We start from the raw sequence: 259,128 nt of genomic DNA on the forward strand, positions 1-259,128 counted from the left end.
TTAATGTAAATGCGGACGTTCGAACGGTGGCCTAGCATTAGTGAGTTAGGATTTTTCAGCGGTATTAGAACCCCGAGGTGGATGCTGTGTCATCTTGTATGCAGTTCGGTCTCGCTGGGCGCAGGGCGGAGGGGGCTGGTGGTGCCTGTCATGGCCGCCTCTGAGCCCGCGCTCGGTAGTAACCGCTCAGGTGAGTGAGTGTAGCACCGGGGGTCAGTGCAGAGCTCACTCTCTCCAACCCATGCGGAGAAGTAATTAACCGTGAACTCATTCACCAACCAGGAGGCTCCTCCCAGCAGCCAATCAGAGTGCGTCTAACAACAAGGAGGCTGCAGCTGGGAGCTCACCCTTAACCCCTTCCCTGCCGGGCACTTTTGGGCTTTGGGGCATTTTTCGGCTTTGGGGCGGTGTTGCCAGATTGGGTTATTTCCCGCCCATAGAATGTGGTGGCACCGTCAATCATTAATAGCGGAAAAGCGCTACCTAACAACCCAGGCCCATGCTGCTGGCCCGCCCCCAGAGTGTCTGACTTTGGACCAATGTGATCACGAGGGACAGCAGCTGTTATTATTTTTGCTATGATTGGCCCAGCTGTGGTTTGGGGCGGGCCGCAACGCCCGCTCACCCACACCCGAGAGGAAGGAGGAGCGGATTGCGGCTGCCTGGAGTGCTCAGGTCAGGCGATGCCGCCGGCATGGAGTGTGCGGCATGGAGGCCGCTGCTGGCAGTGCTCGATGTGGGCGGGTTCCCAGAGATCAGTTATGGTGAGTGTACAATGATCCAGACCTCCATGGGAAATATGATGTTCATTTACATATTGTAAGGAAATGCCTCCTTGGCATGCTCACCCCCTGACGTTTTGCCTTTGCTGATGCGAAGTTGTGATTTGAAAATGTGCTGAGGCCTCCTAACCAGGCCCCAGCACCAGTGTTCTTTCCCTAAACTGTACCTTTGTCTCCACAATTGGCACAACCGTGGCACCCATGTAAGTCCCTTGTAACAGGTACCCCTGGCACCAAGGGCCCTGATGCCAGGGAAGGTCAATAAAGGCTGCAGCATGTCTTATGCCACCCTGGGGACACCTCACTCAGCACAGGCACACTGCCTCTCAGCTTGTGTCTGCTGGTGGGGAGAAAATGACTAAGTCAACATGGCACTCCTTCAGGGTGCCATGCCAACCTCACACTGCCTGTGGCATAGGTAAGTCACCCCTCTAGCAGGCCTTACAGCCCTAAGGCAGGGTACACTATACCACAGGTGAGGCCATATGTGCATGAGCACTATGCCCCTACAGTGTCTAAGCAAAACCTTAGACATTGTAAGTGCAGGGTAGCCATAAGAGTATATGGTCTGGGAGTCTGTCAAACACGAACTCCACAGCACCATAATGGCTACACTGAAAACTGGGAAGTTTGGTATCAAACTTCTCAGCACAATAAATGCACACTGATGCCAGTGTGCACTTTATTGTAAAATACACCCAGAGGGTATCTTAGAGATGCCCCCTGAAAACATACCTGACTTCCAGTGTGGGCTGACTAGTTTTTGCCAGCCTGCCACACACCAGACATGTTGCTGGCCACATGGGGAGAGTGCCTTTGTCACTCTGTGACCAGGAACAAAGCCTATACTTGGTGGAGGTGCTTCTCACCTCCCCCTGCAGGAACTGTAACACCTGGCGGTGAGCCTCAAAGGCTCACAACCTTTGTTATAACTCTACAGGGCATCCCAGCTAGTGGAGATGCCCGCCCCTCCGGCCACTGCCCCCACTTTTGGCGGGAAGGCTGGAGGAGATAATGAGAAAAACAAGGAGTCACCCCCCAGTCAGGACAGCCCCTAAGGTGTCCTGAGCTGAGGTGACTCTTACTTTTAGAAATCATCCATCTTGTCGAAGGAGGATTCCCCCAATAGGATTAGGGATGTGCCCCCCTCCCCACAGGGAGGAGGCACAAAGAGGGTGTAACCACCCTCAAGGACAGTAGCCATTGGCTACTGCCTTCCCAGACCTAAACACACCCCTAAATTGAGTATTTAGGGGCTCCCAGAACCGAGGAAGATAGATTCCTCCAACCTAAAGAAGAAGAAGGACTGCTGACCTGAAGCCCTGCAGTGAAGACGGAGACGACAACTGATTTGGTCCCAGCCCCACCAGCCTGTCTCCCCACTTCAAAGAAAACTGCAACAGCGACGCATCCAACAGGGTCCAGCAACCTCTGAAGCCTCAGAGGACTACCTTGCATCTAAAGGACCAAGAAGCTCCCGAGAACAGCGGCCCTGTTCAAGAAACTGCAACTTTTGAAACAAAGAAGCAACTTTTAAAGACCACACGTTTCCCGCCGGAAGCGTGAGACTTTCCACTCTGCACCCGATGCCCCCGGCTCGACCTGCAGAAAACTAACTCTACAGGGAGGACTCCCCGGCGACTGCGAGCCCGTGAGTAGCCAGAGTTGACCCCCCCTGAGCCTCCACAGCGACGCCTGCAGAGGAAATCCAGAGGCTCCCCCTGACCGCGACTGCCTGCTTCAAGGAACCCGACGCCTGGAAACCACACTGCACCCACAGCCCCCAGGACCTGAAGGAACTGAACTCCAGTGCAGGAGCGACCCCCAGGCGACCCTCTGCCCAGCCCAGGTGGTTATTACCCCAGGGAGCCCCCCCTGTGCCTGCCTGCATCGTTGAAGAGACCCCCGGGTCTCCCCATTGATTCCTATTGGAAACCTGACGCCTGTTTGCACTCTGCACCCGGCCGCCCCTGTGCCGCTGAGGGTGTACTTTCTGTGCCTGCTTGTGTCCCCCCCCCCCCCCCAGTGCCCTACAAAACCCCACTGGTCTGCCCTCCGAAGACACAGGTACTTACCTTCTGGCAGACTGGAACCGGGGCACCCCTATTTCCTTTGAAGCCTATGTGTTTTGGGCACCACTTTGACGTCTGCACCTGACCGGCCCTGAGCTGCTGGTGTGGTAACTTTGGGGTTGCCTTGAACCCCCAACGGTGGGCTACCTTGGACCCAACTTTGAACCTTGTAAGTGTTTTACTTACCTGTGAACTTAACATTTACTTACCTCCCCCAGAAACTGTGGATTTTTGCACTGTGTCCACTTTTAAAATAGCTTATTGCCATTTTTGTCAAAACTGTACATGCTATTGTGATTATTCAAAGTTCCTAGAATACCTGAGTGAAATACCTTTCATTTAAAGTATTGTTTGTAAATCTTGAACCTGTGGTTCTTAAAATAAACTAAGAAAATATATTTTTCTATATAAAAACCTATTGGCCTGGAGTAAGTCTTTGAGTGTGTGTTCCTCATTTATTGCCTGTGTGTGTACAACAAATGCTTAACACTACCCTCTGATAAGCCTACTGCTCGACCACACTACCACAAAATAGAGCATTAGAATGATCTCTTTTTACCACTATCTTACCTCTAAGGGGAACCCTTGGACTCTGTGCATGCTATTTCTTACTTTGAAATAGTATATACAGAGCCAAATTCCTACACATATATTTAAACTTTGGTGTGTGTTTGGAAAAATATGGCATTTTGCAGCATTTGCTTACCCACCCATTGTATGAAGTAAGATTATTGCAGAGTTCACCTAAGAACATTCTCTAACTTTTCAGTGTGAGAAAAAAAAATAAACACAAAACTGTCTTGTAAGAAAATAAGCAGCGGTTTGTCATAAGCGATAGCCTTACATGTGACCTATGTCTTTGAACAAGCAGCAAATGTGACAGGATATAAACAAAATTTAAAGGCATCTTTATTCTACTACACCTTATGATCTCCAGTATGATTATTTTGGAGGTGCCAGGGCCTATGCTGTAATTACAAATGCAGATATACACATAGATGTACTTGCAACCAATCCTCTAGGAACAAACATATCCAAAGTGGGGAAAATGCTGCAGATGCCTCAGGCCTCGCAGTGCATCACTGTGCAACCGCTGTGCTAAATCACTGCAATCATCATGCCGTTGCTGGGGTCGTGCTGGGCGGCAGCCTCTCTCACCTCACGCCAGGGGCTTCTGTTCTTTAAGTAAGTTCTGTCCAACCCGACAGAGGAGTCCTCTGACAGAGGTGTGTCACAAAACAGGATGGAAGGAACTACAGGCCTTGTGACAGTGGTACTGCCCCTGAGGCAGCCGTGGCAAGGTCTCAGCTGTTTTCAGTACAGTCAGCAGAGCCCAGTCCAGTGTAGCATGCACCCAAGGTGCATATATTGGCTACCAGTTACAGATTATATGTGGCTCCTATACCTCCTATACCTCCTACCCCTCATTGCCTTACATAAAAAAACATTCATTGATTTACACACTTGTATGATTCATTGTCTCTGTAGAGTAAGTTTATGTAATATAAAGTGCCTTGAAACCCTATAGTAGGAAAAACAGACCTATAAAAGGAATTCAATTAAAAAAGTAAATTAGTAAGTGGTATTTACATCATTAGTGTAATTACTCATACAGGCATACAACCCTCCTCACCCTGGACAGATTGCTGCTGTGAAAGTAAAGCAGACAAATTACTCAGGGACAAATTCAACATGTTGCACTAATGCTGGCCCTGATCCAGCTCAATAATAGCTGCCTGATCCTCACATTTCCTACACAGATTAAAGGAAATATGTGCAGAAGAAGAGAGTGGAAACAATGTGTGCTAGCTGCAGTAGGGTGATCTGTTGGTTACCCTGATAACCCCTACACTACTCCTGTATTATGGGGTCAGTGCTAAGAGTACAAAACATAGGAGTGTCTCTTATATCTAACATTACTCCAGAAGCTCCTGTGTCAAATAATCGCACCGTCCATGTAAGTAATATTTCCCCAGATCTCTGCTTGAATCTGTCTATAATATCAATAACTTCCTGCTGGGTGTACTCTTCAAGGGGGTACATCTCAATCCCTCCCGGGGTTTGTGGAGTGCCCTGTATTTTCCGTCTAAATATTGGCTGTGCATGAACCACTTTCTGTTCCTCTGGCTTAAGCTCCTCCCCACCTTTTTTAACTGACTCATTACTGGAATCTGAAAAATCAGTTGAATCCCAGATATTTGTGTCCCGTATTTCTGGATCCCAATTTAACACTACTTTAGCAATAGCTAAATGAACATTCTTTTGATTGACTCTACCCCTCTGTTTCCGATAGCTGTTTTGGGCAACTTGAGAAGCTGCCATCTCAACTACAGATTAATAAGTATCCGCTTTATCTTGCAATAACCTAACAAGACATCATGGTTACATTATTTTTAGCCTCAACTAGCTGCCTCTCTAATTGCTGTTTTCTTTGTTCCAGCTGCGTATTGTGTTTCTATACGCAGACCTGTCAGCCTAAAATAGATAAATCACATCCCTGTTACAGAGGTACTTTCTGTAAACAGAGTAAAACTGTTTTTGGCTCAGCATCTCTAAGACGTCCATCCCAGCTCTCACATAAACCTGCTCCACAAGACCATTCATTCACAAGAACATTATAGGGTGTTTTTCCCCACCCTGGTATGTCATTTGGAACCTGGGAAACTGCCTTTGACTTTTTGCCAAACATTTTTCACTTTTAAATCTTTCACTTCATATCCTGCAAACAACTACACCAAATTGTTCTGCTTTGCTTCAAACTAAGGCCTATATTTATACTTTTTTAGCGCCGCATTTGCGCTGCTTTTTAACGCAAAAGTGGCGCAAACTTACAAAATCCAATTGTATTTTGTAAGTTTGTGTCGCTTTTGCGTTAAAAAGCGGCGCAAATGCAGCACTAAAAAAGTATAAATATGGGCCTAAGAGGGAACGAGGCTAAAGAAGGCAGCACTCTTAGTCCGAGTAATGAATTTATTAAGGCACTTCCCAGGGTTCAAACACAAGTATACAAAAATATTAACTTGTGCATTTAATTTGAAGGCAGCAAAACACGTGTAGCTACTAAAATATTAACCACAGTTGAATAATAATCCGAGAAAATGCGATATATCAACTATGAATATGTATGCAAGGAAAAAAAAAATATATATATATATATATATATATGTGTGTGTGTGTGTGTATATATATATATGAGTGTGTGTGTATATATATATATATATATATATATATGGAAAATGTCACTTACCCAGTGTACATCTGTTCGTGGCATGTTGCGCTGCAGATTCACATGCTGTGCACTGTTCCTGCCATCTAGTGTTGGGCTCGGAGTGTTACAAGTTGTTTTTCTTCAAATAAGTCTTTTCGAGTCACAGGACTAAGTGCCTTCTCCCTTTCGGCTCCATTGCGCATGGGCGTCGACTCCATCTTAGATTGTTTTCCCCGCAAAGGTTGAGGTATGAGTTGGTAAAGTAAGTGTAGGAGGCTGGCCTGGCTTGTAGTGGGTACCAAGGAGTACTTACACTCTGTACCAGGTCCAGTTATCCCTTATTAGTGTAGAAGAAGTGTTTCTAGCAGCTTAGGCTGATAGAAGGTAGCTAAAGCAGAGCAGCTTAGGCTGAACTAGGAGACATGCAAAGCTCCTACTATACCACTGGTGTCATATGCACAATATCATAAGAAAACACAATACACAGATATACTAAAAATAAAGGTACTTTATTTTTATGACAATATGCCAAAAGTATCTCAGTCAGTACCCTCAGTATGAGGATGCCAAATATACACAAGATATATGTACACAATACCAAAAATATGCAGTAATAGCAAAAGGAAGTAATGCAAGCAGTGTAAAGTTACAATAGATTGCAATAGGAGCACATAGGTATAGGGGCAACACAAACCATATACTCCAAAAATGGAATGCAAACCACGAATGGACCCCAAACCTATGTGAGCTTGTAGAGGGTCGCTGGGACTGTAAGAAAACAGTGAGGGTTAGAAAAATAGCCCACCCCAAGACCCTGTAAGGTAGGTGTAAAGTGCACCTACAACCCCCAGTGAGCACAGAAGTCGTGATAGGGGGATTCTGCAAAGAAAACCAACACCAGAAAAGCAACAACAGTGGATTTCCGGACCTGGGTACGTGTAAGAGAAGGGGACCAAGTCCAAGAGTCGCGACAGTGTCGAGAGTGGGCAGATGCCCAGGAAATGCCAGCTGAGGGTGCAAGGAAGCTGCCACCTGATGGGAGAAGCTTGGAGTTTTGCAAGAACGAAGAGGACTAGGAACTTCCCCTTTGGAGGATGGATGTCCCACGTCGTGAAGAAGCTTGCAGAGGTGTTCCCACGCAGAAAGACCGCAAACAAGCCTTGCTAGCTGCAAGGGTCACGGTTAGGGTTTTTGGATGCTGCTGTGGCCCAGGAGGGACCAGGATGTCGCCACTTGGATGAGGAGACAGAGGGGGTGCCCAGCAAGTCAGGGAGCCCTCACAGAAGCAGGCAGCACCCGCAGAAGTACTGGATCAGGCACTTAGAAGAGGAGTGAACCGGAGTCCACCCGAAGTCAGAAAAGGGAGTCCCACGACGCCGGAGGGCAACTCAGAAGGTTGTGCACTGCAGATTAGAGTGTCGGGGACCCAGGCTTGGCTGTGCACGAAGGAAATCCTGGAAGAGTGCACAGGAGCTGGAGCATCTGCAAATCACGCGGTACTCAGCAATGCAGTCTAGTGTGGGGAGACAAGGACTTACCTCCACCAAACTTGGACTGAAGAGTCACTGGACTGTGGGAGTCACTTGGACAGAGTTGCTGAGTTCCAGGGACCATGCTCGTCGTGCTGAGAGGGGACCCAGAGGACCGGTGATGCAGTCTTTTGTTGCCTGCGGTTGCAGGGGGAAGATTCCGTCAACCCACAGGAGATTTCTTCAGAGCTCTTGGTGAAAGAAGGAGGCAGGCTACCCCCAGAGCATGCACCACCAGGAAACAGGCGAGAAGGCCAGCAGGATGAAGCGATACAAGGTTCCAATAGTCGTCTTTGCTACTTTGTTGCGGTTTTGCAGGTGTCCTGAGCAGTCAGCGGTCGATCCTTTGGCAGAAGGTGAAGAGGGAGATGCCGAGGAACTCTGGTGAGCTCTTGCATTCGGTATCTGAAGAATTCCCCAAAGCAGAGACCCTAAATAGCCAGAAAAGGAGGTTTCGCTACCTAGGAAGGAGGATAGGCTAGTAAGAAAGGTAAGAGCCTATCAGAAGGAGTCTCTGACGTCACCTGCTGGCCCTGGCCACTCAGACCAGTCCAGTGTGCAAGCACACCTCTGAATCCAAGATGGCAGAGGTCTGGGGCACGCTGGAGGAGCTCTAGGCACCTCCCCTGGGAGGTGCAGGTCAGGGGAGTGGTCACTCCCCTTTCCTTTGTCCAGTTCCGCGCCAGAGCAGAGCTGGGGGATCCCTGAACCGGTGTAGACTGGCTTATGCAGAGATGGGCACCATCTGTGCCCATCAAAGCATTTCCAGAGGCTGGGGGAGGCTACTCCTCCCCAGCCCTGACACCTTTTTCCAAAGGGAGAGGGTGTAACACCCTCTCTCTGAGGAAGTCCTTTGTTCTGCCTTCCTGGGCCAGTCCTGGCTGGACCCCAGGAGGGCAGAAACCTGTCTGATGGGTTGGCAGTAGCAGCAGCTGCAGTGAAACCCTGGGAAAGGCAGTTTGGCAGTACCCAGGTTCTATGCTAGAGACCCGGGGGATCATGGCATTGGGTGACAATTCCATGATCTTAGACATGTTACATGGCCATGTTCGGAGTTACCATTGTGACGCTATACATAGGTAGTGACCTATGTATAGTGCACTCGTGTAATGGTGTCCTCGCACTCACAAAGTCTGGGGAATTTGCCCTGAACAATGTGGGGGCACCTTGGCTAGTGCCAGGGTGCCCACACACTAAGTAACTTTGCACCCAACCTTCACCAGGTGAAGGTTAGACATATAGGTGACTTATAAGTTACTTATGTGCAGTGTAAAATGGCTGAGAAATAATGTGGGCATTATTTCACTCAGGCTGCACTGGCAGGCCTGTGTAGGAATTGTCAGATCTCCCTATGGGTGGCAAAAGAAATGCTGCAGCCTATAGGGATCTCCTGGAACCCCAATACCCTGGGTACCTCAGTACCATATACTAGGGGATTATAAGGGTGTTCCAGTATGCCAATCTGAATTGGTGAAATTGGTCACTAGCCTGTTAGTGACAATTTGGAAAGCAGAGAGAGCATAACCACTGAGGTTCTGGTTAGCAGAGCCTCAGTGAGACAGTTAGGCATCACACAGGGAACACATACATATAGGCCACAAACTTATGAGCACTGGGGTCCTGGCTAGCAGGATCCCAGTGACACATAACAACCACACTTACAACATAGGGTTTTCACTATGAGCACTGGGCCCTGGCTAGCAGGATCCCAGTGAGACAGTGAAAACACCCTGACATATACTCACAAACAGGCAAAAAGTGGGGGTAACAAGGCTAGAAAGAGGCTACTTTCTCACACAACCCCCCTCCCCCAAACGAAGGACAATAAGGCTAACCTTGGCCAGTTGAGAATTTATTGTCTAAGTGGTGATAAGTGGAGAGTAGCTCTGCAATAGACTGGTTACTCCCTTTATCATCCACTATATGGTTACTTCCCTGTGGGGATGTAAACCACCCTGTTTGAAGTTTTCTAGCTAACCAACAATGTGAAGATATATTTTCAGAGTTTCTATCAGTAAGTTTTAGTTTAGAGCAGTGGGAATTGTCCACTGGACCTATTTCGAGTGATGAGAATGCCCGACAGGGATGCTGTCTCAGTAAAGCCATAGCTGGGCAAAAACGTTGTCCATATGGCTGTAAGAGAGAACAGGGATGCTGTTTCTCTTGAGTTGGAGCAGGGCAGGGATGCTGTCCTATGAGCTCCACACTAGGGCAGGGCTGCTGTCCTAAGTGTTGTGAGGTAGTGCAGGGTTTCTGCACTAAAGTGTCTCTGGGAGGGTTGGAGGGATGTTCCATGTTAACTAAAATGGTGCTCTTTTTCTCACCAATGTTAGTTATCCCACAGAGAGGTACTTCCACCTCAGGGAGTACAGCTATGCCAACTGATGATTCCCTTTGTGCAGGTGCCACCCCAGGAGAGGTTTCTCCCACCACAGGAATGGTATCCTGAATGGCAGGGTGGTTAGGGGATACTGTGATACCCTTTTTACCTGTTGTTGGAGAGGGATCCTGAGTTTTCAGGCCTTTTTCTCTCCTTTGCTTTTTCATTTCAGTAGAAATGAGAGGGAACTATTCCTCAGGGAAACCCAGCATGGCAGCATGGGTATAAAACTCTACCTCAGCCCAACCTGAGGTCTCTAGGTCATTACCTAAGAGACAGTCTACAGGTAAGCTAGGTAACACTACCACCTGGTTAAGGCCAGTAACTCCACCCCAACTAAGCTGAACTATAGCTAAGGAAAACACACTTAGTGGAGTTATGGACATCAATAATCTTGTACTGTTGTCCAATGATGTGTTGTTCAGGAGGCACTAGGTTTTCAGTCACCAAAGTGATACTGACGCCTGTGTCCCTGTAGGCCTGGGCCTCAACACCATTTATTGAAACTGTCTGCCTGTACTTATCCATTGTAAGGGGACGACAAGCAGCCAGTGTGGCAAGGCCAATGCCACTAGGTGTGACAGAAACTGTCTTGGGACTGACTACCCCAGTTTCTATGATGGACCCATAAGTGAACCCAACTACACCCTTAGTTTGACTGTTGCCAGCAGTCCCACCACTATTACCACTACTGCTAGGGGCACTAGAGTTTGATGTATTAGTGGTGGTAGGCTCAGGGGGTTTACCTGGACAGGACTTATCCCCTGGCCTATGGCCTTTATTTTTACACACAAAGCACCAAGGCTTTTTAATGTGTGTATGTTGTGAAGAAGAGGAAGAATTTGATTTATCCCCACCCCCTGAAGAGTGTTTAGGATTTGAAGAAGGATCTTTGGTTTTACCCTTATCCCCATGCTTAACCTGAGATTTCTCACCATCTTTCTACTTGCCATCCTTGTCACGCCCTGTATGAACTTTTCTGTTTACTCTTGTTCTGACCCATTTGTCTGCCTTCTTTCCCAATTCTTGGGGAGAGGGCAGATCTGAGTCCACTAGATATTGATGTAACAAGTCAGACACACAGTTATTCAGAATATGCCCTCTCAGGAGTAGATTGTACAGGCTTTCATAGTCAGAAACTTAACTGACATGTAACCACCCCTCCAAGGCCTTCACTGAATAGTCAACAAAGTCTACCCAGTCTTGTGAGGACTCTTTTCTGGTTTCTCTGAACTTAATCCTGTATTGTTCAGTGGTTAAGCCAAATCAATCCATGAGTGCATCCTTCAAAACTGCAAAATTATTGGCATCACTTTCTCTCACAGTAAGCAGCCTATCCCTACCCTTTCCATTGAAAGATAGGCATAGAATAGCAGCCCACTGCCTTTGAGGGACCCCCTGTACCATACAGGCCCTCTCAAGTGCAGCAAACCACTTGTTAATGTCATCCCCCTCCTTGTAAGGGGGAACTATCTTGTGCAGATTCCTGGCATCATGCTCTCTCACAGGATTGCTATCAGGAATACTGCTGCTGCCACCATGGTTCCCAAACCCCAACCTCTGTCTCTCCTTCTCCAGATCTAGGGATTCCCTGTCTAGAGCCAGCTGTTGCTGTTTAAGCTTCAGTCTGGTCTCTTCCACTCTCAACTTGTTGAGTTCCCTTTCTAACATTCTGTCATCAGGGTGGGTGGGTTGGGAATGCTTGGACACAGAAGGTATATTGGATTCAACAGAGGGAGACCTGCCCCTAACAGCTGGCACTCTAACAATCTGGCCTTCAGGAACAAAAACATCCCTACTATGATGGGAGCTTCTATTACTACCAGCAGTGCTATGTGGTCTGCTAAGGGGCAGAATAGGAAGAGAACCCTGTACACCTCCCTCAAGGGGCTCCCCTGAGTCAGAGTGTGAGCTGTCTTCTAACTTTTCAGATGAAGTGCCACCCTGGGCCTTATCATTCTCAATGAGCATGTTAGACAGAAATTCTCTAGAAGGGTTCTTTCCTACCACTAAACCTCTATCAATGCAGAGACTCCTTAGGCTCTTAAAGTTAAGATTGTCATATGTTGTATTGACCATTTTAAGAGAAGTTCCTACATCAGACATGACAGAAGAAGGTTTAGGGACAGTGAGAAGAGAGAAAAAGTTTCAGGACTTTTTAAGAACAGGAAAAAAACCTTTTTCAACTTTTTGAAACTTTTAGAAAGTTTAGGAGTACTTTTCAGCACTTAGCAGATAGTGTAAGAGGAGAAAAGAAAAATTGTTTGGGTAGGTGTACATACACTGAACTTGTTTTGTATATTATTCTCTTATGAAAAGTACAAAATGACAAAGTGGTAAGTGTAGGAGGCTGGACTGGCTTGTAGTGAGTACCTAGGGGTACTTGCACCTTGCACCAGGCCCAGTTATCCCTTATTAGTGTATAGGGTGTCTAGCAGCTTAGGCTGATAGATAATGGTAGCTTAGCAGAGCAGCTTAGGCTGAACTAGGAGACGTGTGAAGCTACTACAGTACCACCTAGTGTCATATGCACAATATCATAAGAAAACACAATACACAGTTATACTAAAAATAAAGGTACTTTATTTTTATGACAATATGCCAAAGTATCTCAGAGTGTACCCTCAGTGAGAGGATAGGAAATATACACAAGATATATATACACAATACCAGAAATATGCAGTATAGTCTTAGAAAACAGTGCATATAATGTATAGTTACAATAGGATGCAATGGGGACACATAGGGATAGGGGCAACACAAACCATATACTCCAAAAGTGGAATGCGAACCACGAATGGACCCCAAACCTATGTGACCTTGTAGAGGGTCGCTGGGACTATTAGAAAATAGTGAGGGTTAGAAAAATAGCCCACCCCAAGACCCTGAAAAGTGAGTGCAAAGTGCACTAAAGTTCCCCAAAAGACAAAGAAGTCGTGATAGGGGAATAAGGCAGGAAAGACACAAACCAACAATGCAACAACGCTGGATTTCCAATCTGGGGTACCTGTGGAACAAGGGGACCAAGTCCAAAAGTCACAAGCAAGTCGGAGATGGGCAGATGCCCAGGAAATGCCAGCTGCGGGTGCAAAGAAGCTTCGACTGGACTGAAGAAGCTGCGGTTTCTGCAGGAACGCAAAGGGCTAGAGACTTCCCCTTTGGAGGACGGATCCCTCTCGCCTTGTAGAGTCGTGCAGAAGTGTTTTCCCGCCAAAAGAACGCCAACAAGCCTTGCTAGCTGCAAATCGTGCGGTAAGCGGTTTTGGATGCTGCTGTGGCCCAGGAGGGACCAGGAGGTCGCAAATTGGACCAGGAGGTAGAGGGGACGTCGAGCAAGACAAGGAGCCCTCTTAGCAGCAGGTAGCACCCGGAGAAGTGCCAGAAACAGGCACTACGAGGATGCGTGAAACGGTGCTCACCCGAAGTTACACAAAGGAGTCCCACGTCGCCGGAGACCAACTTAGAAAGTCGTGTAATGCAGGTTAGAGTGCCGTGGACCCAGGCTTGGCTGTGCACGAAGGATTTCCGCCGGAAGTGCACAGGGGCCGGAGTAGCTGCAAAAGTCGCGGTTCCCAGCAATGCAGTCTAGCGAGGTGAGGCAAGGACTTACCTCCACCAAACTTGGACTGAAGAGTCACTGGACTGTGGGAGTCACTTGGACAGAGTTGCTGGATTCGAGGGACCTCGCTCGTCGTGCTGAGAGGAGACCCAAGGGACCGGTAATGCAGCTTTTTGGTGCCTGCGGTTGCAGGGGGACGATTCCGTCGACCCACGGGAGATTTCTTCGGAGCTTCTAGTGCAGAGAGGAGGCAGACTACCCCCACAGCATGCACCACCAGGAAAACAGTCGAGAAGGCGGCAGGATCAGCGTTACAGAGCTGCAGTAGTCGTCTTTGCTACTATGTTGCAGGTTTGCAGGCTTCCAGCGAGGTCAGTAGTCGATTCCTTGGCAGAAGGTGAAGAGAGAGATGCAGAGGAATTCGGATGAGCTCTTGCATTCGTTATCTAAGGAATCCCAAGAGACAGAGACCCTAAATAGCCAGAAAAGAGGGTTTGGCTACCTAGGAGAGAGGATAGGCTAGCAACACCTGAAGGAGCCTATCACAAGGAGTCTCTGACGTCACCTGGTGACACTGGCCACTCAGAGCAGTCCAGTGTGCCAGCAGCACCTCTGTTTCCAAGATGGCAGAGGTCTGGAGCACACTGGAGGAGCTCTGGGCACCTCCCAGGGGAGGTACAGGTCAGGGGAGTGGTCACTCCCCTTTCCTTTGTCCAGTTTCGCGCCAGAGCAGGGCTAAGGGGTCCCTGAACCGGTGTAGACTGGCTTATGCAGAAATGGGCACCAAATTTGCCCATGAAAGCATTTCCAGAGGCTGGGGGAGGCTACTCCTCCCCTGCCTTCACACCATTTTCCAAAGGGAGAGGGTGTAACACCCTCTCTCAGAGGAAGTCCTTTGTTCTGCCATCCTGGGCCAGGCCTGGCTGGACCCCAGGAGGGCAGATGCCTGTCTGAGGGGTTGGCAGCAGCAGCAGCTGCAGTGAAACCCCGGGAAAGGCAGTTTGGCAGTACCAGGGTCTGTGCTACAGACCACTGGGATCATGGGATTGTGCCAACTATGCCAGGATGGTATAGAGGGGGCAATTCCATGATCATAGACATATTACATGGCCATATTCGGAGTTACCATTGTGAAGCTACATATAGGTAGTGACCTATATGTAGTGCACGCGTGTAATGGTGTCCCCGCACTCACAAAGTCCGGGGAATTGGCCCTGAACAATGTGGGGGCACCTTGGCTAGTGCCAGGGTGCCCTCACACTAAGTAACTTTGCACCTAACCTTTACCAGGTAAAGGTTAGACATATAGGTGACTTATAAGTTACTTAAGTGCAGTGAAAAATGGCTGTGAAATACCGTGGACGTTATTTCACTCAGGCTGCAGTGGCAGGCCTGTGTAAGAATTGTCCGAGCTCCCTATGGGTGGCAAAAGAAATGCTGCAGCCCATAGGGATCTCCTGGAACCCCAATACCCTGGGTACCTCAGTACCATATACTAGGGAATTATAAGGGTGTTCCAGTAAGCCAATGTAAATTGGTAAAATTGGTCACTAGCCTGTTAGTGACAATTTGTACAGAGAGAGCATAACCACTGAGGTTCTGGTTAGCAGAGCCTCAGTGAGACAGTTAGGCACCACACAGGGAACACATACCTATAGGCCACAAACTTATGAGCACTGGTGTCCTGACTAGCAGGGTCCCAGTGACACATAACAAACATACTGAAAACATAGGGTTTTCACTATGAGCACTGGGCCCTGGGTAGCAGGATACCAGTGAGACAGTGAAAACACCCTGACATACACTCACAAACAGGCCAAAAGTGGGGGTAACAAGGCTAGAAAGAGGCTACTTTCTCACAGTAAGTAGTTACAAGTACTTATCCCACCGCTGCACAACCAATGTAGGAGGCTGGCCTGGCTTGTAGTGGGTACCAAGGGGTACTTACACTCTGTACCAGGTCCAGTTATCCCTTATTAGTGTAGAAGAGGTGTTTCTAGCAGCTTAGGCTGATAGAAGGTAGCTATAGCAGAGCAGCTTAGGCTGAACTAGGAGACATGCAAAGCTCCTACTATACCACTGGTGTCATATGCACAATGTCATAAGAAAACACAATACACAGATATACTAAAAATAAAGGTACTTTATTTTTATGACAATATGCCAAAAGTATCTCAGTGAGTACCCTCAGTATGAGGATGCCAAATATACACAAGAAATATGTACACAATTCCAAAAATATGCAGCAATAGCAAAAGGAAGTAATGCAAGCAATGTAAAGTTACAGTAGATTGCAATAGGAGCACATAGGTATAGGAGCAACACAAACCATATACTCAAAAAGTGGAATGCGAACCACGAATGGACCCCAAACCTATGTGAGCTTGTAGAGGGTCGCTGGGACTGTAAGAAAACAGTGAGGGTTAGAAAAATAGCCCACCCCAAGACCCTGTAAGGTAGGTGTAAAGTGCACCTACAACCCCCAGTGAGCACAGAAGACGTGATAGGGGGATTCTGCAAGGAAAACCAACACCAGCAAAGCAACAACAGTGGATTTCCGGACCTGAGTACCTGTAAGAGAAGGGGACCAAGTCCAAGAGTCGCAACAGTGTCGAGAGTGGGCAGATTCCCAGGAAATGCCAGCTGAGGGTGTAAGGAAGCTGCCACCGGATGGGAGAAGCTTGGTGTTTTGCAAGAACGAAGAGGACTAGGAACTTCCCCTTTGGAGGATGGATGTCCCACATCGTGAAGAAGCTTGCAGAGGTGTTACCATGCAGAAAGACCGCAAACAAGCCTTGCTAGCTGCAAGGGTCGCAGTTAGGGTTTTTGGATGGTGCTGTGGCCAAGAAGGGAGAAGGATGTCGCCACTTGGATGAGGAGACAGAGGGGGCACCCAGCAAGTCAGGGAGCCCTCACAGAAGCAGGCAGCACCCGCAGAAGTACCGGATCAGGCACTTAGAAGAGGAGTGAACCGGAGTCCACCCGAAGTCAGAAAAGGGAGTCCCACGACGCCGGAGGACAACTCAGAAAGTTGTGCACTGCAGGTTAGAGTGTCGGGGACCCAGGCTTGGCTGTGCACAAAGGAAATCCTGGAAGAGTGCACAGGAGCCGGAGCAGCTGCAAATCACGCCGAACTCAGCAATGCAGTCTAGCGTGGGGAGGCAAGGACTTACCTCCACCAAACATGGACTGTAGAGTCCCTGGACTGTGGGAGTCACTTGGACAGAGTTGCTGAGTTCCAGGGACCATGCTTGACATACTGAGAGGGGACCCAGAGGACTGGTGATGCAGTCTTTTGTTGCCTGCGGTTGCAGGGGGAAGATTCCGTCGACCCACAGGAGATTTCTTCAGAGCTCCTGGTGCAAGAAGGAGGCAGGCTACCCCCAGAGCATGCACCACCAGGAAACAGGCGAGAAAGCCGGCAGGATGAAGCGATACAAGGTTGCAGTAGTCGTCTTTGCTACTTTGTTGCGGTTTTGCAGGCGTCCTGAGCAGTCAGCGGTCGATCCTTTGGCAGAAGGTGAAGAGGGAGATGCAGAGGAACTCTGGTGAGCTCTTGCATTCGGTATCTGAAGAATTCCCCAAAGCAGAGACCCTAAATAGCCAGAAAAGGAAGTTTGGCTACCAAGGAAGGAGGATAGGCTAGTAAGAAAGGTAAGAGCCTATCAGAGGGAGTCTCTGACATCACCGGTTGGCCCTGGCCACTCAGAGCAGTCCAGTGTGCCAGCACACCTCTGAATCCAAGATGGCAGAGGTCTGGGGCACGCTGGAGGAGCTCTGGGCACCTCCCCTGGGAGGTGCAGGTTAGGGGAGTGGTCACTCCCCTTTCCTTTGTACAGTTTCGCGCCAGAGCAGGGCTGGGGGATCCCTGAACCGGTGTAGACTGGCTTATGCAGAGATGGGCACCATCTGTGCCCATCAAAGCATTTCCAGAGGCTGGGGGAGGCTACTCCTCCCCAGCCCTGACACCTTTTTCCAAAGGGAGAGGGTGTAACACCCTATCTCTGAGGAAGTCCTTTGTTCTGCCTTCCTGGGCCAGTCCTGGCTGGACCCCAGGAGGGCAGAAACCTGTCTGAGGGGTTGGCAGCAGCAGCAGCTGCAGTGAAACCCTGGGAAAGGCAGTTTGGCAGTACCCGGGTTCTGTGCTAGAGACCCAGGGGATCATGGAATTGTCTCCCCAATGCCAGAATGGCATTGGGGTGACAATTCCATGAGCTTAGACATGTTACATGGCCATGTTCGGAGTTACCATTGTGACGCTATACATAGGTAGTGACCTATGTATAGTGCACGCGTGTAATGGTGTCCCCGCACTCACAAAGTCCGGGGAATTTGCCCTGAACAATGTGGGGGCACCTTGGCTAGTGCCAGGGTGCCCACACACTAAGTAACTTTGCACCCAACCTTCATCAGGTGAAGGTTAGACATATAGGTGACTTATAAGTTACTTATGTGCAGTGTAACATGGCTGTGAAATAATGTGGGCATTATTTCACTCAGGCTGCACTGGCAGGCCTGTGTAAGAATTGTCAGATCTCCCTATGGGTGGCAAAAGAAATGCTGCAGCCCATAGGGATCTCCTGGAACCCCAATACCCTGGGTACCTCAGTACCATATACTAGGGGATTATAAGGGTGTTCCAGTATGCCAATGTGAATTGGTGAAATTGGTCACTAGCCTGTTAGTAACAATTTGGAAAGCAGAGAGAGCATAGCCACTGAGGTTCTGGTTTAGCAGAGCCTCAGTGAGACAGTTAGGCATCACACAGGGAACACATACATATAGGCCACAAACTTATGAGCACTGGGGTCCTGGCTAGCAGGATCCCAGTGACACATAACAACCACACTTACAACATAGGGTTTTCACTATGAGCACTGGGCCCTGGCTAGCAGGATCCCAGTGAGACAGTGAAAACACCCTGACATATACTCACAAACAGGCCAAAGGTGGGGGTAACAAGGCTAGAAAGAGGCTACTTTCTCACAGTAAGGATACTAGAGGTGCCCATGCAATGGAGTAGATATGTATGTACATAGTGTGTAGTAAAGGAATATTTATTTACATATTTACAATTTACATGCAGCTAAAACGACTACAGGCTCCTGGGGAGGTGGGAGGGCGCATGAGAATCTGCAGCGTAACATGCCACGAACAGATGTACACTGGGTAAGTGACATTTTCCGTTCGATGGCATGTGTAGCTGCAGATACACATGCTGTGCATAGACTACAAAGCAGTAATCCTCCTAAAAGCGGTGGTCAGCCTGTAGGAGTTGAAATTGTTTGAAATAATGTTCTTAATACAGCCTGTCCTACTGTGGCTTGTTGTGTTGCTAACACATCTACACAGTAATGCTTAGTAAATGTATGGGGCGTAGACCAGGTGGCTGCTTTACAAATCTCTGTCATTGGTATATTACCAAGAAAAGCCATTGTGACGCCTTTCTTTCTAGTGGAGTATGCCCTTGGTGTAATGGGTAATTCTCTTTTAGCTTTAAGGTAACAGGTCTAAATGTATTTGACTATCCATCTGGCCATGCCCTCTTTGGATACAGGGTTACCTGAATAAGGTTTTTGGAAAGCTACGAACAATTGTTTTGTTTTACGAAATTGTTTTGTTCTGTCAAGGTAATACATTAGCGCTCTTTTTATGTCTAATGTATGCAGTGCCCTTTCTGCTACTCAGTCTGGTTGTGGAAAGAAGACTGGGAGTTCAACAGTTTGGTTTAGATGAAACAGTGATATGACTTTTGGTAAAAATTGTGGATTTGTACGGAGAACCATTTTATGTTTATGTATTTGTATAAAGGGTTCTTGAATAGTAAACGCCTGTATTTCGCTAACTCTTCGAAGTGAAGTGATGGCTATTAGAAAGGCTACTTTCCAAGTCAAAAATTGGATTTGACAAGAATGCATGGGTTCAAATGGTGGACCCATGAGTCGTGTTAGTACAATATTAAGATTCCACGAAGGTACTGGTGGTGTCCTTGGGGGTATGATTTTTTTTAGTACTTCCATGAAGGCTTTAATAACTGGGATTCTAGAAAGCGATTTAGTATGTTTAATCTGCAGATAAGCAGATATTGCAGTGAGATGGATTTTAATGGAAGAAAAAGCTAGATTTTATTTTTGTAAGTGTAGTAAATAACTTACAATGTTTTGTGTGGAGGCGTCTAACGGCATGATTTGATTAGCCTGGCAGTAGCAAACAAACCTTTTCCATTTATTAGCATAACAATGTCTTGTTGTGGGTTTTCTTGCTTGTTAAATTACCTCCATACACTCTTTTGAAAGGTTTAGATAACCGAATTCTAATACTTCAGGAGCCAGATTGCTAGGTTGAGCGATGCTGGATTCGGGTGCCTGATCTGTTGATTGTGTTGTGTTAACAGATCTGGTCTGTTTGGTAGTTTGATGTGGGGTACTACCGATAAGTCCAACAGTGTGGTGTACCACGGTTGGCGAGCCCACATTGGTGCTATGAGTATTAGTTTGAGTTTGTTTTGACTCAGTTTGTTGACCAGAAAAGGAAGGAACGGGAGAGGGGGAAAAGCGTAAGCAAATATCCCTGACCAGCTGATCCATAGAGCATTGCCCTTGGACTGAGGGTGTGGGTATCTGGACGCGAAGTTTTGGCATTTTGCGTTTTCTTTTGTTGCAAACAGATCTATGTTTGGTGTCCCCCAGCGGTAGAAGTGATCTTGTAGAATCTGGGGATGTATTTCCCACTCGTGAGTTTGCTGGTGATCTCGACTGAGATTGTCGGCTAACTGATTGTGAATGCCTGGTATATATTGTGCTATCAGGTGAATGTTGTTGTGAATTGCCCAATGCCAATTTTTTTGTGCTAAGAGGCACAGCTGTGACGAGTGTGTACCCCCCTGTTTGTTTAGGTAATACATTGTTGTCATATTGTCTGTTTTGACAAGAATGTGTTTGTGGGCAAGAAGGGGTTGAAAGGCTTTTAGTGCTAGAAAGACTGCTAGCAGTTCTAAGTGATTTATGTGAAGTTGTTTTTGTTGACTGTCCCATTGACCTTGTATGCTGTGATTGTTGAGGTGTGCTCCCCACCCAATCATGGAGGCGTCTGTTGTGATAATGACGTGAGGCACTGGGTCTTGAAAAGGCCGCCCTTTGTTTAAATTTACAGGGTTCCACCATTGAAGCGAATAGTGTGTTTGGCGGTCTATCAACACTAGGGGGGTCATTCCTACATTGGCAGGCGGCGGTCGCCGCCCGCCAAGCGGGAACCGCCACTTGGCCGCTCTGCGGTCAGAAGACCGCGGAGGCCATTCTGGCTTTCCCGCTGGGCCGGCAGGCGCCCGTCAAGGGAGCGCCCGCCGGCCCAGCGGGAAAGGCCCTGCAACCCAGAAGCCGGCTCCGAATGGAGCCGGCGGTGTTGCAGGGGTGCGACAGGTGCAGTTGCACCCGTCGCAATTTTCACTGTCTGCTGAGCAGACAGTGAAAATCATGCTGGGGCCCTGTTAGGGGGCCCCTGCACTGCCCATGCCAGTGGCATGGGCAGTGCAGGGGCCCCAGGGGCCCCACAACACCCGTTCCCGCCATCCTGTTCCTGGCGGTAAAAACCGCCAGAAACAGGGTGGCGGGAATGGGGTCGGAATCTCCATGGCCGCGCTGCTTGCAGCGCCGCCATGGAGATTCAGCCCAGACAGGGGAAATCCGGCGGGAAACCGCCGGATCCCCTTTTCTGACCGCGGCGGTCAGAATGGGCAGGGAAGCACCGCCAGCCTGTTGGCGGTGCTTCTGTCATTTTAGCCCTGGCGGTCGTGGACCGCCAGGGTTAGAATGACCCCCTAGATCTTGTAGTTGACCCTGTGCCTGCGTCCATTGTCTTGCTAGGCACTGTTGTAAGGGCCGCATGTTTAACCTTGCGTTTGGGACAATAGCTATGCATGAGGACATCATGCCTAGTAGTTTCATCACAAACCTGACCGTGTATTGTTGGTTTGGCTGCATGGTTGATCTTATATTTTGAAATGATAGAACTCTTTGTGGACTTGGAGCGGCAATTGCTCTTTGTGTGTTGAGTGTCGCTCCCAAGTATTGTTGTATTTGGGATGGTTGCAAATGTGATTTTTGGTAATTTATAGAAAACCCTAGTTTGTGTAGAGTATCTATTACATATTGCGTGTGAACGTGACATTGTCATTGAGTGTTGGCTTTTATTAGCCAATTGTCTAGATACGGGAATACGTGCATGTGATGTCTCCTTATATGAGCTGCTACTACAGCTAGGCATTTTGTAAATACCCTGGGGACCGTTGTTATTCCGAATGGCAACACTTTGAATTGGTAATGTTTGCCTTGTATTACAAACCTGTGGTATTTCCTGTGAGATGGATGGATGGGTATGTGAAAATACGCATCTTTCAGATCCAGTGTTGTCATGTATTCCCCTTGTTTCATTGAGGGGACTACGTCCTGTAGTGTTACCATGTGGAAATTTTCTGATTTGATGAAGAGATTTAGGGCCTGATTACAACTTTAATATATAATGGACTCGTAATACGGCTGGTGGTATATCCGTCACTTTACCGTCACTTTTGGGACGGATTAACACCTCCTCCAAAGTTGTAATCAGGCCCTTAGTGTTCTGAGATCTAAAATAGGCCTTAACGTTTTGTCTTTCCTTGGGATGAGGAAATACAGGGAGTAAACCCCTATTCCTCTCTGGTGAGAAGGTACTAGTTCTATGGCTTCTTTTGCTAGTTGTGCTTGGACCTCTATTTGTATTAGGTCTAAGTGTTGTATGGACATTTTGTGCGTTCTGGAGGGAATCTTGTGAACTCTATGCAGTAACCATGTTGGATAATTGATAGAACCCACGTGTCCATGGTAATGTGTGCCCAATTGTGGTAGTATTTTGTTAATCCCTCCCCCCCACCGGTGATATGTGTTGGGGAAGTGTGACATTGAAGTCACTGCTTGCTACTAGGGGTTTGCTTGGCAGGCTGGAATTTCCCTCTTCCTCTTGGGAACTGTCCTCTGTAGGAACCACGAAACTCCCCTCTCTGGTACTGAGGCTGGTAGGTGGGTTTTGTCTGGAAGGTGGATGGGTCTGAGGGTTGCTGTCTAAACCTTCCCCTAAACTGTGGTTTCCTAAATGTTCCCCTGTATTGAGAGGAGTAGAGCATGCCCATGGCTTTGGCCGTGTCCATGTCCTTTTTAATTTTTTCTATTGCGGTATCCACTTCCGGCCCGAATAGCTGATGTTGATTAAACGGCATATTCAATACCGCTTGCTGTATCTCTGGTTTAAACCCAGACCTTCGCAGCCATGCATGCCTTCTAATTGTTACTGCTGTATTCACAGTCCGCGCCGCTGTATCAGCAGAGTCTAGTGCAGAGCGGATCTGGTTGTTTGATATGGCCTGTCCTTCTTCAACCACTTGTTGGGCACGTTTTTGATGCTCTTTGGGTAGGTGCTGGATGATGTCTTGCATCTCATCCCAATGTGCTCTGTCATAGCGGGCAAGTAGGGCTTGTGAGTTGGCAATTCGCCACTGATTGGCTGCTTGCGATGCCACTCTTTTCCTGCATGGATCCTGTATCATGGGTGGTTCCGACGGCCCTCTCTTCCAACTATCCAAAATTGGTCGAGATAAGACCTTGCATCCCCACGCAAGACAGTACCCCTGTGCACTGCGTCCTTTGAAGCTTCCGACTGCCAAGGGTTATTGGCATCCTTCCTCTAAGATCTTTGTGCATCTTGAAGGTCCAGGCCCCAGCACTCTATCCTGCGATGCACAGCTCTCTGAGTGGTTCTTAACTGTTTAATTGAGGCAACTTTATAATAATCTGTCCTCTTGCTTATATGACTTTGAATGATTTGAGCTTCAATCCACTAATTCATGCCTGTATTGTTTATTGATTTGACACTAAATTGCTGATTTTGAGTCAGTAAACAGTTTTAACCTTCAATAAACAGCTATGGTTTGAAAACTTAACCTTTCTCTGTCTTCTTTGCAGATGTAATTCATGGTTTTAAATAAATTGACTGCATGGCTAACCTCAGTTGTGAACTTCGATTAATCAGATGGTGCTTTATGGCCCCAAATCTGCATGAAGATAACAAAATTGGTATCAGATGATGGTTCACACTGAGGCTAAGAGAACTTAAAATTTGCCCCCAAAAGTCAAAGTTTGCCCGACTCAATCTGCTTTTCCAATTTTCCATTGACCCATTCAGATTATTTACGGCGAAGTTTGGGAGTATAAATAGGTTTATGCAATTTCAGTTGAGCGTTGTTAAGAGTTGCAGTGTATGAGGGTTTTGATGTTTTTTCATGTTTTTAGTTGTGTTATCACATATGGGTCCACGAGGACTCTGTGTTGAAGTGTGTTTTGCTTATATTGCTTGTGTTTTTGGAGAATATTATGCTTATTGCTAAGAGCTGAAGTCTGGCCATCAGATTCATTGTAATCCAAGATCCCAAGATAGATGCAGAGATCTGTTGAGTGGTCTTTGACTCGTCTGTTAACGTTGAAGTGTTGGACCATTAGGTGCCATCGGCTACACCAAGATAGGCACTTAATAACCTTCTGTTGTGAGATTGTACTAAAAGAGATTGGTGTCATGTTGATCCTTCACACACAGGTGTAGACCTCACTAGCCTGAGTAAGTTCCCGCTGATTCAGGTCTCACGTTGTATGTTTGCAAGTACTATGAAGGTACTAACCCCTAATCCCTCACAGTGATTGTCGCTTCTATATTTCTTTAGACAAAAACTCAAGAGTTGTTTTATTTTTCATTTTTGATTATGCAAAGCTGATTAGAGCAAAGAGAGAGTCCCTGTGTGGTGCTGTGGGTACTTCATTTTGGGCCAGATGTAGGTAGATTCTGAATTGCGACCCGCAAATTGCGAGTCGCAATTCAGAATGTAGGATGGTGTCCCTGACACTATCTGCGACTCGCAAGGGGGTCGCAAAGGCCCACCTCATTAATATTAATGAGGTGGGTCGCAATTTGCGGCCCCCTTGCGAGTGGCGGCATTCACAGGGATGGTGGCCTGCTGCGGACAGCAGACCACCATGTCTGTGTCTGCTTTTTTAATAATGTGTAAAGGACGATGAGGCAAATACCCTCTAACCCTTATGACCAGGGTAGTAAATGTGGATAGGTTAATGGTCAATGCAAGGGGGAAGTAACTTAGACTTCCACGGTAATCAAATGGCTAAAGTAATTCTATGCGTACAACCAATGTAACATCAATAGACATTTATTGCATTATATATTTCTTGGAGCTTTTTAAATTTTTTAATGAAGCAGTTTTTTTCTGTAATGCAGCCTGTTTTCCTTAAAGGAAAATAAGATGCATTACAAAAACGAAAAATGAAACGCCCATAGGAAAAAATCTGCGAGGCATCTGACTCTTCTCACTGCCTCTACTTGGACGGTGTTACCTGTCTCCTTAGTGACTGTTCTGTATCCGATCAGTGAGGGTGCAGTCTGTATGTATGTGGAAGTTACGCCTCTGCCTACGATACTTTAGCTGCAATAGACTGTTCCCTGAAAACCTTCTATCATACTCGTATCTATGTCGCTCCCCCCATACATATCCTGGCACTAATGCTCTTGTGAGAAAAGATATGTACATTGAATTCAGTGTAGCTTGTTGAAAACTGCATTGCTGCAGGTAAAGTGTGAGGCTGGTGGTCACAAGAGTTTTGCAGACACTCACAAGACCTCACCATGCTCTAGCTGTGATTTAATTGCAATAGTTCTGGCTGTTAAGAATCCCTCCCGAAAAGCCTAAGCTGTAGAAGACACACCAAAGGTCAATGTTGTATCTAAACATACCCAAGGGAGATGCCTCAGACCGAGACAATGACATCCCTTGTTAAAGCACAACTTAGAGATCTGTGCACATTTCAGCAGGTGAATCATGCAATGGATGTTGAAAACCAAAGATCGCTGCCTCTGAATTGTGTTGTTTCACTAAAGCAGATCCACACAAATGCTCGTCACTCTCCAGACTGTTTTTGTGGGAACCAGGACATTAGAGGGCACCTATGGGGCTAGTCCTGAAACAGGTTCAATGAGGTATTGTTGAAGAAAGCTGTTGATTTAAGATTCAACTTATTTCTGGATGATAAAATGTATTTCCATGAAAAGGTGAGCTAATTGCTTGATAGCCCCTCTTTTCTGATTCTAAACAAGTAACAACAACAATCGGTGAAGGCTCCAAACATTTTTACAGAACACTATAAAAATTGTATAAAGAATAACAGACTTGTCATCACAAATAACGTTTGAGGTACGCGAGGGAGAGATCATCTAGAATTGCATATATTCCCACCAGGCGTTCTGTATTTTTTAATGTTTTTTTCTCAGTACCACGGGCCTTGTACACTAGCTCCTCCACCCTTGCAATAAAGTCCCTCCTGCTGGTCAGCTCACGTAAATACCATTGTAAGAACCCTTGGAGTTGTGCCACATGAGTAGTCAAGTATTTTGTCTCAGTGGAGCAGCTACTGTGGGAACCCCATGACATTCAATGGATTTCAGTGCCTCATCCCAACACAAAAAAGGCACGCTGGAAACTGGGACAAGTCAGTGCGGAACCGATCTACTATCAAATATAAATTACCCATATTTCTAAATACCCACCAGCTCCCCTTTGTTTAAAGGGTCATTCCTGTGTCCAAACAGCCAGTCACTGATGGGAATTGTGATGAAAGTGGTTTATTATATGGTGTGGTTGTGCAACCTCACTGTATAATAAAGGCATAGCTCCATATTGGGTCCAGACAGGCTCGTTTATGAAACCTTAGCTCAAGCAGCCAGGCTTTATCAAAGGAACAAGTGTAAAGTATTAAGAAGTGCCATCACAGTTAAAATAGGAAGAAACCACAAATCTTTAATTAGACACCTTAAAATCCACTGGAGAGTTCTGTAGATACCATAAATAACTGCATTTCACTCAAACGCAATAAATCATTGTAATCTATCAGTTTTGCTGTTTTGGTTTAGCCACAACAAAAATGAAACCAGCTATCTAGGTACTCTTGCACATGCTAGGCCACAGAAACCCCCAAGCTCCAATTCAGCAATTACCTCACTGTTGAAGCCGTCTCTAGTCCAGTTCCAGGGACTCTGGCCGTACAGACATAAGAACCAATAGAGTGGTACTGATGTAAGGGATGAAGGATGCTGAATATGCTGAAGAATGCACAGGAACCAATAGAGTGGTACTGATGCAAGGGATGAAGGATGCTGAATGATGCATAGGAATCAATAGAGTGGTACTGATGCAAGGGATGCAGGATGCTGATGGATGCATAGGAATCTGAGCCAGTGAGTGGGGTGTTTTTGTGGCCACCCTTAGGTCCATCGGCTGTGGGCGCGACTTTGACCTCAGGAGGTCGATGTCCCATGAAGTCAGTGTGAAGTCCTGCACAAGACCAGTTGCCACTGTCTCCAGTTAAGGCAAAACCAAAGGTTCCCTCTAACACGGAGTAACTTCCATGCTAGGCTACCAAACTGCAATCTGATGACTCTCTTGGATCCAGCAGACTCAGGTGCAACTTTTGAGTTTTGGGCCTCGGTCTCCAAGGCTGCACCTCAGCATCTACAGCAGGCAGGCCTCCTGGATACTAAACTCTCCAAAGGCAGACTTCTCATCTTTTGTGGCCCTGTGCGTGTAACAGGGAGTGAGCCAACTGACTCTTACAGTCACTCCTTCTGTCTGGTGCTCGAGGGCAACTTTTCTCTCTTTGCTAGCGCAAGGTGCAGTAAGTGCAGTCCAGTCTTTGGCGCAGCCTTTCTTTGCTGGGCTCCAGGAGCAGTAGGGCAGTTCTTCTTCAGTCTGTCTTCAATGACAGGGGTGATCTGAGGTCTGGTGCCAGGGGTGCCACTTTTATGTTCTGTTTGAGCCCTGGGTAGATGTGGTGATTACTAGTCAAAGGGCTACCATGTCTGCTCCCATCTGGTGACAACTTCCTGTGGAGTGTGACATCAATCTAGCTAGTCCAGAATGCACTATTCTGCCCACTACCAACACGGCGAAACTCTTCTCTTGGTATTTGGAGCTCTCTAGCTCAAGCCAGAGGTGTGGCTACATCAGGCTACATTCCCCTAGAAAAGCCTGTTTGGCAACAGCTTGAAATGCCAGCCTGTCTGCCAAAACAAAAGAGCAGCCCCTCCTCAGTGTGACTACTATTTGCTCTTTAAACTGAGCTTCTCGTTTGAAGCTCGCCTTTTGGGCTAACACCCTCTCTGGCCATTCTGTTAGGAAGACATAACACTTCTATCCTCTGAGGCTCTTTGTATTCCTTCCTGGGACTCATTCAAAGGAGAGCAGCAGACTGTCTCGAGAACACCTTCTTTGTGCAACTGTAAATGGTCACTGGAAACTTTGGACAGCAAACGGCAACTTTTTAAAGTTGCTATTTATAAACTAATGGCATTAAATTTGACTTGAATAACAAGTCAAGTTTCATGCACTGATTGTTTTGATACCTTGAAGTATCAACTTTAGTTGTCCTATTTATGAACTAGCACTGCTTTGTCAGCGTGTAACTCTATACTTGTCAATGGAGGCTATAGCCTTACTACAGTACAAACCACAATGTGGGGTTCTTACTGTCAGGACGTGCCGGAAACATGTCCCCTACTTTTTAATATACAGCACCCAGACATGGGACTCTTAGGCCTGCCTTTGAGATGACTTTCATATATTAAAATGGGTGGTCTGGGATTTGCCATCAGTCTAAATGGCAAAGTCGGTTCTGCAGCTTAAAAACTGCTCTACCAGCCTGCAGTGACGCTCTGAGAGTCAAACTTTTCTTTGTTACACTCGAAATGGCACAATCAGTGCTGCAGTCCACAAGGGACACTTAACTTACAGGCCCTGGGTACACCTGGTACCATATACTAGAAACGTATGAGCAAATGAATCTGTGGTAATTTGGGATAAACCAATTAAAGATATAATTTCAAGGATTATAGAACATGCGCCAAGGCCTAGTCAGCAAGGCCCAGTGCACTACAGAGTCATTGCACCAGTACCTAGTAGTCAAAAAGCGGTGGCAGAAAGTGGCGATGAACCTGCAAAAAGCCATTTTCTAATAGGAATTGTCTGCACCATCCAGGAGTAACGTTTAACATCTCCTAAGCCAGTTTTGAAGAGCATACAGAAAATAGGGGAGCGCTATCATTTTAAACGGTCCACGTCCCATTAATGTGAGAGGCAAAGAGGGCCAGGCCTGAAAATCCTGCTTCAGCGATGAGTGGGGCAATATATTCAGCTCCCAACTTCCGCTCCGTGACCCAGAAGTATTTCCATAAAGACGAAGGATTCATCGAGACATAGTAGTGTCAGGGTCCTGAATATATAGGAGTGAGTCATCCGTGTAAAGCGTCATCAGCGCAAAGCATCATTCTACCCCATGATCCTCTCCCCAGTCCGGATCCCTGACCTGTGCGTCTAACCTGATCCACTCCGCAGAGGCTCAAGAACAAGGGAGAGCAACAGAGGCCTGACAGGGCAATCTTGTCGGGTGTCTCATGATCCTCTCCCCAGTCCGGATCCCTGACTCGTGCGTCTAACCTGATCCACTCCGCAGAGGCTCAAGAACAAGGGAGAGCAACAGGGGTCTGAGAGGGCAACCTTGTCGGGTGTCTCATGATCCTCTCCCCAGTGCGGATCCCTGACCTGTTCGTCTCCCCTGATCCACTCCGCAGAGGCTCAAGAACAAGGGAGAGCAACAGGGGTCTGAGAGGGCAACCTTGTCGGGTGTCTCATGATACTCTCCCCAGTGCGGATCCCTGACCTGTTCATCTCCCCTGATCCACTCCGCAGAGGCTCAAGAACAAGGGAGAGCAACAGGGGCCGAGAGGGCAACCTTGTCGGGTGTCTCATGATCCTCTCCCCAGTCCGGATCCCTGACCTGTGCGTTTAACCTGATACACTCCGCCAGAGGCTCAAGAACAAGGGAGAGCAACAGGGGTCTTAGAGGGCAACCTTGTCGGGAGTCTCATGATCCTCTCCCCAGTCCGGATCCCTGACTTGTGCGTCTAACCTGATCCCCTCCGCAGAGGCTCAAGAACAAGGGAGAGCAACAGGGGCCGAGAGGGCAACCTTGTCGGGTGTCTCATGATCCTGTCTCCAGTCCGGATCCCTGCCATGTGCATCTAACCTGATCCACTCCGCAGAGGCTCAAGAACAAGGGAGAGCAACAGGGGCCGAGAGGGCAACCTTGTCGGAAGTCTCATGATCCTGTCTCCAGTCCGGATCCCTGCCATGTGCGTCTAACCTGATCCACTCCGCAGAGGCTCAAGAACAAGGGAGAGCAACAGGGGCCTGAGAGGGCAACCTTGTCGGGTGTCTCATGATCCTCTCCCCAGTCTGGATCCCTGACCTGTTCATCTCCCCTGATCCACTCCGCAGAGGCTCAAGAACAAGGGAGAGCAACAGGGGCCTGAGAGGGCAACCTTGTCGGGTGTCTCATGATCCTGTCTCCAGTCCGGATCCCTGACCTGTTCATCTCACCTGATCCACTCCGCAGAGGCTCAAGAACAAGGGAGAGCAACAGGGGTCTGAGAGGGCAACCTTGTCGGGTGTCTCGTTATCCTCTCCCCAGTCCGGATCCCTGACCTGTTCATCTCACCTGATCCACTCCGCAGAGACTCAAGAACAAGGGAGAGCAACAGGGGCTGAGAGGGCAACCTTGTCGGGAGTCTCATGATCCTCTCCCCAGTCCGGATCCCTGACCTGTGCGTCTAACCTGATCCACTCCGCCAGAGGCTCAAGAACAAGGGAGAGCAACAGGTGTCTAAGAGGGCAACCTTGTCGGGTGTCTCATGATCCTCTCCCCAGTGCGGATCCCTGACCTGTTCGTCTCCCCTGATCCACTCCGCAGAGGCTCAAGAACAAGGGAGAGCAACAGGGTCCGAGAGGGCAACCTTGTCGGGTGTCTCATGATACTCTCCCCAGTCCGGATCCCTGACCTGTGCGTCTAACCTGATCCACTCCGCCAGAGGCTCAAGAACAAGGGAGAGCAACAGGGGTCTTAGAGGGCAACCTTGTCGGGTGTCTCATGATCCTCTCCCCAGTGTGGATCCCTGACCTGTGCGTCTAACCTGATCCACTCTGCGAGAGGCTCAAGAACAAGGAGAGCAACAGGGGCCGAGAGGGCAACCTTGTCGGGAGTCTCATGATCCTCTCCCCAGTCCGGATCCCTGACTTGTGCGTCTAACCTGATCCACTCCGCAGAGGCTCAAGAACAAGGGAGAGCAACAGGGGCCGAGAGGGCAACCTTGTCGCGTGTCTCATGATCCTGTCTCCAGTCCGGATCCCTGCCATGTGCGTCTAACCTGATCCACTCCGCAGAGGCTCAAGAACAAGGGAGAGCAACAGGCGCCGAGAGGGCAACCTTGTCGGAAGTCTCATGATCCTGTCTCCAGTCCGGATCCCTGCCATGTGCGTCTAACCTGATCCACTCCACAGAGCCTCAAGAACAAGGGAGAGCAACAGGGGCCTGAGAGGGCAACCTTGTCGGGTGTCTCATGATCCTCTCCCCAGTCCGGATCCCTGACCTGTTCGTCTCCCATGATCCTCTCCGCAGAGGCTCAAGAACAAGGAAGAGCAACAGAGGCCTGAGAGGGCAACCTTGTCGGGTGTCTCATGATCCTGTCTCCAGTCCGGATCCCTGACCTGTTCGTCTCACCTGATCCACTCCGCAGAGGCTCAAGAACAAGGGAGAGCAACAGGGGTCTGAGAGGGCAACCTTGTCGGGTGTCTCATGATCCTCTCCCCAGTCCGGATCCCTGACCTGTTCGTCTCACCTGATCCACTCCGCAGAGGCCCAAGAACAAGGGAGAGCAACAGGGGCTGAGAGGGAAACCTTGTCGGGAGTCTCATGATCCTCTCCCTAGTCCGGATCCCTGACCTGTGCGTCTAACCTGATCCACTCCGCCAGAGGCTCAAGAACAAGGGAGAGCAACAGGGGTCTGAGAGGGCAAACTTGTCGGGTGTCTCATGATCCTCTCCCCAGTGCGGATCCCTGACCTGTTCATCTCTCCTGATCCACTCCGCAGAGGCTCAAGAACAAGGGAGAGCCACAGGGGCCGAGAGGGCAACCTTGTCGGGTGTCTCATGATCCTCTCCCCAGTGCGGATCCCTGACCTGTTCGTCTCCCCTGATCCACTCCAGGCTCAAGAACAAGGGAGAGCAACAGGGGCCGAGAGGGCAACCTTGTCGGGTGTCTCATGATACTCTCCCCAGTCCAGATCCCTGACCTGTGCGTCTAACCTGATCCACTCCGCCAGAGGCTCAAGAACAAGGGAGAGCTACAGGGGTCTTAGAGGGCAATCTTGTCGGGTGTCTCATGATCCTCTCACCAGTCTGGATCCCTGCCATGTGTGTCTAACCTGATCCACTCCACAGAGGCTCAAGAACAAGGGAGAGCAACAGGGGCCGAGAGGGCAACCTTGTCGGGTGTCTCATGATCCTCTCCCCAGTGCGGATCCCTGACCTGTTCGTCTCCCCTGATCCACTCCGCAGAGGCTCAAGAACAAGGGAGAGCAACAGGGGTCTGAGAGGGTAACCTTGTCGGGTGTCTCATGATCCTCTCCCCAGTGCGAATCCCTGACCTGTTCGTCTCCCCTGATCCACTCCGCAGAGGCTCAAGAACAAGGGAGAGCAACAGGGGTCTGAGAGGGCAACCTTGTCGGGTGTCTCATGATACTCTCCCCAGTGCGGATCCCTGACCTGTTCGTCTCCCCTGATCCACTCCGCAGAGGCTCAAGAACAAGGGAGAGCAACAGGGGCCGAGAGGGCAACCTTGTCGGGTGTCTCATGATCCTCTCCCCAGTCCGGATCCCTGACCTGTGCGTCTAACCTGATCCACTCCGCCAGAGGCTCAAGAACAAGGGAGAGCAACAGGGGCCTGAGAGGGCAACCTTGTCGGAAGTCTCATGATCCTGTCTCCAGTCCGGATCCCTGCCATGTGCGTCTAACCTGATCCACTCCGCAGAGGCTCAAGAACAAGGGAGAGCAACAGGGGCCTGAGAGGGCAACCTTGTCGGGTGTCTCATGATCCTCTCCCCAGTCTGGATCCCTGACCTGTTCGTCTCCCCTGATCCACTCCGCAGAGGCTCAAGAACAAGGGAGAGCAACAGGGGCCTGAGAGGGCAACCTTGTCGGGTGTCTCATGATCCTGTCTCCAGTCCGGATCCCTGACCTGTTCGTCTCTCCTGATCCACTCCGCAGAGGCTCAAGAACAAGGGAGAGCAACAGGGGTCTGAGAGGGCAACCTTGTCGGGTGTCTCATTATCCTCTCCCCAGTTCGGATCCCTGACCTGTTCGTCTCACCTGATCCACTCCGCAGAGACTCAAGAACAAGGGAGAGCAACAGGGGCTGAGAGGGCAACCTTGTCGGGTGTCTCATGATCCTGTCTCCAGTCCGGATCCCTGACCTGTTCATCTCACCTGATCCACTCCGCAGAGGCTCAAGAACAAGGGAGAGCAACAGGGGTCTGAGAGGGCAACCTTGTCGGGTGTCTCGTTATCCTCTCCCCAGTCCGGATCCCTGACCTGTTCATCTCACCTGATCCACTCCGCAGAGACTCAAGAACAAGGGAGAGCAACAGGGGCTGAGAGGGCAACCTTGTCGGGAGTCTCATGATCCTCTCCCCAGTCCGGATCCCTGACCTGTGCGTCTAACCTGATCCACTCCGCCAGAGGCTCAAGAACAAGGGAGAGCAACAGGTGTCTAAGAGGGCAACCTTGTCGGGTGTCTCATGATCCTCTCCCCAGTGCGGATCCCTGACCTGTTCGTCTCCCCTGATCCACTCCGCAGAGGCTCAAGAACAAGGGAGAGCAACAGGGTCCGAGAGGGCAACCTTGTCGGGTGTCTCATGATACTCTCCCCAGTCCGGATCCCTGACCTGTGCGTCTAACCTGATCCACTCCGCCAGAGGCTCAAGAACAAGGGAGAGCAACAGGGGTCTTAGAGGGCAACCTTGTCGGGTGTCTCATGATCCTCTCCCCAGTGTGGATCCCTGACCTGTGCGTCTAACCTGATCCACTCTGCGAGAGGCTCAAGAACAAGGAGAGCAACAGGGGCCGAGAGGGCAACCTTGTCGGGAGTCTCATGATCCTCTCCCCAGTCCGGATCCCTGACTTGTGCGTCTAACCTGATCCACTCCGCAGAGGCTCAAGAACAAGGGAGAGCAACAGGGGCCGAGAGGGCAACCTTGTCGCGTGTCTCATGATCCTGTCTCCAGTCCGGATCCCTGCCATGTGCGTCTAACCTGATCCACTCCGCAGAGGCTCAAGAACAAGGGAGAGCAACAGGCGCCGAGAGGGCAACCTTGTCGGAAGTCTCATGATCCTGTCTCCAGTCCGGATCCCTGCCATGTGCGTCTAACCTGATCCACTCCACAGAGCCTCAAGAACAAGGGAGAGCAACAGGGGCCTGAGAGGGCAACCTTGTCGGGTGTCTCATGATCCTCTCCCCAGTCCGGATCCCTGACCTGTTCGTCTCCCATGATCCTCTCCGCAGAGGCTCAAGAACAAGGAAGAGCAACAGAGGCCTGAGAGGGCAACCTTGTCGGGTGTCTCATGATCCTGTCTCCAGTCCGGATCCCTGACCTGTTCGTCTCACCTGATCCACTCCGCAGAGGCTCAAGAACAAGGGAGAGCAACAGGGGTCTGAGAGGGCAACCTTGTCGGGTGTCTCATGATCCTCTCCCCAGTCCGGATCCCTGACCTGTTCGTCTCACCTGATCCACTCCGCAGAGGCCCAAGAACAAGGGAGAGCAACAGGGGCTGAGAGGGAAACCTTGTCGGGAGTCTCATGATCCTCTCCCTAGTCCGGATCCCTGACCTGTGCGTCTAACCTGATCCACTCCGCCAGAGGCTCAAGAACAAGGGAGAGCAACAGGGGTCTGAGAGGGCAACCTTGTCGGGTGTCTCATGATCCTCTCCCCAGTGCGGATCCCTGACCTGTTCATCTCTCCTGATCCACTCCGCAGAGGCTCAAGAACAAGGGAGAGCCACAGGGGCCGAGAGGGCAACCTTGTCGGGTGTCTCATGATCCTCTCCCCAGTGCGGATCCCTGACCTGTTCGTCTCCCCTGATCCACTCCAGGCTCAAGAACAAGGGAGAGCAACAGGGGCCGAGAGGGCAACCTTGTCGGGTGTCTCATGATACTCTCCCCAGTCCAGATCCCTGACCTGTGCGTCTAACCTGATCCACTCCGCCAGAGGCTCAAGAACAAGGGAGAGCTACAGGGGTCTTAGAGGGCAATCTTGTCGGGTGTCTCATGATCCTCTCACCAGTCTGGATCCCTGCCATGTGTGTCTAACCTGATCCACTCCACAGAGGCTCAAGAACAAGGGAGAGCAACAGGGGCCGAGAGGGCAACCTTGTCGGGTGTCTCATGATCCTCTCCCCAGTGCGGATCCCTGACCTGTTCGTCTCCCCTGATCCACTCCGCAGAGGCTCAAGAACAAGGGAGAGCAACAGGGGTCTGAGAGGGTAACCTTGTCGGGTGTCTCATGATCCTCTCCCCAGTGCGGATCCCTGACCTGTTCGTCTCCCCTGATCCACTCCGCAGAGGCTCAAGAACAAGGGAGAGCAACAGGGGTCTGAGAGGGCAACCTTGTCGGGTGTCTCATGATACTCTCCCCAGTGCGGATCCCTGACCTGTTCGTCTCCCCTGATCCACTCCGCAGAGGCTCAAGAACAAGGGAGAGCAACAGGGGCCGAGAGGGCAACCTTGTCGGGTGTCTCATGATCCTCTCCCCAGTCCGGATCCCTGACCTGTGCGTCTAACCTGATCCACTCCGCCAGAGGCTCAAGAACAAGGGAGAGCAACAGGGGCCTGAGAGGGCAACCTTGTCGGAAGTCTCATGATCCTGTCTCCAGTCCGGATCCCTGCCATGTGCGTCTAACCTGATCCACTCCGCAGAGGCTCAAGAACAAGGGAGAGCAACAGGGGCCTGAGAGGGCAACCTTGTCGGGTGTCTCATGATCCTCTCCCCAGTCTGGATCCCTGACCTGTTCGTCTCCCCTGATCCACTCCGCAGAGGCTCAAGAACAAGGGAGAGCAACAGGGGCCTGAGAGGGCAACCTTGTCGGGTGTCTCATGATCCTGTCTCCAGTCCGGATCCCTGACCTGTTCGTCTCTCCTGATCCACTCCGCAGAGGCTCAAGAACAAGGGAGAGCAACAGGGGTCTGAGAGGGCAACCTTGTCGGGTGTCTCATTATCCTCTCCCCAGTTCGGATCCCTGACCTGTTCGTCTCACCTGATCCACTCCGCAGAGACTCAAGAACAAGGGAGAGCAACAGGGGCTGAGAGGGCAACCTTGTCGGGAGTCTCATGATCCTCTCCCCAGTCCGGATCCCTGACCTGTGCGTCTAACCTGATCCACTCCGCCAGAGGCTCAAGAACAAGGGAGAGCAACAGGTGTCTAAGAGGGCAACCTTGTCGGGTGTCTCATGATCCTCTCCCCAGTGCGGATCCCTGACCTGTTCATCTCCCCTGATCCACTCCGCAGAGGCTCAAGAACAAGGGAGAGCAACAGGGGCCGAGAGGGCAACCTTGTTGGGTGTCTCATGATCCTCTCCCCAGTCCGGATCCCTGACCTGTGCGCCTAACCTGATCCACTCCGCCAGAGGCTCAAGAACCAGGGAGAGCAACAGGGGTCTTAGAGGGCAACCTTGTCGGGTGTCTCATGATCCTCTCCCCAGTGCAGATCCCTGACCTGTGCGTCTAACCTGATCCACTCTGCGAGAGGCTCAAGAACAAGGAGAGCAACAGGGGCCGAGAGGGCAACCTTGTCGGGAGTCTCATGATCCTCTCCCCAGTCCGGATCCCTGACTTGTGCGTCTAACCTGATCCACTCCGCAGAGGCTCAAGAACAAGGGAGAGCAACAGGGGCCGAGAGGGCAACCTTGTCGGGTGTCTCATGATCCTGTCTCCAGTCCGGATCCCTGCCATGTGTGTCTAACCTGATCCACTCCGCAGAGGCTCAAGAACAAGGGAGAGCAACAGGCGCCGAGAGGGCAACCTTGTCGGAAGTCTCATGATCCTGTCTCCAGTGCGGATCCCTGACCTGTTCGTCTCCCCTGATCCACTCCGCAGAGGCTCAAGAACAAGGGAGAGCAACAGGGGTCTGAGAGGGTAACCTTGTCGGGTGTCTCATGATCCTCTCCCCAGTGCGGATCCCTGACCTGTTCGTCTCCCCTGATCCACTCCGCAGAGGCTCAAGAACAAGGGAGAGAAACAGGGGTCTGAGAGGGCAACCTTGTCGGGTGTCTCATGATACTCTCCCCAGTGCGGATCCCTGACCTGTTCGTCTCCCCTGATCCACTCCGCAGAGGCTCAAGAACAAGGGAGAGCAACAGGGGCCGAGAGGGCAACCTTGTCGGGTGTCTCATGATCCTCTCCCCAGTCCGGATCCCTGACCTGTGCGTCTAACCTGATCCACTCCGCCAGAGGCTCAAGAACAAGGGAGAGCAACAGGGACCTGAGAGGGCAACCTTGTCGGAAGTCTCATGATCCTGTCTCCAGTCCGGATCCCTGCCATGTGCGTCTAACCTGATCCACTCCGCAGAGGCTCAAGAACAAGGGAGAGCAACAGGGGCCTGAGAGGGCAACCTTGTCGGGTGTCTCATGATCCTCTCCCCAGTCTGGATCCCTGACCTGTTCGTCTCCCCTGATCCACTCCGCAGAGGCTCAAGAACAAGGGAGAGCAACAGGGGCCTGAGAGGGCAACCTTGTCGGGTGTCTCATGATCCTGTCTCCAGTCCGGATCCCTGACCTGTTCGTCTCTCCTGATCCACTCCGCAGAGGCTCAAGAACAAGGGAGAGCAAGAGGGGTCTGAGAGGGCAACCTTGTCGGGTGTCTCATTATCCTCTCCCCAGTTCGGATCCCTGACCTGTTCGTCTCACCTGATCCACTCCGCAGAGACTCAAGAACAAGGGAGAGCAACAGGGGCTGAGAGGGCAACCTTGTCGGGAGTCTCATGATCCTCTCCCCAGTCCGGATCCCTGACCTGTGCGTCTAACCTGATCCACTCCGCCAGAGGCTCAAGAACAAGGGAGAGCAACAGGTGTCTAAGAGGGCAACCTTGTCGGGTGTCTCATGATCCTCTCCCCAGTGCGGATCCCTGACCTGTTCATCTCCCCTGATCCACTCCGCAGAGGCTCAAGAACAAGGGAGAGCAACAGGGGCCGAGAGGGCAACCTTGTTGGGTGTCTCATGATCCTCTCCCCAGTCCGGATCCCTGACCTGTGCGTCTAACCTGATCCACTCCGCCAGAGGCTCAAGAACCAGGGAGAGCAACAGGGTTCTTAGAGGGCAACCTTGTCGGGTGTCTCATGATCCTCTCCCCAGTGCAGATCCCTGACCTGTGCGTCTAACCTGATCCACTCTGCGAGAGGCTCAAGAACAAGGAGAGCAACAGGGGCCGAGAGGGCAACCTTGTCGGGAGTCTCATGATCCTCTCCCCAGTCCGGATCCCTGACTTGTGCGTCTAACCTGATCCACTCCGCAGAGGCTCAAGAACAAGGGAGAGCAACAGGGGCCGAGAGGGCAACCTTGTCGGGTGTCTCATGATCCTGTCTCCAGTCCGGATCCCTGCCATGTGTGTCTAACCTGATCCACTCCGCAGAGGCTCAAGAACAAGGTAGAGCAACAGGCGCCGAGAGGGCAACCTTGTCGGAAGTCTCATGATCCTGTCTCCAGTGCGGATCCCTGACCTGTTCGTCTCCCCTGATCCACTCCGCAGAGGCTCAAGAACAAGGGAGAGCAACAGGGGTCTGAGAGGGTAACCTTGTCGGGTGTCTCATGATCCTCTCCCCAGTGCGGATCCCTGACCTGTTCGTCTCCCCTGATCCACTCAGCAGAGGCTCAAGAACAAGGGAGAGAAACAGGGGTCTGAGAGGGCAACCTTGTCGGGTGTCTCATGATACTCTCCCCAGTGCAGATCCCTGACCTGTTCGTCTCCCCTGATCCACTCCGCAGAGGCTCAAGAACAAGGGAGAGCAACAGGGGCCGAGAGGGCAACCTTGTCGGGTGTCTCATGATCCTCTCCCCAGTCCGGATCCCTGACCTGTGCGTCTAACCTGATCCACTCCGCCAGGGGCTCAAGAACAAGGGAGAGCAACAGGGGCCTGAGAGGGCAACCTTGTCGGAAGTCTCATGATCCTGTCTCCAGTCCGGATCCCTGCCATGTGCGTCTAACCTGATCCACTCCGCAGAGGCTCAAGAACAAGGGAGAGCAACAGGGGCCTGAGAGGGCAACCTTGTCGGGTGTCTCATGATCCTCTCCCCAGTCTGGATCCCTGACCTGTTCGTCTCCCCTGATCCACTCCGCAGAGGCTCAAGAACAAGGGAGAGCAACAGGGGCCTGAGAGGGCAACCTTGTCGGGTGTCTCATGATCCTGTCTCCAGTCCGGATCCCTGACCTGTTCGTCTCTCCTGATCCACTCCGCAGAGGCTCAAGAACAAGGGAGAGCAACAGGGGTCTGAGAGGGCAACCTTGTCGGGTGTCTCATTATCCTCTCCCCAGTTCGGATCCCTGACCTGTTCGTCTCACCTGATCCACTCCGCAGAGACTGAAGAACAAGGGAGAGCAACAGGGGCTGAGAGGGCAACCTTGTCGGGAGTCTCATGATCCTCTCCCCAGTCCGGATCCCTGACCTGTGCGTCTAACCTGATCCACTCCGCCAGAGGCTCAAGAACAAGGGAGAGCAACAGGTGTCTAAGAGGGCAACCTTGTCGGGTGTCTCATGATCCTCTCCCCAGTGCGGATCCCTGACCTGTTCGTCTCCCCTGATCCACTCCGCAGAGGCTCAAGAACAAGGGAGAGCAACAGGGGCCGAGAGGGCAACCTTGTTGGGTGTCTCATGATCCTCTCCCCAGTCCGGATCCCTGACCTGTGCGTCTAACCTGATCCACTCCGCCAGAGGCTCAAGAACCAGGGAGAGCAACAGGGGTCTTAGAGGGCAACCTTGTCGGATGTCTCATGATCCTCTCCCCAGTGCAGATCCCTGACCTGTGCGTCTAACCTGATCCACTCTGCGAGAGGCTCAAGAACAAGGAGAGCAACAGGGGCCGAGAGGGCAACCTTGTCGGGAGTCTCATGATCCTCTCCCCAGTCCGGATCCCTGACTTGTGCGTCTAACCTGATCCACTCCGCAGAGGCTCAAGAACAAGGGAGAGCAACAGGGGCCGAGAGGGCAACCTTGTCGGGTGTCTCATGATCCTGTCTCCAGTCCGGATCCCTGCCATGTGTGTCTAACCTGATCCACTCCGCAGAGGCTCAAGAACAAGGGAGAGCAACAGGCGCCGAGATGGCAACCTTGTCGGAAGTCTCATGATCCTGTCTCCAGTCCGGATCCCTGCCATGTGCGTCTAACCTGATCCACTCCGCAGAGGCTCAAGAACAAGGGAGAGCAACAGGGGCCTGAGAGGGCAACCTTGTCAGGTGTCTCACGATCCTCTCCCCAGTCCGGATCCCTGACCTGTTCGTCTCCCATGATCCACTCCGTAGAGGCTCAAGAACAAGGGAGAGCAACAGAGGCCTGAGAGGGCAACCTTGTCGGGTGTCTCATGATCCTGTCTCCAGTCTGGATCCCTGACCGGTTCATCTCACCTGATCCACTCCGCAGAGGCTCAAGAACAAGGGAGAGCAACAGGGGTCTGAGAGGGCAACCTTGTCGGGTGTCTCATGATCCTCTCCCCAGTCCGGATCCCTGACCTGTTCGTCTCACCTGATCCACTCCGCAGAGGCCCAAGAACAAGGGAGAGCAACAGGGGTTGAGAGGGCAACCTTGTCGGGAGTCTCATGATCCTCTCCCCAGTCCGGATCCCTGACCTGTGCGTCTAACCTGATCCACTCCGCCAGAGGCTCAAGAACAAGGGAGAGCAACAGGGGTCTGAGAGGGCAACCTTGTCGGGTGTCTCATGATCCTCTCCCCAGTGCGGATCCCTGACCTGTTCGTCTCCCCTGATCCACTCCGCAGAGGCTCAAGAACAAGGGAGAGCCACAGGGGCCGAGAGGGCAACCTTGTCGGGTGTCTCATGATCCTCTCCCCAGTGCGGATCCCTGACCTGTTCGTCTCCCCTGATCCACTCCAGGCTCAAGAACAAGGGAGAGCAACAGGGGCCGAGAGGGCAACCTTGTCGGGTGTCTCATGATACTCTCCCCAGTCCGGATCCCTGACCTGTGCGTCTAACCTGATCCACTCCGCCAGAGGCTCAAGAACAAGGGAGAGCTACAGGGGTCTTAGAGGGCAACCTTGTCGGGTGTCTCATGATCCTCTCACCAGTCTGGATCCCTGCCATGTGCGTCTAACCTGATCCACTCCACAGAGGCTCAAGAACAAGGGAGAGCAACAGGGGCCGAGAGGGCAACCTTGTCGGGTGTCTCCTGATTCTCTCCCCAGTCTGGATCCCTGCCATGTGCGTCTAACCTGATCCACTCCGCAGAGGCTCAAGAACAAGGGAGAGCAACAGGGGCCTGAGAGGGCAACCTTGTCGGGTGTCTCATGATCCTCTCACCAGTCCGGATCCCTGACCTGTTCGTCTCACCTGATCCACTCTGCAGAGGCTCAAGAACAAGGGGAGAGCAACAGGGGCCTGAGAGGGCAACCTTGTCGGGTGTGTTGGAGCGTGAATTTATTAAAGTTTCAAGAGGCCCAGATGCCAGCTAAGCAGACATTCATTGTTGACAAGTTAATGCTGAACTGCTGCCTGAAACGAGTAAAGATGTGCACATGGAAAATGAATTTTCATGTAATCGGTCACAATGTGGCGCTCGTATTGATTAACTTATTAGCACAATAGAAGTAGGAATGAAAATGAATGTAGATCTAGAGAAAACAAAGAACTCATATGACATTTGATTTAATGTTTAGCACATGATTAGGTAACTGAAAGGATGGTGCAGGAAAACAATGGCACCTGTGCTATAATTACAATTACAAATTAACAAGTTGAATGTGTTTTTGAAATGCATTGAATATATTGTATTAATGAAATCAAAAGTAGACAAGTAGTTTGTAGAAAATTCCAAGTCAAGTTAACAAAGTGCTGAACTGAATATGACGTCAGGTGAAAATTTTGATGTATCTTTTAACGTGACATTTTTTACAGGACTCATTCCCATGAGAAAAAAGTTTAATAGAATTGTTCATTGTGTAAGAGAAGAACATTTGTATTCAAAATTATATTATCTGACACATTTAGTCCTGATATAAGAAGTGCCTAGCGCCAACTATCGCCACATCACCATCATTCTTTTATGCTAATGTGCGGATAGTGTGGCAAAAACACGGAGCCATATTTACAAAGTGGCGCAATGCATGCATTGCGCCACCTTGTAATCCCTTGCGCCACATTATCCCTGCGCCAGGCATAATGTATGCAAGGGTGGCGTTTCCCTGCTGGAGGCCTGCAAAAGCGGCGTAGTGGAATGTATGAGATTCCACTCCACCATTTTTAGCAGCTTTTGCAACGCCTGCACTGAGCAGGCGTTAAAAGGAGGCGCACCATTATATATAATGGGCCTCCATGTACTTTGCAGGATTAGTGCCAGCATTTTTGGTGCTAATCATGAAAAGTACAATAGGATAAAAAATGATGACGCTATTGTCCCTAACCTGCGCTATGGTGTGCTGTATGTTAAATACGGCACATACATGGTGGAGTTGGGAGAGGGCACAGTGGGCCGCAAGAAAAGTGAAGCTTCATGACATGAAGAGACACTTTCCTTAAATCAGAGCCCTGGTGTTTTAAGTAACTACCCGTACATAATTCTCATGAGACTAAGGGGGTTATTACAGCTTTGGAGGAGGTGTTAATCTGTCCCAAAAGTGATGGTAAAGTGACAGATATACCACCAGCCGTATTACGAGTTCCATAGGATATAATGGACTTGTAATACGGCTGGTGGTATATCCGTCACTTTACCGTCACTTTTGTGACGGATTAAAACCTCCTCCAAAGTTGTAATAACCCCCTAAGTTTGGATGAAGCAAGTGTGAGAAAGCCCTGACGGAGAACAAATATGGCTTCCAATGTATCCAGATGACCTGTTCCCCACCGGAACGGAGAAGAGGAAATGCAGACCGCCGTCGGAAAACTGACCGTTGTTGCAAGTTCTACACTTTATTGGTTCCTGATTGGCTGAAGAATCAACTACATGCTGTGGTATCAGTGGATCGACCAATTAGAGTTATTTGTGTATTTTATATTATCAGTTATGAGTAAAAAGGACCAGTTCCAGAGAGCTGTGCGGGTTTGCAGATGCTGAAGCTTGGAGAGGTATATTCCTCTCAACCACCTCATTCCTAATGCCCTATTCTGGTCCTTTATTTTTCTAGCTAAGTATGAATTGCTGACACTTCTTTTTAGAGTTATATTTTTCCAAATTATTTTTGTCTTTAATTTATCTTTTGCCCGCATGTGTTAGCCCATCCCCACACATGTATCTCAAAATCAGGTTAGTTCTAGTGATGATGCCTTGCCATTCTACATTGAGTATTCGGAAAATTGAATTCTGATCAATTACATGAATTCAGACTTGAGGAATGTTTCTATTTATCAGATTCTAACTCCATTGCTATGCATGATTATTTTGGAGTGTGTTAGAAATGGGCTCTTTGGTTGGCAGTCAGGTTACCCCCTGTCCAAGCAAGGACCCTCACTCTAGTCAGGGTAAAGGAGAATCACCCTCAGCTAACCCCCGCTCACCCCCTTGGTAGCTTGGCACGAGCAGGAAGGCTTAACTCCAGACTGCTAGGAGTAAAGTATTCATACCAACACACACAGTAACTCAGTAAAAAAACTACAAAATAGCACAACATAGGTTTAGAAAAATAGAGAATATTTATCTAAATAAAACAAGACCAAAACGACAAAAATCCACCATACACCAGTCAAATTATCAATTAAAATGTGTTTCATGTACTTTTAAATACAATGCTAGCGCTGCTAGCGTGAAAATGTACCTGGGGCACGTCAAAAATAACCCTGCACGGGCAAGTGTGCATAAAAGAAGCTTGCAATGCGCCGATATCACTCACGAGCGAGACCGTGCGTCGTTTCTCCTTCGGTCGGGTCGGCGTGTGTCATTTCTTCTCTCTGCAGGAGAGCGATGCGTCGATCCGAACAGCACTCTCGGGTCCGGGTAGGCCTTGCGTCGTTTTTACACCCCCAGCGATGTTTATGTCAGAAATCCTGCTGCACGATGATCCGAAAACCACGCAGCGCGGGTTTGGCGATCTCACCAGCCTCCGTCAGCGATGCTGCACATCGTTTCTCCAACCGGGTGCGTCGATCTCCCAGCCGCACTGCAGGTGAGTGTCGATTTTCGGCCACAAAGCCGGCGGCGCATCGATTTTTCAGCCGCTTCTCGGAGTTACGTTGATTGTTTCCCCGCATGGCGGTCTGTACGTGGATTTCTTACTCTTGTTCTGACAGCTTCTCCTTTTAAGGCCCCCAAGAACTGGATGGGCACCACTTGGCAGGGCAAGAGTCTCAGCAGAGGCTCAAGGTGCTGGCAGAGAGAAGTCTTTGCTGTCCCTGAGACTTCAACAACAGGAAGCAAGCTCTAATTCAAGCCCTTGGAGATTTCTTCCCAAGCAGGAATATACCACAAAGTCCAGTCTTTGTCCCCTAGCACAGGCAGAAGCAGCAACTGCAGGATAGCTCCTCAAAGCACAGTCACAGGCAGGGCAGCACTTCTCTTCAGCTCTTCTCCAGGCAGAGGTTCCTCTTGATTTCCAGAAGTGTTCTAAAGTCTGTGGTTTTGGGTGCTCTTCTTATACCCATTTTGCCCTTTGAAGTAGGCTTACTTGAAAGGAGATTCTCACTTGCTTGTGAAATCCTTCCTTGCCCAGGCAAGGCCTCAGACACACACCAGAGGGTTGGAGTCTGCATTGTGTGAGGGCAGGCACAGTCCTTTCAGGTGAGAGTGACCACGCCTCCCCTCCCTCCTAGCAGAGATGGCTCATCAGGAAATGCAGGCTACACCCCAGCTCCCTTTGTGTCACTGTCTAGAGAGAGGTGCCAACAGCTCAACTGTCAAACTAACCCAGACAGGGAATCCACAAACAGGACAGGGTCACAGAATGGTTTAAGCAAGAAAATACTTACTTTCTAGAAGTGGCATTTTCAAACACACAGTCTTAAAACCAACTTTACTAAAAGATGTATTTTTAAATTGTGAGTTCAGAGACCCCAAACTCCACATGTCCATCTGCTCCTAAAGGGAATCTACACTTTAATCATACTTAAAGGTAGCCTCCATGTTAACCTATGAGAGAGACAGGCCTTGCAACAGTAAAAAACGACAATTGGCAGTATTTCACTGTTAGGACATATAAAACACATTACTATATGTCCTACCTTATCCATGCACTGCACCCTGCCCTTGGGGTTACCTGGGGCCTACCTTAGGGGTGTCTTACCTGTAAGAAAAGGGAAGGTTTAGGCCTGGCAAGTGGGAACACTTGCCAAGTCGAATTTACAGTTTAAAACTGCACACACAGACACTGCAGTGGCAGATCTGAGACAGGGCTACTCATGTGGGTAGCACAACCAGTGCTGCAGGCCCACTAGTAGCCTTTGATTTACAGGCCCTGGGCACCTCTAGTGCACTTTACTAGGGACTTACCAGTAAATCAAATATGCCAATCATGGAAAACCAATTACATACACATTTTAAACAGCAGCACTTGCACTTTAGCACTGGATAGCAGTGGTAAAGGGCCCGGAGTAACAAAAACAGTGTCCAGCACACATCAACCACCTGGGAAACAGAGGCAAAAAGTTAGGGGAGACCACACCAAGGATACCAAGTCTAACAGAGTGCATATTCGTATTGATGTTAATTAGATTAAGTGTGTTCAGACGTCTCAGTAAATTGCTAATAATATTTTATTTGTACAACCTAATTTTGAGAGTTGTCTTCATGACTATGGGGCTCATTTGGAGTTTGCGAACGGGTTTTCCCATCCGCCAAACTACTGACAGGGTGAAACCGCTGGCGTTGAATAGGGTCGTAATCCCCAGGGCAGCGCTGCATGCAGCCCTGCCCTGGCAGATTGCGTCCACCGCCAGGCCGTCGGGATCAGTGATCCCGGCGGTGCTGGCAGTCCCCTGACGGTCTGAGCACCCCATTGCTCCTGTCCTGGGTTTTTGTTTAACAGCAAATCTACTGTACTCGTAGCCTTGCAGTCCTGGCTCGCTTTATTTGAACTAACCAAAAATCCCAGGACCAGAGCATTGCATCCCTACTTACATGGAGTCATCTGATAATCTTAGGCATCAGAAATAAAAGGAAAGCTCTTACCCGCTAGAGACCTAAAGGCATACCAAGACCCACTCGAGGCAGCAGGCCTGGTGTGTGGCACAGTGGATGGCAGTGATAAATCAGACAGTGTTCTTTTAGGGAGAAAAGCAGCTGTCAGGACCCTAGCCAAAGAGTGTTGAGTGCATTAAAATCCTCTCTCACACAAACATATAACTGCCGTGGTACTAGTATTGCATGTCTCTTATTATGGGCAGTTTTAATTGATTCTCTTGGCGCTGTTTATCTATGCAGTATTTACATGTGGGTGAAGGATCACTGAAAGCAGTGTTAGTGTGAGCGGACTACAAAGACTGATGCAGCTGACGTAGCCCACGATATGCTTATAATATTTGTATGCGTATCGCAGCTGAAGTCTGCTGTGCACATTACAGATATAAGAGCATTTGTGCACATATCTCTGGGACTTGTAGAATTGAAGCGAATTAATCAAACTGTGTATATATCACAGCAATGTTGGATACCTCTGCGGGGTGCTTGTGATATGCAAAGAAGGCTGTGTGCATATCACAGAAACAGAGAATAAATATAACCGTCTTTCATTAAAAAAACATACCAGGACAGTCATTTTGGTTACTTGCAACATGGCGATGTTATTCCTATCACTAGGCAGAGTCTGGGGTAAGGGACACCTCTTGATAAGAATTAGCAGTCTAGTCAAGCAGAGCAAAGGCTTAGTGGCAGACCCTCCTCTCAGTGGTCAGTAGAATAAGTGACAGTCTGCACAGACCTTGCCAGTTGGGATACAAGTAACTGGCGGACTACGCAAGCTCTGTCACATGTGGTCTGCACAGACTGCAAGGCTTTGGTGCTTAGGAGATCTGCTGGTGAAATGTATAAGCAGAAACAATGGTGCGTCAGACTGACGCCCCTCTGGTAGTGCGTCATGACAATCATCTTGATTTCCAAAGAAGCAGAAAGGAGGTGTTAACGCGTCCCTTTATGATATTTTATTACACATCAGGACTCGTTTTAGGCCAATGAATCTTTTGACCCAGTTGAGAGACACCGTAGGACGAGATAGCTAATCAATATATCAATCAATACATCAATAATGTCATCAATATTTATTACCCAATGCATTTCACTTTAGTCAGTCATTAATCAGTTCAAATGACGCTACCATGACCTTGCAGCCATGAATAACCACACCAGTTTAATAGAATTTTATGATTTTTATTCCCTATTAGTTACAATCTACGAGCAAATGAGTTAATCTCAATACCAAGAAACATAATAGCATAGTCACGATATGACAACTGTGATAAGATTTCATTAACGCGAGAATCACAAACATGAGTACATAACACGGCGTGAACATAGATCAAGTTTAGCAGAGTGTCAATATTGCGTCAGTTCAACAAAGCATAGTCTCGGTCGTTTGTCTATTTGCGTCAGTTTGGTGATCACCTGTCCTACCCATTGATTAGCATTGGAATGTTGGACTTCATGCAAAACAATTTAGAGCACTCATTTGGAAAACATCTAGTTAAGGTCTCTGTCAAAAGGAAGCAGTTAGTACCTAGAAAGGAAAAGCAAACAGACAAATTACAAATGCATTGTCATAATTAACCTCCAAAGATTAGGTCACCGCACAGGTTCAGTCTTCGCCTTCAAGACATCAGTCAAATCGCCATCAGTCAGAACTCAGCTCTGGGGCAAAAGGGCACTTCCCTCATAAGGAGGAAAAGTGTAAATGGGCAGACTAAGGGCAAGGATGTCTGCATTGTGTGAGGGCAGGCACAGTCCTTTCAGGTGAGAGTGACCACGCCTCGCCTCCCTCCTAGCAGAGATGGCTCATCAGGAAATGCAGGCTACACCCCAGCTCCCTTTGTGTCACTGTCTAGAGAGAGGTGCCAACAGCTCAACTGTCAAACTAACCCAGACAGGGAATCCACAAACAGGGCAGGGTCACAGAATGGTTTAAGCAAGAAAATACTTACTTTCTAGAAACAAACAGAGTGACAGAGTTTCTGGATAAAATCAATAGCATTCCCTAACTCTCCTAAATGACCTTTCTGTGACATGGGTTTTTATCCCTTTTTCGTAGTACATTCCCCCAAAATTCTATTGGACATTTGCTATACCACACTATCTTTAGCCTATCAAATTAAACATTAGGTAATCCTAATCTTCACCCCATATTGGTTTACAAGTCTTTGATTGGTCTTCGTAATTGACGTCTTCAGAGGTGGCACATCCGGTGTTACTTCATCTCTTGGCAATTCTTTGTACATCTTTTGGTCAGCAGTTCCATTGTCTTCCCCGGTTTGAATGACCTTGTACATTACATTAATCTACACTGTTTCAATATATTATAACATTTATTCCATGGGCATAGAAAATGCGCCTGAGAATGGATTTAACATGGTTACATTTGTCTACGAAGTCGAAGAAAAAGAACACGCACAGGGTCATGGCCCCTTGTGAGTCAGCACACTGAAAAATAGAAAAATGCATTTAATATGAGAGCCGAGCAGCTAAGCTGCAGCTCATGCTAACTTAAGGCCTATGAGGTTTTCAATACAGATTCAATAACACAAATGTTAATATAAACTCAATTGCACGTGACATAAACATTTTAATCATTCTTATTAGTTTGCGTATACATTGGTGGCCACTCTTCGTGGTCACAATTCAAGTGCACGTTTAAGCAAAATTACTATGACTATAGTTTCTATGCGGCAGCGTCACACATTAATTCATACACATTTCATGCTAATATAGGTTATATAAGCTACGCTCTCTCAGTCCCTCCTCTAATGACGTTCGTCATCACACAAACCTTTCCCTTTGACCTTTCACTTTAATTTTTCACCTTACGCATACTGCGCATTTCAACATCTTGTCCCTTGTGTGAACTTTCCCAAATTTCGTTGAACATTTTCTCCCTTTCACTTTCTTCATTCTTCCTGGTTCTCTTTGTCCAATTTCTTTTAATTTTATCATTAATGTTGCATGCTCCCCATAATCCTAATAGACAGGCCAGAACAATTAATAGACCCCCTAATATTTTTGCAAGTACCCCATTCCAAAAATTGCTAAACCAGCTCCCTACTCTGGCAATTCCCTTTCCAAATTTCTCCCACACTCCAGGTTCCTTCAAATCTGCACTATCTCTAGTCAGGTTAGTAAGCATACCTCTAATCTTTTTACTATTGTCCGGTATAAATGAGCAACAATGATGCTCGTTGAGCATCTTGCAGACTCTGCCACTCTTTGCTAAAAGAATGTCTAAAGCAAGCCGATTTTGAAGAGTCATAGCTCTTTCTGCAGCAAGTTCAGTATCCATCAGGAGTATAGCCCCTGTAAAATTTGTCAGCATGTTATCCACAATAGTAGACAACCGTTGAATCTTTATGGAGTTCAAGATAACCCCTACTGAAGGGATTATGGCTCCAAATATGTCACCAATGACAGCAGCCACTGACTCTCATTTTTGTCTAGCATGTTGTAATTCAGACGTTTTAGGTATTTGCTTCAAGTCATCAATCTGGCAAATCTTTGGGAAAACTATTCCCAAATAACATGTCCCATACCATCCCTTCGGAAGACTGTAATAAGCATTAAGTCCACAGATGTAATAGATCCCAGGGATCGCTGGATCCTGTCCATTTAGCATAAATGTCCATTTACTCTGAAACAAAAACACATGCCTGCATTCACTCGTTCCCACAAATAAATTGTCCCGCTCAGATTTTGGCCTATATATACAAAGCCTCCCTACGTGTAATGCATCTATAGCTAATTTGCCTTGCGTTTTGATTGCAGTGTAAGCATAATCATTTGCATATGTGCGTTTCTCTAACCCCTTTTCTAAACTTTCCTTTAATGCTTTGCGTCTATCATCAGTATGATCTAAGAAGCTTTTCTCTACAGGTGTCAATAAACAGGTCAGATTGTTGCGGTGTGGATAAGCTGTCCCAAATGTAAGCGTCGGTTCGAAGAAGCCTCTAACTATTTTTATACTATGCTCCTTAGCTAACTTATTCAGAAACTCGATCACAGGCACAAAAGAAAACACAACATCCAGATTTGAATAAAAGTATTGCACATGCTCTTGATTATAGAATCTTGTTAATAGCAAGCTACAGCTTATCCAGTAGGTTAGCGGAAGGCTTTGATAGGTGACCCCTTCTTGCACTGACGAAGGAATCTTTGTACACATATAAGTTTTTCGCATCCATGGTCTCAACATACTCATTCAGCAAGTGATAGAAGACATTAGTACAAAGTTCCCCCTTTGAATTAGTTCCCTCATGCAAGTGTCTTGCATCCTGCTCAAACGTTTCCCACGGTGTTAATGTTGTAGTCTCAGGTTTTGAAGCAGTGTTAGTTGCTTTCTTATCCAACCACGGCATTCCCACAATCACTCCCACAATTATTATCGCACACACAATACCTATTATAAGACTCAACCAGCCACACACCTTACCCTTCTTGTTACTACCTCTATTATAAGCCATGCCTGTAAAGAATCAGATAGCAGAATAACAAACAACTTGAGGACGATATATACTCTCTCTTTTTTTTTCTTTCTTCGATGCAAAAAGTATCTTTTTCTCCAGATATATTTACAGCGTTTCACTCATTCCAGGACCCCTTTGTCATATCAGGTTAGCAGCTTGTCATAATCATGTTCTCAAAGTCAAATCAGGTTATCAGTGTCGCATACGGTAGTTTTATAAGCCTCTTTTCTTTAGTTTTTTTTTTTTCAGTTTTCAATTTTAACAAAGTCTTTCTCTTTGAATCACTTCAGGTACCGTAGTTCTCGATCAAAACAGAACGCTAAGAATTCTTGTTGCCATTCTGATGTTGTTGCATATGCCCATTCAGGACCTGTATACCTTCTATTTGCGGTTCTCTTTCCTTTAAGTCTGCGTTCACCTTGTAATTCTCCTTTACTGAGATCTTCTACTCAGAATGTATCAGCCTCTTCTGTTATTGTTTCACCTGGTACGCTACTTGCTTTTGCAGCCTGTTTCTCTGGCCAGTTATCTCCCTTATGTGTCTTCTTCTGATTTGCCTTTTCAGGACGCTGAACAGCACCCTCCTCTTGTAATATGGTGTTTTCTCTTGATGGACCTGCAACTGGCTCAGGGGATGCCGGAGTACTTTGGTCTCTTTCTATTATTTCCCCTTCTTCTTCTTCTTCTGGATCTGTAACGGGCTCAAGTTCTAACCCGTATCTGTCTATTTCTGGGAGAACCTCTCCTTGATTTAGTTCTCCTGCTGCCTCTACTGAGATAGGCGCACTGTCACCTCTCTCAAAATCGTTTACTGTTTGAGGGACAAGGCTGTTCTCAGTGGGTTCTCCTGCAGTCTCAGTTCCCTCTTGGCTGTTTTCTGGCCCTGAGACTTCCCTCTCTGGAACTGTTGTTCCGGAAACTTCAAGTTCCTAGTCAGTTGGACACGTTGCCTTCTTTGTGTGACTGCCATGTATCCAATTTGGAACGCCTGCACATTTCACAGCAGTGGTTGTTGTCAAGATTACTTGATATGGCCCCTTCCAGCTTGGCTCCAAACACGACTTTCTCATGTGCTTCTTGACAACCACCCAGTCCCCGGCTTGTAGGGTGTGACCTGGATCACCGATCGGTGGCAATGTGTTAGCTTCTACCTGGTGAGAGAAAGAGCGAATCACATCAGCCAAGCCTTTGCAGTAGTCCAACACCATATCATCCGTGATATTCACTAGAGCATTTGCAGGTACTGCGGGTAACCTCATAGCTCTACCCATTAGGATTTCGTGTGGTGATAGTCCTGTCTTCTTATCAGGGGTGTTCTTCATTGACATCAGCACTAAGGGTAATGCATCTGGCCATTTCATATTGGTAGCTGCGCACATCTTTGCCATTCTTGATTTCAAGGTACCATTCATTTGCTCTACTAATCCTGATGCTTCAGGGCGGTAGCTACAGTGCAACTTCTGTTCAATGTCTAATGCGGCACACAAGAGCTTAATCACCTCATTGTCGAAGTGTCTGCCCCTATCTGATTCTATAGAGACCGGAAACCTGAACCTGGGTATTAGTTCTCTAAGCAGTAGCTTCGCAGCTGTGAGACTGTCATTTCTATGTGTGGGGTAAGCTTCAATCCAGTGACTGAAAACACACACAATCACCAACACGTACTTCAATCCTCCGCAAACAGGCATTTCAATGAAATCCGTTTGCATCTTGCTAAATGGACCACCAGCTCTCCCAATGTGGCTCAAAGTTACCACAGTCCCTTTTCCGGCATTCATCTGTTGACAGATGATGCACCTGTGACAGGTAACCTCTGCAGCATGTCTGAACTTTGGGTTAAACCAATCGATTTTGAATGACCTGATCATTGCATCTCTCCCGAGGTGAGCCTGTCCATGGTAGAGCCTAGCGAATTGTGACAGAAGACTGTTTGGCAAAACTAATTTCCCCTACTCTGAGACCCACAAGTCGTCAGCCCTCTGTACACATTGCATTCTTTGCCAGGAGCGTTTTTCCTCTTTGCTAGCACAACCCTGTAGTGTCTTTAGCTCATCTAGGGTATCAACCACCCTTAATGCAAGGTTTAAGCATGTGTCATTTTCAGTTTACGGCATCAATTCCCACTGATCCTTGAACGATATACAGTTCAATGCGCAAAACTTTGCGACTTGATCTGCATAGCTGTTTTCCATGGACACAAAGGGGGTCATTACGACCTTAACCGTCGTGCGGCCGCCAATGCGGCCGCACTCAGGCGGCCCCCATTATGACATTCCCGCTGGGCCGGCGGGCGCAAACCAAGTTACCCCTGTTAGGGGGCCCCTGCACTGCCCATGCCAGTGGCATGGGAAGTGCAGGGGCCCCCAGGGGCCCCAGGACACCCCTTACCGCCAGCCTATTCCTGGCGGTGCAAACCGCCAGAAACAGGCTGGCGGTAGGGGGGTCGTTATCCCCAAGGCCATTGTGGCGGTAAACCGCCGGCCCCGACGGTGCGTAGCACCACGGTCGAAATACGCCGGGAGGCACCGCCAGCCTGTTGGCGGTGCTCCCGTTGTTTTGGCCCTGCGGTTATAATACCGCCAGGGTCATAATGACCACCAAAGTCTTGTGACTTAACGTGAGCATTGCATTTCACCACGGCAATTTCAAGAGGTAACTGAATCGCATGTAACAAATCCTTAATTTGTTCACCATTTTTCACAGGAGGACCAGAAGAGGTCATGAAACCTCTCTGTGACCACAATTGGCCAAAATCATGTACAATTTCAAATCCGTATCTGCTGTCAGTATAGATAGTGACTCAGATTTTCAGCTGCGTGGCATGCCTTAGTAAGGGCAATTAACTCTGCCACTTGTGCAGAATACACTCTCTCGAGCCAAGAAGCTTCGATAATACCAGCTATGGTACATACAGCGTAACCGGCTATCAGCATTCCGACTGAGTCTCTCAAACAGGGTCCATCAACAAACATAATACAGTCATTTTCTTTTAACTGTGTATCATGAATATCAATCAGGTCGTGGCTTGGTACATAGTTCTGTTACCTCAAGACAATCGTGCTCGACTTCCTCTTCGTTATTAACCTCAGTATTTTCAGCAGGAAGTAGAGTTGCTGGGTTCAACACAGTACATCGTTTCAGTGAAACATTAGGTGACCCCAGTATAATTGTCTCATATTTGGTAAGACGAGCATTTGTCATGTGCTGAGTTTTGGTTCGAGTCAACAAAATTTAAACTGAATGTGGAACCATTACTGTTAGGGGATTATCCCATTACTATGCCTTCACACTGCGTGAGGCTCTGACCAACTGCTGCAACTGCGCGCAAACAACCCGGTAAGGCTGCTGCGACGGGGTCCAAAGTAGAAAAAAGAAAAATATGCTACAGGGTGATTTGCACCTCCATGGACCTGTGTCAAGACAGACAAAGAACAAGCATCACGTTCATGACAAAACAGTAGAAAAGGCTTTGTGTAATCAGGCATACCCAAAGCTGGTGCCCTGCACATGCACTCTCTCAATTCCATGAATGACTCAAGCTCTTCCTTGGACAAAGCTATGGTATATGGCTCATCCTTGATCTCTTTACCTGTCAGCCTTATCAATGGTTTTGAGATAATCGAGAAGTTGGGTATCCACTGGCGACAGTAGCCCACCATCCCCAAAAACATCCTGACATCTCTCTTTGTTGTTGGGGGGTTCATTTGCAAAATGGCTGTTATTCTTTCTTTCGATATTCTCCTGGACCCTCTTTCAATTAAAAGACGTAGCCATTGTGCGGTGGTGAGTGGCGCGATGGAGGGGGATGTGTTCTGCGCCCGACATACTTATACTAAAACCTTGGAAGATTGTACAGCACAGCTGGCTGAGCTTAAAGCTCTATTGTTAGCGTTGGAGCATGCAGAACCGGCTATGTTGACCTTGTTGGTCTGTGACTCCTACTATTGTGTGCAGTCTTTCAATGAATATCTACACTATTGGAAAATGAATGGGTTTAGAGATTCTAAACGCAACACCATTAAACATAAATTGTTATGGGGTAAGGTTGCAGATCTGAAAGAGACGCTTCCTAATGTCCATGTTGTACATACACTTGGACACCAGCGCGTTGGAATACACGTTGCTGGGAATACCATGGCTGATGAGGCCGCGAAATCGGCGGTGGCTGTAGCCACTGTAGCCGCAGTAACTCGTTCGAGTTCCAAACCAGACACAGAGATTTCGGCTGCCATAAAGGCTTCTGCTGATGGTACGCCCTTTCCTAAAGGATTTCCTTCCAAATATAGTTACTGCTTGAATAGTGCACTGAACGCTGTTGTTAATATTCCAGGCATTGGTGTACGTGAAATACCAAATAAGATTGAGAGATCTCGATTAATTTCTGCAGCACATGAGGGGGCGGCATCTGCACATGCTGGTGTGGCAGCCACGATTTCACTTTTACAGGCTCGTTACTGGTGGCCTGGTCTCTATAAAGAGACAAAGCATATGTCCTTTGTTGTGACGTTTGTCAACAAATTAAAGCTTCGTCGGCTAAACGCCCGCAGCAGACGCCCCTTCTGATTTCAAATAAACCTTTACAGTGTGTGTACTTGGATCATTGTGGTCCACTGGCACCAGATAGTGCATACAAATATATTTTGGTTGCTGTAGATTCGTGCTCCAGATTTGTGTGGGTCTGGCCACAGCGCTCGGCTGACGCTCGAACTGTTATTAAAGATTTGCGCATCTTTGTCGATACATTTGCAGTTGCGGCTTTTCATTTGGACCAGGGCCCTGCTTTTGCCTCTAAGGCATTCAGGGACACCATGGCTTCGTTGGGGGTCCAGCTCCAATTCTCGTCTCCATTTCATCCTGCGGGAAATTCTGTTGTGGAGCGATTAAATCGTGATTTAAAGCAATCCTTAACGGCCAGAGTTATAGGTACGGGTCGTAGTTGGCTAGTCCACCTTTATGGAGTACAAAGAGCACTTAATAACTTGCCTAGACGGTCACTGGGGGGTCGTACTTCAGATGAGTGCCTGTTTGGAACACGAATGTATGTTCCTGATCTAGATGGTCCTGGTGTGGAGGCGGCAGATACGCCCTTTGACATAAATGATCGTGTCACTGTTTTGCAGGATTTGCAACAATTCCGTGAAGATAACTCTTCTGCGAGTGCTGCCTCCTCAGGAATTAAGGACGAGCCGGTAACACCTACTGGTTGGATACCCAGGATTGGGGATCTAGTGTGTGAAAAGGTCGCAGTAAAGAAAGAATTTGGTCCTTCTTATCGAGCACCAGTCCCTGTATTAGGGGTGAGCGGCACAAGAACTGTGATTTTACCACCGCTGCGAGGGGCCAAAGGAAATCGCTTTGTTTCTATTGATAATGTCACGTTACAACATGTGGCCGATTCTGCACAGCAGACCAAAAGGGACACCCAGTAGTTCCGGAATCCCTCTCACTACTGGAGAAGAAGTCCCACTGCAGGTGATTTACACCGACACTGTTACCTCTCCGTGCTTGGGGAGGGTGGAAGATGATCTTGCGATTGTTCCACAGACAACGATTAATTTGGAATCTTGCGATCAGGTTGCTGTTCGGTCAACTGATGTTTCTGAACATGTGGTTTATAGCGTGCCTCGGCGAGAGCCTCCATCTGCTTCTATGTTCACAGTTGCACCTTTTGCAAGAACTGCCGCTGGCTGCTTTAACGACACTGATGATGTAGTGTCCGACTCCTCGTCCTCTGTGTCTTCGGTCCGAGGTCCACGTAAGCTGCTGTGTTGGCTTAAATACACATATTTTGTTTTTCCTTGGAACTATTTGTGGCTTTTTATGGCTGTCATGACTATTTTTTTATGGTTGGGGTTTGTGGTTACTTTTTTCCTAGTGATACATGGTCATTTTCTTCCTGATCGATCTGACATTGAACATGTCAAGACTGTGTTGAAACCACATTTTTCGTCTCACATGGTTCGAAGAGACTTCTCCAATGTAAACATTTCTGCGATACCGATTCCGGATGGGATTGTGTGGGATAAAGTAATGTTTGACATATATGGTCCCACTGAATTGATTCAAATACCGTATGTCCTCAAATTATCAATGAATGATATTGTTATACCAGGCATTGTCTCTGATGATTGGGATGTGAAGACTGTAGATTCTATGCTATCGGACTTGCAATATTATACTGTTTATGATGATGAAGATGCTTACCAGTTTAGAGATAATCATGGTGACATGTTTTGCTACAACTATTATGGACACCATTTTATTCACAAAGCTAGTAGCCCTAAGTCCATTTTTAATTATGTACAATGGGAACATTGTTCAACTCCTCCACAAGGAAGTTCGAAAACTTATTATGATAAATTTGCATATTTTTCTGGGCAACTAAATGCTAAGTCTTACTATTTCAAGGTTACTCCGTATTCTAATAAGCAAATGTTGTTGACCGATACTAAATTGTTATATTCCAGTATGTTTGTTTCTAAACTTTCGGTCGAAGGATATGAATATTGGTTTAAGACTATTGATCTAAAAAGTGTTTGGGGAACGAAAAATTGGCAGATGCAAGGCAGGGACACATTATTTAGGGCATGTATTATCCCTGTGCAAATGATTTTCCTCAATGACACAGTACAACAGACTAGTTGTCTAGGCTTGGCAACAATTAGAGAATTGAATTTGCCTGGAATACCTGTCCCTTCCAAATTAAAGAATTGGCAGCACTATGTGAACGCTACTTTTGGTGAATTTACACATTGGGTCCAGAATGGTACGCTTAACACTTCATTGTTACATCCCAGCGGATGGTTATTATGGCCTGTAGACACTAATGTGTGTCATCAACGTTTTGTCACCTCTTCAGGGGGGTTCAGGACTAGTAGGGCAGACCCTCGTTATGTTTCACCAGAGCATGCTGATATTATAACTACATACAGCGTGGGGAAGCTTTGTCAGCAATGGTTGAAGACATCCACGCTGGATGCAGTTAAGTTACACCTCACGTTACTGTCTAATGATACTGATTTACAAGATTTCTTGTCAAGACCCAGGGTACCACGAAAGAAGAGGTTCATATATGAGGTTTATAATGAGATTTGGAAGCTTTCACAACAGGAGGCTGCAGCCCGATTGCGGCAGATTGATCAGGAAAATCTGATGCGAGCTTTGTCTGTTGTTGATAATGGCATGCTTACACTTTCTGACCGTGTTTACACGATTGACAACATTGTTTCCTCTGCTATCGACATTATTAAATCGGATATGTCTTCTTTATATCATGGGCAGAGTCAGACACGGTCCATCATGCATCTGGGTTGGACTCTTCAGACCCTGAAGGCAGGTCGTGTTCCATGGCAGCATATTCGCGCCAAAGAGATCTTTGTCTCGTTTAATTTGACTCGTCAGCAACAGCTAATGGCTAAAAAGGAAGCGACATATGTTATGTTAAATATTGAAAAATTGGAGAAACTGCCTTTCACGGTTGCTGAGATTCCGTCAGCGGAATGGTTGATTCATGGAGTTATCAATATGCCTATTTCCACTCTACAATTTACTTTTTGTCTGAAACATATTCCGGTGGGTAGATATGAACTCTTGGGAGACAGTTGTATACATGAGGTGTGGGACCTTCCCTTTCAGTACAGATGTGTTAATGGTTTGAGGGAGGTTTTTCTTAGCGGTAGCGAATGCGAAGCTTCTGTCAGCCATTCCATGGTTTTTAAACAGCTGTCCTTGCACGGAGCTTGTAATGCTTTGATTGCTAACTTAGCTTGTTATCTGAAGGGAGTTCCAGTCCCGGTTATTAAAAACACTTTCCAGGTGCTTTCTAACGGCAGTTACATTGTTCTCAACAGCGAGCGCTGCTGTGGCATGCGTGCCGGAATAGTTTACGTTGTCGTTGTCAGCAAGGCCGTTACGTGCTGCGGGAATGTGTTGTATTCCCCCACTCAAATTAGGGAGGTAGCGGACATCTGGCCTCATATTGCTACTTCCAAGATTAATTTCGACAAGTTGAGTCGACTGAAAGCTTTATTGTTTCAAAAGCATGTGGCCCTTACATCTGCTAGCGAGACCTACGCACTTCAAGTGGCAAGGTCATCGGCGGAAATACAGTCCCTTTTAAATACTAACTTTCCGAGTCACTTCGGTGAACTTGTGGGACGTATATTTAATGCATCCAGAACTACTGGTATTGCACATTTTTTCCAAGCTGTTGGTGTTGGTTTTGCTCACACCTTCTCTTCTATATTCGGTTTGATACCTTTGGCTATACATTCGATTTTCGGAAGCGTTTTTGGGGGTTTCCCAATTACTTTGGCTTTATTGGCTGGAGTTTTGCTGCTGTTGCTCTTCTTTCGCAATGGCTGTCCCGCCGCAACGAGATCCACTATTGCTGCTCCCATCAGCACAGCTGTGTCGTGAACGCATGATGCAGCATTTTGGAGCAACACTCCTAGGCTACTTGGAGTGTGACTGGTCTCTGTCATTCAGACCGGTCTTGGACTGTGTGCAACCCGTGTTTCGGTGCCTTTGGTGCTCGTTTGAACATGCACTGGCTCTCTGTCTCTCACTGCAGCGCCCTCCAGTGGTCGATCTTGATCTGTTGATGTTCCCGATTAGGGCTCATTCCCAGACGTGTGCACTTCGGTTGCGTTTGCTTCGTGAGGCAGTTTATGAGATTCCCTTCCTGGAGGAAGATGGGTTTGTCTCGTTCATTGGCCCTGCACGGGGTGCCGCCCTGAATGGTTTTGGGGCTTTGGAACACACCTGCTCCATGGTACTTTGTGGCGTAGATCTTCCGATATTGACATACATCGAAGTAGAGGAATTCCTTCTTTCTATTGCTTCCAGTTGAACAATTGGATTTTTTCATCTCTTACTAAATTTACATTATATTAGATTTGGCTTATTGTCACATGTTAATCAATTTTATGACTTTGCTGTCTTCTGAACTTGTCGAAATGGATCTATAATTTTAATTTTTGCTTATATTCAGGGCATATTATTGTATTTTTAGAACCACTTGCTACCGACAAGGGGAGGGTGTAGTGTGGTTGGTTTTATATATCCTTTGTGCGTTAGCTTTGGGCACTAGGCCTTTGTGCACTTTGCCCTGGATGTATTTTATTCGTTTGCTAGTAACTTAGAGCCTTTGTGCATTTTGCTTTACATGCTTTTTATTTGACTTTGTACTGTTATTTTCAGATAGCCAGTTCTACGGTGTTGTTTTTTATTCATATCACACTGTTTTGCATACTTCAGCACTGATGTTCTCCATAACATATTCACTCTGTGCTTCAGTCAAGGATACAGTGTGGTACATTGCCGATAGACGTGGTTGGAGTTTAGACTTGGCATTTCTGCGAAGGGACATTTTTATGATCACGCTGACATATAGGTTATAAAATAACTTCCTTGTCCCAATACAAGCAGAGAGAGATTCCGACCAGGGAACCACAACTAGATGCTGACTGCCTTGTTGCAGATGCTGAACCAAGATCACAGGCCTTTGCTCAGGTATGAAGGCTGATGTCTCCGCAGTGATACAAATAGGCAAGCTAGGCGTTTAACATGCTGTGCTCTAAATAGAACAAGCAGAGGGAGAGTAGAAACTATAATATACAATGATTGCTTTATTCTTATGTTTTACTCTCCTGGTAACTATTTCAATCCTACTGTGTTGTATGGTTCTGGTTATCGCGGCTCATGCCTTATTCTCTAAAATACAGTCGTTTTATTAAAGCATTATATAAAACTTATACTGTCTTTGTCATTTGTATATGAGATCATATTGTAAATGAGAGAGTTGGTTCGGATCTGAGTGACCACGACTTCCCTGAGAAGTTCTAAAGATGTCATGCGCTCGGCTGCCCAATCATCTCTTCCCCGTGGGAGGAATGAGGCACTGCTAGTTAGCCGGAGCAAGACCAGATTTAGGGTGACAGAGTTCTTTACACGTGGGTCAGACTCAGTCTCCCACACCGTTATAGATCCTGCCGCCTAGAAATCCAGTAGTCTCATTTAGGATAATGAGAGCCCACGCGACAAGCTCAATCTCATCACTACAATATTTCGCATACTGCAACACCTCATCAATCGGCTTCGCTTGCTAACAAATCAAATGATTCTTAATCATCTGACTAACCTCCGGTCTCAGCCCTTCAACAAATCTGAACACGAGATGGTTCATGTCTTTCGGCACAATGGTCTCAGTACTACTGTAATGTTTGAATGCCTTCAACAATCTCTCATAGTAAGCATGTATTGATTCTTTAACCTCCTGTGAGATCCGGTCAATTTTCTGCCAGTCGGTCACTTTCGGCGACACTTTCTGCTTAAAAAATTCAATCACTTTATGAGAGTACTTCATCACCTCCTCAGAGGGAGCTCTGGTCACCTTATCCCTTGCTGGCTCCTTCGTCAGCCAATCTACCCCTCTCTCACACTCGAGCCACAAATCAGGCGGAACAATGATCTCAAACAGGGTATTCAAGTCTTCCCAGAGACACTTTGCAAGTTTCACAAACCTATCTGTTTGTTGATACCACTCGATCGGTATCTCCCTCAACCTGGGATAATCATTTGTAAAAGATAGGATGTCCCCTCTGGACCACGGCATATGGATTAAAACTCCACCAGCTGTTTCTCTCATGGGTAATATTTTTACCAATTCCGTATCGGGTGAAGCTTTAGCCTGACTCGACCCTGGACTGTCACCTTTCTCCTTATCTCTTTTCTTTGCCCATCTGCCTTCCCACTTTTTTAATGCTCCCCAGATTTGCGCACTTTGCAGTATTTCTTTTAAATGTGCTTTCATTCCGGCAGACCTCATATGCTCAAAGTCTTTTGAATCAAAATCTAACCTGTAACTTCTTTTCAAATGTTTAGTGTTTTCAATATCAATGTTGTACTTGCTTGCCAGGTTTGCTAATCTCTGATGTACCTTGTCTACCTCTTTAGTAATCTTAGGGCACAGATATCTCAGTTCTGCTTCTGTGTGTGACTCTAATCTGTTTACTCCCATTGTTCCGTCCACTAGTTCAGCAGCTTCCACCCCCAGTCTCACAAAGTTCAGGTACTCGTCTTTCCCTATCCTTTCCGGTTCTACTGTAGTCACTGTAGTCTTCTGTAAAGCATAGGTTTTCTCTAACCACTCATTCAACTGTTGTACTGTAAAGCCTTGCAGTGAAATGTTCCCTGCTTGCATCATTGGCGATTGTGAAGCCTTCGTACTTATTGTCTGTGGGGTTAACACCCCTAGCCCTGCCTGTCTCATTGCATCGAATGACGTTTCAACTGGGCTAAGGTCTATTAAAGACCTTGGTTTTTCAACCGCTTGTTCTCCTGGAGCTATTAACTGAGGAGTTCCTAAGGACCCTCCTCTTATCGCATCTTGGGACATTACTCCCTGATCACATACACCAGGCTTACCTTGTGCATATAATGGCACTGGTAGACCAACAGTAATTGGTAACGATATTGCGGCAGGTGTCTGACCCGGTCCCAAACTTTGTGGAGCAGCGACTCCAAAGTTCTGATCCTCTGCGGCAGGGGCAGGTATTAATGGAGGACCTGCTACTGGATTATACCCCAGTATCAGTTTTGGCTGCAGCTGGGGCAGCAATTGCGGAGTTGACTCAATCTGTACTAACCTCGATTTTGTATATATCGGGTCTGGCGGCACTATCAGATTTGTAGTAGTTTCTAGTACCGGGACATCTGGATAGATTCTCTGTATCTGCGGTGGAGGTTGCAACTGTATCTGCATGTCTGGCAGGGTGGGTACGCTGACACCATTCTGTATCAAAGCCGTATCACTAGTCCGTACCGTATCAGTAACTCCCTTCCCTGCGTCTGGTTCCCAGGACATGTACTAGTGCTCGGGATATTATTGCTTACCGCATAAGGTGGCAGGCGATCATGTAATATTCGATCCATAAATTCTTCATCGTCTGAATCGTCTTCCTCTTCCCACGGTCTATTAGTCTCTTTAGGCTTACTAGAGTTTTTATCTGTCTTACAGGTGGCTTTCTTTCCCTGCGTCTCTTCTCCCTGTGTAATTGCTGGGAACAATTTCAATCCGTCAACTATTCCCCGTCTCCACATTTTGTTCTCATTATCCCACCTAGCTTCTGCATAACACTTGTATGCCCTTTTTAATCTTTGGAATTTTTCTTGTCTATGTTTAATAGCCATTAGATCCCAAATCGCTAAAGCCTCCTACTGAGCTGGCCTCGGAGGTGGTTTCTGCGTACTTAACATCCATCTTAAATTCTCTAGCACCTTCGTATTGAACGTCCCATGTCCTGGAAACGCTAAACTTCCCTCTTTCTCTGTTAATTTGCGCCACTGTTTCATCCATAAACAAGGCGCAACACCTTTTTCCTCCATAACTATGTAAGCTGGAGTACCTCCAGGCGGTGTAGTTCCCCTTCAGTCGCCATAATGTATACATCTCCTTTCAGAACACTCTTAAAAGCCTTGACAAAATTCATTTTGCGTTTTTCTCTTATTTGTATTTAATCAGAAAGTGACTTTAATTCCCAGGACACTCTTCACCCACCTTTCTCAACCTATTGCCCCTCACGGACGGCAGCCAATCCTTGCGCGACCCCTCTCGACAGCTGACCTATCCCAGCGCAGCACCACTGAGGTTACACTCACACACTGCAGCTGACAAAGTCTTGCGGCTCGTCCGCCCCTCACTGGATTCACACAAAATGAATGCAAAATTACTGCGAGCACCTTTAACAACAACACAAATCTGCCGGTTTACTTACAGGAAGGGTAACACATTCGCTTCAGAATTTTACAGAGATTTCACTTGAAGCCTCGGCCGCTACTCTCTCCTTCTCAATTCCCGCATACGCAAGCAGAATTCGACCCACAAATCCTACTCTCGACTTGTCAATGGTTCGTCCTAGTGCACTTTAGAACTTGCCAAATCTCCATTGAAGGTTTCACACATACAATTTGACTCAAACCCGACTTGTCAACCACACCCGATTGACATATTAAACCGCACAGATTACAACATAAACCCAAGTGTCTCCTACACTTGTCAATATACTCCGGAGTCTTAGACCACGACGGGTCCGTACATAAACAACCAACCACGCGGATAATTTTGAGCACAAGCGCCACACTCATATGAAGTACGCCAATTTCCCTACTCTCATACTGCGGAGTACGCCCACTCCTACTAAAACAACATTTACCTGACCTTAATACACAGATTTCACAATCACCTGCAAAAAGGCATAAGCTGAGCAAGCGCAAAACCCTATACCACACATGCTATGACGCCGAGAACATTCCCAACTCACTTAGGCAGGCTTCGAGATCCCGGGAAAGTCAATGGTGAATTTAGAAACACATCATACCTCCAATTTGCATTGTCTCAGAAAAACAATTAAAACAATGATTCTCCGTCCGTCCTCTGCTACCAGAACTGTTAACGCGTCCCTTTATGATATTTTATTACACATCAGGACTCGTTTTAGGCCAATTAATCTTTTGACCCAGTTGAGAGACACCATAGGACGAGATAGCTAATCAATATATCAATCAATACATCAATAATGTCATCAATATTTATTACCACAATGCATTTCACTTTAGTCAGTCATTAATCAGTTCAAATGATGCGACCATGACCTTGCAGCCATGAATAACCACACCAGTTTAATAGATTTTTATGATTTTTATTCCCTATTAGTTACAATCTACGAGCAAATGAGTTAATCTCAATACCAAGAAACATAATAGCATAGTCACAATATGACAACTGTGATAAGATTTCATTAACGCGAGAATCACAAACATCAGTACATAACACGGCGTGAATATAGATCAAGTTTAGCAGAGTGTCAATATCGCGTCAGTTCAACAAAGCATAGTCTTGGTCGTTTGTCTATTTGCGTCAGTTTGGTGATCACCTGTCCTACCCATTGATTAGCATTGGAATGTTGGACTTCATGCAAAACAATTTAGAGCACTCATTTGGAAAACAACTAGTTAAGGTCTCTGACAAAAGCAAGCAGTTAGTACCTAGAAAGGAGTAAAAAAAAAGAGAACACGCACAGGGTCATGGCCCCTTGTGAGTCAGCACACTGAAAAATAGAAAAATGCATTTAATATGAGAGCCGAGCAGCTAAGCTGCAGCTCATGCTAACTTAAGGCCTATGAGGTTTTCAATACAGATTCAATAACGCAAATGTTAATATAAGCTCAATTGCACGTAACATAAACATTTTAATAATCCTTATTAGTTTGCGTATACATTGGTGGCCACTCTTCATGGTCACAATTCAAGTGCACGTTTAAGCAAAATTACTATTACTATAGTTTCTATGCGGCAGTGTCACACATTAATTCATAAACATTTAGGCCCGTATTTATACTCCGTTTGCGCCGAATTAGCGTCGTTTTTTTCGACGCAAATTCGGCGCAAAACTAACGCCATATTTATACTTTGGCGTTAGACTCGTCTAGCGCCAAAGTATGGGCAAATAGCGTCATTTTTTTGCGTGAACGCCTTCCTTGCGTTAATGAGATGCAAGGAAGGCGTTCCCGTCTAAAAAAATGACGGCGACGCAAATGCGTCGTATTTATACTCCCGGGCAAAAATCTCGCCCGGGAGTTGGCGGGTCAAAAAACCCCGCATTTGCGCCACTATTTAACGCCTGGGTCAGGGTAGGTGTTAAGGGGCCTGTGGGCTCAAAATGAGCCCACAGGTGCCCTCCCCTGCCCCCAGGGACCCCCCCTGCCACCCCTGCCCACCCCAGGAGGACACCCAAGGATGGAAGGACCCACCCCAGGGACATTCAGGTAAGTTCAGGTAAGTATAATTTTCTATATTTTTTAATTTTTTTTGGTGGCATAGGGGGGCCTTATTTGTGCCCCCCTACATGCCACTATGCCCAATGGCCATGCCCAGGGGACATAAGTCCCCTGGGCATGGCCATTGGGCAAGGGGGCATGACTCCTGTCTTTACTAAGACAGGAGTCATTTAAATGGCGTCTGGGCGTCTAAAAAAATGGCGCAAATCGGGTTGAGGCGATTTTTTTGCCTCAACCTGACTTGCCCCATTTTAAGACGCCCGAACGCCATTTTCCCCCTACGCCGGCGCTGCCTGGTCTACGTGTTTTTTTTCCACGCACACCAGGCAGCGCCGGTCTGCTAGCGCCGGCTAACGCCATTCCATAAATACGGCGCCCGCATGGCGCTTCATAATGGCGTTAGACGGTGCCAAATTTTTGGACGCTAAACTGCGTTAGCGCAATTTAGCGTCAAAAAGTATAAATATGGGCCTTAATGCTAATATAGGTTATATAAGCTACGCTCTCTCAGAGGCGAGAACTACATCCACTGCATTACCTGACAAACAGGTGACCTCTTCAACCCCGGGTATGATAGACGGTATCGTCAGTTAAGTACAGTATTGTCACTGTCATCGCTCACCAACAGTTTTTAAAGATGCAGTATACACGACGCCAGAGGTCATCTGGAAAAGATCTGAATTATGTGACAAATTAGTTCAGTGTTGTAATGCGGGAATGGTAATGTGTTTACGTTAGTCTGACCCCTAATGAGTGACACTTGGTAAAGGCTGTATGGAAGTCAGGGGACTGAAGGTACTCACAGGGACACCTATGAGTAACCACTTCATGACCATTGTAAAGTTTAACAACACTGACATAAAGTGTAGTTAAACCGAAAACAAACATTTTTATATCTTTTTGCAGAGATCAGCACTCTTCTGGTCTGATTGCTTATAGCATGGGTTGGCAGGAACGTGTCACAGCAGCATCTGCTCTGCTCCAGCGCCTACCCTGCTCTAGCATCTGCCCTGCTCCAGCGTCTGCCCTGCTCCAGCGTCTGCCCTGCTCCAGCGTCTACCCTGCTCCAGCGTCTGCTCTGCTCCAACGTCTGCTCTGCTCCAGCATCTGCTCTGCTCCACCGTCTGCCCTGCTCCAGCGTCTGCCCTGCTCCAGCGTCTGCCCTGCTCCAGCGTCTGCCCTGCTCCAGTGTCTGCTCTGCTCCAGCGTCCGCTCTGCTCCAGCGTCTGCCCTGCTCCAGCGTCTGCTCTGCTCCAGCGTCTGCCCTGCTCCAGCGTCTGCCCTGCTCCAGCGTCTGCCCTGCTCCAGCGTCTGCTCTGCTCCAGCGTCTGCCCTGCTCCAGCGTCTGCCCTGCTCCAGCGTCTGCTCTGCTCCAGCGTCTGCTCTGCTCCAGTGTCTGCCCTGCTCCAGCGTCTGCCCTGCTCCAGCGTCTGCCCTGCTCCAGTGTCTGCTCTGCTCCAGTGTCTGCTCTGCTCCAGCATCTGCTCTGCTCCAGCATCTGCCCTGCTCCAGCGTCTGCCCTGCTCCAGAGTTTGCCCTGCTCCGGCGTCTCCGCTGCTCCAGCGTCTGCTCTGCTCCAGCGTCTGCCCTGCTTCAGCGTCTGCCCTGCTCCAGCATCTGCCCTGCTCCAGCGTCTGCTCTGCTCCAGCGTCTGCCCTGCTCCAGTGTCTGCTCTGCTCCAGCATCTGCCCTGCTCCAGCATCTGCTCTGCTCCAGCGTCTGCCCTGCTCCAGCGTCTGCTCTGCTCCAGCGTCTGCTCTGCTCCAGCGTCTGCTCTGCTCCAGCATCTGCTCTGCTCCAGCGTCTGCCCTGCTCCAGCGTCTGCTCTGCTCCAGCGTCTGCCCTGCTCCAGCGTCTGCCCTGCTCCAGTGTCTGCTCTGCTCCAGCGTGTGTTCTGATCCAGCATCTGCTCTGCTCCAGCGTCTGCCCTGCTCCAGCGTCTGCCCTGCTCCAGTGTCTGCTCTGCTCCAGCGTGTGTTCTGATCCAGTGTCTGCTCTGCTCCAGCATCTGCTCTGTTCCAGCGTCTGCTCTGCTCCAGCGTCTGCTCTGCTCCAGCGTCTGCTCTGCTCCAGCGTCTGCCCTGCTCCAGCGTCTGCTCTGCTCCAGCGTCTGCTCTGCTCCAGTGTCTGCTCTGCTCCAGTGTCTGCCCTGCTCCAGCATCTGCTCTGCTCCAGCATCTGCCCTGCTCCAGCATCCGCCCTGCTCCAGCATCCGCCCTGCTCCAGCGTCTGCTCTGCTCCAGCGTCTGCACTGCTCCAGCATCTGCCCTGCTCCAGCATCTGCCCTGCTCCAGCATCCGCCCTGCTCCAGCGTCTGCTCTGCTCCAGCGTCTGCTCTGCTCCAGCGTCTGCTCTGCTCCAGCATCTGCCCTGCTCCAGCATCTGCCCTGCTCCAGCATCCGCCCTGCTCCAGCGTCTGCTCTGCTCCAGCGTCTGCTCTGCTCCAGCATCCGCCCTGCTCCAGCATCCGCCCTGCTCCAGCGTCTGCTCTGCTCCAGCATCTGCCCTGCTCCAGCATCCGCCCTGCTCCAGCATCCGCCCTGCTCCAGCGTCTGCTCTGCTCCAGCGTCTGCTCTGCTCCAGCATCTGCCCTGCTCCAGCATCCGCCCTGCTCCAGCGTCTGCTCTGCTCCAGCGTCTGCCCTGCTCCAGCGTCTGCTCTGCTCCAGCGTCTGCCCTGCTCCAGCGTCTGCTCTGCTCCAGCATCCGCCCTGCTCCAGCATCCGCCCTGCTCCAGCATCCGCCCTGATCCAGCGTCTGCCCTGCTCCAGCATCTGCTCTGCTCCCTGACATTTTCATCTCTGAGCGAAGGCCATGCAACTACAGATGTGAGCTCAGTTAAGTGCTCCAGAGAGCTAAAGTTTCGATACTCTCAGAAGCCAAAACTAATTAGCCTATTGATGACCTTACAGGAAGTGATGTCACATAGCAGTTGACTTTGATAATGTCAGAGGAAGAGACATTAGTGAAATTATAAAAATGATGAGCGCACACAGTAACATTCAAATCACTAATACAGACACCTACATTACATTAAACTGAATGTGTAATCTGTGCAGAATTCAAGTTGAAATATTAAATAGATGGTGCTATTTAAATGTAGGAAAGTGGATTTTTATGAAAAGTATTGTACTCTATGAAATCAATAGTGTCTCCCACTTTAGGTGTTTAGGGGCTACTCTGCACACAGTAGAAGTCAGGCAAAGTCGTACGTGGAATTCTAGTTCTTTCCCCCCCATCTCCCAGTTATAAGATTCAGTCAGGTGTGAATGAGACTTCAGCACAACCTTTAAATGTGTGAGTGTCACTCACGATGAGGGAGACTTGAAGGCTCTGGTGTGCACATTGGATCTGATGTCACTGCCAGGCATAAAATGCAGCTTGCATGACAATGCTATGAAGCCCCGCTGCACTCGCTCATTGATGGTGTGTGGACGAGGAGTGTATTTTGGAAAGTGTTCTAGACACAAGTTAGTGCTGCTTGGGTGCAACTTGTTTTATTTGAGTTTTAGAACTAACGTTCCTAAGGATACAGGTTTGTATTATGTTCTTTCCTTGTTTTCAGATCTAACTGGTGGTAAGTGCCCGCTGAAGTTCGCACTAGGCATAGCGATAGATAATTTGGTTGTTTAGCCAGTGGCTGTGGAATTCATTAACTTTCTTTGCTATTTGCATAGCTGTCGGCCAAATAGTAAATATTAATTTGTCAACGCAACAAATGCAACTTGCATGACAATGCTACGAAGCCCTGCTGCCCTTGACATCATTGGTTAGTGGACGAGGAGCGTCTGATGATATAGAGGATACAGTTACCACCCGGGCAATTGCCAGCATGACCAGTATTTTAATGTCCCAACCAGTATTAAAAATAGGAAGCTCGCATAAAACTGGTATTTTATTTCCCCTAAGAAGTGCACACTTAAAATACCAAATAACAGCAAAAGGCACTTTAAGATGTGTTATACAGCTGCCTTAATGATCCATGACTGATAGTTAAACAGAGAAAAGTCCTGTTAAAAAACAATGTTATACAAAGTATTAGTTAGGACTTGTAAGGAAATGGCTCCCTGTTGCAGTTACTCCCCACTTTTTGCCTGATACTGATGCTGACTTGGACTGAGAAGTGTGCTGGGACCCTGCTTACCAGGCCCCAGCACCAGTGTTCTTTCACCTAAAATGTACCATTGTTTCCACAATTGGCACACCCCTGGCACACAGATAAGTCCCTTGTAAAAGGTACCAGTGGAACAAAGGGCCCTGTGACCAGGGAAGGTCCCTGAGGGCTGCAGCATATGTTGTGCCACCCTAAGGGACCCCTCACCTAACACATGCACACTTCCATTGCAGATTGGGTGTGTTGGTGGGGAGAAAAAGGCAAAGTCGACATGGCATCCCCCTCAGGATGCCATGCACACAAAATACTGCCTATGGCATAAGTAAGTCACCCCTCTAGCAGGCCTTACATCCCTAAGGCAGGGTGCACTATACCACAGGTGAGGGCATAGCTGCATGAGCAATATGCCCCTACAGTGTCTAAGTCTATTCTTAGACAATGTAAGTGCAGTGTGGCCATATTAAGTATATGGTCTGGGAGTTTGTCAAAAATGAACTTCATAGCTCCATAATGGCTACACTGAATACTGGGAAGTGTGGTATCAAACTTCTCAGAATAATAAACACACACTGATGCCAGTGTTGGATTTATAAAAAAATGCACACAGAGATGCCCCCTGTATTTTATCCAGTTGTTCAGTGCAGGACTGACTGGTCTGTGCCAGCCTGCTGCAGAGAGATGAGTTTCTGACCCCATGTGGTGAGGGCCTTTGTGCTTTCTGAGGACAGAAACAAAAGCCTGCTCTGGGTGGAGGTGCTTAAAGGCTCAGGCTTCGTGTTACAATGCCCCAGGGCACTTCAGCTAGTGGAGATGCCTGCCCCCTGGACACAGCCCCCACTTTTGGCAGCAAGTCCAGGGGAGATAATGAGAAAAACAAGGAGGAGTTACCCACCAGTCAGGACAGCCCCTAAGGTGTCCTGAGCTGAGGTGACCCCTGCCTTTAGAAATCCTCCATCTTGATTTTGGAGGATTCCCCCAATAGGATTAGGGATGTGCCCCCTCCCCTCAGGGAGGAGGCACAAGGAGGGTGTAGCTACCCTCAAGGACAGTAGCCATTGGCTACTGCCCTCCCAGGCCTAAACACCCCCCCTAAATTCAGTATTTAGGGGCACCCCAGAACCTAGGAAACTAGATTCCTGCAACCTGAAGATGAAGAAGGACTGCTGACCTGAAGCCCTGCAGAGAAGTCGGAGACACCAACTGCTTTGGCCCCAGCCCTACCGGCCTGTCTCCCCACTTCGAGAAAAACTGCAACAGTGACGCGTCCCCCAGGGTCCAGCAACCTCTGAAGCCTCAGAGGACTACCCTGCATCTAAAAGGACCAAGAACTCCCGAGGACAGCGGCCCTGTTCCAAAGAAACTGCAACTTTGCAACAAAGAAGCAACTTTTAAAGACCACACGTTTGCTGCCGGAAGCGTGAGACTTTCCACTCTGCACCCGACGCTCCCGGCTTGACCTGCTAAAAACTAACTCTACAGGGAGGACTCCACGGCGACTGCGAGCCCGTGAGTAGCCAGAGTTGACCCCCTCTGAGCCCCCACAGCGACGCCTGCAGAGGGAATCCAGAGGCACCCCCTGACCGCGACTGCCTGTTTCAAAGAACCCAACTCCTGGTAAAGACACTGCACCCGCAGCCCCCAGGACCTGAAGGATCCGACCTCCAGTGCAGAAGCGACCCCCAGGTGTAGGAAAGTACCATCTTGCCTGGCATGTTACCCCCATTTTTCACTGTATATATGTTGTTTTAGTTGTATGTGTCACTGGGACCCTGGTAACCCAGGGCCCCAGTGCTCATAAGTGTGCCTGAATGTGTTACCTGTGTAGTGACTAACTGTCTCACTGAGGCTCTGCTAATCAGAACCTCAGTGGTTATGCTCTCTCATTTCTTTCCAAATTGTCACTGACAGGCTAGTGACCATTTTTACCAATTTACATTGGCTTACTGGAACACCCTTATAATTCCCTAGTATATGGTACTGAGGTACCCAGGGTATTGGGGTTCCAGGAGATCCCTATGGGCTGCAGCATTTCTTTTGCCACCCATAGGGAGCTCTGACAATTCTTACACAGGCCTGCCACTGCAGCCTGAGTGAAATAACGTCCACGTTATTTCACAGCCATTTTACACTGCACTTAAGTAACTTATAAGTCACCTATATGTCTAACCTTTACCTGGTAAAGGTTAGGTGCAAAGTTACTTAGTGTGAGGGCACCCTGGCACTAGCCAAGGTGCCCCCACATTGTTCAGAGCCAATTCACTGAACTTTGTGAGTGCGGGGACACCATTACACGCGTGCACTACATATAGGTCACTACCTATATGTAGCTTCACCATGGTAACTCCGAATATGGCCATGTAACATGTCTATGATCATGGAATTGCCCCCTCTATGCCATCCTGGCATTGTTGGTACAATTCCATGATCCCAGTGGTCTGTAGCACAGACCCTGGTACTGCCAGACTGCCCTTCCTGGGGTTTCTCTGCAGCTGCTGCTGCTGCCAACCCCTCAGACAGGCAGCTGCCCTCCTGGGGTCCAGCCAGGCCTGGCCCAGGATGGCAGAACAAAGAACTTCCTCTGAGAGAGGGTGTGACACCCTCTCCCTTTGGAAAATGGTGTGAAGGCAGGGGAGGAGTAGCCTCCCCCAGCCTCTGGAAATGCTTTGTTGGGCACAGATGTGCCCAATTCTGCATAAGCCAGTCTACACCGGTTCAGGGACCCCTTAGCCCCTGCTCTGGCGCGAAACTGGACAAAGGAAAGGGGAGTGACCACTCCCCTGACCTGCACCTCCCCTGGGAGGTGTCCAGAGCTCCTCCAGTGTGCTCCAGACCTCTGCCATCTTGGAAACAGAGGTGCTGCTGGCACACTGGACTGCTCTGAGTGGCCAGTGCCACCAGGTGACGTCAGAGACTCCTTGTGATAGGCTCCTTCAGGTGTTAGTAGCCTTTCCTCTCTCCTAGGTAGCCAAACCCTCTTTTCTGGCTATTTAGGGTCTCTGTCTCTGGGGAAACTTTAGATAACGAATGCATGAGCTCAGCCGAGTTCCTCTGCATCTCCCTCTTCACCTTCTGATAAGGAATCGACCGCTGACCGCGCTGGAAGCCTGCAAACCTGCAACATAGTAGCAAAGACGACTACTGCAACTCTGTAACGCTGATCCTGCCGCCTTCTCGACTGTTTTCCTGCTTGTGCATGCTGTGGGGGTAGTCTGCCTCCTCTCTGCACCAGAAGCTCCGAAGAAATCTCCCGTGGGTCGACGGAATCTTCCCCCTGCAACCGCAGGCACCAAAAAGCTGCATTACCGGTCCCTTGGGTCTCCTCTCAGCACGACGAGCGAGGTCCCTCGAATCCAGCGACACCGTCCAAGTGACCCCCACAGTCCAGTGACTCTTCAGCCCAAGTTTGGTGGAGGTAAGTCCTTGCCTCACCTCGCTGGGCTGCATTGCTGGGAACCGCGACTTTGCAAGCTACTCCGGCCCCTGTGCACTTCCGGCGGAAATCCTTCGTGCACAGCCAAGCCTGGGTCCACGGCACTCTAACCTGCATTGCACGACTTTCTAAGTTGGTCTCCGGCGACGTGGGACTCCTTTGTGCAACTTCGGCGAGCACCGTTTCACGCATCCTCGTAGTGCCTGTTTCTGGCACTTCTCCAGGTGCTACCTGCTTCAGTGAGGGCTCTTTGTCTTGCTCGACGTCCCCTCTCTCTGCAGGTCCAATTTGCGACCTCCTGGTCCCTCCTGGGCCCCAGCAGCGTCCAAAAACGCCAAACGCACGATTTGCGTGTAGCAAGGCTTGTTGGCGTCCATCCGGCGGGAAAACACTTCTGCACAACTCTCCAAGGCGTGGGGGATCCATCCTCCAAAGGGGAAGTCTCTAGCCCTTGTCGTTCCTGCAGTATTCACAGTTCTTCAGCCTAGTAAGAGCTTCTTTGCACCAACCGCTGGCATTTCTTGGGCATCTGCCCACCTCCGAGCTGCTTGTGACTTTTGGACTTGGTCCCCTTGTTCCACAGGTACCCTCAGTCAGGAATCCATCGTTGTTGCATTGCTGATTTGTGTTTTCCTTGCATTTTCCCTCTAACACGACTATTTTTTCCTTAGGGGAACTTTGGTGCACTTTGCACTCACTTTTCAGGGTCTTGGGGAGGGTTATTTTGCTAACTTTCACAATTTTCTAATAGTCCCAGCGACCCTCTACAAGGTCACATAGGTTTGGGGTCCATTCGTGGTTCGCATTCCACTTTTGGAGTATATGGTTTGTGTTGCCCCTATCCCTATGTTTCCCCATTGCATCCTATTGTAACTATACATTGTTTGCACTGTTTTCTAAGACTATACTGCATATTTTTGCTATTGTGTATATATATCTTGTGTATATTTCCTATCCTCTCACTGAGGGTACACTCTAAGATACTTTGGCATATTGTCATAAAAATAAAGTACCTTTATTTTTAGTATAACTGTGTATTGTGTTTTCTTATGATATTGTGCATATGACACTAAGTGGTACTGTAGTAGCTTCACACGTCTCCTAGTTCAGCCTAAGCTGCTCTGCTAAGCTACCATTATCTATCAGCCTAAGCTGCTAGACACCATATACACTAATAAGGGATAACTGGGCCTGGTGCAAGGTGCAAGTACCCCTTGGTACTCACTACAAGCCAGTCCAGCCTCCTACATTGGTTGTGCAGCGGTGGGATAAGTGCTTTGAGACTACTTACCACTCTTGTCATTGTACTTTTCATAAGAGAAAAATATACAAAACAAGGTCAGTGTATATACACATAGCCAAAAAGTTTTGCATTTCCTCTTTTCACTCTTTTATAAGTGCTGAAAAGTACTTCTAAACTTTCAAAAAGTTCTTAAAAGTTTAAAAAGTTTTTTCTGTCTTTCCAAAAAGTTCTGAAAACTTTTTTCTCTTTGTCTATCACTTTAACTCTCTCTAAAAATGTCTGGCACAGGCCAAAAAGTTGAACTGTCCAAACTTGCATATGATCACCTTAGCTGGAAAGGAGCAAGGAGTCTCTGCATAGAGAGAGGTTTGAGTGTAGGGAAGAATCCTTCCTTAGAACTGTTAATTAATATGCTTAGAGTACAGGATAAGGCCATAAGTGCCCAATCTGTAGAAAAAGTAGCTAATGGTTCTCAATCTGATCCAGGGACTCCCCCAGGAAAAGGTTCAGGAAAGAAACTTCTCAGCCTGCCCATTACTAGACAGTCTAGCATAGTTGGTACAGAGGTTGAATCACATCATACTGATGATGTGCTCTCACATTATGCTGGTAGCCAAGCTGTTAGGGTGCCCCTTGTAAGGGACAGGTCTCCTTCTGTTCATTCCCATCATACCTCTGTATCTAGAAATGTCCCTCCCACCCACCCTGATGACAGATTGTTAGAAAGGGAGCTCAATAGATTGAGAGTGGAGCAAACCAGACTGAAGCTCAAGAAGCAACAGCTGGATTTGGATAGACAGTCTTTAGAAATAGAGAGGGAAAGACAGAAGATGGGTTTAGATACCCATGGTGGCAGCAGCAGTATTCCCCATAGTCATCCTGCAAAAGAGCATGATTCCAGGAATCTGCACAAGATAGTTCCCCCTTACAAGGAGGGGGATGACATTAAGAAGTGGTTTGCTGCACTTGAGAGGGCCTGTGCTGTACAGGATGTCCCTCAAAAGCAGTGGGCTGCTATCCTATGGCTATCATTTACTGGAAAAGGTAGGGATAGGCTCCTTACTGTAAAAGAAAATGATGCTAACAATTTCCAAGTTCTTAAGAATGCACTCCTGGATGGTTATGGCTTAACCACTGAACAGTACAGGATAAAGTTCAGAGATACCAAAAAGGAGTCTTCACAAGACTGGGTTGATTTCATTGACCAGGCAGTGAAGGCCTTGGAGGGGTGGTTACATGGCAGTAAAGTTACTGATTATGACAGCCTGTATAACTTGATCCTGAGAGAGCATATTCTTAATAATTGTGTGTCTGATTTGTTGCACCAGTACTTGGTGGACTCTGATCTGACCTCTCCCCAAGAATTGGGAAAGAAGGCAGACAAATGGGTCAGAACAAGAGTGAACAGAAAAGTTCATACAGGGGGTGACAAAGATGGCAACAAAAAGAAGGATGGTAAGTCTTCTGACAAGGGTGGGGACAAATCTAAAAATTAGTCTTCATCGGGCCCACAAAAACACTCTGGTGGGGGTGGTGGGCCCAAATCCTCCTTTAATCAGAACAAGGAAAAGAAACCATGGTGCTATTTATGTAAAATAAAAGGCCATTGGACAACAGATCCCAGTTGTCCAAAGAAAGGCACCACAGCTCCTACCACTACAACCCCTACTGCTACACCTAGTGTCCCTACTAATAGCAGTGGTGGTGGGAGCAAACCTACTAATAGCCAATCCAAGGGAGTAGCTGGGCTCACTTTTGGTAATTTAGTTGGGGTTGGTCTGATTAGGGAGACCACAGAGGCTACTTTAATCTCTGAAGGGGCTATTGACTTAGCCACTTTGGTTGCTTGCCCCCATAACTTGGAGAAGTACAAGCAACTAACCCTAATAAATGGTGTTGAGGTCCAGGCCTACAGGGACACAGGTGCCAGTGTCACAATGGTGATTGAGAAACTGGTGCACCCTGAACAACACATACTTGGACACCAGTACCAAGTAACCGATGCTCACAACATAACACAAAGCCACCCCATGGCTGTTGTAAATCTCAACTGGGGGGGGGTATCTGGTCCAAAGAAAGTTGTGGTAGCTTCAGATTTACCTGTAGACTGTCTATTAGGGAACGATTTGGAGACATCAGCTTGGTCAGATGTGGAGTTGGAGGCCCATGCAGCAAAGCTGGGCATCCCAGGGCATATTTTTGCTTTGACAAGGGCTCAGGCCAAAAAGCAAAAAGGACAGGGAAGCTTGGATCCTGGAACAATGGACCAAGTGCTCCCTAAAGCTAGGGCTAGTAGAAGCAAACCACTTCCTACTATCCCTCCCTCTACAGTGGATTCTACTTCTGAGGAAGAAGAATTCCCTCCCTGTGCAGAACCTACACCAGAGGAGCTGGAAGCAGACACTGCTGAGCTTTTGGGTGAAGGGGGGCCTGCCAGAGAGGAGCTGAGTGTGGCACAGCAAACCTGTCCCACATTAGAGGGTCTCAAACAGCAAGCTGTCAAACAGGCTAATGGGGATGTCAGTGACTCACACAGAGTTTACTGGGAGGACAACCTCTTGTACACTGAGCATAGGGATCCTAAACCTGGAGCTGCCAGGAGATTAGTGATTCCTCAGGAGTACAGAAAGTTCCTCCTAACACTGGCACATGACATTCCCTTAGCTGGGCACCTGGGTCAAATGAAAACTTGGGACAGATTGGTACCATTGTTTCATTGGCCTAGGATGTCTGAGGACACAAAATAATTTTGTAAGTCCTGTGAAACCTGTCAAGCCAGTGGCAAGACAGGTGGCACTCCAAAGGCACCCCTTATCCCACTGCCTGTGGTTGGGGTTCCCTTTGAAAGGGTAGGGGTTGACATAGTTGGCCCCCTTGACCCTCCTACTGCTTCAGGCAATAGGTTTATCTTGGTGGTAGTGGACCATGCCACAAGATATCCTGAAGCTATTCCTTTAAGGACCACTACAGCTCCTGCAGTGGCAAAGGCCCTCCTGGGAATATTTTCCAGGGTGGGCTTCCCAAAGGAAGTAGTATCAGACAGAGGAAGCAATTTCATGTCTGCATACTTAAAGGCCATGTGGAAGGAGTGTGGTGTAACTTACAAGTTCACAACACCCTATCATCCACAAACAAATGGACTGGTCGAGAGATTTAATAAAACTCTCAAAGGCATGATTATGGGACTCCCTGAAAAACTCCGCAGGAGATGGGATATCCTTCTACCATGCCTCCTTTTTGCCTACAGGGAGGTACCCCAGAAAGGAGTGGGCTTCAGCCCCTTTGAACTTCTTTTTGGACACCCTGTTAGGGGTCCACTCACACTTGTAAAGGAGGGTTGGGAACAACCTTTAAAAGCTCCTAAGCAGGATATTGTGGATTATGTACTTGGCCTCAGATCAAGGATGGCTGAGTACATGTAAAAGGCCATTAAAAACCTTCAGGCCAGCCAAGAGCTCCAGAAGCAATGGCATGATCAGAAGGCTGTTTTGGTTCAGTACCAACCAGGGCAGAAAGTGTGGGTCTTGGAGCCTGTGGCCCCAAGAGCACTCCAAGATAAATGGAGTGGACCCCACACAATTGTTGAAAAGAAGGGTGAAGTCACCTACTTGGTTGACTTAGGCACTGCCAGGAGTCCCCTTAGGGTGCTCCATGTCAACCGCCTGAAACCCTACTATGACAGGGCTGATCTCACCCTGCTCATGGCAACAGATGAGGGACAGGAAGAAGACAGTGATCCTCTACCTGATCTCTTCTCTTCCACAGAACAAGATGCTCTTGTGGAAGGTGTAGTTTTGGCTGATTGTCTTACTGCTGAGCAGAAAGATAATTGCATAAATCTCCTAGGACAATTTTCAGAACTCTTCTCCATTGTGCCAGGCACCACTTCTTGGTGTGAGCACACTATAGATACTGGAGACAGTTTACCTGTCAAAAGTAAGATCTATAGGCAGCCTGACCATGTCAGGGACTGCATAAAGCTAGAAGTTCAGAAAATGTTGGAACTAGGAGTGGTTGAGCACTCTGACAGTCCATGGGCTTCTCCTGTGGTACTGGTACCAAAACCCAATTCTAAAGATGGAAAGAAAGAAATGCGGTTTTGTGTAGACTATAGAGGTCTCAACTTGGTAACCAAAACTGATGCTCACCCTATACCCAGGGCAGATGAGCTCATAGATACACTGGCATCTGCCAAGTATCTAAGCACTTTTGATTTGACTGCAGGGTATTGGCAGATCAAATTGTCAGAAGATGCTAAACCTAAGACTGCATTTTCTACCATTGGAGGACATTACCAGTTTACTGTAATGCCTTTTGGTTTGAAAAATGCACCTGCCACTTTTCAGAGGTTGGTGAACACAGTCCTGCAAGGGCTGGAAGCTTTCAGTGCAGCATATTTGGATGATATAGCTGTCTTTAGCTCCAGCTGGGATGATCACCTGGTCCACCTTTGGAAAGTTTTGGAGGCCCTGCAAAAGGCAGGCCTCACTATCAAGGCTTCAAAGTGCCAGATAGGGCAGGGTAAGGTGGTTTATCTGGGACACCTTGTTGGTGGGGAACAGATTGCACCACTTCAGGGGAAAATCCAAACTATTATTGATTGGGTTCCCCCTACCACTCAGACTCAGGTGAGAGCCTTCCTAGGCCTCACTGGGTATTACAGGAGGTTCATTAAGAACTATGGCTCCATTGCAGCCCCTCTTAATGACCTCACATCCAAAAAAATGCCTAAAAAGGTATTATGGACAGCAAACTGTCAGAAAGCTTTTGAGGAGCTGAAGCAGGCCATGTGCTCTGCACCTGTCCTGAAAAGCCCTTGTTACTCTAAAAAATTATATGTCCAAACTGATGCATCTGAATTAGGAGTAGGGGCAGTCCTATCACAACTTAATTCTGAGGGCCAGGATCAACCTGTTGCTTTTATCAGTAGAAGGTTGACCCCTAGAGAAAAGCGTTGGTCTGCCATTGAGAGGGAGGTCTTTGCTGTGGTCTGGGCTCTGAAGAAGTTGAGGCCATACCTGTTTGGCACTCACTTCATTGTTCAGACAGACCACAAACCTCTACTTTGGCTAAAACAAATGAAAGGTGAAAATCCTAAATTGTTGAGGTGGTCCATATCCCTACAGGGAATGAACTATACAGTGGAACATAGACCTGGGAGTAGCCACTCCAATGCAGATGGACTCTCCAGATATTTCCACTTAGACAATGAAGACTCATCAGGTAATGGCTAGTCTTATTGTCCTTCGTTTGGGGGGGGGTTGTGTAGGAAAGTACCATCTTGCCTGGCATGTTACCCCCATTTTTCACTGTATATATGTTGTTTTAGTTGTATGTGTCACTGGGACCCTGGTAACCCAGGGCCCCAGTGCTCATAAGTGTGCCTGAATGTGTTACCTGTGTAGTGACTAACTGTCTCACTGAGGCTCTGCTAATCAGAACCTCAGTGGTTATGCTCTCTCATTTCTTTCCAAATTGTCACTGACAGGCTAGTGACCATTTTTACCAATTTACATTGGCTTACTGGAACACCCTTATAATTCCCTAGTATATGGTACTGAGGTACCCAGGGTATTGGGGTTCCAGGAGATCCCTATGGGCTGCAGCATTTCTTTTGCCACCCATAGGGAGCTCTGACAATTCTTACACAGGCCTGCCACTGCAGCCTGAGTGAAATAACGTCCACGTTATTTCACAGCCATTTTACACTGCACTTAAGTAACTTATAAGTCACCTATATGTCTAACCTTTACCTGGTAAAGATTAGGTGCAAAGTTACTTAGTGTGAGGGCACCCTGCACTAGCCAAGGTGCCCCCACATTGTTCAGAGCCAATTCACTGAACTTTGTGAGTGCGGGGACACCATTACACGCGTGCACTACATATAGGTCACTACCTATATGTAGCTTCACCATGGTAACTCCGAATATGGCCATGTAACATGTCTATGATCATGGAATTGCCCCCTCTATGCCATCCTGGCATTGTTGGTACAATTCCATGATCCCAGTGGTCTGTAGCACAGACCCTGGTACTGCCAGACTGCCCTTCCTGGGGTTTCTCTGCAGCTGCTGCTGCTGCCAACCCCTCAGACAGGCAGCTGCCCTCCTGGGGTCCAGCCAGGCCTGGCCCAGGATGGCAGAACAAAGAACTTCCTCTGAGAGAGGGTGTGACACCCTCTCCCTTTGGAAAATGGTGTGAAGGCAGGGGAGGAGTAGCCTCCCCCAGCCTCTGGAAATGCTTTGTTGGGCACAGATGTGCCCAATTCTGCATAAGCCAGTCTACACCGGTTCAGGGACCCCTTAGCCCCTGCTCTGGCGCGAAACTGGACAAAGGAAAGGGGAGTGACCACTCCCCTGACCTGCACCTCCCCTGGGAGGTGTCCAGAGCTCCTCCAGTGTGCTCCAGACCTCTGCCATCTTGGAAACAGAGGTGCTGCTGGCACACTGGACTGCTCTGAGTGGCCAGTGCCACCAGGTGACGTCAGAGACTCCTTGTGATAGGCTCCTTCAGGTGTTAGTAGCCTTTCCTCTCTCCTAGGTAGCCAAACCCTCTTTTCTGGCTATTTAGGGTCTCTGTCTCTGGGGAAACTTTAGATAACGAATGCATGAGCTCAGCCGAGTTCCTCTGCATCTCCCTCTTCACCTTCTGATAAGGAATCGACCGCTGACCGCGCTGGAAGCCTGCAAACCTGCAACATAGTAGCAAAGACGACTACTGCAACTCTGTAACGCTGATCCTGCCGCCTTCTCGACTGTTTTCCTGCTTGTGCATGCTGTGGGGGTAGTCTGCCTCCTCTCTGCACCAGAAGCTCCGAAGAAATCTCCCGTGGGTCGACGGAATCTTCCCCCTGCAACCGCAGGCACCAAAAAGCTGCATTACCGGTCCCTTGGGTCTCCTCTCAGCACGACGAGCGAGGTCCCTCGAATCCAGCGACACCGTCCAAGTGACCCCCACAGTCCAGTGACTCTTCAGCCCAAGTTTGGTGGAGGTAAGTCCTTGCCTCACCTCGCTGGGCTGCATTGCTGGGAACCGCGACTTTGCAAGCTACTCCGGCCCCTGTGCACTTCCGGCGGAAATCCTTCGTGCACAGCCAAGCCTGGGTCCACGGCACTCTAACCTGCATTGCACGACTTTCTAAGTTGGTCTCCGGCGACGTGGGACTCCTTTGTGCAACTTCGGCGAGCACCGTTTCACGCATCCTCGTAGTGCCTGTTTCTGGCACTTCTCCAGGTGCTACCTGCTTCAGTGAGGGCTCTTTGTCTTGCTCGACGTCCCCTCTCTCTGCAGGTCCAATTTGCGACCTCCTGGTCCCTCCTGGGCCCCAGCAGCGTCCAAAAACACCAAACGCACGATTTGCGTGTAGCAAGGCTTGTTGGCGTCCATCCGGCGGGAAAACACTTCTGCACAACTCTCCAAGGCGTGGGGGATCCATCCTCCAAAGGGGAAGTCTCTAGCCCTTGTCGTTCCTGCAGTATTCACAGTTCTTCAGCCTAGTAAGAGCTTCTTTGCACCAACCGCTGGCATTTCTTGGGCATCTGCCCACCTCCGAGCTGCTTGTGACTTTTGGACTTGGTCCCCTTGTTCCACAGGTACCCTCAGTCAGGAATCCATCGTTGTTGCATTGCTGATTTGTGTTTTCCTTGCATTTTCCCTCTAACACGACTATTTTTTCCTTAGGGGAACTTTGGTGCACTTTGCACTCACTTTTCAGGGTCTTGGGGAGGGTTATTTTGCTAACTTTCACTATTTTCTAATAGTCCCAGCGACCCTCTACAAGGTCACATAGGTTTGGGGTCCATTCGTGGTTCGCATTCCACTTTTGGAGTATATGGTTTGTGTTGCCCCTATCCCTATGTTTCCCCATTGCATCCTATTGTAACTATACATTGTTTGCACTGTTTTCTAAGACTATACTGCATATTTTTGCTATTGTGTATATATATCTTGTGTATATTTCCTATCCTCTCACTGAGGGTACACTCTAAGATACTTTGGCATATTGTCATAAAAATAAAGTACCTTTATTTTTAGTATAACTGTGTATTGTGTTTTCTTATGATATTGTGCATATGACACTAAGTGGTACTGTAGTAGCTTCACACGTCTCCTAGTTCAGCCTAAGCTGCTCTGCTAAGCTACCATTATCTATCAGCCTAAGCTGCTAGACACCCTATACACTAATAAGGGATAACTGGGCCTGGTGCAAGGTGTAAGTACCCCTTGGTACTCACTACAAGCCAGTCCAGCCTCCTACACCAGGTGACCCTCTCCCTTGCCCAGGTGGTGGCTACCCCGAGGAGCCTCCCCTTGCCTGCCTGCTTCGCTGAAGAGACCCCTGGGTCTCCCATTGAAACCAATTGCAAACCCGAGGCATGTTTGCACTCTGCACCCGGCCGCCCCCTGCCGCTGAGGGTGTACTTTTTGTGCTGACATGTGTCCCCCCCAGTGCCCTACAAAACCCCCCTGGTCTGCCCTCCGAAGTCGCGGGTACCTACCTGCTGGCAGACTGGAAACGGGCACCCCCTTCTCCATTGAAGCCTTTGCGTTTTGGGCACCACTTTGACCTCTGCACCTGACCGGCCCTGAGCTGCTGGTGTGGTAACTTTGGGGTTGCCCTGAACCCCCAACGGTGGGCTACCTTGGCCCTAACTTTGAACCCTGTAAGTGCTTTACTTACCTGAACAACTAACAAATACTTACCTCCCCCAGGAACTGTTGAATTTTGCACTGTCTAGTTTTAAAATAGCAGTTTTTGCCAAAACTGTACATGCTATTTTGTTGATTCAAAGTTCCTAAGATACCTGAGTGAAATACCTTTCAGTTAAAGTATTGTGTGTAAATCTTGAACCTGTGTTTCTTAAAATAAACTAACAAAATATATTTTTCTATACAAACACCCATTGGCCTGGAATTGTCTTTGAGTGTGTGTTCCTCATTTATTGCCTGTGTGTGTACAACAAATGCTTAACACTACCCTCTGATAAGCTTACTGCTCGACCACACTACCACAAAATAGAGCATTAGAATTATCTCTTTTTGCCACTATCTTACCTCCAAGAGGAACCCTTTGACTCTGTGCATGTTATTTCTTACTTTGAAATAGTACATACAGAGCCAACTTCCTACAGGACTCACGCCCATATCTTGGCAAAACCATTAAACATGACCAAATGGCTGCACTTTTCTCTGGATCGGTGGTGATGCTAATAAGAGCCTGTACGAAAGAGTCCAACATGTTCTAGTGGTGAAACACCCCCTCCTTCAGGCTCAGCACCACTCACTCATTGTCATGACCTCATCCACTGAGTGAGACACCACTGAGGGGGTCAAACCTGATTGTTTTGTCCCATTAATTTATTTTGACTACAATATCTTTCCTTGTTTCATAAGTGAACCTTTGAAGGGAGGGAGGTGGAAACAAAGCAGCAGACAAATGCCAAACGTTGGTGAGGATATACAGCAGTCACAAATATAAAGAATAGGAAAATTAGAAAAAAAAGCTCTCCAGTTTAATTGCAGCAGCTGCCTCAGTTTTCATATTTTAATAATAAAATACAAGGTGTCATTTGAATTCTATTTCATGACCGGAGGCTCAGATTGTGCTTCTCTTTCTTTACTACTCATAAAACAGCAGCCAATCACAAACCAGAAAAATATGAACTACATTTCCCATATTGCACATCGTAATATGTCCACCAGTCATATATCTCCTGGCCCTACTAGAGACCCAAACACCATCTTGAACTCCTCTTTCTTTTCTGCTCCAGCATAAGATAAGTGCCTCTCACTTTTTGTCATATGTATGCATTTCCAGAGTGTTTACCTTAGTGCGTTCTGACTTGCGCCGCGCTCAGGATCCCTCCTGTCAGCGCGGCGCTCAAACTGTGTTTTTGGCTTAGTTACGGCAAGTGGCATTCCTTGGTATTTCATGTCTCTGTTCGGTGGCCGCTCGTGACGAGTTGAGGTAGCAGTCGGCCTTCCAGGTCGTCGTGACAGGTCGGTAATTCTCAGCGCCCGGCGCGCTGGGAGTTTATTTCTGTACAGTTGCTTTTTTCCCCTCAGGGCAGCGAGTCTGCTGCGGCCCGGAGCCCTTCCCTTGTCAGGCCCGGGCAGAGAGCCTATCGCGAGCGCGTATTTTTGGTAGGATTGGGCTGCGCGCTGTCCTACCTTCATTTCTCCTCCTCTGACAGGAGGCTGGGAATTGCACACATTTTTCGCATTCCTAGCTTCCTGTCAGTGCTCTAGACGCCATTCTCAGGCTGTAATAGCCGAGTTGGCCCTGAAACGGAGCGGAGTGCACGCTCGGATATATATTGACTTTTCTTCAACACTTGTGGCTCTCAGAACGTCCTCCTTCTTTTGGGGGCTGTAATAATTAGTGGACAGCTTTACGATTTACTTGCTCTTTGCACTAGGGGTGACTCCCCCCTTGAAATCTGAGTGACTACTGCCTTTTGTCAATTTGTGAAAATGACCGATTGGGTGTCCTTCGAGGAGGAGGAGTATGGGCATTATGACGAAGACGGTTAGTTTCTGGGCGACCGTATGTCCGAGGCAATCATTGTTTCGGTTAAGCAGTCGGTCAGCAGGGCCTTAGAAGTTTCTGTCCCCCGGCAGATCAGTCAAGCATTGGTGGTGGCTCTAAAGCCTTTCACACAGCAATTGGAGACCTTCGCTAGAAATCAAAGTCTTATTCCTTTACCAGGGGGTAATTCTCCGGAACGGAGCTCTTCCCTTCCTAGTACGTCAAAAGACGCTCCTTCCTCTTGGCTTCATGATGGAGTCATGGCCGCACTGCACCAGCCCTCGGCTAGTGATCATCAGTACTGTTCTGCCCCGTCCACTTCCGGTGTTTTCCCTAGAGGGGTTCAGGTTTCTTCAGCCTCTGACCGCCAGTGATTTGGAATCATCTCATTCTAGCAGTCCCTTACGCAAGCACAAAAAATCAAAGAAATCACTTTCCTCTAAGACGCAGGTGAACCCCGTCCCTCCTTCCAACCCCTTTCAGTTCAATCCAGAAGACATAGTGCATCCCTGTTCTGCGGATTGGGCGCCTGCGCAGGTGGTAGTGGAACATTTGCATGGTAAGCTGCGCAGAGGTCCACAATAGGTTGCGTGCCGAATGTCCTAGGCCCGAGCTCCTGGATAAGGATTGCGGAGACGCCTGAGATCGATGCCCGCATGCTGACGTTTTTGAAAAATTTGCAAAAGACCCAAAGAAAGGAATTGACCAGGCCTGGCGCTCTTGCCAGGATAAACTTCTTGACCTGACAGGTCCCCTGGCAAAAATACTTGAGATGGTGTTGAGAGCCAAAGAAACTGGTGTTTCTTTTGATCCCACATCCTGGCCGAGTGGACTCAGAGGGTGATATGTCTGTTGGGTAATGCCAACTGCGCCATTTCGACTGAGATGCACAAGTCCCTCCTCATGAGGATCGATTCCAATTTGACAGAGCTGGCCTCTGCAGATGCGGGTCCCCTGGCGGAGGGTCACCTTTTCGGTGACAAGTTCGTAAAGACATTGTCAAATATGTAATGACATTTACAACCTTGGACAAGGCGCAAGCTAGCTTAAAGAAAGTGTTTCATACAGGCCTTTTTGGTCGGGCCGGAAGAGGCAGGGTCGCTCGTCAGGCCGCGGATACTACCAAGGCCCCCAGAGAGGAACCTCTACGCGAGGCCAGGATTACACCCGAGGTGGTACCTTCCTCCCCTCCCGTTCCCGTTTCCAACACCACAGAGGACAGCGGGGAGGTTCACGGGCTACCGCCCCTCCCAGTTACTCAGCAGGTAAGACTTTTGGATTCTTCATTAATTCAGTTGGGGGGTCGAGTGCAATTCTACCTTCACAATTGGCTCCAAGGAAACTCAAGATGCGTGGGTGTTGCAGACGGTGCAAGGCTTTCGTCTAGAGTTTTATCAAACTCCATGTCAAATGTCTTTGCCTCCTCCTCTCTGTTTTTCCCTACCAGAGACCAACTTTATAGATCTAGAGATAGAGACTTTGGTAAGGAAATGAGCAGTGGCTTTTTGCCATCCCCACCTGGCTGGTTTCTGCAGCAATGCTTTTCTTGTGCAAAAGCGGGGAGGAGGGCACCGGTTGGTGCTAAACCTCAAGGAATTAAATTCTTTCATTGTTTATCGGCACTTCAAGATGGAAGGCCTTCATCTTCTTCCCGACATACTCCAAACGGAAGACTGGATGATGTGTCTGGACCTGAAGGGCGTGTATCTGACGATTCCCATTTGGCATCGTCACTGACGGTTCCTCCAATTCAGATGGAAGGACAAATGACTAGAATATTTGGTCCTGCCTTTCTGGCTTTCCTCAGCACCCTGGTGCTTCACCAAACTGCTCAGGTGGTAGCTCACTTGCGGGAGAAAGGGATTCGGCTGATAATATACCTAGACGACATATTGATCATGGCTCAATCCCTAGAGTTGGTGAAGCAACATGGTTTCATGACAATTTCTCTTTTACAAGAGCTTGGGTTCCTTATAAACAAAGCCAAGTCGATTTTGGTGCCCACCACATCAGTGGAGTTCCTGGGTTTTGTGATCAACTCAGAGACTTCTCAATTGATCATTCCCCAGGCCAAACTTAGGGACATCAAGAAGAAATTGAGGGTGGCCCTGACGCAAGCGTCTCTGTCCTTCAGAAAGATAGCTCGTCTGGTGGGCCTTTTGGCCTCCCCGATTCAGGCGATATTCCCGGGACACTTACACTATCGAGCCTTACAGAGGCTTAAGATTCAACACTTGCAAAGAGGTTTGGCATATTCGGAACAAGTTCCCCTGACAGAGGAGGTCAAGATAGAACTCAGGTGGTGGTTGACGCAAGTGGACGCTTGGAATGGCAGAACCATTTTCAGTTCCCGACTGGAGGCGATCATAGAATCAGATGCCAGTCAGTTGGGCTGGGGAGCCCGAAGCGGGGATATCACCACGGGAGGCCGTTGGTCCAACAGGAGCTCCAGCTGCATATCAATTTTCTGGAGCTACTAGCAGGATCTTTTGCGATCAAATTCTCATGCACCATCCTCTTGCGGATGGACATCATCTCAGCAGTCTGTTATATCAACAATTTGGGGGGTACAAGATCCCCTCAGCTAGCGGAGATAGCCAAAGATTTCTGGCATTATTGCCTGTCTCACAGACTGATTGTGGTGGCGGAGTATATCTCGGGACAATCCAATGTGATTGCCGATTGGAACTCCAGGTACCACAAAGATCACAGCGACTGGAAGCTGCTTCCCCAACTATTCCGCCTGACTCAGGACATATGGGTTCCCTGCAAGATAGATCTTTTTTCCTCTCGTCTAAATCGGCAACTGGAGGATTTCTTCAGTTGGAGGCCGGACCCTCTCGCGAGGGCCACGGACGCTTTCTCCCAGGACTGGTTGGAGGGCCTCAATTATGCTTTTCCTCCCTTTGCGATGATTCCTAGGGTGGCAACTCACATCAAGAAGCAGGCGGCGGAGGTGATTCTGATCACTCTGGTCTGGAAGGCGCAACTATGGTTTCCACTTCTGCTAGAGTTAGCCTGTGACTCTCCCCTACGCCTTCCCTGGTCTCAGGACATGCTGCTGGGTCCCCACGGGGAGTTGCATCGCCATGTGATGGAGAGACAATTGCGTCTCATGGCATGGAGGCTTTCAGGCACAGCTACAGGTTTTATCAGTAGAGCGTGGGCACCATCTACCAGGAAGCGGGAATAGTGGAAATAGTAAATTTCTTGTCGCAGAAAGCGGCAGAAGGCATGTCTTATAGAACAATCAACAATTTCCGTTCCGCCATTTCAGCGGGTCATGTCAAGGTCGAAAATAATGCCGGTAAGTATGCATCCAATTATTTCTAAGCTTCTTAAAGGCATTAGAGTTTCTAATCCTCCAAAGACTAAATATACTTTCTGTGGGACGTTAGCCTCGTTCTTAGGTTGTTTGACAGATTTATATCTAGAAAACAATTATCGGTGAAACTGCCCATGTTGCTGTGCCTTGCGGCATGTCGTCGATCGGCGGATGTGAAAGCTCTGGACCTTGCAGGTAGAGTGTTCACACCGGAAGGTGTTTCTTTCTCTATCACTAGAATGACATAAACGATGTCGGCAAGTATTGAGTACGTTGTATTTCCTTTCAATTCAAAACTGTGCTTAGTGATTCGTTTGAAACAGTATGAAGAATGTACGAGAGCTTTCAGGTCAGATGGGGAGGGTCAATTACTGATTTCATTGAAAAAACCTTTCAAACCGCTTTCTGCTGCGACCAATGCCAGATGGTTAAGAGAAGTGATGGTCAAGGTAGGGATTGACGTTACTTAATTTGGTGCTCATTCAGTTAGAGGAGCCATGGCCTCCAGATCTCACAAATTGGGAGTGACTATTCAGGATATTATGAAATCAGCTGATTGGTCCTCCGATTCTACTTTCAAGCAGTTTTATTATAAACCAGTGGGTGATATTGGGACAAAAGTTTTTCTATCAGCTTTGAACTAGCATAATCTGAGCCTCCGGTCCTGGAATAGAATAAAATATTTGCTAGCATTTGCGCCAAGAATTTTCAATTCAATTAAGGACACGGAGGCGAGGATTATCCCACCCGGTTTATGATCTGGTAATGTATGGTTATCATGTATGATTACGTCAGCATTTAGCGATCTATGTATATATAATGTCTGTATATTTTCCCTCCCTGATATTGTCAAGGTGAGATTGTAAGTTTCTCTAATGTTCTGTCTGATTATCTTAGGAGCAGAGCAGAAAGCGGAATGAAGAACGCTTTTGCCTATCAAGAGGTTGAGGTTCCCAAGTTCGTTGTCGGAATGGTTCGAGGTGGTCAAGGACATTCGTCATGTTGAAATCACACAGCACTTACACACATTAAAGAAAACACTCAGCTGTACAAAAATAAAGATACTTTATTATTTAAACAAATCACCACAAAATACTAGAAGGGCAGCCCACCAATAGGAGGTAAGTAATACACTAGCAATTAGAAATAGGCATAGAAAATGTTAGAAAACAGTGCAAATAGCAATAACCAATAATGAGCCTGGGGGAGCACAAACCATATACTGAAAAAATGGAATGCAAATAACATACCCCCACCTAGGTAAGTAAAATATATAGAGGGGAGGTGAGAATTCTATAAAACCACAGAGGTAAGTGTAGGAAAGTACCATCTTGCCTGGCCTGTTACCCCCATTTTTCACTGTATATATGTTGTTTTAGTTGTATGTGTCACTGGGACCCTGCCAGCCAGGGCCCCAGTGCTCATAAGTGTGCCTGACTGTGTTACCTGTGTTATGACTAACTGTCTCACTGAGGCTCTGCTATCCAGAACCTCAGTGGTTATGCTCTCTCATTTCTTTCAAATTGTCACTAACAGGCTAGTGACCAATTTTACCAATTTACATTGGCATACTGGAACACCTTTATAATTCCCTAGTATATGGTACTGAAGTACCCAGGGTATTGGGGTCCCAGGAGATCCCTATGGGCTGCAGCATTTCTTTTGCCACCCATAGGGAGCTCTGACAATTCTTACACAGGCCTGCCACTGCAGCCTGAGTGAAATAACGTCCACGTTATTTCACAGCCATTACCACTGCACTTAAGTAACTTATAAGTCACCTATATGTCTAACCTTTACCTGGTAAAGGTTGGGTGCTAAGTTACTTAGTGTGTGGGCACCCTGGCACTAGCCAAGGTGCTCCCACATCGTTCAGGGCAAATTCCCCGGACTTTGTGAGTGCGGGGACACCATTACACGCGTGCACTATACATAGGTCCCTACCTATGTATAGCGTCACAATGGTAACTCCGAACATGGCCACGTAACATGTCTGAGATCATGGAATTGTCACCCCAATGCCATTCTGGCATTGGGGAGACAATTCCATGATCCCCCGAGTCTCTAGCATAGACCCAGGTACTGCCAAACTACCTTTCCCGGGGTTTCACTGCAGCTGCTGCCAACCCCTCAGACAGGTTTCTGCCCTCCTGGGGTCCAAGCAGCCCTGGCCCAGGAAGGCAGAACAAAGGACTTCCTCAGAGAGAGGGTGTTACACCCTCTCCCTTTGGAAAAAGGTGTCAGGGCTGGGGAGGAGTAGCCTCCCCCAGCCTCTGGAAATGCTTTGATGGGCACAGATGGTGCCCATCTCTGCATAAGCCAGTCTACACCGGTTCAGGGATCCCCCAGCCCTGCTCTGGCGCGAAACTGGACAAAGGAAATGGGAGGTGCCCAGAGCTCCTCCAGTGTGCTCCAGACGTCTGCCATCTTGGAAACAGAGGTGCTGCTGGCACACTGGACTGCTCTGAGTGGCCAGTGCCAGCAGGTGACGTCAGAGACTCCTTCTGATAGGCTCTTACCTGTGTTGCTAGCCTATCCTCCTTCCTAGGTAGCCAAACCTCCTTTTCTGGCTATTTAGGATCTATGCTTTGGGGAATTCTTTAGATAACGAATGCAAGAGCTCATCAGAGTTCCTCTGCATCTCTCTCTTCACCTTCTGCCACGGAATCGACCGCTGACTGCTCAGGAAGCCTGCAAAAACCGCAACAAAGTAGCAAAGACGACTACTGCAACCTTGTATCGCTGATCCTGCTGCCTTCTCAACTGTTTTCCTGGTGGTGCATGCTGTGGGGGTAGTCTGCCTCCTCTCTGCACTAGAAGCTCCGAAGAAATCTCCCGTGGGACGACGGAATCCTCCCCCTGCAACCGCAGGCACCAAAAGAACTGCATCACCGGTCCTCTGGGTCCCCTCTCAGCACGACGAGCGTGGTCCCTGGAACTCAGAAACCCTGTCCAAGTGACTCCCACAGTCCAGTGACTCTTCAGTCCAAGTTTGGTGGAGGTAAGTCCTTGCCTCCCCACGCTAGACTGCATTGCTGGGTACCGCATGATTTTCAGCTGCTCCGGCTCCTGTGCACTCTTCCAGGATTTCCTTTGTGCACAGCCAAGCCTGGGTCCCCGACACTCTAACCTGCAGTGCACAACCTCCTGAGTTGTCCTCCGGCGTCGTGGGATCTCCTTTTGTGACTTCGAGTGAGCTCCGGTTCACTCTTCTTCATAGTGCCTGTTCCGGCACTTCTGCTGCCTGCTTCTGTGAGGGCTCCTTATCTTGCAGGGCGCCCCCTCTGTCTCCTCACGCAATTGGCGACATCCTGGTCCCTCCTGGGCCACAGCAGCATCCAAAAACCCTAACCGCGTCCCTTGCAGCTAGCAAGGCTTGTTTGTGGTCTTTCTGCATGGGAACACCTCTGCAAGCTTCTTCACGACGTGGGACATCGATCCTCCAAAGGGGAAGTTCCTAGTCCTCTTCGTTCTTGCAGAATCCACAGCTTCTACCATCCGGTGGCAGATTTTTTGCACCCTCAGTTGGCATTTCCTGGGCATCTGCCCAAACACGACTTTGTCGCGACTCTTAGACTTGGTCCCCTTGTTCCACAGGTACTCTCGTCCAGAAATCCATTGTTGTTGCATTGCTGGTGTTGGTCTTCCTTGCAGAATTCCCCTATCATGACTTCTGTGCTCTCTGGGGAACTTAGGTGCACTTTAAACCTACTCTTCAGGGTCTTGGGGTGGGCTATTTTTCTAACCCTCACTGTTTTCTTACAGTCCCAGCGACTCTCTACAAGCTCACATAGGTTTGGGGTCCATTCGTGGTTCGCATTCCACTTTTGGAGTATATGGTTTGTGTTGCCCTTATACCTATGTGCTCTCATTGCAATCTATTGTGACTGTACATTGCTTGCATTGCTTTCTATTGCTATTACTGCATAATTTTGGTATTGTGTACATATATCTTGTGTATATTTGCTATCCTCATACTGCGGGTACTCACTGAGATACTTTTGGCATATTGTCATAAAAATAAAGTACCTTTATTTTTAGTATATCTGTGTATGGTGTTTTCTTATGATATTGTGCATATGACACCAGTGGTACAGTGGGAGCTTTGCATGTCTCCTAGTTCAGCCTAAGCTGCTCTGCTAAGCTACCCTTTTCTATCAGCCTAAGCTGCTAGACACCTCTTCTACACTAATAAGGGATAACTGGACCTGGTGCAGAGTGTAAGTACCCCTTGGTACTCACTACAAACCAGGCCAGCCTCCTACAAGGCCCCAATAAGAAACCTTTACTCGAGGACTGGCTATTTCATACAGTCCTTGGTGTTAAACGCACCATATCTTCTCACTGGAACAAGTCCACAGGGTCTTGTTACACCCCAGGGAGGTCCTCCCCAGCGAGGGGTGACGTGTCTCTTTAACTACTGGGACCACAGCCACATAATGCAAGTTGTTGGGTCCAAGGATCCCTGACGAATCTTCAAAGCCTCAATTAACCTGTATCCAGACTACAATACTCATTCTTGCTGGTCAAACAGAAGCCCAAGCAACTCGGCCAAATATTCTCTTATGTACACAGCCAAATTGCGTTGGTGGACTCTCAAGTCACACTATTTTTCACAACATTGACAGGTGCCTGAGGCGGGCTGGAGACAAAGGGGGTGTTGCCATTGCCCCACGATGTTCAATGGAATACAGACTAGTAACCTTCCAAATCACAACAGCACATGAAAAGGTTACCCAGGAGCAAGCCCTCCAGCAAGCAGGTGGAGCAAGAAAGTGTCATGGTTGTAGCAGAGGTTGAATAGTGCCACAGTCAAACAATGGCCTTCCGTAGGTCCCCTTCACCCAACCCGACCCAGAGATGATCTATAATTTGGACCTAATTTCAGCTGAATTGCATACAGGGCTGGTAATTAATACCAATTATGTCTGATTACATGACACCACAAACTGTGTCCTGTTTTGGAGTGGCGGGGCCTCAAGAGTGCATTTTGAGAAGGCCATATTCCTCCTGGTCTCGGCTGGGGCGTAGGGAGATGAAGAATGGGCACCACCATTAAATTACGGATTGTGCATCTCTTCCTTTGACAACCCAAAAGACTGTAATCCCCTGGATCCAGATGGAACATATTCCTCTTGTCTGATTTCCTTTTTTCGTTTTCCTTTGGCCACGTTTGAGACACAACCAGAGACTGGGAGTAAGGATAATTGTTTTATGTTTTTGTTTGTGGACATGTTCCATTACTCTGCTGTACATGCAGGCCAAATGGAGTTCACAGCCTGTAGAATTATGAGCCTAGAGGAAGACAGAAGATCAACCTGAGCACTGACATGCTGATGCATCACACTACATTTATGCCCACATAATATATAGTGACTTGGAATATCTGGGCAATGGCCAAGCACGGATGCAGTTACTTAATTTATTTGTACTTTTGAAGCAGGAAACAAATCTGACTGATATGGAACTCCTTAAACTGCAAAGACAGTGAGGAGCCAACTAGTGGCAAACTCATATTTGGCTTATCAATCAATCAGTCAATTCAGATTTGCAGGGGTATCCAGGCACTAGGTTCTTGCTGGGATCAGCCAAAGAGCCAGGTCTTGAGTCCTTTTCTGAATTCAGGGAGAGAGAATGATGTTCGGAGGTGTGGGGGGAGGTTGTTCTAGGACCTGGCAACAAGGTAGTAGGAGCATCCTCTACTGTTGCTTCGTAGGATGCGGGGAACGTAGCAAGGGAGGCGGAGTGCAGGTGTCTAGAGGGTTGCTCGAAGTTCAGGCGGTGGTTGATACATGCTGGTCCTTGATCACGGAGGGCATTGTAGGCATGTGTCAACATCTTGAATTGGCATCATTTCTGGATGTGGAGCCACTGAAGGTTCCTGAAGAGGGGGGTGAATTGGGTCTGTTTGGGTAGGTTGAGAGCGAGTCTGGGGGCTGAGTTCAGAATCATCTGGAGTCTCTTCAGGAGTTGGGAGGTGAGTTCTGCATAGAGGGCACTGCTGTAGGCCATTCGGCTGGTGACTACGGCTTGAGTGACAGCTTTCCTGGTGTTGACAGCAACATTCTGAAGATCTTTCAGGGCATTTGAAGGGTGTGGAAGCAGGCCAAACAGACTGCGTTGATCTGCCATTTTATTGGGAGTTTGCTGTCCAGGATGATGCCGAGGTTGTGGGTGTCATCTGTCTGTGCGGGTCACAGTTCTGAGGGCTACCAGGTGTCATTCCACGGTGAGGTGTTGTTCCCAAAAATAAACACTTCCATCTTGTCCGTGTTGAGCTTCAGGTAGTTTGTCTTCATCCAGTCAGTGATGTTGGCCCTGCAGCTGTGGAAGCTGGTCCTAGTGGTAGAGGGGACTTCTGAGAATGAGAGGATGCACTTCGTGCTGTCTACAGAGGATATGATGTTAAGGCCGTGGGTTTTAATGATGTCATCTGGGGGTGTCATGTACATGTTGAACAGGGTGGGGCTGAGGGATGAGTCTTGAGGGATGCCGTAAATTATGGCCTTAGGCTCCGAAGTGAAGGGTGGCAGGCAGATCTTTTGGGCTCATCCTGTGAGGAAGAATGCAATCCATTTAAGGGCGTCTCCCTGTATAACAATGTGGCAAAAAAGTTTGATGAGGGTCGGGTGTGATACAGTGCTAAACACTGTGAGAGGTCAAGGTCGATCAGGTTTGTGGTTAAGGAAGGACCTGATGTCATCAGTGGCAGTGATCAGGGCAGTCTCGGTGCTGTGGTTGGGACAAGAGGCCTTTTACTGTCACCTTCACTGGTGGGTGTAACACAGGGATGAGAGGCCTTTTATTGTCACCTTCACCGGCGGGTGTAACACAGAGACAAGATGCCTTTTATTGTCACCTTCACTGGTGAGTGTAACAAAGGGACGAGAGGCCTTTTATTGTCCCCTTCACCAGTGGATGTAACACAGGGACAAGAGGCCTTTTATTGTCACCTCCACTGGTGGGTGTACCACAGCGATGAGAGTCCTTTTATTGTCCCCTTCACTGGTGAGTGTAACAAAGGGATGAGAGGTCTTTTATTGTCCCTTTCACCGGTGGATGTAACACAGGGACGAGAGGCTTTTTATTGTTATCTTCACCGGTGGGTGTAACACAGGGACGAGAGGCCTTTTATTGTCATCTTCACCAGTGGGTGTAAGAAAGGGACGAGAGGCCTTTTATTGTCCCCTTCACCGGTGGGTGTAACACAGGGACGAGAGGCCTTTTATTGTCCCCTTCACCGGTGGATGTAACACAGGGACGAGAGGCCTTTTATTGTCCCCTTCACCGGTGGGTGTGACGCAGGGAGAAGAGGCCTTTTATTGTCCCCGTCACCGGTGGATGTAACACAGGGACGAGAGGCCTTTTATTGTCACCTTCACCGGTGGGTGTGACGCAGGGAGAAGAGGCCTTCTATTTTGTCATCTTCACCGGTGGGTGTAACGTAGCAACGAGAAGCCTTTTATTGTCCCCTTCACTGGTGAGTGTAACAAAGGGATGAGAGGCCTTTTATTGTCCCCGTCACCGGTGGATGTAACACAGGGACGAGAGGCTTTTTATTGTTATCTTCACCGGTGGGTGTAACACAGGGACAAGAGGCCTTTTATTGTCATCTTCACCGGTGGATGTAACACAGGGACGAGAGGCCTTTTATTGTCACCTTCACCGGTGGGTGTAACACAGGGACAAGAGGCCTTTTATTGTCATCTTCACCGGTGGATGTAACACAGGGACGAGAGGCCTTTTATTGTCCCCTTCACCGATGGATGTAACACTGGGACCACAGCCACATAATGCAAGTTGTTGGGTCCAAGGATCCCTGACGAATCTTCAAAGCCTCAATTAACCTGTATCCAGACTACAATACTCATTCTTGCTGGTCAAACAGAAGCCCAAGCAACTCGGCCAAATATTCTCTTATGTACACAGCCAAATTGCGTTGGTGGACTCTCAAGTCACACTATTTTTCACAACATTGACAGGTGCCTGAGGCGGGCTGGAGACAAAGGGGGTGTTGCCATTGCCCCACGATGTTCAATGGAATACAGACTAGTAACCTTCCAAATCACAACGGCACATGAAAAGGTTACCCAGGAGCAAGCCCTCCAGCAAGCAGGTGGAGCAAGAAAGTGTCATGGTTGTAGCAGAGGTTGAATAGTGCCACAGTCAAACAATGGCCTTCCGTAGGTCCCCTTCACCCAACCCGACCCAGAGATGATCTATAATTTGGACCTAATTGCAGCTGAATTGCATACAGGGCTGGTAATTAATACCAATTATGTCTGATTACATGACACCACAAACTGTGTCCTGTTTTGGAGTGGCGGGGCCTCAAGAGTGCATTTTGAGAAGGCCATATTCCTCCTGGTCTCGGCTGGGGCGTAGGGAGATGAAGAATGGGCACCACCATTAAATTACGGATTGTGCATCTCTTCCTTTGACAACCCAAAAGACTGTAATCCCCTGGATCCAGATGGAACATATTCCTCTTGTCTGATTTCCTTTTTTCGTTTTCCTTTGGCCACGTTTGAGGCACAACCAGAGACTGGGAGTAAGGATAATTGTTTTATGTTTTTGTTTGTGGACATGTTCCATTACTCTGCTGTACATGCAGGCCAAATGGAGTTCACAGCCTGTAGAATTATGAGCCTAGAGGAAGACAGAAGATCAACCTGAGCACTGATATGCTGATGCATCACACTACATTTATGCCCACATAATATATAGTGACTTGGAATATCTGGGCAATGGCCAAGCACGGATGCAGTTACTTAATTTATTTGTACTTTTGAAGCAGGAAACAAATCTGACTGATATGGAACTCCTTAAACTGCAAAGACAGTGTTGAGCCAACTAGTGGCAAACTCATATTTGGCTTATCAATCAATCAGTCAATTCAGATTTGCAGGAGTATCCAGGCACTAGGTTCTTGCTGGGATCAGCCAAAGAGCCAGGTCTTGAGTCCTTTTCTGAATTCAGGGAGAGAGAATGATGTTCGGAGGTGTGGGGGGAGGTTGTTCCAGGACCTGGCAACAAGGTAGTAGGAGCATCCTCTACTGTTGCTTCGTAGGATGCGGGGAACGTAGCAAGGGAGGCAGAGTGCAGGTGTCTAGAGGGTTGCTCGAAGTTCAGGCGGTGGTTGATACATGCTGGTCCTTGATCACGGAGGGCATTGTAGGCATGTGTCAACATCTTGAATTGGCATCATTTCTGGATGTGGAGCCACTGAAGGTTCCTGAAGAGGGGGGTGAATTGGGTCTGTTTGGGTAGGTTGAGAGCGAGTCTGGGGGCTGAGTTCAGAATCATCTGGAGTCTCTTCAGGAGTTGGGAGGTGAGTTCTGCATAGAGGGCACTGCTGTAGGCCATTCGGCTGGTGACTACGGCTTGAGTGACAGCTTTCCTTGTGTTGACAGCAACATTCTGAAGATCTTTCAGGGCATTTGAAGGGTGTGGAAGCAGGCCAAAGAGACTGCGTTGATCTGCCATTTTATTGGGAGTTTGCTGTCCAGGATGATGCCGAGGTTGTGGGTGTCATCTGTCTGTGCGGGTCACAGTTCTGAGGGCTACCAGGTGTCATTCCACGGTGAGGTGTTGTTCCCAAAAATAAACACTTCCATCTTGTCCGTGTTGAGCTTCAGGTAGTTTGTCTTCATCCAGTCAGTGATTTTGGCCCTGCAGCTGTGGAAGCTGGTCCTAGTGGTAGAGGGGACTTCTGAGAATGAGAGGATGCACTTCGTGCTGTCTACAGAGGATATGATGTTAAGGCCGTGGGTTTTAATGATGTCATCTGGGGGTGTCATGTACATGTTGAACAGGGTGGGGCTGAGGGATGAGTCTTGAGGGATGCCGTAAATTATGGCCTTAGGCTCCGAAGTGAAGTCTGGCAGGCAGATCTTTTGGGCTCATCCTGTGAGGAAGAATGCAATCCATTTAAGGGCGTCTCCCTGTATAACAATGTGGCAAAAAAGTTTGATGAGGGTCGGGTGTGATACAGTGCTAAACACTGTGAGAGGTCAAGGTCGATCAGGTTTGTGGTTAAGGAAGGACCTGATGTCATCAGTGGCAGTGATCAGGTGTCCCCTTCACCGATGGATGTAACACAGGGACGAGAGGCCTTTTATTGTCACCTTCACCGGTGGGTGTAACAAAGGGACGAGAGGCCTTTTATTGTCCCCTTCACCGATGGATGTAACACAGGGACAAGAGGCCTTTTATTGTCACCTTCACCGGTGGGTGTAACGCAGGGACAAGAGGCCTTTTATTGTCCCCTTCACCGGTGGGTGTAACACAGGGACGAGAGGCCTTTTATTGTCCCCTTCGCCTGTGGGTGTAAAACTGAACCACAGCTGAGTTACAAGAGGACTGAAGGCTCATATTCAGGGAATCATTCTTCTGCCTTAGAAGCTCCTCCATCACTGAGAGAACTACCATGAGGCCAAACAAGCGTTAGAGATTTCACAACAAGAATACTTGGATATTATATTTAAATATATATAAAAGGGAAACTCTCTACTCTTTGACTTGACTGTCCCCTTAAAGCCCACCGGCCGCTCTCCCCGCCCCGGCCCCCCAGGCCTCACCTCCTGTGTCACCTCGAAGCTCCCACTGCGTCCTCTGTGAGGAAGTGCTGAAGAGTTTTACTTCCGGGTGACCGGAGGCAGCGACAGCACCAGCAGCTGGTGGGGAGGTCTGATGAGCCGCTCTCAGCAGAGGCAGAAAAGCATCAGAACCCGGTGAGGGTGTTCTATCTTTAGCCGCTCCCCGTCCGAATCGGGTCGGCTCTACTATGTGCGCATGCGCAGAACTGTGCGCATGCGCACAGGCGATTTCGTCAATTTCGCCGTCTTAAACTGCTCCCCTCAACGGGCACTTCGGAAGCGCATGCGCGCTTTTAATTTTTATCGCGGATGACACGCATGTGCATGCGCGTTTTTCATTTTAACGGTCGCATTGCCAGGGGCACAACGGATTGCGGTCGGAGCAGCCGCGTTACAGACTTGTCGGAGCGGCGCTACCCCTTCTTTAAGGTCAGTACTCGTGCCGATTATATATTCTATATATATAATCTCGGCTTTCCTCTTTCACTAACTTTCTTTTGTGTCACTGCCCTTCTAGTTACCTGTTCCCGAGCTGCGTCACGGTACCTCATTGGGCCGTTAGAAGCAGCTCGGGACGCCGCACGCATTTCAAACGTGGGCAACTGGTAAATCTGCAAACATAAAGGGGATTGAAAACCTGCATTGACTTTAACCAAAGGAGTCACTTGAAGTTTTTTAATAGCAAAGATATTTTCTTTCAGAGAGATACTGTAATGGTGTTCCAAGGTGAGCTGTGGAGTGTGTGGTTTTATTAGACTGTTATAAATAATGTTGGTAATAGGTATAAACTATATATTAATCAAATCTGTATTTGAAAAACACTTTTTTTAAAAATTTAACTGGAATGTATTTGCACTTTTTGTAGCAGCCTATAATATGATGTAATTGTATTTATATAACGTTTACTACCCCCGACGAGGCATCATTTGCATGTTTAAAACAAGGACTTACACATTTACAGTTCTTTCAGGGACATCCTACCTCATAGTACTAACAGGCATTGGCAAAGCCAATAGGTCTTGTCTACGCAAGAGTTATTGGCTTTGCCAATGTGTTTTGACCAGAGTGGCTGCTGTTTAGCATGGCTATAAGTTAGTGGTATAGTGGCGTGAAGTTCATTTAGAGTACAGTGCAGTGGGGTACTGTGCAGTTGTTTAGAGTGCATTTGCGTAGAGTGCAGTGGCATGGGACAAAGTAGAGTAGAGTAGAGTGGCATACAATAGAGTGGCAGAGTGCAGTAGTGTAGAGTGGTGCATTGGCATAGAGTGCAGAGTAGACTTGTTTGGCAGAGAGTGCAGTGGCGTAGTGTTGAGTGGTGCAGTGCAGAGTTGATTATAGTGCTGTACAGTGCAGTTGCGTAGAGTGGATTGATGTAGAGTGGCATAGAGTGCAGTAGCGTAGAATGCAGTAGTACAGAGTAAATTGCTGTACAGTGGCGGAGAGTGCAGTGTTGCAGAGTAGAAGGTAGTGGTGTACAGTGTAGTTTAGAGTGCAGTGGCATGTGGTAGAGTAGCATAGAGTGGCATACAATAGAGTGGCAGAGAGTGCAGTAATGCAGAGTGGTGCAGTGTCATAGAGTGCAGAGTAGACTCAGTGCAGAGTGCAGTGGCGTAGAGTGGTGCAGTGCAGAGTATAGTGTCTAGAGTGCAGTGGCATAGGGTGCAGTGATGCAGTGTAGTGGCATAGAGTGCAGTAGTAAAGAATAGTGTGGTGTAGACCTCTGACCTGTTTAGGTCTAGAGCTCGCCCCCCACGTCAGCAGCACCACCCTGCTGTCTCGTGCCCCTGACCCCCGTCCACGCTGCTGCTAGCGTGTTCGAGGCCCTCCTCCACCCGCAGGCATCCTCCTGCGCCTCATCCCTGGTGTCTAGTGGGCTCTGTTTAAGCTTCACTTGACCCGTGTGACGCTTTTCGCCGTCCTGTAAGTGTTTTTTCCTTTTGTTTCAGCGCCTTGCCTCCTTGAGCTTCTGCCCCCGATGTGCCCATTCTGATTGCTGTACCCTGATTGTAATTTGTGCCAGAATTGTATTTTGTGACTGTTTTTGAACTTTTCCTTACTGTTTGTGCCTTGCTTTTTTCCCTGTTTTTTTTGCCCCTTGCCGATCTACCCTTGCCGCTGCCTCCCTGCAGCCCCGCCCCCCTTGCGCCCCCATTCGCCGCTCCCTCCCGCCCCCCCAGCTGCTCCTCCCTTCTTAATGGCTGGTGCTGCGCGTCGCGAGTGAGCGACCTCTGACCTGCTTTAGGTCTAGAGCTCGCCCCCCACGTCCGCAGCACCACCCTGCTGTCTTGTGCCCCTGACCCTCGCCCACGCTGCTGCTAGCGTGTTCGAGGCCCTCCTCCACCCGCAGGCATCCTCCTGCGCCTCATCCCTGGTGTCTAGTGGGCTCTGTTTAAGCTTCACTTGACCCGTGTGCCGCTTTTCGCCGTCCTGTAAGTGTTTGTTTTTTCCTTTTTTTCAGCGCCTTGCCTCCTTGCGCTTCTGCCCCCGTTGCGCCCCTTCTGATTGCTGTACCCCGATTGTAATTTGTGCCAGAATTGTTTTTTGTGACTGTGTTTGAACTTTTCCTTACTGTTTGTGCCTTGCTTTTTTCCCTGGTTTTTTCGCCCCTTGGGCGCTCCCCCTTGCCGATCTACCCTTGCCACTGCCTCCCTGCGGCCCGCCCCCATTCGCCGCTCCCTCCCACCTCCCAGCTGCTCCTCCCTCCCCCCTCCCTTCTTAATGGCTGGCGCTGCGCGTCGCGAGTGAGCGACCTCTGACCTGCTTTAGGTCTAGAGCTCGCCCCCCACGTCGGCAGCACCACCCTGCTGTCTCGTGCCCCTGACCCCCGCCCACGCTGCTGCTAGTGTGTTCGAGGCCCTCCTCTACCCGCAGGCATCCTCCTGCGTCTCATCCCTGGTGTCTAGTGGGCTCTGTTTAAGCTTCACTTGACCCGTGGGACGCTTTTTGCCGTCCTGTAAGTGTTTTTTTCTTTTTTCAGCGCCTTGCCTCCTTGCGCTTCTGCCCCCGTTGTGCCCCTTCTGATTGCTGTACCCCGATTGTAATTTGTGCCAGAATTGTTTTTTGTGACTGTGTTTGAACTTTTCCTTACTGTTTGTGCCTTGCTTTTTTCCCTGTTTTTTTCTCCCCTTGGGCGCTCCCCCTTGCCGATCTACCCTTGCCGCTGCCTCCCTGCGGCCCGCCCCCATTCGCCGCTCCCTCCCGCCTCCCAGCTGCTCCTCCCCCCCCTCCCTTCTTAATGGCTGGCGCTGCGCGTCGCGAGTGAGCGACCTCTGACCTGCTTTAGGTCTAGAGCTCGCCCCCCACGTCCGCAGCACCACCCTGCTGTCTTGTGCCCCTGACCCTCGCCCACGCTGCTGCTAGCGTGTTCGAGGCCCTCCTCCACCCGCAGGCATCCTCCTGCGCCTCATCCCTGGTGTCTAGTGGGCTCTGTTTAAGCTTCACTTGACCCGTGTGCCGCTTTTCGCCGTCCTGTAAGTGTTTGTTTTTTCCTTTTTTTCAGCGCCTTGCCTCCTTGCGCTTCTGCCCCCGTTGTGCCACTTCTGATTGCTGTACCCCGATTGTAATTTGTGCCAGAATTGTTTTTTGTGACTGTGTTTGAACTTTTCCTTACTGTTTGTGCCTTGTTTTTCCCCTGGTTTTTTCGCCCCTTGGGCGCTCCCCCTTGCCGATCTACCCTTGCCGCTGCCTCCCTGCAGCCCCGCCCCCATTCGCCATTTCCTCCTGCCCCCCAGCTGCTCCTCCCTCCCTCCCCCCTCCCTTCTTAATGGCTGGCGCTGCGCGTCCGCGCCTGGATTGCGCCCAGCGCCACCCCCATCCCCCCCCACCCCCCCGGTCCTCACGCCCCCGCATCCCCAGCCTTCGCTACTCCGCCAGCGAACTCCTCGCCCTCAACCCTGGCCCATCCACAGCCTGCTTCCAGGCCACCCCGAAGCACACCAAAGGACCCTTCTCCTGCCGCACCTGCAAGTTCACCTGCAACAGAACAACGAAGCCTACAACAACCAACACCAACCACCTGAACTGCATCCTCCTCAACACACGCTCCGCACGAAAGCACGGCATCCAGCTCTGGGACCTGCTCGACACCACCGCCCCAGACGTAGCCTTCCTAACCGAAACCTGGTGGAACGACTCCTCGGCCCCAGACATCGCCATCCCTGACGGTTACAAGAGCACCAGAAGAGACCGCACCAACGGAATCGGTAGAGGGATAGCCATCGCCCACAAATCCACCCTCAAGATCCACACCCACACGGAAGACACCCTCAATACAGCCAAACACCTTCATTTCCAGATCCACACGGACCCCAACACTACCCTCAGAGGAACCCTCATATACCATCCTCCAGGACCAAGAGCCCCCTTCAGCGACACCATCTCCGACCTCGCAAGCACCCACGCTCTCGCCTCAACAGACTACATCCTCCTGGGAGACCTCAATTTCCACCTGGAGAACAACAATGACGCCAACACCGCATCTCTGACCACCAACCTCTCCAACCTCGGACTCAGACAACTGGTCAACACACCCACCCACATCGCCGGTCACACCCTTGACCCACTCTTCTCTGCAAGCAACCACATCTCTTTCAGCCACACCTCCGAACTCCACTGGACAGACCACCACTGCGTCCATTTCACCTTCAAGAAAAACACCGAACACCACCGCACCCCACTACTGCCTCACCGCGCTGGGGAAAAGTCACCATAGAAGAACAACTAACCAGCACCCTCGCCAAAAACCCACCACCCGACCCGGACTCCGCCGCCATCAACCTCCAACAATGGATCCTCAACTGCGCCAACATCCTAGCACCACTCAAGAGACCCACCGTCAACCAAGAAAAGAAAAAACCAGCCTGGTTCACAGACGAACTGATCACCTCCAAACGCAACTGCCAGAAACTCAAGAAAAAATGGATCCTCGAGCACACACCCGACAGCCTTGCAGCCCTCAAGGAAGCCAACCGCGAACACCACCAACTGATCCGACTCGTCAAACGCTCCCACTTCACAGAACACCTTAACAACAACGCACACGACTGCAAGGAACTTTTCTGCATCGTGAAGGAGCTCTCCAACCCCAACGTCAACGACGTCCCACCATCCCAGAAACTCTGCGACGATCTCTCCACCTTCTTCTACCAGAAAATCGCAGCCATCCACAACAGCTTCAACACCTCACCTCCCCCTGACCCCCACCCCCAACAACTCCTCCCACGCCGACCGCCTCACCACCTGGACCCACGTAGACGTCGCCAAAACCCTAAAGACCATGAACTCCATCCGCTCAGGATCTCCCTCTGACCCCTGCCCACATCACGTCTTCAACAAAGCCGAGGTCACCATCGCCCCCCAACTCCGCAAGATCATCAACCTTTCCTTCAACACCGCTACCTTCCCGGACAGCTGGAAGCACGCAGAAATCCAACCCCTCCTCAAGAAACCTAAGGCTGACCTCAACGATCTCAAAAACTTCCGCCGATCTCCCTCCTCCCCTTCCCAGCGAAGGTCATCGAGAAGATCGTCAACGCCCAGCTCACCCACTACCTCGAAGACAACTCCATCCTAGACCCCTCCCAATCCGGCTTTAGACGCAACCACAGCACAGAGACTGCACTCCTCGCCGCCACAGATGACATCAGACAACAAATGGACAACGGCGAAACTTCAGCCCTCATCCCCCTAGACCTCTCCTCTGCCTTCGACACGGTATGCCACCGCACCCTACTAAATCGCCTCCACGAAGCCGGTATCCAAGACAAAGCCCTCAACTGGATCTCCTCGTTTCTCTCCGGCAGAACACAGAGAGTCCGACTCTCACCCTTCCGCTCCGAAGCCACCAACCTCATCTGGGGCGTCCCCCAAGGCTCCTCGCTAAGCCCAACGCTGTTCAATGTCTACATGGCCCCCCTCGCACAACTGGCCTGTCAGCACAACCTCAGCATCCTCTCCTACGCCGACGACACCTAGCTCGTCCTCTCCCTGACCAAAGATCCTCACATCGCCAAAGCCAACCTCCATGAGGGACTGAAATCCATCGCCGAGTGGATGAGCAACAGCCGTCTGAAACTAAACTCCGACAAGACGGAAGTCCTCATCCTCTGTCGCTCTCCCTCGGCCTGTAACGACTCTTGGTGGCCCACCGCCCTGGGCCCCCCACCCACCCCAGCCAGCCTCGACTCCTCTCTCACCATGTCCAAACAGGTCAACGCAGTCTCCTCCTCCTGTTTCAACACCCTCCGCATGCTCCGCATAATCTTCAAGTGGATTCCAACAGAAACAAGAAAGAGAGTGACCCAAGCCCTCGTCAGTAGCACACTCGACTACGGCAACGCACCCTACACAGGCATCCCAACTAAAGACATCCAACGACTCCAACGCATCCAGAACGCATTTGCCTGCCTGATCCTCGACATACCCCGCCGATGTCACATCTCCCACCACCTGAAGGACCTCCACTGGCTCCCTGTGGACAAGAGGATCACCTTTAAACTCCTCACCCACGCACACTAAGGCACTACACGACACTGGACCCACCTACCTGAACACCAGACTCAACGTCTGTTCCCTCACGCCAACTCCGCTCTGCCAATCTTGCCCTCGCCATCGTCCCCCGAATCCAGCGCAAGACCTCTGGCGGCAGATCCTTCTCCTACCTCGCCGCCAAGACCTGGAACTCACTCCCGACCTCACTACGCCAGACCCAGGACCTCCTCACCTTCAGGAGACTCCTCAAGACATGGCTCTTCGACAATAGCAGCTGCCCCCCCCCGCGCCTCGAAACCCTAACGGGTACATAGCGCACTTTATAAATCTAATGATTGATTGATTGATAGAGTGCAGTTTTGTAGTGTCAGTGGAGTGGCACAGAGAACAGTGGTGCAGAGTAAAGGGCAGCGGCATACAGTGCAGTTGTTTAGAGTGCACTGGCGTAGAGTACAGTGGCATCGGACAGAGCAGTGTCATAGAATACAGTGGAATAGAGTGTATTGGTGCAGAATGTATTAGTACAGAGTATAGTGGTGTAGAGTATGGTGGCGACCAGTGCAGTGTTTCTCAAAGATTCCAAAATTAAATGGCCATTTTTCAGAGGATCTATACAATCTTGTATTGTCTGACATCTGCCCCATTACTGTTTCTTTCATGGAAAGAAGAGTGACCTTCATTTGTATTACGGACATTTGAGATAAGTAGGTGAGGTACTGGTTAGTTGAGGTACATCATCATACTTAGTATAACTCACATATAGTATAGCTCCCCTGTTAATATAGTTGATTTACAGTTAGCAGCTGAACTTAATTGTGTATGGGCAGTCAATTTCTTCTTTCAGTTAATTGGTTAGTCCAGTCTACTGGTATTTTGTACGAGCATCTATCCTATCTGCTCAGTTTATATTTTTTTCTGCAGGACATATTGTTACAGTGGTTCAAAAATGAGAATCAAATACAATATCTGTATGTATTTTGCGTTTTGCTTATTGTCAAATGTCCTTCTCTTAAGGTTCACCCCCAAATGTTGGTCTTCCTACTCTTTCTCAGACTTTTTCTTGTTGTTGGGCCTCTGAGCACTTTACCACTACTAACCAGTGCTGAAGTGCATGCGCTCTTGCCTTAAAATATGGTGATGTATGCTTAACACAGTTGGCATATTAGATTTACTTATGAGTCCCTAATAAATTGTACTTACCTATGCCCTGGATTTGTAAATTAAAGGCTACTAGTGCGCCCACAGTAATGATTGCGCATCCCAAGTAGTAGGTCAACATAACTTGCTTGTCATTCCAGAGTCTGCGTGTGCAGTTCTAAACTTCCATTTTGATCTGTCAAGTTAAATCTTTCCAGGTTCAAACCTTTTATTTTTAAAACATATGTAACCCCTTTAGTGGGCCTGGGACAGATTAAAGGGCAGGGGCAAGTTGGACGTGTATTTTTAATTTTAACCTGTTGTGGTAATACAAAAACGATTACACTTGTCTTTCACCACCGCAAGGCCTAACTTTCACTTAAGCTAACATCAGGGTTACCTTGAAGCAGCCTGTCTAATTTCGAATTAAAAAAACCAAAATTTGGACTTTGGTGTCTATGGACTCGCAATTCAAAATCACAACTTATGGTCAAGTCTAACATTAATTTGTGTGGCTGAAAATGTCACATTAATAAATTTGCCGTTTTATTTTCTTAAATATTTACTGCCTACTGGCATGTCTACATGTTTGGGTGGGTGACGCATCATCTCTTGTGCATTCCCTCCAGACAGGCACACGCCAAGGGAGCTCAGGTGTGACTGGATCATAAATATCCTGATGGCCCACCCTGGGCAGGATGAAATGGTGCAGCTGGCACATCTAAATGGGCTGGCTATTCTTCCCACACATGGATGCATAATCCCCCTTAGCGAGTCTGCAACTAGTCACTGCACTTCCTGTCCTATTTGCACTTTCTTCAAAGGCCTCTTTTTTAAGTCTCCCCCATTTCAGAGGCACCACTGGGCATAATAACTGGACCATTTTTTTCCCTTTCACTTGCTGCTTTTCTGTCCTTTTCTCGTTTTTTCCCTCTTGTGTTTACCCCGCAATGCTGGTGTCCCAGCATCCCCACCCACCCCATGCAAAGCGCTTCTCCCACCTCCTTATCGCTGGACCACCGCCTCCATACCTCTCTTCCTTAACGACGGCCGCCACGCTAGTGCGCCACAGGGAAGCCCGTTTGTGCATGGACGCCTCCCAGCACCAGGGACCCTGGTTCTCACCCCTTCTGCTGGTTTAACGCAAGCACTCTACGTGCCCTCAACCCCATAAGATCATCAGCATGCCACCAAGCTGACCACATGTACAAACATGGATCATTTTCTTGCTGCGCCTGCTCCAGCATACTCCCAAGTACCACCTCATGATTCCTCACTGCTTCTTAACACATGCTCCCTCGTCAAGCATACACTACAAGTCTGAGACCTCGACTCAACAGCTCTGGACGTCACCATCTCGCTATGAGTTGGATCACCCCTGCAGCTACCACGGACATTGCCACGGCCATTACGCACAACTACAAAATCATACACAAGGACAGAGCCAACCTTCCTGGAGGTGTCATTGCCATAATCTACTAGAACAACCTCCGCCTTTCATCATCTAGTCACATTCTGTCAACGCATGAGCATCTACATTTCCACATCCTGACCAACCGAAACACCTTCCTACGTGGCACCCTCATCTACAGGCCACCTGCACCTCAACCCCAGTCTTTACAAGACATTGTCAACCTCATTGCCTCTCCAAGCACTCACTTCCTCCTGTTACATCCCACTCTGTGATCTCGATTTACAGCTTGATACCCTCAATGACCCCCAATACATCAAACATCCTGTACGACCCCACAATTCTCGGCGTCAAACAGCTAGTCATCGTCCCTACCCACAAACCCCTTCACATCCTCTACGCCATTCTCTCAGCAGGGGACAACCTCACCTTCATCCACACCTCCAAACACTGTTGGCTTGACCAAGTGCATCTACTTAACCTACTCAAACACTGCACGCCACCACATTCCCTAACCCCCTGGCAAACATTGGGGTATAGTCACGGAAGCACAGATCACCAAATGCTGTCAACCACTCCAATGAATCCGCAGGCAAACTAAAGCGCTGACTCTGAATGTGCAGCCAATGTAGCCCCCCTAAGGAAATTGGCATGGAATCTACATAGCAAAACTCCCAAGTGGTTTACGCAAGACCTACATCAATCCAAGCGCGCCTCAGACGATTGTAATGCAAATGGAGCCTCCGCAAATCCACCAAACCGCACCGCCTGCAAAAATACAACGTACCACCATAACATACGAGCCACCCAAAAAGCTGCATTTCAAGCATGCCTTAACACCAGCACTCGCAATATCAAAGAGCTCTTCATCCTTGTCAAAGAGTTCACGAACTACAGGGCAGAAACCTCATCCATCCCTCCCTCCCAAGACCTCCGCAACGATCTTCCCCACCTTCTTTCACTGTAAGATCTGGGACATCTACAAAGGCTTCAGCATACAGAGCCCGCCTTCACCGCTCAGCACCATGGACCTTGCTCCCCCACCAGATACGAACTGCTGAACCACCATTACTGTAGAGGACACCCAAAGAATAATGAACTCCATCCACTTGGGAGCACCCTCAGATCCATGCCCTCATCACATCCTCAAGCTTGTCATTCCCATCATTTCACCAGAGCTTTGCTGAACCATCAACCTATCGTTTAAGACTGCCACATTCCCCTCAGACTGTAAACACGCAGAAATCCGCCCGCTACTCAAGAAACCCAAAGCCGACCCTAGGGAGCTGAAGAATTACTGACCCATGTCTCTGCTCACTTTCCCAGCCAAGGTAACGGAAAAAGCCATCAACTAGGAACTCGTAGAGTTCCTCGAGAGACACCGTATCCTAGAACTTTCCCATTTCCGATCTGGAAGCAATCACAGCACCGAAACTGTACTTTTGGCCACCACCAACAACATACGCATCATACTGCACAGCGTAGGCACTGCCGCACTCAACCTTCTAGACCTCTTTACTGCATTCTAGACAGTCTCCCACTTCAGCCTCTGTGACAGGCTGCTCGACGCTGGCATCTGAGACAAAGCCCTGAGCTGGATCTGGTCCTTCCTCACCAGAAGAACACAGAGGGTCAGACTACCACCATTCACATCAGAACTTAGACACTTGCTGCAGAGTAGCCCAAGGATCCACACACTGCCAGAAGCTTTTTAACCTCTTCATGGCTCGCTCGCTAAGATCATCAAACACGAGGTAAAGATAGTCTCCTACGACAATGACACCCAACTGATCCTCTCCATGTCGGACGACTCTGCTCAAGCCAAGATGCATTTTCCCAATGGGAGGAGAGCAGTCTGCCCTTGGATGGACGTCAGCTGCCTCAAGCTGAACTCAGACAAGAAATGCTTGTGATTGCCTACACCCCATTCTGCCTGGAATGACTCCTGGTGGCCCCCCGCACTCAGTTTAATGCCCCCACCCACATTAACCAATTGCGTAACCTGGCGTTTATCCTTGGCTTCTCTATCAATAACACAACAAATTAACGCTGTCTCCTCAACAAGCTTACACACCCTCTGTAGGAAAATGCCTCCTTTTTGCAGTCCACAACCCCCACCTACCCCAAACACTTTTTTCCTGCTATTGAGGCTGACTCTACTGAGTACTGAAGTGTGTTGAGATCCTGCTAACCAGGCCCCACCACCAGTGTTCTTTCAGTTAAAATGTACCATTATTTCCCCAAATTGGGACACCCCTCGCACACAGATAAGTCCCTGGTACCGACCTCCAGGACCAAGAGCCCCCTTCTGTGACACCATTAACGACCTCGCAAGCACCTACGCCCTCGCCTCAACGGACTACATCCTCCTGGGAGATCTCAGCTTCCACCTGGAGAACAACAACGACGCCAACACCGCATCACTGACCACCAACCTCTCCAACCTCGGACTAAGACAACTGGTCAACATACCCACCCACATTGCCGGTCACACCCTAGACCCACTCTTCACTGCAAGCAACCACATCTCATTCAGCCACACCTCCGAACTCCACTGGACCGACCACCACTGCGTCCACTTCACATTCAAGAAAAACACCGAACACCACCGCACGCCCACTACCGGCACACCGCCGCTGGTGAAAAGTCACCGAAGACCAACTAACCAGCACCCTCGCCAAGAACCCACCGTCCGACCCCACCGACCCGGACTCCGCCGCCATCAACCTCCAACAGTGGATCCTCAACTGCGACAACACCCTCGCACCACTCGAGGCCCACCGTCAACCAAGAAAAGAAAAAAGCAGCCTGGTTCACAGACGAACTGATCATCTCCAAACGCACCTGCCAGAAACTCAAGAAAAAATGGCTTCTCGGGCGCACACCCGACAGCCTCGCAACCCACAAGGAAGCCACCCGCAAGCACCACCAACTTATCCGACTCGCCAAACGCTCCCACTTCACAGAACGCCGGAACAACAACACACACAACAGCAAGGAACTCTTCTGCATCGTGAAGGAGCTCTCCAAACCCAACGCCAACGACGTCCCACCATCCCAGAAACTCTGCGACGCACTCTCCACCTTTTTCTACCAGAAAATCGCCGCCATCCACGACAGCCTCAACACCACACCTCCACCAGACCCCACCCCCAACAACTACTCCCACGCCGACCGCCTCACCACCTGGACCCACGTAGATGACGCCGAAACCCGAAAGACAATGAACTCCATCCACTCAGGATCCCCCTCAGACCCCTGCCCACACCACGTCTACAACAAAGCCGACTCCACCATCGCCCCCCAACTTCGTAAGATCATCAACCTATCCTTCGACACCGCAACCTTTCCGGACAGCTGGAAGCACGCCGATATCCAAGCCCTCCTCAAGAAACCTAAGGCCGACCTCAAAAACTTCCGTCCGATCTCTCTTCTCCCCTTCCCAGCGAAGGTCATCGAGAAGATCGTCAACGCACAGCTCACCCACTACCTCGAAGACAACTCCACCCTAGACCCCTCTAAATCCGGATTCAGACGCAATCACAGCATTGAGACTGCACTCCTTGCCGCCACAGACGACATCAGACAGCAAACGGACAACGGCGAAACTTCAGCCCTCATCCTCCTAGACCTATCCTCCACCTTCGATACGGTCTGCCACCGCACCCTACTAACTCGTCTCCACGAAGCCGGAATTCAAGACAAAGCCCTCAACTGGATCTCATCTTTTCTCTCCGGCAGAACCCAGAGAGTCCGACTCTCACCCTTCCGCTCCGAAGCCACCAACCTCATCTGCGGCGTCCCCCAAGGCTCCTCGCTAAGCCCAACGCTGTTCAACGTATACATGGCACCCCTCGCACAGCTGGCCCGTCAGCATAACCTCAGCATCCTCTCCTATGCCGACAACACCCAGCTCATCCTTTCCCTTACTAAAGATCCACACACCGCCAAAGCCAACCTCCACGAGGGACTGAAATCCATTGCCGAATGGATGAGAAAGAGCCGCCTGAAATTAAACTCCAATAAGACGGAAGTCCTCATCCTCAGACGCTCCCCCTCGGCCTGGGACGACTCCTGGTGGCCCACCGTACTGGGTCCCCCACCTACTCCTACCAACCACGCACGCAACCTCGGCTTCATCCTCTACTTCGCTCTCACCATGTCCAAACAGGTCAACGCAGTCTCCTCCTCCTGCTTCAACACCCTCTGCATGCTCTGCAGAATCTACAAGTGGATCCCGACGGAAACCAGAAAAACGGTGACTCAGGCCCTTGTCAGTAGCAGACTTGACTACGGCAACACACTCTACACAGGCATCCCGGCAAAAGACATCAAACGACTCCAACGCATCCAGAACGCATCCAACCGGTTGATCCTCGACATACCCCGCCGATGCCACATCTCCCACCACCTGAAGGACCTCCACTGGCTCCCCGTGGACAAGAGGCTCACCTTTAAACTCCTCACCCACGCGCACAAAGCACTACACGACGCCGGACCCGCCTACCTGAACAACAGACTCAACTTCTACGTCCCCTCCCGCCAACTCCGCTCTGCCAACCTCTCCCTCGCCATCGCTCCCCGAATTCAACGCAAGACCTCCGGCGGCAGATCCTTTTCCTACCTCGCCGCCAAGACCTGGAACTCACTGCCGACCTCCCTGCGCCAGACCCAGGACCTCCTCACCTTCAGGAAACTCCTCAAGACATGGCTCTTCAACCGATAGCAGCTGGCCGCCCCCCCCCCCCCCCCCCTCAGCGCCTTGAAACCCTAACGGGTACATAGCGCGCTTTATAAATTTACTGATTGATTGATTGGCAAAAGGTACCAGTGGTACCAAGGGCCCTGTGACCAGGGAAGGTCCCTAAGGGCTGCAACATGTGTTGTGCCAACCTAAGGGATCCCTCAGTTAACACAGGCACACTGCCATTGCAGTTGGTGTGTGTTGGTGGGGATAAAAAGGCAAAGTCGACATGGCATCCCCTTCAGGATGGCATGCACACCAAATACTGCCTTGGCATACGTAAGTCACCCCTCTAGCAGGCCTTAATGCACCCTGCCTTACGGCTTTATTCCACAGGTGAGGGCATAGCTGCATGAGCAATATGCCCCTACAGTGTCAAAGTCCATTCTTAGACATTGTAAATATAGTGTGTCCATATTAAGAGCATGGTCTGTGGGTTTGTCAAAACGAACTCCACAGCTCCATAATAGCTACACTGAGCACTGTGAAGTTTGATATCAAACTTCTCCAAATAAGAAACCCACACTGATGCCAGTGCTGGATTTATTACAAAATGCACTCAGGGCATCTTAGAAATGCCCCCTGTATTTTACCCAATCCTTCAATGCAAGACTGACTGGTTTGTGCCAGCCTGCCACAGAGGGACTAGTTTCTGACCTCCTGGCGTGAGAGCCTTTGTGCTCTCTGAGGCCAGAAACCAAGCCTGCACTGGGTGGAGGTGCTTCACACCTCCCCCTGCAGGAACAGTAACACCTAGCAGTGAGCCACAAAGGCTCAGGCTTCCTGTTACACTGCCACAGGGCACTCTGGCTAGTGGAGATGCCCGCCCCCTGGACACAGCCCCAACTTTGGACGGAAAGTCCGGCGGAGATAATGAGAAAAACAAGGATGTGTCACCCCCTCAGCCAGTTCCACCCCCTAAGTTGACCAGAGCTGTAGTGACCCCCTCCCTGGAAAATCCTCCATCTTGTTTTAGAGGATTTTCCCAATAAGGATAGGGATGTGCCCCCCTCCCCAAAGAGAGGCACAAGGAGGGTGTAGCCATCCTCAAGGTCAGTAGCCATTGGCTACTGCCCTCCAGCCCTAACACCCTCCTACACTCAGTATTTATGGGCGACCTTAAACCCAGGATTTCAGATTTCCTGACCTCAAAACACCCGTGGAGAAGATGGAGACAACAACTGACGGCCCCAGCCCTACCTGCCTGTCTCCAGACTCAAAGAACCTGCAACAGCGACGCATCCTGCGGGACCAGCGACCTCTGCCGACTCGGGGTACTGCCCTTCAACCCAAAGGACCAAAAAATTCTAGTGGATATGGGCTCTGTCAAACAACAAGGAAGAAACCATCTTTAAAGTGACACCCACCTCACTCCTGAAGCGTGAGTCCCCGCCACTCTGCACCAACGCCCCCAGCTTGTGTCCAGAGAAACCAACACTGCAGCGTGGACCCCCAGGTGACTCCAACGACGTGGCCACCCTGAGACAATCTCCCTGCATCCCCACGGTGAAGCCTGCAGAGAGAATCCAGAGGCTCCCCCTCACCGCAACTTCCTGGTAACAGAGATCCCAACGCCTGGAAGAAGCACTGCCCCTGCAGCCCCCAAGAGGAACCAACTACCGGTCCAGAAGTGACCAGCAGGCATCCCTCATCCTAGCCCAGTCGGTGGCTGGCCCAAGAAGAACCCCATGCCCTGCCTGCATCACCAGAGTGACCCCTGGGTCCCTCCATTGATTTCTATTCAAAACCTGACACCTACTTTGCACACTGCACCTGGCTGGCCCTGTGCGCCTGTTTGGGACACCCCCCAACCTAGTGCTATACAAAACTCCCCGGGTCTGCTCCCAGAGGACGCAGGTAGTTACCTGCTAGTAGAGTGGAACCGGAGCACCCCTTTTCTCCATAAGCGCCTATGCTACTTTGACCTCTGCACTTGGCCGCCCCTGTGTTGCTGGTGCTGGGTGTTTGTGGTTGACTTGAACCCCCAACAGTCGGCTGTCTATGCCCTGGAGACTGAACTTGTAAGTGCTTTACTTACCTGCTAAATTAACTTCTACTTACCTCCTACAGGAACTGTTGAATTTTGCAGTGTCCTCTTTTAAAATAGGTTATTTGCATATTTGCCAGAACTGTGTAACTTACTGTTTTCATTCCAAGTTCTATATTTACTTATGCCAAGTACCTTACAATTTATGTACTTACTTGAATTCAGAATCTTGTGGTTCTAAAGTAAATTAAGAGAAGAATATTTTTCTATATAAAAAACCTATTGGTCTGGGGCTAAGTCATTGAGTGTGTGTTCATATTTACTGCCCGTGTGTGTACAACAAATGTTCCATTTAATACTTGTCTTTTAATTAAACATCACACGCAAGATAGAACATAGTGTGGCAAAATAATAGTCTTTCTTAGAACTGTAGTCTACAACTGTTTGTGTGGGCTCTTTGTCTCTTACCCACTATTATTCCTCAGTCTAGTGTGGTGACATACAGCCTGCTTGTCAATATGAGTCTTTAAAGTCACAACATAATCTGGCTGAGGTCTATGCGTTTTTGTGCCCTCTGTTATAAAGTTTCAGTTTTAGACACCCACAGGCTCTGCACCAGAAAGTTCAAGCTTGTACACACCATGGAAGATCCACAGGCAGCTATCAAAATGTTCTGCGCTTGTGTGACTAACGCCGCAACATTTGGTGCTGGCAAGGAAGAGCAGGCTATGTGGGATCAGCTCTGGATGTGGATCTTCGCAGACTTGACGGTAAAGTGCCTTTGGCTTGGTATTTTTTATTTTTTCAGTGCCAAGGTTTGTGCTGACTAACAGAAATGGGAGGGAGTCATTGGGAGGAATGGAGATGGCAAAAGCAACAGCAGTGGTCATCTACGTTTAGAAACCTGCGAAGCTCATGACCTGTTGCTATGTTCATTCAGTGTCTGATGGAGAGCTAATCTTCCTTTCTCCGCGGTGTTTCCATCTCTCTTCTGCACAAGCGCAGAGTAGGTTGTCCTACCTCCAGAGATAGGTTGTGGTTCTTTTTCTTTTTCATTTCTTTGTGCACAAAAAAAACTAAAAGGTCCTTTTTTTTTTTTTTTTTTTTTTTTGGTGGTCAGTCAACAGCTACCTCCACAAAGACAATTTCTAAATGCACACCCTGGCTGAGGTGTTGTCAGTGCTCAAACAGGATACTTTATAGTAGTGCTGGACCTTCACAATGCTTATTCACACACCCGCATCCTGAATTTTTCACACATGTTAACTGTGTTTCAAAGTGAGCAAGTAGCTTTTTAAGTTTACTGTGATCCTCTTTCGTGTCTTCACAAAACTGATGATGGTGGTGTCAGCTCATTGGCGTGGGACTATCGTCATCTTTGAGCACAAACAAAGGTTATCTTTCAGTGTTTCCAGCCTGTTTGCGGGTGCCTGACCGATCTTCCATGTTAGTCACCAGCTGTCGATAGTATTTCAAGCAGCTTGTTTCACTAGCAGCCTAAAAATGTTTTTTTAGAGCACACTGAAATCTTATACATTTGTTTTTTGAGATTTTCTCGTGAACGCCATTTGAGCATAATCACTATGGCCCTCATTACAACATTGGCGGTAACACCAAAGGTCAGTGATAAACTTGTGATAACACAACGCCGCGCTCAAAATACACTCTTACAAAACACAACCACATTGGACAATTCCAAATACACGCACCTTTTACACATACACACACCACTCCCACAATCCCTTACTACCTAAAATATTGACGAAGGCCAGAGAGACAGCACAGCAAAGATGACAACACCATACAGAGGCACAAAACACCATCACACACACATCCACGCACAAAACCACACACCCCTAAACATTACCTCAGACATCACCCACACCACCCCATGTTCACCGCAAAGACACCCCAGGTTTTCTGAGGAGGAGCTCAGGGTCATTGTGGATGAAATCATCCGGGTAGAGCCACAGCTATTCGGATCACAAGTGCAGCACACCACCATAGCTAGGAAGATGGAGCTATGTCGCAGAATCGTGGACAGGGTCAGCGCAGTGGGACCGCACCCAAGAACACGGGATAACATCAGTAAGAGGTGGAACGGCCCACGGGGGAAGGTGTGTTCCGTGGTCTCAAGACACCACATCGCGGTTCAGAGGACTGGCGGCGGACCCCCACCTCTTCCCCCACAACTAACATGGGAGGCGCAGGTCTTGGCTATACTGCATCCTGAGGGCCTCACAGGAGTAGCTGGAGGAATTGGTAAGTCAAAGCTTTCACTACTTCATCCCCCACCCTACTTGCATGCAATCACATACCTTCACCCTCACCCCCCATCACTCCAACTCCTAACAGATGTCCCACTATCACAAACCACACATCCCAACACCAGGCCCTTCATGCAACAACAAAGCATGGGTACCCATCATAAATGCATGTCCACTGCACATACCCACACAGACCCCTAAACATCAAGCACACAAGCTCCTACACAGGAATGCAACCACTGGGGTACAGGTTCACCCACCCATTGCACACCATGGAACACACAGATAAACTATGCCTTTAAACCCCCTGCAGGACCCCTAACCAACGTCACCGGACAGGATGTTCCAGACATGTCCACTCCACCCACAGAAGAGGCCCACATTGATGACAGCAGCTCTGCCCAACTGGATCTAGATGACCAGCCCGGCCCATCTGGGACCTCAGGACAGTTGGTTCCCCTCACACTGGCAGAAGCCACAACAGAGCCTCCCCCCTCTGGAAACACCAGCACCCACCGGGCCCATACCTCTGTCCCCATGACACGTCAATCAGCAGTGTGTCCACCACTTCAGGGAACTCAGGCTAACCCACCACCCCAAGAACAGCAGGGACTTGGGGGCATTGGCAGTGGGCACACGGTTCAGGAGACAGAGGCCCAGGAACACAGGGGAACTGGGAGGGCTGCTGGGCAACAGGGGGAGGACAGGCCTAGGGAACCCACTCTCCATGAGGCCCTCTAACATCATGGGAACCTACCACTATTCCTGTTTTCCAGGCAGGTCGCTCCCCTCACCGCCACGCAGCCCCCGTGTGACCGCTGACCGCTGCTCTTCTCCTCCCAGCCTCGAGTGCCAGTTTCCTCCTTCTTCCCTGCTCCCTCGTGTAAGTGCCTGCTTCGCCCCTGTTTACCTGTGTCCTTGCTGCCTTGGGTTTCCCCTCTCCTTTTTTGCCTGTTGGGGGTCCTTCGCCTCGGTTCCCCTGCACACCGCGCTTTCCCCCCTGCCGCCCGTTTCCCGCTGCTGCGTCCCATAGCTCCGCCCCCCCTCGCTCCCCATTGGCCGCCCGCTCCCACCTCCCAGCTACTCCTCCCTCCCTCTCCCACCCCACAGCGGACGCACGCAGCGGCGCGCCAAAGGCGCGCCTAAGGCAAGCCCGTCTGCGCCCGTCCGCGCCTGGCCCGCACCCAGCGCCAGACCCCCTGGCCCTCGCAGAGGCCAGCCCACCCGCAAGACCTACAACGCCGCCACCCTCCTCGCACTCAACACCGGCCGGATCCCCGGGTGCTGCCGTGCCGCCCCAAGACGCACCCACGGACCCTTCACCTGCCAATCCTGCAAGTTTTCCTGCATCCAGACCCGCACCCCACCCGCCAAACCAAGCACCAGCAGCAACCACCTGAAGTGCATCCTGCTCAACACCCGCTCCATCCACAGACACGCCGTGGAACTCTGGAACCTGCTCGACACCACATCTCCAGACGTCGCCTTCCTCACAGAAACCTGGATGAACGCCTCCTCAGCGCCCAACATCGCCAACGCCATCCCGGACGGATACAAGATCACCCAGAGGGACCGCGCCAACCAGACAGGAGGAGGCATCGCCATCGTCCACAAGAACACCATCCGCATCACGACCAACACCGACGACACCCTCACAGCCGCCGAACACCTTCACTTCCAGATACACACCAACCCCAAGACTACACTCAGAGGCACCCTCATCTACAGACCCCCAGGACCCCGCACACAATTCAGCGAAGACATCGCAGACTTCATCAGCCCACACGCCCTCCCCTCCACTGACTACATCCTCCTAGGGGACCTCAACTTCCACCTGGAGAACAACAACAACACCACCACCCTGCTGGACAACCTCGGACTCAAGCAACTGGTGAACACCCCCACCCACTACGCTGGACACACGCTTGACCCAGTCTTCTCCTCCAGCAAGTACATCTCCTTCAGCCACTCCACCGGACTCCACTGGACAGACCACAGCTGCGTCCACTTCAGCTTCAGAAGAACAACGACTCACCACCACCCACACCAGGCTCCCCGCAGGAGCTGGAACAAGATCACCACCGACCAGCTCTCCACATCACGGAACCAGAACCCTCCCGCCAGCACAGCGGACCCCAACCAAGCAGCCAACAACCTCACACAATGGATCACCAACTGCGCCGACAACCTCGCCCCGCTGAAAACCCATCCCATCAAGCCCAACAGCAAGAAAGCCTCCTGGTTCAACATCGACCTCAAGAACTCCAAGAAGAACTGCCGCACCCTCGAGAAAGCCTGGCGAAAAAACCCGACTACAGACAACATGACCGCCCTCAAGCACACCTCCCGCAAACACCACCAGCTGATCCACACCACCAAGAAGACAGCATTTAAAGAACGACTAGACAACAACAACAACGCACACAACAGCAAGGAACTCTTCAACATCGTTAAAGAGCTCTCCAACCCCAGCGCCGGAAACAACGACATCACTCCCTCACAAGACCTCTGCGACTCACTCGCCTCGTTCTTTTACCGCAAGATAGCCGACATACACAACAGCTTCGGCGCACAGACCACGCACCGAACCCCCAAACCAACGCCCCCCAACACCACCCTCCGCGCCTGGACCCCGGTCAGCACCGAAGACACTATCCACACGATGAACACCATCCACTCCGGATCACCAACCGACCCATGCCCCCACCACGTCTTCAACAAAGCCGACTCCGTCATCGCACCCCACCTCCGGGACATCATCAACTGCTCCTTCAACACCGCCACCTTCCCGGAGAACTGGATGCATGCCGAACTCAGCGCCCTCCTGAAGACCCCACCGACCTCAAGAACTACCGCCCCATCTCGCTCCTCCCGTTTCCTGCCAAAGTCATCGAAGACCGTCAACACTTGCCACCTTCCTCGAGACCAACGGATCCCTCGACCACTCGCAGTCCGGCTTCCGAGCCAACCACAGCACCGAGACCGCCCTCAGTGCAGCCACTGACGACATCCGAGCCCTGCTCGACAACGGGGAAACAGCGGCACTCATCCTCCTGGACCTCTCCGCAGCGTTCGATACTGTCTGCCACCACACCCTAGTGCAGCGCCTCAGCAACATCGGAATCCAAGAGAAGGCACTAGAGTGGATCACCTCGTTCCTCGCCGGAAGAACCCAGAGAGTCCGCCTCCCCCCGTTCAGATCCGAGGCCACCGAAGTCATCTGCGGCGTACCACAAGGATCGTCACTCAGCCCCACCCTCTTCAACGTCTACATGAGCCCCCTCGCAGCCATCGCACGCCAACACAACCTCAACATCATCTCCTACGCCGATGACACCCAGCTGATCCTCTCCCTCACCAACGACCCAGCCACCGCCTGAACCAACCTGCACGAAGGGATGAAAGACGTAGCCGAGTGGATGTTGAACAGCCACCTGAAACTGAACTCAGACAAGACGGAAGTCCTCATCCTTGGATCATCACCCTCCGCCTGGGACGACTCTTGGTGGCCCCCTGCCCTGGGATGCGCACCCAAACCAACGGACCACGCACACAACCTGGGCTTCATCCTGGACTCCTCCCTCTCGATGACCAGACAAGTCAACGCCGTCTCATCATCATGCTTCAACGTCCTACGCATGCTCCGAAAGATCGTCTGATGGATCCCCACCGAAACCAGGAAAACGGTCACCCAGGCACTCGTCACCAGCCGACTGGACTACGGAAGCACCCTCTACACCGGAACCATGACCAAACTACAGAAAAGACTCCAGTGCATCCAGAACGCCTCCGCACGCCTCATCCTCGACATCCCCCGACACAGCCACATCTCCGGACACCTGAGAGACCTGCACTGGCTCCCCGTCAGCAAGAGAATCACGTTCCGCCTCCTCACCCACGCACACAAGGCCCTCCACGACCTGGGCCCCAGGTACCTCAACAACCGCCTGACCTTCTACACTCCCACCCGCCAGCTACGATCGACCAGCCACGCCCTCGCCGCCGTTCCACGCATTAGAAAAGCCACCATGGGAGGAAGATCCTTCTCCTACCTGGCAGCCAAGACTTGGAACTCCCTCCCCATCCACCTCCGTCTGACCCAAGACCACCTCTCCTTCAGGAAGCAACTCAAGACCTGGCTGTTCGAGCAGTAGCGCCCCCCAGCACCTTGAGACCCTCCGGGTGAGTAGCGCGCTTTACAAATCCTTGATTGATTGATTGATTGATTCGCCTGGAGACGATGGCAACAGTACTGTCCAAGTTTCAGGACATCCAGCGGCTGCAGGAGGAACAGTATTTGGGGTTGAGGGAGGAACTCGGATCCATCAATACCACCCTGGGCACCATTGTAGGGGTGCTGAAGGAACTCGTGAACATCAGGAGGGACACTGTGGCACAACAAGGGGCCCCTGACACTAGCCTGGACGATGAACTGCCCACCGCCGGCGCTAGTAGACAGGAGGCACCGCCACAGGACCTCGACACCAGCACCCCACCCCCTGCAGATGGAGAACCACCCTGCAAGCGGTCCCTGAGATCAAGGACAAAGACAGAGCACGATGCCAAGACCCTCATCAAGAAATAAGACCACCCTGATTGTCATCCTTCTGTCCCACTTTGACACTCTGTCCATCCACCAACTGCCCCAGCTCCACTTCCTATGTCCCTTTGGACAATGCACCTGTGAAACAAATAGACTGGACTCTGCCATGGACATTCCTCCACCATCACCCCTGACCATTTTACAACCCCCTCCACTATTTAGCACTTAAATAAACACACTTAAATCACAAAACAATCTGGAGTCAGTCTGTGCTTTCACAAATGTGTATTTGCAATAACTGAGGAAAATAGCAATATCCATTGTATTGTCAGCATACCTATGTCACACAGCTCTAGTCCATGAGGAAACATAGCAGAGGTCACACAGTGGGACCCACATCTGTGAAATCGAAAGGGAAAGTGACAAATCAGGGTCCATACACTGGGTGAAAGTGACAGACAGATGAGAGGTAGAACAAGTGTATCAGATGTAGCAGGCAGTGATGTCGTCTTACCTGTGTCTCACTGGAAGTATTGATGAATCACCTTGTTTCTGTTGTCGATTTCCTGTTCTGCTTCCTCGTCTTCACTATCCACAGGCTCCACAGCTGCCACAAGACCTCCTTCAGGACTATCCTCCTGCAGAAAAGGCAGCTGTCGTCGCAAAGCCAAGTTGTGCAGCATACAGTAGGCCACGATGATCGGGCACACCTTCTTTGGTGCGTATAATAGGGAAACACCCGTCATGTAGGCACCTAAACCTGGCCTTCAGGAGGCCGAAGGTCTTTCTCTATAACCCTCCTAGTTTGCCCATGTGCCTCATTGTAGCGTTCCTCTGCCCTTGTCCTAGGATTCCTCACTGGGGTCAGTAGCCATGACAGGTTGGGGTAGCCAGAGTCATCAGCAAATGTTGTTAACAACTGTTAGACACACACTTACCCTTAGGGGCAACCCCATTCCCAGACACCTAGTCACACTATATAGGGTCCATGTCCTCATCCAATAGCCACACACAGTGCCTCTGGAGTTGCCCCATCACATAAGGGATACTGCTATTCCTCAGAATGTAAGCGTCATGCACTGATCCAGGAAACTTGGCATTCACATGGGAGATGTACTGGTCGGCCAAACACACCAACTGCACATTCATTGAATGGTAGCTCTTCCGGTTTCTGTACACCTGTTCACTCCTGCGGGGGGGGCCAAGGCCACATGTGTCCCATCAATGGCACCTATGATGTTGGGGATATGTCCCAGGGCATAGAAGTCACCTTTCACTGTAGGCAAATCCTCTATCTGAGGGAGCACGATGTAGCTGTGCATGTGTTTCAGCAGGGCAGACAACACTCTGGACAACACGTTGGAGAACATAGGCTGGGACATCCCAGAGGCTATGGCCACTGTCGTCTGAAAAGACCCACTTGCCAGGAAATGGAGTACTGACAGCACCTGCACTATAGGGGGGGGATACCTGTGGGATGGCGGATAGCGGACATCAGGTCTGGCTCCAACTGGGCACACAGTTCATGGATTGTGGCACGGTCCAGTCTGTAGGTGACAATTACATGTCGCTCTTCCATTGTCAACAGGTCCACCAGCGGTCTGTACACTGGAGGATGCTGCCATCTCCTCACCTGCCCCAGCGGACGTACTCTGTGGAGGAGAACAGCGAGCAGAGGGTCAGCCAACACTGTTGTACGAAAACACAACTTTATTGCACATATTTTTCAATCCGATATGTGACTGTCTTAGTGTGTATGCAAGGCCTAGGTATGTGTGACGCATTTAAACATAATGCCATGTGGCCCCCTGAAATGGCGGCTGCCTGACCTGTAAGGTGGGACAATGGGATATGAGGTAACTGCGCTGGCGTTGTACACCGTCGCAGTAGGCGGTCGAAGACCACGACGCAATCCTGCATTGGTTAACATTGGGCCCTATGGGTCCCAGGAGCCAATGACGATGTACGCTGGCGGTGACGGTACGCACCGCAGCGGACATGACCGCCATTTTCTATCTGTTCACTCACTTGATACCTGATGTTCAACAGGAGATTACCTACACTGCAAGTGCTGCTGTGACCTCAGTCTGGAAGAGACAATAGCTCATGTGTCTGGGGAAAGGGCCCCTGCCTTCACCACGGAGGAGTTTGGGAAACTAGTGGATGGGGTCCTCCCCCCGTACACTCTGCTCTACGTTCCTTCAGACAAACAGGTAAGTACACTGTGAGCATGCTGTATGGGCAATGCCTGTGTGGATGAAAGATGGAAGGGGAGAATTAGGCGTGCATGAAACGACGGTGAGTGTATGTGTGTCATGGCAAGGGTAGGAATGCGGGCCAATGACTGACAGTGCGGACGGTTATATCTTCTCCTTTTCCCCTGTCCTATTCCTGTAGGTCAGTGCCCACCAGAAGGATATTTGGCGTGTCATTGCCAAGGAAGTCAGGACCCTGGGTGTCAACCACAGACGTAGCACCCACTGCCGGAAAACATGGGAGGACATTCGCCGCTTGAGCAAGAAGACAGGGGAGGCCCAGCTGGGGATGAGTTCCCAATGTGGGGGATGGGGGGGGGGGGGTGCCCGTTGCACGATGACACCCCTGATGTTCCAGATCCTGGTGGTGGCGTACCTGGAGTTGGATGGGCGCTTGAGAGCATCACAGCAGCCACAAGGGGGTGAGTACGCCCTCATTCAGCTGATTCAGCGCACATTGGAGGTGTCTGGTTGGGGGAGGTGGGCTGTGGGTACCCCTTGGCCAGGACGAGTTTTGTAGGCATGTTCCCTCCGTAAGGCAGGCTATGTGCCACCCCACCAGTGTTAAGAGCCATCTACACCTAGTCAGGCTCCTGTGACTCATGTGTGCAGCAGTCGGGCATAGGCCTTGTACCCCATGTCCCTGTGATTAATTAGGGAACTCTAAGTGCATGGCGTAGTGCAGAGGGCTGCTGTGTCTGTAGTGTCCGCCAACTGTAGCGGTATTGCATGCACTGAACATGTCTTTCTTCTGTCTTCCCCACCTTTTTGTGGTCTACCTGTTCTTATGTGCATTAGCATCATCAGGCAGAGGAGCAGTGGCACCGGAGCAGGAGGGAGCTGCATCCCATATGGCCCTGGAGGGCGAAACAGCGGACGGCGGGCGAGGGGAGTTCCACAGCAGGGACAGGCGCTGAGACCAGCGACACGGACTCCTCCTCTGATGGGAGCTCCCTTGCGGTGGCGGACCCCTCTGTGCCCCCTGCACCTACAGGTACAGCCGCCCCCCCACCAGCACCGTCCTCACAGCAGCACCTCAGCCCCTGCCAGCCCTGCTGCCTTCAGTGAGGAGGCCATTGACCTCCTCAGATCCCTCACTGTTGGGCAGTCTACCATTCTGAATGCTATCCAGGGTGTAGAGAGGCAGTTGCAACAGACAAATGCATACCTGGAGGGCATTCATTCTGGTCAGGCAGCCCAACAGCAAGCTTTTCATACGCTGGCCTCAGCACTAATGGCAGCCATTGTCCCTGTGTCCAGCCTCCCCCCCTCCAACTTCCTCCACCCAGACCTAATCCCCTGTACCTCAGCCTATCCCAAGCACACCATCAGACCAACATGCACACACCTCAACACACAAGGGTAGCTCTGGCAAACATAAGCACCACACATCCCACAGGCACTCACACAAGCATCATACCCATGCAGACATACCTACATCCACTGCCTCCACTGTGTCCCCCTCCTCCTCGTCTCCCTCATCCCTCCCTGTCACGTCTCCACTCACACCTGCATGCACTACATCTTCAGCCACTACGTCCATCACCACACACGGCTCATGTGCACTCACCACACCACTACCAGTCACACATCCCCAGTTTCCTCTCCCAGTGTGTCTGTGAGCCCTCCTCCCAAAGTACACAAACGCAGGCACCCACCCACCCAACACCCATCCACCTCAACAGCCTCCCGCCCATGCACCTTCACCCAAATTCAGCAGATGTACACCTCCTACAACCACTACCTCTTCCTCCACTCCCAAACCCCCTCCATCTACCCTTCCCAGTGTGTCTAAAACTTTTCCTGTCAAACCTTGACCTCTTCCCCCTCCCCTCCCCCACCCCTTCCGTCCCCTATGGCACGGCTTTCCAGGTCACAACCCAGCACCTCAGCCACCACATCAACGGGAACAGTGGTGCCAGCAGTAACCGGCTTCTGGAGTGCGCCAAGCAGCAGGGCAGCCAGTGTGGCAAGGAGCCAGACCACAGACAGTCCCCCACCTCAGAAACATAAGAAGTTGGCCACAGCCCGTAGGGAGAAGGGCAAAATACCTGCCACCAAGGGCTCTCCCAGGACTACAGATGGGAGTGTGAAGACAGCTGCGCCACCATCCAAGGTGGGGAAGGGGCACAGAAAGAAAGGGAAGTCGCCGCCAACCTGCACGGCGGACAAGACCGCTTCCCAGGACACCGCCGCCACCAGCACCGCTTCCCAGGACACCGCCGCCACCAGCACCGCTTCCCAGGACACCGCCACCACCAGCACCGCTTCGCAGGACACCGCCACCACCCGCACCTCTTCCGAAGACACCGGCGCTACCATCACCGCGTCCCAGGACACCACCGCCACCAGCACGCTCACTGAGCCACCCACCAGCACTGCAGGCCAATGAGCGCCGCAAGCACCGCCGCTACTGAGGCTGCCACAATCACTGCCAGTGGACACGCCACATATGCGAGTGGCACCACCGCAGATATGGCTGCCATCCTCCGTGGTCAGTCGTACGAAGCTGGTGGTCTGTTTCAGGGGCCTGGACAGCTTCCATGGCCCACCGTGAGTGGAGATTCACATCCACTACCTCTGTCCTTGGCAGGATGAAGCACTCTGGGCACCAAGGCCCCTCCTGAACCTGTGGAGATTCACATCCACTACCTCAGTCCTTGGCAGGATGAAGCACGCTGGGCACAAAGCCCCCTCCAGAACCAGTAGAGAAAAGCATCCACTACCTCAGTCCTTGGCAGGATGAAGCACTCTGGGCACAAACCCTCCTCCAGAACCAGTGGAGACTGTTATTCAATTGTGAGACTGTGGCTTTGCACTCCCCAGGATGCAGCAGTGGGCAAACCACCCACTGAAAAGACTTGAGACTGTGGCATTGCACTCCCCAGGATACATCAATGGGCATGGAGGCCCCTCATGGATCTGGCGTTGTGCACTCATCCGGCTGAGGTGCCCCCCCCCCTTCCCTTCCCCCTGAGGTGCCTGTTGTATTTCGATCTGATGCCCCTGCACTGTTCGCTCTGTTTTGATTGGATATCTTGTGTGGGCCTCGCCCATGCATTTTGGGCCCAGTGGTCCACGGACTATGTATGTGCAGCACATGGACTTTAATTCTTGGTGTATATATTTGTTAATAGTGTGTATATATATATTTATGAGTACTGGATTTTTATTGATCAGAATCGTTAGTCATTTCCATTGTCCTTGCCTTCTTCTGGGGGCCTTGGGGGGTGTAACTGTAATGTATCAACATGTATTTGTGTGTGTGTGCTGTAGTGGGTGAGGGTGGGGGTGTTGCGTGTGTGTGTCACTCTTTTCCCTCCCCCCTCCCCTGTGTCGTAGGTGCAATACTCACTGTGGTCTTTGCCACTGGCGTTTGTGCTCCTGGTAGAGGAGCAGGAAGACAATGGCTGGTAGAATATGGAGTTCCGGCTCCATTGCATCCTGGTTCCTCGTATGGTGTGTAGAGGTGAGCATTTTTCCTTCCAAGTTCTTTTTCCGCCGTGTTTTTGTTCGCGTTGAATCCGCCCCTGAAAAGGTGGCGGATTAGCCTCTCATGATACTGTGGGCGATACATTGTCTTCCGCCTGTCTGTTGGTGGTGACCACCATGCTGTTTGTTTGTACCACTGTGGCAGTCAGAGTGTTAAAGTGGCTGTCTATGTTGGCGGTTTCCACCACAGTTGTGATCACTTTTTTTTTTACCGCCGGCCTGTTGGCTGTTTTACCGCCGCTTTAACACCGACCGCCAGGGTTGTAATGAGGACCCATAGGTTTGTTGACGATACAATATTCTTTTTTTCCCGTAATTACTTCTTACATAAGGGTTAACGAGCATCTAACCCTCTCTGTAGCCACACATTTAACTACCATCTATTGAGGCAAGCTGGTTCTCTTTTTCCAAAAGTGTTCACTCTTTCACGTTGGTCTAAATATTGTCCTGACGACTTTTTCTCTACCTCCTCATTCTTACATATATTTGACCCACAGCGGTCATTCATTGTACTAAAGAACGCTAAATGGATGATCAGCTTTTTATTTGCTTAATTGCTGTGAAAATTAGGCAAGCTGATGAGAGAAAAGGACCATCTCCAACTATCTTTTTCTTCCTATTAAAAGGTGCAATGCCTTGGCGAAGAAGCAGACTTCTGATGGCTTATGTGCTTCTCCCACCAGAGCGGAGGCAGCTACTGTGGAGAGATATTCTTATGGTATCCATTCTCAAAAAACGAATGTGTGGGTGCAAATTGTCAATCAGAGGAACACATTATTTACCTTTGTTAACGTATATTCATCCATGTGATTTTATTTTTTTACTATTACGATGTTTAGATTTTCTTCAGTTTATATTTATTTTGTTATTGTAAAGAACAATGGATGCTACAAAGTACAACCAGATTCTGAATTTTATATACGCAGTAATGTGTACCCTGATGATTTCAGTAAAATAATGAAGCATGGATTACGGAGACTTTCCAAAAAAATCACCATTGATGGTAAGTTATTTTTCAAATTACTTTGGAATTAGAAAATTGTTATACATTCATACAATTTACTGTACTTGTTTGAATGAAGCTTCATGAATTGGTGATCCTTTCAATTATATTGATCTACCTACTTATGTGTTAACAAATATTGTTTAGTCTGATTCATTTCATTATATTTTATTTTTTTAAATGATTGTTAGCGTGTGTATATATATATATATATTACGTGCTTTTAATGTATCTCTCGTGCAACATCTGCAGTAAATAGAAATCGTCCTTTAAACGTTCTCATGTTTTTTTGGCAAATTAGGTGAAAAGGTGTTCTTTGTAGGAAAGGGGAAGAAGGCACAAGTTATCGTTGGTGAAGAATTGGCAAAACACATTTTTAATAAGTTACATTCTTCACTAATTGGAGATCACTCTGGAACTAACAAAACTAAAAAGAGTATTGGCAGCCATTTCTAGTGGCCAAACATGACTGATATTGAACAGTGGGTGAGTTATGTGTTGCTAATCTTTCAAAATAACTTCTAGGTAAAACATTTATTTTCTTTTATGTTTTTATTGAGACATACTTGTAAAGCTATTGTTAGGCAAGTTTTTCATTCCTAATAAAGGTATTTTTGCACACATCAGTCATTTGAGCAATCAGACGCTTTTTAAGGGTGGCTTATCACCCATGGAGGCTCAAATAGCTGTTGCGGACGTGCTGCACACTCTGCGATCCATGTCTTTAGATCCTTTGTGAGCTGGTTCAGTGAGTCTGCATGTCTGAGTTTGAGTGGAAGCGTGTTTGACTGGGCTACAAGGTAAGAAAACCATCTGCCTTCAGATGTGCTCTTCCTGATTCTGTGGATGGCAGCAAGGGTGGGTTTGGAGGATAAGATCTGCCTGGTGTTCTTTCCCTAACCGGTACCCACAATTGGCACGGCCCTGGCACACAGATATGTCCATTGTAAATGGTACACCTGGTACCAAGGGCCTGTTGCCAAGGAAGGTCTCTAAGGGCTGCAGCATGCCGTATGACACCCTGGAGACCCCTCACTCAGCACAGACACACTGCTTGCCAGCTTGTGTGTGCTGGTTGGGAGAAAATGACTAAGTCGACATGGCACTCCCCTCAGGGTGACATGCCAACCTCACACTGCCTATGGCATAGATAAGTCACCCCTCTAGCAGGCCTTACAGCCCTAAGGCAGGGTGTACTATGCCCCAGGTGAGGGAATAGCTGCATGAGCACTATGCCCCTACGGTGTCTTAGCAAAACCTTGGACATTGTAATTGCAGGTTAGCCATAAGAGTATAAGGTCTGGGGGTTTAACAAGCACAAACTCCACAGTTCCATAATGGCTAAACTGAAATATGAGAAGTTTGGTATCCAACGTCTCAGCACAATAAATGCACACTGATGCCAGTGTGGTATTTGTTTTAAAATACACCCAGAGGGCATCTTAGAGAGGGACCCGGAATACCAGTCCGACTCCTAGTGCTAGGCTGACCAGTTTCTGCCAGTCTGACAAAACCAGACTAGTTTCTGGCAACATGGGGAGAGTACATTTGTCAATCTGTTGCCAGGAACAAAGACTGTACTGGATGGATATGCTTCTCACCTCCCCCTGCAGGAACTGTAACACCTGGCGGGAGCCTCAAAGGCTCATGCCTTTTGTTACAACACCCCAGGGCATCCCAGCTAGTGGAGATGGACTTCCCCCCCCTGCCCCCCCCCCACCACCCCCCACTTTAGGCAGCAAGGCTGGAGGAGATGATGAGGGAAACAAGGAGGAGCCACCCACCAGTCAGGACAGCCCCTAAGGTGACTCTTAACTTTTATAATTCCTCCATCTTGAGATTGGAAGATGCCCCCAAAAGCAATATGGATGTGCCCCCATCACCTAAGGGTGGAGGCACCAAGAGGGTGTAGCCATTGGCTACTGCCCCAAGACCTAAACACCCCCCTAAATTGAGTATTTAGGGGCGACCCTGAACCCAGGAAATCAGATTCCTGCAACCTGCACAAATAAGTTCTGCTGACCTGAAAGCCCCGCAGAGATGACGGAAACACCAACTGACTTGGCTCCAGCCCTTCCGGCCTGTCCCCAGACTCAAACTGCACAGCGAAGCATCTGTCGGGGAACAGCCACTCTTGAAAGAACTCTCCCTTCCCGCCAGAAGCGTGAGACTTCTCACTCTGCATCCAATGCCCCCACCTCGAGCTCCAGAAAACAAATACCGCAGAGGGGGCTCCCAGGTGACTGCGATAACGTGAGTAACCTGAGTTGAATCTTGTGGTTCTAAAATAAATTAAAATATATTTCTGATGGATACAACTACCTGTGGATTCCTCACCTTTTGAATTGTATCCTTGCGCCAGCATCCGACGGAAAGTCTTCTTCCTAGCTGTCTACGTCGACGAGGACGTCATAATGGCATGGCTCCACGTGACTCCGTCTGACGTCAACGTGCCAATAATAGGTCCTTGTCGGCGTACTGACATCAGTTTTCCTTTTTTCCGTGCCTTCGCCAATGGTTTTTCTTCCTGGCTCGTTGTTAACTGTAACGATTTTCGGTGGTTACAGTGTCGCCTCCAAAGAAGTCCGGTTTCAAGCTGTGTAGAGAATGCGTGGGGTCGGATGTCAGTGACCGACCCCCACTCGGACTGTATTTGGTGCCTTAGTTCAGAGCATGATGTGGAAGGTTGCTCTTCGTGTCAGAGTATGAATCCAAAAGCTCTGAAGGAGCGCGAAGCGAAGCTCTTCTTAGCCAAAGCAAAGAAGAAGGGCCATAAAAATTATTCCTTCCATGTTTCTCCCAAAAAGCATAAGAAGCAGCGTCATCATGACTCTCGGCGCCGTTTGGAGCGGAGCCGATCGAGGTTGAGGTCTCGATCTTCACGATGCCAGAAGACATGGGAGATGAGTCCTACTGTCACGCCTCAGCAGGAGAGTCCGGAGTTGTCACTGGTCCCTTCAGTTTTTGAGGTCGCTCAAAGTAGCCCTCACTTTTCACCGGTGCCGAGGGATCCTGATGTTCTGCAGGCAAACTATTGGACTTGGGTTAAGTCTTTTGAGTGTGTGTGTTCCTCATTTATTGCCTGTGTGTGTACAACAAATGTTTAACACTACCCTCTGACAAGCCTACTGCTCAACTATACCACCAAAAAATAGAGCATTCAAATTATCTAATTTTCCCACTATCAACCTCTAAGGGGAACCCTTAGACTCTGTGCACACTATCTCTCACTTTGAGATAGTATATTCAGAGCCAACTTCCTACATACATCAAAATAGAACCTCATATATTGTAAATGTGAGGGTGTCACACTTTATTTCCATGAATAGTAGTGAGCTGCTCCCGTGTTACAATAATGGAAAGACCTCCCTATCCCTGAAAATGAGATGTTAAAACTTTTAGAATGTAGACCAGTGTGCCAGTGACCTGGCCAAAGAACAAAAGGCAGAATGGGAAGGGGAACAGGGTCATAGAGAAGCAATCACCAGGAGAAAGTAGAGAAAAAAATGAACCTGCAAGGATAAAATAAGGATAAAGGAAGAGTAGGACGGTAGAAGAAAATGGAATAAGGTGAAACCAAGTAAGTCTTGTTTGCCTTGGAACTGAGCAGCCCTATATTTAACATGGGCGGTCATAATACATTCAATGGCAAGATTTTTTTGGCACCACGTGCCATACTCACAAATTCATCTCAACTCCCAGCCCGTCCTCATTGTGTAACATTGCAACCAATTAACGAACATCACAAAAAAGTCATACTCACACTGGTACTTAGCTGTCCGTCCCTTGCCCCCTCCCAACTTGTTGCCAAGTTTTGATGCAGCTTTAACTGAAGTTCACTGGCTTCCTGGTAAGCTGGTCCCCAGTGCCAGTCTTTCCCCAAAACAAGACACCTGATCCCTTGATCCCAAGTGATAAGGCTCTGTAGCACCCTTCTAAGTCCCATAGTAAGTGTTACCTAGAGTGCCTCGGTACTGCAGAGGGTCGCTAAGAGCTGTAGCAGAACTTGTTCTTCTCTAAGGGACCCAGCACTGACCTCATGCAGACTGCTTGACAAGGTGCCCCCTAAAAGTGAAAACACAACATAAATTATGGACTGTGTGCCATGTCCCCAAAACATTGCATGTAATATTTGTAAGTCACCCCTATAGCAGGCCTTATAGCCCTAAGGCATGGTGCATATTATTATATGTGTGGTCATATCTGCAAGAGAAGATATGCCCCTGCTAGGTCTGTCGTTTCTTAGATATATTAGGTGAACAGGGAATCCATTTTAGTTGGCCACTGATTAATATGAGTTGCCCAGCTCCATGATGTCTTTAATGAAAATAGGGATGTTGAACCTCTCAGGTTTTATAAGCCCTGGCGATGGATTTATTAATGCACGCATCCAGAGTGTACCTTACAGTTTCCTCCTGAAAACATAACAACTGCTTCTGAGCTAACTGACCAGTTCTAGCCAGTTTGCCACCAACAGACTAGAGTGAGATCCAGGGGTGAGATCCTTTGCTCTTTGGAGGTCAGACACAAAGCTTCTCAGGGTGAGGTGTTGGACACCCCTTCCCATAGCATGATCTGCATTCCGAGACAGATCTAGTCTCTGAAAGGGAGATGCCCACCCCCAGACCCCATCTGGCACCTGGATATTCAGGAACATTAGCTATGTAGGAGGCATTTTGCATTTCGAGGTTGGACACACCCCTAGGGTGACCAGCCCGAAATGGACACAGCCTAGGAAATTCTACTTGTGTCTGGTGGAATTTAGGACCTCTGGACATGGTGTTGCCCACTCCCCACAGAAAGTGGTCATCTACAGGGTGTTGTGACTCCAGGGTATGTAGCTGTAGCAAAGTACCCTTATTGTGGCATGGTTACCCCCACTTTTTGCTTGTCAGTATGCTAACCAGGACCCCAGTTACTGTGCACTCCCCCTGTACATTTGTTTGCTATGACTTCATACCTCCCACATTTGCATACTGGTGCCCCCATGTAAGTCCCTAGTATATGGTGCCCAGGGCGGGGAGACACCAGGGGTTCCCCATGGGCTGCAGCATGTTATGCCACCCATGGGGACCTATGTAAAATGTGTTTGCAGGGCTGGCATTGCAGCCTGCATGTAAAGGTGCATGCACCCTTTCACTGAAGATCACTGCACCAGGTCCCTGTAAGTCACTCCTAAGGCAGGACCTCCTAGCCCAGAGGGCCTGCTGCAAGTACCGATGTCGGAGGGCACCCCTGCATGAGCAGAGATTCCCCCACAGACTCATCTCCATTTTCCTGGACTTCATTAGTGCGGGGATGCCATTTCACGCTTGTACTGGACATAGGTCACTACCTTTGCCAGCTACATAAGGGTAACTCTGAACATGGGCATGTTTGTTATCAAACGTTTCCGACTTGTAGTCCAGGAAGGCAGAACAAAAGAATTTCCTTTAGGTGACGGAGTCAACACCCTTTGCCTTTGGGTAGAAAAAAGGTGTTAAATGACTTGTCAGGGGTAGCCTCGCCAAGCCACTGGTATGCTTTGATGGCCACCATTGGTGCCATCCTCTCATAAAACCAATCTGCACCAGTTGAGGGACCCCTAATCCCTGCTCTGTCCTGGAACTGAACAATGGAAATGGGAATGACCACTCCCCTGTCTATCACCACCCCAGATGGCCCTTTGATTCTGCCATCTTGACCTTAGGGTGGGCAGAGGCCTCTGGGGCATCTTAGTGGCCATGTGGTTAGGTGACCAGTTCCCCTTCCAGGGCTATTTAGGGTCTTCCTCATGGGTGGGTTCCCAGATTCGACATGCAAGACTCCAGCAGGAATCATCTGCATCGTTTACTGAAACTTCTGGCCTCTCGAACTGCAGCTGGACTCCACAGGGACCCACAGTCCGCATCTACAGCTACGCCTCTGCTCTCCAACATTGTTTCTCTGGCTTCTTCTAGCAACTGCAACATTTCCCCGTGCATCATATGAGGGTGGCGAGTCTTCAGTCTGCCCTAAGAAGCAAACTTCCCGTGGAATTAAAGAGTCGCTCCTGTGCATCTGCAGGCATTCTGCTGCAATGATGACCGGCTGCATGGATCTCCTCTTCTATGGATTTTGTGGATCCTGCATCACAGTTGGTGGTCCTTTGTGTCCTCCCTACCAGCTGTCCAACTTGGGTGAAGGTAGGACCTTCCCTTCTCCATGCATAGTGTCTCTTGCAACTGACAAGGCTTGATGGCACCGCCTCCAGGGGAACTTCAGTCTTTGTGTTGCTCCTGTCCACATCACTCTTCCCTGTGACGCTCAGCCCTTTGCATGGTTAATCAGCGACGTGGGACTCCTTTTTAAGTGTCCTGCATGGGCCTCACCGTGACTCCTGTGCTCCTTGCCTGCGAGTCATCTGTGTGGGCTGCATCTTCTTCTTTGGACTCTCCGCACTGCCGAGGGTCGCTACGGACATCCCCTGTGGGTTTAGTTCCCTCTCCCCCTCACTTGGCCTTCCTGGACCCCAACAGCTCCACTGCTAGCAACTGCGATATTTTCCTTTTTCAGGTCTTGTATGTGTTTTTTTCACTCCACAGACTGACTGCAATCCTTCATCCAGCGTGGGACGTCGACCGCATCAGCCAGGAACTCTTCACCTGCCCCAGTGTTGACCGTCTTCTTTCCACCGTCGACCAACTCCTGCATCCACCTAACACCAACACCACCCCACCCCCACACCCCCTGGTCTAGAGTTTTGTCTGCTGTTTTTCAGTGTTCTCAATTGCTTTTTAAGCCTATTCCTGATTGTTACTGTACATGTGTAGTATGTTTACTTACCTACAATTAGAGTATTGCCTAACTAGTGTTTGTATTACTCTAATAAAGAGCCTCTATTTTCGTAGCACTGAGTGCCTTCTTTCATTTGTGTAAGTGCTGTATGACTACAGTGGTATTGCATGAGAGCTTTGCATGTCTCCTAAATAAGCCTTGGCTACTTATCCACAGCTACCTTTAGAGAGCCTGGCTTCCTTGACACTGACTCCACTTCACTCATAAGGGATACATGGACCTTGTATAAGGTGATCATACCATAGGTAGTTAGCACACACCAGGCCAGATTCCTACAGTACTCCAGTGATTGCTACCCTTCACTCTCAATACCGGTTCCCTTAAATTGACTATTTAGGGGAACCACTGATACAAGATTGTAGGAAGATGGCTCTGGATATGCTATATCAAATTGAGATATAGTCTGTACAGGGATTCACCAGAGTTTAGAGGCAACAAATATGATACTAATGCTGTTTTGTTGTACTGTGGTTGAGCAGTTAGGCTTATCAGAGGGTAGTGCAAAGCATTTTTTGTACACACAGGTAATAAATGAAGCATGCTCTCAAAGCCCTAATTTCAGGGCAATTCTTTTTAGATACCAAAACTTGTTTTTGTCCATTTATTTCTAGAACCACAAGATTCAATTTGCAAGGAAAGCACATTTACAAGTAAGTATCCAAAATATGTATCAATACCTATTTGTTTTAATTTGGCAATATAAATGGCTTATTTGAATATAGCAAATATGTTTTAAAAGTTGACACACTGCAATTTTCAGGAACAGTTCCGTAGGGAATAAAAGAAAGTACAGTTATGGCGGTAAGTACCAGACCTACAGTTCCATTCTCTGGGGGTTATAATACCATGGGTCTGAAGTTTGAGTTAGTGCCAAGCACCCTCCACCAGCCACACGGGGCTGGCTTTATGCAGAGGTCAACGTTGCTGCCGGGTTTTAGAGTGGGAACCTATGGCGACTGGGGACACTCAGAATCAGGCCTGCTTCTAGGTAAGAAGCCTGATCATTTGAGGCTCACCACCAGGTGTTAGAATTCCTGCAGGGTGGAGGTGTGAAGCACGGACACAGTGTCTGCTTTGTTTCTGGCCTACGAGAGCACAAAAGCTCTCACCCCATGGAATCAGAAACTTGTCTGTTCGTGGTAGGCTGGCGCAGACCCGTCAGTCCTGCATTAAAGGAATGGTTAAATACAGGGAGCATCTCTAAGATGCCCTCTGAGTGCATGTTTCAATAAAACCAGCACTGGCATCAGTTTGGGTTTATTGTGCTGACAAGTTTGATACCAAACATTTTAGACTTTAGTTTATGGATCTGTGGAATTCATAATGACAAACTCCCAGCCCATATACTTAATATGGCCCCACTAGACTTACAATGTCTAAGAATGGACTTAGACACTTAGGGGCATATTGTTCATGCAGGTATGCCCTCACCTATGGTATAGTGCATCCTCCCTTAGGGCTGTAAAGCCTGCTTGAGTGTTGACTTACGTATACCATCGGCAGTGGTTCGTGGTGTGGCACACTGAGAGGTGCAATGTCGAATTTGCCTTTTTCTCAGCACCAGCGCGCACAAGCTGCAATGGCAATGTGCATGTGCTAGGTGAGTGGTCCCCAGGGTGGCATAAGTCATGCTGCAGCACTTGGGGACTTTCCAGTTAACAGGGCCCTTGGTACCGTGGGTACTTTTTACAAGGGACTTAACTGTGTGCCAAGGGTGTGCTGTTGTGTGGACACAATGCTACAGTTTTGGGAAAGCACACTAGTGCTGGGGCCTGGTTAGCAGGATCCCATCACGCTCTGTCAAGTTATCACCAATATCAGACAAAAAGTGGGGGGCAACCATGCCAACAAGGCCACTTTCCTACACAGATTCTCTGACTTTCTTCCATGACACAAAAGGAGTGTGCAACAAGACTGCAAAACCATAGACCTAAGAAGCACGACTGACGTGGTGCCAAGCCTGCTGCGCCTGGCCCTTGAGGAGCATCTGACCTGTCCTGCCACTGCAGGTTCCAAAAATCAGGGAGCGCTGTCCGTGCTTCACAAATCACCAAGAAGAACTCTTTTGGATTACAGGAGCTGCTGCCCTGCATCTGCAGGCACCCAAGGAAGAACCATGAGGACCTTGACTGCCAAAAACCCAACACTGGGCAACATCACTGCAGCTGAGCTGCCTAGTCCGAGTTGAAGTGGTCCAGTGGTGTTACCATGGTCCCCAGACACAGCCTACCCAGAGCTTGCCCTATGTGGACTTCCTGACAGCGTTTGCAGCCTGATTCTGCAGACCCCTAGCAACAGTGAGTGACAAAGACCCCATGTCTCAGGACACCTCTGCACCCGTCTGCCCTGGGCCTAGGAGAAGAGGACCAAGGCTGTCCCCACATCTCTCTGCCTCGTGAGACCTGAGGCCACTTGTTGGCTTGTTCGGACTAAACCCCAAGTCGATGCCTATAGACTGGTTCTGCGGGGCTCCTTACAACCACAAGGAACTCCAGCACCAGACCTGATGCGATAAAACACCACTGCACCTGCACCCCACAGCCTGAGGTGAAGTGGATCGGTGGTGTCACTACGTGCCTAAGGGTCTCAAGGTTCGAAACCCACGTGGGTTCCTCTGATGTGGACTCCCAATCCATCCCTCAAGCAACTTTGTGACCAAACCGGTCCCCATAGACTTACATGGGGCACTTGACGCTGAGCTGTACCCATGCACCCTGCTGCCTGAGGTGAATGGTCCGTGTGGAGATTGATCACGTAAGTCGCTTTACTATACCTGTATGCAGTGCTAGTTCTTCCTTCATAGGATAACTTTACCACATCTGAAAAATGCACTGTATCAAGTTTTGCAAGCTATAAAAATTAATAAATCAAAATATCAGACTTTATATAAAAGTACATGTTATTACTATAAATTGGTGTGATTTCTTTCAGTGTGTGTCTCACTTACCGTAGGAGTCGCTTGACCACACTACTGAAAAAAGGAGCATTTGGGATGTAATTTGTTCCTCTGATTGCTTTGACTTTTTGCGCAGTGTACCTCGTTTTGGTTCACTATATATGCTGCTTCCTACAATACTCACATACTCATTCACCCAGTAATACACCCACAGAGGCACTCGTGAACTCACACAGACCTGCTCAGAGAATCCCCAAGCACTCACACTCACTGAGGTACTCATGCGCACACTCACAGAGCCACTCAGACTCAGCAACTCGTGCACCAACTGAGTCTCTCAGACCCAGAGACCGGTAACTCCGCTCTGCACAAGTTGCCCTTGCTGCCACCCCTAGAATTGGTAACAATGCAGCCAGAGGGAGATCCTTTTCCTACATCGCAGCACAGACCTGGAACATGCTACCTCGCCAACTCAGTCAGTCCCCCTTTGTAGGAAGCTCACTCTTTATATACTATATCAAAATGACATGCACAGACTCCAGGTGTTCCACAGAGGCTAAAGTAGATACTACAAATGCATTTGTACACAATAGAAGAAGCACACACTTAATGACTAAACTACAGACCAATAGGTTTTTATATAGAAAAATAAATTGTGTTTATTTCTAGAATCACAAGATTCTCTTTGCATGTAATTACATCAATAGATATTATTTCATATATATATCAATAATAATACTTTGAATGGAATTCATATAGCATACAGTTTTTGAATAAATGCCAATAAAGCTATTTTAAATGTTGACACTGCAATTTTCAGGACACATCCTTGGGGAAGAAACTAAAGCACAGTTTTAGAGGTAAGTACTTGACTTACAGTTTCAGTCTCTGGGGCTTAGGAAGTCCACAGCTGGGGGTTCAAGTGAACCCCAAGCTCCCAGCAACACTGGGCTGGTCGGGTGCAGAGGTAAAATTTGAGCCATTTTAAAGTGGGCTCCTACGGAGACAGGGTGCACTCTGAATCAGATATGCCAGAAGATAAGTACCTGTTCTTTGGTGGGCAGACATGGGGGTAGGAGGGGGAGGGTTAGAGGGGCACTGTTGGGGCCACAAGAACGCATCAAATGCACACCCTCAGTGGCACTATGGCAGCTGGGTGCAGGATGCAAACAAGGCATTGGGTTTCCAATGGATCTCTGTGAGGAGACCCCGGGGTCACTCAGATGCTGCATGTGAGGACCAGGGGGTCCCCTGGAGCAAACCCTCAGCTAGACAGGGAGGAATGTACCTGTGCTGGAGGTCGGGTTCTCTGGGGGCTGCGGGTGCAGTGGTCTTTTAGGCATCTGTAGGAGGCTGGCCCCTCTATGCAGTGTGCAAAACTAGGCACACTATGCAGTGGGTCCAGGCGACCACACTTTGGTTTCCAGGAGCAAAAATTAGACCACTTAATGCTCCAATCGTTAAGGTAGCTGGTCGAGCAGTTAGGCTAATCCAGGAGATGTGCTAAGCATTTGTCGTGCTCACAAAACCAATCATGCAGCACATGCACTCAATGAATTACTCGAGACCAGAGTTTATAAAAATACTTCAGTTTTATTTCATTTTTAAGACCAAGATCTTTCAAATACTTTTTTAGATATTAGTTTTAAAAGTTGTAATAAAGTTAGTCTTTCTGCGCATAATTACGCATCATTGGAATCAATGTACAGTTACCATTCAAAATCGTACAATTAAGTTACCAGTCTCTTTTGTGCTTTTTTTTTTTTTTTTTGCAGGGTGGTCGCAGCAGTCAGTAGGCACCTTGCACCAGCCGGAGAGCCTCTTGCGGCTCCCGTTTCCGGCGGGAGCAGTGTAGGAAACGCTTTTGGCACATGGCCACCTGTAGGGGCCACTTGGAACAGATGGTTTCTCGGGGTCCCCTTGGGCTGTCGAGGTCGCAAGGGTTTGGGGATCAGTGGAGCACAGCTGGTTCCTTGTTGCGGGCGCAGAGCGGCCGGATGCGGGGTGAGATCCAGAGCTGTGCGCAACTGAGTCCTTTTGGAGGTGAGTCTCTCTGGCTGCTTACAGGACACTGTGAGCATTCTGGTGGTAGGTCCCAGGGTGTTATTAAAGTCCCTCTACAGGAGCTTCCTCCGGATCCTTTCAGCTCTTGGGGAGCTGGTTTGAGGTTGTCCCAGGGAATTGGCGTAACTCGGCCACTGGAGGGCACAGTGCCACCAATCTTGGCACACTTGTAGGTCACGTCCGGGACGGTAGTTAGTGTGTCGTGGGGTCCGGCTGCAAATTCCGGTTGTGGACATATCGGCCAGCCAGTGAAGCGACCTTTACTGGCTTATTGGATCTTGCTTGGTTTTTGAGTGGTGCCTCCACTCAAAAGGGATATCTGGGGTGATTCTTTAAGCCTGGATATTACCTGGGTTTCTCGGGCTCGGTCCAGTGTCCAGCTCCTCCACAGCAGCAATTTGCAGGTCCTGGGTGCAGCAGGCAGGGTTTGGTGCCTTTTCTTGTGCAACAGGTCTGTAGTTCTTTTGCTTTGGATCTTCTTTGGTGCAGGTCTTCTTTGTATTTTGAAATCTGATTTCTTGTTCTAGGGATGTCCAATAAATACAGAATTTAGTGGGCGTTCTAGGGGAAACCTGGTAATGTCCAATGGGACACTTACCTATGGGTGGCTCCACCCACTTTAGTGTCCACTTCCTTTGGGAAGGGTGACTTCCCTAAACTTGATTGGCTAGTTTCCTTCATTTCAAGATAGAGGAAACTGAATTTGAGGGTCCACTTCGCAGACAACACCTTAGAGGTGGTGCATGCTAGGCCGCCACTCCTAATCTTTGTGTGGTTTCCCACCTTTGCTCACTCAAAAAGTGGGTGTTTTGCAAAGTGGCAACCCCTCAGATGCTAGCAGCAGGCCTGGAGGCTCGAGTTTCAGGAGCTGTAGCCCTTTGAAGCTCACTACCGGGGTTTTGCACGTTCCTGGGGGAGTGGGTGGTTAGCTCCTCCACCAAGGGAGGGCATTGGTTTACGAACCAGGGAGACTGGGCTCTCCACCAAGGTTTGTATATGGACTGTGTGGGTGTGGCAGGCTGGATGAAACCAGTCAGAAAATATGCCAGGATAGTTGGCTTTTGCAGGGGACACCTCTAAGTTGATCCCTGGGTGCATTTTATTATAAATCCAGTACTGGTACCAGTTTGAATTTATCATTCGGAGTGGTTTGATACCAAACAACCCAGGGTTCAGAGTAGCCATTATTTTGCTGGGAATCTCGTGTTGGCCAGTGTCCAGCACATACATTAAAATGGCAGCTCTATTCACTCACTATATCCCAGGTTTGCCAGGGACACGGTGGGAACATACTGCTCATTCAGCTGTGCCCTCACATATAGTATGGAGTATCCTGCCTAAGGTCTGTAAGGCCTGCTATAGGGTTTTTTTACCCATAGTTAATGCAGTGTACGGTGGACCGGGCACACAGGTAGTGTGCCAAGTAGAATTTGTATTTTAGGTTTGCAGCAGGAGACTGTCTGCTATGACAGTGCTGTGCACATCTTGATGCATGTCCCTTGAGGCTGTCACTGCCACCAGGGGCTTATCCAAAGTACTGCATGCCCTGGGTACCTAAGTACCTTTTTACTAGGGACTTATAGTGATAGCTAAAGATGTATCCAATCACTTTTAAAATGTTTTAGGGAAAGAACACTGGTACCGGGAACCTAGTTAGCAGGATCCCAGTGCACTCCATTCCAAGTTGCATTCGGAAACCAGGCAAAAATGTGGGGGAGTACTGCAATAAGGTGCCAGTCTCTCACAGTGCGGGTATATTCATCCAGTGCTTTCGCGTTCAGGGGTCGGGGTCCTCGGTCTTCCCTCTGCAGGCATCTTTGTGGGGGGGTCGAAAGGTCAACCCAGGGTGGGCACTTGCTCACAATCACCTGATGATTCTTTAGCTGGTTGGGCCACGTGGTCACCGGCCGTAGGGTGTCTGGTGCAGGGTGGTCAGGACTCGCGTGTCTGGAGGTGTGCCAGAGTCCCTGGATGTGCCCTCCTCCCCACAGGGAAGAGGCACAAAGAGGGTGTAGCCACCCTCCAGGGCAGTAGCCATCGGCTACTGCCCTCCCAGACCTAAACACACCCCTAAATTTAGTATTTAGGGGCACTCCAGAACCTAGGAAACTAGATTCCTGCAACCTGAAGAAACGAGGAGGACCGCTGACCTACAAGCCTGCAGAGAAGACTGGCGATCACAACTGCTTTATCCCCAGCCCTACCGGCCTGTCTCCAACTTCGAAAACCTACAACCAGCGGCGCATCCATCAGGGAACAGCGACCTCTGAAGCCTCAAAGGACTGCCCTGGATTAAAGGACAAAGAAACTCCCTTGAACAAAGGCCCTGTTCAAAACCAGCTACTTCTTTGCAACAAAGAAGCAACTTTCAAAGACTTCACGTTTCCCGCCGGAAGTGTGAGACTTCACACTCTGCACCCGACGCCCCCGGCTCAAGATCCAGAGAACAAAAACTACAGGGAGGACTACCCAGTGTCTGCGAGCCAGTGAGTGACAAGAGACGATCCCTCCCTGAGCCCCCACAGCGATGCCTGCAGAGAATCCAGAAGCGCCCCCTGACCGCGACCTCCAACAAGGGTCCGGCGCCTGGAACCAACACTGCACCCTCAGCACCCAGGACCTGAAGGAACCAAAATTCAGCACAGGAGTGACCCCCAGGTGACCCTCTCCCTTGTCCAGGTGGTGGCTGTCCCAAGAACCACCCCCTGTGCCTGCCTGCACCACTAGAGTGACCCCCAGGTCCCTCCATTGAAACCAGACGCCTGCTTTGCACACTGCACCCGGCTGGCCCTGTGCTGCCGAGGGTGTATTTTGTATGCCTACTTGTTCGCCCAATCCTCCCTCCCTTCCCCCCCCTCCATCCCCCCCCCAGTCTGCCCCTAAGGACGCAGGTACTAAATTGCTGGCAGACTGGAACCGGAGCACCCCTGTTCTCCATAGGCACCTATGTGTTTTGGGCACCACTTTGACATCTGCACCTGACTGGCCCTGAGCTGCTGGTGTGGTAACTTTGGGGTTGCCTTGAACCCCCCAACGGTGGGCTGCCTATGCCCCAGAACTGAGACTTGAAAGTGTTTTACTTTCCTCCTAATCTAACCTTTACTTACCTCCCCCAGGAACTGTTGATTTTTGCACTGTCCATTTTGAAAATAGCTTATTGACATTTTTGCAAACACTGTATATGATAGTGCTTTTATTCAAAGTTCCTAAAGTATCTAAGTGAAGTACCTTACATTTAAAGTGTTAACTGTAAATCTTGAACCTGTGGTTCTTAAAATAAACTATGAAAATATTTTTCAATATAAAAACCTATTGGACTGGAGTAAGTCTTTGTTCCTCATTTATTGCCTGTGTGTGTACAACAAATGCTTAAGAGTACTCTCTGATAAGCCTACTGCTCGACCACACTCCCACAAATAGTGCATTAGTATTATCTGATTTTGCCACCTTCTTACCTGTAAGGGGAAACCTTGGGATTTGTGCACACTATTTCATACTTTGAAATAGTATACACAGAGCCAACTTCCTACACATGGCCCCAGAGGTTCACACTCCTACTAAAGTCTTCTGCCCACCTCAAGGACCAATAGGTTTTGTGAATCCTAAGGACTTGCGGTTCTTACTCCCTATCAGTTGGTGGATACTGCTCAGAACTCCGAGGCTACAGCTCACTGTTAGGTGCCTTTGGATTCCAGCTCATCTTCTGATCACCTGATTTCATTGGACGGACTGGAAAAGAACCAGTGTTTTCATCCATACAATGTGAGTCATAAAACTTCTTGGTACTAGAAATTGTTTATCCTCCAAATCCAGAGGGTAAAGTACATTGCGTATTTTGTTCCTCATCAGACAACCACATGAAGTCTTGTGTTTTTCCTTCACTTTCTTTTGCCTGTTATTGAAAGTCTTACTGTTACAGAAGCGGCAGCCTCCACTTCATATGTTCTGGAAAACGTAGCAAGGGTGAAAAGGACACTTTGTGATTTCATACCTGAAACGCCCAAAAAAGGCTCAACCATGTTGTCCTTCTAAAGTCTGACCTAAGCAGGGGAAAAGGCTGTAGAGTGTTGTTTGCTGCCCCCAGTTCCCATCTCAACCAGACCTGTATTTTCCTACTTGTATCTTGTTGTATCATACAAAAGTTAAGTACTTCGAAATTGACTGAGGTTTACCTTCCATTAGAGAAACCTTTCAAAAGTCTGTGTATGGATACCTACCTTCCATAAGCCACTACTTTGCCATGCAATCATCCACAACATTTTAGTTCCACTACTTGAGGAAATCGGCGTAGTGACGTCTGTTCTTTTCTGTGCCACACGCTGATGTGGAGAAGAGATACCCTGTTAATTTTTTAAGTGTATTGGACCCTTTTGTCTGTTTTTTGTGTTGACCCTTGGCGCCTCATGATGTCCCCGAAGAACGGGTTCAAGCCTTGCGAGGCCTGTCACCATATGATGTCTGGGACAGATCGGCATCCGGTCCGTTTGTGTTTGTAGTGCAACCCGAAGTTGTGCTTTGAGTGCCAGGCCATGCACCCGAAGGCTTTGAGGGAGCGGTCCCTAAAGCTCATGAAGGCCCGACGCTCGACTCTGCATCGTTCATGGTGTCACTCATGAGGAGTGTCTTGAGACTGTTCGCGGAGTCACCACCACTCATCATCATAATATTCGTGTCATTCAGGTCAGAGAAAGAAGTCGTCAAAGAAGGCCAGGCGTTTTCCAACTTCACCGCATCGTTCAGCCGATGCGACGTGGGAGGAGTGTCCTTGCTGTGCTCCGCACCTCCCCAGTTTTCCGTGAGCCAGGGCGACCTTTGCCAAACTCAATGTGTTTTGAGGCCATGCGCCTGATATTTGGTCATTCTGACCCTTCAGTGGCACCTTCGAGGCCTAGGGGTTCATATGAGGGCCCTTTTGGTTCCACGCCAGCGTCTTTGGCCTCTGCCCCCAGTGGTCCCTCCGGATCCTTGCTGACCCTGGTCGTGCCATCGCGACCTTCCCCGACACCAGCTAGGTCATCAGTGCTTTTGACATTGGTGGTGCACACGATCAATGTTGACCCAATTCTTACCCACGATGACCCGGAGAAAGAACGGCGCCTGCCGACGCTGCTTCTGACTTCGATGTGGTTCTCACCCCAGATTGGGTTTGGACCTTTATTACTATGGGTACAAATACAAGGAAGGATAGGAGGGGACGCTGGACCCTTTAGAATACCAGCTAGATAACCCTGATTTGGACTGAGCACAGAAATAGGGTGAAGCTAATGGTCTGGATACTTCTCCAGATGCTGGCATGCATTCTCCTCCTACCATGGCTACGGCGGAGGGAACCTCTTATTCTGTATGGAGCTGTCCACTGTAGCGGTCAGGACGAATCTCCTGACGGAGGTGCTTCAAGCTGGGGCTTCTACCGCCGAGCCTCCCCTTCAATGAAGCCCTTATTGATGTCCTTCCGGGTACTTGGTCAAGACCCAGAACATGGGCTCCTGTAAACAGTAGAATTGCTCGCCCCCATCAGCCTGCTCCAAACGACCCTAAATTCCTGGCCCAACATCCCTCACCTGAGAGCCTTTTCATCCAGGCATCATTGTCATCTGGTGCATTACTTTCCACTCCCCCGGATAGAGAATCAAAGACGAACTTGGTAAGAAGATGAGGTTTTCTTCCTCCAGTCTGGCGTTGCGGTCGGTGAGCACTGCATGCCTTTTGTGCTGCTTTAACCACTGCTTGTGGGATACGGTCGTGCACGTTCTGCCGCAGATCCTGGAGAAGACCCGGGCTAACATCTCCCAAGCCTTTGCTGATGGGAGAGATGCAGCTAAGTTCACCATTCCCTGTGAAATGGACACAACCAATTCTACAGGTAAATGAGATGCGTTGACGGTGGCCTTGAGGAGCCATGCCTGGTTGAGGGCATCTGTTTTTCCAGGAAATGTCCAACAGACCCTCATGGACATGCCCTTTGATGGCACCTGTCTCTTTGGGGACAAGGCGGACTCAACGCATGAGAGGTTTGAGTGCCGGGCTATGGCTCGATCCCTTGGCCTCTCTGTTTCACCTCACCACCAACAGTCCATATTTTGCCCCTTTCGTGGCAACGGAACGGGCTTCCTGTTGGGTCCCTTTTACAGCCACCGGGGATGCAGAATCCTGCAGGCCCATGAGACAGGAAAACACAGGTTTGCCCACTCCACCCTGGTGCAGCCTCCAAACCTTCCTAGTCAGTACCCACCCTCATATACCAGTTGGTGGCAGGATTCGCATTCACCTGCCCCACTAGGAGACCATCACGACAGACAGGTGGGTTTTGCATATCATACAAAGGGGGTAATCCACACCGGCCATGCCTCCATCTTACGGCCCCTTACCAGATGATCATCTGGCAATTCTCTGCTAGAAAGTCACGGCTCTCTTCGCCAAAGGTGCCATAGAGAGTGTCCCTGTGCCAGAAGTAGGTTGTAGTTGTTATTCCTGCTACTTTCTGGTGCCCAAAAAAGGCAAAGACTTATGTCCTATCCTAGACCTTCGGGCCCTCATTCTGTTCTGCAAGAAGAAGTTCAAAATGATCACTCTGGCTCAAGTCTTGTCTGCCTTAGACCCAGGAGACTGGATGGTAGCGTTATACTTGCAGGGTGCTTGTTTCCATATTCCCATCCTGCCTGCCCACGGGTACTGTCTACGATTCCTAGTAGATCACGAGCACTTTCAATTTACTGTGATCCCTTTGGGCCTTACCAGCACCCCTCGGGTGTTCACGAAAGTGATGGCGGTGGTTGCAGCTCATCTGTGCAGGTTAGGGGTTTCGGTCTTGCCCTATCTCGATGACTGGCTGTTGAAGGCAGACACGCCCCAGAAAGTTGTCTCCCACCTTCAGACTAAGGCGAACCTCCTGCATACATTGAGGTTCACTATAAACATGCCAAAGTCTCACTTGACTTCCTATCAGATGCTCCGTTTAATCGGGGCTGTTCTGGACACAGTGCAGTTTCTGACCTATCCTCCCAAAAAGCGAATCAAGAATATTCATGCTATGATTCTGATGTTTCAGCCTCTATCCTGGCTTTCGGTGAAAACAACTCAGAGGCTGCAGGGCCTCATGGCATCCTGCATCCTGCTAGTGACACATGCCAGATGGCATATGCGGGCTCTTCAATGGGACTTAATTTCCAGTGGGCACAGCATCAGTGTAATCTCTCCGACATGGTCTAGATCTCGGAGGGGACTGTGAACGATCTGCTGTGGTGGCTTTGGAATCTGGATCTCTTGCTTCCCCAACCAGATATCTCAGTAGTGACAGATGCCTCACTACTGGGATTGGGCGGCCACATAGGAGCGGCGTAGATCATAGGCCTCTGGTCTCATGCGGATTCTGGGCCCAACATCAACCTTCTGGAGCTCCAGGGAATCACGCTTGCATTGAAATACCTCTCTCAAAGGGAAAGTAGTGCAAGTGTTCACAGACGGCACTACTGGCATGTGGTACTGCAACAAACAGGGTGGAGTAGGGTCCTGGACCCTTTATAAAGAGGCTCTGTGATTCTGGACATGGCTGGCACATCAGGGCATATCGCTGGTGGTTCAACATCTGGTGTGATCCCCAAGCGTCAGAGCAGACAAATGCAGTCATTGAGTCAGTCGATCTAGAATGGCGTCTACATCTAGAAAAGGTGCAAGGTCTCTTTCACAAATGGGGAGAGCTTTGGTTATCTGTTCGGCTCTGTAGAGAGCACTCAATGTCAGCTGTTTTGCATGTTGAAGTTTTCATGACTGCACTCGCTCTGCAACGCTTTTAGTCTTGAGTGGATCTCGGGCTTCCTTTACGCCTTCCTGCCAATACCACTTCTGGCCCAAGTAATCTTTGTGGCTCCAGACTGGGCACGGAGAGTACGGTATCCAGAGCTATTGAGCATGGCCACCGATCTTCCAGTCAGACTGCAAATTAGGGAGGCACTTCTGGTGCAGCAGCAGGGGATGGTTCTCCATCTGAAGCTGTCCAATCTTCGCTTTCCATGTGGTGATAGAGCGGCGGCAGTTGACGGCTTTTGACCTTCCACACGAAGTCTGTGAGTTTATCTTGGCAACCAGGAGTCCCTCCACCAAAATGGTATACGCTTGTCGGCATCAATTTGTGTCATGGTGTAGAAACAATTCTCTTGATTTCCTCCACCGACCCTTTTCTGTTACCTGTATCATTAGCTCTTCGGAAGGTATGTATTTCCAGGATGTCGGCTCCGAAAAAGTCGGGGTTGAAGCCTTGCAGGGAATGTGGAGGTTGCATGTCTGTGACTGATCCGCACAACGATTGTCTTTGGTGCCTCAGTTCCGATCACGACTTCCAAGAAGGCGGATCCTGCCAAAAGATGAATACGAAGGCATTGAAGGAACGCGAGGCAAAGCTTTTCTTGGCAAGGTCCAAGAAGGAGAGGAAGCAGCACCATCGGTCCTCTTCTGGAAAGTCATCCCATAAGAAGTGACGTCATCGTGACTCCCGACGTCAGTCCAGAAGTCGGTCGAGGTCTCCATCGTCCCGGCACCAAAGGTCTTGGGAAGTGAGTCCGACTGTGTCCCCCTCAACCTGCGACGCCGCAAACGTCCCCGGCCCCGTCAGTCTTTGAAGTTGTGGATCCTCAGTCATCTGGCTTCGCCGGTGCATCCTGAACCTGAAGAGTCCAGCCCGGCACCGGCTCCACAGGCTTATCCTTCGTTCCCGGCTCCGGGTACGGATCCTGCGGCATTCCTTAATGCCATGTTCCAGATTTTTCAAAATATGGCTCCGGGAGTTGGTGCGCCGGCTGGCCCCACTGGTCCCCTGGCTTTCAATCTCGTTCCAGCTCCATATAAACCAACGCCGTTTATACCATTTTGTTTGGCTGGAGATTCAAGTCAGGCCCCTCTGCCGACAGTGCAGCCCTCGACGTCGAGGGAGAGACCTTTGATGCTGGTGTTGGAGGTGATGGGGTCGGATGTCGGCATCGGATGCGGGTGCCTTCTCCATGGCGCTTATGGATCCATCTGCGGCGTCGGTGGATCCGGAGAACCTGTCATGGCGCCTTCCCGGCGCCATTCACCGACGTTGCTCTGCTCCATGACTTAGACTTTTAGAGGAGAGGGAATATCAGCAGCAATTCCTCGAAGAAGGGGAGATCACTGACCCCCAGGGTGATTTCCCTGGGTTGGACACAGCAAGTGGTCTTGAAACCTCTCAAATATGATCTGCCATCCCCTGATGAATATACAGAGGAGGCAGCCTCTTACCAATCTTATTAGGAAGGCCGCAGCATTTCTGGATCTTCCTTTACCGACGGCGCAGGTGAAGACCAACCTTTCGACTGAGGATTTGCATTCTGCTACAGCCGTGGTGGATCCTCTTTTACCATTTAATGAAGCCCTGATGGATCCGATCGAAGAGGTTTGGAAGAAGCCTGTTTTTTTCTTTGGCTGATAGTAGGTCGGTGGCCAGGCATTATAGATCTGCGCCTGGGGACCCGGAGTTTTTATCCAAACACCCTTCACCAGAGAGCTTGGTGGTGCAAGCATCCTGCTCTTTGAGGTCGGCCCCTGGTTCGTTTCCGGGAGTACCCTCGGACCGGGAATCCAAATGGATGGACCAATCGGCCAGGAAGGTGTGTTCTTTTTGCAGCATGGCTCTAAAATTGCCAATGCAACATGTATTCTGGGCAGGTATATCCATGCCATAATGGATGCGACGAAGACGGTACTTCCGGACATGTGCCAGGATTTGTGTAGTCTTCTTTCGGACGCTCGGGTGGCGGCTACACAGGTTATTCAGACAGGGCTGGATACCACGGACTCTATTGCAAGAGCCATGGGGACTTCCGTTGCCTCCAGACGGCATGCGTGGTTACGCACTTCCGGATTTTCGACAGACATCCAGTCTATGTTGCTGGATCTGCCCTTTGATGGGGCAAAACTGTTTGGTTCAAAAGCGGACTCTTCGCTAGAGCGCTTTAAAGAATGTAGGGCCACAGCTAGATCTTTGGGTCTGCAGGCTGCTGCTACCCCATTTCGATCTCTTAGACGGCTGCATGTTTTTGGAAGAGGTTCTTCCTTTCGTGGGAGATAGCAGCAGTCCTCCAGCCTCCCTTATCGCTCATACAGGGGGCGGGCTAGAGTCGGCACAAGAGGTGCCACCCAGCAGCAGCACCCTTCCTCTTCCGCTGGAGGGTTACCTCAAGGAAAGAAGCCCTAGTTCTCTCACCATTGTTTCTTATACCTCTCCGGTAGGGGGAGGCTTTCACTCTTTCTTCCCATATGGGAGTCTATAACAACAGACTTCATCAGTTTGGTGAGAAGAGGTTACGCCCTTCCCTTTCGGGAGATCCCACCTCACTTCCCTCCCCGTCTTTCCTTTTTGTTCAGAAGATCATCTCTTGCTGTTACAACAGGAGGTTCTCTCCCTATTATTGAAAGGTGCAGTGGGGTTGGTTCCAGAGTAAGAAAGGGGTCAGGGGTGTTATTCCAGGTACTTTCTGATCCCCAAGAAGGATGGTAATCTGAGGCCTATTTTGGACCTGAGGATTTTGAATTGGTTCCTCAAACAGGAGAAATTAAAAATGCTGACTCTATCACAGGTGCTTTTGGTGTTGGACAAGGAGGATTGGATGGTATCGGTCGGCTTGCAGGATGCTTATTTTCACATTCCCATTCTCAAGTCGCACAGGAAGTATCTCCGGTTTGTGGTAGGATCGCAGCACTACCAGTTTGCGGTCCTTCCTTTTGGTCTTACTTCCGCACCACGGGTCTTCACGAAGGTGATTGCAGTTGTTGCAGCACACCTCAGGAGAAAGGGAGTAGCAGTATTCCCTTACCTGGACGATTGGTTTATCAAAGCTGAGTCTCCGGGGCTTGTGCTGCGTCATCTGCAGCTGACAACCCAGTTGTTGTTCCGTCTGTGTTTTTCAATAAATGTGCCCAAGTCTCACCTAGAGCCCTCTCAACGTCTCCTGTTCATAGGGGCAGTACTGGACACAACATTGAATCGAGCCTTTCCTCCGCCACAGCGGATACGGGACATTCAGGCGCTGGTTCCAATGTTTCAAGAAGGAGCAGTAGTTCCGGTCCTCAAGGTCCTTTGTTTGCTCGGTCTGTTCGCTTCTTGCATTCTGTTGGTCACTCATGCACACTGGCATATGAGGGCTCTTCAGTGGTGCTTCCGCAAGCAGTGGCTTCAGCTCAGAGGAGATCTCGGGGAATCGATGAGGGTCTCCAGAGACACTGCAGCGGATCTCCGATGGTGGGCTGTGGAAGGCAACCTTTCTCAAGAGAAGCCGTTCTCGCAGCCAACTCTGGTGGCCACAGTGATAACGGATGCCTCCACCGTAGGGTGGGGAGCTCATCTGGAGGATCTGGAGATCAAGGATCGTTGGTCTCCAGTAGAGCAGAGGTTTCATATTAATCTGCTGGAACTGCGGGCGATTCGTTTGGCCCTCAAGACCTTCCTCCCTTCCCTTTGCGGTCAGTCAGTTCAGATTCTGATGGAAAACACAACTGCGATTTGGTATATCAACAAACAGGGGGGTGTAGGGTCGTACCTTCTTTGCAGAGAGGCTCTGCGACTCTGGTCCCGGGTGCGGGACCATCGGCTTTGTGTAGTGGCAAACCATTTGGCCGGGGTCCTAAACGTACATGCGGACAAGCTCAGTCGCTTCTTCTCGGACAACCACGAGTGGTGTCTGGATCCGGATCTAGTTCTTTACATCTTTCGGATGGGGTTTTTTCCCTGAATAGACCTCTTTGCCACTCGAGAATGCGCATTGTCAGTCGTTATGCAGCCTCCAGTATCCGATGCAAGGAGCGTTGGGGGGCGCGTTTCAGATGTCCTGGTGCGACCAGTTGCTTTACGCGTTTCCTCCCATACCCTTGATTCCTCGAGTTTTGAGGAAGATTCGGCAAGACCGGGCACAAGTCATTCTGAAAGCTCTGGATTGGCCATGAAGGGTGTGGTATGCAGACCTTCTCCGACTCACTGTACCCTCCGCTCCGTCTCCCTCTCAGGGCAGACCTCCTTTCGCAGGGGCAGGTTCGACACACCACCTCCAAAGCCTGCAGCTTCATGCCTGGCGATCGAACGGGGCAACCGGAGTTCCTTTTCTCTCCCACCGAAGGTGGTGGACGTTCTTTTATCAGCCAGACGACACTCCCCCAAGTTGGTCTATGCAAGTAGGTGGGCTAATTTTGTTCGTTGGTGTGGGGAGAAGAAAATGTATCCCTTAAGTGCCCATCTTTCTGATGTTTTGTTGTTCGCGTTGTCATCGGCTCAGCGTGGTTGTGCTTTGCCCACGGTTAAGGGCTATCTTTCGGCCCTTTTGACTTTTTTTATATCTTCCAGATCAGCCCTCCCTATTCAGATCTCCTTTGGTTGTTCGATTTTTGAGGGGGCTTACTAATAAATTTCCTCCCAGGCCTTTTATTATGCCGCAGTGGGACTTGAATTTGGTGTTGACTTCCTTGCTGCCCATTAGGATATTTGTTTTTCAAAACGGTGGCCATCACTTCGGCTAGATGTGTTAGCAAACTGCAGGCTCTTTCTGCTCACCCGCCTTTCACCACTTTTTATAAGGATTAGGTGGTTTTGAGGACCAGGGTGGCTTTCCTCCCCAAGGTGGTGTCTCCATTTCACTTGGGACAATCAATAACTCTCTTGACGTTCTACCCTCCTCCTCATCCATCTAAGGAGGAGGAAAGACTCCATCGTCTGGACCCTAAGAGGGCTCTCAGTTTTTATGTCGACAGGACGAGAGAGTTCCGGTTGGATGAACAACTCTTTATTGGATACGTGAGGAAGGGGAAGGCTGTCCACAAGAGAGCGATCTCCAGGTGGGCCGTTCTTTGTATTAAAATATGTTACTCATTGGCAAAGAAGGATCCTCCTGAGGGGATCAGGGCCCATTCCACCAGGGCCAAGTCAACCTCATCGGCTTTGGCCAGAGGTGTTCTGATGGTGGACATCTGCAAGGCTGTGACTTGGTCTTCCCTCTACACCTTTGTGAAGCATTATTGTTTGGATGCAGAGGTGCGAATGGATGGCAATTTTGCGCGGTCGGTGCTGCAGGATTTCCTGGTTTGACCAGACAGACACCCTCCGAGGTGGTACTGCTTTGGGACTCTATTCATTAGGTGAGGAATCCACAGGTAGTTGTATCCATCAGAAGAGCAAGTTACTTACCTTCGGTAACGCTTTTTCTGGTGGATATATTAGCTACCTGTGGATTCCTCACGGTCCCTCCCGCCTCCCCGTTGTCTGTCTGGTCATACCAGGATCGGCATGGGTGTGAAGAGACGAAGAAAGGGAAGGCGGTGCAGAAGTGTAACATCTCACGATGGGTGCTTCTTTGCATCAAAAAGTGCTACGCTTTGGCTAAGAAGTTTTTTTTTTTTTTAAATACGTATTTATTTTTATTTATATTTTTGCCAACTTCATAGGGATTCGAGAGGTACCCATAGTTTGTGGGTTCCGCTGGAGGAGAACAAGAATTTATCCCAGACGACTCGGAGAGGCATCGGTCGACTGCACCATCGGCTTCAGTGGGGCCTATTCACCCAAGGTCTGATTCGGACCCTTTTTCCTATGGGGAGGAATTGGATGGATCCCTGGACCATTATGAATACCAGGATGACCATGCTGTGGACTGGGAACAGGATTTGGGTGAAGCCAGTGGTCTGGATACTTCTCCTGACGCTGGCATGCTGTCTCCTCCTAGTGTGGCTACGGCAGAGGAAGCAACTTACAGTATGGTGGTCAGTAGGGCAGCTGAGGTCCTCAGCCTTGAGCTACCTACTGTGGAAGTCAGGTCTAATCTCCTGACTGAGGTGCTTCAGCCTGGGGCTTCTACTTCAGAACCCCTTCTCTCATTCAATGAGGCCCTCACCGACGTCCTTTTGGGTACATGGTCCAAACCCAACACAGGGGCTCCTGTGAACAAGACTATTGCTAGCCGCCATTGGCCTGCACCGACGACCCAAAATTCCTGCCCCAACACCCCACTCCTGAGAGTCGTGTTATCCAGGCTTCCACTTCTTCAGGCGCATTCCCTTCCGTACCCCAGGATAGTGAATCCAAAAGGCTGGAACAATTTGCCAAGAAGTTGTTTTCTTCCTGCAGCCTCGCACTGCGGTCTGTGAACACTGCATGTTTTTTGTGACGTTATACCCACTCCCTGTGGGTTACAGTTGCACAAGTCCTGCCGCAGATACCGGAGGAGGCCCGTGCTATCGTCTCCCAAGCAGTGAAAGATGGGAGAGATGCAGAAAAGTTCACTATCCGTTGTGGGCGGGATACGAGAGACTTTCTGGGCAGATCGGTTGCAACAACAGTGGTCTTACGGCGCCATGCCTGGTTACGCACTTGTGGCTTCTCGGGGGATGTCAAACAGTCACTCGAGGACATGCCCTTTGATGGCACCCGTCTCTTTGGAGACAAAGCGGACTCTGCCTTGGAGAGATTCAATGATTCCCAGTCTACGGCTCGGACCCTTGGTCTTTCCTCCGCCACTCGCCCACCGCATTCAACTTTTCATCCATTTCGGAAGGGGCACCCTGTCATGTCCTCAACCCAGCCATCGTGCCACGCACGCTGGGCAGCCTATGCATGGCCGAGGTCGCGGAATTCCACGTGGCTGTGAGACAGGGAACCATAGGTCTGTCCATTCCACCCCTGCCCCCCCGCTGCAGTCTCCAAACCCTCCTAGTCCCGTCACTCCTACCCAGTTAGGGGCAGGATCCGCCATCACCTGCCCCTCTGGTGGGTGGGTTTTGCAGATCATTGGGAAGGGCTACTCCTCCCCACCCTCCTTTGGAATCTGCAGCACCACACATGCCACCATCCTCCCATCATCTTCTGGAGGATCATTTTGTGCTTCTCCACCAGGAAGTCATGGCTCTCTTGGCCAAGGGAGCTATAGAAAGAGTCCCTGTGCCAGAAGTGGGTCGTGGTTGTTATTCCTGCTACTTTCTTATACCAACGAAGGACAAGGGCTTACATCCAATCCTAGACTTTCGGGTCCTGAACTACTTCCTCAAGAAGGAAAAATTAAAAATGGTCACCCTGGCTCAGGTTCTTTCTGCCTTAGACCCATGAGACTGGATGGTAGCGTTGGACTTGCAGGACGCTTATTTTCACATCCCCATCCTGCCTGCCCACAGACGTTACCTACGATTCATGGTAGGTCACGAGCACTTTCAGTTTACCATGCTCCTTTTCGGCCTTACCACCGCCCCTCTGGTGTTCACAAAAATTATGGCGGTGGTTGCAGCTCATCTGTGCAGGTTAGGGGTCTCAATTTTCCTCTACCTCAATGACTGGCTGTTGAAGGTGTCTTCTCCCCAGACAGTCGTCTCTCACCTTCAGACTATGGCGAACCTCCTGCACAAGCTGGGGTTCACTATAAACGTGCCGAAGTCACACCTGACTCCCTCTCAGACGCTCACTTTCATTGGAGCTGTTCTGGATACAGTGCAATTTCTCGCTTATTCTCCAGACAAGCGAGTCCAAGACCTTCAGGCTATGATTCAGATCTTTCTTTCAGCCTCGGTCTTGGGTTTCGGTGAGTGTGAGCCTGCTGGGCCTCATGGCCTCCTGTCTCCTGCTAGTACACATGCCAGATGGCATATGCGCACTCTGCAGTGGGACCTAAAGTTCCAGTGGGCGCAGCATCAGGGAAATCGCTCAGACATGGTCCATATCTCGGAGGGGACTGCGAAAGACCTGCAGTGGTGGCTTTAGAATCCAAATTGTGTCAACAGCAGATCCCTCTCCCTTCCCCAACCAGATCTCTCTATAGTGACAGATGCGTCACTTGTGGGTTGGTGTGGCCACATGGGAGAAGCAGAGATCAGAGGCCTCTGGTTTCCGGCGGAGTCGGGCTCCACATAAAAATGCTGGAGCTCCGGGCAATCAGGCTTAGGTCAAAAACATTCCTTCCCTCTCTAAGGGAAAGTGGTGCAGGTGTTCACAGACAACACTACCGCCATGTGGTACTCCAACAGACAACTCGGGGTAGGGTCCTGGACCCTTTGTCAGGAAGCACTACGCCTCTGGACATGGCTGGAATATCAGGGCATTACGCTGATGGTTGAACATCTGGCAGGCTCTCAACGCCAGAGCAGACAAACTCAGCCGCCGACGCACAATCGATCACGAATGGCGTCTCTATCTGGAGGTGACGCAAGGTCTCAAGTGGGGAGAGCCTTGGTTAGATCTGTTTGCCTCCGCAGAGAACACGCAATGTCAGCTGTTTTGCACGTTGGAATTTTCGAAGACTGCACTCGCTCGGAGACGCTTTTCATCTCGAGTGGAGCTCCAGCCTCCTGTACGCCTTCCCGTCTAGCCCTCTTCTACCCAGAGTTCTCAAGAAAATCAAGTACGACCGGGCCCAAGTTATCTTGGTGGCTCCGGACTGGGCTTGAAGAGTGTGGTATCCAGAGCTATTGAGCATGTCCATCCATCCTCCACTCAGACTGCCTCTTTGGGCGGATCTTCTGTCACAGCAGCAGGAGACGGTTCTCCACCGGCACCTGTCCAACCTCCACCTTCATGCGTGGAGATTGAGCTGCAACAGTTGAATGCATTTGCCCTTCCACCCAAAGTCTGCAATGTTTCTTGGCAGCCAGGCATCCATCGACTAAAACTGTATATGCCTGTCGTTGGAATAAATCTTGTGGCATGGTGTACCAACAAATCTGTTGATCACATTTGTGCCCCTCTGTCAGAGGTTCTTCTGTTCATTATTTAGCCTAGCAGGGCTCTGCTTTGGGCACCCTTAAAGGTTACCTGATCAGCCCTCACGCTTTAAATCTCCTATTGTCAGTAGGTTCTTAAAAGGGCTCACCCACTTATTATCTCCCACTCCATTTATTATGCCTCAGTGGGATCTTAATCTTGTACTTACTTATTTAATGTGTACCCCCCTTTGAGCCAATGCATAATTGTCCCTTGCGGATCCTCGCATTCAAACTGTCTTTCTTTGTCGCTATCACCTCTGCTTGCAGGGTGAGTGAGCTCCAGGTGCTTTCTTCAATGCCTCCAAACTTGTCTGTACACCCTGACAAAGTGGTGTTACGCATTAGAGCTTCATTCCTTCCTAAGGTATTTACACCATTTTATGTAGGCCAGTCCATCACTTTGCCTACCTTCTACACACTCCCACACCCTTCCCATGAGAAGGGGAGAGACTCCACTGTCTGGACCCAAAAAGAGTGTTGGTGTTCTACCTCCATTGTACTAAAGATTTCCAGGTGGACAATCAACTCTTTGGCTATGTGGGTGCTAAGAAAGGGATGGCGGTGCAAAAGCATATCATCTCTCGATGGGTGCTTCTTTGCATCAAAATGTGCCACACTTTGGCTAAAAAGCAACCTCCTGAAGGCTTGCGTGCTCATTCCAACAGAGAAATTGCGGCTTCCACTGCGTTAGCACGCGGAGTTCCTATCCTGGATATCTGTCGGGCAGCTACATGGGCATCCCTGCACACGTTTGATAAGCATTACTGCCTGGATAGTCAGGTCCGTCCAGGCGGCTACTTTGGTCGTTCAGTCCTGCAAGACTTTCTAGTATGATCTTTGTTCGCAGCCCACCACATAGGATGGCATTGCTTTGGTATCAATTCTAAGGTAAGGAATCTGCAACTAGAAGTCTCTATCAGATGTACAGGTTAGTTGCCTTCGGTATTTGAAATATCTGGTGGGAGACACATTCTAGTTGCAGCTTCCTTACCGCCCGCCCATCCTCCCCGCTTTGCGAAATTATTTCTGGGGACAGGTGTTCCACCTTTTCAGGTCCTTAGCTCTGTCACACCAATCTCAGTGTTCTTAGCGGCTCTGTGCTCTGGCGTGGAAAGTCGTTAAAAGAAACTGACATCACTGCGGGAGGGCGGCGTCAGTGTACTACTCCAGACGTCATCAAGGCATCAGTCGATGCCTGCGGAGTCGAACAACGCCACCTACAGACGCCCAAGGGTATTGCTCGAAGAAAAATCTCCAGATACAGTCTAACGCCTGGGGGGAAATTCTAAGGTAAGGAATCTGCAACTAGAATATGTCTCTACCAGATATTTCATTACCGAAGGTAAGTAATTTGTACTTTAGGCCATTTGGGAGCTTGCATAAGGGGACGCACCCCTTATCAGTATAAAGGTTTAAATTTTTTTTTTTTTAAACCCTGGTTTCTAGTGGCTTCTGCACCCCACCCCCTGCCAAAAGGGGCAGATCGGCCTAATTAATAAAGGCCAATCTGCCCCCTGGGGGGTGGGGGGGGCAGAAATGATCTTTTAAAACAATTGCTTGAGGGGGGAACAACCCTTGCCTAAGGGGTCACTCCTGTTCTCAATATAAATAAAAGCATCCCTGGTGCCTAATGGCTTCTGCCCTCCCTGGGGGCAGATCAGCCTATTTCTGATGGATACAACTACCTGTGGATTCCTCACCTAATGAATACTCCCATTGCGCCAGCGTTCAACGGAAATCTTCTTCCTAGCTTCTGCACGTCGAAGAGGACGTCACAGTTGCCCATGCGACGCTGTCTGACGTCATACAGGCAATAAGAGGTCCTCGCCGACGTCAGTTCACTTTTTTCCGTGCCATTCGAAACGGTTATCTTAGAGGGAGCTACTGTTGCTGTTCGACAGTGAGTGTGTTTTTTGGATCTATTTTTTTCTTTGAGATTACAATGTCGCAAAGAAAGTCAGGATTCAAGCCCTGCCGTGAGTGTGGGGGCAAAATGTCGGTAACTAACTAAGACTGTTTGTGGTGTCTTAGTTCCGATCATGATGTTGACAAGTGCGATTCGTGTCAACATATGAATCCTAAGGCCCTGAAAGAGCGCGAGGCTAAGCTTTTTCTGGCGAAGTCGAAAGGGAAGGAAAAGAGATGTCATCGAAAATCCTCGTCACCGAAGTCTCATCGGCGTCATCGGGACTCCCGGCTTCATCGAGAATCACGGCGCCAGTCGAGTAAAGAGAGGTCGAGGTCACTATCAACTCGATGTCTGAAGACTTGGGAGGTCAGTCCCACTGTCACTCCCCATCCGTCGACGCCGTTGCCTTCTCCAGCCTCACCGACTTCGCCCGGGTCATCGGGCCAACCACCTTCAGTGTTTGAGGTTCCACAGCCTCAAATATTTTCTCCGTCGTTGCAGACGTCGAGGTCGGTGTCGCCTTCGAACCAGGCACCCCAGTACCCGGCTTTCCCGGCCCCTGGAGCTGATAGTACCGCATTTTTAAATGCGATGTTTTCCATCTTCCAGCAGATGGCTCCAGGTGGTGGACCGGCAGGTCCTTTGGGCCCTTTGGCCTTCAACATGGGTGCTCCGGCTCCGCTTCGACCGGCACCCTTTATGCCCTTTCTCCCCCTGGGGAACGTGGGCTTGGCGCCGGTATCGGCTCCAGTGGCTCCTGAGACTTCGGCTCCGGTGGCTTCGATGTTTCAACCAGTGGTGCCGTCTAGACCTCCTGCAACTCCGAAGCAGTCTTCTCTCCATGCGACTCCTCGATCGGCGTCGTTCTTCAACATCAGCTGACGCCATGTCGACGCCGAGGATAGAGGAGAGGCTGCACTCGAGGAGGCTTGCTCTCCACCTCCTTGAAGAGCAGGAGTACCAGAGACAAAACATGGAGGAAGGAGAGATTGAGGACTCTCGTGAGGGTCTCCATGGGCTGTACACTGCTAGTGGCCTAGATACTTCCCCCGAGTGGGACTTGTCATCTCCTGGGGAGTATACAGAAGAGTCAGCCACTTTTTATTCTGTTATCAGGAAGGCAGCTAGCTTCTTAGATCTTCCTTTGCCGGTAACTGAAGCCAAGCAGAATTTGTTGACAGAGGTGTTGCACCCGGCCTCTACATCGGCAGAACCACTTTTGCCGTTCAATGAGGCTTTGCTGGACCCTGTTTTGGAAGTCTGGAAGAAGCCGGGGTCTTCTTCAGCTGTCAATAGATCTGTGGCTAGGAGGTATCGGGCTGCACCGGCTGACCCTGGTTTTCTTACCAGACATCCAACACCTGAAAACTTGGTGGTCCAGGCTTCCTGCTCGGCAAGGTCTGCTCCTGGCTCTTTTCCATCTGTGCCCTCGGATAGAGACTCCAAGAAGATGGACATGGCACCCAAAAAGGTGTTCTCTTCATGTAGCACGGCATTGAAGTCCACCAATGCTACATGTATTTTAGGAAGATACATTTATGCCCTGATGGACGAGATTGCATCAACGCATACGGAGGTCCCTCAGGGGCTGTTAAATCTAGTATTGGACGCTCAGGCAGCTGCAACTCTGGTTATCCAATCTGGGTTGGATACAACTGACTCCATTGCTAGGGCAATGGGCACTGCTGTAGTTACGAGGAGGCAGGCTTGGCTTCGTAACTCATGATTTTCCTCTGATGTGCAGTCGACCCTACTGGACCTTCCTTTTGTTGGGAACAAGCTCTTTGGTGCCAAGGCGGATTCGGCCTTAGAGAGGTTCAAGGAGAGCAGGGCCACGGCCAAGTCGCTGGGCTTGCAAGCCACTTCTTCTGCCTCCTCCAGATTTTTTAGGAGGATTTGATTGTGGCTCCTCCTCCTCCTCCTCCTCCTTTCGAGGGAAATTCCAGAAGCCTACCTCTGCTCTCTCCTATAGATCTTTTAGAGGGAGGGGTAGGGTCCGTACCAGGGGAGCCTCTCAGCAGCACTCTGCCTTTTCCTCTTCCTCTGGAGGGGTGCAGCAGGGGAAGCAGCCTTAGGCTTCCACCAATTCCCACTCACTCCACTCCTGTAGGGGGGAGGGTACTGAATTTTCTCCACAAGTGGGAGGTCATAACTTCAGACTCCTGGGTTACCAGCATTGTGAGAAAAGGCTACACCCTTCCCTTTTGGGACTTTCCGCCCCCCATCCCGCCCCGCCCATCTTCTTGTTCAGAAGAACACCTCCTGTTGTTGGAACAGGAGGTTCAAGTCCTCCTTTCAAAGGGCTCGGTGGAGTTGGTTCCAGAGCAATAAAGGGGTCAAGGTTGTTATTCAAGGTACTTCCTGATTCCCAAGAAGGATGGTCGTTTGAGACCAATCCTGGACCTAAGGATCTTGAATTGGTTCCTCAAACAGGAAAAGTTCAAGATGCTGACCCTAGCTCAGGTGCTTTTGGCACTGAACAATGGAGATTGGATGGTGTCTGTCGACTTGCAGGATGCTTACTTTCATATACCGATACTCAGGTCGCACAGGAAGTATCTCCGTTTTGTGGTGGGGTCGCAGCACTATCAGTTTGCAGTCCTCCCGTTTGGTCTTACTTCAGCACCTCGAGTCTTCACGAAGGTGATGTCGGTGGTTGCGGCAGAGCTCAGAAGGAATGGGATAGCAGTATTTCCTTATCTAGACGACTGGTTGATCAAAGCCAGGTCTCCGGAGCTCGTGTTGCATCACCTGCAGTCGACAACCCAGTTGTTTTTCGACCTGGGCTTTTGGGTGAACATGCCCAAATCTCACCTAGAGCCCTCTCAGCGCCCCCTGTTCATAGGGGCAGTACTGGATACAACATTGAACCGAGCCTTTCCTCAGCCTCAGCGGATTCAGGACATTCAGGCGTTGGTTCCAATGTTTCAAAGTGGAGCAGTCATTCCAGTCCTCAAGGTCCTACGTCTGCTCGGTCTGTTTGCTTCTTGCATACTGTTGGTCATGCATGCTCGCTGGCACATGATGGCTCTTCAGTGGTGCCTCCGAAGGCAGTGATCTCAACACAAAGGGGATCTCGAAGGCTCAGTGAGAATCTCCAGAGATGCTGCCATGGATTTGAAATGGTGGATTGCGGACGGCAATCTTTCCAGAGGAAGGCCGTTCTCGCAAGCTACGCCTGTGGCCACAGTAATAACGGATGCTTCCACTCTAGGGTGGGGAGCTCATCTGTGGGACCTGGAGATCAAGGGACTTTGGTCTCCAGTAGAACAGGTGTTTCATATCAATCTGTTGGAGTTACGGGCTGTACGTCTGGCTCTCAAGGCCTTCCTCCCGTCCCTTCTTGGTCAGTCGGTTCAGGTCCTGACGGACAACACTACTGCGATGTGGTATATAAACAAACAGGGAGGGGTAGGGTCGTACCTTCTCTGCAGAGAAGCTCTACGGCTATGGTCCTGGGCAAAGGACCATCAGATTTGCTTGGTAGCAAATCATCTGGCCGGAGTCTTGAACGTACGTGCGGACAATCTCAGTCGCCATTTCTCGGCCGATCACGAGTGGCATCTCCATCCAGATCAAGTCCGGTTAATCTTCCAGATGTGGGGGTTTCCTCGGATAGATCTGTTTGCCACCCGGGAGAACTCGCACTGCCCGTTATTCTGCAGCCTCCAGTATCCGGTACAAGGAGCTTTGGGGGATGCGTTTCAGATGACCTGGTGCGACCAGTTGCTTTACGCGTTTCCCCCCATACCCTTGATTCCTTGTGTGTTGAGTAAAATTCGCCAAGACCGGGCTCAAGTCATCTTAATTGCTCCGGATTGGCCAAGGAGGGTGTGGTACTCGGACCTTCTCCAACTCTCACTGTGCCCTCTGCTCCGTCTCCCTCTCAGGGCAGACCTCCTCTCGCAGTCGCAGGGGCAGGTTTTACACCCCCACCTCCAGAGCCTGCACCTTCATGCCTGGAGATTGAACGGGGCAACCTGAGTTCTTTCTCTCTCCTGCCTGATGTAGTGGATGTTATCTTATCGGCCAGGCGACACTCCACTAAATCTATCTACGCTAATAGGTGGTCTAAATTTGTGGTTTGGTGTGGAGAGAGGCAGATTGATCCCTTACGTGCTCATTTGTCAGATGTTTTATCTTTTGCTTTGTCTTTAGCACAGAGGGGTTGTGCAGTGGCTACTGTTAAGGGTTACTTGTCTGCCTTGTCAGCCTTTCTTTGTCTTCCAGACCAGCCTTCTTTATTTAAATCACCAATAGTACTTAGATTCTTGAAGGGCCTTATGAATAAAATCCCTCCAACTCCTTTCGTTATGGCTCAATGGGATTTGACTGTGGTTCTAACATTCCTTATGGGGGTCCCCTTTTGAGCCTATGCATTCTTGCCCCATAAGATTATTGGTTCTTAAAACAGTTTTCCTGGTTGCAATTACCTCTGCAAGGAGAGTGAGTGAGTTGCAGGCTCTATCGGTAAAACCCCCTTATACATCTTTTTATGGGGATAAGGTGGTGTTGAGGACAAAGGCTGCTTTCCTTCCGAAGGTTGTTTCACCCTTTCATTTGGCCCAGACAATTACTCTATCCACGTTTTATCCTCCGCCTCATCCGTCAAAGGAAGAAGAGAGACTACACCGCTTGGACCCAAAGAGGGCGCTAAGCTTTTATATAGACAGGACAAAGGATTTCAGGCTGGAGGATCAGCTTTTCATCGGATACGTGGGAAAGAGGAGAGGAAAGGCAGTCCACAAGAGAACACTCTCCAGGTGGGTTGCTCTTTGCATTAAAATGTGTTGCTCTTTAGCAAAGAAGGATCCTCCTGATGGTATAAGAGCTCATTCCACCAGAGCTAAGTCGGCCTCTTCGACCTTGGCTAGGGGTGTTCCTGTGGTCGACATCTGCAAGGCCACAACTTGGTCATCCCTTCATACTTTTGCGAAGCATTACTGCTTGGACTCTGAGGTCAGAAGGGATGGCCATTTTGCACGGTCAGTGCTGCAGGATTTCTTGGTTTGACCATTCAGGCACCCACCACCGAGTGCGGTACTGCTTTGGGACTCTATTCATTAGTTGAGGAATCCACAGGTAGTTGTATCCATCAGAAGAATGAGTTACTTACCTTCGGTAGCGACTTTTCTGGTGGATAAATTAGCTACCTGTGGATTCCTCACGGTCCCACCCGCCTCCCCGTTGCCTGTTTGGTCTAACCAAGTAATTCTTGAGTGTGCTCCTCTTGGTTTTGAGGATTTGTATATATTATGTATATATGTTTATATCTATATATATAGTTAATATATTTATTTACTTGTTTAAAAAAAAAAAAATGGTAGGTTGAATTCTCAGAATGATGTGTTTGTTTGGAATATCATTAAATATTACTATTCTTTCATCTCAATGGCCTATTATTCTCAGGCACGTAAAAAATGTTGGTACTGACGTCGGCACGTCGGCGAGGACCTCTTATTGCCTGTATGACGTCAGACGGCATCGCGTGGGCAACTGCTCGTCGACGTGCAGAAGCTAGGAAGAAGATTTCCGTTGAATGCTGGCGCCATGGGAGTATTCATTAGGTGAGGAATCCACAGGAAGCTAATGTATCCACCAGAAAAGTCGCTACCGAAGGTAAGTAACTCGTTCTTTAATAGCATTATGTCCATGGCAGTGAAGGGGTTAAGGACATGAAGACAACACCCGCTTTAGCAAGAGGTTTCTGTTGACCCGGTGACAAAGTTGATGCAGGATACATTTGGGACTTTCCTATGGTAGTAGTATGACTATTTTGCCATTATCATGCTTTTGAATACTGTATTTGAGATTTAAGGTGACATTGCTATTTGCGTGCCCTCCACTTGAACATCATATTGGTTCTGCATGGAATAGTTACAAGGCGTATTTTCTCTTCTAGGGAATGACGGCTCCAAATGGGAATGAACAAGAAGGAACTGACCATTTTTATCTCACGAAGAAAGAGGGGACATAAACATGGACTATGTTATGAATTTAGAGTTTGATAGGTTATGTGGAATACCCCTTCCCTAAGATTTCTGTGAAATAAAGGTTTTTTTTTCTAATTGTAAAGGCTGCTGATTAATAAAATGGACAAAGGAAATGCATAATCCATGGCTCCGGTCTTGAGATTGAATCATAGTTCATAATTTCAATAATTATCAAAAGTAAATGTGCTTTGCTAATGTGTCCCTCATTAGTGCTGACCTACCATTAGTATTTTTTAGTGAAAGCTAACTACCCAACTGCATCTCCAATAACTTTTTTTTAACCAGTTTTAAATTGCATTTTCAATATCACAATCTTGAATAAATTACATCTATGAAAGTTACATTATCATTAGTAAAATCCGCAATCCAGCTACATCGTCATTAATAAAATAGTTTCACATCAGTATCAGCAGGAGTCCTTGGTTCAGTCCTTAAACAGCAACATTGGAAAAAACAAGTCATGTGTTGATGTTAACTCACATTCTTCCATTACCATAAGTGCTATTCAATCTTCCTATCTCAAGCAGGTACTGCAAACATTGAAAATCAACAGTGACATCCATGAAGCTATAATGGCCACTAGGAAGCTATTCGGGGACATCAAAGGGTGTAACAGAAGGGTGTTGTCACTCACCCATGGACAGGCTGGAAGGGGTTATGATGGAGGTGTGGGAATGTGGATAAAAGGGGATGGGGGAGGAGGGGGTTATGTCCACGCCAGGGTAGGTTTAAGTACGGGCCACCAACTCTTGAATGTGTGCAAGTCAAGTAATAGTGCTTCCCATTCCACATTTCTGGGGTATTTGCGTAGTCCTCATATTTCTTGCCTCCTGAGCTCCTCTCCCTGTCCCCACTTCAGTATTGCCGCACACCAGTGGGCTATATCTAACAATACCTGGGCTTTCCAGTGCATGGCAATTAGTCTGCATGCTATCAGCAATGCTTGGTTTATAAACCGGTTCGCAGCTTTATCTGTTTTTGAGCACCTGAACAATCCCAACAATCCCAACAGTGCAACTTCCATTGTGAACACATCCAGTCACCTCTCAGCAAGTTGGACACTGACACCCATAAGGTTACAGACTGAGCAACTCCAGAATACGTGCATCGTGTCAGCACCTGCATGTTGGCATCTCGGGCAAACAGAGGAGGACCCAAACATTTAGGACAGAGTTGCAGGAGTGAGGTAAGCTATATGAAATATATTATGCAGGATCTACTGAACTTGGTATTCTGCATCATCCTGGGGTATGTAAGTACTGTTTCCAGTATTTCCTTGTCGACTCGCCACCTAAGCCCCACTTCCTAAGGACTACATTTAACAGGTTGTGTGCGGTGTATGCTAGTGCACAAACAAACCAGGTGACAAGTCTACAGCCTCAACCCATTATATACAGTGTGTGTATGAGGGGGTGTTTATGGGGTTGCCATGGAGCCAAAGATGGCAGCCGTGGAGTAACTTTGCTCCAAGACCTGAATGCCGCAATCAACATTAATCCTGTCATTACACACACACACACACACACACACACACAGACAGACACAGTGCTGCATCAGACTGTCGACTGGCCAGAACCAACCTTGCATACCATACCGGGCATGCCTGGAACAGGGGGAGGGGGAAGGTGTAGGGAGCTGGCTACTACAAAGACCACAGCTGACACTAGCAGACTTTTACCCCACGGAACATGATTTTAGTCATCCTGCATACAGTGATCCAGCAACGTATTGGCGCGGTAGACTGGGAACACACCATGGGTAAACCGAAATCAGCAAAACCTCACCCCCGTCCACCCTATCCCACACTCCATCATGGGGAGGAGCCTTGACACGGGCAAAGACCTCCAGCTCTCCACAGGACTTGGGTGAAAAACAGGCCACCATCCTACTTACCAATAAATCCTCTTGCTCATCAGTAGAAGCGCACATAAAGGAGATATGTGTGGAATTTGGTCTCCTTCAGAAGGACCTGCGAAAATATACTTCCCGGTTCACCAACACAGAACGTAATATCACAGAGATGGTACCACAGCTGAAGACCCAAAAACAGACCACCCAAGACCTTCTGGACAAAGTGCACTTGTTAGGTACATGCTGAGTCATGCCAGGCTAACGCCAAGTGAAGCATGCCAATGAAACTCATGACCAGGTTGTGACCCTGCCACTAGCAGACTACCTGTAAAAACCAAAGACCACGGGCCAGCCCATCCACTTCTTTCTTCAACACTGTAGGCGGCTTTTTAATCAGTCTGCTCCACACTATTAACGAGGGCTTCCTGAGGCACCGTACTGCAGTATCTCTTGGATTGCCAGCCTAACTCTAGCAAATACACAGCTCGAATCCACTCATAAGGGGACAAACCTTGATAACTGCTGGTGTGGTGGTCCCCTACAAGAACAGAAATGACCCTGCCTACAGGCTGGATATTACAATTGCAATCTGCCTTTCTTCAGTATGTATCACTCTGACCTACACAGCTAACTGGCCACCCCTATAATATCCGTTGCCTATTCAGTGTAATAGACCAGGCATCCCCACTATATACTAGATCAGCCTAATAGTCTGTATTGATTGACTCTTATAGAGCACCTGTTTGCGACCCTATCATCCTTCGTTCTAGGTCCATGCCTCCTAGCTTACATCAAACTACTAAACATAAACCTCTCTTCAAGGGTCCAAGAGGGCTGCCTAATATTGCCCCCCTTTCCTGTTGGTCGTGGTTAAACAGGGTTGTCCCATCTCCCCAATCCTGTTCTCCATATCCATGTAGCCAACGGCGCACTGCCTCAGTTGGAAGAGCCCCGTTTGTGGGGGGAGGGGGGGGGAATACAGCTGCACGGAGGAACTTAGGCCCGTATTTATACTCCGTTTGCGCCGAATTAGCGTCGTTTTTTTCGACGCAAATTCGGCGCAAAACTAACGCCATATTTATACTTTGGCGTTAGACGCGTCTAGCGCCAAAGTATTGGCAAAGAGCGTAATTTTTTAGCGTGAACGCCTTCCTTGCGTTAATGAGATGCAAGGAAGGCGTTCCCGTCTAAAAAAATGACGGCGACGCAAATGCGTCGTATTTATACTCCCGGGCAAAAATCACGCCCGGGAGGTGGCGGGTCAAAAAACCCCGCATTTGCGCCACATTTTAACGCCTGGGTCAGGGTAGGCGTTAAGGGGCCTGTGGGCTCAAAATGAGCCCACAGGTGCCCTCCCCTGCCCCCAGGGACCCCCCTGCCACCCCTGCCCACCCCAGGAGGACACCCAAGGATGGAGGGACCCACCCCAGGGACATTCAGGTAAGTTCACGTAAGTATAATTTTGTTTTTTTTCAATTTTTTTTGGGTGGCATAGGGGGGCCTTATTTGTGCCCCCCTACATGCCACTATGCCCAATGACCATGCCCAGGGGACAGAAGTCCCCTGGGCATGGCCATTGGGCAAGGGGGCATGACTCCTCTCTTTACTAAGACAGGAGTCATTTAAATGGCGTCTGGGCGTCGAAAAAATGACGCTAATCGGGTTAAGACGATTTTTTAGCGTCAACCCGACTTGCGCCATTTTAAGACGCCCTAGCGCCATTTTCCCCCTACGCCGGCGCTGCCTGGTCTACGTGGTTTTTTTCCACGCACACCAGGCAGCGCCGGTCTGCTTGCGCCGGCTAACGCCATTCCATAAATACGGCGCCCGCATGGCGCTTCGGAATGACGTTAGACGGCGCAAAATTTTTTGACGCTAAACTGCGTTAGCGCAGTTTAGCGTCAAAAAGTATAAATACGGGCCTTAGTGTTCCTTTACGCAAATTATGTTCTACTTTACATCTGAGATATGAAAATCGACACCTCCTGTTCGACATCTGCCTTTCAGGACTTCGAAGCGGTGACTGGGCTCCAAGTTAACTAGGGAAAATTCTATACTTGTTCCGAGGTGAAACCCCACACCGCCAACATTGCCCCTACACTCCTAGCTTGGAAGTCCACAGCCTTCCGCTACCTGGGGTTTCACTTCACCACTTGCAGGAAGACAAATTTGAGGGCAACTCTGTCAGCAGCTCCCCAGAGCCCTCACCGGCAAGATTGCATTCTCAAAGATGATAATCCTTCCCCAATTGCAGTATTTTGTCAACGTACCAGCCTTTCCACCATACCACTTCTGTGATCTAGATCATTTGATGGGGGATACAATTTGGAATGATGGGTTGATAGTGGTTCAGGGAGGTTTGAGGGGACCCATGTTTCGAGTCTTACTACCTGGTGGCACAGCTTGATTGGGTGGCTCGATGGCTGGTGGGCAAAAACACATTCAAGATCACCACTGATGATGCCCTGCTCCTTTCCTGGATGGTTGTCGTGGAAATGTCTAACCAGAAACTTTCGCCTAACAAACAAACCAGATTGTTCCATATGCCCCTAACATTGCAATACAGGGCCTCACCAGCGTGTAGGGCTCATTGACAAGAGAGCAGCTACCAGACTGGCAGGCACACTCATTTGACACAGTGGAAGACCTCTTCCGGGACGGCCAGCTTTTGACCAGGACTATGCCATCTCCCAGGACAATTCATCACATACTGATGCCTGCTACCTCAATGGACTCCCTATGGTAAATCCTTACAGAAAAAACTAGACACAAAGTTGTTTGTATACTATATCAAATGGTACACGGGTGACATCTTATCATTTGGCTTTGTAAAGCCATTGGAACACTTCGACATACCCCTGATGCAACTTAGGCAGTTCTGTACGGAGAACCACAGGAGGCATTTTCATGATCATCAATATGCCAGGGCCCTGGAATCACATAAGATGGTAAGACATAAAGCATGCTACAAGAATAACCAATAAGTGCTTCTACATAAGGGCTACCTCAACCCCTCCCCCCCCCCTTAACAGAATATTCCTAGTGGCACACCTCACCTGCCTGAGATGCTCTTTCCCAGTGGTGCACCTTCAACACATGCTCTAGTCCTGCTCCACATTGGCACACTTTTGGGACAAGCTGCATAGCACTTTGGCCACAGTCCCATAACTTAATGCCACCGCACTAGGATTATTCCCATTGATGGAACCAACACAAAGTACAAGCCAAATTTGCTAAGCTGGCCCTCTTATTGGCCAAATGCCTCCTCTCTTTGTATTGAAAGGCCCCGCAACCGCGTCGCAGGCCCATGGCAATTGGCAGTGTCCTGCTAGGATGAGGCAGATAGGCTTGCACTACACTGGTTGTAGGCCGGCTGTATCAGACAGTGCCCCATCGCAGCAGCATGGGATGTGATGTTGCTACAATATAAGGCCCTTACAGCAGGTGCTTCCCCTTAAAAAACCCATAACTCACTAAACCACAGCCTTACCCAATGACAAAGTGGAACCTTACCCATGCCAACGGGAGGCCCCATATTGATGAAGGCATCACGATTTCATCAGTTTACCCACACAACACCTCTCAATTCCCCAGTCAGATGAGAACTTCTCTTGCAATGCCCCTATGCAGGTGTACACATCACAAAGGAGAACCGCCACCTTTCTCCTCAATCCACCCATCCCCTCCTGTTAAAGCAACCTCTCATGTAACTACCCTTTATGTGCTGACTGTCACCAGGAACTTCATACAATTAAGAGGCCTGAAGGACAACCGACACATGGCCAAAGTTTGCCTTTCTGCTCCCAATTAGAGAGTTCAGCTCTTTTCAAAATAATTATTTGTTTATTTCCCAACACAGCACTTATTACATACAGCGTAACTCTGAGTGCTCCTGAATTCCTTGACCAGCAGCCTTCCACCATAGTTAGCCGCCCTCAAATTGCAAATAGTACCAGGCAATTTCCACTGCCCCAACCAGACAGCCCTCACAATGCAGTGCACATGATACCACAAGCTGGAGTACGGCCACCCTCGAGTGACGTTCCTATGCACACAAGATTGCAAGGTACCTACATAGCTGATAGCTATGTATTGCATGATGTAATTCACTGCCAAATTTCCTTTTCCACTGTATAAACTATGTGTAATGTGTTGTTTGTCGCTGTACTGGCATATTGTCTGTGATGGCCCAGAGTATTTCTACGGTGGCCCAGCAAGCGCCCGTATGCCAAGAAATGACCTGCTGGAAGGGCATGTTCCTCCTGTAAGCATTTATAAGAAAATAATGTACCCCCCTGATACAAAGCAACTAGTGTACTTATGTCTGCCTCTACCCAGGCCCTCGTACCCACGCTACCAAACATTTTGCTGAATGAGGTTATGTAGCTCAGTGGTATCTCAAGCAAAGAATCTGCGTGATGTATCGCAAGCTCTGATTAAAACTCTCATGTGATCAGCAATAATCCATTAGCATCATGTGAAAGCCTGTCCTGGGAAGGAAGATCCGCTAGACCACAAAGTGTGCTCGGGCTGCTGTGGGAGATTCAAGTTCTTCTGTGTGATGGCCTGACAACCAACTTGCCGACCAATGCACCTGGGCCGCCAACTAGTAATGTTCAAAATCTGGAGCCCCAAATACCCCTTAGTCTAGGGACAACTGTAGTTTACGGAGTGCAATGTGGCAACTCCCCTTGTTTTGAATGAAACTCCTTATGGCCAAGTGTAATGGATGGGATGTGCCTCTGGGTGACAGACCAGGAGGTTATAGGAAAAGTAAAGTAGCAGAGGGAGCATTACCATCTTAGATAGGGACACTCTACCTTGCAAAGTGCTCCAAAAAGCCATGTGGGGATGTGGGTTGCTATGCTTCTTATAAGGTTGTCATCTATTAGATACTTTGTCTCGTGATAGATGTTTATGCCAAGGTATCAAAACGTGCGGGGCTCCTAACACAAAGGATTGGAATCCACAATGAAATGCTGCTGGGGACAGTTCAGGTGCAGCATAAACAGGCATGATTTGGCACAGGTCACCCCCAGGCCAGAAGCAACTTGAAACTCCAGGGGTATGTCTTGGATATCAGCTATGCCCTACTGTATGTTTCGGATGTAGAATAATGCATCATCTGCATATAACAAGACTACATGGATCTCCCCAGACAATGGGATACTCCAGGAACGCCCCTGCTGTTGGAGCCTCGGGGATAAGGGCTCCATTGCGAGGCCAAAGAGCAGAGGGGACAGCGGACAGACTTGCCACATTCCTCTGCTCACTCAGAAACAGGGGAAGATACACTGGCCAATATTCACCCGCACTGTGCGTTCAATGTATATGAGTAAAATTAACGCATCTAGTCATCCCTTGATGCCAAAAGTAGTCATGGTCAAAAACGGGCAATTTCAATCCACTATATCAAATGCTTCATGCAAGTCCAGCACCAAGCATGCAGCAAATGGCAACTGGACCAGAGGAAGCTTCATTACCCTGTGCAGAAGGTGAATATTTAAAGTGGTGGTGGACCTACCTGTGTGCACCAGACGTGGCATGTGTTCACACAGCCTGCCCGCTATAACCTTGTTCAGGATTTTATAATCAGACCTCAACATAGAATGCGGGTATTAAGAGGCAAGCTCCATGGGGTCTTTCACAGGCTTGGAAAAGGATACTAAGATTTGCGGAGGGTGGGCAGAAGTCAACCGTCCGTTTGGAACTCTTGTTAAGGTTTGAGGAGTTTCAGGGCTAAAAGGTGCTTGTAGGCTTTGTAGAATTAGATTTGGAATTCATACCCAGTGTTTTATGAGTTGCTGTGCCCCGCCTGACACCGTCTCTTTCTCTCATGAAAGGGGTGCGTTAAGATCTTCCCTATCTAGTGGACGACGGACTACTAAGTTGACAGACGCAAGAAAGTGACATATTGCAACCTGACTGTCCATAATAGAGGGTCATATGCGGTCTGATAATGCATAGTAAATGCCTTGTGAATCTGACTGATTTGTGACAATTGCTGGTGAATCCCTGATTATCGTGATCTGTGTGGGCAGGTTCATGCTGCGCAGGAGCCAGGACAATAAACATCTGCATACTGCTTCGCATGGTACGCACGGATGTGGAGGTGTAGTAGTTGCTCATTCATTTGAGCATGTCTATGCAGTGCCTTAATCATTGCACCCAGCATTGTACAGTCAGCTTGGGCCGTAGTTTGCAGTGCACCCAGGGATGTCTAAATACAGGACATGTCACTGTGTGGGCCTGCCTTCACCCCTACAACCGCATGGATGCAGTGACCTCTGTGGATAACTTTCATCGCTTCCCAGTCAATTACCTTGGACACAGATGTTCCCCAGTTGTCGAGTAGGCTATGGGAGAGTGTCTCTGCTGTTGTGTCACAGAATACCTTATCTCCAAGCATGGTGGGCTGTAAATGCCTAGTGGGAACCTGTGACTATGACACACCCCACTAAAACTGTACCTGGAGGGGATTAAGGTTGGAATAGGTCTTCCCCCAGATATTCTGCCCTTGATGCCAATAGCCTAGTAGCTGTGACACAGAGTATCCAATCGAATCAGATACGCAAAGCATGTGGTGGGTGGGAGAATTAAAGGAACATTCCCTAGAGTCTGAGTTCAGCAATCTCCTTCAGTCCAACAAAGTCCAGTGTTGAAGCCTACACCGGGGAGTATGGGAGTTGTAGGTGGGATCAATCACGCTGTGGGTCAACTAAACACCTAGAGTCAATGATACAGGGGATGTGGGCCCATTTAGTGAATATGGAGAACAAACGTGAGAAGTAGGCCTGCTATGTTGAATGGAGGGCCCTAAAAACAAGACCGTCCTCCCATCTAGTTGCCCCTCGACCAGCATGGTTCCGCCCTTCAGGTCAATTTTGATTACTGTGAGCCTGAAGAGAACACCTGGTCTAAGCAAGATTATGGCTCTGCAAGCAAAGCCAGACTATGTGGTACAAAACATTTCCTTAAAGCATTTTTTAAAACGGGAACCCTCCCCTCCCATGATATGAGTCTCTTATAGCAGTGCAATTTGAACACCCCATCACCTAAGATACTGCTGAACCGCATGTCTGTTACGTGTGGAGCCCATACCATGGACATTCTACCAGATTATGCTAAATTTAGACATGTCAGTATCCTAAGTGGGGAGAGTGTGGGCTCTGTAGCGGATCATAAGCCACATCATCACAGTTATACAAAACTGTAAAAAAAAAAATCCTACCGTGGACAGCCCTCAAACATTATGATCACCTAAACAGTAAAAAAAAAAAAAAAAAGGCCCATGGCTGAAAAGGTCCTGCATGTTACCAGCATGCATCATGTTTGCTAGGCAAGGGGGGTAGCCAGGCTGTCAGTTTCCACATTGTGTAAGCAGTCTGCAGTTCTACTCTCTCTGGGTCAGTTGGGACGACCTGTTACTACAATCTGATGAATACAGATTACTTCACCTGAGGTTCTTGTTGTGATATAAGCTCCTCTGCTGTTTCCCTTGTCAGCTCCTGCAGGGTTGCTGAGACCATGCTTTGACATCGGCTATGCCATCGTCTGAACAATAAACAAGGGGTGAATGCAGTCTGCCCACAATGTAACCTCCAACCTCAAGTCTGGGTTTGTCCCTCCTTTGCCTGTTCTGGGGTAGATGCTCCTTTGAATCCAGCACCACCATGTTTGCGTGCCCAGTGCTTCTGGCGATGCGATGTTTGTGCCTCATGTTGTCGGCATGGCAGTGAAGGGAAAGCGGATGTCTCAACCCAGTCCCAGGCATCCATGGGCTTGGTAAAGCAGTAACTTTTAATTCAAACCATGGCCTTCAGTTTAACTTGAAAAAGGAGGGAATAGTGGAGGTCAGCCTGCCTCAATCTGCACGTCACCCCCAAAAAGGGAGCCCTGCGGCACTGCACTGATATAATCCGGGAAGAGGAATACTGGCATTTTTGTAACGGAATGGCTTTGCTGTTCTAGCTGAGAGCCTGTGCACACCACTTGACCAGCAGCAATGTCAGCCCCTGCTGCACTCTACACCCAGTAATATATGTTGTAAGACCCGAATTACCCCACGTAGCAGAGGGGGACAGGCAGTCCCAGTGCTGCACTGGCAAATACTCAAGTGTGGTCACTATAGGCCCTGGGGAAAAAATGGGTGGTAGCCCACACCCACTTTCAGTCTGCACTCCTTCGTGAAGCCCGCAGTGGGGTTGTTGGTCGAAGTTCAGGCCCACTGGGTCGCCGGGATTCTCAGTAACTGGTATCAACCAAAGACTGTTCACTGATGTGTGGTGCAAGCTCCTATGCTACGGCAGTTCAATGTAAGATGCTATCTAAGGTCGCCTATGCCCTGAACTCCCCCGGTATCAGGCCTTTCTGTGGCCAAGAGTTTTGTGGTGGCGGGTGGGTCGCAAAAGGGAAGCGGCCTGCTTGGTCAGTTAGCATGACACCAGCACACTCTGATCCCCAAACATTCCAATTCCTGCTTGGGGGTCAACAGCGGATTTGTCAATAATCTCCCACAACTAGTCTGCTTTACCAGCAGAAAAAAGATGTGGAGGGGTATATGGTGGAGAGGTAAGCCAGTGTATAATACCATTGAAAAATGATCATATAAGCTATTTTACAGTGGGATAAGCTTTCTTAAGTTTTAGGTATGTCTCGCCAAAGGGGTTCCAATTGCTTAGACAAAATGCCATCTGCAGTGGTAGTCTGCCTGAAAGTTTGAAATGTGTGGGTTTGAAGAGGTGTAGAGTGTTGAATGGTCCGGTATGTATTGGAGATTAGTCTTTTAGACCCGTCATATGCGCTCACTAATTTGTCAAGTCAGTATAGGATATTGTAGCCCCGGGATAATTGGAGGGGTGCAATGCCCAATGATGCAGCTGGCAGTACTGTAGCCTTGTTGTTTCAGGGAGAGAGTAATAAGCCTTACACTGTTCAAATGACTTAATGGAGGCTCCCGCAAAGAGGTCTGTTAATTTCCTAAACTCCTCTGCCTCCAAGCTAGTAAATAATGGAGGCAGTAGCACAAGAGTGAAATCCGGGTTGCGTGCAATTGGAGTGTTGGAGGAGGGGAAGGTAGTAAGCCCTCACCTGATTCCCAATCTGTCTCATATGTCAAGTGCCGTCCTAATGGGGGGTAGCTATGTAGGTGCTGAACAATGAAACATGCTTGGGTAGCCAGCCTAGAACCAAGAGGGGCTAGCAGTCCACTGGCAGATCCATGTGGAACCAGTGTTGCGGCCAACTGGCCTGCGTCCAAGGTGGCAGTTTGGGAGTTAGGTTAATACCCCAATATCTTATTGTGTTAAGAGCCCATTGGATCTACTAGGGCTTGCATATCAGGGAGGTCCTTGGGTATAGTTAAATTGAGCAGTATTCCATGTAGGGACGTGTGCATGGATCCAGCCCCCCTCCATATACGCAAGACTCAATTTTCTCATAATTTACTCAATGATGGGTTGGCCACTAATTAAACCGGGCCCTTAGTTGAGTGAAACAAGTCCAGTGCAGAGTTTCTTAGCAACATAAAAAACTCCAGTTGTCTGCACATAGGATTCATTCTGCAATCTCATTTTGCACTTATCAGATACAATCTGTGACAGATGACTAGCCCTATAATAAAAACACATTTTAGGAGACGCAGGCCTTCAGCCTCTGTGTGAGCCTACAGTTTAGTCCTCCGGGTCCTAGGTTTAGTTGACCCCCAATACGAATTGTTTTATAATTCTTTCAACACTCGTCAATAAAGATTTAGCAATTGTAAGCCACAGCATACCATGGACATAACTGAACCTTGATGAAAAGGTAATTTTTATAATCCTTCCATGAGTTATTCTTTCCGGGGGGAGGGGGGCGGTCTTGATTTCTCTTTGCCATGTTCTAGCAACAGGGCATCAAAAACTCAACCTAGACCTTTTCTGCCAGAGCGTCCATGTAATGTTAGGTAATAGGACGTTTGAGTATTGCAGATTTAGAATTTCAGAGGGCTCACACAATAAGGCTCTGTAATGTACCCTGGCAGTCAGACTCACCAAAGAACAAAATAGCCATCTGACATGACATCATCATGTCGGAAATATTTTACAGATTGCCCGAAAAAGTGAGGCCTATTAATATAGGATGGACATAATATGTATATCTCCACGGACTTTCAAATTCGTTAACTTCTACTGTAACCTGGCAATATCTGTACCCCAATCAGGCGGTTGACCATAGACATGATATATTTCATCTATACTTTTATTAGTGTTATCTACATGTTGATGAATAAAAATCAGTTCTAATATGAAATATTTTACATTGGGTGCCATGTCTAGTAGAGTAGTGTTAAAGGTTGAGATCTTCATATATAATTAACTTCCTTAAGAATCGTGGCAAGTGTGTCTGTTTCTGCCCTTGAAAACACTAGAGCACCTTCAGCCATATTTCCAACACCTGTATTGACGTATGAAAGTTTACGGTTAGCCTCTAATCTGACATGTATATTTTGCTCCACAACAAGTTAAACTCTGATTTAACTTAAAAAGAGAACAAATAAAAACATTTAAAATGATATGACGCAAACACATGTTCACCAATAAATGAAAATTAACACACAGTCTCAGCATCAGTTGCTGCGAATACAGTTATCAATGATATTGGAGGATTACCCACAGTCCAACCGTTATGATCTCTGGAGGTGGGGGCATGAGGGGTGGTTAAAAACCCATTGCACTCAAAGATGTATCTAAAAATATGAAAGTAAAATATGTTTGGAGACCGCCCGCCTCAGACCAGAATTCCAGCCCCTTGGACTCTAATGGTCCTTCTCACTCACCCGTGGGAAAGACTGGAAGATCTGCCCTCATTATACCTCCAGGGAACACAAAGATTACGGAACGCCGTAGGTGTTGCAAAACAAGCATTTGCAAAATCAATAGATCTCACATATGCAGGGGTGGAACCTCCGTTAGGTCGGAGGAGCATCGCCCCCGCCAGCAGCGGCAGCTGCCAAACCTCTACAATACAGCAATAATGAACTATGTTTATTATTGTTGTATTGTAGAAGGGGTGGGGCCACGGGCCCTGACGAGCACAGAGGGGGAATACTCAGTACTCCCCCTCAGTACGCATGTATGTTAGCCGGCCGTCTCAGGCTGAGCAAACATACATGCGCACTAAGCTCTGTCCAATCCAGCAATGCAGTGCTGGGTTGGAGAGAACAGGCAGACTCTCACAGTCTGCCTAGGAGCACCCTGGCTTGGCACTCCCCCAAATCTGAACACTTGTGTCATGATGGTAACATTTAGATTGGCCGCAGGGCAGGCTGGGAGCCTGTGCCTGTTGCCAAGGAAAGAGGTGATGCTTGGTGGTGGTGATGGCGACAGCGCATTCAGGTAATTTTTTTTCTTCAATTATTAATTTTTCTTCACCCCCGCACCAGCCGCCCCCACCACGCACTGCTCCTGCACATATGTAAACTATATTGATTTAGAAGGAGTGGAGTGGCATTGTGTTGCATGGCACTGTGTGGAGTGGAGTGTAGAGGAGTGAAATGTTATTAAGTGGACTTATGTTATGTTGCAATAAGTATAGTGCACTGACTGAAGTGGAGTGCCTTGGCTTGGGGGAAGTGTCATTTTGTGGCCTGGAGTGTAGTGTATTGTCATTTAGTGGACTGGCATGGTTTGAAGTAGCATTGTGCAACATGTAAAAGAGTAGCATTGTGTGGATTAGAGTAGTGTGGTACATTGTGGGATGGAGTGGCACTGTGTGGCTTGGAGAGTACTGGAGTGGCATTAAGTAGTGTGGAGTTGCACTTAGAGGAGTGAAGTACGGTGCCATTGTGTAGAACAGGGGGCCTTTAAACTGGGAGGTGGGTTCCCCTGAGGGGGCCTCAAATGATCCCAGGGAGGTGAGGCACCAGGCTATGGCCAAGAGAAGCATTATGGTGAGAACCGTGCTGTGTCTTAAGCTGAAGAAAATGAGCAGTACATGCCTGACCAGAATAGTATGGTTGGCATCATGTATTTGATTGCATTTTTTATAACAGTAACACAAGTTATCTGCAATATTTAAAAAAGTTTAAACATTGCACATTTAATAGAATAATTGTGAAAAAGTTGGTGTGGGTGTGTGTGTCTGTATGGGTGTATGTGTCTGTGTGGGCCTGGGGTTAAAACGTTTGAAGATCAGTGGTGTAGGGTGGAGTGGCTTAGTGCTGGTGGAGTGGAGTTGGTATTTTGTGGTGTGGTATTAAGAGTGGTGTAATTGTGTGGTGTAGGGTGGCATTGTGTGGCTTGGAGTATAGTGGCATGGAGTGTAGTCATTATGTGGTGTGAGGTGTGAAGTGGTGAGGCACTGAGCATAGTGAAGTGGCACTGTGTGGCTTGCAGTTGCATTGAGTGGAGTGGAGCCATACTGGAACCCACAGATATACATGGACTTATGAGAAAAAGAGGAATAGCAATATTCCGGCCATAGACACAGAGGAGTACACCAAGTACAAAAGAGGACTACATGTTGGAATTTGAATAAGACACTATTAAGTCAATGCAGTAGCAGTAGGACAACAATAAAAGGGCAAAATAAAATGCAAAGAGTACAAAAGAAACACACAGACCCACCAGCCAAGACATAACCGACAACAAACATCGAGTAACAGTGCCTAGGGGCCAAGCTGAGCAATGAAAAGAGCAACTGCAGACCAAAAACGGTGCTAGGAGATGGTGGGGCAGAGAAGGAGCCCTGCTAAACAACAAATAACAAGGCATCAACTGGACTAGCAAGAACAGCTAAGGTCACACAACCAAGGGCAAAAAGAGGCCTACCTCTCTATGTCAAGAAAGTTACATAAACACAAACCAGGCTTGGCTACTATTGAGTCTCCAACAAGGTAAGTGCAAGAAATGCATCCCTGCAAGAGTGAGCTACACACTAATGAAATATACTATCATGAGGTGTGAATAAACTGTCATACAGCATGAGCATTGATACATTAAGACAACAGCTCAGCTATATAAGTAAAGATAGATGCAAATGAAGCACCTTGCAGCTGATGCACGTCTCAAAGGAATAAGTCTGTGTTGATTGCGGTAGATAGGATTGAGGTATATCCGGGTAGGCTGCAGTAGAGTGGACTGAGATACACTGGAATGGGGTAAATTGGGGAATAGTGGATTGGGGTATACTGGAGTAGATTGGAGTGGAGTAGTTTGAAGTGGGTTAGATTATAGTGGAATAGTGTAGGTTGGAGTGGAGAAGAATAGGGTATAGTGGAGTAGATTGAGGTGAAGTAGATTGTAGTGGAGTACACTGCACTAGACTGTAATGCCGTAGATTGGGGTGGAGTGGGTTAGATTGCAGTGGTGTGTGGTACATTTTTAGTGGGATTGATTGGAGTGAAGTGGGGTAGATTGGGGTTAAATACAGAGTGGTAAAGGGGATTAGAGTGGAGTGGGCTAAACTGTAGTGGAGTACAGTGGGGTGGATTGGACTGAAGTAGAGTGGGGGTAGGTTAACATGGAGTGTGATACACTGGAGCAGAGTAGATTGGGTAATTTAGAGTATGGTAGATTGAAATGGAAGGTTTGAGTGGAGTGGCATAGATTGTACTGCAGTGGAGTGGGGTAGATTGGGTTGTATTGAATTGGAGTGGAGTGGGGTAGAATGGAGTATAGCGGTGTGGAGTGGAGTTGCGAGCCGTGTCATAGAAAGTCTTACAGTGGAGTGTCTTGGAGTGGAGTAGCACGGTATGAAGTGAGGCTTGCATGGAGTAGAAGGGCATAGAGTGGAGCAGAGTGTTGCAGAGTGAAGTGATGTAGAGTGTTGTATATGGCAGGTTCCAAACTGTGGTGATATGGTGGCATGGTGGGCAAAATAAATGTTGTAATGGGATGCTGCCCGAGCAATTTCCATGGGCCGGGATTAATTCAAGCATTCCATCCATCACCTTGTCGTTTTTGCGTCCAGTCCAACAGCAAGCAATGAATAGGCTACAAACCCCAAAAGGTATGCTGTATATATTGCAGAGGCAGTAAATGCACTGTGGGTAGGGCAGACCTAAGAATGGAGAGGAGGTGACCCCTAAGACATCAGACATACGTACACTCCTAAATCCCATACATTCTTCCAGGCACCTGAGGAATTCAGCTTCCCAGAGTCCCAATAAAAACATAAAAAGAAAATGTAACGGGATATGTGTATATGTATAGTCTAACACACTAGCTTTGGTCCAGGGGTCCCCCTGGGACCCCACCAGGGCTTAAAGGTATTTTGTTTTTAAATATCTGCAAATTCTGCGGCTGGATCTGTAGATTTTGCAGAGGTTTAAAAAAATGGTCTCCCAAGTTTCACAGTTATTTTGCCCCAGGGTTGGCCAGGTCCTCAGTGCATTATGGCTTAAAAATAGGATGGGGGCACACAGGATCCCCCCTACTAGTGCTTTTAGAAGCCCCAGAGACCACCACCTCCCCAGGGCTAAGCTTAGTAACTATGCAAGGGCTGCGCCTAGACCCCACACCCTGGAGACCACCAATTCCGCAGGGCTAAAAGTAAAATAATATGATAGAGGTTAAATATAACTTGTGCACTCGCCGTGCGCTGATAATTAACCCATATATTACAGCACTCATTACATCTGTTATAACAAAATTGATGTGTGGCCATAACATTTGTAGGAAAATGTTCGATGACATAACTGCATGGCGGGGCGGAGGTTCTAGTTACTGTAGCACGGCTGGGTGCGTCGCGCTGACTGTGGACTGTACGGCCTAATGGGGGAACAAAACCTCGTTGCAGCAAGCTGTACAGTTAACTAGTGCGCCAATACCGCGCAGGCCGGGCACCTCTTTATTTTATAACCTCCGCCCCGGACAACGTATGGTGTCACAGAGCAGGCAACAATGTAGGGGAGAGCCCGGGTGATTGTCTACTTCCCCCACATGTTTTAGTGAACTACTACAAAAACATTCACCCTCGAACAAGGCATATGAATAACAATAACAACCAGAGATACAAAAGAAAAGAGAGAGAAAGGAAAAGAAGATAACAGCAGGAGTTATTGGCTGTACATGCACACCAGTCACTTTTCTTTTAAACACATGAAGTCTCTTAGAACTTTGGCTGGGTTCAGGGTTGGGCAGCAGGTCGTACCTTTCACTTCTCCCGCTCTGCTTCAGCCCTCATGCGGGTCCCCGATATGGGGAACAGGACCCTTCGAGATCTCTGCTGGGACCTCCGTCACTTCCTGGTCAGCATTCATCTGGAGAACTTGGCTGTGAAACGTAGCCTCCTTCAAGCTCTTCACCACTCTCCTCCAGCGGGTCAGCTCCTGAATCGCCATCCCGAGGCTCCACCCTCAAGAACCAAGACACATTCCGGGTCACCTGACGTCCCACTTTTGTGGCAGCAGCGATGGTCCCAGCGTTCTTCTCGACTATCTAGATTTCAGGTTCAAAAGGGGTACGGAACTTCCAACCTGGGTGGCGATCCTTCAGAATGACGGATTCCCCCACTTTTAGGTCAGAATGTTTCGCCCTTCTCCTCTTGCTGGCCTAGACATTGGTCTGTTTTCGCTTCTCCTGCGTCTTGAGTATATCCAATTCAGTAGGTTTCCACTGCTCATCAGCGTATCTGCAGTCCTGTGGTGGCGAAAGAAACATCAACGCTGCCGGGGCACACACCGTCGTGCTATGGGGTGTCTGCCGGTATGCCCTCAGGAACGCATGCAGGCATATCTTGGCGTTCTCTTGTTGACTTACTCCAGTTCGTAAAGCAGGGTTCAAGGTCCACATGAAGTGCTGAACATCCCCGTTTGCCTGGGGATATTGAGGGGTAATTCACCAGTGTGATATGGCGAATAAAACCTGAAACTCCTGGCCGTGAAATGGAGGACCATTGTCCATTGTTATGTCCTCCAGCAGGCCCAGGAGAGCGAAAACCTTCTCCAAGACAGGATGGACATGCTCAAATGCCGTGGACGTCACCAGTTCCACCATCGGGAACCGGGCGCACAAGTCAGTCATGACAGCCGTCAGCCATCCATCAGGAAAATTACCAAAATCCAGGTTTACCCGGGGCCATGGTCGAGTGCTGGGAGGTTTGGTCATCACTGGAGCAAGGACGGGATCTCGAGCGGTGATCGCACAGGGATCACCTGTTGGTATCAGGTCATCTACCATGGCGTTCATCCTGGGGAACCACACCTTCTCACGCAAACAGTCTTTGCTGTCCCCTGATGACCCTGGTAAGCTAATTCTACAACTCTAAGGTGTAGACTGCGGGGTATTGCTAAGCGCTGGCCCTGGAGAGGAAGACCTTCTGGACTCACAGAGAGCTCCAGCCCTCACATTCCAAATCCACTGCATCGTCTTGCGCTCCTCAGAGTCAAAATCGTACTTCTTGTCAAGGAAACATTTCCATGACCGATTGGCTCAGCCGATGACTGCATCTCGGATTGAGGCATCAATGATCTCCGTCACCATCAGCGCTGTGGGACATGCTAGGTTCACAATCATGTTTACGAAACTCTCTGTCTGTCCATCCTCCTCCTCTTCTACCTGCGAGCGTGGCCGCAACGGATGGCGTGATAAGTTATCTGCAGGATTGTTGACTACAGGCCAGTAGACAATGTAAAACCGGTAGGGCTGGAGGAGCACCGCCCACCTTTCAATTCTTGGCGGGGCAATTCGGGCCGTGCCCGCAAAGAGGGATACCAGTGGTTTGTGGTTGGTAACCATCATAAATTTGTGCCCTCAAAAATACAAGTTGAAATGCTGACAGGCCCGTCGTATGGCCAGCGCTTCCAGCTCAATTTGCGCATACCGGGCATCCGTTGCCGAGAGGGCCATGTTGGCATAGGCCACTGGCGTCCACTGCTGTTGGCTCTGTTCTGCAGCAATACGGCTCCGACCCAATGGGGCTGTAGTCCACCATGACTTCCGTTTTCTTGTGCGGGTGGAAGTATGCCATGACCACAGAGTCCAACAGTGAACTTTTGACTGCTTGGAACGCCTTGTCCACTTCTATGCCACACTCCCACGGGGTGTTGGCCTTCGTGAGCTGTCGAAGAGGTTCGGAAAGTGTGGCCAGATTGGGGATGAACCTCCCATAGTACGTTGCCATACCGAGGAAGCTCCTGACTTCAGTGGCGTTGCGAGGTAAGGCTGCTCCTTGGATGGCCTCTACTTTCTTGGGGTCAACCTTCAGAAGTTCCCTTGAAAAGATGTAACCAAAAAAATTAAATGGAGTTGTGGTACAAGGCGCATTTCTTCTGGTGCAACGTTAGTCCTGCTTCTGCTAACCTCTGGAGAGTGGCTCTCAGCTGTTTTTGATGTTCCTCTAACGTGTTGGAGAAAATTAAGATGTCGATTAATGACGCCGGTCAAACCGGACAGTGTCTCCCGTAAGGCATTGTGGAAGATATGCACGGCCGAAGAGCCCCCAAAGCTAAGGCACTTGTAACGTCGCAGCACCACCTGGTTTGAGAATGTGGTGACGTTACGGCTTTCTGGGGTTAGCTCCCGCTGATGGTATCCCGAGTATAGGTCCAACTTAGAGAACCACTGGGCCCTGTTAAGATCCACAACAATATCATCCATGGTGGGTGTGATGTGGCGTTCTCAATTTATGGCAATGTTGGGAAGGCGCATGTCCACACACAGGCAAATGGTGTCAGGCTGCTTAGGCTTTGGGGCGATGACGAGTGGCGACACCCAGGGCGTCGGGCCGGTCACCTTCTCTATGAGCCCCACTCCTCAATTGTCTGTAGTTCACTCTCCACCTGGGGTCGTAAGTGGAAAGTCACCCGCCGGTGCTTTAGGGCAATGGGTCGTACTGCAGGATCAACATGTAACTGGAACTACTTTCCTTTCAGTTTTCCTAGCCCCTGAAACAACTCCGGTAAATGGGCCAGCACCGCCTCAGCCAGGGAGTCGTGGACTTGCCAGGCGAAAAACACTAGCTCCAGGTCTTCCACCGTGTGGCATCGGAGAAGGGTTACTTTCTTGCCTTCCAACACATGGCATTCGGCATGTGTCGAACGGCGCTCACTACCAACAGTAACCTCTATCGCCCCTCGCCGGGGTAAAGGGTCCACGCCCCTATGGGCATATATCTTGGTCCAGCATGGTGTGAGCTCTGGTGGGGGAGATATCTTGCTGTATTGTTCCACATCCATAACGTTTACTGACGCCCCAGTGTCTATGAGCACTGTTGTGCCATTTACCGTTATGGTACACATGGGTGGTGGTCTCCACCTCTGGTCCAACCTGTCAGCAAACGAAACAACAAATATCTCCTTATCTTCATCATCCTCGTAGGGTTTGTTGCCTGGGTATGCGTCAACCGCCACCATCCCAGTGCCATCGTCTGGCGTAACTTGCTTTATTGCCGCCTTCCGGGCCAACATGGTCACGGATCTGGGCCACCTCCCTCGGAAAACTTTGGCAAAATCGTTGGGCTTATCACATTTGGAGAAGTTCTTTCCCTCGGCAGGGCATATTCCTGGTATCCTGTGCTCTAGACCACAGCTACCGTACCTCTTTTCCTCCAGTCTCGGTGGTCGAGCCACATGCGGCTGATTGTAGCATCCTTGGACGGCGTCAACCCGTTCTTCCTTTACTGGGCCCAATTTGGCCTGGCCTGGTGCCGGAGCAGATCGCGCTAGGGCAGCATGCATGTCCTCTGCGACTATTGGACAGATTGTGTGACCTTGCAAGGATAAGTATTTCATCCAGCGATATGCCTGTATAACATCACGTTTGGGGAGGCACCGACAGACGTACAAGCTCAAACATACAGGCAGCAGCGGTATTCCTGAGCACCCTCTGACATCAGGGGGAGCGAAGACAGACGGGGATGTGCAGACAGACGGGAATGCGCAGACAGCTAGAACACCGGAAGAGAAATGCTTTTGCATTTCTCTTCCGACCGGGAGGTGGGGCGGGAGGGACAAGAAAGGAAAGGAAAGACCTTACCTTTCTTGTCTCTCACAGCATTTCTGCTGTTTGATCGCAATGCGATCGGGCAGCCGAAATGACCACTAGACACCAGGGAATTTTTATTTTAGGTACTGTCAATAAGGGGAGCAGCCCCTTGGGAAAGGATCGCTCCCTAGGGGTCCATATTATTTTTAGGCCATTTCTGCCGCCCCTGGTGGCAGACAGATCTAATATAATTAGGCCGATCTACCCCCGGGGGCAGAAAGCCCCTAGACACCAGGGATAATTTTTTTGTTTATTTATTTTTTTTATGTGTGGGGAGCAACCCCTTAGGCAAGGGTCAGTCCCCGGGAGCCAAATTATTTTTAGGCCAATTCTGCCCCACCTGGGGGCAGAAACCACTAGACACCAGGGATTTTTTTTTTTTTTAGCATGCTGACACATAAGGGGAGCGGCCCCTTGGGCAAGGGTCGCTCCCTAGGGGCCCGTAATATTTTTAGGCCATTTCTGCCCAGTCCCACCAACCCATGGGGGCAGATCGGCCTAATATGAGCCCCTAGACACCAGGGATATATATATATATTTTTTTTTTTTTTTTTTTTTTTTATATGTGGGGAGTGACTCCTTAGGCAAGGGTCACCCCCTGGGGGGGGGCAAATTATTTTTAGGCCATTACTGCCCACAGGGAGGCAGAAACCACTAGACACCAGGGAATTTTTTATTGTTTTTATAGTTACGCAGAAGGGGAGTGGCCCCTTGGGCAAGAGCCGCTCCCAAGGAGGGGCAAAACATTTGTAGGCCATTTCTGCCCCCACGGTGGCAGATCGGCCTAATATAATTAGGACGATCTGCCCCCAGGGTGGGCAGAAAACCCCTAGAGACCAGGGATAACTAATTTTTTTGTTTCTTTTTAATTTTTTATATGTGGGGAGCCACCCCTTAGTTAAGGGTCACTCCCGGTGGGGCCTAATTACTTTTAGGCCATTCCTGCCCCCCCCCCAATTATTTTGGGTCTTGGTTTTACGGTTGGGCCATGAGAGCTTGGTAACTCTCAAAAGTGTGCCACTTGGAATGTTGAGGGCTGCGCTTTTTGGACTTTGGGACGCTGCCATTTAGAAACATCCACAACACCTAGACACATCTGAAAACTTAACATCTATTTGATTCCAGGATAGTGTGCTTCACATACACCCCACACCATTTTCTTTCCCACAATGCCTTGCAAACCTCCAACTTTGCTGGGAATCACACATTTCTACTACATTTTTGTGATGGAACCTTCCGGAATCTGCAGGAATACACAAACCTCCTACCTCTCAACATTGTCTCATCTATACCGATAAAAATTATGCTGCATTTGTCAGACAACATTTTTTTTATTTCAATCTGCCTTTTTGGACCCGCTTTGTTTCCCCCTCGATTTCCACATGTTTTTGGCTCTTCCCTATCACAGGCACTTGGCCCACCTACACAAGTGAGGTATCATTTTTAACGAGAGACTGAGGGGAACATTGGGTGGTAGGAAATTTGTCCCGGTGGGGTGATCCCAAACAGAAATGTTGGAAAATTTAGATTTTTTAGCTAAATGTGAGGTTTGCTGAGGATTCTGGATAAGAAAACATTGGAGGATCCACGCAAGTCAAACCACCCTGCACTCCCTCTAGTGTCTATTTTTCAGAAATGTCTGGGTTTGGTAGGTTTTCCTAGATGGCTGCTGAATCCAGGAACAAAAACGCAGGTGCCCCCCTCCCCACCAAAACAGGTAGTTTTGTATTTAATAATTTTGATGTGTCCAGATAGTGTTTTGGGGCTTTTTCTGTCGCAAGACCTAGGAGTACCCACACAAGTGAGGTACCATTTTTATCGGGAGACTTGGGGGAAATGCACAGGTTTGGTAGGTTTCCCTAGGTGCCGGCTGAGCTTGAAGACAAAATCCACAGCTAGGCACTTTGCTAAAAACAGCTCTGTTTGCTTTAGGAAAATGTGAAGTGTCCACGTTGTGTTTTGGGGCATTTCCTGTTGCAGGTGCTAGGCCTACTCACACAAGTGAAGTACCATTTTTATCAGGACACTTGGGGGACACTGGGTGCAAGGAAATTTGTGTCTCCTCTCAGATTACAGAACTTTCTGTCACTGAAATGAGAGGAAAATGTTTTTTTGGGGACAAATTGTGAGGTTTGCAAAGGATTCTGGGTAAAGGAACTTGGTGAGTGCCCCATAAGCCAACCCATTCTGTAATCCCATAGGTGTCTAGTTTTAAGAAATGTCCTGGTTTGCTAGGTTTTCTTAGGTGCTGAATGAGCTAGGGGCCCAAATCCACAAGTAGGCACTTTGCAAAAACCAAGTCAAATTTCAATGTAAAAATGTGATGTGTCCATGTTACGTTTCCTGTCGCAGGCACTTGGCCTACCCACGCAAGTGAGGTACCATTTTTATCAGGAGACTTGTGGGAAAACAGAATAGAAGAACAAGTGTTATTGGCCTTTGTCTTATTCAACATTTTTTCTTTCCAAATGTAAGACAATGTGTAAAAAAGACATCTATTTGAGAAATGACCTGTAATTCAAATGCTAGTATGGGACCCCGGAATTCAGAGATGTGCAAATAACCACTGCTTCTCAACACCTTATCTTGTGGCCATTTTGGAAATACAAAGGTTTTCTTGAATCCTATCTTTCAATCTTTATATTTCAGCAAATGAATTGATGTACGACCGGAATAGAATGAAAACCCATTGCAAGGTGCAGCTCATTTATTGGCTCTGGGTACCTAGAGTTCTTGGTGAACATACAAGCCCTATATATCCCCGCAACCAGAAGAGTCCAGCTGACGTAACGGTATATTGCTTTAAAAAATCTAACTTTGCAGAAAAAAGTTACAGAGTAAAACGTGGAGAAAAACAGTTGGGTTTTTTTTACGTCAATTTTATTATTTTTTATTTATGTTGTTATTTCAGTAGGAAAACACTGTAGGATCTACACAAATGACCCCTTGGTGAATTATAAATTTTGTCTACATTAAAATGGGGTACGTCCCAGTAAAATGCCAAAATTGGGTTGAAAAACTGCGTTTTCTGATTCAAGTCTGCCCGTTCTTGAAAGCTGGGAAGATGGTTATTTTAGCACCGCGAACCCTTTGTTGATGCCGTTTTCAAGGAAAAAACACGAGCCCTCATCTTCAGCCCTTTTTTCCCTTGTTTGAAAAAAAGAAATTTTTGCTGCATTTTGGCAAATTTCTTTGTCTCCTTCAGGGGAACCCACAAAGTCTGGGTACCTGTAGAATCCCTGGGATGTGGGGAAAAAAGGACTAAAATTTGGCTTGCGTAGCTTATATAGACAAAAAGTTATGAGGGCCTAAAAGCGAAGATCCCCAAATAGACAAAAAAATCCCTGGCGCCTGAGAAGGAAAAGTCCTGGCATCTTACTGCAGTGTGCGTAATCTGTGCACTGCACTGCATCTTACTGCATTATGAGGATTCTGTGCATTGCACTGCATCTTACTTCACTGTGAGGGATCTGTAGACTGCGTCTTAGTGCACTGTGAGGAATATGTGCACACCACTGCGTCTTACTGCACTGTGAGGAATCTGTGCACTGCATTGCATCTTACTGCACTGTGAGGAATCTGTGCACACTGCATCTTACTGCACTGTGAGGAATCTGCACTGCACTGCATCTTACTGCACTGTGAGGAATCTGTGCACTGCATCTTACTGCACCATAAGGAATCTGCACATGCGTCACTGCATCTTACTGCACTATGGTGAGCTTGTGTCAATGCTCTACATCTTACTGCACTATAAGAAATCTGTGCACACTGCACTGCATCTTACTGCACTATGAGGACTCAGTACACACTACACTGCATCTTATTGCACTAAGAGGAATCTGTGCATACTGCACTACATCGTACTGCACTATGAGAACTCTGTGCATGCTGTAGTGCATTTTATTTTGCAGTGAAAAATCTGTGCACACTGCATCCTAATGAACTATGAAAAATCTGTGCACGCACTGCACTGTTTTTTCAACCAGACCCCTTGATCTGTAGAAAAGCTTTATCTGTCGATCATACTGTGATCACAGGTGTCCTGGCACTAGTGGACCAAAAACAGACTCATGGACTTAAAACAGACAGACATAGCACAAGCCAACAGGAGAGTGTATCAACAGAATAAGTACATTGTCAGATTGTTCCTGAAGGAGCTCTGACTTCATAATGGGAAAAGATTAGTCCAGGGGCCAAAGGTAGCCCATTCCAAAGGTGGCGACCCTGCTCACTGAAGGTCCTCCGCCTACATCTAGTCCTCCGGAAACAAGAAATATGATTTACGTCCTGTTGGCTGAATCGCAAAAGCCATGTAAGAGTATGGGCCACCAACTTGTCTAACAGGGACGCTGGACAACCTCTGTGCTTGTAAATGGCCTGATGAATAAAACAGAGGATTTTAAATTTTTGAAGAGATTTGTTTTTGCCTGGGAACCAGTGAAATTATACGATGACATTTCTGCAGCACTAGCATCTGCATTACTGATATATTCAGTGTCTGCTGCAGTCTTCCCATCACAGCCTCCAGTAAGCCAAGATAGATAGTCTTCTTAGTAAAGAATACATGCTCTTACCCCTTCCACTCTCTTAGGAGTGGGGAGTAATGCCAGAATCATTCTAAGGATCCACAGTTGTAAAACACAAGAACAACAGTTTTTTTTTCTGTTCATTTGTTGCTGGTAAACAACAAGGGAGTCTCTCGAGGAAGAAAACAGGGTTTCCTATCTGAAGCAGGCCACACCCACATGACCCTGATGTAGGTACAATGCATCCTTAGAGTGTAGTAAAAAGTAGTGCAGTGCAGAGATTTCCTCTTATGTTAGCACTCCTTACAATGTAAGTAAAACATAGCGTGATGTGCACAGATTCCCTCATTTAGTTAAAACCCCTCACAGTGCTAGTTGTGAGAAAAGGCCTCTTTTTGAAATGGTTACCTCCCACTTTGTGCCTGATGTATGATGTAGCCTAGAAATTGTAGTGGTCAGTGCCCCTGCTAACCACGATCCCTGGGCCAGAGCTCTTTCCCTAAAACTGTTGTGATGCATTGGCACAATTACAACGTCTTTAGCTTTAGCTTCAGCTCTCTGTCCATCATCCTTTTGTGTTGCTAAAGTTGCCCTAAGTGGGAAGGGTATGCCTAGATGTGGGTCCCGTGTTCAGTGTGCCTCTGGATTCAAGCTAGGCCTGGCCGAAGAAGGGTGATACCCTGAAACCGGTCCTAGGATGCTTGTTTCTGGTCCAGGGAGGACCTGGCATGGCAGTTCGGGCTCGACTGTTCCCATGGGGAATAAGGTCAAGACTGATTGGCATATGGCTGGGTCCAAACTGGGGTGGCATGATGAGCAAAAGAACAATGGATTAAACCCATTTCTGTGACTGGGGGTGAGTGTTATAAAAGTTTCACCACTCCGTCCATCATCCTTTTGTGTTGCTAAAGTTGCCCTAAGTGGGAAGGGTATCCCCAGACATGGGTCCCGTGCTCACTGTGCCATTGGATTCAAGCTGGCCTGGCTAATGAAGGGTGATACCCTGAAACTGGTCCCAGGATGCTTGTTTCTGGTCCAGGGAGTGTAGGAAGCTGGCCTGGTTTATAGTGGGTACCTAAGGTACTTACACCTTATACCAGGTCCAGTTATCCCTTATTAGTGAAATGTAGACAGTGTCTAGAAGCCAGGCTCTCGAGGGGTAGTGTGGATGAGCAGCCAAGGCCTAACTAGGAGACATGCAAAGCTCATGCAATACCACTGTAGTCACACAGTACTCACACACATGAAAGAAAATGCTCAGTGTTACAAAAATGAACGTACTTTATTTTGGTGACAGAAATGCCAAAAATACTATAGAGACTATACTCCCTTAGGAGGAAAGTAATACACAAATTATATACACTAGTATGCAGAAATAGCTGCAAAAACATTGAAAATAGGGAAAATCACAATAGTTAGAAATGGGCCTAGGGGGAACACAAACCATATACTAAGAAAGTGGAATGCAAAAGTCAGTTTCCCACCTAGGCAAGTGTAGTGTGTAGAGGGGTGCTGGGAGTATTAGAAAACATCAAAGGTATGTATTAGAACCCGCCCCAGCACCCAGGAAAGCAGGAGTAAATCACAGTAACTTTCCTAGAACACACAAGAACATGAGAAAGAAGATTATGCAAGAACCAGAAGAGACTGCAAGACACCAACAATGGACTCCTGGACCTGAAGATCTGTGGAAGACGGGGACCAAGTCCAAGAAGCACTGAAGAGTCCAGGGAGAATAGGAGCCCCTGCTAACCCGGATGAAAGTGCAAAAGGAGAGCCACCGGTGAAGAAGAACAGTCAGTACTGCACCCAAGAAGATGGATGCAGGTTCCTGGTTGGTGCAGATGATGTCCCACGGCGGATGATGAGTGCAGGCTGGTTTGCATTGCTGGATTCTGCCAACAAGCTTTGGCACATGCAAAGCTCACAGTTAGCGGAAAATGGCGCTGCCTGGGAGCAAGAGGGACATGGTGGACTTTACCCAGGAGGGGGAGACAGAGGGGGCTCTCAGCAACTCAGAGAGCCCTCAGAAGACCAGACAGCGCTCACATGAGTCCCACAGCATGGGGACAAAGATGGTGCAAAAGGAGGCCCATGCAGTACTACACAAAGGGATCCCACACCACTGGAGAACCACGCAGGAGGCTGTGTGTCGCAGGAAAGAGTGCTGGGGGGCTGGAGCTGCACGGTGCACAAAGAAGTTCGTGGAAAGATGCCATTAAGCCTTGGCAACTGCAAAACACGTGGTGCACGGGGGTACTGTCTTGTGTGGGGAGGCAAGCTCTTACCTCTACCTAAGTTGGACAGTTGGACGTCCGGACTGTTGGGACCACTTCAGTCCACCCCCCGTAATGCTGGATTCACGCACTTTATCAGGAGAGGGGACCCAAGCCACCGGTCATCGCTGCAGAGGGGTGCCTGCTGAAGCAGGGAAGTGACTCCTACACTTCAAGGGAGATTCCTTTGTTCCTGTGGTGTAGGCTTGAAGCTGGATATACAATGTTGCAGAAGTCGTCTTTGTTTCTTTGTTGCAGTTGTAGAGTTCCTGGAGGGTCCAAATGCAGTTTCTTCGGTAAGAAGATGAAGAAAAGGATACAGAGGATTCCTGCTGGAGTCTTGCAATCTGAATCTGAGGAAACACCCAGAGAGACCGTAAATAGCACCTAGGGACTTATAAGGGGGCACCAGTATGCCAATTATGAGTGGAATACTGTGTTAACAATATCCAACAATCAATTTAAGAGGGGAGAGAGCAGAAGCACTGGGGTTCTGATTAGCAGGAACCCATTGACACAGTCAAACACACTGACAAACAGGCCAAAAATGGGGGTAACCTTGCTAGAAAGAGGCTACTTTTTCACACATAGCAGTTGCGCAAGCTCACATACCAGTTCCTATAATATGTGGTATAAATTGTTTAAGTACCCTATATGTAGCCACTAGTTCTGTTAACAAATGTTTTAATTCTGGAGCAGCTAACTGCGGCTGTTATGACGAGGGATGTAACCAACTAACTCCTGCCAAGTAGCGCCTGGAAGGCCTATGGAACCATTCTAACTGTTCTCACTACAAGTGGTAACTCCCCCTTCAACAATGCTTGATATTCTTGAAAACCTACTGGGAAACGTTCAGAGATTTCTAATATTGTGAATGGTTCATAATCTGCAGAAATATCAGGACAGTAGGAGCTCTGCATGTTGTGAAATGTCTAGTTGTAGGATCTACAGGTTCAATATTCTCCCCAAAAATACAATATCTGAAAGGGGGTTGTTGCATAGAGACTACTAGAGTTAAGATGCCCTCAGCCTGGGGTACACTTGTCCCGTGAGTTACTGTGTCAATGAACCACTAAAATTGATTCAAACTGATGAAACTGAAATTAGTATTTTCTTCTAATCAAGCATTAAGCAAATCCTAAAGTTACTAGGTAATCCTTAGCTGAGAAGGATGTAATCAATATTATGAAAGGTGTCTCCCTGGTAGTCATTATTGGTCAGGTCTTGTGGGTGCGTCCCAGGGATACTCAAACTCAGCATTATTTATAAGTGAGTTCCCGAGACCTTTTCCCACGTGTGTGACCACACAGAAGAAATCCACACTTACATTTGAGAAGGCTTTAACGAAAATGAATCCCTAGGTGCCAATATTATGAATCCATGTAATCAATATAAACAGAACATACATGAAAACAGCAGCAATAAAACAGTAGATTAGCAAAAATTGCAATGTTATTGATGGTTTTAGATATAATCACTATATGATGGAACGTTCAAGGCCGTAGCTCATTTAAACCTGCTCAGCATGAAGAATGCCTACACAAGCTGGTCAGAAGGAAGGGACATGTATACTTCAGAAGGTGTTTTGTTAATCTGCTGCTGTGTAAGGCTTTGCATTTCTTATTGGCATTCCATACTCCGAGAGTAGAGAGCTTGAGTCTTACTGAGCTACAAGTCCATGGCCTTTAGGACTGAGATGTTTGCATCTCAAACCTTATTATCCCTTGAAATCTGAAGATGTCCTCTTTGGTGAAATGCCTGTGCGTTCAGGTTGAATACACTTCGCACATTATCTTAGAACGAGTCAGATATCACGTTTTATGATGTTACATGCACAAATTAGCATATGAATTCAGTTGCACAAAAACAAAACCTGTATTTAAAATGAATGAATCTATGAATGAATGCATACTTGAAAAAAATGGGAACATCGCAACGCACAGGATAGTGTTCTGAAAATGCTTTCTGGGTTTGAATGTTTGGCATTCACTGCAGGTTTGTTGCTTGGAATCTAACTAGTAACCTCTAATCCAAACGCCTCACACAGGTCATGGGTTCATTGTTCAGTGTAAGTGATCAGCACATCCTCTACTCCCTGACTGTCTAAATCAGGGGTCTCCAACCTTCTCTGTAATAAGAACTACTTACGCTCAATGAAAATCATCCTGAGCTACTAATATTATTATTGTTGTAATAGTGTTCGCATCAGGCAAGATTAATTTAGTGATCATCCCATGCAAGATTACAAGCAGTAATCACCTCAGTACATTGGGGGGGGGTACCAGTTGTAATGTCAAAAAGGCTTTGTCAGTTTAGAATGCCTGTAACTAGGTCACACTTAATGGCATCTGCAATGCCCTTCGCACCAAGGTAGTAACATGAGTAAAGCACCTCCTCAGTGCCAGAAACTTTATAACTCACATATCAGCTTTAAATATATTTTGCAAATTCAACTATGTTTTCCAAACATCAGCATTAGAGTTCTGAAAATACTCATGTTTAGTCTTGTATACACATTTTTAAAATTTTGGATATATTAATTAATTCAAACAAACAAAAGCTTCTAATGTAATAGGGTTGGCTGCACAAAGAAGAGCTACTTACAAGTAGATGGAGAGCTACCAGTAGCTCATGAGCTACCCATTGGTCTAAATAAACTCATTGCCATCTTGGTAGATATTGGATTGTTGGTTGACTGGGGTGTAACCTAGAGGCAACGCATAAAGTATTTGTGCAACACTTCAAAGAGTAAAACAGTGACAATACTACACAAAAAGATTCCACACCAGTTTTGAAAAATACATCTGACTTTAATATATAAAACAAGAACAAAATGACAAAAATCCATTAAGTAGAAACTGAGTTATGAATTTTTAAAGAGTAACTGTAAAATAGTGCTTAGTGGCAAGAAGTGCCAACCGGGAATATCTGATCACCCCGGACCAGGACAAACTCAAAACTTTCAGGCTGACCGCTATGGAGCACGAGTTGGCTACAGGAACCTAGCTAGGCCTGCTGAACGAAAGAACCTTTAAATCCTGGTTGTAGGGGATTGCGTGGGCCCGAACCACCGATGCATCACTCCGCTGCAACGGTTCCAACGAGGCGTGTGATGCAGTGGCAGCTCCTTTATAGGGGACAAAAGGGCGGCGACCCCCCAGACCATCATGCCTCACTCTGCATCTCATTACTAACACATCACAGCTTTTATATAAAAACAAACGATCTCACTGATCATTTGTTTACATATAAAAGTGGAATATCATCTTGTGTCACAAGATGGCTCCTTTGGCTGTACTGCGCATGTGTCAGGCGTGGGCTGTTACAGCCCATCCTTACACATACACAATACACATCTGGCATACTGCACTAGCGTCAGGCAGCTTGTCAGATAATGACAATTTGGGGCCTGTCCATCATGCGCCCTTATGCCCCATCAGAAGTCACGATAATGGAAAAAGACAGCCTCATGTCCTATCTGAGCTTCTGATTGGGCATAAGGGGTTGTGCCTCCCTCTGGTGCCCTGTTTAGTGAATCTGGGCAGTTGCTACTTGGGAATCGTGACTTTCATGTTGAGGACTACCCCACATAAGTTTCACCTCGTGTGTATGAGGGGGAGCGTGTCTAGATTGTTTATGTGAGTGTCTATGAGCCTGCACCAGTGTATGTATATGTGATGTCTGCAAGCCTGCACCAGTGCATGTATATGTGTGTCTATGAGCCTGCACCAGTGCATGTATATGTGAGTGTCTATGAGCCTGCACCAGTGCATGTATACGTGAGTGTCTGTGAGCCTGCATCAGTGTATGTATACGTGAGTGTCTGCGAGCCTGCACCAGTGTATGTATACGTGAGTGTCTGTGAGCCTGCATCAGTGTATGTATATGTGAGTGTCTATGAGCCTGCATCAGTGTATGTATATGTGAGAGTCTATGAGCCTGCACCAGTGCATGTATATGTGAGTGTCTGTGAGCCTGCATCAGTGTATGTATATGTGAGTGTCTATGAGCCTGCACCAGTGCATGTATATGTGAGTGTCTGCAAACCTGCCCCAGCGTATGTATATGTGAGTGTCTGCGAGCCTGCACCAGTGTATGTATATGTGAGTGTCTGTGAGCCTGCACCAGTGTATGTATATGTGAGAGTCTATGAGCCTGCACCAGTGTATGTATATGTGAGAGTCTATGAGTCTGCACCAGTGTATGTATATGTGAGTGTCTGTGAGCCTGCACCAGTGTGTGTATATGTGAGTGTCTGCGACCCTGCACCAGTGCATGTATATGTGAGTGTCTGTGAGCCTGCACCAGTGTATGTATATGTGAGTGTCTGCGAGCCTGCACCAGTGTATGTATATGTGAGAGTCTATGAGTCTGCACCAGTGTATGTATATGTGAGTGTCTATGAGCCTGCATCAGTGTATGTATATGTGAGTGTCTGTGAGCCTGCATCAGTGTATGTATATGTGAGTGTCTATGAGCCTGCACCACTGTATGTATATGTGAGTGTCTATGAGCCTGCACCAGTGCATGTATATGTGAGTGTCTGTGAGCCTGCACCAGTGCATGTATACATGAGTGTCTGTGAGCCTGCATCAGTGTATGTATATGTGAGTGTCTATGAGCCTGCACCACTGTATGTATATGTGAGTGTCTATGAGCCTGCACCAGTGCATGTATATGTGAGTGTCTGTGAGCCTGCATCAGTGCATGTATATGTGAGTGTCTATGAGCCTGCACCAGTGCATGTATATGTGAGTGTCTCTGAGCCTGCATCAGTGCATGTATATGTGAGTGTCTGTGAGCCTGCACCAGTGCATGTATATGTGAGAGTCTATGAGCCTGCACCAGTGTATGTATATGTGAGAGTCTATGAGTCTGCACCAGTGTATGTATATGTGAGTGTCTATGAGCCTGCATCAGTGTATGTATATGTGAGAGTCTATGAGTCTGCACCAGTGTATGTATATGTGAGTGTCTGCGACCCTGCACCAGTGTATGTATATGTGAGTGTCTATGAGCCTGCACCAGTGTATGTATATGTGAGAGTCTATGAGTCTGCACCAGTGTATGTATATGTGAGTGTCTATGAGCCTGCATCAGTGTATGTATATGTGAGAGTCTATGAGTCTGCACCAGTGTATGTATATGTGAGTGTCTGTGAGCCTGCACCAGTGTGTGTATATGTGAGTGTCTGCGAGCCTGCACCAGTGTATGTATATGTGAGAGTCTATGAGTCTGCACCAGTGTATGTATATGTGAGTGTCTATGAGCCTGCATCAGTGTATGTATATGTGAGTGTCTGTGAGCCTGCATCAGTGTATGTATATGTGAGTGTCTATGAGCCTGCACCACTGTATGTATATGTGAGTGTCTATGAGCCTGCACCAGTGCATGTATATGTGAGTGTCTGTGAGCCTGCACCAGTGCATGTATACATGAGTGTCTGTGAGCCTGCATCAGTGTATGTATATGTGAGTGTCTATGAGCCTGCACCAGTGCATGTATATGTGAGTGTCTGTGAGCCTGCATCAGTGCATGTATATGTGAGTGTCTGTGAGCCTGCACCAGTGCATGTATATGTGAGAGTCTATGAGCCTGCACCAGTGTATGTATATGTAAGAGTCTATGAGTCTGCACCAGTGTATGTATATGTGAGTGTCTATGAGCCTGCATCAGTGTATGTATATGTGAGAGTCTATGAGTCTGCACCAGTGTATGTATATGTGAGTGTCTGTGAGCCTGCACCAGTGTATGTATATGTGAGAGTCTATGAGCCTGCACCAGTGTATGTATATGTGAGAGTCTATGAGTCTGCACCAGTGTATGTATATGTGAGTGTCTGTGAGCCTGCACCAGTGTGTGTATATGTGAGTGTCTGCGAGCCTGCACCAGTGTATGTATATGTGAGAGTCTATGAGTCTGCACCAGTGTATGTATATGTGAGTGTCTATGAGCCTGCATCAGTGTATGTATATGTGAGAGTCTATGAGTCTGCACCAGTGTATGTATATGTGAGTGTCTGCGAGCCTGCATCAGTGTATGTATATGTGAGAGTCTATGAGCCTGCACCAGTGTGTGTATATGTGAGTGTCTGTGAGCCTGCATCAGTGTATGTATATGTGAGTGTCTATGAGCCTGCACCAGTGTATGTATAAGTGAGGGTTTATGAGCCTGCACCAGTGCATGTATATGTGAGTGTCTGTGAGCCTGCACCAGTGCATGTATATGTGAGTGTCTGTGAGCCTGCACCAGTGCATGTATACATGAGTGTCTATGAGCCTGCACCAGTGCATGTATATGTGAGTGTCTGTGAGCCTGCACCAGTGCATGTATATGTGAGTGTCTGTGAGCCTGCATCAGTGTATGTATATGTGAGTGTCTATGAGCCTGCACCAGTGTATGTATATGTGAGTGTCTGTGAGCCTGCACCAGTGTATGTATATGTGAGAGTCTATGAGCCTGCACCAGTGTATGTATATGTGAGAGTCTATGAGTCTGCACCAGTGTATGTATACATGAGTGTCTATGAGCCTGCACCAGTGCATGTATATGTGAGTGTCTGTGAGCCTGCACCAGTGCATGTATATGTGAGTGTCTATGAGCCTGCATCAGTGTATGTATACATGAGTGTCTATGAGCCTGCACCAGTGTGTGTATATGTGAGTGCATGTATGCGTGACATTGTACAGACATGTGTCAGTATACATTCAAAACATGTCCTTGTGGTCATGCTACCTGTCACGGGAGGCAGTGAGTGTAGTCTAGGTCCAAATGATCAGAACTTCCCAGGTAGCTACGGAAAACGTTTCAAGCGTTCCTCGACCCCCCCACAAACCCTTTCTGACAGCGCCCCACAGAAAACAAACAGTGCCGGGGTTAGGAGGCCTCAGCGGAGGTGATGCTAGGGGGCGGGTGCTGCGGACAGGTTCTTATCTCATTCAGAAGGATAGGAGGCCTCAGCGGAGGTCATGCTGGGGGGAGTGTGCTGACAGGTTCTTATCTCATTCAGAAGGATAGGAGGCCTCAGCGGAGGTCATGCTAGGGGGGGTGCTGCTGACTGGTTCTTATCTCATTCAGAAGGATAGGAGGCCTCAGCGGAGGTCATGCTGGGGGGAGTGTGCTGCTGACAGGTTCTTATCTCATTCAGAAGGATAGGAGGCCTCAGCGGAGGTCATGCTGGGGGGAGTGTGCTGCTGACAGGTTCTTATCTCATTCAGAAGGATAAGAGGCCTCAGCGGAGGTCATGCTGGGGGGAGTGTGCTGCTGACAGGTTCTTATCTCATTCAGAAGGATAGGAGGCCTCAGCGGAGGTCACGCTAGGGGGGGGTGCTGCTGACAGGTTCTTATCTCATTCAGAAGCGTAAGTCGGTTAGTGCATCTCCTAAACAATATCTGCAAAGCCTCAGGCGTCCAAACAATGTCCACATTTCCTCTGACCAGCTCTTTCCTTCCCTTTGTTGCTCCCTCTCCACTTATTCCTTCCCCTCTTTATGTTGTTTTTGCCCTTTTTCAGTTCTCTTCTTTCATGTTCCTTGTTGTGCCATTGGGTTCCCCTTTCCTCTTTGTCTTTCTTGCTCTTTTCTTTCTCCTCTTCCCTGTCTTGCTTTCCTCTCTTTCCTTTACATTTTCGTCCTTTTGTTTTTTCTTGTCTTTTTACCTCTCACCTTCCTATAACACTTGATTTCTTTTGTTCCCTCTTTTAATTTTTCTCTCCTCTCCTCATCTTTTCCCGTCTTTCTTTCCCTCGTGTTTTAAAACCCTCTTTGCTATTGCCTGTCCCCTTCTCCATCCGCTCTGCTCCTTCCTTTATTTCCTTCTGTATTCCCTCATATTATTTCCATCTCCAATTGTTTACTCCCTTTTCCTTCTTGTTGTCTTCCCTTCTTCATTACAACTCTTCACATTTTGTTAATCTCTACCGTACCTCTCACCTTTTCTCGCCTCTCCTTTTGTTTGCTGTCCTCTTTCTTCACATTCTTTACTTCACCCCATCATTTCATTCCATCCTCTTCTCTCGCCCCTTCATTCTGCTGTCCCCCTTTCTCTATCCTTCTCCTCGCCTCTTTCCTTTTCATCTCTTCTCTATTTTGTGTCCCCTCTTAATTTGCTCTCCTGCATTTTCTCTTAGCTTCCTTTCCTCCGCTTTTGGTCTTTTCTCCTCTTCCTTTTCTCATTTCCTTTTTCTCACCTTCTCTTTCTGCTCTCTTGCTTTTATCTCATCACTTTTCATGATCCCTTTCCTCATCTCCCTTTTCTTGCTTTTATCTCATCACTTTTCATGATCCCTTTCCTCATCTCCCTTTTCTTGCTTTTATCTCATCACTTTTCATGATCCCTTTCCTCTTCTCCCTTTTCTTGCTTTTATCTCATCACTTTTCATGATCCCTTTCCTCATCTCCCTTTTCGTGTTCTTCTCTACAACAACCTCTTGCCGCGACCTTTCTTTCTGCATTTTTTCTTATTCTTTTATTCGCTCTCACGTATTCCCCTCTACCGTTTTTTCCTCTCCTTTTTTCTCTCCCTGCCACTGGCCCATCCTTAATCCCTTCCCCCATTTCCCTCTTTTCTCCTCTATGACATTCTCCATTGCTGTCACCTTGTTTATTAATCTTTCCACTCTCTTGCCTTGCTTTTTCCTCTAGTTCACTTTCTTGTTCTCCTTCACTTTCTTGCTGTCGCCACCAATTACTTACCCTTTCCTTTGGTGACTCCATAATCTTCTGCACTTCCCTTCTTCTCGCTGTAAGAAACCAAATCATAGCTCCTGATCTCTACACACACTCAGCGTACTCGATAGCGGCACATAACAGATAACCTCACTACTTCCACCTCTTACTCTGCCCACCACTTTCTCTCACCTCTTCATACTTTCACCTTTCTCATCCATCTCCTGGTTAGCCTCGCCTCCTAAATTTGCTCAGACGCACTTCCCAGCTCTTTAACGCAGAGTCACACAGCACATCTAGTCCCACACAGCTGAGCTCCTCATACACCTGGAAATAACTGGCCTCCAGGCTTCCTTTCCTGAGAATGTGGATACATTGCAGCATCTCGGACAGCTCCTGCTCATCATATGAACTACTCTGTATTACACCACCCTCGTGTCACCGTCGATTACTCTGCTTCCTCATGCGGGCTCTTCTCATCCCCTCTCACATCTAACTCCAGCCTGATACCAAGGTTTCCCTTCCTCTCACCTCTTCACTCTTTTCTACTTTCGCTCTGCTTGTATCCCTTTTGTCTCCTGTCTCCCCCACCACAGTCCCCAATCACCGACTACCAACCACGACTCCTGGCCGCTTTCCACATCAGAAGTTGAGATCACAACTTCCCACACAACAGTATGCCGTACAACATGCATTTATTATAATGTCACCTCACATAACAATACAATACTTCTGCATTTGGCTTGAGGACTCTACTGTGGATTCCTCTCGGGCTCTCTCCCCCCTCTCCCCTTCCTGCTCACTGCCACACCTGCTTCTGACCCCCACTTACTCAGCAACTCACCACCACTAAAACTCAGTCTCCAAATAAAACTCACCAGCTGCTTCATCCACGGTCCCTACTCTGCCTTCTCATCTTACACTACCGCAGTATTCACTGGCATACCACCCGCAGCACACCATACACACCCAGAACACCACAATCATTCACACCTTGAGTCTCCAAATAAAACTCACCGGCTGCTTCACCCAAGGTCCCTACTCTGCCTTCTCATCTTACACTACCACAGTATTCACTGGCATACCACCCACAGCACACCATACAAACTCCACACCCAGAACACTACAATCATTCACACCTTGAGTCTCCAAATAAAACTCACCAGCTGCTACATCCAAGGCCCCTACTCTGCCTTCTCATCTTACACTACCACAGTATTCACTGGCATACCACCCGCAGCACACCATACACACTCCACACCCAGAACACTACAATCATTCACACCTTGAGTCTCCAAATAAAACTCACCGGCTGCTTCATCCAAGGTCCCTACTCTGCCTTCTCATCTTACACTACCACAGTGTTCACTGGCATACCACCCGCAGCACACCATACACACTCCACACCCAGAACACTACAATCATTCACACCTTGAGTCTCCAAATAAAACTCACCGGCTGCTTCACCCAAGGCCCCTACTCTGCCTTCTCATCTTACACTACCACAGTATTCACTGGCATACCACCCACAGCACACCATCCAAACTCCACACCCAGAACACTGCAATCATTCACACCTTGAGTCTCCAAATAAAACTCACCAGCTGCTTCGTCCAAGGTCCCTACTCTGCCTTCTCATCTTACACTACCGCAGTACTCACTGGCATACCACCCGCAGCATACGATACACACTCCACACCCAGAACACCACAATCATTCATACCTTGAGTGTCCAAATAAAACTCACCGGCTGCTACATCCAAGGTCCCTACTCTGCCTTCTCATCTTACACTACCACAGTATTCACTGGCATACCACCCGCAGCACACCATACACACTCCACACCCAGAACACTGCAATCATTCATACCTTGAGTCTCCAAATAAAACTCACTGGCTGCTTCATCCAAGGTCCCTACTCTGCCTTCTCATCTTACACTACCACAGTATTCACTGGCATACCACCCGCAGCACACCATACAAACTCCATTCCCAGAACACTGCAATCATTCACACCTTGAGTCTCCAAATAAAACTCACCAGCTGCTTCATCCAAGGTCCCTACTCTGCCTTCTCATCTTACACTACCGCAGTATTCACTGGCATACCACCCGCAGCATACCATACACACTCCACACCCAGAACACCACAATCATTCACACCTTGAGTCTCCAAATAAAACTCACCGGCTGCTTCACCCAAGGTCCCTACTCTGCCTTCTCATCTTACACTACCACAGTATTCACTGGCATACCACCCGCAGCACACCATACAAACTCCACAGCCAGAACACCACAATCATTCACACCTTGAGTCTCCAAATAAAACCCACGGGCTGCTTCATCCAAGGTCCCTACTCTGCCTTCTCATCTTACACTACCGCAGTATTCACTGGCATACCACCCGCAGCACACCATACACACTCCACACCCAGAACACCACAATCATTCACACCTTGAGTCTCCAAATAAAACTCACCGGCTGCTTCATCCAAGGTCCCTACTCTGCCTTCTCACCTTACACTACCACAGTATTCACTGGCATACCACCCACAGCATACCATACACACTCCACACCCAGAACACTGCAATCATTCACACCTTGAGTCTCCAAATAAAACTCACTGGCTGCTTCATCCAAGGTCCCTACTCTGCCTTCTCATCTTACACTACCACAGTATTCACTGGCATACCACCCGCAGCATACCATCCAAACTCCACACCCAGAACACCACAATCATTCACACCTTGAGTCTCCAAATAAAACTCACCAGCTGCTTCATCCAAGGTCCCTCCTCTGCCTTCTCATCTTACACTACCACAGTATTCACTGGCATACCACCCGCAGCACACCATACAAACTCTACTCCCAGAACACCACAATCATTCACACCTTGAGTCTCCAAATAAAACTCACCGGCTGCTTCATCCAAGGCCCGTACTCTGCCTTCTCATCTTACACTACCACAGTATTCACTGGCATACCACCCACAGCATACCATACACACTCTACACCCAGAACACTGCAATCATTCACACCTTGAGTCTCCAAATAAAACTCACCGGCTGCTTCACCCAAGGTCCCTACTCTGCCTTCTCATCTTACACTACCACAGTATTCACTGGAATACCACCCGCAGCATACCATACACACTCCACACCCAGAACACTGCAATCATTCATACCTTGAGTCTCCAAATAAAACTCACCGGCTGCTTCACCCAAGGTCCCTACTCTGCCTTCTCATCTTACACTACCACAGTATTCACTGGCATACCACCCGCAGCACACCATACAAACTCCACACCCAGAACACCGCAATCATTCACACCTTGAGTCTCCAAATAAAACTCACCGGCTGCTTCATCCAAGGTCCCTACTCTGCCTTCTCATCTTACACTACCACAGTATTCACTGGCATACCACCCGCAGCACACCATACACACTCCACACCCAGAACACCACAATCATTCACACCTTGAGTCTCCAAATAAAACTCACCAGCTGCTTCATCCAAGGTCCCTACTCTGCCTTCTCATCTTACACTACCACAGTATTCACTGGCATACCACCCACGGAACACCATACAAACTCCACACCCAGAACACCACAATCATTCACACCTTGAGTCTCCAAATAAAACTCACCAGCTGCTTCATCCAAGGTCCCTACTCTGCCTTCTCATCTTACACTACCACAGTATTCACTGGCATACCACCCGCAGCACACCATACACACTCCACACCCAGAACACTGCAATCATTCACACCTTGAGTCTCCAAATAAAACTCACCGGCTGCTTCATCCAAGGTCCCTACTCTGCCTTCTCATCTTACACTACCACAGTATTCACTGGCATACCACCCGCAGCACACCATACACACTCCACACCCAGAACACTGCAATCATTCACACCTTGAGTCTCCAAATAAAACTCACCGGCTGCTTCATCCAAGGTCCCTACTCTGCCTTCTCATCTTACACTACCACAGTATTCACTGGCATACCACCCGCAGCACACCATACACACTCCACACCCAGAACACTGCAATCATTCACACCTTGAGTCTCCAAATAAAACTCACCAGCTGCTTCATCCAAGGTCCCTACTCTGCCTTCTCATCTTACACTACCACAGTATTCACTGGCATACCACCCGCAGCACACCATACACACTCCACACCCAGAAGACTGCAATCATTCATACCTTGAGTCTCCAAATAAAACTCACCGGCTGCTTCACCCAAGGTCCCTACTCTACCTTCTCACCTTACACTCCCACAGTATTCACTGGCATACCACCCGCAGCACACCATACAAACTCCACACCCAGAACACCACAATCATTCACACCTTGAGTCTCCAAATAAAACTCACCGGCTGCTTCATCCAAGGTCCCTACTCTGCCTTCTGATCTTACACTACCACAGTATTCACTGGCATACCACCCGTAGCATACGATACACACTCCACACCCAGAACACTGCAATCATTCACACCTTGAGTCTCCAAATAAAACTCACCGGCTGCTTAATCCAAGGTCCCTACTCTACCTTCTCACCTTACACTCCCACAGTATTCACTGGCATACCACCCGCAGCACACCATACAAACTCCACACCCAGAACACCACAATCATTCACACCTTGAGTCTCCAAATAAAACTCACCGGCTGCTTCATCCAAGGTCCCTACTCTGCCTTCTGATCTTACACTACCACAGTATTCACTGGCATACCACCCGTAGCATACGATACACACTCCACACCCAGAACACTGCAATCATTCACACCTTGAGTCTCCAAATAAAACTCACCGGCTGCTTAATCCAAGGTCCCTACTCTACCTTCTCATCTTACACTACCACAGTATTCACTGGCATACCACCCGCAGCATACGATACAAACTCCACACCCAGAACACCACAATCATTCACACCTTGAGTCTCCAAATAAAACTCACCGGCTGCTTCATCCAAGGCCCCTACTCTGCCTTCTCATCTTACACTACCACAGTATTCACTGGCATACCACCCGCAGCACACCATACACACTCCACACCCAGAACACCACAATCATTCACACCTTGAGTCTCCAAATAAAACTCACCGGCTGCTTCACCCAAGGTCCCTACTCTGCCTTCTCATCTTACACTACCACAGTATTCACTGGCATTCCACCCACAGCATACCATACAAACTCCACACCCAGAACACTACAATCATTCACACCTTGAGTCTCCAAATAAAACTCACCGGCTGCTTCATCCAAGGTCCCTACTCTGCCTTCTCATCTTACACTACCACAGTATTCACTGGCATACCACCCGCAGCACACCATACACACTCCACACCCAGAACACCACAATCATTCACACCTTGAGTCTCCAAATAAAACTCACCGGCTGGTTCATCCAAGTCTCTACTCTGCCTTCTCATCTTACACTACCACAGTATTCACTGGCATACCACCTGCAGCACACCATACACACTCCACACCCAGAACACTGCAATCATTCACACCTTGAGTCTCCAAATAAAACTCACCAGCTGCTTCATCCAAGGCCCCTACTCTGCCTTCTCATCTTACACTACCACAGTATTCACTGGCATACCACCCACAGCATACCATCCAAACCCCACACCCAGAACACCGCAATCATTCACACCTTGAGTCTCCAAATAAAACTCACCAGCTGCTTCATCCAAGGTCCCTACTCTGCCTTCTCATCTTACACTACCGCAGTATTCACTGGCATACCACCCGCAGCACACCATACAAACTCCACACCCAGAACACCACAATCATTCACACCTTGAGTCTCCAAATAAAACTCACCGGCTGCTTCATCCAAGGTCCCTACTCTGCCTTCTCATCTTACACTACCACAGTATTCACTGGCATACCACCCACAGCACACCATACACACTCCACACCCAGAACACCACAATCATTCACACCTTGAGTCTCCAAATAAAACTCACCAGCTGCTTCACCCAAGGTCCCTACTCTGCCTTCTCATCTTACACTACCACAGTATTCACTGGTATACCACCCACAGCACACCATACACACTCCACACCCAGAACACCGCAATCATTCACACCTTGAGTCTCCAAATAAAACTCACCGGCTGCTTCACCCAAGGTCCCTACTCTGCCTTCTCATCTTACACTACCACAGTATTCACTGGTATACCACCCACAGCACACCATACACACTCCACACCCAGAACACTGCAATCATTCACACCTTGAGTCTCCAAATAAAACTCACCGGCTGCTTCATCCAAGGCCCCTACTCTGCCTTCTCATCTTACACTACCACAGTATTCACTGGCATACCACCCACGGAACACCATCCAAACTCCACACCTAGAACACCACAATCATTCACACCTTGAGTCTCCAAATAAAACTCACCGGCTGCTTCATCCAAGGTCCCTACTCTGCCTTCTCATCTTACACTACCACAGTATTCACTGGCATACCACCCGCAGGACACCATACACACTCCACACCCAGAACACCGCAATCATTCACACCTTGAGTCTCCAAATAAAACTCACCGGCTGCTTCACCCAAGGTCCCTACTCTGCCTTCTCATCTTACACTACCACAGTATTCACTGGCATACCACCCACAGCATACCTTCCAAACTCCACACCCAGAACACTGCAATCATTCACACCTTGAGTCTCCAAATAAAACTCACCGTCTGCTTCATCCAAGGTCCCTACTCTGCCTTCTCATCTTACACTACCACAGTATTCACTGGCATACCACCCACAGCATACCTTCCAAACTCCACACCCAGAACACTGCAATCATTCACACCTTGAGTCTCCAAATAAAACTCACCGTCTGCTTCATCCAAGGTCCCTACTCGGCCTTCTCATCTTACACTGCCACAGTATTCACTGGCATACCACCCACAGCATACCATACAAACTCCACACCCAGAACACTGCAATCATTCACACCTTGAGTCTCCAAATAAAACTCACCGGCTGCTTCATCCAAGTCTCTACTCTGCCTTCTCATCTTACACTACCACAGTATTCACTGGCATACCACCCGCAGCATACCATACACACTCCACACCCAGAACACTACAATCATTCACACCTTGAGTCTCCAAATAAAACTCACCGGCTGCTTCACCCAAGCTCCCTACTCTGCCTTCTCATCTTACACTACCACAGTATTCACTGGCATACCACCCACAGCACACCATACAAACTCCACACCCAGAACACCACAATCATCCACACCTTGAGTCTCCAAATAAAACTCACTGGCTGCTTCACCCAAGGTCCCTACTCTGCCTTCTCATCTTACACTACCACAGTATTCACTGGCATACCACCCACAGCATACCATACAAACTCCACACCCAGTACACTGCAATCATTCACACCTTGAGTCTCCAAATAAAACTCACCAGCTGCTTCATCCAAGGCCCCTACTCTGCCTTCTCATCTTACACTACCACAGTATTCACTGGCATACCACCCACAGCATACCATACACACTCCACACCCAGAACACCACAATCATTCACACCTTGAGTCTCCAAATAAAACTCACCGGCTGCTTCATCCAAGGTCCCTACTCTGCCTTCTCATCTTACACTACCGCAGTATTCACTGGCATACCACCCACAGCACACCATACACACTCCACACCCAGAACACCACAATCATTCACACCTTGAGTCTCCAAATAAAACTCACCAGCTGCTTCACCCAAGGTCCCTACTCTGCCTTCTCATCTTACACTACCACAGTATTCACTGGCATACCACCCGCAGCACACCATACACACTCCACACCCAGAACACTGCAATCATTCACACCTTGAGTCTCCAAATAAAACTCACCAGCTGCTTCATCCAAGGTCCCTACTCTGCCTTCTCATCTTACACTACCACAGTATTCACTGGCATACCACCCACGGAACACCATACAAACTCCACACCCAGAACACCACAATCATTCACACCTTGAGTCTCCAAATAAAACTCACCGGCTGCTTAATCCAAGTCTCTACTCTGCCTTCTCATCTTACACTACCACAGTATTCACTGGCATACCACCCGCAGCACACCATCCAAACTCCACACCCAGAACACCACAATCATTCACACCTTGAGTCCCCAAATAAAACTCACCGGCTGCTTCATCCAAGGCCCCTACTCTGCCTTCTCATCTTACACTACCACAGTATTCACTGGCATAACACCCGCAGCACACCATCCAAACTCCACACCCAGAACACCACAATCATTCACACCTTGAGTCTCCAAATAAAACTCACCGGCTGCTTCACCCAAGGTCCCTACTCTGCCTTCTCATCTTACACTACCACAGTATTCACTGGCATACCACCCACGGAACACACCATACACACTCCACACCCAGAACACTGCAATCATTCACACCTTGAGTCTCCAAATAAAACTCACCAGCTGCTTAACCCAAGGTCCCTACTCTGCCTTCTCATCTTACACTCCCACAGTATTCACTGGCATACCACCCGCAGCACACCATACACACTCCACACCCAGAACACCACAATCATTCACACCTTGAGTCTCCAAATAAAACTCACCGGCTGCTTAATCCAAGGTCCCTACTCTGCCTTCTCATCTTACACTACCACAGTATTCACTGGCATACCACACGCAGCATACCATACAAACTCCACACCCAGAACACCACAATCATTCACACCTTGAGTCTCCAAATAAAACTCACCGGCTGCTTCATCCAAGGTCCCTACTCTGCCTTCTCATCTTACACTACCACAGTATTCACTGGCATACCACCCACGGAACACACCACACACACTCCACACCCAGAACACTGCAATCATTCACACCTTGAGTCTCCAAATAAAACTCACCAGCTGCTACATCCAAGTCTCTACTCTGCCTTCTCATCTTACACTACCACAGTATTCACTGGCATACCACCCGCAGCACACCGTACAAACTCCACACCCAGAACACCACAATCATTCACACCTTGAGTGTCCAAATAAAACTCACCGGCTGCTTCATCCAAGGTCCCTACTCTCCCTTTTCATCTTACACTACCACAGTATTCACTGGCATACCACCCACAGCACACCATACACACTCCACACCCAGAACACCACAATCATTCACACCTTGAGTCTCCAAATAAAACTCACCGGCTGCTTCATCCAAGTCTCTACTCTGCCTTCTCATCTTACACTACCACAGTATTCACTGGCATACCACCCGCAGCACACCATACACACTCCACACCCAGAACACCGCAATCATTCACACCTTGAGTCTCCAAATAAAACTCACCAGCTGCTTCATCCAAGGTCCCTACTCTGCCTTCTCATCTTACACTACCACAGTATTCACTGGCATACCACCCGCAGCACACCATACAAACTCCACACCCAGACCACTGCAATCATTCACACCTTGAGTCTCCAAATAAAACTCACCGGCTGCTACATCCAAGGTCCCTACTCTGCCTTCTCATCTTACACTACCACAGTATTCACTGGCATACCACCCGCAGCATACCATACAAACTCCACACCCAGAACACTACAATCATTCATACCTTGAGTCTCCAAATAAAACTCACCGGCTGCTTCATCCAAGGTCCCTACTCTGCCTTCTCATCTTACACTACCACAGTATTCACTGGCATACCACCCGCAGCACACCATACAAACTCCACACCCAGAACACCACAATCATTCACACCTTGAGTCTCCAAATAAAACTCACCGGCTGCTTCATCCAAGGTCCCTACTCTGCCTTCTCATCTTACACTACCACAGTATTCACTGGCATACCACCTGCAGCATACCATACACACTCCACACCCAGAACACCACAATCATTCACACCTTGAGTCTCCAAATAAAACTCACCGGCTGCTTCACCCAAGTCTCTACTCTGCCTTCTCATCTTACACTACCACAGTATTCACTGGCATACCACCCGCAGCATACCATACACACTCCACACCCAGAACACCACAATCATTCACACCTTGAGTCTCCAAATAAAACTCACCGGCTGCTTCATCCAAGGCCCCTACTCTGCCTTCTCATCTTACACTACCACAGTATTCACTGGCATACCACCCGCAGCACACCATACAAACTCCACACCCAGAACACCACAATCATTCACACCTTGAGTCTCCAAATAAAACTCACCAGCTGCTTCATCCAAGGCCCCTACTCTGCCTTCTCATCTTACACTACCACAGTATTCACTGGCATACCACCCACAGCACAACATCCAAACTCCACACCCAGAACACTGCAATCATTCACACCTTGAGTCTCCAAATAAAACTCACCGGCTGCTTCATCCAAGTCTCTACTCTGCCTTCTCATCTTACACTACCACAGTATTCACTGGCATACCACCCGCAGCATACCATACACACTCCACACCCAGAACACTGCAATCATTCACACCTTGAGTCTCCAAATAAAACTCATCGGCTGCTTCATCCAAGTCTCTACTCTGCCTTCTCATCTTACACTACCACAGTATTCACTGGCATACCACCCACAGCATACCATCCAAACTCCACACCCAGAACACCACAATCATTCACACCTTGAGTCTCCAAATAAAAACTCACCAGCTGCTTAATCCAAGGTCCCTACTCTGCCTTCTCATCTTACACTACCACAGTATTCACTGGCATACCACCCGCAGCACACCATACACACTCCACACCCAGAACACCACAATCATTCACACCTTGAGTCTCCAAATAAAGCTCACCGGCTGCTTCATCCAAGGTCCCTACTCTGCCTTCTCATCTTACACTACCACAGTATTCACTGGCATACCACCCACAGCACACCATACACACTCCACACCCAGAACACCACAATCATTCACACCTTGAGTCTCCAAATAAAACTCACCAGCTGCTACATCCAAGGCCCCTACTCTGCCTTCTCATCTTACACTACCACAGTATTCACTGGCATACCACCCGCAGCACACCATACACACTCCACACCCAGAACACTGCAATCATTCACACCTTGAGTGTCCAAATAAAACTCACCAGCTGCTTCATCCAAGGTCCCTACTCTGCCTTCTCATCTTACACTACCACAGTATTCACTGGCATACCACCCACAGCACACCATACAAACTCCACACCCAGAACACTGCAATCATTCACACCTTGAGTCTTCAAATAAAACTCACTGGCTGCTTCATCCAAGGTCCCTACTCTGCCTTCTCATCTTACACTACCACAGTATTCACTGGCATACCACCTGCAGCATACCATACACACTCCACACCCAGAACACCACAATCATTCACACCTTGAGTCTCCAAATAGAACTCACCGGCTGCTTCACCCAAGTCTCTACTCTGCCTTCTCATCTTACACTACCACAGTATTCACTGGCATACCACCCGCAGCATACCATACACACTCCACACCCAGAACACCACAATCATTCACACCTTGAGTCTCCAAATAAAACTCACCGGCTGCTTCATCCAAGGCCCCTACTCTGCCTTCTCATCTTACACTACCACAGTATTCACTGGCATACCACCCGCAGCACACCATACAAACTCCACACCCAGAACACCACAATCATTCACACCTTGAGTCTCCAAATAAAACTCACCAGCTGCTTCATCCAAGGCCCCTACTCTGCCTTCTCATCTTACACTACCACAGTATTCACTGGCATACCACCGACAGCACAACATCCAAACTCCACACCCAGAACACTGCAATCATTCACACCTTGAGTCTCCAAATAAAACTCACCGGCTGCTTCATCCAAGTCTCTACTCTGCCTTCTCATCTTACACTACCACAGTATTCACTGGCATACCACCCGCAGCATACCATACACACTCCACACCCAGAACACTGCAATCATTCACACCTTGAGTCTCCAAATAAAACTCACCGGCTGCTTCATCCAAGTCTCTACTCTGCCTTCTCATCTTACACTACCACAGTATTCACTGGCATACCACCCACAGCATACCATCCAAACTCCACACCCAGAACACCACAATCATTCACACCTTGAGTCTCCAAATAAAACTCATCAGCTGCTTAATCCAAGGTCCCTACTCTGCCTTCTCATCTTACACTACCACAGTATTCACTGGCATACCACCCGCAGCACACCATACACACTCCACACCCAGAACACCACAATCATTCACACCTTGAGTCTCCAAATAAAACTCACCGGCTGCTTCATCCAAGGTCCCTACTCTGCCTTCTCATCTTACACTACCACAGTATTCACTGGCATACCACCCACAGCACACCATACACACTCCACACCCAGAACACCACAATCATTCACACCTTGAGTCTCCAAATAAAACTCACCAGCTGCTACATCCAAGGCCCCTACTCTGCCTTCTCATCCTACACTACCACAGTATTCACTGGCATACCACCCGCAGCACACCATACACACTCCACACCCAGAACACTGCAATCATTCACACCTTGAGTGTCCAAATAAAACTCACCAGCTGCTTCATCCAAGGTCCCTACTCTGCCTTCTCATCTTACACTACCACAGTATTCACTGGCATACCACCCACGGAACACCATACAAACTCCACACCCAGAACACCACAATCATTCACACCTTGAGTCTCCAAATAAAACTCACCGGCTGCTTAATCCAAGTCTCTACTCTGCCTTCTCATCTTACACTACCACAGTATTCACTGGCATACCACCCGCAGCACACCATCCAAACTCCACACCCAGAACACCACAATCATTCACACCTTGAGTCCCCAAATAAAACTCACCGGCTGCTTCATCCAAGGCCCCTATTCTGCCTTCTCATCTTACACTACCACAGTATTCACTGGCATAACACCCGCAGCACACCATCCAAACTCCACACCCAGAACACCACAATCATTCACACCTTGAGTCTCCAAATAAAACTCACCGGCTGCTTCACCCAAGGTCCCTACTCTGCCTTCTCATCTTACACTACCACAGTATTCACTGGCATACCACCCACGGAACACACCATACACACTCCACACCCAGAACACTGCAATCATTCACACCTTGAGTCTCCAAATAAAACTCACCAGCTGCTTAACCCAAGGTCCCTACTCTGCCTTCTCATCTTACACTCCCACAGTATTCACTGGCATACCACCCGCAGCACACCATACACACTCCACACCCAGAACACCACAATCATTCACACCTTGAGTCTCCAAATAAAACTCACCGGCTGCTTAATCCAAGGTCCCTACTCTGCCTTCTCATCTTACACTACCACAGTATTCACTGGCATACCACACGCAGCATACCATACAAACTCCACACCCAGAACACCACAATCATTCACACCTTGAGTCTCCAAATAAAACTCACCGGCTGCTTCATCCAAGGTCCCTACTCTGCCTTCTCATCTTACACTACCACAGTATTCACTGGCATACCACCCACGGAACACACCACACACACTCCACACCCAGAACACTGCAATCATTCACACCTTGAGTCTCCAAATAAAACTCACCAGCTGCTACATCCAAGTCTCTACTCTGCCTTCTCATCTTACACTACCACAGTATTCACTGGCATACCACCCGCAGCACACCGTACAAACTCCACACCCAGAACACCACAATCATTCACACCTTGAGTGTCCAAATAAAACTCACCGGCTGCTTCATCCAAGGTCCCTACTCTCCCTTTTCATCTTACACTACCACAGTATTCACTGGCATACCACCCACAGCACACCATACACACTCCACACCCAGAACACCACAATCATTCACACCTTGAGTCTCCAAATAAAACTCACCGGCTGCTTCATCCAAGTCTCTACTCTGCCTTCTCATCTTACACTACCACAGTATTCACTGGCATACCACCCGCAGCACACCATACACACTCCACACCCAGAACACCGCAATCATTCACACCTTGAGTCTCCAAATAAAACTCACCAGCTGCTTCATCCAAGGTCCCTACTCTGCCTTCTCATCTTACACTACCACAGTATTCACTGGCATACCACCCGCAGCACACCATACAAACTCCACACCCAGACCACTGCAATCATTCACACCTTGAGTCTCCAAATAAAACTCACCGGCTGCTACATCCAAGGTCCCTACTCTGCCTTCTCATCTTACACTACCACAGTATTCACTGGCATACCACCCGCAGCATACCATACAAACTCCACACCCAGAACACTACAATCATTCATACCTTGAGTCTCCAAATAAAACTCACCGGCTGCTTCATCCAAGGTCCCTACTCTGCCTTCTCATCTTACACTACCACAGTATTCACTGGCATACCACCCGCAGCACACCATACAAACTCCACACCCAGAACACCACAATCATTCACACCTTGAGTCTCCAAATAAAACTCACCGGCTGCTTCATCCAAGGTCCCTACTCTGCCTTCTCATCTTACACTACCACAGTATTCACTGGCATACCACCTGCAGCATACCATACACACTCCACACCCAGAACACCACAATCATTCACACCTTGAGTCTCCAAATAAAACTCACCGGCTGCTTCACCCAAGTCTCTACTCTGCCTTCTCATCTTACACTACCACAGTATTCACTGGCATACCACCCGCAGCATACCATACACACTCCACACCCAGAACACCACAATCATTCACACCTTGAGTCTCCAAATAAAACTCACCGGCTGCTTCATCCAAGGCCCCTACTCTGCCTTCTCATCTTACACTACCACAGTATTCACTGGCATACCACCCGCAGCACACCATACAAACTCCACACCCAGAACACCACAATCATTCACACCTTGAGTCTCCAAATAAAACTCACCAGCTGCTTCATCCAAGGCCCCTACTCTGCCTTCTCATCTTACACTACCACAGTATTCACTGGCATACCACCCACAGCACAACATCCAAACTCCACACCCAGAACACTGCAATCATTCACACCTTGAGTCTCCAAATAAAACTCACCGGCTGCTTCATCCAAGTCTCTACTCTGCCTTCTCATCTTACACTACCACAGTATTCACTGGCATACCACCCGCAGCATACCATACACACTCCACACCCAGAACACTGCAATCATTCACACCTTGAGTCTCCAAATAAAACTCATCGGCTGCTTCATCCAAGTCTCTACTCTGCCTTCTCATCTTACACTACCACAGTATTCACTGGCATACCACCCACAGCATACCATCCAAACTCCACACCCAGAACACCACAATCATTCACACCTTGAGTCTCCAAATAAAAACTCACCAGCTGCTTAATCCAAGGTCCCTACTCTGCCTTCTCATCTTACACTACCACAGTATTCACTGGCATACCACCCGCAGCACACCATACACACTCCACACCCAGAACACCACAATCATTCACACCTTGAGTCTCCAAATAAAGCTCACCGGCTGCTTCATCCAAGGTCCCTACTCTGCCTTCTCATCTTACACTACCACAGTATTCACTGGCATACCACCCACAGCACACCATACACACTCCACACCCAGAACACCACAATCATTCACACCTTGAGTCTCCAAATAAAACTCACCAGCTGCTACATCCAAGGCCCCTACTCTGCCTTCTCATCTTACACTACCACAGTATTCACTGGCATACCACCCGCAGCACACCATACACACTCCACACCCAGAACACTGCAATCATTCACACCTTGAGTGTCCAAATAAAACTCACCAGCTGCTTCATCCAAGGTCCCTACTCTGCCTTCTCATCTTACACTACCACAGTATTCACTGGCATACCACCCACAGCACACCATACAAACTCCACACCCAGAACACTGCAATCATTCACACCTTGAGTCTTCAAATAAAACTCACTGGCTGCTTCATCCAAGGTCCCTACTCTGCCTTCTCATCTTACACTACCACAGTATTCACTGGCATACCACCTGCAGCATACCATACACACTCCACACCCAGAACACCACAATCATTCACACCTTGAGTCTCCAAATAAAACTCACCGGCTGCTTCACCCAAGTCTCTACTCTGCCTTCTCATCTTACACTACCACAGTATTCACTGGCATACCACCCGCAGCATACCATACACACTCCACACCCAGAACACCACAATCATTCACACCTTGAGTCTCCAAATAAAACTCACCGGCTGCTTCATCCAAGGCCCCTACTCTGCCTTCTCATCTTACACTACCACAGTATTCACTGGCATACCACCCGCAGCACACCATACAAACTCCACACCCAGAACACCACAATCATTCACACCTTGAGTCTCCAAATAAAACTCACCAGCTGCTTCATCCAAGGCCCCTACTCTGCCTTCTCATCTTACACTACCACAGTATTCACTGGCATACCACCGACAGCACAACATCCAAACTCCACACCCAGAACACTGCAATCATTCACACCTTGAGTCTCCAAATAAAACTCACCGGCTGCTTCATCCAAGTCTCTACTCTGCCTTCTCATCTTACACTACCACAGTATTCACTGGCATACCACCCGCAGCATACCATACACACTCCACACCCAGAACACTGCAATCATTCACACCTTGAGTCTCCAAATAAAACTCACCGGCTGCTTCATCCAAGTCTCTACTCTGCCTTCTCATCTTACACTACCACAGTATTCACTGGCATACCACCCACAGCATACCATCCAAACTCCACACCCAGAACACCACAATCATTCACACCTTGAGTCTCCAAATAAAACTCATCAGCTGCTTAATCCAAGGTCCCTACTCTGCCTTCTCATCTTACACTACCACAGTATTCACTGGCATACCACCCGCAGCACACCATACACACTCCACACCCAGAACACCACAATCATTCACACCTTGAGTCTCCAAATAAAACTCACCGGCTGCTTCATCCAAGGTCCCTACTCTGCCTTCTCATCTTACACTACCACAGTATTCACTGGCATACCACCCACAGCACACCATACACACTCCACACCCAGAACACCACAATCATTCACACCTTGAGTCTCCAAATAAAACTCACCAGCTGCTACATCCAAGGCCCCTACTCTGCCTTCTCATCCTACACTACCACAGTATTCACTGGCATACCACCCGCAGCACACCATACACACTCCACACCCAGAACACTGCAATCATTCACACCTTGAGTGTCCAAATAAAACTCACCAGCTGCTTCATCCAAGGTCCCTACTCTGCCTTCTCATCTTACACTACCACAGTATTCACTGGCATACCACCCACAGCACACCATACAAACTCCACACCCAGAACACTGCAATCATTCACACCTTGAGTCTTCAAATAAAACTCACCGGCTGCTTCACCCAAGGTCCCTACTCTGCCTTCTCATCTTACACTACCACAGTATTCACTGGCATACCACCCACAGCACACCATACACACTCCACACCCAGAACACTGCAATCATTCACACCTTGAGTCTCCAAATAAAACTCACCAGCTGCTTCATCCAAGGTCCCTACTCTGCCTTCTCACCTTACACTACCACAGTATTCACTGGCATACCACCCACAGCATACCAGACACACTCCACACCCAGAACACTGCAATCATTCACACCTTGAGTCTCCAAATAAAACTCACCGGCTGCTTCATCCAAGGCCCCTACTCTGCCTTCTCATCTTACACTACCACAGTATTCACTGGCATACCACCCGCAGCACACCATACACACTCCACACCCAGAACACTGCAATCATTCACACCTTGAGTGTCCAAATAAAACTCACCGGCTGCTTAATCCAAGGTCCCTACTCTGCCTTCTCATCTTACACTACCACAGTATTCACTGGCATACCACCAGCAGCATACCATACACACTCCACACCCAGAACACTGCAATCATTCACACCTTGAGTGTCCAAATAAAACTCACCGGCTGCTTCACCCAAGGTCTCTACTCTGCCTTCTTATCTTACACTACCACAGTATTCACTGGCATACCACCTGCAGCACACCATACAAACTCCACACCCAGAACACCACAATCATTCACACCTTGAGTCTCCAAATAAAACTCACCGGCTGCTTCATCCAAGGTTCCTACTCTGCCTTCTCACCTTACAGTACCACAGTATTCACTGGCATACCACCCACAGCATACCATACACACTCCACACCCAGAACACTGCAATCATTCACACCTTGAGTCTCCAAATAAAACTCACCGGCTGCTTCATCCAAGGTCCCTACTCTGCCTTCCCATCTTACACTACCACAGTATTCACTGGCATACCACCCGCAGCACACCATACAAACTCCACACCCAGAACACCACAATCATTCACACCTTGAGTCTCCAAATAAAACTCACCGGCTGCTTCATCCAAGGTCCCTACTCTGCCTTCTCATCTTACACTACCACAGTATTCACTGGCATACCACCCACAGCATACCATACACACTCCACACCCAGAACACCACAGTCATTCACACCTTGAGTCTCCAAATAAAACTCACCAGCTGCTTCATCCAAGGTCCCTACTCTGCCTTCTCATCTTACACTACCACAGTGTTCACTGGCATACCACCCGCAGCATACCTTCCAAACTCCACACCCAGAACACCACAATCATTCACACCTTGAGTCTCCAAATAAAACTCACCAGCTGCTTCATCCACGGTCCCTACTCTGCCTTCTCATCTTACACTACCACAGTATTCACTGGCATACCACCGCAGCATACCATACACACTCCACACCCAGAACACTGCAATCATTCACACCTTGAGTCTCCAAATAAAACTCACCGGCTGCTTCATCCAAGGCCCCTACTCTGCCTTCTCATCTTACACTACCACAGTATTCACTGGCATACCACCCACGGAACACCATACACACTCCACACCCAGAACACTACAATCATTCACACCTTGAGTCTCCAAATAAAACTCACCAGCTGCTTAATCCAAGTCTCTACTCTGCCTTCTCATCTTACACTACCACAGTATTCACTGGCATACCACCCGCAGCATATGATACAAACTCCACACCCAGAACACCACAATCATTCACACCTTGAGTCTCCAAATAAAACTCACCGGCTGCTTCATCCAAGGCCCCTACTCTGCCTTCTCATCTTACACTACCACAGTATTCACTGGCATACCACCCGCAGCACACCATACAAACTCCACACCCAGAACACTGCAATCATTCACACCTTGAGTCTCCAAATAAAACTCACCGGCTGCTTCATCCAAGGTCCCTACTCTGCCTTCTCATCTTACACTACCACAGTATTCACTGGCATACCACCCGCAGCACACCATACACACTCCACACCCAGAACACTACAATCATTCACACCTTGAGTCTCCAAATAAAACTCACCGGCTGCTTCATCCAAGTCTCTACTCTGCCTTCTCATCTTACACTACCACAGTATTCACTGGCATACCACCCACAGCATACGATACAAACTCCACACCCAGAACACCACAATCATCCACACCTTGAGTCTCCAAATAAAACTCACCGGCTGCTTCATCCAAGTCTCTACTCTGCCTTCTCATCTTACACTACCACAGTATTCACTGGCATACCACCCGCAGCACACCATACACACTCCACACCCAGAACACCACAATCATTCACACCTTGAGTCTTCAAATAAAACTCACCAGCTGCTTCACCCAAGGTCCCTACTCTGCCTTCTCATCTTACACTACCACAGTATTCACTGGCATACCACCCACAGCACACCATACACACTCCACACCCAGAACACCACAATCATTCACACCTTGAGTCTCCAAATAAAACTCACCGGCTGCTTCACCCAAGGTCCCTAGTCTGCCTTCTCATCTTACACTACCACAGTATTCACTGGCATACCACCCGCAGCATACCATACAAACTCCACACCCAGAACACCACAATCATTCACACCTTGAGTCTCCAAATAAAACTCACAAGCTGCTTCATCCAAGGTCCCTACTCTGCCTTCTCATCTTACACTACCACAGTATTCACTGGCATACCACCCGCAGCACACCATCCAAACTCCACACCCAGAACACTGCAATCATTCACACCTTGCCATATGACTCAACACTGCACAGACATGGTCAGTAGCATCACTTCATACATCTTACCATACACACCAGGTCACGCTTGCCTTCACTCACTTGCGCTTACCACCTGCGCTAACACCATCCACCATCTTGTCACTTGTGCATTACCCATTTTATTTAGTGCACCAATCTACCCCACGCTTTTCAGTGGCCATTGTACTGATCATAGATCAATAGATAAAACACTTATGCAGTAGTAGTTTTACATAGAGCGAACCTTGCCCAAGGTCATAAGAGCGCTTCACCAAAGAAATAGGCCACATTCCATTCTTTGGCACCGAGAGATCTGCAGAGATTCGAAGCTGCTTCCTCGGGTTGCAAGGTTGGCAGCTGTGCCCACTAGGCAACATTCCCTTCAACTTAGAAACATACACCCTCCCTGTCTGATGTCAAAGCGATCGATTAGTGAACTAAAAGGGAAGTCTGTTGTAATGCTCACTCTATATGTGGCCTAGCTATTTAGCTCATTCTCTTTACTGCCTTGCTCATTCAAAGTCGAAAATTTTGTTTACGCCTTAGTACTTTCTCAAGTCACCAGCCCCTACTGTTGTGTTGCGAAGGCCGGTGTAGAAGATAAGTTTTGCAAATGAGGCGATGCATCAGTTTCAATGAGCACTGAGGCTGGGATGGGGAGCTGTAGAGTTATCGTCACGGCTGCCGTCAACAAGGAATGCGAAGAAAAAATTTGCGCAGCGGTGGTTCTGAAGGCAACGCGCTGGTCTCAAGATCCTGCTATGTGAGTCTGTTGCATCGGTTCCGACCCAAGCAGTAGGCCCGCAAAGCATTATGGGGCGAGTTTCCCCAAGTGCAGTGAATATTGTAGTAGCTTGACTGTAATGCTCAGAACAGTCCCTAGAGGACACCATAATAAAAATAGAATTTGTAAGAAACATGGTCATGTAACCATATAGTCAGCCCCTAGAGGGCCTAATGATATAAAAACAGAATGTCAGAAAGTATTGTAGTGCCTAGTACCATACTCTCTAGAAGACTTAGGGCCTCATTACAATCCTGGTCGTCTTTAATCGCCAGGGTAAATGTGGTGGTAGTACTGCCAACAGGCTGGCGGTACTACCACCGCATTTTGACCGTGGCGGTCCTGCCACAGTCCTACCGCGGGACTGCCAGACGACCGCCATGGCAGTCACGACGGTTGTCATCCGCCAGGGGTCCCCATCTGCCAGCCTTTCTATGGTGGTAAATACCACCATGGAAAAGTTGGCGTCCAGGGTGACTCGGGGGGACCCCTGCACTGCCCATGCACTCTGTTTCTGCACAACGGGGATATCAAATTACGGCCGGCGGGTTTCAGACCGCATAGGCGGCCTGATGGCCTCTGCCGCCCGCCAATGTTATAATGAGGGCCTTAGGCCGGTATTTATGACAAATGGAGCACAACTGCGCTAACACGGTTGTGTGTCATTTTTTTTAAAGCCGGCTAACGCCATTCCTTAAAGCCATCCATGCGCCAGATTTGTAAAATGACAATGGCGCTAAAGAATGGTTAGCATAAAAAAAAGACACTATCCGGGGGGAATGGCGTTAAGGGAAATGGAGCTAGTGAATCAGAAATGACGTTAGGCTGGTTAGCAGCAAAATTTCTGCCGCTAATCAGCCTAGCGTAATTTTTTGGTGCATAAGCAGCCAAAAATGACTCCTGTCTACGTATAGACAGGAGTCTTTCCAACCACCTCAATGCCCACCACAGGAGACCAGAGTCCCCTGACAAACCTAAAATACCCTCTGCCAGGCAGGGGGGCCCATGTAAGTGCCCCCAGTGGCACACCATATATTTATAAAAAAAACCTTACCTGCAACTTACCTGGGATGGGCTCCCTCCTCCAGTAGTGTCCCTGTGGTGTGGGTGGTGGTGTTTCTGGGGGTTGGGGTGGGCATCTTTGTGCCCTTCCATGGTGTTTCACCATGGAAATGGGCCTATCTGGACTTTAATGCCTGGTCTGACCCAAGCGTTAAATAATGGCGCTAAGTGGGTTTAGCGCCATTATTTAGGTCCGCCTCCTCCTTGTGCGTCGGTTGTTCACCAGGAGGTAAATATGGCGCTAGGGGGTTAGCGTTGTTTCCAGGACAGGAATGCCTAACTTGCATCTCTTTGACTCAAGGTGGGTTCGAGCATCCTAGAAATGGCGCTGACTTCAATATTTTGACACTAGATGGATCTAGAGTCAAAAAATAAATATGGAGTTAAGTTTGTACTGTTTTAGCCTAAACAAATTATGCTAAAACGACCCAAGTCAGCAATAAATATGGGCTTCAGTGCCTTACACATTTTGCCGCCTTGCAGGCCTACTGCAACACTATTACAAAGAAGGCCATTAAAATACAAACTACTTCCAGCTGTAAAACAAAAAGTTCCAGCCATGAGCGCGCATACAAAGACATTGAATGGTGGGAGAGGTTACAATTTTGCCCCCACCTAGTGTGGGGACCCAGAGATGGCCTAGAGAGAAAGAACGCGTTGTGCTTTTGATGGTGTTCCTATTTTCCTAGGACCGCCACAGGCTGAGTTATGGGCAAAAATGTTTTGAAAAAGAAATGCCTACAAAGCATTATGGGGCAAGTTTCCCCAAGTGCAGCGAATATTGAGGATTTCTGTGTTTTTTACTGTTTTAACTGCTCCAGTTTGTATATTTGCAACTGATAAACTTGTGGGAGTCATGTAAAGCTCTCTTTAGATCGGGTTTGCGCTATATGAAACTTCACTTACTCATGTAAAGCACTTCTCCGATTGGGTTCACGCTCTATGAACCTTTTTAAAAAAAATATTAAATACATTTGAAATAAAGAAAGAAACAGCTGCACGCCCAAAACAAGGAAGAGGAAGAAACAACATATGGCCACACAGCACGAAGCGGTGAAGCAAAAGAAACAAATAGTGCGCCACACTGAAGTATCTTGGCGATCGTGCAATAATCCATGTAATAGGGTCAGTCTCCAAGGCGGTAACAAAGCAGCCTCAAGGCGGGACAAACATAAAGCATTTCCCTACGAAATCAAGGGAACTTTGAAAGGCAGGCCCAGGAACGAATGAGATTGACAGGAGTGAGATTGGCATTGTTAAAGCCCCCAGACTAAATTACAAAAGGTCAAAAAGAGCAGCTATACTGACCTACAAACAACTTGGGTCGTTCACAGTGGAGTCTGCGAACATGGCACGGCTTTTAGGGAAGCTGTCCACCTTCCTGGCAGGCTATCAAAAGTGCTGCAGAGGACCATAGGCTACACGCAGTTAGTTTTGTAGATGTTGTTCCCTGCAGCCAGAAATTCCTGTGGGACTTAAATCAGTATACACTCAAGTGATTTGAGTGTGTAGTCAAGTTTTTGTCAGAAATAAAGAAGTGACACAATTCTAATAATAATTGAGTATATTTATAAGTAAATAAAATACGGCCGGGAGTACAGCACAGTTGTGTAACTGAAGCCACACTCAACTCAGCTCTTACAAACAGCGATTTTTATACTTTTGGTGGGCACCCAAGTTCCACCTCCCTCATAACATTTACAATTACCAAAGACCATAATTCTTTAAATGCTATATGACTACTTGTTACAAAAATACAGTTATAACAGATATAATACACATATATCTTCCTACATACACAGTGACCTTCGATCCTACCCTTTGAACTCTATCAATATGTCCTCCCTACACGTCTACCAACTTTGAAGTTTTACGGTCTGTCTCCCACTCCCTGCCAACCTTGAAACACAAACATCTAGTGCAGTGTCTCCCTTTCAGCCTGTCATGATTTACCCCTTCTCCTAACCCTGGTATCAGAAAGTGGCTCAGACTCTCCTTTGTGTATGCGTCCTTCTAAATTATCTATGGCATGCAAAATCGGACTGTGACTGCTTTTACCCTGCACCTGGCCTCTCTCCTCATTCTCCTTTCTGTCCCTGCATCCCTACGTGATCATTGTATTCAAACCAAGGCTTGTACTTTTCATGTATCATGTACACTTCTGCACATTTGTTTTCTACGTCGTGTGTTGACCAGATTAGGCCTTCTGTCATTTTCTTGAGGCCTATTACATTCCCCCCTCTAGTTGAATTTTCAACTACTTGCTCACCTTTCCTACCAAGTGTACCTATCTCGGTGTATGCGTTCTGCTCTCCTTCCACACTTTATTAACTACCCTATTAGTAAACATCCCTCCCAGCTTCTGACTACCGGTTTTACAACACCCTGCAATAACCTGAACAAGACAATATACCAATAGGATCATCACAAGAATTGGAAGAAGTCCTTTAAGCAATTCAGGTAACCAGGGCGGCATTCACGAAAACAACCAAGGAAACCATTCATTGGAGGCACCCCCCTCTTCTACCATTTTCTTCTGCAGATTGTGCAAAGTCAGTATAGCCTCTGTTATTGTCCCATTGTCTGCAGCGTTAGCCGGCACATATGTACAGCACGCCATACGGATCTTGGCACAAACCCCACCCTCCATTACTGTTATCAAGTCTAACACATATCTATGTTGCATAAGCATCACTCGCACTGCCCGTAGCTCTTCTTTGATTGCATTGAAACCATCTTCCGTTGCATTGATGGCTTTCATCCGTTCCCAACGGGTTATTTGCAACCAACGAGCAGTGGCTTTAGCCTGAATGAATGAGAAGATGCTTCCAAAAAACAACTGGGCATCATTGAACAATCGATATTCTTGTGGAACATCTGTCCATGTTGCAGTGCCCAAGTATTCAGCAGCTCTTCTCCTCCGATGATGGTGTAACAAAGTCGTTGGACTGCTCACAGGATGCTCGTGTAACTTTGAAACATCCACTCCTGGAATCACTAAGGAGGGGGTGTGCACAGTAACTAAGGAACAGAGACCATTCCATCCTGCAGGAAGTCGCGTACATAGCCATTCTCCACACTGCCAATAATAGTCCATTATACTGGAGGTGCCCCATTGCATATCATCATTATATCTTGTGGTGATGCAATTGACATTTGTCCCTACTGAAACTGTTCAGTTTCCCTTAAAACATAAGGAGAAAACACTAGGTGTTCGACCCACTCGAAGAGTTGAAGGCATTTCTAGCCATGTTAAACTTTGTATATTCTCATCCCATATAGCCTGACAATCCTGTTGTGTGTTAATTGTTATTTCCACTCCCTCTCCATAAGGTTAGAGCTCTACATCCAAATACTGCTCCATTGTGCCATTGACCATGGACATATACTGAACCATTTACCCTACGATAAGGTCTCTCCTGACAGTCATAGGGCTAAGGGGTTGCTGCATAGTCCTTACATAGAAGAGTAGATTGTGATACCCCTAGGAATCCTTGTCCTAGTATTCTAGCCTATCCCCTTGTAGCTCAAAGCTCCTGTCCTCGCCATTGCTTCTATTTTTATTTCTATTTCCTTTCGGTCAGTCAGAACATTCGTTATGTCAGCTATCCCTTTCTCATATTGTGTGATGTTTACTAAAAATGTTCCCTGCTGTACTTGTGAAGGTTGCATCCGTGCCCTCATTCTACATAGGAAAAGATGGAGGAGACAATGTGTAACCTTAGAAGATACTTCTTTAGATGAATGTAATCTATCCGAATCACTAGCATGTGAAGTTAAAGAACATACTAAACAAGACTCAGTACTTTGCAGACCTACTTCTGTCACACGCTGATACCACATATTATCGAACAGCCTATGGTGTATAACATGAGATATATTCTCTTGTTTATATGTCTTTCTTTTCAAACGCACAATATTTAAACTTGATACTACACATGAACTAGAATACCACTTCAAACCTGCAGTACATATACAAAAACATAAACAAACAAATGATACAACGGTCAGAAAAAGTCTGTAAGCTGAGCTAATATGGTGCTCCACTCGCTCTTTGAAAAAGAACAATGTTATTTCTCCTTTTGTTCGCTCTCCTCCAAAAGTTCCTGTCCCAATGACGATGTTTGACACAAAGCAGGGGCCAGTCGAATGTCTGACAAATGTCACGGTTTCCTGCCCTCCACTTTCACTGCAGGGGGGGTGCTGTGGGTGGCCGAATAAGGCCCCTTGCACTTGCTGTCGTTCCATCGCCTCACAAAGTTTCGTACATAAAAGTGTTGACCCACAGGAATTGGACTAATCTGCTGGGCTGCAGTGGTGCACTTCTGCTGCTGCATCACCTGTTTAGAGAAGAATTTAGCAGATTTGAACAACTGAGACAAATACCCACTCATTTCCTCCCCCAAAACGTCAGCAGTTTTATGAGCATCTGTCTTTTGCCTTGCTATTGTTAAAGGAGTTGTCAGGTGATGATCACTTCCTGGCTGATTTCTAAGAGCATACAAAGCTAATGGAAGGCAGTAGAACCAGTTCTTATGCAATGTAGCACACAGTTTACTTATTTTGTTTTTTAACAGGCCGTTAAGTCGTTCCCCTATACCATTACTTTGGGGATGATAGTCGGATGAGAATTTATCCTTTATCCCCAGAGAGGTGCAAATGTGTTGAAAAAGGGCGTTAACAAAATGGCTGCCATTTTGTGAGCGGATCGTTTCTGCAATTCCCCATCTAGGTATTACTTCTCCTATCAAATAATTAGCTGCTGCTTTAGCATCATTATGTACACATGGTCCTGCCTCAATCTACCTTGAAAAAGGACAGACCACGACTATCAAGTACCTGTAATTGTTACATCTATCGATCATGTCAACAAAATCTAAATGTAGATTTTTGTCTGGACCTATTGGGCGGGGGATTGTTGATGTAATAACTTTCAATGTAGGTCTTGTGCTGTATTGTTGGCATACTGCACATTCAGCAATATACATTGTAATAATTTCCGATAAATGTGGGATGAACCTGCAACGTAGCTAGAAGATATTTTTTAGCCGTATGCACAGGGAGATGCAGTTGCTCCAGCACTGTATACAACAAAACTTGTGGCATTACCGGTTTCGCAGTACTTTCCTTTCTGTATGTGAAATCTGTTGGCGATTGTATACATCCTCGCTGTTCCCACAATTCCCTTTCATGTAGTGGGGCCTCTTCCTGCAACTCACGTAAATGGAATTGTGCTGTCTCAATATACGAGGGTGGTAATTCAGTATCATTCTGTTGTCTGCTTATCATTTCCAATGTGTTCTCTTCTGATTCACTATAATTTAGAGATGTTTTAGCTGCCTCCTTGGCTGCCCAGTCTGCCAGAGCATTACCGCTGGAGACAAGGTCTTGCTTGTTTGTGTGTGCCACACATTTTATTACCGCCACCTTAGATGGTAAGGATAGAGCATGTATCAGTTTTGCCAATAAATCTTTGTGCATCAATGGAGACCCATCAGATTTTAAAAAATCCTCTCCTCTCCCTACTACGGATGCTCGAATGCACAGTAGTAGTAACATATGCTGAACACAAATAAATCATAACTTCTAACCCCTCAGCATGTTGCAAAGCTTCAATAACAGCCACTAATTCCGCAGCTTGCGCTGAAAAATGAGTGGGTAGTGGTACTTGACTCACTATCTGCAACGTGTCAGATGACCCTTGCTGTTCGGCTCTTACAACTGCTGCTCCTGAATGTCTAATCCCTGTTTCCTGGTCTATGAAAGAGTATCCATCCACAAAGAGCAGCACGCTCCCCGGGATGGGATCTTCTCCCACCTTACTCTCTTCTTCTGGCACATTATTAGCACAGTCATGTACTTGTTCGTCTTCAGTAACTGGATGCGCAAAGAATGTCGCTGGATTAACTGTTTGGCATCTAACCACCTGCAAGGATGGTAATGAAAGTATTAATTCATACCCAGATACTCTCTGAGTTGTGAGAGTGTTGTTGCCTCTTTGCAAAATAGCGAATACCGCATGCTCCACATACAGTGTTAAAGGTGATCCCATCACGATCGTAGTGCTCTTCTGAACTGCAAATGCTGCTGTAGCCAGGGCTTGCTCACATGGATAGTGATCTAGGATCTAGTAGCCCACTGTAGTAGGCAATTGGCGTATGTCCCATAGATGCTTTCTTAGTCAGTACTGCAGACATAGTCATTCCATTACAATGACAAAAGAGGTAGAATTGTTTCTTGTAGTCGGGTGTACCTAACACTGGAGCATTCATAATCGTTTTCTTTAGCTCCAGGAATGCTGTCTCTCCTTCATCTCTCTAATGTATTTTATTTGCAGCCGCATGAGACTCCTTTAATGCAGTGAGAAGCAGTGCTGTCAACGTAGCAGAATCAAACACCCACTGCCTCACATGATTACAGAGTACTAAAAACTGCTGCATCTGTTTGGTAGTGGTGGGCTTAGGCATATTCTTTATGCTTTCTATTCTGTCAGGTGTCACCTTCCTCCCATTTTTAGATATCAATTGTCCCAAATAATGAACCTCTTTCTGCACGTACTGCAACTTATTGTTATCCACTTTGTATCCTTTGTCTGCAAGCGTGCAGAGGAGGCAAATGGTATCGTCTCTACATATATCTTCAGTGGCACTACAAACCAAAATGTCATCCACATATTGTAAAAACGTACTTTTACATTGAATGTTCGCTAAGTCCTTTTTAAATGTCTGATTAAAAATACTTGGGGACTCGCAAAAACCTTGAAGGAGCCTACTACGGCAATATTGTGTATCTTTAAATGTAAATCCAGTCAAATATTCGCTATCGATATGGAACGGAATACTGAAAAATGCATTTTTCAAATTGATTACAGAGAAGAAAGTGGCATCTTTAGGAATATTTGTCAATATAACTGAATGATCGGGTACTACAGGGAACTCTGGAATCACAATATCGTTCAGAGAGCGTAAATCCTGAATCATTCTCCAAGTTCCCCCTTTAGCTTCTCTTATTGGGAAAATCAGCGTATTACATGGTGTCGATCTTTCATATATCACTCCTTGCTCAAGTAACGCCTGAATTGTAAGTAGAATACCTTCCTCTGCTTCTTTGGACAGAGGGTACTGGCGTATCCTGGGCAATATGGCTCCAGGTTTCAATGTAATTGTAACAGGCTCAGCTCCTTTAATCAATCCCACATCAAGGGGTCCCTTTGTCCATAACACTTCCGGTACCTTAGCCAAATCTCTTTCTTTTATCGTTGCCTCTGGCACATGTTTTGACACTGTCCTGTATTGCACCTGCATTCTGGGAGAAATGTCCATTTCAAACACAACTGTTCCAACTGAAGGTTGTTCACTGAACAATTCCTCATCTGAAATATCTTTTAATTTGACCCCGGTGTAGGAAAGTACCATTTTGCCTGGCATGTTACCCCCATATTTCACTGTATATATGTTGTTTTAGTTGTATGTGTCACTGGGACCCTGACAGCCAGGGCCCCAGTGCTCATAAGTGTGCCCTGAATGTGTTACCTGTGTTATGACTAACTGTCTCACTGAGGTTCTCCTATCCAGAACCTCAGTGGTTATGCTCTGTCATTTCTTTCCAAATTGTCACTAACAGACTAGTGACTGTGAGAAAGTAGCCTCTTTCTAGCCTTGCTACCCCCACTTTTGGCCTGTTTGTGAGTGTATGTCAGGGTGTTTTCACTGTCTCACTGGGATCCTGCTAGCCAGGGCCCAGTGCTCATAGTGAAAACCCTATGTTTTCAGTATGTTTGTTATGTGTCACTAGGACCCTGCTAGCCAGGACCCCAGTGCTCATAAGTTTGTGACCTATATGTATGTGTTCCCTGTGTGATGCCTAACTGTCTCACTGAGGCTCTGCCTACCAGAACCTCAGTGGTTATGCTCTCTCATTTCTTTCCAAATTGTCACTAACAGGCTAGTGACCAGTTTCACCAATTTACATTGGCACACTGGAACACCCTTATAATTCCCTAGTATATGGTACTGAGGTACCCAGGGTATTGGGGTTCCAGGAGATCCCTATGGGCTGCAGCATTTCTTTTGCCACCCATAGAGAGCTCTGACAATTCTTACACAGGCCTGCCACTGCAGCCTGAGTGAAATAACGTCCACGTTATTTCACAGCCATTTACCACTGCACTTAAGTAACTTATAAGTCACCTATATGTCTAACCTTTACCTGGTAAAGGTTAGGTGCAAAGTTACTTAGTGTGTGGGCTCTCTGGCACTAGCCAAGGTGCCCCCACATTGTTCAGGGCAAATTCCCCGGACTTTGTGAGTGCGGGGACACCATTACATGCGTGCACTATACATATGTCACGACATATGTATAGCGTCACAATGGTAACTCCGAACATGGCCATGTAACATGTCTAAGATCATGGAATTGTCACCCCAATGCCATTCTGGCATTGGGGGGACAATTCCATGATCCCCAGAGTCTCTAGCTCAGACCCGGGTACTGCCAAACAACCTTTCCCGGGGTTTCACTGCAGCTTCTGCTGCTGCCAACCCCTCAGACAGGTTTCTGCCCTCCTGGGGTCCAGCCAGGCTTGGCCCAGGAAGGCAGAACAAAGGACTTCCTCAGATAGAGGGTGTTACACCCTCTCCCTTTGGAAAAAGGTGTTAGGGCTGGGGAGGAGTAGCCTACCCCAGCCTCTGGAAATGCTTTGATGGGCACAGATGGTGCCCATCTCTGCATAAGCCAGTCTACACCGGTTCAGGGATCCCCCAGCCCTGCTCTGGCGCGAAACTGGACAAAGGAAAGGGGAGTGACCACTCCCCTGACCTGCACCTCCCCTGGGAGGTGCCGAGAGCTCCTCCAGTGTGCTCCAGACCTCTGCCATCTTGGAAACAGAGGTGCTGCTGGCACACTGGACTGCTCTGAGTGGCCAGTGCCAGCAGGTGACGTCAGAGACTCCTTCTGATAGGCTCCTCCAGGTGTTGCTAGCCTATCCTCTCTCCTAAGTAGCCAAACCCTCTTTTCTGGCTATTTAGGGTCTCTGTTTCTGGGGAAACTTTAGATAACGAATGCAAGAGCTCATCCGAGTTCCTCTGCATCTCTCTCTTCACCTTCTGCCAAGGAATCGACTGCTGACCGCGCTGGAAGCCTGCAAAACTGCAACATAGTAGCAAAGACGACTACTGCAACTCTGTAACGCTGATCCTGCCGCCTTCTCGACTGTTTACCTGGTGGTGCATGCTGTGGGGGTAGTCTGCCTCCTCTCTGCACTAGAAGCTCCGAAGAAATCTCCTGTGGGTCGACGGAATCTTCCCCCTGCAACCGCAGGCACCAAAAAGCTGCATTACCGGTCCCTTGGGTCTCCTCTCAGCACGACGAGCGAGGTCCCTCGAATCCAGAAACTCTGTCCAAGGGACTCCCACAGTCCAGTGACTCTTCAGTCCAAGTTTGGTGGAGGTAAGTCCTTGCCTCACCTCGCTAGACTGCATTGCTGGGAACTGCGACTTTTGCAGCTACTCCGGCCCCTGTGCACTTCCGGCGGAAATCCTTTGTGCACAGCCAAGCCTGGGTCCACGGCACTCTAACCTGCATTGCACGACTTTCTAAGTTGGTCTCCGGCGACGTGGGACTCCTTTGTGTAACTTCGGGTGAGCACCGTTTCACGCATCCTCGTAGTGCCTGTTTCTGGCACTTCTCCAGGTGCTACCTGCTGCTAAGAGGGCTCCTTGTCTTGCTCGACGTCCCCTCACCTCCTGGTCCAATTTGCGACCTCCTGGTCCCTCCTGGGCCACAGCAGCATCCAAAAATGCTAACCGCACGATTTGCAGCTAGCAAGGCTTGTTGGCGTTCTTTCGGCGGGAAAACACTTCTGCACGACTCTCCACGGCGAGAGGGATCCGTCCACCAAAGGGGAAGTCTCTATCCCTTTTCGTTCCTGCAGAAACCTCAGCTTCTTCTGTCCAGTAGAAGCTTCTTTGCATCCACAGCTGGCATTTCCTGGGCATATTCCCATCTCCGACTTGCTTGTGACTTTTGGACTTGGTCCCCTTGTTCCACAGGTACCCTAGATTGGAAATCCATCGTTGTTGCATTGTTGGTTTGTGTCTTTCCTGCATTATTCCTCTAACACGACTTCTTTGTCCTTAGGGGAACTTTAGTGCACTTTGCACTCACTTTTCAGGGTCTTGGGGAGGGTTATTTTTCTAACTCTCACTATTTTCTAATAGTCCCAGTGACCCTCTACAAGGTCACATAGGTTTGGGGTCCATTCGTGGTTCGCATTCCACTTTTGGAGTATATGGTTTGTGTTGCCCCTATCCCTATGTGTCCCCATTGCATCCTATTGTAACTATACATTGCTTGCACTGTTTTCTAAGACTATACTGCATATTTTTGGTATTGTGTATATATATCTTGTGTATATTTCCTATCCTCTCACTGAGGGTACACTCTGAGATACTTTGGCATATTGTCATAAAAATAAAGTACCTTTATTTTTAGTATAACTGTGTATTGTGTTTTCTTATGATATTGTGCATATGACACTAAGTGGTACTGTAGTAGCTTCACACGTCTCCTAGTTCAGCCTAAGCTGCTCTGCTAAGCTACCATTATCTATCAGCCTAAGCTGCTAGACACCCTATACACTAATAAGGGATAACTGGGCCTGGTGCAAGGTGCAAGTACCCCTTGGTACTCACTACAAGCCAGTCCAACCTCCTACAACCAGTAACAATGCTAGACACCAAGGCATGGGGAGGGATACATACCGCCAACTGCAGCATACCTGGGACCCACACAGCCCTGCCCAATAGTGGATGCATACAAGCTAGGTAGGAGGAATATCAGAACCCTGCCCAACATGGGACCTACTCTGCAATGTCAGGCCTGGCCTAGGGGCACCCATAGACACACATCCACCACCCGGATACTACCCCACCATGCATAAGTAGTAATGATGGGCACTATACTCACCCCCTTGTGGCTGCTGTGATGCCCTCAAGTGCCCATCCAGCTCTGGATAGGCCACTGCCAGTATGCGGGCCATCAGGGGGGGTCAGGGTTCGACGGGCACCCATTCCTCTTTGGGAAGCCATCCCCAGCTGGGCCTCCACCGTCTTACGTGCCCAGCGTCTCGGGTCCTCCCACCGTTTCCGACTGTGGGTGCTCCGCCTGCCATAGACCCCCAGGGTCCACACGTCCTTGGCGATGGCACGCCATATACCCTTCTTTTGATGGGCGCTGACCTGCAGAGAGATACACACAGGGAAAGGTATTAGTCAGACCGTCCTGCCTGTTACACTCATGGCCCACCATACCCCTTCCCAACCCCATTTGCACAGACATGGCCCAGCACACAAGCTGCACGCCGCCGAGGGGACATCCACCAAACCCCCCCCACACGAGGCCTTCACAAACACCACTCCATGCATTCATGCCCCATGCATCGTGCTCACAGTGTACTCACCTGTTGGTCTCGAGGCCCATACAGCAGTCCGTATAGGGGTAGGTCCCCATCCACTAGTCGCTCCAACTCCGCCAAGGTGAAGGCAGGGGCCCTTTTCCCAGTCACACGGGCCATGGTAGGTTCCAGACACAGGTCACAGCAGCACATGCAGTGTAGGTCCTCTCCTGTTGAAGGTCAGGTAGCAAGTGAGTGAACAGATAGAAAATGGCAGTGACGTTTGCGGTGGTGCAGACCGTCACCGCCGGCGTACATCACCATTGGCCACTGTACCCCATAGGGCCGAATATTATCCAATGAGGTGATGTACGGCGGTTCCCGACCGCCTCCCGCAACGGCGCACAACGTCAGCGGAATTACCTCACTTCCACCTGTCCATCCACACATGACAGGCGGATGCCATTTCATGGAGGGGGCAGGCTCTGGATTATAACTGCGTCACAGTTCACAATTGTACATATAGGACAAATGCCACTTATACATTTCAGATTAACATCATGCATTGTACTGTTGTGGCTACAATGTTCAGTTTATGACCGGCTCCTCACTCTTTTGCCCCATAGATTGCTACTGCTGCGGATGAATAGGAGATGGAGACATACCCCTGTATACAGACCCCTGGTAGACTTGGCAACAATGGAGGACACGCACATCATCCTCACCTACAGACTTGACAGGGCCACAATCATGGAGCTGTGTGCCCAACTGGAGCCTGACCTGATATCTGCTATCCGTCACCCCACTGGGATCCTCCCTCTTGTACAAGTGCTATCAGTGCTCCATTTCCTGGCAACTGGCTCTTTCCAAGTGACAGTGGGCTTGGCAGCAGGAATGTCACAGCCAGTGTTCTCAATAGTGCTGATCAGAGTGTTGTCTGCCCTGATTAAACACATGTGCAGCTACATTGTTTTCCCCCAGGTGGAGGATTTGGCTGACTTCTGTGCAATGGGACATATCCCCAACATCATTGGGGCGATTGATGGAACACATATTGCATTTGTCCCCCCCCTACAAAACGAACAGGTGTTCAGAAATCGAAAGAGTTTTTACTCAATGGATGTTCAGATGGTGTGCCTGGCGGACCAGTACATCTCCCACGTCAATGCTGGGTCTTTGCATGATGCCTTTATCCTGAAGAATAACAGCATTCCAAATGTGATGGGCCAACTACAGAGGCACCGGGTGTGGCAAATAGGTGAGCCCTGGTTCCCACCCAGTGGATGTTGGTGTATGGGTATGGTGTGGGCCATAAGGGATAGTGTGTGGCTAAATGTTGTCCCTCAATATTTGCAGGTGACTCTGGTTACCCCAACCTATCATGGCTACTGACCCCTGTGAGGAATCCCAGGACAAGGGCAGAGGAACATTACAATAAGGCACATGGGCGAACAAGAAGGATAACTGAACGTACCTTTGGCCTCCTGAAGGCCAGATTTCGGTGCCTCCATCTAACAGGATCCCTGTGCTACTCACCCAAGAAGGTCTGCCAGAGAATAGTGGTATGTTGAATGTTGCATAACCTTGCCTTGAGACACCATGTGCCTTTTCTGCAGGAGGAGGAGGCTGGAGATGGCCATGTGGCAGCAGTGGACCCTGTGGACAGTGATGATGAGGAGGCAGATGATGAGGACAACAGAACTGCAGTGATTCGACAATACTTCCAATGACACACAGGTAAGACAGTGTAACTTCACATTTCATTGTCATTTTTTTGTTTCACATTGTCACTGGCAGGCTGTGATTTCACACTTCTATGTCCATTCACTGTACCCTTTGGCAAATCGTTTTGCAGATGTTGGTGCCCCACTATCGCTCCTGGTGTGTTCACTGCAGCTAACTACAGGTCTATCCTATGTGCACATTACTGTACAGTTGATTTGCAATGTTTGAACCTTGTTAAAAGAATACATACTTAAATCATTTCACATACTTCATACTTGTATTTTTTCAAAGTGTGTTTATTGCAATATTAAGAAGAAAAGGGGGAAGTGCAATGGGCCAGGGTGATGATGGAGGAAAGTCCAGGGTATTGTTCAAGTCTATTTGTAGCAAAGGTGCATTGTTCAAGGGGGCATAGGAAGGGGAGCAATGGCAGTTCAAGGTGGACAGGGTGACAGAGTGGGACACAAGGGGGACAATCAGGAGAGTCTTATTTCCTGGCAGGGAGGGATCTTGGCAATAGTCTCTGGCTTCTGCCTGGATCGCAGGGAATGTTTGCAGGGTGGTTCTCCTTCTGCAGGGGGAGGGGTGCTGGTGGCCTGTTGGTCCTCTGGCAGGCCCTCCTGTCCACTATCGGCAGCAGAAGCGGAGGGCAGTTCAGTTGACTGGCTAGTGGCAGGGGCCCTCATAATGTTGGCCATGTCTGCCAGCACACCTGCAATGGATACCAGGGTGGTATTGATGGCCTTCAATTCCTCCCTGATCCCCTGGTACTGTCCCTCCTGCAGCCGCCTGTTCTCCTGCACGTTGTCCAGGATCTGGCCCAGCGTATCCTGGGAATGTTGGTATGCTCCCAGGATCTTGATGAGTGCCTCGTGGAGAGTTGGTTCCCTAGTCCTGTCCTCCCCCTGGCTGACAGCACTCCTCCCAGTTTCCCGGTTGTCCTGTGCCTCTGTCCCTTGAACCATGTGCCCACTGCCACTGACCCCAGGTCCCTGATTGTCTTGGGTACGAGGTGTGCCCTGGGGTCGCTGTAGTGGTGGACACACTGCTGATTGACGTGTCCTCGGGACAGAAGCATGGGGATGCTGGGTGGGTGCTGTGGTGGTGTTTCCTGAGGGGGAGGCTCTGTGATGATGTGTGACTGTGCCTGGGTAACCGACTGTCCGGAGGTCCCTGATGGGCCAGGTTGGGCATCCAGATCCAGACGACCAGAGCTGCTGTCATCACTGTGGGCCTCACCTGTGTGGGGACTGGAAATTGCTGGCACCTCTTCTCCGCTGACATTGGCTCGGATACCTGTGGGGATGTAAATGCAGTGTTATTGTTTCTGTCTGTGACATATTGTGCATGGGTGGCTTTCCCTCTTTGGTTGTATGTGCCCTGGCTACTATAACGTGTGGGAGTTGTATGTGGTGGGCTAGCTGATTCTCTCTAGTGTGCCTGCTTTAGTGATAGGTGTCCATGCAGGTCTGTGAGTGGTGTCCATGCATTGGTATGGCATGCAGGGCTTGGCATTGGGATGAGTGAGATGTGATGATGGGGTGTGTGGGAAGTGGTGGAGTGATGGGAGTGAGGGTGAGGGTAGGGGTATGTGATGGCATGACGGTAGGGGGTGAAAGTAGTAAAGAGTTGACTTACCAGAGTCCAGTCCTACTCCAACTCCTGCCAGGCCCTCAGGATGCATGATTGCCAAGACTTGCTCCTCCCATGTTGTTAGTTGTGGGGGAGGAGGTGGGGGTCCACCGCCAGTCCTCTGTATAGCGAGTTGGTGTCTTGCTGCAATGGAACGTACCTTCCCCCGTAGGTCGTTCCACCTCTTCCTGATGTCATCCCTTGTTCTGGGGTGCTGTCCCACGGCGTTGACCCTGTCCACGATCCTCCACCATAGCTCAATCTTCCTAGTAATGGATATCTGCTGCACCTGTACTCCAGATAGCTGTGGCTCTACCTGGATGATTTCCTCCACCATGACCCTTAGCTCCTCCTGAGAGAATCTGGGGTGTTGTTGTGGTGCCATGGGTGTTGTGTAAGTAGTGTTGGTGAGGGTGTGTAGGGTGATGTTTTGGGGTGTGAGTTGTGTAGGAGGCTGGCCTGGCTTATAGTGGGTACCTGATGGTACTTACACCTTGTGCCAGGTCCAGTTATCCCTTATTAATAGATTAGTAGTGTTCTAGCAGCTTAGGTTGATAGAAGTAGCTATATCAGAGCAGCTTAGGCTGAACTAGGAGACATGCAAAGCTCCTACTATACCACTTATATCATATGGCACTAAGGCCCTCATTACGACCCTGGCGGTTTGTAACCGCCAGGGCCGCGGGACGCGGTGGCACCGCCGTCAGGCCGGCGGTGCCCCGCGGGGCATTCTGACCGCGGCGGCTTAGCCGCGGTCAGAGAAGGGAAACCGGCGGTCTCCCACCGGTTTCCCGCTGCCCCCAAGGAATCCTCCAAGCCGGCGCAGCTTGCTGCGCCGGCTTGGGGATTCCGACTCCCCCTCCCGCCATCCAGTTCCTGGTGGTTCTCCCGCCAGGAACCGGATGGCGGGAGGGGGAGTCGCGGGGCCCCTGGGGGCCCCTGCAGTGCCCATGCCAATGGCATGGGCACTGCAGGGGCCCCCGTAAGAGGGCCCCGCTTGTATTTCACTGTCTGCATAGCAGACAGTGAAATACGCGACGGGTGCAGTAGCACCCGTCGCACCTTCCCACTCCGCCGGCTCGATTACGAGCCGGCTTCATGGTGGGAAGGTCGTTTTCCCCTGGGCTGGCGGGCGGCCTTTCGGCGGCCGCCCGCCAGCCCAGGGGAAAACTTGGAATGCCGGCCGCGGTCTTCAGACCGCGGTGCGGTATTCCTGCGGCGCAACTTTGGCGGGCGGCCTCCGCCGCCCGTCAAAGTTGTAATGAGGGCCTATATCATAAGAATCACAATACTCAGAGTTACTAAAAATAAAGGTACTTTATTTTAGTGACAATGTGCCAAAAATATGTCAGAGGATATACTCTCTTAGGAGGTAAGTAAAATACACAAAATATACACACAAACCAAAATCAGGTAAGTAAACAGAAAAGGAGTGCAAACACTGTAGAATACAAGAGGATGCAGTAGGCCTAGGGGCAACACAAACCATGTACTAAGAAAGTGGAATGTGAAATACTTAGGGACCCCAGGCCTGATGTAGTGTGTAGAGGGTCACTGGGAGTGTAAGAAAACACTAAGGGTGTCCAAGATACCCCACCCCAAGACCCTGAAAAGTAGGAGTAAAGTTACCCTACTTCCCCAGAAACACACTAAAGTTGTGATAGGAGATTCTGCAAAGACAACAACTGACTGCAAAACACTGAAGACGGATTCCTGGACCTGAGGACCTGTAAAGGAAGGGGACCAAGTCCAAGAGTCACGAAAGTGTCCAGGGGAGGCAGGAGCACACTAAATCCCAGAGGAAGGTGCAAAATGGCTGCCTCCGGGTGGAAGAAGCTGAAGATTCTGCAACAACGGCTAGGAACTTCTCCTTTGCACAGAAGATGTCCCACGGTGTGCTGGAGGATGCAGAGTTTTTTCCACGCAGAAAGACAGCAAACAAGCCATGCTAGCTGCAAAGGTCGTGGCTGAAGAAAATGGGTGCTGCCCGGGCCCAGGAAGGACCAGGATGTCGCTCCTTGGAGGAGGAGACAGAGGGGGCGCTCAGCAACACAGAAAGCCCACGCAGAAGCAGGCAGCACCCGGAGAAGCACTTGAACAGGGGTTCAAGAAATCTGAGCACGGCGGTCGTCTGAACACTACAAAGGAGGGTCCCACGAAGCCGGTGGTCAACTCAGCGAGTTGAGCAATGCAGGGCGGAGTGCTGGGGACCTGGGCTGTGCTGTGCATGAAGCATTCCTTGCAAAAATGCACAGAAGCCGTATCAGCTGCAGATCACTCAGTACACAGGATTACTGTCTGGCATGGGGAGGCAAGGACTTACCTCCACCAAATTTGGACAGATGGACCACTGGACTGCCGGGGTAACTTGGATCCAGCTCCTGTGTTCCAGGGACTACACTTGTCAAGATGAGAGGTGTAGGAGGCTGGCCTGGCTTGTAGTGGGTACCAGAGGTACTTACACCTTGTGCCAGGTCCAGTTATCCCTTATTAGTGTGGAAGAGGTGTTTCTAGCAGCTTAGGCTGATAGAAGGTAGCTATGGCAAAGCAGCTTAGGCTGAACTAGGAGATATGTAAAGCTCCTACTATACCACTGGTGTCATATGCACAATATCATAAGAAAACACAATACACAGATATACTAAAAATAAAGGTACTTTATTTTTATGACAATATGACAAAAGTATCTCAGTGAGTACCCTCAGTATGAGGATGAGAAATATACACAAGATATATGTACACAATACCAAAAATATGCAGTAATAGCAAAAGGAAGTAATGCAAGCAGTGTAAAGTTACAATAGATTGCAATAGGAGCACATAGGTATAGGGGCAACACAAACCATATACTCCAAAAGTGGAATGCGAACCGCGAATGGACCCCAAACCTATGTGAGCTTATAGAGGGTTGCTGGGACTGTAAGAAAACAGTGAGGGTTAGAAAAATAGCCCTCCCCAAGACCCTGTAAGGTAGGTGTAAAGTGCACCTACAACCCCCAGAGAGCACAGAAGTCGTGATAGGGGGATTCTGCAACGAAAACAAACACCAGCAAAGCAACAACAGTAGATTTCCGGACCTGAGTACCTGTAAGAGAAGGGGACCAAGTCCAAGAGTCGCGACAGTGTCGAGAGTGGGCAGATGCCCAGGAAATGCCAGCTGAGGGTGCAAGGAAGCTGCTACCAGATGGAATAAGCTTTGGGTTCTGCAAGAACGAAGAGGACTAGGAACTTCCCCTTTGGAGGATGGATGTCCCACGTCGTGAAGAAGCTTGCAGAGGTGTTCCAAACACAGAAAGACCGCAAACAAGCCTTGCTAGCTGCAAGGGTCGCGGTTAGGGTTTTTGGATGCTGCTGTGGCCCAGGAGGGACCAGGATGTCGCCACTTGGATGAGGAGACAGAGGGGACGCCCAGCAAGTCAGGGAGCCCTCACAGAAGCAGGCACCACCCGCAGAAGTACTGGAACAGGCACTTGGAAGAAGAGTGGACCGGAGTCCACGTGAAGTCACAAAAGGGAGTCCCACGATGCCGGAGGACAACTCAGAAGGTTGTGCACTGCAGGTTAGAGTGTCGGGGACCCAGGCTTGGCTGTGCACAAAGGAAATCCTGGAAGAGTGCACAGGAGCCGGAACAGCTGCAAATCACGCGGTACCCAGCAATGCAGTCTAGCGTGGGGAGCCAAGGACTTACCTCCACCAAACCTGGACTGAAGAGTCACTGGACTGTGGGAGTCACTTGGACAGAGTTGCTGAGTTCCAGGGACCACGCTCGTCATGCTGAGAGGGGACCCAGAGGACCGGAGAAGTGTGGCTCAATGGTTAGAGCGGCAGACCCTGAAGCAGAGATCTGGTTCAAGACCAGGGTTCAAGTCCCGCTTCGGCAGGTCTTGGGCTCAATTCCCCTTGACCAGATAATTCTCGCCTCAGTGCCTAATCTAATTCATGGGTCCCACTCTGCAACTCTGGGCAATAGCTTGCTTAATCTCCACAATGTCCCCAACAGCGCTTGGATGCCTGGCTTCACCCTGGGGGTGCTCAGGAGTGGGCGCCTCACAGGGAAAAGCCAGGAGGGGTTCCATAGCGGTATGAGTACAGCACCTTGAGACCCTAACGGGTGAGTAGTGCGCTATACAAGTGCTAATTTACATTTTACCGGTGATGCAGTCTTTTGTTGCCTGCGGTTGCAGGGGGAAGATTCCGTCGACCCACTGGAGATTTCTTCAGAGCTCCTGGTGCAAGAAGGAGGCAGGCTACCCCCAGAGCATGCACCACCTGGAAACAGTCGAGAAAGCCGGCAGGATGAAGCGATACAAGGTTGCTGGTAGTTGTCTGGCTACTTTGTTGCTGTTTTGCAGGCGTCCTGAGCAGTCAGCGGTCGATCCTTTGGCAGAAGGTGAAGAGGGAGATGCAGAGGAACTCTGGTGAGCTCTTGCATTCGTTATCTGAGGAATAGCCCAGAGGAGAGACCCTAAATAGCCAGAAAAGGAGGGTTGGCTACTAAGAAAGGAGGCTTGGCTACCAAGAGAGGTAAGAGCCTATCAGAAGGAGTTTCTGACGTCACCTGATGGCACTGGCCACTCAGAGCAGTCCAGTGTGCCAGCAACACCTCTGTTTCCAAGATGGCAGAGGTCTGGGGCACACTGGAGGAGCTCTGGGCACCTCCCCTGGGAGGTGCAGGTCAGGGGAGTGGTCACTCCCCTTTCCTTTGTCCAGTTTCGCGCCAGAGCAGGGCTGGGGGATCCCTAAACCGGTGTAGACTGGCTTATGCAGAGATGGGCAGCATCTGTGGCCATCAAAGCATTTCCAGAGGCTGGGGGAGACTACTCCTCCCCAGCCATCACACCTATTTCCAAAGGGAGAGGGTGTCACATCCTCTCTCAGAGGAAGTCCTTTGTTCTGCCTTCCTGGTCCAGGGCTGCCTGGACCCCAGGAGGGCAGAACCCTGTCTGAGGGGTTGGCAGCAGCTGCAGTGGAGACCCCAGAAAGGCAGTTTGGCAGTACCCGGGTTCTGTGCTAGAGACCCGGGGGATCATGGAATTGTCTCCCCAATGCCAGAATGGCATTGGGTGACAATTCCATGATTTTAGACATGTTACATGGCCATGTTCGGAGTTACCATTGTGACGCCACACATAGGTAGTGACCTATGTATAATGCACACGTGTAATGGTGTCCCCGCACTCACAAAGTCCGGGGACTTTACCCTGAACAATGTGGGGGCACCCTAGCTAGTGCCAGGGTGCCCACACACTAAGTAACTTTGCACCCAACCTTCACCAGGTGAAGGTTAGACATATAGGTGACTTATAAGTTACTTAAGTGCAGTGGTAAATGGCTGTGAAATAACATGGACGTTATTTCACTCAGGCTGCACAGGCAGGCCTGTGTAAGAATAGTCAGATCTCCCTATGGGTGGCAAAAGAAATGCTGCAGCCCATAGGGATCTCCTGGAACCCCAATACCCTGGGTACCTTAGTACCATATACTAGGGAATTATAAGGGTGTTCCAGTATGCCAATGTGAATTGGTGAAATTGGTCACTAGCCTGTTAGGGACAATTTGGAAAGCAGAGAGAGCATAACTGTAGAAAAGTACCATCTTGCCTGGCATTTTACCCCCATTTTTCACTGTATATATGTTGTTTTAGTTGTATGTGTCACTGGGACCCTGTTCACCAGGGCCCCAGTGCTCATAAGTGTGCCTGAATGTGTTACCTGTGTAGTGACTAACTGTCTCACTGAGGCTCTGCTAATCAGAACCTCAGTGGTTATGCTCTCTCATTTCTTTCTAAATTGTCAGTAACAGGCTAGTGACCAATTTGACCAATTTACATTGGCTTACTGGAACACCCTTATAATTCCCTAGTATATGGTACTGAGGTACCCAGGGTATTGGGGTTCCAGGAGATCCCTATGGGCTGCAGCATTTCTTTTGCCACCCATAGGGAGCTCTGAAAATTCTTACACAGGCCTGCCACTGCAGCCTGAGTGAAATAACGTCCACGTTATTTCACAGCCATTTTACACTGCACTTAAGTAACTTATAAGTCACCTATATGTCTAACCTTTACCTGGTAAAGGTTAGGTGCAAAGTTACTTAGTGTGAGGGCACCCTGGCACTAGCCAAGGTGCCCCCACATTGTTCAGGGCCAATTCCCCAGACTTTGTGAGTGCGGGGACACCATTACACGCGTGCACTACATATAGGTCACTACCTATATGTAGCTTCACAATGGTAACTCCGAATATGGCCATGTAACATGTCTATGATCATGGAATTGCCCCCTCTATGCCATCCTGGCATAGTTGGCACAATCCCATGATCCCAGTGGTCTGTAGCACAGACCCTGGTACTGCCAAACTGCCTTTCCTGGGGTTTCACTGCAGCTGCTGCTGCTGCCAACCCCTCAGACAGGTTTCTGCCCTCCTGGGGTCAAGCCAGGCTTGTCCCAGGATGGCAGAACAAAGGACTTCCTCTGAGAGAGGGTGTTACACCCTCTCCCTTTGGAAAATGGTGTGAAGGCAGGGGAGGAGTAGCCTCCCCCAGCCTCTGGAAATGCTTTCTTGGGCACAGATGTGCCCAATTCTGCATAAGCCAGTCTACACCGGTTCAGGGGACCCCTTAGCCCTGCTCTGGCGCGAAACTGGACAAAGGAAAGGGGAGTGACCACTCCCCTGACCTGCACCTCCCCTGGGAGGTGTTCAGAGCTCCTCCAGTGTGCTCCAGACCTCTGCCATCTTGGAAACAGAGGTGCTGCTGGCACACTGGACTGCTCTGAGTGGCCAGTGCCACCAGGTGACGTCAGAGACTCCTTCTGATAGGCTCCTTCAGGTGTTGCTAGCCTATCCTCTCTCCTAAGTAGCCAAATCCTCTTTTCTGGCTATTTAGGGTCTCTGTCTCTGGGGAAACTTTAGATAACGAATGCAAGAGCTCATCAGAGTTCCTCTGCATCTCTCTCTTCACCTTCTGCCAAGGAATCGACTGCTGACCGCGCTGGAAGCCTGCAAAACTGCAACAAAGTAGCTAAGACGACTACTGCAACTCTGTAACGCTGATCCTGCCGCCTTCTCGACTGTTTTCCTGGTGGTGCATGCTGTGGGGGTAGTCTGCCTCCTCTCTGCACTAGAAGCTCCGAAGAAATCTCCCGTGGGTCGACGGAATCTTCCCCCTGCAACCGCAGGCACCAAAAAGCTGCATTACCGGTCCCTTGGGTCTCCTCTCAGCACGACGAGCGAGGTCCCTCGAATCCAGCAACTCTGTCCAAGTGACTCCCACAGTCCAGTGACTCTTCAGTCCAAGTTTGGTGGAGGTAAGTCCTTGCCTCACCTCGCTAGACTGCTTTGCTGGGAACCGCGACTTTTGCAGCTACTCCGGCCCCTGTGCACTTCTGGCGGAAATCCTTTGTGCACAGCCAAGCCTGGGTCCACGGCACTCTAACCTGCATTGCACGACTTTCTAAGTTGGTCTCCGGCGACGTGGGACTCCTTTGTGTAACTTCGGGTGAGCACCATTTCACGCATCCTCGTAGTGCCTGTTTCTGGCACTTCTCCGGGTGCTACCTGCTGCTAAAAGGGCTCCTTGTCTTGCTCGATGTCCCCTCTCTCTCCTGACGCAATTTGCGACATCCTGGTCCCTCCTGGGCCATAGCAGCATCCAAAAACGCTTACCGCACGATTTGCAGCTAGCAAGGCTTGTTGGCGTTCTTTCGGCGGGAAAACACTTCTGCACGACTCTCCGTCCTCCAAAGGGGAAGTCTCTAGCCCTTTTCGTTCCTGCAGAAACCTCAGCTTCTTCTGTCCAGTAGAAGCTTCTTTGCATCCACAGCTGGCATTTCCTGGGCATATGCCCATCTCCGACTTGCTTGTGACTTTTGGACTTGGTCCCCTTGTTCCACAGGTACCCTAGATTGGAAATCCATCGTTGTTGCATTGTTGGTTTGTGTCTTTCCTGCATTATTCCCCTATCACGACTTCTTTGTCCTTTGGGGAACTGTAGTGCACTTTGCACTTACTTTTCAGGGTCTTGGGGAGGGTTATTTTTCCAACTCTCACTATTTTCTAATAGTCCCAGCGACCCTCTACAAGGTCACATAGGTTTGGGGTCCATTCGTGGTTCGCATTCCACTTTTGGAGTATATGGTTTGTGTTGCCCCTATCCCTATGTGTCCCCATTGCATCCTATTGTAACTATACATTGTTTGCACTGTTTTCTAAGACTATACTGCATAGTTTTGGTATTGTGTACCTATATCTTGTGTATATTTCCTATCCTCTCACTGAGGGTACACTCTAAGATACTTTGGCATATTGTCATAAAAATAAAGTACCTTTATTTTTAGTATAACTGTGTATTGTGTTTTCATATGATATTGTGCAAGTGACACTTGTGGTACTGTAGGAGCTTCACTCGTCTCCTAGTTCAGCCTAAGCTGCTCTGCTAAGCTACCATTATCTATCAGCCTATGCTGCTAGACACCCTATACACTAATAAGGAATAACTGGGCCTGGTGCAAGGTGCAAGTACCCCTTGGTACTCACTACAAGCCAGTCCAGCCTCCTACAATAACCACTGAGGTTCTGGTTAGCAGAGCCTCAGTGAGACAGTTAGTCATAACACAGGGAACACATACAGGGCACACTTATGAGCACTGGGGCCCTGGCTGGCAGGGTCCCAGTGACACATAGATTAAAACAACATATATACAGTGAAATATGGGGGTAACATGCCAGGCAATATGGTACTTTCCTACAGGGCCAGACTGGTTCTGGTCACTTTCTAGGAGAAGGCTAAGGAGAAGATGTTTGGTAGGGTTCTTCCCAATGCTTAAACCTCTTTCTATGCAGAGACCCCTCAGAATTTTTAAAGTTTAAACTACCCTAGGTTGCCTGGAGAACTGTGGGAGTAAGTTCTACTGCAGACATGTTTGTTAGAAAGGGTTTAGGGCAGAGAGAAAAAAGTTTAGAAACTTATAAAGAAAAGAGAAAAACATTTTCAAACTTTTAAAAACTTTTGAAAACTTCTCAGAAACCTTTTAGAAAGTTTAAAGAAAGAAAGTTAAACTGTTTAGGTTAACTGTGTATATTTTTTAATGGTATATGTTTTTCTTATGAAAAGCACCAATGACAAAGTGGTAAAGCAGTTACAAGTACTTATCCCACCGCTGCACCACCAAAGTAGGAGGCTGGCCTGGCTTATAGTGGGTACCTGATGGTACTTACACCTTGTGCCAGTTCCAGTTATCCCTTGTTAGAAGATTAGTAGTGTTCTAGCAGGTTAGGCTGATAGAGGTAGCTATAGCAGAGCAGCTTAGGCTGAACTAGGAGACATGCAAATCTCCTACTATACCACTTATATCATATAGCACTATATCATAAGAATCGCAATACTCAGAGTTACTAAAAATAAAGGTAGGGAGCGACCTCTGACCTGTTTTAGGTCTTGAGCTCGCCCCCCACGTCCGCAGCACCAACCTGCTGTCTCCTGCCTCTGACCCCCGCCCACGCTGCTGCTAGCGTGTTCGAGGCTTCACTTGACCCGTGTGCCGTTTTTTCCACCGCCCTGTAAGTGCTTTTTATCTTCAGCGCCTTGCCTCTTGCGCTTCTGCCCCCTTGTGCCCCTCTGATTGCTGTGTCCCCGATTGTATTCTGTGCCATTACTGTATTTCTGTGACCGTTTTCATACTGTAACTGTTTTAGAAAATTGTGCCCAACTTTTTTGTGCCTTGTTTTTGGTGTTTTCGCCCCTTGTGCGCTCCCCCTCGCTCTCCGCTCCCTGCCGCTGCCTCCCTGCGGCCCCGCCCCCCTCGCGCCCCCATTCGCCGCTCCCTCCCGCCTCCCAGCTGCTCCTCCCTCCCCCCTCCCTTCTTAATGGCTGGCGCTGCGCGTCGCGAGTGAGCGACCTCTGACCTGTTTTAGGTCTTGAGCTCGCCCCCCACGTCCGCAGCACCAACCTGCTGTCTCCTGCCTCTGACCCCCGCCCACGCTGCTGCTAGCGTGTTCGAGGCTTCACTTGACCCGTGTGCCGTTTTTTCCACCGCCCTGTAAGTGCTTTTTATCTTCAGCGCCTTGCCTCTTGCGCTTCTGCCCCCTTGTGCCCCTCTGATTGCTGTGTCCCCGATTGTATTCTGTGCCATTTCTGTATTTCTGCGACCGTTTTCATACTGTAACTGTTTTAGAAAATTGTGCCCGACTTTTTTGTGCCTTGTTTTGGGTGTTTTCGCCCCTTGTGCGCTCCCCCTCGCTCTCCGCTCCCTGCCGCTGCCTCCCTGCGGCCCCGCCCCCCTTGTGCCCCCATTCGCCGCTCCCTCCCGCCTCCCAGCTGCTCCTCCCTCCCCCCTCCCTTCTTAATGGCTGGCGCTGCGCGTCCGCGCCGCTGGCGCGCCGGAGGCGCCCCAGAGGCAAGCCCATCTGCGCCCGTCCGCGCCTGGACCGCGCCGAGCACCACCCCCCCTGGCCCTCACGCCCCCCGCAACTCCTGCCTCCGATACTCCGCCAGCGATCTCCTCGCCCTCAACCCTGGCCCCTCCACAGAGTGCTTCCTGGCCACCCCGAAGCACACCAAAGGACCTTTTTCCTGCCGCACCTGCAACTTCTCCTGCAACAGAACAACGAAGCCAGCAACAACCAACACAAACCACCTGCACTGCATCCTCCTCAACACACGCTCCGCACGAAAACACGCCATCGAGCTCTGGGACCTGCTCGACACCACCCCCCCAGACGTGGCCTTCCTGACCGAAACCTGGTGGAACGACTCTTCGGCCCCTGACATCGCCATTGCCATACCGGACGGATGCAAGATCACCAGAAGAGATCGCGCCAACGGAATCGGCGGAGGGATAGCCATCGCCCACAAATCTACCCTCAAGATCCTCACCCACACGGACGACACTCTCAAAACAGCCGAACATCTCCACTTCCAGATTCACTCGGACCCCAACACTACCCTCAGAGGAACCCTCATATACCGCCCTCCAGGACCAAGAGCCCCCTTCAGCGACACCATCTCCGACCTCGCCAGCACCCACGCCCTCGCCTCTCCAGACTACATCCTCCTGGGAGATTTAAACTTCCACCTGGAAAACAACAACGACGCCAATACCGCATCACTGACCACCAACCTCCTCAACCTCGGACTGCGTCAACTGGTCAACACTCCCACCCACATCGCCGGACACACACTTGACCCCCTCTTCACCTGAAGCAACCACATCTCTTTCAGCCACACCTCCGAATTCCACTGGACCGACCATCACTGCGTCCATTTTACCTTCCAGAAAAACACCGAACACCACCGCATCCCTCTACCACCTCACCGCCGCTGGGGAAAAGTCACCGAAGACCAACTAACCAGCACCCTCGTCAAAAACCCACCACCCGACCCCACCGACCCGAACGCCGCCGCCATCAACCTCCATCAATGGATCCTCGACTGCGCCAACACCTTAGCTCCACTCAAGAATCCCACCACCAACCAAGGAAAGAAAAAACCAGCCTGGTTCACAGATGAACTGACCACCTCCAAACGCACCTGCCAGAAACTCAAGAAGAAATGGATCCTCGAGCGCAAACCAGACAACCTTGCTACCCTCAAGGACCGCGATCACCACCAACGGATCCGAATCGCCAAGCGCGCCCACTTCACAGAACGCCTCAACAACAACGCCCACGACTGCAAAGAACTCTTCGGCATCGTGAAGGAACTCTCTAACCCTAACGCCAACATCAACGACGTCCCTCCCTCCCAACAACTCTGCGACGACCTCTCCACCTTCTTCCACCAGAAAATCACAGCTATCCACGACAGCTTCAACACCACACCTCCGCCAGACCCCACCCCCGACGACTCCTCCCACGCCTACCGCCTCACCGCCTGGACCCAAGTAGACGACGCCGGAACCCTAACAACCATGAATTCCATCCACTCAGGCTCTCCCATGGACCCATGCCCTCATCACGTATTCAACAAGGCCGACACCACCATCGCCCCCAAACTCCGCAAGATCATCAACCTCTCCTTCAACACCGCCACCTTCCCGGACAGCTGGAAGCACGCAGAAATCCAACCCCTCCTCAAGAAACCCAAGGCTGACCCCAACGATCTCAAAAACTTCCGTCCGATCTCCCTCCTCCCTTTTCCAGCAAAGGTCATCGAGAAGATCGTCAACGCACAGCTCACCCACTTCCTAGAAGACAACTCCATCCTAGACCCCTCTCAATCTGGATTCAGACGAAACCACAGCACCGAGACTGCACTCCTCGCCGCCACAGATGACATCAGACAACAAATGGACAATGGCGAAACCTCAGCCCTCATCCTCCTCGACCTATCAGCAGCTTTCGACACAGTCTGCCACCGCACCCTACTAACCCATCTCCACGAAGCCGGCATCCAAGACAAAGCCCTCAACTGGATCTCATCCTTCCTCTCCGACAGAACCCAGAGAGTCCGACTCTCCCCCTTCCGCTCCAAAGCCACCAACCTCATCTGCGGTGTCCCCCAAGGCTCCTCTCTCAGCCCAACGTTGTTCAACGTCTACATGGCCCCCCTTGCACAACTGGCCCGTCAACACAACCTCAGCATCATCTCCTACGCCGACGACACCCAGCTCGTCCTCTCCCTGACCAAAGATCCGCTCACCGCCAAAAACAACCTCCATGAGGGACTGAAATCCATCGGCGAGTGGATGAACAACAGCCGCCTGAAGCTCAGCTCCGACAAAACGGAAGTCCTCATCCTCGGACGCACCCCCTCGGCCTGGAACGACTCCTGGTGGCCCACAGCCCTCGGACCCCCACCCACCCCAGTCAGCCACGCAAGAAACCTCGGCTTCATCCTCGACTCCGCTCTCACCATGTCCAAACAGGTCAACGCCGTCTCCTCTTCTTGTTTCAACACACTCCACAGAATCTTCAAGTGGATTCCAACAGGAACCAGAAAGACGGTGACTCAAGCCCTCGTCAGTAGCAGACTTGACTACGGCAACGCACTGTACACAGGCATCCCAACGAAAGACATCAAACGACTCCAGCGCATCCAGAACGCATCCGCCCGCCTGATCCTCGACATACCCCGCCGATGTCACATCTCCCCCCACATGAAGGACCTCCACTGGCTCCCCGTGGAAAAAAGGATCACCTTCAAACTCCTCACCCACGCTCACAAGGCTCTACACAACACCGGACCCACCTACCTCAACACCAGACTCAACTTCTACGTCCCCACACGTCAACTCCGCTCTGCCAACCTCGCCATCGTCCCCCGAATCCAGCGCAAGACCTCTGGCGGCAGATCCTTCTCCTTCCTCGCAGCCAAAACCTGGAACTCTCTCCCCACCTCACTACGCCAGACCCAGGACCTCCTCACCTTCAGGAGACTCCTCAAGACGTGGCTCTTCGAACGCTAGCAGCCCCCCCCCCCCCCCAGCGCCTCGAAACCCTGACGGGTACATAGTGCGCTTTATAAATTCTCTGACTGATTGATTGATTGACTTTGTTTTTGTGACAATGTGCCAAAAATATCCCAGAGGATATACTCCCTTAAGAGGTAGGTAAAATACCAGATTTTGGTTTGTGTGTATATTTTGTGTACGTAAACAGTTAGAAAGGTAGTGCAAACACTGTAGAATACAAGAGGATGCAATAGGCCTAGGGACAACACAAACCATATACTAAGAAAGTGGAATGCGAACCCCTTAGGGACCCCAGGCCTGGTGTAGTGTGTAGAGGGTTACTGGTAGTGTAAGACCAGGAGGGCAGAAGCCTGTCTGTGGGTTGGCAGCAGCGGTAGCTGCAGTGAAATCCCCAGAGAGCTAGTTTGGCAGTACCCGGTGTCCATGCTGGAGCCCTGGGGATGCATGGGATTGGCACCCCATATCTGATTTGGCATGGGGGGACAATTCCATGATTGTAGACATGTTACATGGCCATATTCGGAGTTACCATTGTGAAACTACATATAGGAATTGACCTATATGTAGTGCACGCGTGTAATGGTGTCCCCGTACTCACAAAGTCAGAGGAAATTGCCCTGAACTATGTGGGGGCACCTTGGCTAGTGCCAGAGTGTCCTCACACTTAGTAACTTTGCACCTAACCTTCACTACGTGAGGGTTAGACATATAGGTGACTTATAAGTTACTTAAGTGCAGTGGTAAATTGCTGAGAAATAACATGGATGTTATTTCACTCAGGCTGCAGTGGCAGTCCTGTGTAAGCGCGTCACATCGGGGAGGAGCTGTCAGGGCAGGAGCCCTTTAAACATTGAATAGCGCTCCCGCCGCCGCGGGAAGCGCATCACATCGGGGAGGAGCAGTCAGGGCAGGAGCCCTTTAAACATTGAATAGCGCTCCCGCCGCTGCGGGAAGCTCGTCACATCGGGGAGGAGCAGTCAGGGCAGGAGCCCTTTAAACATTGAATAGCGCTCCCGCCGCCGCGGGAAGCGCGTCACATCGGGGAGGAGCAGTCAGGGCAGGAGCCCTTTAAACATTGAATAGCGCTCCCCGCCGTGCGGGACGCGCGTCACATCGGGGAGGAGCAGTCAGGGCAGGAGCCCGGGCCAAGGGCGGGCCCGTCCTGCGCCCGTCATCACCAGGAGGAGACTGGGCTGGGCCACCCCCCCAAAGATTTGTTTTTTTAATATTTGGTCCTGGTATAGAGGTCTTAGGAATTTCCTTTGCTTAGTTTGTCTCGTTTTACTTGACCACGAGCTCCACTTGGCACCAAAGGGGCCAGTGGAGCAAGTCTCTATTACCTCTCGCTTCTAGGGGCCTCTTCTCTTCCTGATACCACTTGTACTTGATAGTAGGAACCAGGGGTGGGCCATTCTTTTCTTTCAGACGTGTTTGAAATTATTCAGCTGGGCCATTGGATAGACAATATGGGGAAGAGGAAGGCCGATGATGTATCAGTACCCCAGTCTCGGGTTAAAAAACCCAAGAAACGTTCTGTTGGGAAAGTGGAGGGATGTTCTACTACAAATCTACAGCAATTCAAAACAATTGATTCATTGTTTGAAGAGGTTGAGGCTATATTGAGGAGTCCTTCTGTTGCTGGCCTTTCCATACTGGATACCATTCCTCCCAAAAAGATTCCTGATCTCTTTAAGAAAAAAACACAGATGCATATAGTAGAGGTCAAGGCTGATTTACACCCCCCTCCTCACTCCCAGGGTGTAATTCCTTCACTCTTGGAGATTTCACCATCCTTGGTGGAAACAAATGGTTGTTTATCTGAAGAAGGTGCACCTTATTTGAGGTGCACGTCTCCACCTCCTATTATTATTCCTTGTTCAAATAGGTTTTCGGTTTTGTCCTCTAATTCTGTAAGTCCTGGACATTCACAAACCTTACTTGTAGAAGGAACTGACAAAGACTCTTTGGATGGAAAGATGGGCAACAACGAAGCTTCTCAGTTGGCTATCATTTCTCAGAAATTAGATGACGTTAAGGCCCTCGTTCCAACCCTGGCGGTCGGTGTTAAAGCGGCGGGCAAGCCGCCAACAGGCTGGCGGTGAAAAAAATGGAATTCCGACCCTGCCGGTAACCGCAAACAGAGACCGCCACTATAACACTCCGACCGCCATGGCGGTACAAACAAACAGCGCAGCGGTCACCGCCAACAGACAGGCGGCAGACAATGTACCGCCCACCCTATTACAACTCACCAATCCGCCACCTTTTCCGGGGCGGTAGCCCCGCCGATAAAAACACGGCGGAAACAGACAATCCTAACGGAAAACGCTCACCTCCATACACCCCACGAGGAATCTGGACAGCATGGAACCGGAACTCCACGTCCTCCCAGCTCTTGTCTTCCTGCTCCTCTACCAGGAGCACGAACGGCGCCGCAGAAGACACCGGTGAGTACTGCACCTACGACACAGGGAAGGCAAACTAATACGGGCACACACATACGCGACACACCCACCCCCACCCACTACAACGCATAGCAATACATCACTGTTACAACCCCCAAACCCCCCCGAAAGAATGCAAAGACAAAAGGAAATGATAAAAAACAGTTGAATATGTTGTAGAAAGGAAGTTAAAAATTATCACACATTTCAAACAACTATATACAAAATATGTACATGTCCGGTATTGTTTTATGACATTGTCCGTGGACCACTGCGCCCAATTCACAAGGGCAAGGCCCACACGAGAAACCTGTCCACAACGGAGAGAACACTGCAGGGGCATCAGATCGAAAAACTACAGGCACCTCAGGGGGAAGGGAAGGGGGGGCACCTCAGCCACATGAGTACATGACGCCAGATCCACGAGGGGCCTCCATGGCCACTGTCCCATCCTGGGGAGTGCAAAGCCACAGTCTCACAAGTCCATACAGTGGGTGGCCTGCCCACTGGGCCATCCTGGGGAGTGCAAAGCCACAGTCTCACAAGTCCATACAGTGGGTGGCCTGCCCACTGGCCCATCCTGGGGAGTGCAAAGCCACAGTCTCTCAAGTGGATTACAGACTCCACTGGTACTGGAGGAGGCATGGTGGCCAGAGTGCATCGTGCAGGCCTGCCCGATACAGATCCCGGCCTGCCCCTTCTGCCAATGGGCCAGCTGTGCTTGACTTGAAGGGCCCTGTTCAGCGGTGCACAGACGGCGATGCCCAGCGGAGCGGTGCTTGAGACGGCGGTGCCCAGCGGAGCGGTGCATGAGATGGAGGGCCTAGCGGAGCGGTGCTTGAGATGAAGGGCCCAGCGGAGCGGTGCTTGAGATGAACGGCCCAGCGGAGCGGTGCTTGAGATGAAGGGCCCAGCGGAGCGGTGCTTGAGATGAAGGGCCCAGCGGAGCAGTGCTTGAGAAGGCGGTGCCCAGCGGAGCGGTGCATGAGATGAAGGGCCCAGCGGAGCGGTGCTTGAGATGAAGGGCCCAGCAGAGCGGTGATTGAGATGAAGGGCCCAGTGGAGCGGTGCATAAGACGGCGGTGCCCTGTTCAGCGGTGCTTGTCACGGCGGGGCCCAGTTCAGCGGTGCTGGAGACGGCGGTGCCCTGTTCAGCGTTGCTTGTCACGGCGGTGCCCAGTTCAGCGGTTCTTGAGCCGGCGGTCCCCAGCCGAGCGGTGCTGGAGACGGCAGTGCCCTGTTCAGCGGTGTTTGTCACGGCGGGCCCAGTTCAGCGGTTCTTGAGCCGGCGGGGCCCTGTTCAGCGGTTCTGGAGCCGGCGGTCCCCAGCGGAGCGGTGCTGGAGACGGTGGTGCCCTGTTCAGCGGTGTTTGTCACGGCGGGCCCAGGTCAGCAGTTCTTGAGCCGGCGGGGCCCTGTTCAGCGGTTCTTGAGCCGGTGGTCCCCAGCGGAGCGGTGCTGGAGACGGCGATGCCCTGTTCAGCAGTGTTTGTCATGGCGGGGCCCAGTTCAGCGGTTCTTGAGCCAGCGGGGCCCTGTTCAGCGGTTCTTGAGCCGGCAGGGCCCAGTTCAGCGGTTCTTGATCCGGCGGGCCCTGTTCAGCGGTTCTTGAGCCGGCGGGGCCCTGTTCAGCGGTGCTTGACGTGTTCCCAGGGAACGAGATCGGGCCAATATTTCCCGCTCAGTCGCCATCCGACCTGTCGCTTGCGGGGCCCTCCTGTGCTGGAGTCCTGGGCCCATGGGTGTCCTCCTTCACACCCGAAATGGGGCTGGTGGGGCCCTCCTGGCCAGCTCGCCTGCTGCCGGACTTGTCCGCCCTGCTGCCCTTGCCCTCCTTCGACGATGATCTGGGGCCCTTGCCTCCCTTTGTGGATGTGGCAGGTGACGGTGCCAGGGTAGTGTCTTTGGGGGCTGCCGTCTCAGGCCTCTCGCGCCGGCCCTTCCCTTTTTTTGTTCTTTTCCCAGGGGGTGGGCTGGCTGTCCCCTTGCTGCTGGACGATGTTGTTGCCCTAGGAGCTGGTGGATCCAATAGCCCCTGACTACGCTCCTTGTAGGTGCAGGGCTTGTGGAGGCTGAGGTGCTCTTTGGACTCTTACGAGATGGAGGGGGTGGGTCAGGTGATGCAAAGAGGTTAATTTTGGATAGGAAAAACTTTTTAGGAGCAGTGGGAAGGGTAGGTGCAGTGGGTATGGGAGTGGAGGAAGAGGATGTGGTTGTAGGAGAGTCAAGTGTGCTGTCTTTGGATGCAGGTGCTTGTGACGGAGGCTGTCGTGAGGTGGATGGCTGTTGGGTGGGTCCCTGCCTGCGTTTGTGTGGTTTGGAAGAGGGGGTGACAGACACACTGGGAGAGGACACAGGGGACGTGTAAATGGCAGTGGGGGTGGTGACTGCACGTGTGCGGTGTGTTCTGGTGGGTGTGCTGGTGATGGACATACTGGCTGATGGTGGTGTGCATGCAGGTGTGAGTGGAGACTTCACAGGGAGGGAGGAGGGAGACGAGGAGGAGGGGGACACAGAGGAGGCAGTGGCTGTTGGCATGTCTGCATGTGGATGTTGCTTGTGGGAATGCCTGTGGGATGTGTGGTGCTTATGTCTGGATGAGCTGCCCTTGGGTGTTGAGGTGTATGCAGGCTGGTCTGTAGGTGTGGCTGGGATAGGCAGAGGAACAGGGGAGTGGGACTGGGTGGAGGGAGTTGGAGGAGGGAGGCTAGAGACAGGGACAATGGCTGCCGTCAGTGCTGAGGCCAGAGTCTGGAACGATCGCTGATGGGCAGCCTGACCCGAATGAATGCCCTCCAGGTATGCATTGCTCTGATGCACCTCCCTTTCTACACCCTGGATGGCATTCAAAAGGGTAGACTGCCCAACAATGAGCGTCCTCAGGAGGTCAATGACCTCCTCACTGAGGGCAGCAGGGGAAACTGGGGCAGGGCCTGAGGTGCCTGGGGCGAAGGAGGTGCTTGAGATGAAGGGCCGCCGCGGGAAGCGCGTCACATCGGGGAGGAGCAGTCAGGGCAGGAGCCCTTTAAACATTGAATAGCGCTCCCGCCGCCGCGGGAAGCTCGTCACATCGGGGAGGAGCAGTCAGGGCAGGAGCCCTTTAAACATAGAATAGCGCTCCCGCCGCCGTGGGAAGCGCGTCACATCGGGGAGGAGCAGTCAGGGCAGGAGCCCTTTAAACATTGAATAGCGCTCCCGCCGCCGTGGGAAGCGCGTCACATCGGGGAGAGGCAGTCAGGGCAGGAGCCCGGGCCAAGGGCGGGCCCGTCCTGCGCCCATCATCACCAGGAGGAGACTGGGCTGGGCCACCCCCCCAAAGATTTGTTTTTTTGATATTTGGTCCTGGTATAGAGGTCTTAGGAATTTCCTTTGCTTAGTTTGTCTCGTTTTACTTGACCACGAGCTCCACTTGGCACCAAAGGGGCCAGTGGAGCAAGTCTATATTACCTCTCGCTTCTAGGGGCCTCTTCTCTTCCTGATACCACTCGTACTTGATAGTAGGAACCAGGGCTGGGCCATTCTTTTCTTTCAGACGTGTTTGAAATTATTCAGCTGGGCCATTGGATAGACAATATGGGGAAGAGGAAGGCCGATGATGTATCAGTACCCCAGTCTCGGGTTAAAAACCCACGAAACGTTCTGTTGGGAAAGTGGAGGGATGTTCTACTACAAATCTACAGCAATTCAAAACAATTGATTCATTGTTTGAAGAGGTTGAGGCTATATTGAGGAGTCCTTCTGTTGCTGGCCTTTCCATACTGGATACCGTTCCTCCCAAAAAGATTCCTGATCTCTTTAAGAAAAAAACACAGATGCATAGAGTAGAGGTCAAGGCTGATTTACACCCCCCTCCTCACTCCCTGGGTGTAATTCCTTCACTCTTGGAGATTTCACCATCCTTGGTGGAAACAAATGGTTGTTTATCTGAAGAAGGTGCACCTTATTTGAGGTGCACGTCTCCACCTCCTATTATTATTCCTTGTTCAAATAGGTTTTCGGTTTTGTCCTCTAATTCTGTAAGTCCTGGACATTCACAAACCTTACTTGTAGAAGGAACTGACAAAGACTCTTTGGATGGAAAGATGGGCAACAACGAAGCTTCTCAGTTGGCTATCATTTCTCAGAAATTAGATGACGTTAAGGCCCTCATTCCAACCCTGGCCGTCGGTGTTAAAGCGGCGGCCAAGCCGCCAACAGGCTGGCGGTGAAAAAAATGGAATTCTGACCCTGCCGGTAACCGCCAACAGAGACCGCCACTATAACACTCCGACCGCCACGGCGGTACAAACAAACAGCGCGGCGGTCACCGCCAACAGACAGGCGGCAGACAATGTACTGCCCACCCTATTACAACTCACCAATCCGCCACCTTTTCCGGGGCGGTAGCCCCGCCTATAAAAACACGGCGGAAACAGACAATCCTAACGGAAAACGCTCACCTCCATACACCCCACGAGGAATCTGGACAGCATGGAACCGGAACTCCACGTCCTCCCAGCTCTTGTCTTCCTGCTCCTCTACCAGGAGCACGAACGGCGCCGCAGAAGACACCGGTGAGTACTGCACCTACGACACAGGGAAGGCAAACTATTACGGGCACACACATACGCGACACACCCACCCCCACCCACTACAACGCATAGCAATACATCACTGTTACAACCCCCAAACCCCCCCGAAAGAATGCAAAGACAGAAGGAAATGATCAAAAACAGTCGAATATATTGTAGAAAGGAAGTTAAAAATTATCACACATTTCAAACAACTATATACAAAATATGTACATGTCCGGTATTGTTTCATGACATTGTCCGTGGACCACTGGGCCCAATTCACAAGGGCAAGGCCCACACGAGAAACCTGTCCACAACGGAGAGAACACTGCAGGGGCATCAGATCGAAAAACTACAGGCACCTCAGGAGGAAGGGAAGGGGGAGCACCTCAGCCACATGAGTACATGACGCCAGATCCACGAGGGGCCTCCATGGCCACTGTCCCATCCTGGGGAGTGCAAAGCCACAGTCTCACAAGTCCATACAGTGGGTGGCCTGCCCACTGGGCCATCCTGGGGAGTGCAAAGCCACAGTCTCACAAGTCCATACAGTGGGTGGCCTGCCCACTGGGCCATCCTGGGGAGTGCAAAGCCACAGTCTCACAAGTCCATACAGTGGGTGGCCTGCCCACTGGCCCATCCTGGGGAGTGCAAAGCCACAGTCTCACAAGTGGATTACAGACTCCACTGGTACTGGAGGAGGCATGGTGGCCAGAGTGCATCGTGCAGGCCTGCCCGATACAGATCCCGGCCTGCCCCTTCTGCCAATGGGCCAGCTGTGCTTGACTTGAAGGGCCCTGTTCAGCGGTGCACAGACGGCGGTGTACAGCAGAGCGGTGCTTAAGACGGCGGTGCCCAGCGGAGCGGTGCATGAGATGAAGGGCCTAGCGGAGCGGTGCTTGAGATGAAGGGCCCAGCGGAGCGGTGCTTGAGATGAAGGGCCCAGCGGAGCGGTGCTTGAGACGGCGGTGCCCAGCGGAGCGGTACATGAGATGAATGGCCCAGCGGAGCGGTGCTTGAGATGAAGGGCCCAGCGGAGCGGTGCTTGAGATGAAGGGCCCAGCGGAGCGGTGCTTGAGATGAAGGGCCCAGCGTAGCGGTGCTTGAGACGGCGGTGCCCAGCGGAGCGGTGCATGAGATGAAGGGCCCAGCGGAGCGGTGCTTGAGATGAAGAGCCCAGCGGAGCGGTGCTAGAGATGAAGGGCCCAGCGGAGCGGTGCTTGAGATGAAGGGCCCAGCGGAGCGGTGCTTGAGATGAATGGCCCAGCGGAGCGGTGCTTGAGACGGCTGTGCCCAGCGGAGCGGTGCTTGAGATGAAGGGCCCAGCGGAGCGGTGCTTGAGATGAAGGGCCCAGCGGGGCGGTGCTTGAGATGAAGGGCCCAGCGGAGCGGTGCTTGAGATGAAGGGCCCAGCGGAGCGGTGCTTGAGACGGCGGTGCCCTGTTCAGCGGTGCTTGTCACGGCGGGGCCCAGTTCAGCGGTTCTTGAGCCGGCGGGGCCCTGTTCAGCGGTTCTTGAGCCGGCAGTCCCCATCGGAGCGGTGCTGG

The 259,128-nt window shown here is 49.1% G+C and overlaps 1 long non-coding RNA gene across 1 annotated transcript; it reads left to right on the forward strand.

The window, feature by feature from the left end:
• Nucleotides 1-647: 647 nt before the first annotated feature.
• LOC138288413 (uncharacterized) lies at nucleotides 648-164,297 on the forward strand. The gene is made up of 2 exons (XR_011202388.1): nucleotides 648-764; nucleotides 164,087-164,297. It is a non-coding gene; the product is annotated as an uncharacterized lncRNA (long non-coding RNA).
• The last annotated feature ends 94,831 nt before the right edge of the window (nucleotides 164,298-259,128 follow it).

Source organism: Pleurodeles waltl, chromosome 4_1, assembly GCF_031143425.1.
Source record: "Pleurodeles waltl isolate 20211129_DDA chromosome 4_1, aPleWal1.hap1.20221129, whole genome shotgun sequence".
Classification (NCBI taxonomy): Eukaryota; Metazoa; Chordata; class Amphibia; order Caudata; family Salamandridae; genus Pleurodeles; species Pleurodeles waltl.